Source organism: Cheilinus undulatus, linkage group 11 (genome assembly GCF_018320785.1).
Source record: "Cheilinus undulatus linkage group 11, ASM1832078v1, whole genome shotgun sequence".
NCBI classification, from domain to species: domain Eukaryota; kingdom Metazoa; phylum Chordata; class Actinopteri; order Labriformes; family Labridae; genus Cheilinus; species Cheilinus undulatus.
This window is the reverse complement of record NC_054875.1, coordinates 17,186,775-17,430,567: the sequence shown is the minus strand read 5'-3', so window position 1 is coordinate 17,430,567 and position 243,793 is coordinate 17,186,775. Positions and strand designations below refer to the sequence as shown.

The following is a 243,793-nucleotide window of genomic DNA, read 5'->3' as shown; positions in this document are numbered from 1 at the left end:
AAGTAGCTCCATCCATCCTTGTTTGTACAAAATCGGACACATAGACTTCCATTAAAAACACGTTTTTTGACTGTGTGTCTATGGCAGTGATTCCCAACCAGGGGTATGCGTACCCCTAAGGGTACGCGGGCACATTGCAGGGGGTAGGTGGAAACATTTAGTAATTCATTTCCAAGATGATAAGTAAATATTCTCAGTCATTTCATAAGCATGTCAATAAAATGCTACGTGTGCGCGACAACTAGTTTCCCTAGGGAGACAATAACCTGTGGCATAGCCTCGCCAAAATCCAAACAGCGCGTACCTGCAGGCAAATATGGATAAATGGCTGAAACGTGCAGTTGCTCTGGATTCAGGCGAGGGTGAGGAGCCCACCGAGAAACGCAAGACAGAGGCCAAACCTAAACCAAGGCAGTACAGTGAAAACTATATTTTATATGGATTCACTTCTACGTCTGCAGACCAGCCTCAGTGCTTCTTTTGTGGTGAAGTCCTGGCAAATAACTCAATAAAGCCAGCCCATTTACAGCGACACCAGAGCACCAAACACACTCGGGAAGTGTCAGTAAAACTGAGGAATTTTACAAACGAAAGCTGTCAGAATTTAAGTCAGGTCAGACTGTAATGATGAAAGCCACGCGTGTGTCAAGCAAAGCACTGGAGGCGTCTTACGCCGTATCTCTGCTTGTTGCTAAATCAAAAAAAGCCTCACCCAACTGTTGAAGAGCTCATTCTCCCTGCAGCGACTGTTATGGCTGAAATTATGATTGACAAGAAAGCAGCTGACGCACTCAAGAAAGTTCCCCTGTTAAACAGCACCGTGTCCCATCAGATCGATGATATGTCGGTTAATATTGTTGGACAAGTGGTGAACAAAATAAAAGAAGCAGGTCAGTTCACTTTGCAGCTGCATGAAATGACAGATGTGAGTGGAGATGCTCAGCTCCTGGCCTTCGTTCGTTACAAAGATCTGTCGGACATAAACAAGCATATTTTGTTTTGCAAAAGGCTGCCAGGAAAGACAACCGGGGAAGAAATGTTCCAGGTTATAGACAGCTTTTTCAAAGAACTTAATCTACAGTGGAAAACCTGCAGTCACGTCTGTACTGATAGCGCGGCTGTGATGAAGGGAAGTGTGAAGGGACTGTTTTTCGACACGTAAAAAAGGTAAATCCCGACATTAAATGGATGCATTGTATTATTCATTGTGAGGCACTGGCTAGTAAGAGAATGAGTGCTGACTTAAGTGCTGTTATGGATGATGCTGTGAAGACTGTAAATTACATCCAATCCCGGCCATTGAATCACAGACTGTTTGAAACTCTTTGTCATGAGAGTGGCACAGAGCATGAACAGCTATTGCTTCACACAGATGTCTGCTGGCTGTCTCGTGGGAAAATGCTACTGAGACTTTATGAGCTTGGCAGTGAAGTTTTCGTGTTTTTGACGGAGCATCTGCATCCTCTTGCTGTGGTGTTTGAGGATGCCAAGTGGGTGGCGCGCCTGGCATATCTCGCTGATGTGTTTACCAAACTTAACGAGCTCAACCTGTCACTTCAGGGGAAAGAGTCACACATCCTGAAAATGTACGACAAAGTTAAAGGATTCACAGAAAAGCTCAAACTATTGGAGAGGAAATGTGATGAGGGAGATGTGAGCTGTTTCCCACTACTTGATGCCCATCTTGCCACCACTGATGTTGCCAGGGGTCCAGTGGTCAAACTGGTGCAAGCACATCCGTCTAAACTCTGCACTGATTTCAGCCAGTATTTTCAGGACATTGAGGAAAAGTCAGAAAGACTGGATTGGGTGAGGAACCCATTTATTGTGAGTGAGAGCCGCTACAACCTCCCTGCAAGGCTGTAGGAGCATCTGATGGATTTATCATCTGACCGGGGGCTGCAAATGGCACATGCTGAAAAGACATTGACTGAGTTTTGGTGTGATGTGGAGAAGGAGTATCCTGAACTGGGAAAACATGCACTGATTGAACTTTTGCCTTTTGGTTCTACTTATATGTGTGAGGTGACCTTCTCAGCTTTGACACACATCAAAACCAAGCAGAGGAACAGACTGGATGTGGAGAACAGCCTGATAACAGCTGTTTCCACACTGCCCCCAGAACTATCAAATCTTATGAAAGACAAGCAAGCTCAAGTGTCTCATTAAAGCTCAGATGACTGATGAAAAGAAAGTAAAACTGCTATAGTGAGTCTGAATGTTATTCTTGTTAAGTGTTTTGTTCCTGATTTTTAAAGCTTAAATGCCTGTTTAAAGGGGACTTATTCAAAGGAGCTCCATGTTTTGTGGTAAATGTTATAAGAGTTATATATATATATATATATATATATATATATATATATATATATATAATAAAGGCAGGTTTAATATTTATTTTGATTTCTTATTTATTTATATCACTTATTTTCGAGGCAACATATTCTTTATTTTTATGTTTTATTTGAGTTAAAATGAAGGAAATGCCTGAAAATCAAATGTTCAAATTAGGGAGATGAAATAAAATTATTTTCATTTAAAAATCAGTTGTGTTACGTTCTACTTTTGGAGAATCATCAACACGTACGAGTGAGGGGGTACTCATGGTATGACAAAAAAGCTCAGGGGGTACACAAGACAAAAAGGTTGGGAACCACTGGTCTATGGCACCAAAACAACTTATAACAACTGTTTTATTGCAGTCAGTCGATCACCAGGGATCTAAATTTCACCATACCACAGTGACCCAGCAGATCGCGCCAGCGCATTATTTTAACCCCTTCGGTAACGCAGACATTGTTTACCTTCGATGGACTCAGGCCGTTCGGAGCGCTATTTCACCCACTAAACATCATCAGAATTAAATGAACCGAGTCATGCCACTAGATATGGATGTCTGAGAGTGGGCTACATGTGTAAGGAAAAGTTTGTGTGCTCCTATGTGTGTGCTCGGGTGAGAATCTGCATCTATGTTTACAGCCGGACATGCTGTAAATGGAGTGTTTACAGAAGGAAATGTTACCTCTGAATTCTACAGCCTGGGACTAAGAAAGAGTGACATTTGGACAATTTCAACTTTGCCCTCACTTCATAGCAAGTGGGTGGATATGCATGAGGATGCACGGGTCCTTTTGATCAATAGGTAAGAATATATCATATCTCAAAGATGCAGTAAATTTATATATGCGTGTAATTGGCATATTTGTGGTCAAATTTTGGTTAGAGGTGGAAATGCATGTGTTCGTGATTCATATCCTACATGTATCCTCTGATTCTTTATGCCTGTACATAAAACAAACCTAACATGTACAAATGCATTCCCCCGCTTATGATTTGGTAGAGGATGAGGCTCAAGAAAAGGATGGTAAAACTGGCGTGTTTTACACATCGATTGACTCATCTGTTCAGCATGGACGCTAGCTCACTAAATCCAAGTCATAGGCATAGTGCACAATAAGTGGCATAAAAAGGGTGTAACATTGAATTTTTCTTTTTTTTTTTTTTTAGTAGTCAGGGTTGACGTGTTGAAGAGATCTGAAGCAGTGAAAGTTAAAAAAAAACCGAAAAATGAGTATTTTATTAAGACCTCTCTGCATGTCCGTTTTCTGGACAAACAAGGACAGATGTAGCTAAAATATGAAATTTGGCACTACAGAAAAAATTTCAATGCATCAAAATCAATTTTACTACTCATCATTGGCATGGCCCAGACTCTATTTATTGAAAAAAGATTTTTTTCTAGATCATTTTATATGGGAATTATGGTGTTTTTTGTGTTTTTTACTATAAAAAATACCAGTGACATGGTGTACAATAACTGGCATAAAAAGGGTGTAACATTGAATTTTTTTATTTTTAGTGGTCAGGGTTGAAGTTGTTGAAGAGATTCTAAACAGTGAAAGTAAAAAAAAATGTTGTAAACAATTATTTTATTAACACCTTTCTGCATGTCCGTTTTCTGGACAAACAAGGACAGATGGAGTTAAAAATTACAAGGGAGTGAGGGTTACAATGACACACTTTCATTTGTACATAGTTGACACTGGCTAAAAAACATGTGTGATTGGGATCATTTGCGACAAGAAAAATATCACTGCTGTGTGTTTCTCAGCATTGACAAATTAGTTTTGGGTTTAGTGATACATGGTTTGTAAAAATCACAGCTGATGCTGTTTGAAATTGCTGCTGTTGAAAATCATGGCTTCTGTTCAAAGTATCAATTTAGTTAATGGCTAATAATGATGGCGATGTTTCTTTCCATTCTTATACAATTTCAACATTTTCTCTCACATTTGACCATAATAACGGATCAGAGTTTTTCCAATAGGTCACATCTTCTGCCAAATAATAAACCTATTCCCAAGGAAGGACAAGCAGAGACAGAAAATGGGTCTTGCTTCATATGATTTGCTAGTCCTGTTTGCATGTCACTGTGATGGTAGCAGAGAAGTCTGTTAAATATAATAATGTTGACTATTGGGAGATATGTTCCCTTTAGGTTTGTTGAGGGCTGATGGCATTTTTCAAGCTGCTTGGTGTAAAAGCTAGGGTTTTTGAGCATGAATTGCCCATTTAAGATCACACCACAGCATATCAATAGGATTTAAGACATTGACTTGGCCACTCCAAAACCTTCATTTTGTTTATTTTGAGCCATTCAGAGGTGGACTTGCTGTTATGTTTCGGGTCGTTGTCCTGCTGCATAACCCAGCTTGAGGTCATGAACTGATGGCTGGACATTCGCCTTCAGGATTTTCTGGTAGACAGCAGAATTCATTGTTACATCAATCACAGCAAGTGGTCCAGGTCCTGAAGCAGCAAAACAGCCCCAGACCATCACACTGCTACCACCATGTTTGACTGTTGGCATGATGTTCTTTTATCATGCCTACAGTCAAACATGGTGGCATGATGTTCTTTTTATCAAATGCTGTTATTTCTACACCACATGTAACGGGCCGTACACCTTCCAAAAAGTTCAACTTTTGTCTGGCCAGTCCACAGAATATTTCTCCAAAAGCCTTGAGGATCATCAAGATGTTTCTTGGCAAATCTGAGACGAGCCTTTGTGCTCTTTTTTGTCAGCAGTGGTTTTGGCCTTGGAACTCTCCCATGGATGCCATTTTTGCCCAGTGTCTTTCTTATGGTTGAGTCATGAACACTGAGCTTAACTGATAGGGGTGGGTAAAAATATCAATTAATCGATGCATCGCAATATTTCCCCCCTCAATTCAGTATCGATTCATCAAATCCTCTGAATCGATTCACCTCCAGGCCAGTGGAGGTCACTGTGCGTGTGATTCGCGTTGTATGTACAGTGGCCGCACTCGACCAAACAACAACCAACCATAACCATAACCATGTTATGTGAGGTTTATCACAATTTCCAAGAGAAAAGAAATATTATTAAGGTTTACATGCACTTTACTTTTTCAGTGTTTATACAGAACTGGCATGTTTTTTACTTTTGTACCCCTTATGCACAAATAAGTTATTATTGTGCAAATTTTTATTTTCAGATGTTTTATTACTAAAAAATGTGAGGTGACCTACCACATATGTTCAAATGGGCATGAAAATAATTATAAAAAATTGTCAACAGGTCATTTGTGTATTTCTACTTCTTACTGACTCAACATCAGAGCATTTAAATCAATATCAAATAGATATCGAATTGAATTGCAACCTAAAGAATTGAAATTGAATTGAATCTTGAGGTTTTTAGCAATACCCAGCCCTATTAACTGAGGCCAGTGAGGCCTGCAGTTCTTTGGATGTTGTTTTGGGTTCTTTTGTGACCTCCTGGATGAGTCGTCATCGCACTCCTGGAGTAATTTTGGTTGGCCGACCACTCCTGGGAGATCCACCACTGTTCCCAGTTTTCTCCATTTGTGGATAATGGCTCTGACTGTGGTTCACTGGAGTCCCAAAGCCTTAGAAATGGCTTTGTAACCTTTTCCACATTGATAGATTTCAATCACTTTGTTTCTCATTTGTTCATGAATTTCTTTGGATCGTGGCATGATGGATTTCGTTTTGAGATCTTGTAGCCTACTTCACTTTTTCTGACAGCTTCTATATAAGTGATTTCTTGATTCAACAAATTGGGCGTTAACCAGGCCTGGGTGAGGCCAGTGAAATTAAACTCAGATTTCCAAGAACTGTGGTTAATCACAGTTAACTCATTATTTCACGGGGGGGGGGGGTAAACAGGCAGTTCATGCTCAAAAACCCTCCAGTATGGCTGAGTTAAAACAATTCTGCATAGGAGAGTGGGCCAAAATTCCTCCTCAGCGATGTGAAAGACTCCACCAGTTATCACAAACACTTGATTTCAATTATTGCTGCCAAGAGTGGCACAACCAGTTATTATTATTATTTTTTTCCTGAGATCACTATTTGGAAGTAACTTAGCTTCATGATTTGTCTCTGAGGTCTGTAATTTAGACCAATTGTGTAAAGTTATCCCAATTTAAAAGGCTGTGTGTGTTTACTAGTCTGTTTGCTTTGTTACAATAAAACTAATAGAACAGAGTGGTAGCTGCTAATCCCAGTATGTGATGAAAACAGAGCCACCTTTAGCATTTGCCTTCTATTTTGGCTCCAGCATCATCAGCACTTAAGGAATGCATCATGCTAAACTCTGGCCTGGGCAGCTAGCACCTCATTACCATTCTGTAAAGCCGTTATCATAGCTTAGGATGCAATCCCTCTAGAGAACACACAGGAGTCAGAGCACAGCAACATGAGAAGTTTAGAAAGGTGAGAATTTTAGTGGTAGTTGGCTGCTTCAGTGTTTCTTTTTTCTTTTTTTTTTTTAACAGAGTTTCTGCCATGCATGTTTTTGGTAATACACATTGGGTCCATTTCAAAGGGCGTAGCCTCTACAACTTCTGAAATTAAAGCCTAAAATAGTGTAATGATGAAATATTTAATACTTAAGAGTAGGGGTGTGACGAGACTCTTATCTCACGAGACAATATGAGATTTTACACTTTTTTTATTTTGGAAAAAAATTAGTGCTGTTATTCAATTAAAAAAAAATTAATCAAGTTAATCACATCATTACGCTTTGATTAACCATGATTAATCAAAATAATAGTTTGAGCATATTTTTATGGTTTTAGATTTTTAAAGATTGTTACTGTCAAGTGCTTTACTTTTATTCTTTTAATTCCATGTACAGCACACTGAAAGTGCTGATCCGAGTCCTTATTGATACCACTGTCGGTACTTTGTATAGTTTGGTGGAATGACAGAATAAGGGCAAATATTTAAACTACAAGTGGTCTTAGCTGAGTAGTGCTTGCTTTAAAAAGCTATGATTCAGTCTGTCACATCTGTAGTATATCCCTCAAATATAAATACATATTCACAACTGTATTTATTGAAGTTTCTCATCAAAAACTACATTTTCCCATTTTTATGTGACATTTGAAAGCATCATAACATATAGAATACAGTCGTCTAATTTGCATCATATTTTCTGTCTTTAGCTCATAAAGTTTGATAATTAACTTCAATTTTGCCAATTCCACGTGGATTTCTACACTGAATTAATATTGTTAACAAACAGGACTTGCTCAATGCTTTAGAGCACGTCAGCATTTATCTGAGCAGCTGAAGATGAAAACTGTCCTGAAGCAGATGAAGAGGGCAGTAAGACCATGGCTTGATCCTGTTTTGTTGTTAGCGTCTTTGCTAACATTAGCAAAGATGTGCTTTGCCCAAAGGTGGTACTTTACACTTGGTGTAAAGACAGTTCATCACTGCAGCATGCACCCACAATTTTGGTTTTATCTTAACTAACATTCACCAGTTTTTAAAAAAGAAAATTGCCATTAAGCAGACCTGGGTCTGTCTCCTCACTCATCAATGCTTCACCCCCAGGCATGCGTTAACACGTTAATGTCAACAGCCCTAAAAAAAATACATGAGCAGAAATATGTCTTTTATACAGCTCAAAGTCATGATTGCTAAGAAATTCGGGTCTACTCTGAAATGTTAAAACTAATCCTCTTTTACTGAATATGCTAGCAATGCTTGCACAGTTTGTCTTGTCTTGACTCTGACTCATTTTAATACTCTTCAAATCAGACCTTTCATTTTAATAGTCTACCACATCTTTAAATTATGCACTCATTGCTACAATTACAACCATAATAAAAGCATTTTGATTATTTTGAAAGTAATACAATACTACAGTATTACAACAAACTGAAATATAAAGAACTGCATCAGTAAAATCAAAGTATTTCTCTTCCTCTTTAAGGACATCTATTTTTATAACACTCAAAATAAACCTTTCTGTCAATAACCTGTTTGCTGTAATTTAGAGAAATAGATTATTTTATCGTTATCGTTTTTATCGGTGATCTGAATGGGTCACAGATCAGCTCCATTTCTTCATCAGCTGTCAACAACTTTTAATAATCCAGGGTTTTCACCTTGACGAGAAATCTCATGACATTTTGATCATGTGGTCACACCCCTACTCAAGAGCCTTTCATATTTTGTTGGGCTTTTCTAAGAAGTGAAATGAATCTCCTGCTCTGCTACTTTTGAAGTATTTATATCTGTGTTCGAAAGAGATTTCAAGATCTCATGTAAAATGCTAAAATAAATTTTTGAAATTCACACTGTATGGAGGAAGTGCACTTTGAACAAAGCAGATACAATAATAATTAGCTGACAAAGTAGCAATGCATAACATTGGATTTGGCTGATATCCAATACGCCTATATATCCAAACTCATTTTAGCCAGTACCAATACCACCTTTTCTATTATTAAAAACCACTAATAGTCTCCTGTGAAACGAAAGGCTGTGTCAAGTGGAGCTGAGAGAAAAGCAGGGAAGTAGGCAGTCTGGTAGTTTTTTATTTTTTAGATTTCGGGCTTAATTCAAAGTGTTCAGGGATCAGGATGGGCCTCCTTGAGTGTGAAGCCCCCTGGGAAACCATCTATACCTAATGGTGCACTTGTATTTAATGATATTCAGGGCTGATATATGATATATAGTGTGAATATGTATGACTGATATATAAGTAACAAATATCCACAGAATTGTTCATATCTATTGATTTTTAATTTTTAAAGCCAAAAAAAATATAATGCTGGTAATATTGAGCATCCCTACAAAGAAGTTTCAGAATGTAAAGCACCTGTCTTTAAATAATAACAATTAGAAGTGTGGCTGCAAACACTTTATATTTTCTCCAGCAATAAAGAAATAATGTGCTTTTGCTAATTAGTTTGTTTATTGCAGTGTAAAATGCTGACCAATTTGGGTTTGTAATAAAAGCTATATGTAACTAAATCATGGTGTCTTCTTATTTGAATATAACTATACTTGTCACTTTTCAGACACAACTGTGGTCTGGTATGCCAACAAATTAGTTATGCTAAAGCCCGTTTCACGCCCGTTTCAGACTGGGAGCGTGACGCGCGCGTCTTGACCGCGGCACGCGTGGATTTTCAGTTTGATTGCATGTTAACAAGTCAGGGCTTTCAGACTGCCAGCATGAGCGTCGCGGCTCGCGCGGCTGATACGTGCGGCTCAGGCGCGGAGAGTTCAGAGATTCGAAGTGTCGCCTATTTATTTTCGCGCGACGCGTGCGGCTGGTGACCATATTAGACAGGAAAATGACAAATAGACTGCCATATTTACATCGTTGTGACAATTATGCACATAGAATATGTTTACAATGTGTTTCTTGATAACCCTGAGGAAGGCCACAAGCTTAAATGCGCCTGTTTGATAAAGTTGTTCTCTAAAGATCTGCTATTGGTGAAACTTTCTGTCTCCACACCGGTAGAATATGTCACAGGAAAGATAAACACCATATGAGTGGTTTTCTGGTTTGTGCTTTTCAAAGTAAAAGCCCGGTTTAGTATTTCTGTAGAGAAACTGCGTTCACTTGTACAGAATGCTTTTATTTTGAATAGCTCTCGACAAACTTCCTCAATACGCTAAATCAATAAACATGTAGGGGGGTTTATTCAGGTAAAACTCGTGAGGAAGGACAGGGCTTTGAAAGCAGGAAAATGCGGCTGACACGCAGCAAACTCGCGCCCTGTGTGAAAGCCGCACCGGCAGGAGCCGGAGCTGACACGCGCGACACACGCAAGCAGCAAAACACGCTCCCAGTCTGAAACGGGCGTAAGGCTTAAATCAGTAACAAAAATGCACTCATTGTTGAGATGAAAAAAGATATAATGAAACTGTAACTGTACTAAGACATATGAAAAGGATGCAAGATAAATTTTATGAAATAGTTGCTCTTCACAACTTCTAAGCAGAAGCATATTTTTCTACGCCCCAAAAAGTGAATCTAACCCTAGTCTGGTACAGCAGGCAGCACTGTAAGTTTACCAAAGAGGACATGTACTGACCCACTTTGCAAAGGTGCAGACAGTTGGGTGACATACAAAACTGTTCAGTAACTCACTGGGTGCTAATATTATACCTCACTTACCCAAGAGAGGCACAACTGGGAGCTTCAGAAAAATTCAAACAGTTGGGTTCTTCCGGGACTGTTGTGTTTCTAGGCTGCATGATTTAACACTCGCTTTGCTCTTGAATAAAAGAGAGACAAATTTAGGGAAGTGATGTCTATTTTGACTGTCCAACTGAGTGTGCAACCTTTCACAGTCTCTTCTGGAGCTAACCTTTCATTGGACTAGTGTTTATACTGTGTGCTCTTTACCATGATCCTTCTCATAGATTCATATAACGGCTAATGTACCTCCAGACATCACTTTTCCTTCTCAGGGCTGACAAAGTGCATGCATGACAGTTCTGCTTGTTGTGCTTTTGGAGTAATGGGTCTCATGAGCATTTTTGCTGCCATACAGCAGCTGTTGTTGGATTACAGTGAAGTCATATGGAGAAGTCATATGTCGTGTACTGTATATCATTTTCTTTCCTCTTATTTTACTACCACGTAAATTGAGTCAGGAGAACCCGGAAATATTGGTTTTGACAAAATGTGCAAAGAATTCATGTTACTTTGGTAAGAACATCCGCTGAAAGTATGTGAGTACCCAAGAACTTGTACCCATCCCTGATTGTGATATCTGATATCGCACATTTAAGGCCTATGCATGTTTGTTGGGATACTGATGACTGTTTTTGAAAGTTTACTAACTTTTTGATTGATCATTATAAAAAAACAGAGATTGAAAAAATGAAAAGAATGTGGTACGGAAAAGTACTGAAGTATCAAAATGTTGGTATCCTTAGCTTTTAACATTCTAATCTAAGCTTATTACCATTGTAAAAAGTAAACAGCTGAGGCTAATATGATTGTTATGGGGTTCCCAGAATTTAGTTTTACACCACATTACTGAAGAAAGCTGAGAGGAGTCTGAAATCCTCACTGTTATGACCAGTTAGAACACATGTACATTGGTTTGATGTGTTAAAATGAACAATACTATGAGAAATAAACAGTTAGTCTGGACTAAATTATAATCTGTAGCTGTCAGCACATACTGTAGTTGGAAGTTTGCTTTGTACTGTTGACAACAAACTCAGTATTTGGATCTACGTGTGCCCGTCACTGAAGGTGGCCCCCCCCCCCAAAGACAAGGCCACTTTTCCATGCTCTGCTCTGTCTAGACAGGAACACACACACAAATGTAAAAATGCAATAATCTATCCATTAAAACATCAAACAGATGAATTTTCACCTTTTCTCATTGATTTAATCATGAATTATTAAACATCTAGAAATTACTAACTTCCAAACTTCTGGTGATGGGGGGAGAGGATTTTATCAATTAAACTTCAAACACATCACACACATCCACAAATAGCTTAAAAAAGACAGGTGATGCTGACCCAATGCAAACACTTTCCAACCCTTGTGGTACAAGCAGGGTGGTAAGAGCCGGTCAGTGGGAAGACCTAAAACAGGCTCATGATCAACATCTAGAGGCCATCAATACACCTTCACTTAGTGTAGACAAACAAACCTCCATAGCAGCTGGCTAAACAACACACACACACACACACACACACACACACAAGTAAAAAATCCCATCCAGCCTCTTATTTATAACCTCGCCCACACAGCAAAGCCGAGACAGCAGGGAAGACAACCACAGACAGACAGTAACAGCTGGGTACAGGAGCCAAAGTGTTCAGGTCACACAGGAGAATCATTAAACAGAAGGTTTGCAATAACACACAGAGCTGTTATAGCAGATGCATATTTTTCTATGATCTATGAATTACTTTATTTTCGTAATGTCAAGCTTCTTTATCAAAAACAATAAATAATCCAAATAGATTAAATACCCATAAAATCGTCAAATTAATAGCTCAAAAATGCATCATGTTATCTTCTGCACTCACTTATTGTCTTCATTTTAATGGGTGTATTCATTTTTCAAATATGTAAGTTGATTCATTCACAGTTGCAACCAAGACAAAAATACTCACAATGGTTTAATTCATAGCTGAGTTTTGTTATTTCTGTTTTTCATTTCAAATCAGAATTAATGTATATTCTCATAACATTTTATACTTTTGTGATTTTGGCTGCTACTGTATGCCTACATAAACCTGCAGAAAACAAATTTAACTGGCAATAAATATTTCAAAATAATCAAAGCTTTCTTAGATACATGCTTATGCTAATATATTTTAATAGTCTTACAAATGAAAGTCTATAAGTTGAATCAGAGGACAAAAATGAAAATCCAAGACTAGAAAAAGATTGGATCATGCAAATTTTGATACAGATCAGTAAAAATAAAGCAATCTGTCCATAATACAGATTATATACATTATATGTCTAAGCACATTAGTCTGTTCATGTAATTGACTTGAGAAACTTCAACTGAGAGCACAAAATTGGCAGAGATTCTCCTCTTTATTGGCTTCAGATTACATCTTAAATGAAAATGATTAATAAATCACCTGAATATTGATTAAATTGAATTGAAAAAGGATTATGTGGGCGCTTCTGTGTGTATTCCCACTGAGGTACACACTCTGACACACAAATGTTGAATTATGACAATGGCAGTGTTGTGCTTACCACTCAAAATCAAATGAGTGAAGGGTTTGAGTACAAGTTAAATGGATTTTCTGCTCTATAGTGATGAAATAACTACTTTTGATTTAGGCTACATCTGGGATCTCTTGCAGCTGCAGTTTAACTACACGGACGGAGATTTGCATGGCTACTGTTAAAGCACTGTGAGTTGTGCACCTTGCGGCACAGGGTGGTTTTTACCTGCTGAAGAGTCAGGAGACTAAAGAGACACACAACAAAGTGCACTGTGAAACAACCAAAATGTAAATTCTTTCTGTTCGTATTTAGTTCTTCAATTGAGGCAGCAGAGTGTGCTGGCACAACTTGACACCATCAAGACACAAAACAACAATTAGCCTAGCTGCTGGGTGTGCGAACTTCAAAAGCCAATCATCCATATATTTAACCTCTCTGTCTCTTATGTAGCATTTTGAGATCAAATTCACGATTGTATGTTCCTTTGGCATATTCAAAGCTCATGCGTAATGTCAAGTCGTTGACGAATTTACCTTGCGTTGCTCCTCAAGTCCAGCGTGTGGTTAGAGTTGAATCAACAACGGGTATACAGCGTGCCGCGGACAGTTTGGAGGTTTCCCTCTTTAAGTGTGCGACGGCTCTCCCTTCGTGCTCCGTGGTTGGGTCGGAGGTACAGCGTCCTCCTGGTGCCGGAGAGTCTGATCCATCGGGCACCGGGGGCGCGCAACGTGGATGCGCCCAAATCAATGTACTGCTAGCAGGGGGGCTAAATGAAGAAACAGCTAACAAATACGCCATAAAAGACTCGCGTCTTTTCAACAAACGTTTCAACAATGTGATGATGGTTTCATATGTTTTTATTAGACTATGCAAGAATATACATTTTTAAGCGTTTTTTGTGTACACATTACTTTTTATTACTCTATGGTGTACTCACTGAGCACAGTATGTTGCATGTAAGCCTACTCCTAAAGTCATTTTCCCCAGTCTAAACTAAGAGTTAGGGAGCTTTTCTTCGGAAGCCCTGAGAGGACGTGCATCTATATTTTACTGCGTTTTTTCTTGTTAATTTCTTGAGATCTTATTTAACTTACTATCTCAAGATTGTTTTTTCTGTGACGATACGTTAAACCAAGCTGTCCTTAGGATCACTAGAAATTCACAGTTTTCATGGGAAATCAGCATTACCTCAGGATAACTTGGTGAATCAATCAAGACATCTTGATAACGACCCAAATGTAGGCCTACTCAATTGGAGTAAAAAGAAATATATATGTAATTATTTTTTCTTGGGGCTTATGTCCCTTACTGTCCTACAGCTATGTATTTCTTTTTTTTGTACTCACCTAACAGTTTCTCATACTTTTCAGATAACACTATATAGATGGTGAAATTTCACACATCCAACTCTGATGATCTTTTATGAACCTCGCAGACTATGATGGATATGCAGTATCATACACACTAACACAAAGCACACATACTTCCCATGCCTCTGCTGTTTACATTACTGCTTCCTTTCTCGTGGGAACGAAGAACAGCTTATAATATTAGAAAGCACAGAGGAATTCCTTAATGAGATTTTAACCCTTTCAACTGCAATTGAGAAAGGTCGGTAGTGATCATATTTATTGAGATGCCATTGAGATATGTATCTATTACTTGTGCAATCACTGCAATAGTGAATTATTCCCATTTTTTCTGAATTTGGACCCTTTCAATATGAGAATAATCTATGGTTCTGATAGTACAGCTTAACTGCTCTGGTGATGTTCATTTGCCCGTCTGCACATCATATAAAGTATGACCTGTGAAATTTAGTTTTAGTTCATGACTTTGCCTGGAATCAATTAGTCTTTAAGCTTGTCTCTTTTCCCAAAAAATAAACATGTTTCTCACAACTTTTTGCAAAGGTTCTTTCTGTAACATTTGTTGAAAAATAATTTCCTTTAAAGGTCAAAGGTTTTAGTAACAACAGAGAGAACTCAGCACACGTACCATTCACCACACTTAAAATCCAGTCTGAGCTTTATGTGGAGCACCAGTTCATATGGTTAAAATCACAGCTGGAAAAACAACTACTGGAATATTATCAAGCATTATGTATCTGTTTCAAAATAAACAATTGTCTTTGAAATTGTTATTGTAACTGAGAGACTTCGTGAAAACATAAATAACTTTCCTCCTCATTGTATACTTCACCAGGCTAAAATGAAGTATGCTGAATGTTTTGAGATTATTTACTGAAAAAGGAGTGCAGTTATCTAATTAAGTGGTTTCACATCATATTAAACTTCTATCGATATAATTCTCTTTTCCATTCAATAACTGTGACCTTACGCTTTCAAGTCACCCACACTTCTCTCATTTACGAAAACATTACCCACCGAAAGTGATTTCTTTAAGTTTATTGGACTGTTTCCTTCAACACAGTGGTTCACATACAATACAGCATAGTGATGATTCTATATATACAAAAAATTTGCTCAGTGGGTCTTCACACAATCATGTGGACGCTACAGTAAAGGCATACAGAAATAAAATGAACAAAAAAAAAAAAACATTTATCTGGAAAAAATAGCAAGTGCCTTTTTTTGCATTTTACTATGTCATGGCACACTATTTTACTTACAAGATTAACATTGTATAGCACATGTAATTCTATATGTTGTAATGAGACAGTACAGCAGGTGAATATATAGTACACATTCCCCCCTTCTTGAAATTAACAGATTATAATTAACACAAGATATCAATCAGAGGGACTACTTAGATACATACAATAGGGTTTGACCAGGTTCAGTTCTCTTTTGGATGCCATGTGCTTGAAATGAGGTGTTACTCTATGCATACAGGATGTTATTAATTCAATATCATATTTATCCACTGAGTCATGATTAACACACACAGAGGATTTTTCATCAGTCCACATCGTTTTCAGTTGGTGAAGATGGTGATGGTTCATGCTTGCTGTGACTGTGAACATGAAGCCCTAAGACGTTGTTTATGCCAATGAGAGCAGGAAACACTGTAGTGCTGTGAGTACTGTCACAAAGAGGCTGGATCAAGGGAAAAACTTTTTTCATGAATTAGGCAGAAGTCCTATCATGACTTTAAGCACACGGAAACTTTAGAGAATGAAATGTTATCAGTGTGTGTTCTGTTAAAGGCAGTTTTATTTAGTTCAGTGACTTAGATTAGTTTAAACACATTTACCTTCTCATCACCTTCAGAAGACGTGTTGTTTTCCTCTTTCCTAATTTGCTGGTTAGGATTTTTTGCAGAAGAATAACAACATGACCTGACAACATAATTCTTAATAAGGTACTGTCAAATGCTGCATCCATCCCAGTCTGGTGGCTGCTCAGCAGGGTACAGTATGCAGACATTCCCTACTCACTGGACTTTTGATGGTCTGTTATAAACTACCAAATCAGTGAATAGCCCAATTAATATACATTAACTACAGTGTAGTTTCTTAGCATTAAGGGGCAAAATGCACATCATTAAATCATCTTTCAAATTGATTTTTGCAAAGAACCAAAAAATTCAGGAGAAAAATCAAAAAATTATGAAATAGAATTTAGTTTTGACTATGAACTGTCAGTGTGTCTTGCTTGCTCTGACTCCTGCCTATTATATGATGAAAAAGGAGTCTAACTACTATTGTATTGTGAGAATTCTATTTTACCTACATCTTTTGTTGTTCTAAGGCTTGAAATTGTCTCAACAAACTCTAAGATCAGCTGTTATTCAGTATTTGAAAGTTAATTGTAGTATGTTTACAATGAGTTGCTCTAGAGGTAGTAATAATAAATATAAGCACATGACAGTGTGGCAGTTGGATCATGAAAAAACAGCCCTCGTAAAGGCTTTGTATAGGTATAACACAGGGTATAGGTGCAATGCAGGGAAAAAGCCACATTAAATGGATGTGGGTAACATTACCCTACAAGTACAATGGAAATAAACAGCATCAGTATCACAGTATCAAAGCAATTTCAAATTTTTTTTACTTTGCAATCCTGGCCTGGATTTCCCTATGCAAGTTACATTTCCTTTTCAATTAAATTTAAAAAAAGGTACAGTGTTGGGTGAGTTTAAGCAATATAAACATATAGCCCAGTTTAATTTGAATTTTGATTCTGAGAAACTGAACCAGGATAAGGATTCAAGGGAAACCAGCTACTCTGTCTCTCTTAATGACATCTGTCAAAGTGGATCAGACTGTTCACTTGCAGCATACCAGCTCCTCTGCCTGGAATCAGGACTCATGCAAAGATTTGAAAGCTAACTCGCTAAGCGGCATGCAAGCAGAGTGTGTGTCTTCTGTTACAAGCTGGCATTACACACTATACTCTTATTTACGACAGAGAAAAAGGTCATGTCTGCCTACAGTAAGTCATCCACATGATGCCCGTTAGAAGGTGTAATGGGGACGGTGGAGGCTGTGCATACACAAACAGTTGATGGTCAATAACCTCTATTGGAGTATACAACAATATTATTATTTACAACATATGTGTACTAAGTAATCAGGGATGGAGTTAGCCCCTTTTTAGCTCAACCACTTCTGAAAGTAATCTTCATCAGTGATATCCACTGACAGACTGAGTGGCTGAGAGATCACTGACTTAATTTGGATTCTGTATTCAGAAAAAATTAATTCACTTCTTGCACTGATTAAACTGGAAGAGACTGCACCCAAACCTGAGGGTGATGGTGGTCAACATGGGAACATGAGGGGCCTCTAATTAGAAGACTACAGGGGCTACAGATCCTTATCATCATCTTCATCAGTGATGCAGTGTGGGTACAAGGAGTAAGGCTGCATGCAGATGGGAGTGAAGGGTCCTTGGATAGTAAAGTGTTTGGTCATCTTCTGTAGAGAGACAAGAAAAGGAAGTAATTATTTGGAAAACACAGACATCTATAAGAAGTTTGATTAAATGGTCTGATATCACCTCAGCTTTATTTTTTTTTTTTTACATAAGAATGGTCAAATGAATCATTTCTTTCATTTCAGCAAATTAAAATGTACTTTGCTTTTTAGACTCATTTTCTAACCAGGCTACCACTAGTTTCCAGTTGTTAGAGGAAAGAGTATTTGTTCATGTCCACTTCATTTATGTAAGTAGACTTTTACTCAAACATCCATATACAATTCAACTTCAATAAACATTCTTTAGCAGTTTGGTCTTTCATATTAACGAAAACCTCAAAACTTAGTAATAAAGTTTAAATTAGAATTTACAAAAAAGAAGCTTAACCTAGCATTGTTAAATGGGCTTGTGATTTTTAATGTCCCATTATTTCTATGAAGCTGTTGTTGAGCAGAGATACAAGATGTCATCATACACTTCATGAAAAACTGTTTTCAAAACACACAATTGTGTAAGTGCAATAATGCACTGAATAAAAAAGTAGTGCTGCAGTAAAAATCATTCAGAGATGAATAACCATCAATAAATAACAATAAATGTGTGTGTATGGCATGTGGAAAAAGACAAATGCCCACTGACACACAAACAGGTCTGATTATGTAATATAAGAACTACACATGTATGTACTTGCATCTATGAGTCATGCACACAGCTGGACTTCTAATTTGCTTCAGTTACTTGTGTCTACACAAAGTACATCCGTGGGGTGACAGTGGCTCAGTAGGTAGAGTCTGTTATCCCAAAAACGGAAAACGTGGGTCAGACCTTCCCACCTGCTCGTGCATGTAAATGTGTCTTTGGGTGAGACACTTCACCCTAATTTGCTACCGCTGCTTTGTTGGTGGCGAGTACATGTATATTAATGCCTTAACCTCTACTGTGAGTGCATGAATGTAGAATGAATGGAGTTATAGGGTGTAAATGGGTAGGTGTGACCTCAGATGTGAAAGCGCTTTGAGTTGTCAGACGACTAGAAAAGTGGTGTACAAGATCTAGTCAAGCAGACATCAGCTAATCCAGATGCTTGCCTCACTTACAGACGCATGTGTGTACAAACATAGTTGCATGTGTGTGTGTGTGCTTGTCATTGTGCCCAGGCTTCCTTTTCCATACACCATTGTGACTGTGTGTGTGTGTGGGAGAGAGAGAGAGAGAGAGAGAGAGAGAGAGAGAGAGAGAGAGAGAGAGAGAGAGAGAGAGAGAGAGAGAGAGAGAGAGAGAGAGGGAGAGAGAGAGAGAGAGAGAGAAAATTACCAGGGCATTAACTTGCAGCAGTCTCCTCCTGAATTATGTAGTGCCTGTTGGAATCATCCACCTCACTGCCACAGTGAACATCACTCCTAAAATTCAGTTACACAAACACAAAAGTCATTACAAAACTCATTATGCAGTAATGGTCCACCAAGTATTTCTCCTACTGCACACTGAATTAACCAACAGTCTCATTTAGTGAAATGGCCAACTTGAGAAGTGAATGAATGAATTTATTATCTTTGTGTCTTCAATTATATTCAATCTAGTCTTGAGCTCTAGGACCACAAACATGAAACAGTCTAGGCTCTCTGTTTTCCTGTCTATGTGCAACTGGCATCCTTACCTGTTGTCATTGATGTCTCTTGTTTCACTGATGCTGTTACCTTTTGGAGAAAATGAACTTTCATTAATGCTTTAATTATTAGCACATTAATGTGACTTTCATGAGTTTAACTTAAATTGTGAAAAACTTGATTTCAAAGAGTGAGTACATGTTTCATTAGTTTAGACACAGCTGCATGTATGTATGTATGTATGAATGTGCTCTTGTAGATAGTAGATGGATAGATAGATAGTCGTTTACTGTCATTGCATTGTAAAAACGCAACGAAATTACGTCTGGCAGTCTCCTCTGTAGCAGCAAACACAGTGGTCCAAGCGGTGGTTAGAAGTCCACAGCCTCACGTCATCCATCCTGCTGGCGAGGAAGCGGTCACCCAGGAGAAAGATGCTCAGTACAAAGGGTTTGTGTGGGGCCGCTCTTAGCCTAGCCTGCAGCCCGGCTTGTTTGCCCCACTTTCGCCTCCTTGCACAATGCCATCGCTGCCTCCTCCCCACCGGCTGTAGGTGTTGTGCTGCTCCACGTCCTCCTCCTGTCATTCACTGAGTGCCCCGATCTCTGGATAATCTCCATCAGGAAAGATGTAAACTCCATGGGCACGCTGTCAGTTCTGGTGTAAGTGTGGGGCTTTGCTTTGCTGCTACTGATGGAGCATCCGGCCGCTGCGTTTGTACGTGCCACCCATGCCACCTCAGAAGGTAGCATTCAGGAGTCTTATGTTGATCAGGCAGTGTTCTGTTGCAGTTACTGGCAGTTGTTGCTAGCTTTTAAGCTAGTTAGGAGTTGCAGTTGAGACTGAGGTCTTCTTTTCACCTTTTTTGGGTTTTTCTTGATGGAAATTTCCCATTCTTTCTCTCAGAGGTGTCCTGGACCATCCATCTTCTTTGTTTTCATAGGTTTCAACATATGTTGTCAACTTAATTGTAAAAAAACACTACAAGTCCAAGATATAACTTATGAGAGCATCTTTCTTGCTGCCAACTGCTCCGGTTTCCCGGCAACCCTACTGTACTTTACTATTGTACTTACCATTATCAATGTTCAGTGGGTAGGACTCCAGTATGTCTCCATTATATCGGCCTGCTCTGTAGCCTAGTGCTGTGGAAACTCTGCAAAAACCACAAAGGAAACAAACACGCACAGTCACAAATAGAACACAGCAAATAAATTAAGGAAAAAATAATATTTACAGGAGAAGCAAGTCAGCTTTTGGTTATAAGTAAAATCTTTGATAAACAGCCAACAAACATCAGAGAATAATCTGTCATATCAAGGCCAGTGTAGACTCATCTGGCCTCTAATATCAGCCCTTGAGGGAAGACATGCATTGAAAAAATACAATGTGTGTCTGCTGAAGTTTAAAATTAGGATGCAAACTCACGTGTTGCTCTGTACAGAGTTGGGATTGCAGTTGATGCTGGAGGAGGTGGGCTGTGTCACACTCTTCTGGAAGAGGGCATTGCTGTAGGTGTTGGCGTGTTCAGTGGCCCGGATGTATGTGTAGAACGGGTTGGTTGGAGAGCAGACAGGAAGCTGCTTTGGTCTCACTGGCTTGGCTGTATGGATGGTAAATTATACAACACCATGAAAACACCATTAAAAATTAATTACAAACTAATGCATTTCAAACATATAACAAGAAAAAACAGCATAAAACAAACAGTAGCAATTTTTCAAGCATTAAGCCAGGGCGATATTATGATAAGGAAGCATAAGAAAAGGAAAAGACAATGAGAAATACAGAAGAATCCATAAACTGAATTCTACAAGCCCAAATTTCCATTAAACCTATAAGTCATATGTCTGATTCACATATCTACATCAGCTCATAAACAAGCTTCACTGCATTACCAATCTGTGCTGCATGGGGGCGTCTCATTGCATTCTTTGCCCTCATTGCATCCTTGATGCGGTCAACCTCCTGCTGGTAGCGCTTGCGGTCCAGCATGGCCCCCTCTTTTGCATCCCTCAGTGCAGTCTCCAGGGCCTTAACTCTCTCAGCAGTAGACCGAAGACGTTTCTCCAACTTTGGAAGCTCACAGCGCAGATCTGCATTGTCACGAACCAACTGGAAGAGAGAAAAAGAAAGAAAGAAAGGGGAATGACAGAGAAACAAGAGGTTTAGTGAGAAATATTCAGAAAGGACAAGGTAAGTACCCAAATTACAATTTGTGCAGACATTTTTATTACTTTTTGAAACTTCTACAAAAACAAATACAGGAAAAGCCTGACAGATAATACAAGTAACAGTGAATTTAGTCACCTTTATTTTATTTTACCTCTAACAATACCTTTTTGTGTGTTTTGAACATACTATGTTGACAATTATTATTATTAAACATGTCTCTAATCCCCACCCACAGAAGTCACAATTCTGGGTGTTCTTTTTATTCTGATGCAAGTAGAAGGTTAATATATCCTTATTTTAAGCTGTTTAAATGGTACACTCTTTCAGCATCACTGCTCCTTACATTTTCTCTCATTGTTTAGAAAGTCATACCTGTTTGTGAACCTTTGTAAGTTGGTCCAGGTTATTCTCAAGAAAGGAAATCTTCTGCTTCTGGGTGCAAGACCCCCCGCTATCATCAGGTTCCATTTCGGAACTCTGCAAAAGCAATGGTAATGCAGAAGAATAAGAAAACATATAAAAAGCAACAAAAAAAAAACCTTTCTGTCTGTAACACTGGCTGACCAGAAACAAACAAGAAAAACACTCTCTTAACATACAGCCTCTTTGCACTAACTCTTGATATAAAGCCTCTTCATGTGAGAATTCAGCATGGCCTCTCACTGAGTGTGAGTCAATCAGTGCAGTGCCAGGTGTGTGAGGACTGATTGCCACTGATGAGGGCCAGGTGTGGCAAACTGATTTAAGCACCTGGGCTGCAGCACTCTGTGCTGACTCATTACCTCACCTTCAGAGTTAGTGAGCGCATCTCCTTGTGTTTTCCTGTGTTTTGAGCGAAAGTTAGCACAAACATTACTGACAACTTACCTGAGAATATTACCTGTGAATTAACAGTTGAAGTGGATTAGTGCTGGAGGTCTTTGCCCAGTCCTTTTGTTTAGTTTTCACTGCTCCGGTGACCATAGTGTTTCATGGGAGAAAGCTTTTCTTCCCCCTTAGAGCTTTGTTTCTAATCAGCTGCTAGGCAGCGGTGGTTTTGTTCTCTTTTCTCAGTATTATTTTAGTTGGGGAGATTCTTAGTTTGGGTTGCTACCAGTTTGGGTTCCCTCCTTCCCTTTCCCAAATATCGCTTGCGATTTTAGTGGCTATCCTTCTGGGATAGCTTTAAGAACCCCCCCCCCCCGAGTCCGCAATTGTGTCCCACTTCCCCGCATTCTGACACTTCAAGGCCCTGTTGTTCTATCTTTAATGCATTTAGTGTACACACCAATCTAAATTGTTCTTCATGTATGTTATCAAAAAGTAAAGGGGATAAGAGAGATTTGGACTGTTGTTGCTAGCTTTGTTGAGGTTTGTCAAACAGGACACATTTTACAGATTCCTTTACCACTTAGTGTGATTGAAAAGAATCCTGAGTAATAATATGTTCTCATCACATTTGAGGTGCTTACTTTTTTAACCCGCGACGTGAGGTCTTGAACAAACAGCTTGCGCAGGTTGTGGAGGGTCTGGAGTTCGCGGGCCTGGAGGAGAGACAGATGGAGAGGAGGGGAGGGAGACATTAGTAGACACTGTGGTGAATTAGAGAGGTTAAACTAAGAAAATCAGAGCAGATTCCAATGCATAGGGGAAAAAACTGAGACAAAGGTGAGACAGAGGTTGACAAAAGGTGTATGTTTAACTCACGACAGTCTCCTCCAGACCCTTCAAGTCCTGTTTTGTCTGCTCATGGCGCTCATGCAGGAATCTGAAGTAAACAGCAAAACAGTCACTTATAAATAAAACTATATTTCTGTGCACTTACAATGATAATATCAGTACTGTTTAAGCACCCTCTGCTGGAATTTAAGAGAAGGTAAATTGGACGTTATCACCCCAGTTCGTAATGAACTGGCTTTCTATCTCAAAATAATGATAAAATTGCTACTAGAAATATTGTAATGCTGACTACAACACCTAGCATGCTATTTTATCTGACATGTAAAAGTGCTTTATTTTCAGACATTTACTCAACCAAATTAAGAATTTCAGCATGAGAAATTGGACCTCCCCAAAACTTACGAGAGCTCTTCCAGGCGCTCACTCTTAGTAGTGTCCTGACTCTTCAGGCGTTCAAAGTCAGCACGAACCTGAGCCAGCTCCAGCTCCAGTTTGGAGTTATGACTTGAAATGTGAAAATAATGTTACACATGATTAAAAGGAAAAAGACAACTGGAAGAGTTGATAGCAAACGTCTTTTTTTCGCAGAAGTAATTAGTAAAGTACTGTGTATGTCTGTGTAGGGATTTCTGCCATACTGTCAATAATTTAATAATCATATAAAGATAAGATACAATAAGATAAGAGTTTCTGTATGACTAAAAAAAAAAAAAAAAAAAAAGGAAAAAAAAAATCTTGAATGTGGTCACAGACTCAGTGAGCTCGTCAATGATCCTCTGTTTCTCATTGATCTCATCCCGCAGACGGGCTAGTTGCTTGTGGTGGATGCCACGGTGAGATTCCCCCTGCTGACGAATTGTCTTCTGCACAATAAAAGAAGAAAAAAAAAAAAAAAACGTGATTCAGTGATGAAAACTTTAAAAATTCTTAGCTGATTAAGTTGAAGTTGTCCTCTGAAGCAAGAGATTACCAGCGGTTGGTCTTGGTTAATCTTATAGCACTTTACACCATTTCTTAGAATCATATGTCAGGTCAGAGATGGTTTACATTGAAAAATCGGTCATGTTTCACAATGGGCACTAAAAACTACTCTTTTACCTTCACATTTCCATCTTCAGTCTCACTCTTCTCTCCCTCTTTCTCCTCAAGCAGGGAGTTATCTAGTGTCAGAATAACAAAAAATAATTTCCCATTTCCGACTCACATACTTAAACATTTTCAATTCAACTGATCAAAAATAAAATAAAAATACATACACATACATAATTCAAAGTGTGCTTATGTGGGTGTGCTTTTAAATGTGCATATCTGTGGGATTGTTGTTTGAAATTAAGCAAAAGGATAGCCATTTCCATCTATTTATTATTTCCTGTTGAAGTATTTTGAAACTTTATTTTTGTTGACATGTCTAGTTTGCATGTTACCCTGGTCTTGCAGCTTGGCCAGTTCTTCACTCAGGGAGTCATGGCTCTCCTCCAGAAGCCTCTTCTTTTGCTCAACGCTCTGCATGTACTCGGTCAGAGACCGGATCTTAGCCTCATGCTATACCATTAAATAATCCAGAAACATAGAAAATATGTTAAAACAAAGTAGTTTGAGGTCTCCGTAGTGGTAGTTATTAATTCTTTCAACCTTTCATCAATTTATTCACTTTCCTCTGTCACTGCCTTACCTGAGAGATGAGGAGCTGGCAGGAAGAGAGCTCCCTTCCAGTCTCCTCCATCTTGCGGTGGCACTCCAGCTGCATGTTCTCCAGTTGGCGGCAGCGCTTCACCATGCTCTTCACCTCTGACTTGATTTTGCTGATGTAAAGGCGAGCCACAGTGAACTCCTCCTCAATAGCACCACTAATCTCCACCGGCTTGGTATTGAAAGCAAAAAAATATATTATTTTCTCCTCAGTGGTTTCTCCACCAGTTTGATGTAACAGATCAGGACATGCTGTAATATTCAACCCATAATTTTTTATGTGTTTAAGATCATTTAGGACTTTGATCTAACTTACCAGCTTGATCTCCCCATTGCCCACAATGGTGCTGAACTCGCTGAGGTCCCTCATCAGACCATTGAGGACATCAGCAATACGTTTCCTCTGCTGACCACTCACTTCCTGCATACGAGACAGCTCCGCCTCCAGCTCCATCAGACTGGCCTGATGCAGAGACCAAAAAAGGGGAAGACAAAGTAAATTTAGAAGAAAAAAAGCCAATCTTCAAATACCAAAGGCCTGAATAGATTTGCACAAGAAAATGTAATTCTTTTTCATTCAAATCTTTGTCTACAAATAATATAATGAAATAATCTAATAACCATACACCTTGTCATCAGAGCCAGTGAACAAGGTGTAATGTAGATAGTAGTGCAGCCAAAATAATTTTCTTCCTTTTGATTAATACATAAAAAAAATATTTAACGTAAATTAATCACACTAAGGTCATATGTTACTGTTTGTACAACAGCCCACTGTAGCTTTTTAAACTTGTTAAACAAACAAACTAAACATTTTATGGTCTTTTGGGTTTTACTGTTTTCTACATCAGAAAGATCAGCTCCATCTAGGATTGATTGATTAATAAGAGTCTGCCTCAATCTTCTCCTCCCCTACCTGTGTGTGTCTCCTGAATGCACAAACACGCACACACAAAAGAATGCTCATCAACATGCAGAGATGTGCCGAGGTGCACAGCGTTCAAATGTTGATTTCCTTTATTGATGGGTTCCCGTTCAAAGTTTTACTCCTGTCACTGCTTTAAAACCTTGTTAGAAGTTCATATGCCACAACAAAAACAACGTTGCAGGCAATATTGTGCAGAGAGCAGTCAGTCACAGGGAAAACAATGAAAAGTAATTACAGATTTTTTTCTGTTTGACAGTGCTAATATAATGCTGATATAATGACTTCAACCCTTAATTTTTAATTCTCAGCTGTCTTATAATTGCTAAAGTATTTCTGCATTTCTGGATGCTGGCACAGACTGTGCTCCTTCCGCCCTAATTGTTTATTTTTTTATATTTTACAACATTACTCTTAGAGCATACCATTTTCTGGGATAACTGGTCAGCCAGCAGTTGGTTCTGAAGGCCTTTCTCCTCAACCTCCTGGCTCTTTTGGTCGTAGTTGATGGCCAACTCCTCCAGAGCCTGCAGCACCTCCTTCACCTCAGCCTTGGCACAGTCACTCTCCACCTGCAGCCTGCCCAGTTCAGCTTGGACCTTGTCACCATCACCCTTGGATGAGGCCAAGAGCTGGAAAGAAAAAGAGAAAGAAGGAGAGGGAGAGAAAGAGAGGAAAGTGTGAGAAATTATTGGTTTGATTGTTTGGTTGCTCTTCTAATGATCTGCGGGGGCAACAGAAGAGTATGTCCGAGTCACTGTGGAGAGTGATGGAGTAGCTTCCACCACCTTCTCCAGCAGCGGTGTGGTCATATCCACCCTGCTTCCATGAAAGGGCTTCCACCCTGATACCAAGGACCAGATTAACAACAGCATTTCAAAAGATCATTGAGACTCAGCATCCACCCGGCCCTCCACACCAGCCTAGACAACAGCTATTTCAACAACCACGTCCACCTGCCTAAGAACTCGGGCCCCATCTTTTTCCAGACCTACCCCATGAAGACCTGATCAGGCCCAACTTTACCCACATCACGGCCCATCCCATCATGGCAAGGCCGTCATGATCCACTTCAAGGCAGACAACCTGAACCTCAACCACTGCTGTCCCAAGGAGCTCTGCCCCAAACACAAGGGGTGGTACTTCACCCACAGGAGTTCCATCTCAGCCCACTGAGATATGTACAGGTGGTGAGGAGAACAGTGATATCATCTGCACTTTTTGTCTCCAAACCTACCCCCTTCACCATGAACTAAGGGACATCTAAGCAAATGCTAGATCACCTCATAGGACAGGTACCACAGCTGACATTTTATTGTCATTCTTGATTATCATATCTAGTACTCTGCCTCTTTTCCCAACCCAATTTTGTGGAACAAGTTCACATACCCCACTGAAGTAAATGTAACATTTCATTTCTTAGAGTGCTGTAGAATGCACACCAAAAAACAGTACACCGCCAGTCCTTCAGTTTAATGAGTTGGGATATCCCTTATGTAGATATTAGTGCCTCAAATGACACAGACATGCATGCGCACACATTTGGGACTTAAAAATCAAAAATCCCATGCCATCATTTGAATCTAGCTGTCACAACTCACAGATGTGCATTCTTAGGTGTAGCATTATATATTAATGTTTTTTTTTTTTTTTTTTGTTTACATTTTTTGTACTGTTCTAACGATAACCATTATTTAAAAGGTTTCAATTACTATTTTAATTTTTATGGGATGCTTTGGCAATATTGTTGTTATAACATCCATACTAATAAAGCTTAATATATAAAACAATAAAATAATTAATTAATTAATTCCTGGGAGTTTTTATGTACTGACCTCATCCTGGTCCAGCATCTGCTGCTTAAGTTTCTCCACCAGCTGGCACTGAAGGTTGATTTCATCATCCTGCAAAATTATGTAATCATAAATATCAACCTGAGTTTTATCTTGCCTCACTCACTGATATGGTTTTATGAATATGTAGAATGTGACACAGAACACATATTAGCTGTTAAGGGTTGAATCTCCTTTGCCAATGACTGCTTTCAATTGGTAAATAGATAATTACATTTAAATCCTCAAGACACCACAGGTGTTTAGAACAAGGGGTACACCAAAAATTTCATATATGCATTCTATCACAAAAATAACATAAATAACAACATCTTTAACAGAGGCAATATTTAAGTACAATAAAATAAGAACAAGATCCACTGAAATTAATATTTCTGTGTTTCAGTGTTTGTACCTTGTCATCCAGCTGCTTGTACAGTTTGCGGATTTCCTCCTCATATTTTTGCCGCTCTTCCTCAGAAATGCGGACCACGATAGAGGAGGTGTCATTGTCCAAAATAGGACGCTCCTCAGTGGACTCAAAACGGTTCACCACATCTGATGTGGTCCTTTCTGTCTCAGGCACATCCTCTCCTGTTGGGAGGGTGAAAGCACATGACAGTAATACAGTTACGTTTATGAAATTGGCCAAGAAAAGTAATATCTAACAACTTAAAATACACTGTAAACAACTGATGTAAAACACAGGGGATTTAAACACTAATATGCTGTTTCTAGTGAGCATAGTCTGTTCCTTAAAAATGTATGTCTTTAAGGGTAAAATGAACTGCAAACTGCTAAACTTCAGCATAATATAATATTGTTTGCTTAATACCACCCATCACATCAGGAACTACCCACAACTTAGAGAAGAATAGCAATTTCAGTTTTAAATATGAATTTGACATTTAATTTCCAAATGCAAGAGGAAAGGCAAAAAGGACGGGTGCAACATGTTCTAATAAAGTTCAGACAGAGGTGAGAAAAGACTGGGAAAGTTGTTAGATGTTTAATCTAACAACTGGGACTTTTGACAGATGAAAACACTCAAAAAAATGAACTAGAGGAATTGTTCACCTTAATAATATTCACTATTTTAAGGTAACTTAAAATATATGCTTTGTTAGGTTTAATTTTTTTTTTAAAAAAGTCATTGTAAATTTGTCACTTGTTCCCTTTAAACTACATTTGTGTGTTTGGTTGACATAATGCACTTAAATTACCTCAAAGAGGGCTGCAATACTTCTAAAAAACCAGTTGACGGCAGTAGTGTGGAATAGAAACCCATCACTGCCAAAGAAGGAGATGTTTGAATTGATGACAACTGCACAGGCACACAGCTGCTCCATTGTAGTTCACCTTTATATCTTCAAATTTTGGCGGACTGTCTGACTATCCTTGAGCTAAAAGAGGTAAGAGAAAGATTCTCTAAACCTGAGTATTTTTTTCTGAGTGCATTTGTTTGTGTTTTTTGTACATTTTTTTGAGACACAATGAAACTTTGATTTTGGAATGTTTTAAGCTAGCCTTGCATCGACTTATATGAAACCACTTGAACTCTGCATGTCTTTAAAAACTGTTTCCACTGTGAAAACACTCTGTGGAGCCCATTATTTTAGACATAAAAGTCCATTCAAATGAAGCTGGTGATTCGAAAACAGTCGAGTTTGACTTATAAAGCTGCTATCGCCTGACTCAAATTTATACTGATTGATTTCTAAGGCAACATTAAAATAATACTGTCAGTCTCAATGTAAGACTCTGTTTGACCCAGTTATTAACACTTTTCAATTCAGCTGGTGTTAACTTCCTCAGCATGAACATGTAATATCACTGATATTTCATCTCAGTTGGCAAAAACACGTTAGTTTGATAGCAAATGAGCTCTGTTGTAAGTGAAGGGGTCCTGTTTATGAATTGAGCAACTAGTGATAGATGTTTGATATTATTTACACATCAAGTGACGGAAAATGTAGAAATAAAAGTCCCAAACAGTTTGTCTGTATTTGTGTCATTAAGTTACAGGTGCCCAGTAGGACATAAGCAGTAAGAGACTCAGCTGATGGAACAGGGATCAAATAAACATGATTTTAAGGTAATACATTCAAAAGTCATTTAATGTTTTGTATCTGTATTCAGCTATGTTTTAATTTTCCTGTAGGATCACATTTGTGATTTACCATGACGTCAGTGATTGTTTAACTGTTTAGTTAGTGAATTTAAGCTTGGTTTGTTTGCCCTGCTACACCTGCTGAATAAGCTGGTTTGTAAAAAATATATCTTCAATTCTGTTGTTGTACCTCTTGATAGTACAGCCACAGAAGGATTATAGCTGATGGAGTAAAATCTGTAGAACTTTACAATAATATTTTATTACTCCCTCAGGTACATGTTATCATGAAGAGCTAGCTGTGCTAGCAGGCTTGCTATCTACCAGAGGTTAAACAGTACCACTGAAATCATGCAGCAAGAATCACAGTGGAAACCAAATCTGACCATGATTTTAGTCATTGGTGTGATGATTCATTTTTAAACCTTAACGTGACAAAAACCAAGGACATGTGTACAGATTTTAGAAAGAACTCCAACCCACCACTTTTAACTGTGATCAAGGGGGAGATTGTGGAGCGCGTCACCAGTTTTAAATACCTTGGTGTGGTTGTTGACAGTAAGCTGTCTTTTAATGGAAACACAGACATTGCTTACAGGAAATCACATCAGCAATTGCACTTCCTGCAGATGCTCAACCAGTTTGGTGTGTGTAACATATTAATGGCAACGTTTTATCATTCAATGGTCAAATCTGTCCTGACATTTGCCCTTATCTCTTGGTTTGGCAGCCTCTCCTTGGAGATAAAAAGAGGCAAGAGCATGTGGTCAAGGTTGCCAGAAAAATCATTGGTGTCACATTATCTAACCTGTCAACAATCTTTTATAGGAGGGTAAACTGGAAGGCTCGGGAGATCATACAGTGTCCTGATCATCCCCTACATGCTGAATTTGAGCTCCTACCCTCTGGCAGGAGATTCAGATTACCTAGGTGTAAATCTAACAGGATGAAAAATTAATTTATAAATAAAGCCATCACCTAACTGAATTTAAATTCTAAAAGTGAACAGCTATGATACACTCAATTCTCACTACAATGTAATGATGGTTCTGTACTCAGTTGTCCTTCAGGGTATTTGTGTACTAACCCATTTCAGTGTTGTTTCTAAACTAATGTGACTGTGTTTACTTTGTTCTATGTTTTTTACCTGCCTGCAAAGCACATTTTTCCTTAGGGGACAATAAAGTTAAAGTTGAAGTTGAAGTTCAGACAGCCCTGCATTAAAAACAGCATCATTATGTGATGGATAATACAATGTGTACTTGGAACACTTCGGAAAACTGTTAGTTTGTAAGTCACTTTTTCACTTTGTCAGTTAACACAGTATGTCATTGTGTCTAGAAATTCAAGTTGTGACTCCACCATGCAAAGTAAAAGCCATATATTAACAAAAGAAGAAGCACCCATCAATTTCTCTGGGCCCAACTTCTTCTGACCTAAAGTTGAAAAGTGTCCTTTGGCTTGACAAGTCCACATTTTAAATTGGTACTGGAAATAACGGCTGAAGAAACCTCTGGGGTAAAGAGGAAAAGGACCATCCAAATTGTTATAAACGGATCATTTTAAAGTCAGCACTTGTAATGTCATGGGGGTATATTGTTGTCAATGGCATAGGTACCTTGCACATTAATACCGAGAGGTACATACAGGTTTTGGAGCAACATATTCTTCCATCCAGAGAATGTCTTTTCAAGGGAGCCCTTGCTTATTTCACCAGGACAATGGCAAGTTACTTTTTGCACATGTCACGACAGCATGGCTTCACAGTAAAAGAGTACTAGACTAGATGAGACTGGCTTGCATGCAGTCCAGACCTGTCCTCCTCTGAAAATGTATGGCATACTATGAAGTGCAAAATAAAACAATGCAAACCCCCACACTTTGGAGCAACTTAAGATGTACTGTACATCAAGCCAGAATGGGAAAGACCCCCACTCAAAGGCTGTTGCTTACATACACTATAATGGAGATTTTCTTTTACTTTCTCTTACTAAATATGTTTCTAATGTTAAAGGGATTTTATATAAATGTTATGGCAAAAGAACACCTTTTGTTATTTTATGCAAGTCATAACAGTGGAATTTATGTTGAAGTGTCTACTGTATGAGTGGTAAAATAACAGTACAGTACTGGCTATTTAGCTTTTTTATAGCAGTAAACTGTACTCATAGATCACAGTAGGTTAACTGTGAAATAAAAGTAAATGTAGCTGCCAGTAGTCTACGGTGATATAATAGACGCATTAGTAAATGAAGGCTTAGTGTGCAAGGCAGATGGCAAGGAAACCCTTGTTGTGACTTACCATTTCTCCAGCGATTGAGTTCAGCCTCCAGCCTCTGGATAGTTTCCTTCATTGTCTTGTTCTTCTCCTTTTCCTTCTCATACTTCCTCTTCCACTGCTCTGCAGTCAGCTCCAGGTTGATGGAGGCTGTATTTCTGATGGTCTTGGCACTGTGACAGAGGCAGAGACAAAGACAGAGGGAGACATGAATGAAACAAGAATCAGACTTAAAGATGATAAGATGTCCAGAGTTTCTTTTCATGGTCTAGGGGCTCATCTTAAAAACACATCAACATTATAAAAAAAACAGTCAAGCTGATTTCAGTTATCACATATTTAGTGTTTACTCCACAGATGCATCTTCTCCTACCGCTGTCCGAACATCAGAGTGGATTTGGTTTCAGTATCATTGTAGCTGGAGGGAGAGCAACAGATGAACATGGTGGTACGGCAGTTTCCACCAAGTGAGTCCTGCAGAATGCGGGTCATTTTGCTGTCGCGATACGGCACATGAGATTTCTGCAGGAGGAAGATTGAAAAGAAAGAGTGGTGGGGAGGGACAACATGAGAAAAAAACAATCAGAGAGAGAAAAGAGGCAAATAACAAAACTGGAGTATAATCAAAATGGAGGCGGTAAGAGAGCATAAAGGAGAAAAAGATAAAGACACAATATATTTTAATTCATTGATTTGTAGAAAAGGTTGAATTTGCTTTCTGTTCTCTCTGCTGTGGTGATTAATCAGTGGTTATATTCATACAAATATAGAGCTTTTTGAATTTATATTTTTTGATTTTGGTTGCAATCCACTTGAAAGTAACAATGCTTATGTATTGTCCCAGACAAATAAACTTAAAATGTAAAAATAAGTTCCTCCTTATATCACTATTTTGATTCAAACAAAACAACCCAGCTTGTAATTGGCAGGAAAACTTTTGCATTTCATGGAAAACAATTTTTGGTTGGCAGAGAGGAAAGAGTGATGTTTGTACTAGGCAAAATCAAATTTATCACCTCAACAGGAAGAGAGACTGAAATTCTGTACGGGTTTTAGAGATCATGGAGGAATTTTGTATTTTGTAGTATGATGATTGAACTTAACAGCAGGAGGACAAAATTGTTCAGAACTGGAAACTGAAGACCCTGCACAAGTTTCAAATGGAAAAATTCCAAAACCAGAGAAAAGTTTAAGTTTTGTACTTTTCCTTCTGATATTTTTTAACTGTTAATCCAAAAGCACATAGTCTGAAATGTTTGTTTTGTTGATGAAATTCCGGGTAGTACTGTAGGTCGACCATGGCTCACCGTGCCCTCAGCCAAGGCAGAGATGACATTTCCCAGAGCAGAAAGAGACTTGTTAATGTTTTTAGCCTCATCCAGGACAGCTCCTGCAGCCCCGGTCTTACTGACCTGATATAAAGAAATAGAGTGTTGAGTGGGTTAAGTCAATCAAAGCTGAATCACAGGACAACAATTTAAGGATCATTTATTTAAAGTGGCTAAAATACAGGTTAAGTTTGTTGTTGCTAATTAATGTTTCCCCACAGAGTTTTATACCTTTTCACTGCCAGCCAGATCCACCAGGTAGAGTTTTCCACTCAGTTTCTGCTCAGTCTCCACATGCTCTTGCTTGATGTTGATCAGAAAGATGCTATGGCTGCGAGAGCTGTGCTCATTCATGTCTGCATAAAGATAGAGGCAGCACAACATGAAAGGTGCAAAAAAGCAGGGGCTGTTCTGCTGACCCATGATTTAATATGATTATTTTGCAGTAAAGTCCAAACAAAATATGTATTTCAGTTTCTGAGCTAAAAAGAAGGTTGTGTTATTCACCAACCAGGGCATATTTCAGTAATGAAAGAAGTTTTCAAATATTCAAAATTAGATTTCAAAATCATTAAAAAGAGGGATGTTTGCTCTTGGAGGATGTTAGTGTTTCCATTAAATGCAGAAAAACTCCCACATTTTAGGAAGATGATCCCCTCAACTTAAAAAAAATGCTACAGTTTAAATGGAGGGCTTATCTGGCTACTGTGCTGAATTTATACAGAATATACAGTATTTGAACCATCAGATTCAATCAGAATCAGATTCATGTCGTGAAAGATAGTATTGTGCTAAAAAGTGTGTTTCATTTTAACATTGTACATGCAAACACATGATCAGGCCTCCTAACATTTCATTGCTGCCTGCATCTCTGTCAAAGCTGGAAAGCCAAAATTCTGGGATTAAATTCACACTGTTTTTCATCACAAACCACTTTAATGTTAAGTTAAATATTCCACCTGCCACTATTCATGCCTTCTCTGTTCTTAAGATTGTGTCACCTAAATGTAACAAATGTAATAAACCCTAACTTATGCATCTACATCTTGTTTTTGTCTGGTAGAACAACTGCATCATCATTTCTAAGAGTGCAGAAAATCAACATCATTGATCCTTTTCCCCAGCCTCCTTCACAGTAAGTTCAGGTTTCTCTACAGATGATATCTGAGAGCACTGGATAAATGTTTGCGGGATGATGCCCCAGTAGCCCACCATTGGCATATTGCTCTGCAGTACAGTGAGTCAGCAAGTAGACATGAAACAGAGAAAACAGTGATACTCAAAACTCCTGTGCTTAGAAAATCTGATTTATTATTGCTTACATACAAAATTCAATGCTTGATTGTTGTGGGATTCCATCTTATTACCGCAAATACATCTAATTTACTTCTGTTTGCCTGATGGGCTTATAAGGGATTATTTTGAATATTATTTTGAAGAAGTAAGAAATAACTGCAGAAGTATGAAATGTGGTATCCAAAACAACCCTTCTTCTCCATCGTGGGTACATAAATGAATGAAAAAAAAAAAAAGAACATTCTGTAGATTTTTTCACGGCAATATTACCCAACAACAGCATGATTTGCTTACAATCTTAATATATATCAGCAGTCTACTGATGGAAAATCAGCACTTCTTAAGGAAACTCCTGCTAATAAAAAACAAAATTTAAAGTCAAGATTTTGGGTTTAGTCAAATCTTAATTTATGGGCTAGACTGGAAGCAGACAGCTCTGCTTGTATAATCTGCTTTGTATAAACATGTACAGAATAAGCTTTCCATCTTCTAAGTGCCCATATCTGAATGGACAACATGTAATGGAAATCTCCTTGTATGAACAAATATCCTATTTTGTCTTTAAGAAAAAATACAGAGAGGTTCAGGGATGAATTACTTTTTATCATTATGTCGGAGTGGATGCATGATCCGGAGAATTGTGTTGAGGTTGTTTTATTATATTTAATTTGGCAAAGTCTTTGCATTCCATTTATAATATGATTTTCAGTATCACTCAGACCTGTGACTCATCCTTTCTTATCTCTAAGCTGATGAAGGACTTTATAATCATTGTGCAAATGGAACTGCGGCTCACAAATGTTCTGATGTAAGATAATCTACAAAATGTACCAGGTAAATAGTATTTCATGACTCTACAGAATTGAACAAATTGAACATGTACTTCTATAACCCTTCAAAGCTGAGGTGTCAAACTCATTTTGGGTCAGGGGCAAGATTTGCTCCAATGAGACGTCCTGCGGGCTGGACAATTTGTTAGCTACATCAATACAACCAAAGACTGATATACAAACTGCTGGATTATTTATTAATATAAATTATTTTTCACTAGATGCACACACGATTTGATGAGTGCTGCATTTTATAAACAAAAGGTTAAATTAGTTACTTCAGAGAGAGGATTAACTGCAAGTAGGCAAAAATATCATGCTGTCCTTGTATCATATGGCAATTTTTTCAGATTTTAATGTTTTTAGTATCCACTGATGATGAATTTACAAGACTGGAATACTCATTATAAATACACATTCAGTATGACTGTTTATGGCTTTAAAACAGCAACCTGTTGTTCACAGTCCAGAGAGGAGATTGAGAGCATGAGAGAGAGAGAGAGAAAAGAGAGTGAGAGAGAGGAGGATCCTATGAAGAATTATCTCGCACTGCTGCAGGTGACTACCGCGCTGCTCATAGAGCTATAAACACCCCTCCTACTGAGAGAAACTTTTAAGCACATGACTGAGCATGTTTAATATTCTTCTTCATGTCCATTCTATCAGAATACCCCTGACATCCCTACGCACCATGAACCGGGGCAACTCCTTAGCGCTGCTCCAACACCAAACAAGCAGACTGGTCATGGCATAGGACAGCCTGGGTCCAGATTAGGATTAAATATTCACACGTTTTTACCGTTATGAGAGGAATTTTTACTGTTTGATAAGAGGTGGAGTTAAATACAGTACAGGATTTATAAACAGTGTCCCGTTTAAACCCAAGTGATCAAGACCAAAATTTCACTTCTTGTTGACATGAAATTAAATTGTATGTATATAAATTTAGTTGATATTAGTTTGGCATTACAATTTCATTATAATGAGGGATTGAATCAAAATATTGAACTGAGTCACTCACTAAAACCAGATTCCACGTTTGTAGCTGACCGACAATTATGCACAGAAGTACAGTATTTGCTATCCTGAGAACAGTTGTTTTTTTAGCCCACTCAGGGGAAGAAGCTTTGCTTTACAAGGCAAAAACCTCTCACATTCGTTCAGGCCTGACATGCAAGAAACTGGTCAGAGGTGCGGACAGGACTGGACTCCATTAGAATGAGATAGCAGAGTGCAGCTGTGCATGGTGGTCAACTTCTTCATCTTTGATAAAATCAAAATTAGACAAAAGAAATACTTCTCCTTCAGTCTTGAAAAGCATGCAGTCTGTATCAATCTCTCTTTTGGACAGTGTGTTTGAGGAGCTAAGGTTATACTGCAGCTGTGCTGGTGTGCGTTCTGCCATACATCTTTTTTAAGATGTTTCTTCCTGCTCCATGCATCCTTTTACAATCTTTCTTTGATATAATTATAGATAAATTAATAAATTAGCAAAAAGTAGCATTTTAAACACTTAAGTTAGTATGTGTTGAAAATTAACATACACATCTTAAATATCTTTTTCCCCAAACATTTGCAAACTGGATGACACCTGCTGGTGGGTTGGAAGTGGCCCATGGGCCAGATGTTTGACACCCTCCCGTTTTGATGGTTAGAACATATTATATGTCATTTATTTGGTAAATGAGTCACATTACCAGTACCAGTAAGACTGTGATCGGAAATTGTTGTGGAACAATGAGTAGAGCAGGCTTTAGTCCTCAACGCACTGGTTGTAGTATATATAGTGTTGTAAGCTGCTCATATATATATATATATATATATATATACAGTGCTTAACAAATTTTTTAGACCACCTGTCATATTTGTCTCAAAGACCATCCAGCATCATGAAGTGCTTTAATGCGGACTCTTACATTTTCAGTGAGCTCTCCACGTTTTACCATTTTGAACAGGAATGAGGAATTTCAAACTGAATTTGCCCAAATTTGAGCCAGCTCACTGGGCTTCTCTGAGAAGTCAGAAATGAATGAAGCATAAAATTCAACCACTAAAACTAATTTTTCTGTTCAGGAATGCAAGTAAATAACTATAATTTGGCATATTAATAAAGAAATGATAATGTGCTTTACTATTTTTTCGTTTTTTTTGGAAATCAGTAAATTTGAAAATTCATGGATAACGATAATAATTATATTTTAGCATTAAAAATATCATTTTGGTTAAAGAGCTTCTACATATTGGTGTATTAACTATTGCAGAAACATAAAAAAATTTGGTAATTACCAATGCTGTTAATTTAGGGCAGCTGTGGCATAAACCTTACTTTGGGTGATGGTCTAGTAAATCTGTTATGCACTGTATATATAAACATAAATAGATAAACATATACTAGCACATCTCAAAAAATTAAAATATCATGAAAAAGTTCAATATCTTTTGTCACTCATTTCTGAAAGTGAAACACATATATTATATAGACTCATTAAACATGGAGTGAAATGCACTAGTATATATACAGTGCCGTGAGAAAGTATTTGCCCCCTTTCTGATTCCTGACTTTTTTTGCATATTTATCACACTTAAATGTTTCAGATCATAAAACCAATTTTAATATCTCACAAAGACAACCCAAGTAAATAGAAAATGCAGTTTCTAAATGATGGTATTATTTATTAAGGGAAAAAAATCCAGCCCTCTCTGGTCCAGTGTGAAAAAGTAATTGTCCCCCTAGTTAAATCATGAGTTGACTGTGACTAACCAGTTTTTGGAAAGCTGAGTTCAGTTTCACTGGCCACATTCAGGCCTGAATACAGCCAGATTTGTTGAATCAAGAAATAACTTAAATAGAAGCTGTCAGACAAAGTGAAGTAGGCTACAAGCTCTCAAAAAGAAACGCATCATGCCACGATCCATATATTAGATATAAGAGCAGCTTACAACACTAACAAGTAAGCACTATTGCTACTTTTAGTTCAATAAGAACTAATGCTATGTATTGTAGGGAATGGAGAAGAGAATTTCTTTGTTCTCAAAACTTATACCTTAAATTTTCAACTGCAAGCCTTTGTCTGGGGTGGTCGGGTTGGTTTTCATTAAACAAAACATGAATTGTAATATACATGTGTTTACTGTATGTCATTTGTTTTTATAAAAATACTGTGACATAAAAACTCACTGGTCACAGCAACATGGCGGTTAGCTTTGCCCTCATCGATTACATCCATAACCTCATCAGGGCTGGAGACGAAACGCTCAGTGCATCCCTGCAGGCAGATGACAAAGAAAACATATGGAAGAGAAAATGTAAGGGAGACTTTAAATCGTGGTTCTGATCCATCACACAGACAGATTTGCTACTAAAAACACAACATACAAAGCACTTTGACAAACCTTCACATATGGCACCCTATTCTTATCCTCATGGACGGAAAGGTTGGTCTTTGTCACTTAAAAGAAAAAAAAGCACACTTATTTTTTAAAAGCTTTTTAAAAGAAGTACAACAGTGTTAATATTTTTTTCACAGTTTAGTAAATGAAAGAACTGTTTCTGCTGATTCATGAAGAGCTCATTGGCACTAACCATCCAGAAGGTCACGGATTTTATCCATGTAGATTTCAAAGTATGAAACCTGTTAAAGAAGAGAGAAAAACAATGCTATTTATAATGACAAAATATGCTTCCTGCGGGAAAATAAAAACTCAAATAAAACTCAAATTAAATTATGGCAAAATAACAAATATAATGCAACACAAGCCATTAACTCAACAATTCACCAAGTATAATACCTTGATGTGAAATTCCAGGTTTTCATCCATGGCAAAGATGTGATTAAAAATGTCCTCAGCAATACGAGGGATGATACCCATCTGGTGAGGGTCATGAAGTTTACCCTAAAACACAAAGTCACTGGTATAACAATGGATGCAGTGCTGAAACCTGTCAAGGATCAGTGGTTAGTAGATGTTGTATCCAATAATGTCTTTATATTGTCATTACATTTGTGTTTAATTAACTAGAGCTGCTGACAATAAAGGGCTTAGCAGAAAATTGACAAAATACTATTCTGGTGGAGTCATGAAGGGATCAATTCTGTGACACCTAGAACCATAAGTAGTAGCTGAGGTGAAAAAAAAAGAAAATTTACAGAAATTTTGATATAGTGATCCATCATTCTATATAATGACACCAAAACACAAAAAAACCTTCCAGGATATCCAATAAATAATACAAGAAAACACTGCACACATGAGAAATTTAAATCATTGAAAACTGATTGCAGTTTGCAATACATTCATTGATTTGACTAGGTAGAAATAAATATTTTTGATTTGAAGAAGTGTTCTATTTACCTCCATGGTGTGAGTCTTTCCGGAGGAGGTTTGTCCATATGCGAAGATTGTGCCATTATATCCACAAAGAACATCTGAAAGAAAAACAAATCAATTCATGAAATCAGAAAATGCACAACAAAAATCTGGCAAATACTGTTGGGGTTTATCATCCATACCCTTGACAATCTGTTTAGCACAGGTGTTGTACACCTGCTCCTGGGTGGTGTTGGTTGGAAACACTCGGTCAAAGGAGTAGGACTTGCCCTGTAATGACCATAAAGATAAATTGTTGAGCAAAAGGCCATTATTTATTTCCAAATACCCAAATACAGGTAGAATGCCAAATTTTGACAGTTCACTCAGAAAGAATGTCTTCCCTACAAGGGGAGAAGTAAACAGATGTGGACAAAGTATGCCCCACAATACAAGTTATCTTTTCGCTAAATGGATATTACAGGGTACCATTTCTGTTCAGCAGCAAGTCAACGATCGAATCTTTGTTTCAGGATGTCAGATCTGAGGAGTTTAAATAATATTTTAATTTCAGAGTAAAATACACATATATTATGGTCAAATGACCAATAATACAGACACATACACACGAAAACTCAAAAAAATGCCACATAAAAAGCCAAATGGTATTTCCAGTGTTTTGCACTTAGATGGTTGTCCTTCCGGAACTTTGACTCTTCTCCACATTTTACCACAGGTGGACTTCAATCTAGCTGTAGAAATATCTCAGCAAAGGTCCAGAGACATTGGAGGCAGCTGAGCAAAATTTCAAGCGTCTGAATACTTATGTAATAGTGATATTTCAGCATTTTTTAAAAATACATTTGCATACATACATACATACATACATACATACATATGTATACTGCCAGAAAATGAATTTCAAATATCATTCATATATTGACTCATCTACAGACCACCCCCATGACATGGTGATTTGCCAGAGAAACATTCAATCCAATGCGAGGGAGGGGAAATCACAAGGTCCAGAAAGGAATGGAAAAATGTAGATGAGTGAGCAAAGGAGAGATGGGTGTGAGATTGAGAGGACAGCCAGAAAACAGAAAACAGTAAATGTAGAAATTAACATTGAGGGGAAAAGACATAACAGGATACAGAAAAGCCAGTGTGGGAGAGTAGTGAAAGCAGGTCAGTCAGTGATGGATGAATACACCAGGATGCTTATTGATCCTCTCTGAGGGCAATTAGAGGGATCAGTTTCTGACTCAACTGTACAGTCATGCTGAGAAGAGACAGAAAGGTCAGGTCAAGATGTTTTCATTCCTCAGGGCAGTCTGGACAAAACTCTGGCCTCTGGGCACTGCACTTGACAACCATGAAGCAAAATATATATCTAGCAATTCCCCTCTTTTTAACACTTATAGTTTATACTTAACACACTTCTTTTAACTATTTGAGACAAGATTTTGTCCAATAATAAAACCACTGGAGATAGGAAAAAAAAAAACAGAATTCAGTGTATACCTTAAATGAAAGAGCTCAAGGAGAATGAGCTATAGTTTATTTGCATAGAATTTGTCTTTCAACTCCAAAAAAATTGACGTTGCTAAATGTTTGGAGTAACAACAGCATCATCACATTTTTCCCCTCCTCATCTGCTCTCACTTGAAAATTTTTAAATCATCACCTGGCTTCCTTTCTGCTTCTCCAAGGGGCAGATAAAGGCTACGCCCAAAGTGAATCAATGCATGATAAATGACAGTTGTCAATATTATCTTTTATTTTATATATAATGGGTTGTAGCAATGTGAATCAGGATCGCTCATATTGGGCGAGGATTGACTAATATAAAGACCCACAGAAAAAATACAGCAGTAAAACGTTAAAAATGTAATATATTCATCTTTATTAGGTAAACTATGATATGGATCATAGTCTGGCCGTGCTCCATATAATCTAAACAGCGGACACCTATAGTCAGCTGATTCAAGAGGCCGATTTGCGTAGGATACCTCAAAATGGTAGGCCTTTATTTATTTGTTTTTCATTTCCGTTTTTTAGTATTACTCTTAATACAAATTATGAGGAAAAGGTGTGGTACTTTCTTGTGCTGCACCTATTATCGTGATTTCAATTCACAACCCAAACAGACGGGTCGAGCAGGTGATTTTTTTTATGAAAGGCCTGTATACAACAAAGCAGCCCATTTACTCACCCCGACAATAACAGTGTCATCTCCTTGGAATTTGGGAATAAACTGGTCCCCGCGTAAAATCTCCGCCTGGTTCAGAGGGCGAAAACGACACAGCACTTTAATGTTGCACTCCGCTGGGACATCAGCCATTGCGCAGATTCAATAAAAAGGAAGGACGATGCTTTCTGCTGAGAGCGAAGATGCTGCGGACGCCTGAGACCAGTCGCTGATCAGGGCCTTTAAAATAATCTTTAAAATAAACGACGATAGACGGGTAGTGACTCCGGTCTTCGTCGTGGTGAGACTGGTGAAAATGACTGAAATAGTTCGGTGGTTTTACTCTTACAAGCTGACAAATACTGCAATTTATTCATGCGCAGCTGGATGGTGTTTTCTTGTCGCAGTGAAGCGGGTTAAATTAGATGTAAAACCGCAAACGATCCCTTACATTATTAAAATAACGGACTATGATAACCCTTGATATCTCTTGTACATCTATCTGACGCTGTCTCTTATCTTGGTTGCCTTATCGTCTCCTTTTTCGGGTGCGGTGGTGGATGTGTGTCTGTCCAGCTGAAGGTGAGATGCTGATGGAAGGGCAGTGAGGTAAATCTGCCGTTGATGGGCTAGCTTTGGTCGTCACAGCGCCCTCTATCGATAAGCAACAGAAGGGCGTGGTCTGCATCCATCTCTTTAAAGTGGTACCCGCAGCTTCGGCTCCAGCTGAGCATCCTCCCAGACAAGCGGAAGCCAGTGCCCAAAGCTGCAGCGTCATATCCGAACAGAGCAGGCTAACGAAAAATAAGATCATCATCAAGCAGCGTCAGGGTCGCTGAGTCAGCGACGAATCATCTCCATATTCTGAGCTCAGGCATGACAATCTATTAGGGCTTTAAAAGGATGGTTAAGGTAATTGATTACAGTTTTTCCCAGTTGTATATACACAAACATTTACACTAAGCATACATTTCGCCATCTAGCAAATTTTGTTCACCTAGGAACACTGACCTTTAAAATGCAACACACTGGTTATCAATTAGTTTCACTTATGTTGCTCCTGTGCAAACTTAACTGGAGAACGCTTCAGTCAGGTGTGAAATTACTAAAGAGGACAAATAAGCGATTTACATAAATAAGGAGACAGTGTAAGAACAGACAGGAAGGAGGGATTCGAAAGAGGAGGCCAAAGAGGCCTGTATTTGTATTTTGTATTCTCATCATCTACCCTTCCATTACAAAAACAAAACAGAGTTTAAAATAATTGCCAATCAAATTAAAAAAAAAACCCGAATCACACTGGCATTAGTATTCAGAGCCTTTGCAATATATAAAATTTAGCTCAGCTGCCTCCCTTTTCTGTGAATCTTTGCTGAGTTGTTTCTACACCTTGACTGGAGTCCACCTCTGGTAAAAATAGATTGGACATGATTCAGAAAGGCGCTCATCTCTCTATAGAAGGCCTCACAGTTGACAATGTATAAGAGCAAAAACCCAGCCATGAGGTCAAAATTACTGTCTACAGAGCATAGAGACAGGATTATTGCTAGGCACAGATCTGGGGAAGGCTATAAAAAATGTTGCACTGAAAGTTCCTTAGAACATACTGCAGGGTATACGCAGGAATCTTGAAGTTAATTTTCATACCTTTTTAAGACTTTTTCAAGACCTTCTCAATATTTTTTAATACCTCACCACCACTTCAAGTTGTAACCATTTACATCAGTGATATAGCTCGCTCTGGCGCTCTCAGAGACAATTTACGAACGTACCCACAACAGCCTAGTTTTTATGTACCTGTTCATCTTTGTTTTTTAATAAAAATAAATAAATTCACACACTTTTATGATGTTTTTGGGACTTAAACTCTTGGACAGCTAATTCAGAAAAAAATACTTTCAAAATTTAAGACTTTATAAAGTCGTGATAAGCCTTTTTAATACTTTTTAAGGGTCTTAATTTTCCCAAAATTGATTTATCACCTTTTAATACTTTTCAAGACCCCGCAGATACCCTGTACTGGCCTCCTTAATTCTCAATCGAAGAAGTCTGGCACATCCTCTTCCAAGAGTTGATCACCTGGCCAAAATGAGCAATCAAGGAAGAAGGGCCTTATTAAGAGAGGTGACCAAGAACCCGATGGACACACAGAGTTCCAGAGATCCTGTGTGGAGATGAGACAAAGTTCCAGGAGGACAACTATCACTGCAGCCCTCCATCGATATGGACTTATGGCAGAATAGCTGTAAGCCTTTCCTCAGTGAAAAACACATGAAAGACCACTTGGAGTTTGCAGAAAAATAAAACTCCAAATGAATGCCAAACAATTGTAATCTTCTTACAATTTGTGATTATGATCCTTAGACCATTTTTAGAACAGAAACCAGCACAGAGGTTCACTTTCTGTAAATAGTTTAATATTAAATAAAAAAAAAAACCTCCCATATAAAAAGAAAGCTACAGTCCACAATTTAATCATCTTCTTTAACATAAGTATTGAAAGCAGGGGGTAGAATGAGAAAAATACTTAATTACAAATCCCAGAAAAATTCACAATTCATTGTTTTCTTGTCTCTTTCTCTAACAATATAAATCAAAATAAAACACATTAACTGTACATATATACAAATCTCCTAGTGTAGAAATTGCATATTCCGCTTTCATTTTCACTTTATTCGTTTTTAAATACAGCCAGAGATGCCAGTATTCTTGGGGCAGGGCAGCATGTGGAGAGCTCAAACAGTGAAATGAGGAAAAACAGGGAGAATATTTCTGTAAATCCACAATAACACAGGGACTCAACAAATCCACATAAAACATTGCTTTCTGAAGTGATGTTTTGAAGTGATGCCATTATCTTCAGTAACCAAAGGGAATTCGGTGCATTACTTTGTACAAACTCGGGATATCTGAAAATGTTACAAAGTAAAACTCTATACTTCAATCCAGACACTTGTCTTCTGCCAGGGGAAGTGGGTGATAGTGTGGGAGTGGGCAGGTTTCAATAGTTCAACAGATTCTGAACAGCTTAATGTTATCCTTTATGTTAAACATTTTACAAGAGCCCCCCCCCACCCCAAAAAAAAAAAAGTAACAATTTATGCCCAAAAAGAATTAAGAGGTTAAGAGGTGGTTGCAATTTGTCAAGGATATTTCATGAACTTTTAACTATATAGTCAAGTGATTTCACATTGTCACAAAACCTTAAGTTTCCGGATCTGTTGTACACTGATGTGTTTTGACCTGACTCAAAGAGTTGCACAAAGAATTTATTTATTTTTTTTTAATTTTCTTTGTACAACCTTAAGAGAGATTCTGAATCATGATTAAAAGTTGTTTCCTGGTGTTCTAATGGAGCATTCCAGTTAATCTTGGACATTCTGAGATGCCGGATATGCCATAACAAATGCGCCCTGAACTCAGAATTCCAACTCGGTAACTTGGAGCAACTTCAGTTCCACAAGTTACCAAGTTGTAGTAACTGGAATGCATTCAGCTTGAGTGTGATGTCACTCCTAGCTTCAACACCTGAGGTAAATGAACGCAGCATAATTTACATGATAGAATGATCCACACTATTTTCTTGGAATGCACCATTAAAAAAGTTTTTTACTAAACTGGTTAAGAGAGAGAGAGAAAAAAACCCCTTAAGACTGCTCTTGTTTTCCACCCAATTTTAACCACAATGTTTCCCTGTAAAGAGCTCTTCATCTTTCTCTTTATCCAATGCCCTTTATCTTTCTATGAAAGATAGCAGGCATAATTTAATGAAAATAAGTTCAACAAACTGTCAGGCATTAAGGGGCTCAGTAATAGCACTGATGTCCAACACACACTCAGACATATAGAAAGACATACATACATCCACACAGGTACAAACACACTTTCAATAGAGAACATATTTCAAGTAGATGGGCTTTATCTTGACTCACAGAAACACACTGATGAGAAGGAAACAGTACATGAATGGGCCTCATTTACCAACCATTCATAAGAAGAAATTTGTTCTTAAAAACCCATTTTCTCAGGATTTTAGAAGATGCTTACATTCACCAAAGTCTTCTTATGTGATTTCTTCTAGACTAAGAACATTTTTGTAAAAACACTTGAGAGCACTCTTTTGTACATTTGAGACCTGATATGACAGGATAAATTTATAAATGTTACCCTTTTCAGAACTCAAATATGCTAGCTATAAGAACATAAAATGATGTGTTATTTTTAAATTGTATTTTGATTTTTTTAGATCAGTGTAGCACTTTATATTAAGTAACATTTATAAATACATTATCAAAATATGTTCAATTTTTATTTGAATATGAAATGATTGATGTTTACAGCAACATGTTAAATTATTTAAATAAACTAAGCACTCTGGTGAGATTCTTTTTTCATTAAACACTTAAAAATTATTTAACTACCTACCTTCACATGAGTCACCTGCATGAGCAATGTATTTAAATAATGCTTTATCATTTAAGAGCGTACAATTGTTAAGTAAATGTAGGCTTAGATAAATCACAGTTTTCATTTTGAAAGCAATATTTTCACTTCATCTGGAATACATCTTTTCTTATTACAGCATGATGCATGTTGCTTCTAAGGTTAGTGCTGTCTAAACAAGTGATTAAATCCAATTTATCTGTTTGAAGCATGTATTTACATATACGATCCAAGGGGCCTTTTTCAGTTTCATTTCAAGCAGTATGACATCCACTTTAGATAAATCTAAGTATTTCTTATGCTTAAGGTCCAGCACAAATGCTTATTAGGAAAATCATGCACAAACTTTCAGCTTTAGAGAACATGATATCCATGAATTTAAACACACAGGTGCAAACAGTTCAGTTCAGTTTTAGGAACTTCTTTAAGAACAAATTAATAAAATCTTAAGAAGACATTGGTGAATGAGGCCCAGTACTTGATTTTTTTGTAAGTTTTCTCATTGATATTATTTTAACACCAACCATAATTAACAGATCTCTGATCACAATGTCAAGCAACCATTATTTTTGAACTACACCTAAGAGAAGACCTAAGTGAAACATATTGAAAAAAAAAATCTTTTTTAAACATTTATAAATTAATTTGTCAGACTAGATCCCTCTCCTATGTGTTTATTAATAGTGGTTGCCATAACAATGGTTGACATGACAACAGTATAATAGTGCAGTTGAATTACATAAAGAAAGGTCTAAACAGTGGTGATGATGATGGAGCATTGAGAGGTGGAAAGAGAGATGCCTGGCCGCCTTTGATTGATGTATGGCTACGACTTACAGCTCTCTCCACCAATCACTGCCTTTGAGACCTGGCGCCTCGACGCCTCCTGCCACGGACTGAACTCTCAGGCTTCAGCAGTGCTGACTGGAACAAGAAAGACAAGAAATAACATGTATATCAGCCTACTCACTTGCCAGTCCCCAAATGGAGGAATAACTTCACTTGTACAGTGAAAATGAGTTGTTTAAAATAAATGACCCACACTGGGACAAAAATACTCTTCTTACAAGCCTTTCATGAGATGAGCAGAAAACTGCCCCTTAAAGCTTGCACGGATTCAGATTTTATGCCCTACAGAGCTCTGCCTATTAAAGTTAGTGATCTTGAAACCCTTCAGCAACCATTATCTATCATGATCTGAAAAAAAAACTATATTCCTCTAAGAATGGCCATGAATGAATTAGGGATTTCTTCACTGAGTGCTGATCCTCTTTGTAGGGCACAAGTATCTTGTGTTTTTTTCAGAATTTCCTGTAATCAAGTGGTAAGCATCAAACAGTTTTGAGGCAAGATTTCCTTTTCCGTGCAGTGTTTACATCTGCAATGTAAACAGTGTTATTTCCAGTTTTGGGGTAACACGTTACAAGTCATTCATTAGAGTATTTAGATTACTTTTTTGTTGTAATGAGTAACAAAATGCATTAGATTTACAATTCAAGTAATCCTTTGTTAGTTACTAAAAGTAATCCATTACTGAAAGGAAAATCCCCAATTTCTTTTCTCTTCTGTGGCCTCAAAAAGAGAGAGAAAAAAAGACGCCCCTCCAAGCATCTGCACTGACATTTGCAAGGACTTTTTGTCCTTCATTAGTTCCTGGATGCAAATTAGCACATTGCGCTGTGCCAGCGGAAGGTAAACATGCTGTGCCAATACGCGTGCATTGCTAGCTTGTTGAGCCAGCAAGATGACAGAGGAATTTAGGGCTGAAACAATTCCCCAAATAATTTGAGGCGTGCTGTGTTTTGCACGGACAGTTAATTGTGTGGCACAATGTGTAAGCTCTTTGGTAAACACAAGCCTAAAAGATGTTCAGGTTTTTTTCTGTGGCATAGAGTACATATGTAAGTGCCCTACTTTGAAATCTTTCAGCTTTTTCACATCTTACAAAATGTAGTTGCCAACAAATGGCTAACTAGAACAACAGAGTTTGTCAAGGATATTAAAAAATCACCACTCTGAACCTTGCCCACTAGAGAAACGATATTAAACTTACAAATGACACAGCTATGACCGATAACTTGATTAAGCTACACTAAGAAGAATGTCTTTTATAGTGGAGATAAAAATGACACAAAATTGGAAGTTTTGTGGTGGTGATGTTGAAGTCAGTTCATCAATCAATCATTGATTGCAGTTCCTTTATAGAATAACATTTTTACACCAACTGCATTACACTAAAAAAAACAGAGGTAGTATTGATTTGTTAAAATTATTTTTTTGAACATATGTGTCATTAACATTTGCTGACAGGGAGCTTATTTTTAGCAGTAGTCCAAAACCCCATGCAAAAATCCGACAGGCTTTTTTGTCAGAGTACCCTGTGCAATACCAGCTTCCATTTTGGCCTTGAAAAAATGTGTTCACCTATCCATAACATAACAATATATGCAAGTAAAGCAGTTTTACTCTCTTTCTTTAGGGGTCTGAGTCTGAAAAAGAAACAAATCCCTGTGAAGAAAATCACATTTGCTTTACAGAGAATTCAGTGTGATGAAATAACATCATTATGTAGATTTGTTTAAAGTTAAAAGTCATATTTTGTAAAGCCAGCCCTATAAGAAAAACAATTAAGGTTTTACATTGCATGTTTTTTGGAGTTTGATTCAACCCTTTCCTATGCATTTAAGGCTGCAAGGTGATCTAAGTGCATATTGGCTCCAATCACAGTGTCAACAGATTTGTGGCTCAAATGTAAATGTTTGATTTACAATGGATTGTTAGCTGCATTTTTATGCAGATATCTGTTAACAAATTATAATAACAATGTGAGTTTGTATTTCACGAGTTTGGACAAGTTCTGCCTCTTTATTGTAGTCAAGAGAAAAAGTTTTACTTGTACATACCAAAGCCTTTAATATGTGATCTGTCAGTTCAACTTGGACTACAAATGCACATCAAAGGGACACCTGAACACTTCACATGTTGAAAATCACAACCCCTGTCTGTACAGATTCTACATCTCTATATAGAATCCATAATCAAAGATTAGGTTTAAAGCAAGCTCTTCATTCTGGAAATTTAGGTAACAATCTCATCACAAGGCCAAATTAAAATATGTGGGAGGTATGGCTATTAAATAATGTGACTGTGCTTATGAGGATAAAACCACGTTTCACAGTCACACCACATGTTTATTTAAAGGTTTGGTATTCACACACAACTGCTGTATGTTTTCACTGATGTCCGTTTTCAATTCACCGCTAGCTGATCAAAGTGCACAGGTTTTTGCTTAAGTGTCAGAAAATAATTAGCTTTATAGTTGAGCAATGCATTAACTTGAGATTTTTCTTGAAACTGAACATAACAGCAGCTGAATCTTTTCATACAACAACTTAGGTGTATGGGGAACACTGCAAGACCCGTGGACGTGTGTTTGAATGGCACAAAAGATTTTGTGAAGAAGAGAACGACAGGGGTTCTGTGACAACTATCCAAAGAAGACCGACTGCAGTGCTTTGATCAGCGGAAGAGCCGAATGCAGTGGTGTGTTGATGCAGCAGGTGAATATATTGAAGGAGAAAAACAATGAAAAACAGCATTAATCTTGCTTTTTAATAGCCATACACTGTATAAATATTTTTTAATAAAATGTAGTTTTAGAGTTGTTTGGGCTGTGCTTATGGGGGATTCATGTTGGATCTTTGTTAACAATAAAGCAAATAAAATAAAGTATGGCCCTCTCTCTAAAGCATCTTGAGATAAGATGTGTTATGTATTGGGGCTATACAATTAAAGATTGAAAGATTGATTGAAAGTTTAGAATGAACTCTGACCCTGAGCTATGAGGCTCATGTACACAAGACATCCAAAGGAAAAAGAAGATTGGGACTGGAAAATCTTCAATCCTATTACAAAGCAGGATCTCCATCTGCCAAAGAATACTGTCACACATTTATTTCTTTGTATGTTTTGTCATATCTTCGTTTTGGGGAAATACTCTCAGTATTATATTAGTTTTTACCCCAAAACATGCTGTTATTATTGATCCCCAGCTGGCATGTTGTACATTTTAGTCATGTCATTGCAATGATGTCATTATCTGCAGTTGGCAGGAAGAGAAGGCTGTGTGATTTTTTTTATACAACCGTGTTAAGTTGGGATTGTTGTGGTGTTCCAAGGAACAAGGATGTTAATTACTGTCATTCCTCAGTGCTTACATATATGAATAATACTAAGCTATAACCATCTTTTCTATGATACAGGGGAAAGACAGGAGTCACTCTGGAGTGCTCATAAATATAAAGAGAGCTTTGTGAGTCACTGTAGGTGAGCCTTGACTTACCGCAGCCTTGGTGTCCTCTAGTTCTGTAGCATCCAAGTCTCTGAAGTCTTCTAGCACATTCTGTAGCCTGATACATAATTTAAAAACAGTCAATAGACCTATATACTCAAGTAAGACAGTTCTTATGGAAATAGAAAAAGTATGTGTAATGGTTCACTGAATTATATATTAAGAGATTGAAAACTGAGCCACTCAGAATTTTACTGGGAGTTTATTTGCTCAGGAAAGCTGTCCAGATAAAATGTGACTAACTTTTAATAAGAATGCTTACGTTTGTTTCCTTTTCCTTCCTCTTCTTGCTCCACCCACTGCTACTGCTTGATCCTTGGGAGGTAGAATTACAATTCACATCAGAACAAGCCATGATGAATCAAAGGCATAGGATGCATAAATCTAAATCACATACTACTTTTCTCTTTCTTGAAAGTCTTGTGCTATCATCACTTTATGTGGTTGATGTGGGTTTAAAAACCTGCCTAAAAGTTTGAAAGAAACAGGAGACCCAAACACATACCCTGCGCTGTTCAGTATGAAGAAATGTATCAGCAGTCTCTTCTTTGGGCCTCACACTACATCCATCCAGTGGATTGAGGTATCCTGCAAGAGGGAAATGCCCCTGCCTATCTACCCCTGGCTTCACATAGGGGCATACAAGTGCAGCAGGCCCAGTGCAGTCTGTCTTAGCCTCCTCCAAGTAAATGGGTGGCAAAGGAGGCTCTGGGTGGGTGTGTCCTTCTACTATGTCAGGTTTTCTTTGTAGAGTTGGTGTAGACCCATCCTCAGTGGGCTTTGGGGTCCCCTGGGCTGGAGAATGGGCCGCTGCTTCCAGGCTGAGTCGAGATAAGTCTGGGTTGCGTAGAGAACAGGCCCGGCGCGGGCTAAGGGATAGTGGGGCACTTGCTTGTGGCAATGGGGCAGGGTTTGACTGGGAATGGTGCTCCACAGGAAAAGAAACCGGCGGTAAGGCACAGAAGGGTGAAGTAGGGTCAGAGGGCCCCAAACTGGCCCTGTCTTCTTGCTCTTTAGCATTGACTTGAAGAAAGGAGGTATATATTGTGTCCATGAACGAGGTGTAGGGATCAATAATAGACCTTCCCTCAGATACTCGCTGTGGGGCAGATGGTGGGTCTTGGGCAGAAGCAGAAGCTGGAGCAGGACTGGTGACTAGTTCAGAAGAAATCTGAATGGCTGGAAAGTCTTCCTGTGGGGAAGGGCTTTGAGACTCTGGCAATGAGACTGGCTTCTCTCCCTCTGAGGGTGGTGCAAGATTTAGCTGGAAAAGAGTAAGAACACACACATACAGTGCTTAACAAATTTATTAGACCACCTGTCATAAAAATGAGAAAACATAAATATTTTAGAAATCTTTCAAAAACTTGTTTAAACTAAAAATGTTATTATTTACTTGGCAAATAACAAACTGAAACAACTAAATAGTCCTTTTTTACACATAATAACCAAACGTACTTTTCTGCAGTCTCTTTTATTATTGCGTTCCGAATAGTTTCTAGCTGTTCCCACAGACTTGCTTTAGATGAAACTTTTGTGCAACCAATCTTTGAATCCACTAAATCCCAAATTTGTTCCATAGGATTCAAATCCAGATGTTGACTTGGCCAGTCTATCAGTTCCAGTACTCCAGATTCCTTTTTCTTGGTCAAATAGTCTCTGCACAGCTTTGAATTATGCTTGGGGTCATTGTCTTGTTGGTATATCAACCCACGACCAATCAGATTCAGTCCAGAAGGGATTCCATGATGCACTAAGATGTTGCGGTAGACGTTCTTGTTCATGATACCGTCCATTTTCACTCATTTGCCCACACCGTATCCATAAACGGAACCCCATACCATAATGGAATCTCCACCATGTTTCACTGTGGGTGCAATGCATCTGGCATCAAAACGTTCTCCAGCTTTTCTGCGGACATAAACACGACAATGCTGATCCAAGAGTTCAAACTTGGACTCGTCCGTCCAGAGTACCTTCTTGCAGTCATCAACAGTCCAGTGTTTGTGCTCCCTGGCAAATCTGAGGCATTTCTGGATGTTTGCAGGCCTCAATAATGGCTTCTTAGCAGCTATTCTTCCCTTTAAGCCTTGTTCCGTCAGTCACCTGCTTATGGTCATTCTGGAGACTTTCTAAGACTCTGATCTAGAAGCATTCATCTCTGCCTGAACATCAGCAGTGGTCTTCCTTCTGTCTCTATTACTTCGAATCTTGAGGTGTTTGACATCTGCTTCAGTTAACTTTGGTTTCCTGCCTCTTCCTTGGCGCATTTTGTAAGTACCAGTCTCGGCAATTGACTCCAAGGCATCTTTGACCACACTGTGAGAACACTTTGTGTCTTTGCCTATTTGTCTCAGAGCCCATCCAGCATCATGAAGTGCTTTAATGCGGACTCTTACATTTTCAGTGAGCTCTCCACGTTTTACCATTTTGAACAGGAATGAGGAATTTCAAACTAAATTCACCTTTTTATACCCAAATTTGAGCCAGCTCACTGGGCTTCTCTGAGAAGTCAGAAATGAATCAAGCATAAAATTCAACCACTAAAATGAATTTTTCTCTTCAGGAATGCAAGTAAATAACTAAAAATTGGCATATTAATAAAGAAATAATAATGTGCTTTACTATTTTTTCAGTTTTTTTGGAAATCAGTAAATTTGAAAATTCATGGATAACAATAATAATTATATTTTAGCATTAAAAATATCATTTCAGTTAAAGAGGTTCTACATATTGGTGTATTAACTATTGCAGAAACATAAAAAAAATTGGTAATTACCAATGCTGTTAATTTAGGGCAGCTGTGGCATAAACCTTACTTTGGATGGTGGTCTAATAAATCTGTTAAGCACTGTATATATAAACATAAATATATAAACATAAATATATATATATATATATATATACAGTGCTGTGAGAAAGTATTTGCCCCCTTTCTGATTCCTGACTTTTTTGCATATCGCATTAACGTGCTAGGTTAACGTGAGACTCTTATCGCGCACGAAAATTATTGCACGTTAATCTATTCACTAAAGGGGCTTACAGACACACCGCCAAACACATTTAGCAGGCTACCAACATGCCCCCAGTCATTTCCAATGTGAAGAGGGCGGAGGTTTGGGTCTGCTGTGAGCAGGCTTAAGCCTGATTTATACTTCTGTGTTGCGTCCAAGGTGTAGATACGCTGTTGACGCGACGCTGTCGCTGACCATTTTAAGTTCTGCGTCGAGGGAACGCGTCGCTCTGCAATTCACCGCCACGACGTGTGTGGCTATGTGTGTATGTGTGTGTGGTTTCAGAGGGGTCACATCCGAGGGGCTGTGTCCCTCTCCGCTGAACTGGACGTCTGTTTTTAATGAAAGAGTGGATGCTTGGGTGTGTGATTACAACCAGTAGTCAATATTACGTGTTGTTTGCACATAAGCAGGCACATAAGCACATAAGCAGCATAAGGTTGCACTGGATTTTTTGTTGTCCCTCACTCCTTTAAAATCCCACTGGATCCATCCTGACAGAGAGCTTCATACAGCACACGCTCATCACAGCGCTAAGACAAGTTGGAGAGATGGAGAACAACTTTTTAATTCTGTCTCTGTTATGAGCTGTGAGTAAGTTACAAATGTATGCCTTTATCTGTTATATTTCCATGACTGATATCATGGACACTACAATGTTAAAGTGAGGTTTAGAGAGAGAGAGAGAGAGGGAGAGAGAGGAGGGTCGGGCGGTGGTAAGCGACCAAGAGAGAACAGGCGCTGATGTGAATCATCATTCACCCATCTATCTGTTATATTTCCATGGTTGAAATCCACATGATAAATGAGCAAACTTTGTTGTTTAAAGTGAGGGTTCAGTGGTGAGCAAGCGAGGTGTTCTCAAGCAGTCTGTGATGCATTTTCCTTAATATTTAGATAGGTCAAGCATTTTTAAATGTCTTCGGCAAAATTCAAATCTAGCATTTTAATCTAGATTAACTACATGATTGCAGTGAGACTAATCTAGATCAAAAAATTTATCTATGCCCAGCATTCATATATATATATATATATATGTATATATATACATACACACATACATACATACATATGCTGGATGTCAAAAATCTACAACCAAAAAATATTTTTCTGTATTTGCCCAAAGTATTCCAATCTTTTCAAAAAACATATCAGCTTCCTGCCTCCAAATATCTAACTAGTAGTCTGATCTAGGATTTGGTGGTGTTTATTTTTTAATACGGTCAGACCCTCCCAGACTTCTACTGAGGTATACAGCATTACCGCCAGGTGTTCAAAAATAGCAATAACAGGCACTTGTCGGCACAGCGAGCAGAACAAACATCTCCACTGGCGTTTCATTAAATTCTTTATCAAAATGATTTTGCTCTAAAAATAGTGACATTTATAAGGCAAGGAGTGCTGGAAGTGATTTATAGATGAAGAACTGTTCCTATACTTATGTAAACTGAGCTGCATCTGGACAGAAGAGCAAACGAAATTCCTCTCTTTTCCTCTCCATCTATGGCACAGGGGGCCAATTTAATATAAGAAATGAAAATCAACTATTATCATACAGGGTATGGGAATGTGAAGTAAAGTTCCATGTGCTTTTAAACAGATGAAGATAGGCCTATATTGTTATTTATTTCCACATTAGCTTTGATGACGAGCTCCATCCAGCCACAGTTTCAACTTCACAGAAAGCTTATCAAAATAAGCTATAAAATAAGTAACTGCAAACAAAGGATTTGCAACTAAATATTAAGTCTTATTCACTTCAATTTGTTTTAAGTCTATCTGCTTCAGTACTTTTGCTTACCTAAATTTGGTGTTCCATTACAAATCATGCCATCTTTTAAGTTGTGTATCAGATCCAGATGTAAATACCTGGAAATAAAAGCTGAAATCTTTTTGTGTAAAACCCAAATGTTTTCAGTCTACAGCAAAAACAAAGAAACTGGCCTCACTGTTCCAATAGTTTTGGAACTGTGGGGAAAAAAAAATGCTACCTTGGTTTTAACTTCATTTTACAAGCTATGAGCACTGCAAACTTAAAGCACGTTGCGCAATAGTGGTTTTTGCTATGGCTCAGTAAAAAGGTCAGCTCTTGAAGGGAGCTTATAATACTGACCCCGGTGATTTTGTCTTTTCTGAAAGTTCTGTTAGCGTGTGCAAATAAAAATAACTTATGACTTTAAAAGATATCTAGTATGTTCAGAAATACTATGTTGAAAATTCCTTGCTCTGTTAAAACAAGACTAGGTTAAATCCTAGTATATGGCTGATCACAACTATCTGGGATGCCTATTGAAATGCCTGACTGAACTGTGTGTTCTGGAAGAGTTAATTTGTTGGACTGTGGAAACGTCACTGACAGTGACGTTTCCACAGTCAGTGATGATTCTGGCTGCCATGGCATCTGCTGGTGTTGGTCCACTGCGTTTTCTGAAGTCCACAGTCAACACAGCAATCTACCAGGACATTTTAGAGCACTTCGTGCTTCCTTGTGCTGACAAGCTTCATGGAGATGCTGATTTCATTTTCCAGCAGGACTTGGCACCTGCCCACACTGCCAAAGGTATCAAAAGCTGGCTCAATGACCATGGTGTTACTGTGCTTGATTGGCCAGCAAACTGGCCTGACTTGAACCCCATAGAGAATCTATGGGGTATTGTCAAGAGGAAGATGAGAGACACCAGACCCAACAATGCAGATGACCTGAAGGCCGCTATCAAAGGAAGCCTGCTCTCATGTGTGCCCGCTCATTGGTCTTCAAATCTCAGTCCTTGGTCTTCAAACCAGTGAAGGGTCTTTGGGACGGTCTTTAAGATGGTAGATCAGAAACTGTGCATTACGGACACTTGAAATACAAACTTCACTCTCTTCTCCTTGCCTCTATGATTATATTCACTTTGATTAACACTGACAGTAACTTCATTATTGCTCTCTTCACCAACAGTGCAGTCAGGTTCATATTATAAAGACTTGATAGGCGATTATTGCATAGGAAGAGCATGGGCAAAAACTTCCAAAGAACGCCGTAATTTATTTTCCTGACTCATTTAGTTGACTGTTTCTGTGTTTCTTTCTTGTCCGCCAACTCCTCAAAATGTTTCTTTAAGTCTTCACTCACACTGCTTATCTGAGTAAAGGCTGTTTTTGGCAGAGTAGCTTAATAATTTATATAACAACTTTGGATGAATTAATTGGTCTGCAACCATACTGGCTGCTGAAATTGCTTCCATAAAGGCAAAAAAGCTGTGTTGTTTAAAACACACTAGCATAAAAACATCAAAAGCTGCACTATTTGAAAAAACAAAAAAACAAAAAAACGCTTATCATATAATGCTTGATATTCCTCATCCACTATGTTTTATGCTAGTCACCTGTATGTCGTTGAGCAAATTGATGGCTCCATCAGGGCCCTGCAGCAGAGGCATTCCTAAAGCAGAGGTCTGGACCGGGGGTAGGAGAATAGAACCTGCTCCAATCCCCAACATGTTATGGAGATTTGTGATGGCAGAAAGATCACCTGAAAAGACACATATATAGTATATTCATATATAGAATATATCACATAAACAAGTTATTTCAGTATTTCTTCATTTTTTTCTTAAGATACTAACTTTTAATTGGAAAAAAGTATTGAAGATTGTTGGCCATTACCTAACACAGCAGGATTAAGCAAAGTAGGCAGTAAATGTTGATTGGGGCTGTCCTTGCCTTGGAGAGACAGGGGAATGAGGGTGTCAACACCAGCATCAGTTGATACCTGGAGAGTAACATGGTGTAAAGCACGGGAGAGGAGAGGATGAATATTTTTGTCTGTGATTTAAAACATAATGAATCAAAGAAAAAGGAATATATAGGTGAAACCTGAGGGAAAAAGCAGAGAGAAAAGATTCACACAAACACATTTTACTTACTTTTTTTTTTTTTACTTATACACGTGGACAAAATTGTTGGTACCCCTCTGTTAATGAAAGAAAAACCCACAATGGTCACAGAAATAACTTGAATCTGACAAAAGTAACAATAAATAAAAATTCAGTGAACATTAACCAATGAAAATCAGACATTGCTTTTGAACTGTGGTTCAACAGAATTATTTTAAAAAAACAAACAAAAATGATGGTACCCCTAGAAAAGACTGAAAATAATGTGACCATAGGGACATGTTCAACCAAGGTGTGTGTCCTCTAATTAGCATCACAGGTGTCTACAAACTTGAAATCAGTCAGTCGGCCTGTTTAAAGGGTGACAAGAAGTCACTGTGCTGTTTGGTGACATGGTGTGTACCACACTAAACATGGACCAGAGAAAGCGAAGGAGAGAGTTTTCTCAGGAGATTAGAAAGAAAATTACAGACAACATGTTAAAGGTAAAGGCTATAAGACCATCTCCAAGCAGCTTGATGTTCCTGTGACTACAGTTGCACATATCATTCAGATATTTAAGATGCACGGGACTGTAGCCAACCTCCCTGGACGTGGCCACAGGAGGAAAATTGACGACAAATCGAAGAGACGGATAATACGAATGGTAACAAAAGAGCCCAGAACAACCTCCAAAGACATTAAAGGTGAACTCCAAGGTCAAGGTACATCGGTGTCAGATCACACCATCCGTCGTTGTTTGAGCCAAAGTGGACTTCATGGGAGACGATCAAGGAGGACACCACTGTTGAAAACAAATCATACAAAAGCAATACTGGAATTTGCTAAACTGCATGTTGACAAGCCACAAAGCTTCTGGGAGAATGTCCTATGGACACACGAGACAAAACTTTCTGGCAAGGCACATCAGCTCTATGTTCACAGATGCAAAAATGAAGCACACCAAGAAAAGAACACTGTCCCTACTGTGAAACATAGAGGAGGCTCTGTTATGTTCTGGGGTTGCTTTGCTGCATCTGGCACAGGGTGTCTTGAATCTATGCAGGGTACAATGAAATCGCAAGACTATCAAGGTATTCTAGAGAGAAATGTGCTGCCCAGTGTTAGAAAGCTTGGTCTCAGTCGCAGGTCATGGGCCTCGCAACAGAATAATGACCCAAAACACACAGCTAAAAACACCCAAGAATGGCTAAGAGCAAAACATTGGACTATTCTGAAGTGGCTTTCTATGAGCCCTGACCTAAATCCTACAGAACATCTGTGGAAGGAGCTGAAACATGGTGTCTGGAGAAGGCACCCTTCAAACCTGAGACAACTGGAGCAGTTTGCTCCTGAGGGGTGGGCCAAAATACCTGCTGAGAGGTGCAGAAGTCTCACCGAAAGTTACAGAAATCCTTTGATTGCAGTGATTGCCTCAAAGGTTGTGCAACAAAATATTAAGTTAGGGGAACCATCATTTTTGTCCAGGCCTGTTTCATGAGTTTGTTTTTTAAAAAAAATTCTGTTGAACCACAATTCAAAAGCAATGTCTGATTTTCATTGGTTAATTTTCATTGAATTTTTATTTATCATTACTTTTGTCAGATTCTAATTATTTCTGTGACCATTGTGGGTTTTTCTTTCATTAACAGAGGGGTACCAACAATTTTGTCCACGTGTGTAAATGTGTAATGACATTGTATTATTAGCTACAGTGGACTGTAACCAAACCGCATCCCTTTACTTACGGTTTCAAAAAATTTAATTTTAGCAGTAAAGGAGGACAGTTTTTAAATATTTTTTTCAAAGAAAAACAGGAAACCAAACCAAGGATAAAAGATTGACATTTTAGTGTATGTGTGTGTGTGTGTGTGGGTGTGTGTGTGTGGGGTGGGGTGGGTGGGGGGTGCAGGGACATAGACAGAGAAGGACATAGAGGAGCCTACCTGAGGTGGGGTATGGTGGGTTTGCTGTGCAGGAAGTAAATGGGTGTGAGGAGGCGGGTGGAGCTCAGCAGAGCCCAGGGCTGCAGTGAGCAAGGCAGGGCTGAGGGGCAGGAAGGCTGCAGGAGGGGGGGGGAGACCAGTAGGGAATAGCAGAGACTGCAGGGCTTGTATAGAGCCCTCAGCTCCTGGGGGAATGGGAAGAACGCCCTGTGTAATCTCTAAAAGTCCTGGGACAGGTAATGATGATGGATCCAAGAAGCCTGAAGCCTTATCTAAGGTGAGGCCCTCCAAAGGGGTAGGCATCTGCTGTGACTGTTGGAGAGGATCTTCCAAGCTGACCTGGCTCAACTGAGCCAGGCCAGATATAGGTAACAAAGATGTCTGTTGTTGACCAAGTAACAATGATGCCATAAGCAGAGCCTGTAGGCTAGGTTTTTCTGATAGTCCCAAGTCTGTTTCCTGTCCTGGGGTAGGAGTTGAGGCTGAGACTGAGGCTGAAGTTGGAGCTGGGAGTGGGTTCAGAAGGCCCAAAAGGTTCACTGGCAGCTCCCCTTGAGCACCACTTAACAAGGGCAACAATGGAAACAGAGGACTGTTGTTTATCTGTTGTTGTTTCTGTTGTTGATCCTGGTTTTGCTGCTGTGTCTCTTGTTGTATCAGTATCTGATGATTTTGCTCTGATTGCTGTTGCTCTGCAAGATTCTGGGGTGGTTGTGGTGTAGCATTAGCAGGGGGCATCTGTGCATGTTGACCTCCCAACCACAGCCCACCTAGGGGCAATGATGCCAGGACCGCAGGGTCCAGGAGAGACGGTACCCCTCCTGTGGATGATAGAAGCTGAAGCAGCTGCTCTTGGTTCATGAATGGGAATGCCTCTGCGAGTGGTAAGGGAGTGGTTGAGTCACCTACAATTGATGGTGTTTGAGGAATGTGATGATCACCAAGACGAGAGGAAATGTTGGTGGGCCCGGGGCTGCCAGCTGTTTGGGGTTTGGTTACCATGGAGATCTTCATGTCCATGCACCTAGGCTCCTCTGACCCTGTAGGGGAAATGCTAATTATTCATATTTGTTCAATTGCACTGATTCGAACAATAAGCTAGAAATTTGCAATTATCAACCCAGCGTTACATGCAATTCTGGTTAAATCTGATAGTTGCCTGAAAGCATTAAATCAACACTTAACATTTACATCAACCATCAATAAATAAGCAATTAACGGTTAAATCAAAATAACAACCTTAAAGGTTTAAAAACATTTGACCCAGTTGCTCTGATCCACACTAAGCAAGGAAATCTTTTGCAAAGCCTTATTTTAGAGAAAGCACCCATGACCGCAGACATAGTTGATATTTATCACACTCAAGGGAGAAGTATTTGAACAGAAGTTATTAACTGGGATATTTTTAAACGCAACAATTTACAGTACATTACTTCAATATGCATTTCAAACTTAAAGGCACAGTGGGTACAATTAGGAAAATTAGCGACATTGCCCAGTTCAGACCAAAGATTTGCAATGAGACAAGACTCCCAAGAGCTTGCAATTGGCCGCTCTGCAATGTTCTAAACACCTGCCATTCACACTTCTGTGTGACTGAAGGGGGCAATGCATCGTTTCCATAGCAACAACACTCACAGTCACATAATCTAATAGTGATTGATTTCTGAAGACACTGCACAAAAAATCTCTCTCCAAGTCAGTATTTTCTTTTTCTCCCCCTGCATCTTTAGTACCTTAATAAAGTACAAAATCAGCCTGTATGATTCCTGCTCATCACTAAATCATTTGTCATCAGTGTATCTGCTCGCAAAGTCCTGCAACCAGCTGCCGACGACTTGACAAGCTGAATCACAGTCAACAGTATCACACAACTAGATTCAAGCCGCAATGGCTTGGTTCAGACTACTGTGATTGCCACCAGTGATATTCTAAATAGTTAGTCAAATATATTCTAAATATTCAGCTAAATATTACACACTGTACCTTTTAGTTGCATCTCAAGACAAAAAAAACCCAAACTTCGATCAAAATTATCCCTACCTTCTGTGTGATTTCCTTGGGAAGATATTTCAATATCAGCAGCACTGTCTGTGGAGCAGCCCTCCCCTTGGGGCACAGAGGAAGATGCCGCTAAGAGGGCCAGGACATGGTTGCTGAGATCAAGAGGCTTTGGGGAGCTGGATACCATGTTTGAAGCACTGTCATTGGAGAGACTCAGATCCACTGATGAAGGTACACTGCTACTACCAACGTCTGTTGCCACTGTGCCCCGTGGTGAGGCTTCCTGCAGTGCTGCTTGAAAAACAGAATTCTTCGCAGGAATGTGGTTCTCAGTTGGTTGATGCTTGTCTAAAGGGGTTGGGGATATATGCTGACATGGGCTGCTGCTGTTATGTAAAGCCAGTTGTGAGTTGGGTGTTGTTGAAGAAGATGGGGAAGATTTCTGTAGAGGATTTAATTTAGCAGACTGACTATATGATGGAGATTGCACCGATACAGAGGAAGTAGTAGGAGGAGAAATATGCTGTGACACTATGGATAGAGGATTAGTGTTACTAGTCTGGCCAGGCGAGACAGTCTGTGCCTGCCTGATGTAAGGATGAGGGGCAGAAGGTGACGGTGAAAGTCTGGGGCTCTGTTTTCCAGAGTTTCCTCCTTCAGATAAAACAGATCCTGGATGAGCTGAAGAAGAGGTTGATGCAGTGGCTGACCCTTGTGCATTCTGCACACTGAGTAGGTGTAAAAGAGCAGACAAAGGTTGTGTAGGAGGATCCAAGCCAAGAGGTGATGGTGCCAGACCTGTAATGAAATCCACAGCCTCATTGTGCCGTGGAGGCCTTGAAGGTTGTGCTTTCTGTTTGGGAGCAGGGGGCCTTGGCATCTGCCCAGGAAGGGGATGATGACTGTTTCCTATTATGACAACATTCTGGTTCTGCACAGTTGAGGTAGAGAAGGAGGGGGAAGGGGGGAAGGAAGGGGATGAGGAAGATAGGTTGATAACTGTAGCAGAAAGTGTATCTCCTGGTGGGGTCTTCTGTTGTCCATTGGAGAGCTGAATGGTGTCTCTTAGCATGCTAAGCACTGTGGGAGATCTGCGTTGTCTTTTCCTGTGTGACGCATTGCACTCTACTGAGAGAGAAAGGTGGGGCAAGGAGGAAGTCAGGGACTGGGCAATAGAATGGGTTGGAGGAAAGAAGATGGAGGGGCCTGCAGCAAATGAGGGACGGGGAGGCCTGGTAGAAGAAATTAGGGAGGGAGGATGGCTGTTACGTAAAGTGCTGTTTATTACCTTTGATGACTGTTGCTCCAGAGAAGAGGACAAGCTCACTGAGTTGCAGGTCACATTTGAGCTCTGGGTTATCTGGGTAGCCAGCTGAGACTTAGCAGCAGCAGAGAGTAAGCTACTAGCAGGGTATGAAGCTGGATGTGGCAGCTTGCTCTGATGGCTGCAGTGGTGGTGGTGGTTCGGAAAGGGAACACAAGATAAAGTAGAGTGCCCTGCAGAGTTCACGCCAAAACTTGGTGATCCTGATCTGGCTGTGGGACTTACAGTAGTCTTTAAGGGCTTTGAAGAGAGAGCATGCGGGTGGCTGCTGCTTTGGTTGGTCAGTAATGAGGGGTTTGTAGGGACAAGGAGGTGGTGGTTATTAGTTCTGCTGTGGCCTGAGTTCTTAAACTGCTCCAAAATGTCTTCTAGCTTGTTCTTAGGGAAGTGGGGGCTAAGGTTTGGGGAACTGCTGGAAATGGGGGAGTGTGGGGAGGAAGAGGTGGAATTCCTCCTCTGGGGCAAGTTACTTCCCATTAGTCCTCCACCTGCTGCTGCTGCTGTTGACCCACTAATGTGATCAGACGGAGGAGTGGGAGATGCTGATGGGTGGCAGGAGCGCTGATGAGGAGAAACACAGTTCAAGTTATGCACAGAAGGTGAGCAAGAAGGAGAAGGGGCTAATGGAGAACCTCCCACAATAACTCCATGAGAATTTAAAGTGTGAGTCTGTACTCCTCTTCCTCCGCCCATGGTGACAGGAGACGAGGGAGGGGGTGAGGAGAGGCGTCCTATCAAAGGAGAGGCTGGAGTTTCAGGAGTTTTGGGCGTTCTTTGACCTTGACTGACATTTTGAGGAGTGTAGGTGTGGGATGACCTCTGAGCAGCACTGTGAGTAGAGAATGAATAGCTTGGGGAAGAGCTGGAAGAGGCAGAGATTGAAGGAGGATGGTGAAGCCTTCTTAAAGCCTCTAGGGGATGGTTAGAGTTTGTGCCTGTGTGAAGGACAGGGGAAGAACCATTGTAAGGGTAAATAAGCTGGTGTTGGGACTTAGAGCTGGCTGTGGGGTTATAGTAGAGGTTGCTGATGGAGCGAGGATGGACAGGATGGTGTTTGTGATAGTAATTTCCATGCTCCTCTTCATCCCGCTCTAAGTGTACTGGCTTTGGATCTCGGGTGTCCATTTCACTGCTCAACTCTGAAAGAAAAGACACAAACATACACACAGACAGTATTCATAGTTGGACTACATTTTTTGTGCATTTCTTTGACTAAATTGTTTTGTTATAAATAGTAATTGAAAATGGGCTTGTATTTTTGGTTGTCTGACAACTCAAAGTGTTTTCTATGCTGCTTGTCACACTTGCCCATTCACTGTATTTGCACAGCAAAGATGAAGGCTGCTATGTAGAGTGTCCATCAGTGAAAACTAATCAAGTTTATATGAATCTTCACAAATTCACATGCCACTGATGCAGCAGTGTGAGCAAATTGTCTTGCCCAAGGACACAATGGCATGTGACTGAGGGAGCCTTGGAACCCTGGCTTTCCAGTTGAGTCTCTACCTACTAGGGTAGGGCTGTATTCATTTTTCAATGTCAAACCCTCCCCAGATTTTACAGCGGTATAAAGTATTAGTGCCAAGTGTTTAAAAAAACACCTTGCCATAGTGCATGCACATGCACAGTACCTCTACAGACGCCTCATTCAAACCTTCAAAATAAAACCTTTTGAGTCTAAAAAAACATGTATTAAAGCTTGAGTATGTAACATTCTATGAGAACCGTGTAGTAGGGGTGGGTGATATGGAAAAAAAAAATCATATCATGATTTTTTTAATGGCCAGATGACGATCTCGATTCTATCATGAATTCTTCATGAAATTTCTCAGACAAATTTGCAAGTTAGTGACCAGAAAAAACAAACTTTTCATATGCACCATATATATATATATGTGTATTTTCCTGCATTTTGATCTACTCTGTCTTCTGGAACCAATTTCTAAATTTTCTACCCCACTTTAGAATTATTGTGTGTCTTCGTCTCTGTTTTAAAATCTACTTTATTGTTTATTAAATACATTTTGACATTTTGATTTGTATTTTTAAGTATATGGTCTTTAAAAAGAATTCCTGCAGCTGAAGCTTTAAAGAAGTAGCCTGTTCATACAGTATGCAATTTAACATCACATTTACTTCAGCCTTGTTTACAGACTGCCAAATAAAAAAAAATATAAATATGACACAAATTTGATGAATGACGTGTGGTTATGCAGTTAAGTAGCGACTGTATGTTATTTTAACGCAATTTTGATTTTTATTTAAAAAAGGTCGTGCATATGTTGATTTACTGCTCTGAATAAGGCTGTGATGAGCAGTGACATAAATGTGTCACACTGGCACCCGTCTGCTGCTTACAATGAAGGAGAGAAGAGGAGGAAAGGCAGGATTACATGCTGCAGCAGTATGATACAGGCCAAAAAAATGGATGTAAATCAATGATTTTACTGTTTAAAACATTTTCTAATGATGATCCATGTCTGGACTTTGCGGACATCACCGCCTCCCTCCGTAAAAAGACGCTGATGTTATAACATTTCACCCGTGACTGCGTTATCCTGACGTTTACTTGTCAGGTGGAAAGGCTTGTAACTCAGAAAATAATAATTGAAAGCAAAACAATGTCGGCTGTAACAATTACAACAGTAAGCTACCTGCCTCAGACACACTTTACTCTGCTGAACCGTGGTATGCAGACAGCAGACCAGAGGAGGCTGTCTTTAGAGCTCATCAAAAAAACGTTAAGCTTTGTGCAGATTGTGCAAATAAATATTTTTTTGCACACTGATGGGATTATGTAAGTTTTCTGTCTATTTTGTTTATTATCTATCCTTGACAGGCAGTTGTAAAAGGAAACCAGACCCAGAAATATATATATATATATATATATATACATATATACACACACTAGTGCATTTCAAAAAATTAGAATATCATGACGAAGTTCAATATTTTTTGCCACTTGTTTCTGAAAGTGAGAACCATATATTATACAGACTCATTACACACAGAGTGAAGTATTTCAAGCCTTTACTTCTTGAAATGTTGATGATTATGGCTTACAGATAATGAAAACCCAAAATTCAGTGTCTAAGAAAATTAGAATATTGTGAAAAAGTTCAATATTGTAAACTCATGGTGTCACATCCTAATCAGCTAATTAACTCAAAACACCTGCAAAGGTTTCCTGAGTCTTTAAATGGTCTCTCAGTCTGGGTCAGAAGGCTACACAATCATGGGGAAGACTGCGGACTGGACAGATGTCCAGAAGACAGTCACTGACATCCTCCACAAAGAAGGGTAAGCCACAAAAGGTCATTGCTAAAGAAGCTGGTTGTTCACACAGTGCTGTATCCAAGCATATTCATAGAAAGTTGAGTGGAAGGAAAAAGTGTGGTAGGAAAAGGTGCACCAGCATAAGGGAGAACCGCAGCAACCTGGGCTTCCATTACACCTGAGCAGTGCCACAGGCTGATCGCCTCCATGCCATGCTGCATTGATGCAGTAATTCATGCAAAAGGAGGCCCAACCAAGTATTGAAGGCATAGAAATGAACATACTTTTCAGAAGCCTGACATTTCTGTTGAAAATATCCTTTTTTAATTGATCTTATGCAATATTCTATTTTTTTGAGACACTGAATTTTGGGTTTTCTTATCTGTAAGCCATAATCATCAACATTTCAAGAAATAAAGGCTTGAAATACTTCACTCTGTGTGTAATGAGTCTATATAATATATGGTTTTCACTTTCAGAAACAAGTGACAAAAAATATTGAACTTTTTCATGATATTCTAAATTTTTTGAGATGCACTAGTATATTATTTATATATATTATTCATACCACAAATCTTTTAAGTGTTAAACATTGATTATTCAAAAAGTAAATAGCGCTGAATATCTAAGGAGGTAGTGGAGGTAATGTCATGGCTTGGGCTTGCATGGCTTCTCCTGGGATGGGCTCATTAATCTTCATTGATCATGTAACACATGACGGCAGCAGAAAAATTAACTCAGAAGTCTAAAGAAAATTTTTGTCTGCCAATTTAAGGAAAGATGCAACCAAACTGACTGGGAGATCCTTCATCATGCAGCAAGATAATGTCCCAAAACACACTGCCAGAACAACAAAGGAGTTCATCGGAGGCAAGAAGTGGAAGGTTTTGGACTGGCCAAGTCAATCTCCAGACCAAAACCCTATAGAGTTTAACCTGCTAAACCTGCATTTAACCTGCTAAAGAGGAGACTGAAGAGAATAACCGTCCAAAACAAACAATAACTGAAAGAGGCTGCGGTGAAAGCATGGAAAAGCATCAGAAAAGAAGAATGCTGCATTTTGATGATGTCAGTGGGTCACAGGCTTGATTCAGGTATGGCGAGCAAAGGATTTGCAACTTAATATTAAGTCTTATTCACATGAAGTATATCTGTTCCAATTCTTTTGCTTACCTCAAAATTTGGTGGTTTGTTATAAATAATGCTATCTTCTAAGTTTTGTATCAGATCCAGATGTTAATACCTGGAAATTGTTGTTTAGCTCACGTCTGGGAAATTAAAGGAAACCAGCGGACTGTCGTTTTGGCATCAGTTTGACTGAATCATTGATGCTTTATTAAATCTAACGATTGATTAAACAGGTTTATTTAGTATTTAGTAGTAGATGTATTGTTTCGTACACAAACGTGTTTTGTCGACTTTTCCAGCCACTTCAAGTGTCTTCTTCGCTTTGTACGTAAATAATGCTGATGCCACCAGCTTGTCCATTAGCTCAGTAGTAATATAGATGTCTGTCACTCAGGAGACTGGGGTTCATGTCCCCGTTGTTTTGTAATTTTTAATGTCCGTATGGTAACTTTTTTAAAAATGATCTTCTGGAATAAAAATGCTATGAACCCCTCTCTGTGTCCTCACTGGGCTCTGTTATCACTGGGCTGCTATTTTACAGCCTAAACAACAATATTTAGTGTAATATTAGGCTGTTAGGTAATATATATTCCGTGATGATGTGTGACGTACCCGTGCGCTCAGGCCTGGATACGTTGGACAGTGTGAGTGCAGGCCAAGGGGGGGACAGGAGAGGTGGGTCGAATGGCTTTAACACAGTACGAGCACGGATTGCCTAGTGTGAGTGCGGTCTAATCTGTCGCTCATGTGCCCAGTACACACAGTCGGTTATCTACCCGGTAAAGGGGCTCAGACTGTTAGCTAAAGTACAAACTATTAGGAATTCACTAGTTATTTAAGAGTTTTTTAATTCCAGAAAATCATTTTTAAAAAAGATACCATACGGACATTAAAAATTACAAAACAACGGGGACATGAACCCCGGTCTCCTGAGTGACAGACATCTATATTACTACTGAGCTAATGGACAAGCTGGTGACACCAGCATTATTTACGTACAAAGTGAAGAAGACACTTGAAGTGGCTGGAAAAGTCGACAAAACACGTTTGTGTACGAAACAATACATCTACTACTAAATACTAAATAAACCTGTTTAATCAATAGTTAGATTTAATAAAGCATCAATGATTCAGTCAAACTGATGCCAAAACGACAGTCTGCTGGTTTCCTTTAATTTCCCAGACGTGAGCTGAACAACAATTTCCGGAGCATCTGGAGTGACTGAGCCATCACTCAAAAACTCGCTGGCCAATAGGGATACACCCCAGAAAAGCCCGCCCGCATGTGACATTTGTGTCAAAACGCAAGCAAAAACTCGAAGAATGCAAACAAAGGATCGCAGAGCACAACCGCAAAACAGAGAAGCGAGAGCAAAAGTCTCATCAGCCAGAGAGAAAATTTTTTTAACTGTAAACAAAAGAGAGATGTTCAAAATGTAAAGACTAATATTTTGTTTGCAATTTTGAAATTTTACTCTCGATGTGAATTTTTTTTTTGCTTGGATCACATTTTTTTGTTCTCAAATGCTAATTTTTTTTTGATACTGAAAAAGTTTTGTTTGAATCTTTTTGACACAAATCTCATTCCATACGATGGCTCCATCCTGGAGGGGCACGCATAGTGGTTCTGCATAAGGAAGGGAGACTAGGGATGCTCTGAAATGAAAATTCTTGGCCGAAACTGAAAACCGAAAATGAGGAAACCAAGGCCAAAAATCAAAAACCGAAACACCGAAAGAAATCATTATGCCAATTATTAGTACCATTGCATTTATAGCTATGACTGTGTACTAACCTCATTAAAATCAATTGCAATTGCAAAAATTAATATTACTGTTTCAAAGAATAAATCAATTACAAAATTATGTAAAAAAATTATTAAGCACTTCATTCCAACAATACACAATATAAAATAAAATATAAAATGTTTAACTTGACCGCACTCATGTATACACTAAATCAGTGGTTCTCAACCTTTTATCAATCATGTTCCCCCTGTGAAGTATTTTTTTCAGCCAAGTACCCCCTAAACAGCACAGCTTTTTGGCCCAAAAGAAAGACATTAAAGAGTGCTGTGACAACCGTCTGATTTATCAAACTTTGTAGCTGATAAACACTTTCAAATTACAAATATTAGATTTTCTTTTCATACATTTTAAATGTCAAAATTGCATGACTAAAGTCATGGCACATCTTCTCATCTCTAAATGTTCAAATTAATGTAGCTATTGAAAACAGAGACTGGAAAGGCTTTAAACCCAGAAGTGTGCAAAACTCTGCTCGGCTGCAGTGGTCTCTCTGGAACAATTTGGAAATAAAAACACAGCGTTAGAAAAACCTGTAAATAATAAATTATAAAAAAGACTTCTCTCTTCTCTCTTCTCAAACTCAAATCAGGAACTAAGTTATAGATCAGCATTTCTTTACAAAAAAATAAATCATAAAGCTTTTTTATGAATGGAGTGAGTGTGAATACAGTGATTGACAGGCATGTTCCAGTGTGGGTCAAACCATTCTACCATGGGGGAGACTCAGGGGGTTTTAGGGTGATTAAATTTAAGAGCCTACAAAATATTAACTCCAATTTATAAACTTAAGGTCCTTACACTCTATACGCAATTTTTCATGCAAATTATTTATACAAAATATTTACATTTAGAACCTGTAGCGAGTCAAAGCAAGCTTCCACACCTGCAATCATTTTGCAGCGTGACATTGCTTCGGATATTTAAGTAGTGCATTTATGTTCACACGGTTATGTCGGGCTGCCTGTTGCCTGTCTCCCTCTCTACCAGGCTAAAAAAGAGAGGCAAAAACACAAGCACTGATACAGACAGATATGAGGAGATATCAAACATCAGGTGGTGTTGGAGAGGAGGACGTTTTTGTTCCTCTGTCTGCCTTAAAAATCGGCACCACCACCATGTGCGCTCATTGGAGCGAAACTCACACAGCTGGAGCTGTTTCTAAACTAATGGGACTTTAGTGAAATATTTACCAACACAGTCTCCTCTGACCTCAGACAAACGACTTATAAATGCTCCGGATCAACCAGCTAAATGACTCCTCTGAACAGTCTGGAACACAAACAGGTGGGCCAGTCTGTGTGCTGCGGAGAGAGTTAACTCCTCTCACCGTGAGTCTCAGCTTTGCAATATTATAACTCTTACTGATCATATTTGATATAGAATGAATGAAAAGTCAGTCCCTCCTCTTACAAACTTGGGTGGCGCAGTGAATGAAACTGTGAAACAAAACGGCACTAACGTCCTGGCTGTGCGTAAAAGTGCCGGGTTACGCATGGAGTAAAGGACAGAGAGGGACAAACCTCCTTTTATCTTCCGCTTCCATAAATATCACTGTTTATCAGAGGACAGAGAAAACACACTGCAGACGTTTGCAGCACGAATGTGATTTTAGAATGTATGTAATATACTTGCAAAATCGTGTCGCTCCTGACGTGCAAAGAAAGGTGCTATTTTTCTTAAATAGTCGGCATGTATTGTAAAATCTCGCATACCCCCTGGAGTGCCTTCACGTACACGTACCCCTGTTTGAGAACCACTGATCCAAGCGCGTGCTGGCCGTGGTTTTTGCTTGCCTCATCACAACGTCGTGTTTCGGCGATAAAAGTCTTTCAGCCGAAAACCAAAAATGCACTTTTAGGACATTTTCGGCCAAAAATTTTCAGTGGCCGAATTTTCAGTGCATCCCTAGTAAAGACCCAACTAAATGCCAGTCCTATAGACCCAGCTTATTGCTGAATAGTGATTTTTGTATAATAACTGCTATTTTTTTCAAAAAGGGTAAACAGAATAATTAACCATATTATTCATCCAGATCAAATGGGGTTTATAACTGGGAGGTATTATGGGGACAACCTACGCAGAGTGCTAAATATAATGAGTGATGTAAAATCAAAGGGAGAGAAGGCCATGCTTTTGTCACTGGATGCATATAAAGCATTTAATTGCGTCTCCTGGCAGTATCTGCATCAGACTCTCAAATGGTTCAATTTTGGCCCTTGTTTCATAAAATGGGTGCAAACACTCTACTCAAATCTGCTTGCCTCTATTACAGTAAATGGATATAGGTCTCAAAACTTCTCTTTGGAACGAGACGAGGGTGCAGGCAAGGATACTCGCTATCACCACTATTGTTCGCAATTAGTATTGAACCCCTTGCTCAGCTCATCAGAGATGACACATCAGCTAAAGGAATTAAGATAAATGATGCGGAACACAAATTATCACTATATGCTGCTGATGTGCTACTCTTTTTAACAGAACCACAAATGCCAATCCCAAACCTTAAAAAACTCATATCACATTATGGATTCCTTTCAGGTTATAAAGTCAATATAGAAAAAACTGAAGCGATGGACTGCAGTGGTCAAATTTCTGGGAAAATAAGGGACAAAAAGTGGGTTTAAGTGGCACAAGCGTATAGTATATTTAGGCATCACCATTTCACATTCACTAGAGCAGCTGTATGAGGCAAACTATAGTAAAATCATTAAGAGCATTAACCGAGATCTGGAGCGTGGGTCTGCTCTACCTCTAACTTTGTTGGGCCGTATTGAATCGGTGTGCATGAATGTTGTACCAAGGTTACTTTATTTTTTCCAGATGTTACCCATAGATGTCCCAAAAAACAGCCTTCGGTAAACTAAATAGAGCTGTATCAAATTTTATATGGCAGAGGAAACATCCAAGAATTCGTTTCAGAATCTTACAATTATCCAAACTTCAGAGGGGGTTTGGGACTCCCAAATTTTAGGTATTACTTCTGGGCCACACAATTGAGACCCCTGATTTCATTGATGAAGGATCACGCTATACTCGATGGGTCAATATTGAAAATAGTCTCAGCTCAATGCCAACTGAAGTAATACCCTTCTCAGATCTGTGTTTAAAGAAGACCCAAAGGGGTGAATGGACAAAGATTACTTAAAAATCTGGAGAACTATATGGGCCTTTTTTAAACTACCAAAAATTATTATCTATGGCTGATATTGGTTATCTTGGATCATGGAGATATAGGGTTCAAAAGGTGGTCTGAGTATGGACTAAGGCATTTGCATCAGTTGTTTCACAATGGTGAACCAAAATCTTTTGAACAAATGAGAAATTAAAGTCCTGCAAACTGATTTTTCTAAATTCTTGCAACTGAGACACTTTTTGACAACATTTCAGAAAGTTAAAAACCCCTCTCAACTGGAGCTCTTTCTCCAAGAGATACAGTCCAGTAATGACATGAAGAGAGTGATCTCAAAAACGTATTTCTATCTATGGATTCAAATAACACTTCACAAATAAAGGAAAAGTGGGAGGCTGAAATTGGCACAACAATTACTCTTGAAACCTGGGAGCAGGCATCTGAGGAAGCACATTTGGTGACCAGTTCTACTATCTGGAGAGAGTTTAGGTGGAAAATTTTGACTAGATATTATAGAACACCACAAGTCACAGTTAAATGGAACCAAACAGGGTCAGATAAGTGTTGGAGAAAATGTGGACAGCACATAGGCAATCATAATCATATTCTGTGGTCATGTCCAACAATAACTGTATAATGGAGGGATGTATTTGACGCTCTCAAAGAAGTTTTTCATCACGAGATACCCAAAGACCCTGTGGCTGTTCTCCTTGGTGTGCTACCTGAAAACATCAACAGAGATAAAACTTATTTACTCCAAATCCTTTTAGTAGCAGCCATAAAGTGTGTTACAATCAGATGGTTGAACCTGGAACCACCATCATATAATGTCTGGATTCAGAAGGTACTAGAGTTATATGAAATGGAAAAAAAAAAAAAAATCACATTTGCCTTACAGATTCAGACGCCAAAATTTATAGATGGGCACCTATAATGCCTCGGCTACTGCAATAATTTGGCTGAGTGCTTACCTGATGTAATATAATCAAGGTCACTGACACTCTGATACTTGGGTATTTTGCTTTTGGTTAGACCATTTTTGTTTGTTTGTTTGTTTCTGTGTCAATTGTTTCGTATTTCTTTATTTTTTATCTTTGTGTGTGTGTGTGTGAAAAATTGTTTGTGTGTGCTGGGCACACTAAAGAGAAGTAATTGTTGCAGCTGGAATGTTAAGAAAAAAAAGGAACATGTCTAAAGGAAATATTGTTTAAAAGAAAAGCATGTGAATATGGCAAGTTTATGTTGTATGCTTGTTATGTTTAAATAAAAAAAAAAGTAAAAACAAACATACATAAATATAAATCTAGAATATCAGTTTTGAAGTGCAAACTCTGTTTTAGTAAGTTGCTTGTTTGCATGCACACTGATTGGCACCACAGCCCTATGCAGTCCCACTGACTGGTCCCTCAATAGAGTTGTTCCAATTCTGATACCAGAATGTACCGATACCGCTTAAAAAGCAGATATTGGTATTGATGAGTACACGTGTTTATGCACTGATCCTAGGGGTGTGAATCTCTCCTTCACAAGACAATTTGATTAGAATCGCGATTCACAGGCTATGATTCCATTCCCTGAAGATCCATTAAAATAGAGAGTGATTCGGTCCAATCCGATTCGATTCGGTCTGATTTGATCAAGTACAAACTGATTATGAAATAAAAATAAGTTTTTGCTTTAACAAACAAAATTAAAAAAAGGGGAACCAGGATCATTTCATAATAGAAGTGTCTTTGAGCATATTTATAGGAGACTAAATCCCAGGCCCCCTGTGCAAACATTATGAAATTATGTTTGGGAAAGTTTTCATCACACATATACCAAGGTGTCTCAATTTGACAGTTAATTGGAAGATTAATATAGAAATGAATTTTTACTGGTACATACACTTTTGTTCTTCTGTACTTATAACTTCCTTGGCATTATTAATCCTGATAACAGTAAAAACTAAATATCACACTTGCCCAAGATTTAAAGATTTAAAAATCAAAAGGAGCTTTGGATAGACAGAGCTCTGTGTGTCTGTTGGTCCAGGAGAATAATGGGTTAAAATAATATTAAAAATAGTAAAATAAAAACAATTATCTATTTATTCAACCTTTACTTAACCAGGTTTGTCCCATTGAGATCAAAAGATCTCTTTTTCCGGGGGGAATGGCAGCAATACACAGTTTCATCAAACAATATACTCAGACCCATACAGTACAGTTGAAGTGAAACAACTGTAAGTCATCAATTAACATATTAATATTAACATTAACATTCAGACTATTTGGATTCAAGAGTTTTCAATGCAGATTAAAAACAATCAAAGACACCCAATTTTGTAGTTTAAATTCATTCTATACATTAAATTTTCTCCTTTCATAATTCCTCTTAATGTGAGTATTTAGTCTTCATGTTGCCAAAACATTGTTTTCTCCTATCTCTGTATTTGACCATTCTTGATTGTTTTCGTTCTTAAATTAATTCGCTGGAGATCAATTGATCTCTAGTTCGGTGAAGTGCTCTCTTTTAATATCAATCAGTGGGCTCAAATGTATTGATTATGTCCCTCCCAAAGACACGTTACAGTTGTAAACCTCGAGAATAAACCGGCTGTTGTTATGGTGATAACTGAAGACTTCGAAGAGTTTTCACTAAGGAAAGTGTTTATGTTTCTAAGACAAGCTGTTGTCCATCAACATCCTGTCCCGTCTTGGCTGACAGCCCGGCCACACTACAAGAGTGATCCCGCCTGCTCATTGAATGCTGATGTCACCACTGTCTGCGTGACTGAGTGCGAGTTCACAGGTTGTCGGGGATGGGATTATAGTTAATGATGATGCAAAGATAAGGAGCAAATGCTCTCCTGTTGGTAGACGTCAGGGGTCATGTCGTTGACGTCAGGTCAGGGTGACAAACAAGACACGCTAGTCTTGTTGAATTGTGGTCGTGGGGCGTCTTGGACATGTCATTAATTATGTCACACTACAACACCGGTTGTCGTTCCTAACGCTTTGAATCAGGCCCAAGTTTTGACAATGTGCTGCAACGTTGCAGTCACAGGTGTCGCAATCACATAAATTATACGAGTAACAATTTTTAATGAAAAAACAATGGTATTGGCCCTGATTTTCACAATCGGTCAACGGTGCAAACATCAGTAAAGGGGTATGGTTAAGGTATGAATGGTAAGTTTATGAATGCAAGTCAGTCTATAAATGGCATGCAGTACGAATCATTATTTTTGAGTTAAGTATTTTCTAACAATTTGAAAATATTGTATTAATCCTAAAAGCGTGTAATTATTGCGACGTTTCACCATGATTTTTAGCACAGTGCAGTGTACACATTACATGCACATTGTACATAATGCTTTAGAACTTACCTGGAAGATGAAGATTGGCATAGGGTAGATGTGAGGCTTGCATACTTCGACAAAGAGCAGCCATCGCCACTACTTTCCTGCGGTGATTACATAGTTTGGTCATGTCCTGCTCTGCTTTGCCTAAAGCCTGGCTGTGCTGCTCTACCCTCACTCCCACAGTGAAGTTGAAAACCTTCAAAAAACAGACACAAGAAGACGTTTAGAAAAAACACTGGCATATGTATGCACACAAAAGAGCAAATTGCTAAAACAATCATCTCTAAGAGGAAAAAGCCAGGATTCTGCACAGCCAAACACGTAAATCATCATGAACATTCATTTTAACAAGCTTCATTATGTCACATGCCTGTGTGGCTTAAACTAAATATAACTGAATAAAAAAACTTAACTTCTGCAACAATAAAATGTTAAAATAAAATCCCCCTAGATGTGATTCAACTTTCTAATTCCTTTAGATATCTCAATTTCTGAGAAGAAGCTTAAATTCATTTTTTGTTTTACTTACAGTATAATCTAAATAACATTTCTTGGAAAAAAAGAAACAGCATTTAGTCAATTCCTAAGTTTCTGAACAAATGACTGATGAATTTATCCCAGCATACTGGCAAGGAGAGTCTGAAAAGTAAAATGCACTAAGCCTTTGTCATATGTGTACACATATGGACTAGTACCATCAGTATTCTAGGATTAAGAATATTGTTACTGGGGATGAAACAGTTCCTCCAGTAATTTAAGTCTCTTGATTACAAAATTTCCCTGAGGCAAATTATCTGCCTTGAGGCTTTGTTGGAATCAGTCATGTATCCATATATGTGAATGGTTTAAGAATGGACATCACACCACGTGTAGCAATGCATTCTGTGTTATGCATGGACAGTGATTTGTGTGGCATAATGTACTTGCTTTCAATGTTGCTGTAACTTAACAAGCAGTAAAGATTATGTGGGGCGTGTAAATCATGAAGGAGGAGACAGAGGATAATGCAGTGATGTTGAAAAATTATGTTTATGTATCCACTGTCTGTGGCTTTATGGCAATTACAGCATTATACTGATGTAACAGTGTTGTGTAGGTAACTCCCACAAGGAGTTTAGAGACTGCATGGGTGCAAAACTCCCCATTTCCATGCTGCCCCCTCCTGTGAGAGGAACTGACCTGGATACAAGTTGAGTCCTACCTCATTCCTGGATCATAGACTACTTCACTGGCAACGCCTTTCCTTATTTTTAAGAGAATCCAAACTCTAATTAAGGCTTACATCTAAATACTTCAGATTCGTTTAAGAGCCATCCTGACCAAAAAGACTATTTAAATGCATCCTAAGGCCAAAAATGCTGCTTGGCAGGAGATGTTACATGGTGTGCAAGGATTTTATAATTTCATGTAAACTGGACAGTTTTCCTTTCTCCGGGAGTTCGCACATCTGTTTTTTTAAGATGAAGAAGAAAGTAATGAAATGATATGAGCTTAGTTTGACATAGACAGGTACACCTCAAAAAATTAGAATATAATGAAAAAGTTCAATATTTATTGTTACTCATTTCTGAAAGTGAAATCCATATGTTATACAGACTCATTACAAATAGAGTGAAGTATTTCAAGCCTTTTTTTTTTCTTGAAATGTTGATGATTATGGGGCGGCACGGCGGCGCAGTGGTTAGCGCCGTTGCCTCACAGCAAGAAGCTGGTTCACTTCCCAAACAGGGCCTTTCTGTGCGGAGTTTGCATGTTCTCCCCGTGCACGCGTGGGTTCTCTCCGGGTACTCCGGCTTCCTCCCACCACCAAAAACATGCTCATTAGGTTAACTGATCACTCTAAATTGGCTGTAGGTGTGAATGTGAGCATGCCTGGTTGTCTGTCTCTATGTGTTGTCTGTCTCTATATGTCAGCCCTGCGATTGACTGGGGAACAGTCCAGGGTGTACCCCGCCTCTCGCCCAATGACAGCTGGGATAGGCTCCAGCCCACCCCTGACCCGGAATGGAATAAGGGGTATAGAAAATGGATGGAAATGGGTTGATGATTATGGCTTACAGATAATGAAAACCCAAAATTCAGTGTCTCAGAAAATTTGAATATTGTGAAAAGTTAAATATTGGAAAGTCATGGTGTCATATCCTAATCAGCTAATTAACTCAAAACACCTGCAAAGGTTTCCTGAGCCTTTAAATGGTCTCTCAGTCTGAGTCAGTAGGCTACACAATCATGGGGAAGACTGCAAACTTGAGAGATGTCCAGAAGACAGTCAGTGACACCCTCCACAAGAAGGGTAAGCCACAAAAGGTCATTGCTAAAGAAGCTGGTTGTTCACACAGTGCTGTATCCAAGCATATTCATAGAAAGTTGAGTGGAAGGAAAAAAGTGTGGTAGGAAAAGGTGCACCACCATAAAGGATAACCACAGCCTTGAGAGGACTGTCAAGCAAAATCCATTCAAGAACTTGGGGGAGCTTCACAAGGAGTGGGCTAAGGCTGGAGTCAGCGCATCAAGAGCCACTACACACAGACCAATCCTAGACATGGGCCACAAATGTGGCATTCCTCGTGTCAAGCCACTCCTGAACCAGAGACAATGTCAGAAGTGTCTTCCATGGGCTGTGGAGAAAAAGAACTGGACTGTTGCTCAGTGGTCCAAAGTCATCTTTTCAGATGAAAGTAAATTTTGCATATATCATTTGGAAATCAAGGTCCCAGAGTCTGGAGGAAGAGTGGAGAGGCACAGAATCCATGTTGCTTGAAGTCCAGTGTGAAGTTTCCCAGGCAGTGATGATTCTGGCTGCCATGGTATCTGCTGGTGTTGGCCCCCTGTTTTCTGAAGTCCACAGTCAACGCAGCCATCTACCAGGATATTTTAGAGCACTTCATGCTTCCTTCTGCTGACAAGCTTCATGGAGATGCTGATTTCATTTTCCAGCAGGAATTGGCACCCGCCCACACTGCCAAAGGTATCAAAAGCTGGCTCAATGACCATGGTGTTACTGTGCTTGATTGGCCAGCAAACTGGCCTGACCTGAACCCCATAGAGAATCTATGGGGTATGGTCAAGAGGAAGATGAGAGGCACCAGACCCAACAATGCAGATGACCTGAAGGCCGCTATCAAAGCAATCTGGGCTTCCATTACACCTGAGCAGTACCTCAGGCTGATCGCCTCCATGCCACACCACATTGATGCAGTAATTCATGCAAAAGGAGGCCTAACCAAGTATTGAGTGCATAGAAATGAACATACTTTTCAGAATACAGTCACTAGAAAAAGTATGTGAACTCTTTGAGATTTCTTGGATTTCTGCATAAATTGGTCATCAAATGTGTTCTGATCTTCATCTAATTCACAACAATAGACAAACACAGTCTGCTTAAACTAATACCATGCAAAAAATTGTATGTTTTCATGTTTGTTTTTTTTTTAAGATTTATTTTTGGGCATTTCTGTGCCTCCATTAGATAGGGGAGGACAGTGGATAGAATCGGAAACAGGGTCAAGAGTGGGGGAGAGACATGCGGCAAAGGGCCCCAGGCCGGACCCGAACCCGGGCCGCCTGCGCACATGGGGAGCGCCTTTAACCACTAGGCCACCTGCTCCCCATGTTTTCATGTTTTTATTGATCAAACCATTTAAACATTCACAGTGCAGGTTGGAAAAAGTATGTGAACCCCTAGGCTAATGACTTCTCCAAGGGCTAATTGGAGCCAGGAGTCAGCCAACCTGGAGTCCAATCAATGTGATGAGATTGGATGTGCTGGTTAAAGCTGACCTGCCCCATAAAAAACACACACCAGTGTTGAATTTGCTGTTCTCAAGAAGCATTGCCTGATGTGAACCATACCTGGCACAAAAGAGCTCTCAGAAGACCTACTATCAAGAATTGTTGACTTGCATGAAGCTGGAAAGGGTTACAAAAGTATCTCTAAAAGCCTTGATGTTCATGCGTCCACTGTAAGACAGACTGTCTAGAGTGGAGAAAGTTCAGCACTGTTGCTACTCTCCCTAGGCGTGGTCGTCCTGTAAAGATGACTGCAAGAGCACAGCGCAGAATGCTCAATGAGGTGAAGAAGAATTCTAGAGTGTCAGCTAAGACTTACAGAAATCTCTGGCACATGCCAACATTTGTGTTGACAACTCTACAATAAGTAAGACATTAAACAAGAATGGAGTTCATGGGAGGGCACCCCGGAGGAAGCCACTGCTGTCCAAAAAACACACTGCTGCACATTTGAAGTTTACAAAAGAGCACCTGGATGTTCCACAGCACTACTGGCAAAATATTCTGTGGACAGATGAAACCAAAATTGAGTTGTTTGAAAGGAACACACAATGCTATGTGTGGAGATAAAAAGGCACAGCACACCAACATCAACACCTCATCCCAACTGTGAAATATGGTGGAGGGGCCATCATGGTTTGGGGCTGCTTTGCTGCCTCAGGGCCTGGACGGATTGCTGTCATTGACGGAAAAATGAATTCCCAATTTTATCAAGACATTTTACAGGAAAACTTAAGACCATCTGTTCACCAACTGAAGCTCAACAGAGGATGGGTGATGCAACAGGACAACGACCCAAAGCATAGAAGTAAATCAACAACAGAATGGCTTAAACAGAAGAAAATATGTCTTCTGGAGTGGCCCAGTTAGAGTCCTGACCTCAACTCGATTGAGATGCTGTGGCATGACCTCAAGAGAGCAATGCACACCAGACATCTGAATAATATTGCTGAACTGAAACAGTGTTGTAAAGAGGAATGGTCCAAAATTCCTCCTGACCATTGTGCAGATCTGATCTGCAACTACAGGAATGTTTGGTTGAGGTTATTGCTGCCAAAGGAGGGTCAACCAGTCATTAGCCTAGGGGTTCACATACTTTTTCCATCCTACACTGTGAATGTTCACATGTTTTGTTCAATAAAAACATGAAAACACATCATTTTTTGTGCAGTATTAGTTTAAGCAGACTGTGTTTGTCTATTGTTGTGAATTAGATGAAGATCGGAACACATTTGATGACCAATTTATGCAGAAATCCAAGAAATCTCAAAGGGTTCACGTACTTTTTCTAGCAACTGTAAATCCGTTTATCATTATGCTTTATCCTTCTTCCTGCCTTTGGTTCACAAGTTGGTCCACTTTGCTTTCACACCTCAAACGAACCGCACCAGCAAGGCAGAATAAGTTGTGCCATTAAAGAAGTATGTTCAACAAAAAATGTCGTCGTAGTTAATGACCTAACATTGGCAGTAGAGGATGGTTCCGATCCATCAGCCTCTGGGTTATGGGCCCAGATGGCAAAAAACTCAACGCACAATGTACACAATTACAGTCCCTACCAGTTGATGTTTGGGCAGCAGAGATGGGGACTTGAGTCCCAGACTTGGACTCCAGTCGCACTTAAGTCACACACATCAGTGACTTGAGACTTGACTTGGACTCGTGCACAATAGACCAGAGACTCGACTTGGAATATGGGACTCGTGCACAATTCTTGGTTTTTAATTTTTCCATCATGATCCCTTGTCCCCCTGTCACTCCTTTCCCCTTTCCTCCTCTTCCATTTGATGGTTTGTGCGTCTTTTACGCAGCACCAATGGCTGCTTTCCTCTCTTCCTCATCTTTTTTAATGCTGCATAACAATGACACACAAACGCGATGCTCACGCACACACCTACTCTGAAACGCACGCTAACATGTTGGTAGTGCAGACTGCAGACTTCAGGCTTCAGTCTGTTGAGGGCAAAAGTTTCAGAATACCTAAACTCTTTTCTCCTGCATTAAAGTTCCTCTCTGACCACGGAGGATCAATGGCAGTGCTGTCTGTGTGTGCACTCCAGCTGTGTGTGTCTCTGTGTTGCCTGCGTGAGCCATGGCCGTGGGCAATTTTAAAATATTATTTGGTTAAGAATCCCTTAATATCATATGTTTGTGGGGAACATAATGTTAGAATCTCTGCGTTGCCGCTTATTGATAATGAATGGAAATAAAAGATGACAGGAACATTGATACAATTCGTGGAGGCAGCAAGAAACAGAGACAGATGTATAAGAGGCTGTAACAGATAAATTAGTAACTAAGGAGTCCAGGAGATTTCAGCTGAATAAAGTAAAATTAAGCTTGATTTTACCCATATAAAGAAATTTAGACCATAAATGATGAGAAAAGTTTCTTAGGGAGAATGGAGGAAGAAATGCTCAGCATACTCTGTTGAAGATCTGTCTGAGTGAGAATCAGAAATGCTCATTGAATCTTTATTTTATTTCAGAATAAACAGTTCATTAACAGTTTTTGTGTTAGTATAAATTACTATCATTAAAGAAATATATCAGACAAATAACAAGAACATTAATCTCCAAAGTCTCAGTGTCAGTCTCTATCAGTGAAGTATGACTCATGTCTCTGTAGTGTTTCATATGTACACAGAGATAAGCTTTATTAAGAGGAGAGCTGATACTGATCATGTTGATGAGGGAAAAAAAGAAAGAGCATGTGTTTCATCTTATAGCAGAGGTACATATAATATATAGCAAATACATTCCCAACAACAGAACTGAGGCTAGTGGAAACACTGAGTGGCTAGTAGCCATTAGTCACAGTGGCTGCTGTGAAAAAAGATAATGTCAAGCCCTGTTTATATGTAAGTGTACACATGCGCACACCACAGCGAGCCGGCCACAGACAATACCCCACCCTACTGATGGTGATAATACTGTACAGGACTTGAATTCCATAGATAGCAGAATGCAGTGGTCTAAGCAGACTGGACACCAGAGGCAGATCATAGAACGCTCATTACAACCATCTGAGACTTGAGACTTGACTTGGACTCGTGACCAAAGACTTGAGACTTGACTTGGACTTGTAAAAAATAACTTGTGTGTAACTCTGTTGGGCAGAACCCAAATCTGCCATCAGTGCTCACTGATAAGCCCCCTGCTGTTGAGAGCACCAATGTGAGTAGTTGGATATCCCAGAACACTACAGCATTACATGCTGCAAGGAAAGCATTTGCAGAGGCCAATGGAGGATCAGTACAACACAGGGGACAAAGTCTACAACAGGCGAATTGATTGTACTGAATGGAAGGGCCCCAGTGTGGTCATCAGCCAAGATGGAGCAGTAATATTTGTACAACATGGGGGCACCTATGTCCAAGCAAGTATGTCCCCAAGGAGTGCTGAATGATGTGGACAATCAGACAGAGAGAAATGAAAATCAGAATACTCTACTAGGAACTGAACTCAGTAGTAATACTGACACTGAAAATGACAGTCAGGAGGAAACCACTGTAGGGCTGCAGTAAAATAGATTCTTCTGGCAATTAATTGAGTACTCCAGTAAGAAGTATTGCATTTTTTTTACTAATCACTTTTTCCTTTTTAAGAGAAGAAGTACTAGACAAATAAGAAAACAAGCTGGGCCCCTTAAATGAACTACTTCTATATTAAAAATTGGTATTAACAGATTCTCTAAAGAAAATATATTTTACAAAGTGCAATGGAGTTCTGATGGCAATTTACATTTCTTAAAGTTAAAAGGTCAGGAAGTTAAATAATTACATTAGATTATGCCATATTTGGGGTTTTAGGGATCCTCTCCCAGGAAATGTTTGGTGCTAACACTTTATTTCTTCCATGGGCTCTATGCATGAACTGCTTCCTCATTTGGCATTAGACCGCTCCCACACTTCCAGATGGCAAATTTGTTGCGGTGTACTCGCTGTTTGCGCTCAGAGATCTGCGTAGGTTCACCGGTGCAGGCATAGTGCTATATTTTCCATGAAGCCACGGGCACTGGCTGCATGTTTACAGGAACGCGTCCTGTGTCCTGTAAACATCACTGTATTAACTTCTCTTCCCTCATGATTTTCACACCTTGTACCATGCATGTTACGTTACAGTAACAGCGAAAACAAGTGCTGTGTGCCACATAAATAGCCGTCCGTGTGAAACCAATACCAACACTTTCAGTTAAAGCATCTGCAAGCCTGAAGCTGAAAGCTTGACAAGTAGTGACTTTCAAGACAATGACAGTGGCCAAACACTGGAAAAATCCTCAGCAGAGCAGGAAAGGCATAAGGAACACACAAAGACTGGTACAATCTTCAACACACAGATCCTGAGGAATCTGCTGGCACAACAGGATCAGTTAACTTGAAACAAGTGAGTGATCTTCAGGTTATTACAACTGAGCAAACAGAGTTATGCACTGATAACCAAAAAGATTAAATACTTATAGTAAATGATGACGTGTTCATGTTTGTCAAACACACTGAACTCACAACTGGAATGAGGTGTTTTTTGGAGGTGAGGGATGAAGGCCAGAAATGCATCTCTACAAGGTGGGTGTGCACACTAAAGGACACATCTAATGGTGTTGTACCCAAAGCTAGGTTAGTTGCAAGAGGCTTTGAAGAGATGAATACTGAGGAGCTCCAAAAAGACTCACCCAACTGTGCCTCAGAGTACCTGAAAATGTTAATGGCTGTAATATGCCAAAAGCAGCTAAACTGTATGGACATTAAAGCAGCCTTTCTACAAGGTAAAGAGTTGACTCAAAATGTGTACACCAGGCCTCCCCATGAAGCCCAAAGACAGGGCTACCTATGGAAGTTAAAAAAGTGTGTTTATGGCCTGGCAGATACTTCTCTGTATTGGTATAACAGAGTAAAAGACACAATGCTGAAGTTGGGAGCCACTAGGGCTAGGTATTGCCACTGATTGCCTGAATCGATTCGATTTTGATACTCAAGGTCCTGATTCAATCAGATATTGATTCATGTAGGGATATTTTAGTAACAAAACCTATGTTGCTTCTACATTTAAGAGATTCTCAGAGAACTTCAGTTTGAAATAGTACAAATAATGTTCCAACTAGGTACATTATCAAAAATATCAGCGTTTGCATTTTCGTCAGGACTTAATGACCAGCAGACATTGCCTTCTATGTCCTCTGAACACTTTAAGCAGATTACAAAAGGAGATGATGCTACGCAGCCTATTTACCGACAGGTGAATTGAACTGACCGCGGGAGACAGGAGTTGATGCAGTAAAGGAGGACAGAGCAAAGACACTCAGGAGCACCACTTCAATACAAACAGCCTGCAACTTTGTGATGAGTTGATGTGTTGTTTTTGAGTGTTAGTGCCGTAAAATATCAAAAAATTTCCTACTCTGCTAGCTTTGTGTGCTTCTCTACCTGTAATTCCTAGAGCTGCATTGCTCCTCGTCCCCTGCAGCACAGTTCTCTATCAGTCAGATGCACACTACGTGTCTGCCCCCTGACCAGCGTCTTGGGGGAGGGGGGTGGGTGACTCACCAACCAGAGTGATCTTGGTCGAACAAAAGCTTTTCGACCAAACCACAGACCAATCGAATTGAAGCTGTCAGCCCTAAATTTCAGTAAATATGACCTCCTAATGCTGCAAATTCAACAAATGATCATTAACAGTTCTTTACAACTCATAAAATGTTTTGAAACTGTCGTGCATAATAATTCGGAAAAGTGCATTTTTAGTTTTTTTATTTTGGAAAAACAAAATAGTTATCATTGGGAGGTTTGTTCAATAAAGTTTGAATTATGCCCTAACGATGGATGACTTGAAAATTATACTGTCATTTGCATCAACTATTTAGGAAAAATCAGAGAACAACATAATTTGCATATTAATTTGGAATACGTGCACAGTAGTGATTATAAGAATTTTTACCATAACTAATATATCATTTTAAGAAACATGATTTGCACTTGTGCATGTGGATTGCACTCCTTAAACACCATCTGTGAACTCTATCTTTGTAAATATATACATAAATAAAATGTTTAAAAAAAAGCATATTGACCTCCCATCAGTTGACTTCCATAGTTATTCTTATTCAGCTAAGGCTGAATGATTCTGAAAAAAATGATATAATTGCCATTATTTTGACTCATATTAAAAATTTGATATGAATTATTGATTGATGGAAAGGATCATTTTTATGTCATTCATATTTTCAATAAAAAGAAATTGTGTACAAAAATAAGAAAAGCAGGATTTTTTTGAAAACTATTTTAGAAAGAATTGGCCCTTGAATGTTTGCAATGTGCAGAGCATAATATCTCTGCTACAAAAAAAATTATTAAACTGATATTCTGACGCACATTTCAGAAAGAAATATTCCATCTTCTGCAATTTTAAAATGACTGTATGCAATTTTGTGATTTAGTCTGAATATTGATCAATTGTTCAACCCCACCACTTCCCAAAGCTCACGAGTACCTAAAAAAGCACATGAAGCACCTAAAGGGAGAAAATGATATGGAGATAGACTGTGTTTTGTTTGTATTAATTACTCTTACAACTCACACACAACACAAATAAATTTAAATCTTATAAACAAACTTTACCTTGTGAATGATGAGTGGACATTCTAAACCACATTTGCAGGTGCCATCAGTCAACAGATAGGTCTTGACCTCATCAAGGGAAGCTAGGGCAGTACCACTAGGGCTAAAGATAGAAAGCAGAAAGAGATGAACTTCAGCAGCAAAATAAAAAGATGTACACAGAGATATACACATGGAACTGTTAAGGAAAAAACAAGGCTGATGTTGCTACGCCTAATGCAGATGTTTTATTTTTTTAATGAAATAATTTAATGAAAGTTGTCGCAATTATCGTATACAAAACCATGTTGCATTTATGTAGTTGCTTCTAAAATACCAGAAGTGTAAGAGAATTTTGGAAAAACCTAGGAAAAAACGACTGCTTTTGAAATGTGCTCTGTATGACCTACAGAGCCTGTAGGTCACTCTGCGTCATTGGATGAATCCTTTGTCAGTCAACTTGCGTATTCAAAATCTGGTTGAATGCTTTGTCCGTCTTTCACAACCAATTGACACTCTGGAATCCCTCAGGCCCTCCCTATTACAGTTTTGATCTGTTGATCTCCAATGACGACAACACATTTGAATGTGACAGAAGCCTTGGAACATATACTATAGAAGCAGTGATGAAGATGACACAGCTTCATTTTGGTTAAAATAGAATGACAACTAACATTTATACTCAAAAAAACAAAAATATGACAAAAAAATCATTTTTAGCATGTTTTTTGCACTTACCTGTCATTTTATTCATATATTCCACTACTTTTGTTGAAGCTAAGACTTTGGTAAGCCTATGTCAGACACCAAAACAATTTGTCCATATGAGTGAAGGTGTGCTTTCAGAAGAGATTCCAAAATTTTGGATTTCAAAATTCAGCCTTTGGGCTAAAAAAAACTCTGTACACAGCTCTCTGGGACAAAATGGCCTCAGTATGCATTAAGCTTAGATTGTCCTGAAATTTCGGATATAAAAACATTTCGGTATTGTGTTTTTTGCAAATACCTTAAAAAGGTGAATCCAAAAACAATGTAAAAATCAAGGATATACCCTTAGACCAGTGGTATTCAACCTTATATACCAAAGAGCCACACTGTCTAAAAAATACTTTAGAGAGAGCCACAATCCAAACCCAGAATGTAAGGTAGAAAATAGATCAGTTAATCTGTAGTTGAAATGAAATAAAACAATAAATTGGTGGATAATTATGAGGTTAAATGGGATGCAAATGTCTGCATAGTGTCAGAAGAACCAATATGTCACTGATAATGAGCATATATTTATTTTATTTATCACTGACATCAGGCTAAAACCTTGTATCTTAATTTTCATGATTTTAATTTGTTTTTATAAACCATATTTATATCATTTTTATAAATTACAAATTTTTCATTTCCTGAAAAGTGGTCATTTTGGAGATACCAGCCTTTGGCCCAACATCAGCATTATGAAAGTTCCAGTCTAAGGTATTAGACTGTGCTGAGCTTGAGCAATGACATGCTTTTCAAAGAAAATGATGAATTATGGTTGGCTATTTGGGTATTCATATCTCACATTGGGGCCTTTACTTTAGTTCTGTGGCTTTATTAACATAAAAGAGATGCTTTCTATTTTTTTCTGCTCATTTTTAAATCTTTAAAGGGGGGATGGCCTCATTTGGGTCTTTGCCCTGGGTTTCCAAATGACTAAAACCAGCCCTGCCTCACACCTGCAGCTTTCCAGACACATTGTAACACCCCACCTCATTTTGGAGCTTTGCTTTTATATTTCTGCTCTTTTGACAATATTTATGATCATTAGTGCATTAAAGATCAAATAACACACCCACGTTTGAACAACTTTCACTAGATATTAAATTTTACGTTATCTCCACATGTGATCCGTGTGTGTTACAGGCTACTCATTGATAATGCATACAGGCATAATTGTCATAAGATATGGATGTGAGACAGCATCGGCAGGCGTTGCTGGAGAAATGTTAAAACGAGGAAATGGGAAGCTTCAATTTGAACACAAGACAGCACACCTCAATGACTGAGCTTCCTGAAGACGCACTACGTGGACTTTCTGCTTTCTCTTACACACACTCTGCTGCGTGGAAGTGCATCCGACAGAAATAATATACAGATTTATAATAATAAACATTGAAATTTGTAAGTTAAAGCCTGACTTCTTTGTGTGGGAAGCAGATTTATTGATGTGGCCTACCATGAACCTTTACTGATGACAGTGTTTACCTTCATAAAGGTTTTTGGTTACAGTTTTTTTTTTTTCAAGTAAGCCTAAAAAGAGCCTCAACTGGTCACTAAAAAGCCACATGTGGCTCAAGAGCCACGGGTTGAGTATCACTGCCTTAGACCAATCTTCAAATTTAGGTCTATGGTTGAAATCCGAAATATGCTGATTAAATCAGCATATTTATTTCTTTAACAATTTGGCTCATATGCAGTCATTAAAGTATAAAGTCATAAAATTGAAAATCAGTAGCCATTATCTAAATGTTAACAACAAGCAACTAACCTTCACAGGCTCTCTTTTAAACTGAATGAACAGAAAACATCTTGCACACTGCAGGGTTCCAAAAATCCAAATTATTTATTGCACCAAAGTAGTGACATTTCGAGCACTGCTGCTCTTCATCAGACTCTTAAACTGACCCAACTCACCTGATGTAAATCACCTGTCCACCATCCAGTCTCCTCTGCCAGCCAATGGGGACTTGTATTGCAGTGGTGTGGACCCCATCTTTGTCCCCACTTACAGTCTCACTGCCGCCCATCATTTTTTAGCTGTGGCCTGCCAGCACCTTGTGAGAACAGTTTAGTGTTAATATAACTTCCTTTAAATCACACAAAAGGCTCAACTACAATATTACTAGTTTGACTTTTAATTCTTACTTATTCTTTTTGGTCTTTTAACATTAAATTGTCAGGCATTATCCTGTGTTCTTTTCCTAAACTATAAAACAAAGACTGTCAGTGTTTAAAGTATTCTATGTGACACTTTTAACTATACTCTTGCAATTTATGGTCTGAATTCAATTTGTATGTCATTTCAAAATGACAGCCAACCAAAACTGCTGAACCTCTTTTAAAAATGACTACAAGCAACTGCCATGCCACAACTGTAATGCCTCATCTTAAGTCATTTAATAAGTAAACACAAGCACCCATTAAAGGGATGAGCTTGTCACAGCTGCCTTGAGTACCAGTTCTCTTGGTGAAGCAACCTGCACTCTACATGTATTGGCCACATTAATGTGATTTCAATTTTACATGTTGCAGAGAGCAAACTTTAACCCTATAAAAAGATAATCTTACAAAATGGTAAGACAGGCTGGTAATAACATTTAGCATTAGCAGTCATGTTATGTATTCTACTGACGGTTTAAACAGAGAGTGACTGTTGTCTCTGAACATTATAAACAGAGACATGATGTTGTCATTTAACAATAAATAAGACCAGTATAAGGGGAAAAATTGAGTTTGTCAAATTACATTAATTAATGAGAAAAGCCAATTTTGCATACCATGTCATCTTTAGGAAGCCAAGATCTGTTTTGGCTATGATATCCTCCATCCAAAGTACATGCTGGTGGGTGAGAAGCACTGCCAGTTAAACCTGACTTGATGCCAAAACCCTTGGACTTTCCTCAGCTCAGCTGAGAGGTTGTCTTCTTCAGATTTATTTGTTCAGGTCACATCAGAGTAGGGTCTTGGATGAAGATGGAGAGCCTTGAAAGAAGGGTGGAGGAGGATTATGTAACATGCCATGGAGAGTAGAGCACATAATTGATGTGGTAGACTGTTTACCAGAATGAATAAAATCTGAGCTTTCCCAAATATGATCAAAGTAACGTCTGATGCAGTGCAATGTCAAAAACAATACAACTTCAGAGCAAACTGTGGCTACTTATAAGTGGGTGGGTGTGTTTAGAGAGGCCCGTGGTTTGCTGGATGTTTAGCAAAATGAGCAGACTCGTTTCAAGCAATCAACGTACAGAAAAAAGTTAGCAACCTCAAATGTGTATGAAACGCAATATGATGGTATTCGTAGATGCGTTAAATCAGCGTGTCTTTGCTTGCAGGGATGGGGGTACATCCGATTACTCCTTACTCCCTTCACGGCTTATACATAGCAGGCTAGCAGCTAGGCTACTAGCATAGATAGCTACCCTACTTTGCAGTATGTTGTCGTGACAGCTGTCAGGCGCACAAAAAACTCCGATTTAAAACTCTTGTATGTTTGTAACGGGAACGAGAACAGAGCGAAACATGATACTGTTTACACTAAAAACTGACGACACGGGGTTGTATTTACTTACGGATAGCTGTTAGCTAGATAATGTTAGCAGAACCCATCAACCTTTCTCTGTGTTAAGCTCTCTGTGTTGGCGAAGTTTTGGAGTCTTTGCCTCTCTGGCTCGCGGGAGAATCAAGACTTAGCTGGTTAGCTAACGGAATAGCCAAATTATGTTTTGAAGACGAATGATAATTAATTGAAGAACTGTAAAATAAACAATCTCAATATCAAAATCACGTATAACCGCAATCAAGTAGCTCTGGGCTTTTATGCAATGTCTGCCATTCCGATTTAAAAACAAAGGGCAATAACGCTTCATCTTACTGCGCCTGGGATCTGAAGGCTAACACTACTAGCTAGGCTAGCAGAGCTAACTGTCTAAAATTTACTTGTTTCTGTAGTGTCCCAGCAAGACTGAAGGATGTCCCGATCCCGGTGCGTAATTATCCAGCCGTTTCTCTGGCCTTTGCTCTGCTAAACCATCTGGTGCTCAAATGTATACCGACAACCATTACGACAAATGTAATCCCAAAATTCTCAGTTTACCACTGTTTTTTTCTTACAGATTCCGAGCAAAAAATAATGGAGTTTTCTGTTGGGCATGCGCAGTCAGTGCTTGGAGAGTATCGTACCCGACATGCAACGGGACCTTTGTAGTGTTCCAGACAGACATCAGTGCTCCTTGATAAAGGACATGATAGTGTTAGAAGAGCAGAGCAGGCTGCAACGATATATATATATATATATATATATATATATATATATATATATATATACATATATATATCTACACACACACACACACATATATTTAAAGAATAACATTTGTCTCAACATGCTTTGTACCAGATTTATCTTACAAGCTTATTTTTATGATTTGTCCCTAAACAGGTAAATAACGACAGTAAAATACAGAACTAATCAATTAATCAATCAATTGTCTACAACTATGCGTGCACACAGCCACACACCCATATACCCATAAACCGACAACACACACACAGCCCGAGACCACATTTCTAAAAGGGGAGCAAAATACAGATATCAAAATATTGTCAGAGTTGTACAGCTGGTGTTTAGGTGTAAGATTATTCTGAAAAAAACTGATTCCTTAAAATCTACTTTTTGAGTTCTTGAAGAAAATGTGGATGCACTGTATGTGCAAAGTTTTAGATTGGTTGGAAGATGATTCCATGCTTTAATGGCTTTAAAAGCAAAAGCAGACAGTGCAAAGGCAGAGCCATGCTTAGGTTTACTACAATCTCCATTCAAAGCAAACCTTTTTGCTCTGCTAATGTGCTCATGGGTGTACCACAGGGGGGAAAAAGGGTGCTGATTACCTGGGCCCACAATAGGGAGGGGCCCAGGTAATCAGTGCCTGATACCAGTAATCAGAGGGAAGCCTGCAATGAAAAGTGAGTTTTTTTAATTTTTACTTAGTTATTAATGTCATTCTTAAATCAAAAGCAACAAGATAAATTGGTCAACAGACTGAAATTTGTATCAAATAGAGTGAAATACAATACTGAGGGGCCCCTTCTCCTCCCTCACAAATGTCCAAATGGTGTAGACTAGTGCTTTGAAATAAAGCAAGTAAATTTAATTTAACCATTGTAAAAATATTGCTCATAAATCTGGAAATTGTGGTTCAAAAATATATTAAAATGCATAGATATTTGTAAAAATAATGCAACATTTGTTGCTTGGCTAGCCAGCTCGGGAGGGCCCTGGTTAATATTCTTTCTGGGGGCCCAAAATCCATAGCTACACCCTGTGCTCATAGTGTAGTTTAGCTGTTATTAATAAATTAATTCACCACTTTATAAAACAGTTGAAATAAAGTGCACCTGGACAACAATGGAAGCAGCAGCATATATTTACATAAAAAGAAAAAGATTGCAGATCATAAGATGTATATGATGATGCATTTTGGATCGTTACTAATCAATCTCAGATGGCGCTGATCTTATGGATGGATAATGTAATAGAATCAAGAGTACTGAGAATTTTTCAGCGTGTGTGAATCAGATTTAAACAGCTTCTGTCTTTGCAGACAGTGGATTTTGTTCTGTATATAAAAGTGAAAGGATATATAGTTGGGCCACAGGTTGAACAAACTCCTAATCTTTAGATGTGACGTCCACGGTTCTATTCCTTTCATCATGAGAGCTATGATACTGTCATTCAGGTTCTTGGAGGTCCATCAACCACTCTACTGTTCCTTCTGTTAGCTTTAGTGACTCCCTCTGCTGTTTGTTCTGTGTCTGTAAGTTTTAGAAGAGCATTCCCAATGAAGAAGGACTGAAACTGATCAGCCAGTAAATGACTATGCCTGGAAAAGAGACATCTTGCCAAAATCTGTTATATCAGAGGATGCATACTCAATTTGTGTGAAATTTATACCTTCTACAAGACTTCCTCAAATATGGGTTGGCTTCCCACTGTCACCTTGAGAGAAGTATTTATGGACCTGACTTCTCTTTCCCATGTTCTGCCAAAGTGGGGTGTGTTTGGAGGGCCTCTAGTTTTGGTTACCTGGCTATAGTAATTATAAAACCAGAACTGGGGCAACATTTATATTTTCAGCTGAACCACTACTTGTAGAAACACAGACCACACAAATTCACTCTTCTTATATAATAATGATAATGATCAAATTGATTTAAACCCAGTGTCCCAGTTCCTTAACAACCAGCATTATTCTGAAATACTCATTAATTCTTGAATTTGTCCATATCACATGCTACAAGGCAGATGTAATCAATAGTTGGCCAAATTCTTTTAAGGAGTTCAAGAGAAATAAAAACAGGTTGTAAAACATACTGACACTAAAAAAAAATAAGTATTATAGGGGACATATTATGCACTACACTTTTTCAGGCTTTTCTAACAAAAATATGTGCCCTTGGCCTGTCCACAATCTCCTCAAATACCAGAAACCCCCCCTGCCCCACCATTCAGAAAATGTGTGCTTAAACAAGCTGTTCTCAGATTTATCCTCATGATGTCACATGGGGAGTAAGCACCTGCCCCCAGGTTTGGTTGGCCCTCCCTGCTTAGAAGAAAGTTCCACCCTCCTCTGACACCGACAGTGAAACGTTGAAGGTCCCGACCAATATGGACTGTCCAGAAAGAGGAGCTGCTGGTGGAGCTGTGGGCAGGTCAGCCCAGCCTGTTTGATGTGAATTGTCCAACATATCATGACTTTGAAAAAACTGCATGGTGGGAAAAAATTGCTAAAAGAATCTAGTAGTAGTCTTGTAAATAGTGACCCTGCAAGATTCACAATATTTGTAAAATCTCAGTCTGAGACTAGGCTGTGGCTAAAAACTATAAAAGCTTGTCTTTAGATGTAAGCAGGTGTGAGCTGATAGTTTTCCAAGAGTCTTTTCTAAATCTTTCCAAAGTCTTCTGATGTATGGGTAGCTTTAGTGGGTTACCCTGCTGACTTTGGCATGAACCATGGACTAGAACACAGATAAAGGCAGGACCCAAATGCACCACTCAGGAGACCAGTTGAGGAGAAGCCAAAAATCAGAATCTTTAATTCAGTCCGAGTCAAAAACCAGAGATCCAAAAACTCACAGCAAAGGTACAGGCAGGGATCAGGCAAGAGCAGAGTCGGGAAAACTGGCAGAGTCGTAACAAAAGACAAGACGAGAGCAAACTAAAGAGCCGGAACGTGAACTAAGGAGAACAACGGACTGACAAGGAGGTGAGTGTGCAGGTGAGTATTATACTATGACTAATCAGTGATGCAGGACAGGTGTGAGGAGCAGCATGCAGGACGGAGAGCAGCAGTGGGAGGAGACGAGGTGAGTGACACATGAGGGATCGGGAGTCAGTGAGGAAGGGCGGGGCGAGGTGAGCGGAGCGGAATCAATCTAAAACAGAAAAGGAAAATTAGAACACGCAAAACATAAAACAGACATGAATGTGCAAAAATAAAAGTGAACAAAAATAGACTTAACAGACAGGGATCATGACAGTGCCCCCCCCTCAAGGGCCGGCTCCTGACGGCCCAGGAACATCAGGGTGAGAGGCATGGAAGTCATGGATGAGGTAGGGGTCCATAATGAAGCGGGAGGGGATCCATGAGCGTTCCTCTGAGCCATAACCCTCCCAATCCACAAGATATTGGAGGCCCCGTCCCCGGCGACGAGCAGCGAGCAGCTTTCTCACGGTGAACACTGGGTCCCCATCGATGAGTCGGGCGGGAGGAGGGGGTTTGGCCAGAGGGACCAGAGCGCTGACCTTGGTGGGTTTTATTTGGCTGACGTGAAAGGCTGGGTGGATCCGCATTGACCTGGGGAGCTTTAATTTCACAGTGACGGGATTGATGATCTTAGAGATGGGAAAAGGTCCAACAAACCTGGGGGCGAGCTTACGGCATTGGACTCGCAGAGGCAGGTGCCGAGTGGAGAGCCAGACCTTCTGTCCATCCTTGTAGTTAGGGGCGGGGGCCCTCTTGCGGTCGGCCGCAGACTTGTACACGGTCGAAGACTTGATAAGATTCTGCCGTGCTCGCTCCCAGGTCCTCCTGCATCTCCTGACCAGAGTCAATGCGGACGGGACTGTGGATTCGGAGTCTAAGGAGGGGAACAGAGATGGTTGAAAACCGTGCACCACATGAAAAGGGGAGAAACCAGTGGAGGATGTAGGTAATGTGTTGTGTGCATATTCCAACCAGATTAGCTTCTGTGACCATGAAGCGGGCTCCTGAGATGCCAAACAGCGCAAACCTGTCTCCAGCTCCTGATTGAGGCGCTCTGATTGGCCGTTAGTTTGAGGGTGGAAACCGGATGACAGACTCACACTAGCTCCCAGGAGATTGCAGAACTCCTTCCAAAAACGGGAAACAAACTGAGGTCCTCGGTCGGAAACTATGTCTGTGGGGAAACCATGAAGTCTGAACACATGAGACATCATTACCTCCGCCATTTCCTTGGCCGAGGGCAGTTTTGGCAGAGGAATAAAGTGCACCATCTTAGAAAAACGGTCCACCACAGTGAGCACTGTGGTGTTACCTGCGGACGGAGGGAGTCCCGTGACAAAGTCCATGGAAAGGTGTGACCAGGGCCTCTTGGGGACGGGTAAGGGTCTGAGTTCCCCAATGGGTTTCTGTTTGGAGACTTTACAAGTGGCACAAATGGGGCATGCATTGACATATTCAGACGTCTCCTTCTTCATGTTGGGCCACCAGAATCTTTGGGATATAACAAATAAAGTCTTAGCGATACCGGGGTGACATGAGGTCTTGAGAGTGTGGGCCCAATCAATGACGGCACCTCTAAGTTCCGGAACCATGAATAATCTCCCTTCAGGGCACTCTAGGGGGCTCTCTACCTGCTCTAAGGCCCCTCTAACCCTGTCGACTATATCCCAAGAGAGGGTGGAAACAAAACAGGACGGAGGTAACATGGACTTGGGTTCAGAATTAACGTTAGCTGAGTCAAAAAGGCGGGAAAGGGAGTCAGGCTTGACATTCTTAGAACCTGGTCTAAAAGCTATGGTGAAATTAAATCTATCAAAAAATAACGACCACCTGGCCTGCCGAGCATTCAACCTCTTGGCCGTCTTTAAATATTCAAGATTTTTGTGATCTGTCCAAACCTGGAAGGGATGAGCCGCCCCCTCCAGCCAATGTCTCCACTCTTCCAGAGCCAACTTAACTGCCAGCAGTTCTCTATCGCCTACATCATAATTGTGTTCGGCTTGGGATAATTTCTTTGAGAGAAAGGCGCAGGGGTGAAATTTACCATCAATGGGATCTTTCTGTGACAGTATGGCTCCTACTCCGACATCGGAGGCATCCACCTCCACAATGAATTGCCGGCTGGTGTCTGGAAGAGTGAGAATAGGGGCTGTCGTGAAGCGCTCTTTTAGTACCTGGAATGCAGATTGGCACTCCGGGCTCCAGACGAATGGCCTGTGAGGAGAAGTGAGAGCATGCAGGGGTGAGGCTACAGAGCTGTAGTTACGAAAGAATTTACGATAAAAGTTAGCGAAACCTAAGAACCTCTGAACATCCTTACGAGACTTGGGAGTAGGCCAATTAGCTACAGCTGTGACTTTTTCCGGATCCATTCTTACCTCTCCCTCAGCGAGCACAAACCCCAGGAAGGATACTCTGGGTTTGTGAAACTCACACTTTTCAGCTTTGATGAACGGCTGGTGTTGCAGCAGCCTCTGGAGGACCAAACGGACATGCTGTCTGTGAGATTCTTCATTGGGAGAGAAGATCAAAATGTCGTCAAGATACACAAATACAAAGATGTCAAGGTATTCTCTGAGGACATCGTTTACCAGGTTCTGAAAGACTGCCGGGGCGTTGGTTAGGCCAAAGGGCATGACTAAATACTCATAATGACCAGTAGGGGTGTTGAAAGCTGTCTTCCACTCATCTCCTTCCCTGATCCTGACCAGATGATAAGCATTGCGGAGATCAAGCTTGGTAAATATTTTAGCTCCATCAAGGAGTTCAAAGGCCGTGGAGATGAGTGGAAGAGGGTACCGGTTTTTTACAGTGATTTTATTTAAACCTCGGTAATCAATGCAGGGGCGAAGAGTTTTGTCTCTTTTCTACAAAGAAAAATCCTGCACCTGCTGGAGAAGAGGAAGGCCTGATAATACCTGCTGCTAGGGAGTCTTTAATGTAGTTCTCCATGGCGGTGCGTTCAGGGGCAGTGAGAGAATACAACCTCCCTCGAGGGGGAGAAGAACCAGGTAGCAGATCTATCGGGCAGTCATAGTCACGGTGAGGTGGAAGAGAGGTAGCCTTTTGCTTACTAAAAACCTCAGCTAAATCGTGGTAACATGGAGGAACATTAATTAGATCTGAAGCTGAGGGAACAGGCTCTACCGAAGACCTCTTAGGGAAACAGGTGTCTCTGCATTTCTTTCCCCATCCCTGAACCTGTCCCGTGGACCAATCTATTTGAGGGTTGTGTAGAGCTAACCAGGGGTGTCCTAAGATAATGTCGTGGGTCATGTCAGGAAGCACATGAAAACTGATCCTCTCGGAGTGAGAGTCTGGGAACCTGATTTGGACAGATTGAGAGCGGTGAGTGATTTTGCCCAGCAGGGAGCCGTCTACGGCCTTCACCTCCAGAGGACGAGGTAGTCTAAACAGGTTCAAAGCTAGGGTCCTAGTGAGACGAGAATGGATCAGGTTAGCTTCAGCTCCCGAGTCTATTAAGGCAGGAACTTTAAAACAGTCATGGTTGGTGCAGAGCTCTACCTGAGGTCGGACATAGTTAATAATGTTCAAGGTGATGACTTCACTCACCGGTTGTAGGAGCTTCTTAGGGTAACGGGTAGCTTTGACGTGACAATTACTAACAGCATGACCTAAGTGACCGCAGTAAAAACACCTTCCGTCCCTCTGTCTGCGGAGCCTCTCCTCCGGGGATAGGCGAGTGTGACCCAGTTGCATGGGCTCCTCGGTGCTGGGTCCTGGGGGCAGTAGAGCGGAGGAGGGAGGGCGACCCGGTGCGGGAAGGTCGGAGGCGTCTCTTCTCCAACTGCGCGGCGGAGATGTACGGTGGCTGGAGCGCCCCCTCTCTCTCTCGCGCTCGGACAGGCGGCGGTCGATCCTGATGGCGAGGGCGATGAGAGGGTCCAATTCGGCCGGAAGGTCGAGGGGAACCATGGCGTTCTTGACGGACTCCGAGAGTCCCTGGAAAAAGGCGTCAGTGAGAGCCGCAGGGTTCCAGTCACTCTCCGCGGCCAGAGTGCGGAACTCTATGGCGAAGTCAGCCACGCGGCGTCTCCCTTGCTTCAGCCGGAGGAGAGCGTGGGAGGCTTCACGTCCGGGAGGGATCTGTTGGAACACCTGCTGGAGGGCTTGAGAGAAGGCAGTCACCGATGAGCAGATAACCGACCTCCGACTCCACTCCGCCGTGGCCCAAGCGGCAGCGCGTCCAGAGAGGTGAGACAGGATAAACGCTACCTTGGCTCTGTCGGAGGAGAACGCGGAGGCCTGGAGTTCGAAATGGAGTTCACATTGAGTCAGGAAGGTTCGCACATCTCCGGAGTCCCCTGAGAATTTTTCTGGACGGGAGAGCTGCAGCGTGGTAGAGATAACCGGCGGAGCTGGAGAGCTCGTGGTGTCTTGGGCAGGAAGCGCGGCAGGAGCGTCCTCAGGTTGAGCGGCAGGAGGGGTGTCTGCGTGGACCATTTGGACAATGGAGTTCAGCTGGGAGCTCAGGCCGTGGATTAGCGCCTCCTGGCGCGCGGTCATCTCCCTTATGAAGGTGTGCATGGAGGCAATCTGTTCTTCCTGCTGCGCGATCCTTTGGCCCTGAATCTTCAGAGCGTGGCGAACTGGATCCGAGTCTGCTGGGTCCATTCTGGTCAGTCCGTTCTGTCATGAACCATGGACTAGAACACAGAAAAAGGCAGGACCCAAATGCACCACTCAGGAGACCAGTTGAGGAGAAGCCAAAAATCAGAATCTTTAATTCAGTCCGAGTCAAAAAACCAGAGATCCAAAAACTCACAGCAAAGGTACAGGCAGGGATCAGGCAAGAGCAGAGTCGGGAAAACTGGCAGAGTCGTAACAAAAGACAAGACGAGAGCAAACTAAAGAGCCGGAACGTGAACTAAGGAGAACAACGGACTGACAAGGAGGTGAGTGTGCAGGTGAGTATTATACTATGACTAATCAGTGATGCAGGACAGGTGTGAGGAGCAGCATGCAGGACGGAGAGCAGCAGTGGGAGGAGACGAGGTGAGTGACACATGAGGGATCGGGAGTCAGTGAGGAAGGGCGGGGCGAGGTGAGCGGAGCGGAATCAATCTAAAACAGAAAAGGAAAATTAGAACACGCAAAACATAAAACAGACATGAATGTGCAAAAAATAAAAGTGAACAAAAATAGACTTAACAGACAGGGATCATGACAGACTTTTGTCTGGGAGATTGATGGTTCAAATCCTAGTCGGGTCCTTAACTTTGGATAAAAGTGTCTGTAACAGTGTAACATCAGGAGTGCCACGTCCATTTCCTGAGAGGGGTGTGGTCAGGAGCGGACCCAGGCAGCTATTTACCATTTAAAGCCACAGACATAGAAATGGTTAGTTCTGAGAGGGGCTGAAACAGTGGGCTTTTAAGGCATGCAAAAATCCAATATTGGAGTGTTTTTCAGCAACAAACTTCACAGGCATGTTTTGGGGACCACTGAGAACATATATAAACTTGTCTTAACAGGGTAAAATATGTCCCCTTTAATTTACTCATTAACATTTTCTATAGAACTTCATGTTTTTTTAACATACAAAGGTGTATTTACCATTTATATGTGTGTTTAAGATATTTAGACTAAATGAGAAGCAGCCTTGAAAATACATCCAGTGTTTCTGTAATTTAATATCTGATTGAAACTTAACCTCAGATTTTAAAGCCCCAAGTTGCATGGCATATTATGAACATGGTTTTGTGATTTTTTTTAAATGCAACAGAAATAATGCCTATAATGAAAGGCATCTGGAATAATTCAAATACACAGTTAATTCTGCACTTTGGTGTATGACTGGATAAAATGTTTTTAGAAAGGCGACACAGTTGTAATGTCAAAAATTTGGTTTCAGAATAAAAAGTAAAAGTATAGTCAGCTATACTTCTTTAAATATCAGGGAACTGTCTCAGTCTGTTGTCTGTGAACAAGGCACAAGGAAAGAGGTGTATATATGTGTGACAGGAGTATCTGATTTCTCCTCGTCATCAGTGCTCGGTCTGAGGTCCCAGCTGTTCGAAACAGTCAGCTTGACACGAGTACCTAGTTTAGCACACATACACATACACACAAATAATTACCCATACAACAGATAGATCAGTACACAAATACATATCTGAGCTCACATTGAACATTTTAGAAATTACCTAAAGAAAATTTACAAGGAGTAGAAGAAAGAACTTGCGAACCAACACAAAATCTGGGGGGCCAGAGGGGAGGAAGCAGTTTGGTCGGCTGGTTTGTTGGATTCAGATCTGGTAGGAGTACCACGCTCATCAGGTATGGGGCTCATTCACACAGAGATTCACACATTTTCCTTTCCTTCCTCAGAATTGCATGTTTTATTTTGTTCTTGTCAAGAGGCATGCTACAAGGATAATTCTGAAAACTTGAAGCCTTAGGTTATTTCCCTGCTTTGTAAGTATTTGCTTGTGACAAAGCCTGTCAATCAGTTCATTCATTTTTTAAAGGTACACACCAAAAAAAAAAACTTTAGATTTTTACCAGAATACAAGAAAAATTTAGAATATTTCCATCATTTCAGAAAGACAAAATCAGATGTTATTTTTTTTTTCTAAAGTTTGCCTTTCTTTTGTGACTGGTGGAGACATCCAAATTTAGCTGTGATGAGATTGGATTTCACAGCCCCAGAATAGTTTGGATCAAATAGACAAGTGCCCCTCCACAGTATGTGGGTCTATGAATTTGTGAGTGTATGCAAGGGCATGAATATGTGTAAAGATGAGAATACATCACTTAAAAGTTTGTCTGTATGTGTAATGTTTCAGTGATGTTACTGTCCACATTTTCAGTCATTAACTTGTAGTGAGGGGAAATGATAATAAAGCACAATGTAGTCTTCATCATTATTCTCCTGTGTTTCAGAGGCTACATGACTAGGAGTGCTGGTTTTATATAATTATTCATTTGTTGGTTTTGAATTGTTTGGTCTTTTTCCCCAACTCCAAAGGAATAAAATAAATGTTATGTTTTTTAAAAATTTATTCCTAACCAGGGCGTATTCCAGTTGACTAAACAGTTTACCAAAACATTTTAACTGGTAAATTTCAGAAATACAAGATGAAATCATATGAAAAATCCATGATATAATGAATTCACATAACTTGAAATCCTTGCAGTTTTCTTCAGAACACAACTGATAAGACATGTTTTTGTTTTACTTAGGTGGTAAGGCACTGACATCAATCAAACAGAATGGACCAGTAAGTATATTTTCTGAAATCAATTCATAGGCCAATAAATTTAATGTTGGCACAATCCATAGAAAGTAACTTCATGACATTTTTCTATGACAACTGTGTTATGCCAACTCAAGCATTTGTTGCTGTTCACCAGTCCAGTTCAAGCATTACATGTTAAACGACTGACATAATTACAACTTAAAACAATCATTAGAAATAAAGGAGAATCACAGTATAGCTCCAAGAACACATTGATTTCCACTTCTATTTGGACTGGTAGGGGACCAACACTTCTACTAGACAAAGCTGAGGTCAAAGTGTCACTCCCAATGTTCACTCAGCCAAAGTGAGATTCTTTTTTGTGTATGTTGCTCCTTTTGTGTGAAACTAATACTGAAACTTTTCAACTTCAAACACAATTACATATAATTCGGCAAATCATTTAAACCAAAAAAAAAAAAAAAAAAAAAAAAAGAACAATGAATAACAAATAATTTGGGCCAAAATGTTAGAGTTCATTCTGGAGAGAGGACATCAAATTACTTATTTGACCTGCCCTAGTTTACAGTTTCAGTCACAGAGTCAGTGATTTTGGATTAAAATGGTGGTGGAGCAAGGACATTGTATTTTACAGGTATTAACTCAGGGGAAATAATATTTCTGAGGCTTTTTGAGAACTATAGAAGGAATTTAAAAAGATAAAGGATTTCTTCAGCTACCTAAGATGCAGAGATATATGATTTGAAATTCACCCCCTTTTGGTTATGAGAATACAGACTCTACCTTTTATAATAAACATTGATCAGAAGGAAATAGAGAAAGTAAACAAATCTAAATATCTAGGAGTTGTCCTGGACTAACAACTATCAGGACTAACTTGAATTGCTTTTGACTCATAAGATCTTGTTTACCAATAAAGGCTGCCCAGCTTTACTTACATGCAATGATTTTATCACATTTTTCATACTGTATTACTGTCTGGGGTCAGGCCACTCAATCAGCAATCAAACCACTGTTGTCCTTGTATAAACAGAGCTTAAAAATACTAGATCAGAAACCGATGAAATGGAACCATTGTAAAGTATAATTTATTGAGCTTTAAAAACTTCATAAATTTCTCGTTCATCAAAATGACTTTCAAGTGTGTGAATGATCTTGCTCCACAACTGGTCAGTGAACTGATTTAAAAGTACTCCAGTAAAGGAGCCATTACAAGAGGAGCAGTTAGTGGAGACTGTAAACCAGCAAAATGTAAAACAACATTTGGTCAGTCCTCTTTCTCAGTTAAAGGCCCACAGATCTGGAATACTCTCCCATCAGAAATAAAAACAGACTGACTTCAAAGTATTCAATAACTCAGTAAAACAATGGTTCAAGCAAAGGCAAACCTGTGAACACTAAGCTAAATGTCTTAAAGTTTTATATCAGCTCATTTTACTCCTTTTTATCTTTGTTCTTGGCTACTTCATCTATTCTCTTAATTGTCATTGTAGTCATTGTCATTCGTCTGCATGTTTATGTCTGCCTTACTGTTAGCTTCTATGTATGTGGCTGCATGTTTATGTCTGTCTTGCTGCTGCTGTTTTTATGCATTTTTTGTGGTTGTTCATTTATATCTACTGCCATTGTTAGTCTTTTATATCCATTTTACTCTGTTGTATCATATGTTATTTCTTAAAAGCCTAACCAGGGACAAGGACTGCAAATTAGCCATGTTTAGATGTCTTTGCACTGTAATTAAATGCAGCAATGCTTATGTATTGTCCCTGAAAAATAAACTGATAAATAAATAAATAAATAAATAAATAAATAAATAAATAAATAAATAAATAAACCTACTGAGCCACAGTTGTCCCATATTAAGGTGCTTTTTGATAACAGGAACTCTACCCAGGTACAAGGACCCCCCCCCCACAGGAACCAGTACCAATATATAGTTCTAATAAAAAAAAATCTTCCTCTTTAAAAGTCCCTACTCAGGGGGTAGTACTCATGGTTAGAATAGTTTTGGATTTTACATTAGTTTTTATTTTTATTTTGTTTTCACTTTCTCTGTTCAATTTCAGTTTAGTTTTGTTTTTATTTTGCAAATATGCTTTGTTTTAGTTTAGTTTCTATTTGTTTTAGTGTTAGTTTCAGCTTTTTGTTGGGCTGGGTGAAACTACATACATTTTTAAAAATATATTCTGACAGGCTACTCCTCACTTGTCATTGATTTATTGACAGATGATGTTTGAATTCAACTCCAGATTTAAAAGTACCACTGTGTGAAGTCTTTACTAATCAAATCAGGCCATTTTACTCCTCAGGCTTGAGTGTTTAGGTGCCAGCCAGTATGGTTGGTCAAAGACTAAAACAAAGCATATTTTATCCCTATTTCTATTCTACTTTAGTTACTTTTGTAAATGCACTGTACAGTTTCAGTTAGTTTTCTTTTTTTGGTTAAGCTTAGTTTTATATTTAGTTCCAGTTACTTAATTGATTTTTTCACATTTTAGTTTTGGTTATCTAGTTAGTTTTAGTTCACTTTAATAACCTTGGTAGTACTTTTCAAAGGCCCAGGAACTATAGTGCCTGGAGATGCAGTGCTGGTCTTTTTTGAGGTTAAACCAACAAGGACTCTGCCAATGGCTCTCAGGTGACCACCCAGATCATCAACATTCTAATGGTTCACGTAGGCTTAAGCTCAGTTTCCACCAGGTGTTACGTTATTAGTGAAGAGACAGAGGCCATGAATACTTTGCAGTCATGTTTACTGTGAACTCCAAGAAGTTACATCAGCCTAACAACAACATACCTGACATTAGTTCCGCTTTACAGGACACCTCACCCTTTTAGTAGGACCCTGCTTAAATGCAATACTTTACTGGAACCCCAGCAATCAAAACTCAAAATTCTTTTTAAAGCTTTTTAAAGAACATTTAGAATGAACACTTTCTTTTTATCGAAGCAGTCCCGTACCTAGACTCCTGTCCTTCTAACTTTGACTTACAAATCTAGGCATTATGGAGGACATGACACACGACCTGAATGTGTCACATTTGGCGTACTCCTTTCCTCAGTTTGTTTGATGATGTTTGTGTCTCTTGCTATGTTAGTATGTGTGTCAGTGTTACCTGGCTCGTGGGTTGCTAAAGGTGTATCAGCCACTGTCTTGGGTTGTGGGTGGTTCACTGTGCATATGTGAGTGCGATTTCTCCCAACCTGACCTTCACCAGTGTGTATAATGTAAGACCTGGGTGTTGCTGCATTCTGCAGGACAGTCCCTTGCATCTTCTCTCTTGGGAGCCACACCTTTTGGCCCGATCGCAGTGGGGTTAATGGACGGGCTCTGTGCCTCCAGTTGTGTTGGTTCTCCTTGCTCTCTTTTCGGACCTCCTGAAACCTCTGATGTTTGGCCAGAGAGGGAGTAGAGTTGTTGGGAGCTGTGGTATAGTGGTGCGCAGCTGTCTTCCCATGAGAAGTTGTGCAGGGGAGTAGCCGCTTTCCAGAGGTGTGGCTCGGTATGTCATCAATGCCTTGAGTTTTTCCCAAGCAGCAACCTCTGGTCCTAAAAAATGAAGCCAATGCAGAAGTGCAAAAAATTGCTATACCGCGACTGTCCACTTGAGGCTGGCTGCAGGAAAACTGGAAGTTCCGTCTACACATATGTTAAACAGACGGTTTTGACACACAGAATAAACTGGTTTACAGCCTGGTTCAAAACACCAAAAGTGTCTCAGCTAGTGTCTTATTGTGCTCTCACTGTATGGGGGGTGAATTTTTTTGTACCACGATTGTTTGGATTATATTTAGGATAAACCTCACTTCACGGTGATTGGTGTGTCTCATTTGATTGACAGATAGCTCGGCAGGCAGAGGCTCCGTTCCTGTCAACTGGAATGCTAGCTAGCAGGCTGACAGGAAGTCGTGCCTAGTGGGCGGGCTGTTAGGTTGATCCAAAGTTCGGTTGAGACCACGATTTCAATATGGAAGCATCAACGGATTGGCTTCAAAAGCCATTTTACTCTGCCTATTGTAAGCAGACGACTGACGTCACACGGGGTTTGTCCAATTCTTTCTACAGTCTATGGTTTTTCCCCTCCTCCTTTCCAAAGTCCTTTTACTGTAGCCACTGCCCGCTCAGCCTCCCCATTTGCCTGTGGGTACCTTGGACTACTGGTAACATGGGTAAATCCATACTCTGTGGCAAAGTCTTTGAAGGTGTCACAGCTGTATTGGGGCCCATTGTCAGACACAACTGTGTCTGGTATTCTATGACGGCTGAATGCCTCCTTCAGAGCAGCAATGACAGTGTTGACGGTGGCTATGTTAAGGTGAGCTACTTCAATGTAGCGGGAGAAGTAATCCACTACAAGAAGGCAAGTCTTTTTCTCCCAGAAGAACAAGTCTGTACCCACCCTTTGCCAGGGCCTCTCCTGGACTGGTGTGGACGTCAATGGCTCTCTATGTTCAGTCTTGTGTTGAGAACAGGTGTTACAGCTCTCAACCAGTTGTTTGATGTGTACCGACAGTCCTGGCCACCAGACAGACTGGCGGGCTCTTGCTCTACACTTGACAATCCCTTGGTGACCATTGTGACGGTTTTTGGAGCACCTCCTGTCTCATGCAGCTGGGTATCACGATTCTTTGACCTCTGAGAAGCAGTTGTCCTGCCACTGTGAGGGTCTCTTTCTCAGGCCAGTATGGTCTGAGTTCTGGAGAAAGGGCGTGCTTCTCGGCCACTCAGTCTCACAATACTTGATCAGTTTTCCACAAACGGGGTCAGCTTTTGTTTCTCTTGAATCTCTTTCATTCTTGCATCTATAGCTGGAAGGCTTTGGATAATAGTGTCTACAAACACTTTGGTCTCAGCCTTGTTGTCTCTCTCCTCCTGTGTGAAGGCATGTTTCACAGGAGCCCATGATAATGTGTCAGCTGTTATCAAATGTTTACCTGGCACATGCAGAATGTCAAATGTGAACTTCATCAGTCACAGGCGGGACCTCAGTATTCTTGGAGGAAGCTTATCCAGAGCTTTAGTGCTCAGAAGTGGCAGCAGAGGCTTGTGATCTGTCTCCAACTTAAACTTTAGTCCAACGAGGTAGGACGACAGGTGCTCACATGCCCATGTTGCCGCCAAAGCCTCCTTCTCAATCTGTGCGTAATGTTTTTCTGCCTTAGATAGGCCTCTTGAGATGAACACAATAGGTCTCCATGTTCCATCCTTCTGTTGTTGGCTTAGGACACCTCCAAGACCAAACAATGAGGCATCTGCAGACACACATGTCTCTGCTGTGGGTGAGTATGGGGCTAACACTTGTGGTGAACTCAGTTCCAATTTTAGTCTCTGGAACGCCTCCTTCTGTGGAGCACCCCAGCACCACTTGTTTCTCTCACTGAGCAAGTCTTTAAGCGGGCGGGTGTATGATGCAAGGTGAGGTAAAAACTTTCCAAAATAATTGGCCATTCCCATCACTCTCCTCATCCCTTCAACTTCGTCGGGTTCAGGCACCTCCATGATGGCCCTGATCTTATCTGGATCTGGTGTCACCCCCATGCAGTGATGTGGTGGCCCACAAACATGATACAGTCTTTTGCAAACTCACGTTTCTCTCAGGTCCTCTTCTTGTAGCCTCTTCTGGACCCTATGCAGTCGCTGGTCATGTTGTTTCATGTCCTCTCTAAACACCACAATGTCATCCACATGACACACTATGCTGTCACATATCTCCAACATCTGTGACATGTGTCATTGGAAATGCTCTGGGGCAGATGAAATCCTGAATGGCAGGCAATTGAAAGCATAAATCGCCCAAATGGGGTGATGAATGTTGTGAGGAGTGAGCTCTCCTCCGACAATGGGATTTGCCAGAAGCCGGAGGTTGCATCCAGCTCTGTGAACACCTTTGCTTCTGCTAGCATAGCTAGTATGTGGTCTACTGCTGGGAGGATATGTCTCTCTCTCCTTACTCACTTGTTCAGATGTGTCAAATCCACACACAGTCGTATCTTTTCTGAATGAGCTTTGGGTGCCATGACCATTCCAGTACACCATGGTGTAGGTTGGGTCAAATCACATCTCTTCCATACGCTGTAGCTCTGCTCTCACTTTTTCTCGCATCAGCAGGGGCATGCATTGTGGGGATGGCAGGGCATATGGGACAGCGCCTGGCTCCAATTCTATCTTGTATGGCTCACTGAGCTTTCCTAGACCAGAAAACACTGCAGAGTATTGAGCTTTGAAATCTGTCTGCTGGGACAGTCCCACAACAACACAAACATCTTGTTCTGTTGTTCTTTTTCCACAACTCAGTTTACCTTTAAACCGTCCCCTGATATCCAATTTGTGGTTTCCTGGTCCATACAGCACTTTGAGGGCTGGCTGCAGAGTCCCGTGATTTTTCAGTGAATGAGTGCTGCTTGGTATCGCTGCGACTGTTGCTCCTGTGTCCAGCTTGAAAACAATCTTTTCTCTGTTCAAGCACATCATTTCATTCCACTCCCCTATTCCGTCAGAACACATCTCACCTAGGAAGGCAAAATCCTCCTCTCCACTGGTGCCTCTGTAATGTCATGCACACCATCAGCTGACCTACATTTCTTTGCAAAATGTCCCTTTTTGTGGCATTTTCTGCATTCTGCATCACATGCAGGGCAGTCCTTCCAGAGGTGCTTCCTCTTGTGGCACATTCAGATGAGTGGCCTTCAGCTTTATCTTTGTTGGCTTTCTGCCCTCTTGTGGTCTTTTTGTGTATGGCTTCAACCTGTCTGGTTGCCTGCTGAGCTCCTCTTAGCACAGGCTGTTGCTTTTTAAATTGCTGCACTCTGTCTCACCTTGGTTATGGCCTTTTCTAGTGTCAAATCAGCATCTAGCTGTAAGCTCTCTGACAGTTTAGCATCTCTTATGCCCACCACAATTCGGCCCCGTATTAGCTGCTCTCTCAGGGCTCCGAATTCACAGTGTTCGCTCAGCATGTGCACTGCTGTTATGAAAGACTCAGTGGTAGGCAACTGGCAGCCCGTGGGCCAAAATTGGCCCACTGCCAATAATACCTGGCCCACCAGATGATATTGACTAAAAAACTGATTTAAAAATTATATATATATTTGCTCTCACAAAAAACGACAATTCCACTCAGATTTCAGAACATTAATTCAAAAGTCATGACAAAATATGATAAAATGAAATAAAGCAGCATCTGCTTGACTTCAGAAGCACACTGGCTTGAGGTTGGAATTTAATTAGCACGTGTGTGCTCTGAGAAAAAAGAGAAAAAAATCGCTCTCTGTTTGCCACTGTAACAGACAAAGCGCAAAATCTGTTTCATTGAATTAAAACAAATAACAAGCTTGGCTCAAAGATCAAATAAATACATAATAACAGCCTGTAGCAAATTCATTGATTTTAAATAAATAACTTTATTAAATTACGTTTTTGTACTATTATAATAGTATAGATGAGAAAAAAATGGTTTTTTTTGTAGGAAAGACAGGTTTTGCCTGATGAAGGTATAATTTTGGCCATTGAGTTGGTCAGAAAAAAATTTGGCCCGTGGCCAAACTTAGTTGCCGACGCCTGCTCTACACTTTCACTGTGCTCTTGATTTCGGCTCTCTCGTATATGACGTTCCTCTTGCTAACACAGTGTGCAGTGAATGTCTTCGTGACAGCTTCGTATGACTTTTTCTGCTCCTCTGTTAAAGGTAATGCACTTAAAATATCCTCGGCATCATTGTCGGCAGCATACATGAAAGCATTCACCCGAAACTCTTGAGATGTTTGTCCATGCCTAACACTATTCTGTAGCGTTCAAAGCGCTTCATCCATCTCGGCCATTCACTTGTACTGCTGAAGTTGAACTTGCCTGGTGGCGCCAGTTGTGGTGCCAGTGCCTCACTTTCCATCATTCCGTCCTCCCTCTCTAATGTCCGTGACACCGTAGGCAGGTTTAGTCCGTCTTCAAATATTGTCTAACTTCCATTTTTCCTTCTGACACCATGTTACGTTAATAGTGAAGAGACAGAGGCCATGAATACTTTGCAGTCATGTTTACTGTGAACTCCATATAACAGGAAGTTACATCACTTAATGCCGTCGACCTAACAACAGCATACCTGACATTAGTTCCACTTTACAGGACACCAGGTGGTCCAGTTTGACTGAGTATGGTTTGGCATGATTCGGTAGTAACTCCAAAATAGTTTGCATTTTCACTGACACCTATACTCTCAGTGGGTAGCATTGTAATCCAGCTGGCAAGGCTACCACCAGCTGGAACACATTTTTATTTCTCATAGCGCTGTCTTATTCCCTCTGCACCTCCTCGTCATTAACAATTGCCAGGAAGGTCTGTATCTCCGAGGTTGTCCATGGGGTGGTATTGTGCGCTGATATCATTGATTAATATTGTCCTGGTAATACTCTCTTCTTTCAAAAAATACTGCATGTTTAAACAGGGCAGGTTCTGTGTTTGTGTTTATTGGCACTGTCACTAGGGAAGTGATGATTCTTTTGACCAATAGGCAAACTGTGGTGTGTCTATTGTGTTTGTAACTCCCCCGTTTAGGGACAGATAGGTAAGCTTGGCACCCCTACAAGAGAGTCCATAGATGGTACGAGCCGTTATTTGAGCCCCTTTCCAACTTTTGATGGAAACCAGTCAAAAACCAGTGCCTACTGTGCCATACCAAACGGAACCAAACCCTTTGATGGAAACAACACATTAGGGCGCACTCACACATGGCTATCCGTACTGTGCCTGGGCCCGTTTCAGCCTAATGTCTGGTACATTTGGCCAGTGTGAGTGCAATTGTTTGGTGCTCTGGCGCGCCATGCTTTGCGTCCACACCACGGAAGGACAAGGTGGGCCTAGACACGGCACGGATGCAAATGAAGGAGCACAAGCACGGGAATGTGACGTAACATGAAGTAACAACAATAGGACCCACGTCAGAGTGCAGAGAGCATCCCAGGCTGCAGCAGCAACTGCATGCAAGAGACAGCAGGATTTTTTCTAGAGAGATACCGAGAACGATTTATTTTACAAGTTACAAAGATTTTATAAGAGCGTAAGAATTTAACTTTGCACAGCTCCATACGACCTCGTTCTAATGGATCCCAGTCCAGTCCACATTTCTGAACAGTTTCTAGCAAAGTCAGGTTTTAATGACTGTGAGAGATTTTTTGGTTAGTGAAATAAAGCTTCTTCCCTTGTTTGAGTCACAAACAGCAGCTCACAGGAAACAAACACCTTTCATCCTCCGTGCATAAAGGAGAGTGCCAAATACGTGGATGTGTGCTGGGGTTAATCACACAGCTGATTTAACCTCTCTTATTATAAGATTATAATACCATACTATCATCCACTGAATTAATTTACCTTTAATTCTATTTCATGTCAAAAAGTGAAATTGTGATCTTGATCACTGACGTTTGCACCGAACATCGTGTATTAATCCTGCGGAATTTTCACTTTCAGCTCTCGTCAGATGGTTAAATTGCTCTCTACAAGGTAAAAAAATCTTTTAACTGAACATTTAATCCTGCTCTGGATACAGGCTTTCTATGACATGAGAGCTTGTTTGGCACAGCACTGAAAGTAATCCAAACATACGCAGAGAGATGGCACAGTTCATGACGCATAGGGGAATGCCAGGGGGATTCAGACAGTATACAGACACGCAGAATAATGACTGTATAGGGCTCATACGAGTTAAAAAGTCAGGGTTTCATTTAGCAGAAGTGCCTGGAACTCTGATCAGGCTCCAGATTATATGCTGTGAGCGATAACTCTCCACTACGAACCGCTTTCACTCTGTCTCTCCTCACTGGGCTCAGAACAGTTAACGCAGCCTACTGATCCCAAGTCAGCTGAAATAACTTTGGTGTCTGATTAGATATCGTATAAATCTTTTGCTGTTTCAAAGCCTAAAAAACAATACTTATAAATACTGAGCCATCAGCACGTATAAGTTCATCAATGGTGGATTCTCCTTGTGATGACGTCGGTGTGTGACATATCCGTGCCCAGGCCTGGATGCGTTGAGCAGTGTGAGTGTGGACCAAAGGGGGGACAGGGGAGGGGGTCAAATGGGCTTCAGCACGGATAGAATATGGCCCGGTTCGGATGGCAGGTGCACCATTAGATTTCAGGCCCCAGCCAGATTTAAAGAAGCTTTTTTCGAGGAAAGGTGAAATGTTGAACAACAGGTCCTCGTTTGGATCAAGCGTTGGACACCCATGACCTGGATGACTGAGCACCAACGCAGACATTTGATATGATTATGATCAAATTTTATGGATTATAAGTCATTCCCCCAACCCAGACCCATCATTACAATACTTACCAATATAAATAAAAAAGGTCAAAAAAAAAAAAAAAAAAAACCTCATCAATATTAACACTACTATACTTCCCACTACTGTACTTGCTTGATTTCCATAATCTTCCCAGGACTTTCTGACCTGGTAATGTAGACAAGAGTGGGCCACAGAAACCAGTTTCTTGAAAAAAAGTTCCTAGAACTAAGTTTCCTGGGACTTTAGGTTGAAAAAGATTATTTTGAAACAATACCCAGGTTACAAATGAAAAGAAAAAAGACGGATTTTGTTGCAGGAGAAGAGAGAGCTACTTCTTTTGACTGTCTTTGGAAAGTAGTGGACCACAGTGGGCACTACACCTTAGCTTATAGCTGCAGATGATTTACCATCTAAGTTTATTCCCTCCATTCGTGTCTGTTTAGTATGTACAATTAGACTAAATAAAGAATTAAAAGGAGAGGACTATCTCTTCATGTCAGTGTTAATATAGTTAGCAACCAGATTTGTTCTTACTTGCTTTTTGTTTGTCTGTGTGTCAGGGAGGATGACAAAAACTCTGTGGATATCCATGACAACCCTCCAGCTCCAGAAAATGTTGTGAGAGAGGAGGGAGACACCGTGAGTAACAGAACCATGTAAACCCCCTTATGGAATTCCAGCATGGTTTTAAATAGCCACCAGCTGGGACAGGAACATAGTGCAGAGTCAATTGAAAAAGTACCCTTTACCCTCAGTGTTTTTGTCTTGTTTTTTTTCCTCCACAGATGGACACACTACTTCTTATATGTAAGGGGTTATCATTGGGTTTTAGAAAAATGCCTCAGTTCTATAAAGCAGAACGTGACACTTAACAACACAATGCCAATCTGTTAAACATCAAACTATATACAAAACTGTGTGCACACTTCATTTGTCATTACAAAATTACAGTCATCAATCAGCATGGCTATGAATAAGTAATATACCTTACCAGAACAAATGTGCAAGGGCACAAACAAAAACAGCTGTGTATCGTGATGTCATATGGATTGTACCATTATTCACTCTAACTCAATGTAATGCAAGGAACGAGTCTTGATTAAAAGACATTAAGGAGGAATGTTGTGCAACACCTGATATCAAGACAACTTATTAAAAAATATTTCATACAAAATTAACATCATTTTCCCTTTTAAAGGAAAAGATGAACTATTATCACATTTTTATCCTTACCCTCTGTTCACATAGTACCATTATCATCTGTTATTTTCCCCATGCTTCCCTGCTGCTTCCCTATGTTGTGTAAGAAATGAATTTGCTCTTTGTGTGTTCAGGTCTATTTCATATACGAGGAGGAGGTGGAGGTAGAGGAGAAGGAACCAGAACCTCCTGAGCCGGTTGTCATGGTCAATGACAAACCCCACAAGTTTAAGGACCACTACTGCAAGAAGCCCAAATTCTGTGATGTCTGTGCTCGCATGATAGTCTGTATGTAGAAAAAAGATGGAAAACAAAAGAAAATAAAAAAGTAAAATAAAATGTAAAAAAAAAAAAAAAAAACACCACACAAACAAAATTACAATAGTTTATATAGAAAATGTGATATATCTTCTTTGTATTTTGCTTCTGTTTCAGACTGACGTTTGACTGACGCTTTCTTTATTTTCCAGTGAACAACAAGTTTGCTTTAAGATGTAAAAACTGCAAAACCAACATCCACCACTCATGTCAGTCCTATGTCGAGTTCCAGAGATGCTTTGGAAAAATTGTGAGTCTTATTCCTGCAGTCAAACAGCATTAAAATAATCTACTCACCTAAATCAGAAAAGTAGAACATTTAAATGTATACTCACATCACTGTGTCCTCATGATAAGAATATTCATACAATGACTTTAAATATTGACCCAAAATCTTGTTTCCTGAAGCCTCCTGGCTTCAGGAGGGCCTACAGCTCCCCCCTGTACAGCAGTGACCAACCAGATCCAAGTAAGTCAACAGAAAGATAGTATTTTCTATACATACAAAGACTTAATTCTGTATTCATCACAGGCCCATAGCAACCATAGCGGAAAGGGGGTTGGACCTTTTTGCAGTTTCTCCCTTCATAAAAATAGCAAATGATTTGAGTTTCAAAGTTGAGGGTGGCATTGGGAGGACAATGCAATTCTCATGAGTTTGAGCCATCCAAAAATAATTGCCCAAATGGTTCTGGATAGCTGATGCTTATTATGTTAGAATGACAAATGATGTAAAAAGAAGATTAATGTTGGTATTGGCAACACAAAGGCATAGCAAGGCAAGTATGACATTTGGATGTATTTCTCCTTTACAAATGAGAAGGTAACTAATAACAATGGATAACAAACTAACTTTCTATGTTCTATGTTATTTGTAAAAAAAAAAAAAAAAAAAAATCTGATACTACATAGGACACAGAGGATGTGATAAGTACATGCTCCATTCTTATTGATAAAGTATGCTCTACTCTTCAATAAAGAATTTCTCTGAGCACATATGTAACAGCACATTACAGAGGATGAATGCTGTTGATGTCCCACTGAGACATCAGACTTTAAATGCTCTTTCTGACTGTCAATGACAGCCACCAGTTCTTTGAATATATGTTTGATTATAATGTCCGTCTGTCAAATAAAGTAGAGTAAAGCTTCATAATGGCTGACTACCTGATTCACAAAGGATTGTGCTGCTTTTGCACCCGTTAAAACTGTGACTGGAAAAGAAATAATTTAAACAACACATGGGGGTTTTATGCCACCCACCTTCATTAAAGCTTCTGTGTGCCTGTGGGAGTGAATGACACATACTGAGGGGCAGGTGAAGTTTTAAGAAAGCATTCTCCTCTGCAGTTTTTTTTTTTTTTTTTTATACATAATGATTTTTATGACATGCAGCTGTGCTGTATGTTCTCATACGAGAGTTCTATTTTCAAGGACAATCACAAAAGTTTTTTTCTGTTAACAAGAAAAGGGTTTTTGTTTGGTTTGAATTTTTTTTTTAGCATTATGGGGCATCGGGGACACACACTAACCCCAAATCAATCACTCAATCAATCAATCAGTCAATAAATACATAAAATCATAATCATAAATTCTTGAGCTTTGGTAGTGACCAGGGTTTTTTTTTCAAACCCTCCACCTCCCCTGGCTATGGGCTTGTATCAGTGTATTGTCTATGAAAACATACAGAATTGTGAATATGGTAATCTGTCCTTTTACCTAACTGACTTCTCTGTTCTTGAACAGACAACCCAAACAGGAATGATCCTGTTTTTGACACACTGCGTGTCGGTGTCATCATGGCAAATAAGGAGCGTAAAAAGAATGAAAATGACAAGAAAAATGTGAGTGTGAAATATAACTGTAACTAAAGTGTAATTCCTACATGTTTCAACATGTCTATTTCTCATTTAATAAAGGTTCATAACACTGGAGGAGGAAACTGTTTAAGCATGAGCAGATACATCATTAGGTTATACAGAATGTTCTGAAAGGACATGAAACATTTTTTCCAATTATTATTTCTGATGAAAAACGTCTTTTCTCTAGATGATGATGATGATGGAAGAGGAAGAAGAAGAGAGCCAACAGCCCAAAGAGAATGAAGAAGGAGAAGGTACAAGAAAAATAATATAGCTGTTTGAAGGTCTCTGTTAGGGAACAACATAGGCTAGTTGGGGTCAGGTCTAGTGCAAGCATTGTGTAGCACTAAGCAAGAGGAAATGATGCCCTCTTGCCATTTGCAACGTAGCATACAAGAAACAACATACCAATAACAACACATGAAAAGCAAAATGCACTAAGGCTGTCACAATGGAAGTGTGTCTAAATCATTAATAATATTAGAGTCTCCTTGAGTCAACATGTGAGCCATTTGCAGGTGAATGAACAAACGTCAGATTTAAAAATATATGCACCATTACTCTGATATCCTGATAGAAGATGTGCAGTAGGGTCAGGACGTGTACAACAGTTTTATTCCAAAAAAGGACCTCTGCTGAGCAAATTTTTCTACTGAACAACACATACAGTACATAAAGAGCATGCAAATGCACACATACATGCACATATACACACACTTATTTGGATGACTTATTTTAGAAGTTTGCACAGAGTTTACATATCCACAGCATTATCTAGGCCTATTTTAATTTTCTGAGTTTTCATTTTGTGCTTATTGAGCAGCAATGCTGGTGCTGCTTGCAATCTCATGACTTCAAAAGTTGGATTTGACAGTGGTTTTGAAGGCAGGCTAGCTTTTGGTACAGTGCTTCCTGCTCCTCAAGTTTAAGTGGCAGTTAATGTTCTGTTGATCACTGAACTTGGTGATGGTACCTAAAGGTAGCACATGCTTCAGTAGTGCTTATGCTAGCATATGCCTTCGCAACAGCCATTACTGAGCCATCAGGATTTGAACTTCCATTGCCAGGAATAATACATCTGAAAAACATATCTCTTTGTTTTATTAATCCTGTCTCCTTAAAGAGGGGTATTATGCCTTTTTTCAAGGCTTTATACCATCGCTCTGATACCCATGTAGTAGCTTTAAATGGTTTACAGCTCAAAAAACTCCTCATGTTTCTCACACTGGCATCCTGAAAAACCCTCATTTTAACCTCCGTCTGACACGCTTCATTTTCGCTGCTGTCTCTGTAAACCCCCCCCCCCCACAGACCTGCTTTCCTTCGATTGGCCGATTTTCCGGAGGCTGGCCGGTGGCAGGACTCAATGTTTTGTGCCCGCCCCCTCCAATGTGGCTATGTTGTTATGCTAGTAGTTGAAAACTTTGAATGAACTGGTCTGACTGAGTAAAATATGGCGAATATTGATATACGTCCGTACATGTTAGACCTGGAGTCTGATCCTGGTGGTTTGGACGGAGAGGGGGAAGAAAACCAGCAGCAGCGAAGGATAGAGCAGGACGTATCTGTTTGGTAAGTGTTTAATTACTGTGTTACTAAATGGCTAAATGGCTAAAAGGCCTTGTGGAGGCGATCTGTTCTGCTTTGCCGGCAGCACGGACGAACCAGTCAGGAGATCCTATTGCGATGACCTCATCAGTTTGCTCCATTGAAATTTCGTCTCGGGAAGATCTCGGAGAGATTCACAATGAACCGTTTTCATCAGTTTACAGTCTACCCTAACCCTAATTCCAAGATTAGTGCCACATACATTTATCTTGTGGTTTGAAAATTTGCATACGTGGAGTATGGACACCCAACATTGTGACTTTATATTTATGTTTTAAAAATTGGAAAAGTATAATACCCCCTCTTTAAGGATGAACTTTTTTGACTCACATCCAGATAATTTTTATCATTTGGTCATACTGCTGTGCAAGTTTGTGTTGGTAAATGTCAGTCAGTCATAAGAGTTGGGGTGGTAGCAAGGGTTGGGTGTGGCTGCAAGGGCAAGAGAAATATTTATCGGCTGTTTATTGTTCTTATAGAAAGTGGGCAGCATTGCAGTTGGTAACTTTAAAGTCTTAGTGCATATTTCTGTTCCTACCACAGTGCTGCTGTAGGCGGGTGCCTATAGTTCTCCAAAAGGGCGGGTGGTTGTGGTCAAAGATAAAATGTTCAGATTTCTGTAACAGTCATGATATTGATATACAGAAAAAAGTCTGAAACACAAAACCCAGTCATAACATCCATCAAAAGAAAAAGGTTTTAATGATGACTGCAATGCTCACACAGGAAAGCCTGATGATAAGAAGGAGAAAGGAGGAGACAAAGCTGATGACAAGGTAAAAAAAAAGACACATCAAAGCATAATAGTTTTGCTTTGATAATTTATTGAAGTGCAGCTTTATTCATGAGCTGCAATACTGCATATATGTCAATGTTATTAGAATACAGTTGTTGTGTGGCATCTGTGTTGTTTTACCAACAGGCTAAGGGAACATTCTCCCATTCCCACTATTATCTGGCCCTCTACCGCTTCAAAGCAATAGAGAAAGATGACCTCGACTTCCAGTATGTTTAAAGACACAAAAAGCTTTAAAAAATGCAGTTATTATACAGTATATTAATTATTTATTTCTTCATTAATTCAAGTAAACCTACTTTACTTCCCTAAAGCAAAAACAGCCCTTTTAAAATTACCTGTTACACAAAAAAATCAGTTATTACAAACACTTATTTTGTTTGTGTGTACCAGCCCTGGTGATCGGATCACTGTACTAGATGACTCCAATGAAGAATGGTGGAGGGTAAGGTTATCAACTCTATATCTGTTGACCTTTATTTGGTCCTTTTTTGTACTCTAATTGAGTTCGTGGTAAATTTGGTTTTAACTTAGTTACAACTATGAGAACTTCACACTTTTTTATTCAAGTTTCTGCAAAGAATAAAATTTGCTCATTCTCTAATTTCAGGGAAAGATGGGGGAGAAAACGGGCTACTTCCCTACCAACTACCTCATAAAAGTGAAAGCATCAGAAAGAGTTTTTAAGGTGACACGCTCCTTTGTTGGTAACAGAGAAATGGGACAAATCACACTGAAGAAAGATCAGGTATTTCACTGCTGTGTTCATGTATATTAACAACATGCAAAATCTCTGAAATCAAGTTTTGGATGATTTAGAAATAAAGTAAAGTAAATTGAGTGACTACATTTTTTTTAATTTGAGTAGTGAAAAAATGTTTGTACCCTCAGTAGCAGCACAGGTGCATCATTCAGACTATAGAATGAGCTGTATGTAGAATGTGATAATTCAAGTTGATGATGCCAATATTTTGTGTTTAAATATGTTCACTGTTTTATTCAGATTGTGGTCAAAAAGGGAGATGAGAAAGGTGGCTACTTGAAGGTCAGCACTGGACGCAAGCTGGGCTACTTCCCCGCTGATCTGCTGGAGGAGATTACTGTGACATAAAGACACAAGTGGAGATTGTGGAGATTGTATGATGTAATGGCTCTTGTTTTGGTAACACCAATGCCCAGATTCTTTATGTAACTGCCTGCTGAATAATGATGGGTTGTTGAGGAAGCCTGAAAGAATTGCAGAAGGGTCTTACTAAATGTACTGATTAATAGGATGCAATAGAATCTAGCACTGAGCTGTTTCTTAATCAATCAGCTATTAAAGCTTTTAGATCAAATGGACAAAAGGAGATTTGACAACAAATGGGAACATATTATTAAATCAAATTACTCATGAGAAAATCACAACTTAGCTTCAATAGTGACATCTAACAGTCAGATTCTTGATTGTGACCCTTATTTATGATAGTAACCGTGGCAACCAGTGGAATTGAAAAAAGTGCATCTGTTATTTGGTCTCTTCTGTGGTACTGTAGAAACATGCAAAACGGAGAAATACAAGATGGCAGAGTTGGTGGAGGGCACCTTCCCACGTATAAATTGATGGCTAATTCCTAGTGAATAAAAATAAAATGATTTTAGATATTCAAGTGTTTTAATACTTATTCAGATAGGCCTACTTAAATAAAAATAAATAAAATATTTAACATATTTGTTTAATTCTGACCAAATTCCCCTAAATGCTACTAGGCAAAATATTACACACCTTTAAACTTTTTTGATGTAGATAGTATATTTCAGTCTCATTCAGCAAAACTGCAATTTAAAATGACACTACAAATTGTGGTATAGCCTACAAATTAATCGTTTTGCATAGTATTTTATTTAATTAGAAATGATACAATCACTTTTTTAAGCATTAAAGAGGTCCATCCTATTCTCTGAAATAGATGCTTCAAAGTCATTTTAACATGTGCAACACGTATGTCATGCTGATTTTTCTAGATCAACTTTTCTTTTTCAAAAACAATGTGTAGCAGTTACAGTGCTAAAAACAGTTTCAAATGTTTTCCCTTGTAGCTATTGAAAAACAGGCAAATGCTCTAAGACCTTTTTTTTCAATTGTTCAACCTGAAGTGTTCTTGAAAACTCTATGGTGTTTAATGAATACCTCTGAATGCTATTGTGATACACAAATTTAACTTGTTTGACATGCAGAATATACATATTGTGCCACTTTGGCCCTTGATCATTTCCTGTATTCATGCTTTGTAATGATTCTGACATGACAAGTAGCTGAAATCTAGATTCAAGTCAGGATGTTACTGTTCTGGATAGAAAAAATGTTCTCACCAGGACCAAATATATTTATGAAACACAAAGTGCATCACTAATACTTGTTATTATTATTAAAACTTAAGATGATAAAGGATTTGAAAAAAAAAAAGAATCTAAAACACAATTCAGAGAAAAATGCTAGAAAATAATGATACATCATTTTGAATTTAAAGTCCCTATAAAGTGATATTAAAAAATCTTTATATTAGATTCATAGTATGACAGGCACTGTGTTGTGAACCATCAGGCTAATTTTCAGTCATAAATAAACATCTCTAAGTATAAACAATTAAGCTTAAAATCATGAAAAATGAGTTAATTAAATCCACTCTTGTCAGTTGAATAAGCTGAAGCCACACCCTCATAGAAGAAAAAAATGCTTCTGATCAGAATGCAGCTGTCTGGCTCTGTGCAACAGCGGAGAGACAGAAGTTGGGGATTCACTTTACTGTTTTATGGAACAATCTCTCCATTATGATACTATTAATGACCTGTAGTCTACTGTGGCTGATAGATATGGGCAATTAACCTCACAGTGAACATAAACATGTAACTGACTGTTAACTTCCAATGACGGCAGTGTCATCAGGTAACAAAAGACTGTACTGAGCTGAACTGCTTAGTGATTTTATATCATAGTGCTGGGGGGGGGGCGGGGTCATTCTCAAAAGATATCAGTGATGTCATGGGTTCATGTATTTTCCCAGCCCAAATTAAACCAAGTCAGGAAAAATAATAAAAAATAATACAAAAAATCAAAATTAAAAAAGGTCAGTCGCACAGTGATCTCAGTGTTTTTACACGTTTACAGCAACCTTATTCCAACATATTTAGTGTGTTAAGAAACACATTTTGGATTTCACTTTACATGGACTTTAAAGGTATGATCAATAAGAAATTTCAGAAACTTTTGCCTGTGCTGCACCAGAGGGAGCTCCTCCACTAAGCCTGATTTTTCTGATAGCTTTGTATTATCCCAAGAAAATATTTGGTGTGAAATAAATTTGAGACATGTTGAGTTCATTGCAAGTGTTTAACCCTCCTGATAATGAATAAACCTTTTTTGTTAAGCTCTGATTGATAAGCAATGTTATCTCAAAGACATCTTACACTGTGCTCTTTGTTTTGTTACTTACAAAGACTTAACATTAATCCACCATGAGCAAAGCACTAAACAACATTAAGCAAAGTCATAGTGGCAAGGAAACATCCTTTAAACAAGCAGAAACCTTAAGCAGAAGCAGAATCACATTACTCACCCATTTCCCATAGCTGCACTGAACATGTAAGTTGATAGGACAATGCAGAGGAGAGACTTTGTCCTGGTTGTATATCCAGCATAAACTTATTTGTTTCTAATGCCACTGACAATGGTAACAATATGTGTAGAATTAGCAATAAGAGAAATATATGAAAGAGACAACACTTAAATATAAGCAACCATTAGTAACCAAGATGAATAATTAAAGGTAGAGAAATAATGCTGATATCTTTAACATTTTAAACTAGAAACAAAAACAACAACTGCAAAATCTTTTGTACCGCCCAAATATAAATGATGGAAAAGAAGGAATTAGGAAGAATGATGTTCCACAGTTTGAGAACAAAATAAAAAATTTAAACTGGGAATCAGTGGTACAATCATGTGATTTGAATAATTACTGCAATATTTTAATGGATTCATTAACAAAGACAATAAAAAAATATACAAAACCATTGAAACCTGGTAAAAAAGGTCCTTCTCTTCCTTGGATTTACCATAACATCCGTCAGCTAATGAAGAAGAGGGACCTTGCTTTAAAAAAATTCTTCGTCCACAAAATTATATACGGACATTCTGATTTTTAAAGGACTCCGAAACAAAGTTGTTAGTGAACTAAGAAAAGAAATGACTGCTAATTTCACAAAGTTAATTACAGTAAGGGGGGGAATAGTTCATCTTTATGGAGACATATCAATAAGCTTACTAAGCGTGAGCTGAATCAAAGTAAAAGTGTCATAAAATTAGATTTAAATGGTGTTATTAGCTCTGATAACATGGAAGTAGCAAATGCACTAAATAACTATTTTGTGCAATCAGTGCAGGAACTGGCAGCAAATTTCCAACCGATAGGGGTGCCTGACATTCCTGTAAAAGACCAGCCAAACTCTTTTGTCATTACACTGACTGATGAGGGCAAAATTCAACAAATAATAAAGCAATTAAATAACTCTAAAGCTAAAGATATATTTGGATTAGATAGTGAATTCTTAAAGAAGCATTCTACTCTTATAAAGCCAATAACACACATGATAAATTTATCCATTAATGCAGGAAAATTCCCCCAAATGTTCAAACAAGGAGTCATAACACCAATATTTAAATCCTGTGAACCTGACAGAGCCTGTAACTACAGGCCCATCTCTATCCTTCCTGTGATCTCAAAAATTCTTGAAAAATTTGTGGCAGAGCAACTGATTGATTATCTTGAAAGTAACCAGCTTCTTCACCCAAAACAATTTGGTTTTCGATCTGGATATTCAACAGAAATGGCAACCTGCTATCTCACAGAAACTATTAAAAAATCTTTAGATGATGGTAGAGTTGTTGGAGCAGTATTCTTGGACCTGAAAAAGGCCTTTGATACTGTGAACCACGACTTACTCCTCAATAAACTTAAAAAGTTAAATTTCTCCATACAAGCTCTCAGCTGGTTCAAGTCATATCTGGAATCCAGAATGCAATGTGTCAGGATAAACAGCTCTATATCATCCTTTCAGAACTGTAATGTGGGTGTCCCCCAAGGTTCTATTCTGGGACCGCTGCTTTTTTGCCTGTACATAAATGAGCTACCAGACAGCTGCAAAGATGTACATTGCCAAATGTGTGCGGATGATGCTGTCATCCATGTATCATCGAAATCCCCACAGCAAGCTGCAGAGTTGCTTAATAGGGAATTGATCAGTGTGTCACAGTGGCTTAAAGACAACTTTTTAACTTTGAACTGTGGGAAAACTGTCTCTATGTGTTTCTCTCTAAGACAAAAGAAATTCAATGATTTTATAATAAACATTGATCAGACGGAAAATATCTAGGAGTTGTCCTGGACTCACAACTAAAATTTGAGGCACATTTCAGAAAAGTATCCAAGACCATCAGGACTAACTTGAATTGCTTTCGACTCATAAGATCTTGTTTACCAATAAAGGCTGCCCAGCTTTACTTACATGCAATGATTTTATCACATTTTTCATACTGTATTACTGTCTGGGGTCAGGCCACTCAATCAGCAATCAAACCACTGTTGTCCTTGTATAAACAGAGCTTAAAAATACTAGATCAGAAACCGATGAAATGGAACCATTGTAAAGTGCAACAAAAGTATAATTTATTGAGTTTTGAAAACTTCATAAATTTCTCATTCATCAAAATGACTTTCAAGTGTGTGAATGATCTTGCTCCACAACTGGTCAGTGAACTGATTTAAAAGTACTCCAGTAAAAGAGCCATTACAAGAGGAGCAGTCAGTGGAGACTGTAAACCAGCAAAATGTAAAACAACATTTGGTTAGTCCTCTTTCTCAGTTAAAGGCCCACAGATCTAGAATACTCTCTCATCAGAAATAAAAACACTGACTGACTTCAAAGTATTCAATAAGACAGTAAAACAATGGCTAAAACAAAAGGAAATCTGTGACCACTAAACTACATGTCTTAAAAATTTTATATCATTCAGCTCATTTTACTCCTTTTTATCTTTGTTCTTAGCTACTTCACCTATTCTCTTAATTGTCATTTTAGTCATTGTCATTCGTCTGCATGTTTATGTCCGCCTTACTGTTAGCTTCTATGTATGTGGCTGCATGTTTATGTTTGTCTTGCTGCTGCTGTTTTTATGCATTTTTTGTGGTTGTTCATTTATGTCTAACTGCCATTGTTAGTGTTTTATGTCCATTTTATTCTGTTCTATTATATGTGTTATTTCTTAAAAGCCTAACCAGGGACAAGGACTGCAAATTAGCCATGGCTAGATGTCTTTTATACATTGCATCGGTTGCACTGTAATTAAATACAGCAATGCTTATGTATTGTCCCTGACAAATAAACAGAAAAATAAATAAATAAAAGCACTCAGAGAGCACAGACCTCTGCCATCAGCCCTATCTCCCAATAGTGAAGAATCCTTTAAAAACGTTCCTGGATCCAGACGGTGATCTGAATGACTCTCAAAATCTAATTCGCTGATTACGCCCTCCCCGGTGGGATGGAGACATGATGAGGCAAAGCATTGGCTTCGCTACATGTGGACTGTCATGGCGGAAGCACCCATGGTCTCACCGGATGACTGGAAGTCATGGCAGAGGGTGAATATTCCACTATTCCTCCCAGCATTGTGAGTATTCTCGCTACAATTCGCTGTCTTTTTCTCTGTTACTCTCCGACTCGTCTCCTCGACTGGGTGTGTGTTCTTCAAAGTCTATAAAGTCCAAAACTTTGAATATCATATTTACCATTTTCACTGGCATTTAAGAAAATAACTTCAATGAGATACATTTATGGCTGCCAGGGCAATAAGTATCTCAGAAATGAGTGGGTAACGCTACAATTAGTGCATAAAACAGAGTTCAAGCCATAGACTGTAGAAAGAATTGGACAAACCCTGTGTGACGTCAGCTGTCTGCATACAATAGGCGGACTCAAACAGCTCCTGAAGCCAATCCGCGGTGGCTTCCATAGTGAAACCGCCCACTAGGTTCGACTTTCTGTCAGCTAGCTAGCTAGCATTCTGGTTGACAGACCTGTAGCTTCTGCCTGTTGAGCTATCTGTCAATCTAATGAGACGTGCCAATCAGTCCACAGTGAGGTTTTTCCTCAATATAATCTAAACTAACCTTGCAAAGCAGATGGATGTGCCCATTTCCTTTTTATTTTTTATACTTTATTGTGTCAATAAGTAGAAATTGATACAGAGAATCACATTTCTTTGTCACATATACATTTACATTGACACATTTTCCCATTTCATGATTTAAACCCTTGTTCCCTCACCCTTTGTTCACCCTCACCCATACAGATTAAAGAAAAAGGAATAAGGGGGAGGGGGGATTATATGTATATAGATATATGCATGCATGCCTACATACATACATACATACATACACACATACATATGCATATGCACATACATACACATACATACACATATATATATACATATACATACACACACACACACACACACACACACACACACATATATATACATATACATATATACACACATACACATACATACACGTACATAAACATACACATACCCATATACACACACATACATATGTATATACCCATATACACATACATACCCACATACACACAAACATCCATGCCCATATACACATACATGCACACATACCCATGCATACATACAGCATTTCCATATTAGTAAAATAAAATAATAGAAGTCCATTTCAAGAAAAAAGGGTCAACAGATTAGCAGAATTCTAAAGCTAACCCTGTTATGAATTTGACATCTATTCAGATATATGTGCCCACCCTTCATGCATTTCCTTGCACTTAAGTAGATCAATACCTCCCCTGACCTATATGGAGAAAAAAATGCATATGTATGTATTAAAATAAAAATAATAAACACATATTAAAAAAGGCTTTTTTATTTCGTTGTGTAAGGGGCTAAGCACAGTTCATTTAAATGTATACGTGTCATTTTACATATTTTTATTTGTCCCATAATTTGGTAACAATTTTCCCCTTTGGTGTGAAGAGGGCCCATCTTTTTTCAAACAACCTTTCTTTCATTTTCATTTTGTAAGTTAATTTTTCCATGCTATATATGTTCTCTACAGTGTCTAACCACTTTTTCACATTTGGAGGTTCTATTTTCTTCCAATTTCTAGTGATTTGCTTTAGTGCTGTTATTCTCAGAGTCCAAAAAAGATATGATTCATTTCTGAGACCTTTGGGACTTAGTCCTAGTAGAATGTGTTTTTCTTGACATCCTGTTCTACCTAAAATCTGTTCAATTTCTCTAAGGACATCTGACCAAAACATTTGTAATTTTTTGCATGTAAAAAATATATGCACATAATCTGCATTATTTTCCCCACACTCTCTCCAGCATCTAACTTTATTTCCTGTATACTTTGAGATAGCTGATGGTGTCCTGAAGTACCTTACATTTATCTTCCAAGCGTACTCCTGCCAATATGGGGATTTAATGTTGAGGTAGATGTCCTTAAAACTCTGATTCCACTCTTGTTCAGATATAACTGTGCCCAACTCCTTCTCCCATTTTCACTTTTTTCTCCATTTCACCATTTCCTTTTTTTCTCACTGGCGAATCCATCCTGCAAAGCTCCTGTCTGAACAGTTTGGGCCCAGTTAGAAAGTGACAGGACCAATCAGCGATGAGGGGCAGTACTTTCGGGTGCGGTGGAGTCGTGACGTAAGCAAGCAGCAACAAGAGACCGGTGCCGTTATGGCAGAAGACATTAGCATGGATGCTGCTAAAGCGCCAGTTTTATCAGAACTTGATGACATTTCTTCATTAAAAGAACAATGAACAGCACTGAGTTGTTTTCTTTTCAAAAATGACAAAGTCGTGTACTGACATGTCTACAGTCGCCATGGTTTGTGTTTTGCAGTTCTCTATGGAGTTTAGCCCTTGGTAGGGGTGCACCTTGGTAGCGGCTATGTCACGTGTGTTCACCCAATTGCCCTCCAAGTTTTTTTGAAAGGCTCTGCCCTTTACCAAACGCTGCCAAAGAGTGTTTTACAGATCTGGCATGTCAAGTTAGACTACTCCCCTAAGGCCAGTTATTTATAAACATGATAGTATATACAGTGCCATGAAAAAGTATTCGCCCCCTTTCTGATTTCTGACTTTTTTTGCATATTTATCACACTTAAATGTTTCGGATCATCAAACCAATTTTTATATCTCACAAAGACAACCCAAGTAAATAGAAAATGCAGTGTTTGAATGATTATTTAATTTTGTAAGGGGGAAAAAAATCCAAACCTATCTGACTCTATGTAGAAAAGAAATTGTCCCCCTTGTTCAGTCACGAGTTGACTGTGATTGACCACAGTATTTGGAAAGCTGAGTTCAATTTCACTGGCCACACCCAGGCCTGAATACTGCCAGATTTGTTGAATCAAGAAATCACTGTTGAATCCAGCGAACCATAGTCAGAACCATTATCCACAAATGGAGAAAACTGGGAACAGTGGTGAACTTTCCCAGGAGTGATCGGCCAATCAAAATTACTCCAAGAGTGCAATGACGACTCATCCAGGAGGTCACAAAGGAACCCAGAACGACATCCAAAGAACTGCAGGCCTCACTTAAGGTTAGTGTTCATGACTCAACCATAAGAAAGACACTGGGCAAAAATGGCATCATGGGAGAGTTCCAAGGCCATAACCACTGCTGACAAAAAGAACACAAAGGCTGTTCTCACATTTGCCAAGAAACATCTTGATGATCCCCAAGACTTTTGGAGAAATATTCTGTGGACTGACCAGACAAAAGTTGAACTTTTTGGAAGGCGTGTGTCCCATTACATCTGGCATAAAAATAACACAGCATTTGATAAAAGGAACATCATGCCAACAGTCAAACATGGTGGTGGCAGTGTGATGGTCTGGGGCTGCTTTGCTGCTTCAGGACCTGGACCACTTGCTGTGATTGATGGAACAATAAATTCTGCTGTCAACCAGAAAATCCTGAAGGCGAACGTCAGTTTGTGCACTCATGGGTTATGCAGCAGGACAACAACCCAAAACATACCAGCAAGTCCACCTCTAAATGGCTCAAAATAAACAAAATTAAGGTGCTGGAGTGGCCAAGTCAAAGTCTGGACTTAAATCCAATTGAGATATTGTGGTTCAACCTTAAACGCGCAGTTCATGCTCAACTCATCACCAGCAAACGCTTGATTTCAGTTATTGCTGAAAAGGGTGGCACAACCAGTTATTAGATTCAGGGGGCAATTACTTTATCACATAGGGCTAGATAGGTTTGGATTTTTTCCCCCCTTAAAAAATTAAGTAATCATTCAGTCACTGCAATTACTTGGGATGTCTTTGTGAAAAATAAAAATTGGTCTGATGATCCGAAACATTTAAGTGTGATAAATATGCAAAAAATATCAGGAATCAGAAAGGGGGCAAATACTTTTTCACGGCACTGTAACTTTACTTTGGCTTCTGATTTTGGTATGCCAGAAAAGGTTTGAGAACAATAGCATGAAGAAAATTCTGTTTGGTATCAATCTGTTAAGGGCCACTGAATAACTTTATTACGTTAAATTTAAGGATTTCTTTTGACCCAGGCTATTTCCTCTAAGATGATGGTCCACAACTCAGCTTGTAAAAGCATTTAGTCAACTTAGTTAACCTCTCCATTAAATCTAGTCAATTTCCAGATTAATGGAAAAAAGCTGTTGTCATACCCATTTTCAAGTCAGGAGACAAAGAGCAGGTATGTACCCATAGTACAATTTCTGTTCTTCCTGTACTGTCCAAGGTTTTGGAAAAAGTGGTGACAGAACAGCTAGTTGATCATTTACAGTCAGATCAACTCTTATACCCTGAATAGTTTGGATTTCGACATAAACACTCCACAGAAACAACAACTTGTTTTTTGTAGAAATTTTGACGTGTTCTATGGACAGGGGTGATGTTGTGGAGGCAGTGTTCCTTGACCTGGGGAAGGCATTTGACACTGTTGACCACCACATCCTCTTATCAGTGTTGTCTAAGTTTAATTTCTCCAAGCAAGCATTTAATTTTGTTGGCTTCTTATTTACAGACAAGAGAGCAATGTGTAAAGATTGACTCAAAAAAGTCTGCTCTTCGACAGAACAAGATGGGTATACCCCAAGGCTCAATATTAGGCCCATTGATTTTTAGCCTTTTTATTAATGATCTGCCTGAAAGCTGTCCTAAGGCTGGTTGTCAGCTCTATGCTGATGAGACAGTCATCTACACTTCAGCAAAGACACCAAATAAGGCAACTGAGAAATTATCTTTATATATGAACAGGGTATGTAGGTGGCTTGATCAAATTAGGCTCACTTTAAACACAAAAAAGACAACAGCCATGTGTTTTAATGTCAAAAAACCAATACGATCAGCAAAACCCAGAGAGTAACAGTCCAGGGAGAAGAAATAGAGATGGTTAATGAATTTAAGTTCTGTAGTTCTAGATTCCAGACTTAAATTTGATAAACATGTCAAACAGGTCACAAAGACAGTAAAATTAATCTCAATTGCTTCAAATTAATAAGGCACCATATACCAATAAAAGCAACACAGCTGTATATGCATGCAATGATTTTTTCACACATGTCCTATTGTGTCACAGTGTAGAGCCAAGCCTCCTTGACCATGATTAAGCCTGTTTCACCTTTGTATGACCAAACACTAAAAATAATGGGGGGAAAAAAACCCAGGAGGTGGCACCACTGCCACATATTAAAGCCGTATAATTTGCTTAGCTTTGATAATTTTTACAAATTCTCCTGTTTAAAACTGTTTTTTAAATGTTTTCAAAATTTAGCACCAGAAATTTTATGTAAACTTTTCCAAAGGCAAACTGGTGGTAGGACTACCAGGGGCTCAGCTAACAGTAATTATAAAATTGCCTGCCGTTAGACCTCCCTGGGGCAGTCAGCTTTTTCTGTACAAGGCTCTCAAATGTGAAATGCATTACCAACTGATATGAAATTAACACAAGACACAAAGACTTTTAACAAAAATAATAAAGAGTGGCTAAAACAAAATCAGAGATGTGACCACTTTTAACTACGCCATGTTTTGCTGTAATTTTATGCAACTATGATGTAAAATTTTACTATTTTGTCTTTTAATTGTATTTTTTTTTAAATCAAGTGTAACTGTCTTTATGCAATTTCTATGCAAACTTGATATCTCTACTTTTAACTTCTTTCATTTTCTAAAAGCCTCACTAGGGACAGGAGATGGAAACTAGCAAAAACTATAATCTCTGTATGTGAAACATCAGTTACTTTTAGCTTGTTTGTAACAGGCTGATGCCGCACTAAGTAATTTGCATTGTCCCTATCACATAAACTTAATAAATAAAATAACATTTAAAGCTTACAAATTTAAAAAATTATCCTTTTGACAAAAGGAATGATAAGTTCGATACGTTGCCACACTATTCATTCTTTGCTTATGTGTCAGTTCACCTTAAAAACACTGAAGAAATTCTCTGAACTTCACCACCATTAACTCCTTTGGTCTTCTTTTACTTCAGAGAACAGAGTAGTTTGGTTACAGAAGTGCAGCCACAACATTTGCCGTGACATCACTGGGTTATTTTGGCATGTCAGGAAAGACACTTAGCCATGGGTTTTCTTTCTAGAGTGGTAGAACCAGTGAAAACACATTTTTCAATATCTTTATGCAAAATGAGATTTTTAACTTTGAACAAATAAGTCATGAATGTGTGCATTAAATCCTTATGTTTAACTTAAGTCTTATTTATATTTATAAATTTGATTTCATATTACTTGATAAATATACCAATATAACCCAAAGTAATATAATTCTATTTTCATTTCTTTGGTCCTAGCAACTGACTGCCAGCTTGGAGCACCAGTTATTGTGCTTTAAATGTTTGCTACTGAAAGTGACAGTAATGAAATGGAAGGAGATTATGGATAGTTTAATGCTATGTTACTATAACAAGTAATGGCACAGAAATTACTTAAACCATTTTAGCCAGGCTTCCTACAAAAGTGTTGCTAGCTTTTGTACAAAATGTATTATTATAGAAAAATGTTCAACCCATACCAAGATCTCTTGGATCCACGGCAGTAGATCTGTTAAATAAATGTTAGTAGATTGGATGAAGAACTCCCAACAAAAACAAAGGACAATCAAAAGTCATGTTCCTTTTTAAAGTTAGATCACAGCACAGTTCCTTCACATTTCAATTTACATTTCTGGAACATTAAGGCTATGAACAAACAAGTTTTAGCAAGGAAACAAACCTAAGACTTACAGAGGAAGAATCTCTTACAGGGATAGCTAAGCAATAGATGAGGCATAGCAAGATACAAGGTAAAGGTGTGGGATTTACAGTACTTCAATACTGCTCATGGCTTTTTACATTAGCAGAGATTTAAGCTACCTAAAAGGTGTTGTATATTTTGAACCAAACTATTTTTTAAAAAGACCTGAACAGTGTTTCGGTGTGTAAAAAAGTAAGATATAAACAATTTCCTACATGCCATAATGATACACAATAACAACTAGGCAAAACACATCCTATTGTTAATGCAGACTGGATTGGTCTTGGAGACCTGCAGGACTGAGGCAATTTCAGTAAAGGTTGTTCCTGGTATCAATAAACCCTCTATGTCCTCTTTTCAAGTGATGGTACTCCCCTCCTAAGACAAAATTGAAAAAAAAAAAAGACTCTTTTACTACATATGAAGTAACATCTTTTGTCATGCAAAGAATGTAATTACCTCCGCCAAGGAGTTTATGTGATTGGCAGGGTTTGTGTGTTAGTTTGTTAGCAACATAACTCAAAAAGTTATGGATGGATTTTGATGAAATTTTCAGGAAATGTCAGAAATGGCATAAGGAAGAACTGATTAGATTTTGGAAGTGATCTGATCACCGTCTGGATCTAGGATTTTTTTTAAGGATTCTGTACTATTGGGAGACAGGGCCAATTGCAGAGGTCTGCGCTCTCAGAGTGCTTTTCTAGTTGTTGTTAATTTTTGAATGTTGTTAATAAAGCATTACTAAAAAACAAACAAACAAACAAACAAACAAAACAAACAAACAAACAAAAAAAAAAACAAAAGGAACACCGGAAGTCCCATCTGAACACGTAAAAAAATTTTTTTTACACAAGAAATAAACTAGTTTACATCCTGGTTCACAAAACTAAACGCGTCTCATTGCTAATGTCTTCACATCCTCTCACTGTACGGGGGTTGAATTTATTTGTACCACAATGGTTTAGGTTATATTTAGGAAAACCACTGATTGGCACATCTCATTTGACATACAGATAGCTTGACAGGCAGAAGCTACGTTTCTTTCAACCAGAATGCCAGTTAGCCAGCTGAGAGGAAGTCAAATTAGTGGGCAGGCCGTTAGGGTGAGCCAAAGTTCGGTTAAGACAACAATTTCAATATGGAAGCCGCCGCAGGTGAGAAGGGTCTAGCTGCAGCCGCAGCCGCTACAAACCACGCTCTGTACAAAACACGCCCCATCAATCCTAACAGTAAATTAATTCTAACCCTAACCAGTCGAAATTAAAATGCTAAACCTAACCTAAAGCTAATTAAGGCCTATTTAAACAAATCTAAGTTAACCTTAAACTAAGCAAATACCACAAGTGGGCGTGTTTTGTAGCGAGCATGTTTTGTAGGGGGCATGGTTTGTACGGTACCCGCCCTGCAGTTGGGTATTATTGCTACGGATTGGCTTCAGGAGCTGTTTGAGTCCGCCTATTGTAAGTAGACAGCTGATGTCACACAGGCTTTATCCAGTTCTTACTACAGTCTATGATATTTCCTAAACATTTAACTTTACCCTCGGTGAGACATTTAGATTTAGATTAAGATTTAACATTTAGATTTATTCTTTAGATATAGATATATTATTAAGGTTTAGATTTATTATTTAGGTTTAGATGAAAAATTAAGGTCTACAGTAAGTATTTAGATTTAGATTTATTACATAGATTTAGTTTTATTATTTAGATTTATAATTTAGGTTTAGATTTTTTATTCAGATAAAGATATATCTGGTTTATAATTGTCATTTAGGTTTAGATTTATTGTTTAGGTTTAGTTTTATTATTTAGGTAAAGTTATATTATTTAGGTTTGGATTTAGTATTTATATTTAGATTTGTTACTTAGGTTTAGATTTATTATTTAGCTTTAGGTTTATTATTTAGATTTACATATGTTATATCGCTTCAAATGTATTATTTAGATTTACATTTAATATTGATATATAGATTTATCATTTGGATTTACTTTTATTATTTAGATTTATTTTGTATTAGATTTGGATTTATTATTTAGATTTATTTCATGTAAGTTTTATGTACAATTTTCTTACTTGAACATGACATAATCATAATAATAGGGTCTTCTCTATTTCATCAGCATGCTTATATTAATATTAAAGTGTTATGGTTTCTGTTAAACATGGTCGTTGTTATTGCTAATTCTTCATGTATTTGTACTTTGTTTATTGACCTTACAGCCATGTTCTTCTAAATGGAGATAAGTGTGTGGCCTCAATTTGTCTTCCATCTGTTGTTTTGCTGTTGCTCTTTTCTGCTCACCCTCTAGAACCCCTTTTCAATCCCTGGAATTATTTTAGTATTACAGTTACATTTTTCTTTTTGTTTTTGCTACAGTATATACATTACTGGTCAGTTTTGACCTTGAACTCAAAAGTTGTGATTTTGTGGCACAGTTTAGAAAATCTAAATGGTTTCAAAACAGTGATTTTGGTCAACATTTCAATGAAGTAGGTCTATGATAAATAGCACATATTGTGTCATCTTTGTATTTGTTACAGTCAAAATAATATCTATCTAATGTTTTTAGAACATTATTAGGCCTGTAATACAAATTCAAAACTTGTAAGGTTTTCAAAACTTGTAAGGTTTACAAGAGCAAGTTGATAAAAAAAAAATTAACACAATAGGGGAAAATGTATGTATTATTGTGGATTTATAGTACATACAATGTTCCTGATTATGAGTGCTAGCCGAAACGGACACAACAGGAGGGTTTAGCCAAAGTGTTACCCATGTTCTTCAGGAGACGAGCATTCCTAAAGTTTCGCTCTGCAAGCGAAAATAACTAAAGTTGTAAAGCGGCTTTTAACTCGGGGAAACATAACTGATACCATTTATATACGTTTTTTCAATGTAAAATTACTGGTGGGTTTGGAAATGATTTGTACCGGCAATTAAGGTTGAAATCCTACTGATTAGTTAAAGCAGTAGCAGACTCTCAGCAGAGTTGTCTTTCCCGAGGAGAGCCCCTGTCATTGTGTCAGCCTCGCTGTGTATGCGGGGACAACGGGAAGGGCTGTCAAACCATGGCTGCCTTAAAAGGAGTCCCTTTCCCCAGGTTGATGAGTCATAATAAGGGCCGGCTAGGTGGTGTAAATGAGAGAGGAGACAAAGAAGGCTGTGTCTGAATGTGTGTGTGTGTGTGTGTGGATAGAAAGAGCGGCGCGGAAGAGCGCGCGAGGATGGGAGGGGGTGCGCAACGAGCGGAGTAGTCCCTCTATATCTAGGAGATGTTTGAGTTTGAATGCGGAATGTCTTCTCTTCTTTCGGGGTGAGTGTACGAGTGACTGCTAATCACCGTTCATTCTGTCGGGGAGACAGCTTGTACGTAAAATTTCGCCTCTAAGGATGGTGAAACGCTACTGCCGTTGCTGCATAATGAAGAGGCTGTGTTTGAACTTTGCCATCACCAGTCTGTGGCTTCTTCTTTCAGCGGTGAGTAAGATGTAGGTTACTTGTGAACTTACACGTGCACGATCCATACAAGAAAAAAAAGTTGTGTTCAGTACACGATCGTTATAACTGGAGCATCAACAAAGAACTATCCTTTTCTTTGTACTGTTTCAGATACTCGCGCCCCGTAATGGAACGGTGTATTTTGGTGTGTGAGATGGATCTAAGGAAACAAGTTTGTTATACAGTTGTAAAATATGCACTGTAAAACTGAATACGGTGGTATATAGAAATTAGTTTAATGGGAGTTACATTGGCTAAGTTGATAGATACATTTGTGATTGTCATTTTATGCTCGAGTGTAGCCTACTGCACATTATTTTTCTCAGTAACTAGAATAATAGCCCCCCTTGTGAACTTGTGAGGTTGGAACAATTACGATCTGCTGTTTTTTTCAAGGAGGTAAATTTGCACAAGTCTTTTGTTCTGATCGGCCAGTTTTTACATTCAGTGTTGTATCTTATTGTTGAAGATTCCTTGGGCATGGAACATATGTTAGGTTATATACAAGATGACATACTACCAACAAGTGGATTTATACCCTGCTCAACATTCAAATTTGTTCCATAATTTGGTTTTTGGCATATCTGATGTTGATTATATTGCTCATTAATCTTAATCATATTTTATCTACTGCACAGATGCTAACTGAAACATCTACATCAAAGATTGTCAGAAGACCTTAAAATCATCAAATGTAATGCCATGCTACTTCAACTAAATGACAGTACAGCTTTTGCCTATTTGTGAAATTTGTATTGCCCCAGTGCAAAAACAAATACCTTAACAATTTTTTAAATTGTGACCATATTACAGCCCTATTAAGGATAGAGAATACATACTTGTCAGTGACTGAAAGATACAATTACTGTTTTCAGTTTCCACAGTCTTTTAGCCTCTGCAGGTGTTTTTTTGCACAGGTGTTGTGCTTGCATCCATGCCAACGCTATTACTCAGTTGCAGTTTCTGTGCTGGCATCTTGACACAGAGCCAGTGACATGGCTGTCACCCAGTGGGTTCCAATTAGGCTAGGTGAGAGCAGCACATAGCAGGAGATTTAGAGCTTTGTAACTATAGGCACAGTTGGAGCTCACTTGTTGCAGGAGGCAGAGATTGGCACAGAGGCCTGGGGGTGGTAAGGGGTGATGTGAATCCCACTTGTTGGTGAGAAATAATGATATCGTGGGTGCTGTTTATTCAGAATTCAAGAGGAGAAGAAGCACACATTATGATGGATATGGAATTCAGCTGCTAAACAACAAATGCAAAGAACTTTTTGGTTTAAAATAAAAGTCAATTTCCAGTTATTGAAAGGCATACATAAACTGACATACCACCAGAATAAATGATGGTGTTAAGAAAAGTCCAGGCAGCTGCATTCCTCTATGGTCATGCAATGCAATTCGTTTTGCCCTGAACTCAATGATTTTTATTGGTATTTAATCGTTATGTCTTCACACAGGACAAGGAAGAGAAACGTTAACCAATTTGAGTTTGAAATAATTATCTTACATTGTAAAACCAAACAGTTGAAGGTAGTTAAAAAATCAGTTGTGTAATTTGCTAATGGCAATATGAATGTAATGCTTGTGTGTCTGTATTAGTCCTTGCCTCAAGAAGATGACCTATCATGACTGCTTTAACCGATTACCTGCAACCTCATTATTAAGCTACAGTGAAAATGGCCTTCATGGATGGCATCTTTCCTGTGCAAAGAACAGTTGTTGGTTAAAAAAATGTTCTCTTAAAGACTGGTATTGAAATGATACAAGTGTTAGAATGGTTCTAGTGGATGTGGAGTAATATGGAAAATGCAGCTTTATGCCACTTTTATTCATTCAAAAATGCTGTGCTCTTTTTATGTGTCATGAATATGAAAATTCTGATATACCTTAGAAACTAGAAACTGGTGTATGTGTTATGACAGGCAGAAACATTTGTTCGGTTATGTTGAAAAGAAATGGAACCAGAAAAAATGTACCACATAATAAAGCTCAATGAAAGAGAAGCTACACATTAAGATGGTGGACTACCAAAAACATGTACTATGTTTAATATTCCACTAAATATGGTACATATGGTATGGTACTTTTATTCCATTCTTCTCAGTTTTGGGTCAATTATATAACAGTGTGATTATGTCAATGATCTGATATAACTGATGATTTTCTTGTTTATCAGAACTGATCTTATTACTTAATCTGGAGCAACAATCAGTGCATATGTGGAATTTAATATTTAGCATTAACACAAAAATGAAAAGGGGTTTCAAAGAACAAAATTAGCTACATGAGAAAATACACAATTAAAGCTTGACAGCAGTCTGATTACACTGAACCATATTTCAAAGCCTCTTTTTTCTAGATGTCTTACTCTGAGATATAAGTTTTAAAACAGTTGTCATCATGAAAAATGTATTTGTGGCACTAAAAGCAAAGAATGTAAAAAACAAAACAAAACCAAATTATCTGGCCTAAAACAAAAAGTTATCTTTTATTAATTTTGAAAAGATCTGTTTCCTTAATAATGGTTACATTGGGAACTTACACCCCCATCCAAAAATATCTGAACAGTGAGGCCAATTCCTTAATTGTTGCTGTAGACGGAAAACATTTGGGTTTGACATCAAAAGATAAATATGATACAAGAGATCAACATTTCAGCTTTTATTTCCAGGTGTTTACATCTGGATCTGATACACAACTTAGAAGATAGCAGTATTTGTAACAACACACAAAATGTTGAGGAAAGCAAAAGTATTCGAACAGATAGACTTAAAATAGATAAAAGTGTTTAAGACTTAATATTTAATTGCAAATCCTTTGCTTGCAATAACCGCATCAAGCCTGTGACCCACTGACATCCCCAAACTTTTGCATCCTTCTTTTGTGATGCTTTTCTGGGCTTTCACAGCAGCCTCTTTCAGTTGTCTGTTTTGGGGGGTTACTCCCTTCAGTCTCCTCTTTAGCAGGTAAAATGCATGCTCTAAAGGGTTTAACTCTGGAGATTGACTTGGCCAGTCTAAGGGTGCACTCACATTAGGCCATCCATACTGTGCTGTAGTCATACTGTGCTAAAGCCCAGTTGCCACCCCCTCGCCCCCTCGCCTGACCCCCCCCATTGGCCTGGACTCACACTGCTCAACCCATCCAGGCCTAAGCATGGATACATCACCTCAACACACAGAGCATCCACTGTTGATGAATTTATATGGGTTAATGACTCAGTGACTCAAGTATTGTTTTTTAGGCTGTAAAATAGCAACAGATTTATACGATATCTGATCTGACACTGGGGTTAATTCACCTGACCTGGGATCAGTAGGCTACGTTCACTATACAGAGCCCATTCAGGAGAGAGCGAGAGCGGAGAGTTATCGCTCACAGCATACAATCTGGAGCCTGATCAAAGTTCCAAGCATTTCTCCTGCTGAATGAAACCCCGACTTTTGAACTCATACGAGTCCCTACAGTCGTTCTTCTGTGTGTCCATATACTATCTGAATCCCTCTGGCATTCCTTTATGTGTCATGAACTGTGCCATCTCTCTGCACAATTTTTGATTCCTTTCAGTTAGGGGTGGGAGATATATCGAGTATACTCGATGTATCATGGCTTTTGCCACGCACAATGTATAAAATGACTATATCATGAACATCCGAGTATAAATTGTGTGGAAGTTTTGAGCTGTCAGTGTGCATTTCTCGCTGGGGTTTCGTTTCTCCCATTGTCCCTGAACGCATCTCTCAAAGCAGAGAGCTCACTCCCCTACCCATACAGAAAACCCTCCTCCGCATATGCACGTTTTTGTATCAGCAGAGGAGAGAGGAGGTAAACACTATGGGTAGACAGAGCAGCATGGCGAGCTTGTGGCTAGTTATCTGCAGAGGTGTCAAGTAACTTAGTACAAATACTTCGTTACCTTACTTAAGTAGAAATTTTGGGTATCTATACCTTACTGGAGTAATTATTTTTCAGCCGACTTTTTACTTCTACTCCTTACATTTTCACGTAATTATCTGTACTTTCTACTCCTTACATTTAAAAAATAGCCTCATTACTACTAGTTCATTTCAGCTTGTTTTCATTCCGGGCTTGTCATCGTTCAAAAAAAAAAAAAAAAAAAAAAAAAAACACCAAAAAACCCCCCCAAAACCTATCCAGATAAATCGTGCCATCTGGATAGAGTGAATTTGTTTGTGGTGGGATGAGAAGAAGAAACATAATACCATTCCGACACCCTATTGGTTTGTACGTGATCCATCGCACCTGCGCGCATGACACAAACCACATCACACTTCAGCAAGGAAATAGCAGACGTATGTAGCCTAGTACGAAGATGTCTGTGGCAGAGACTCAAGAGAACTCGAATGAAATGTCCCAACCAAACACCAGCGAGTAGGTTGGTAGTACACATACATGGTTCTTGAATGTATTTGCATTGTACTAAAATGCGTTTATTTTCAATTGGCATAAATGCAGCTGAAACAGGTGCATCCCAAATTTTTCAATATATAACATAATATAATATAATATAACATTACAGTATAGTCATTATGGCCTTTAGAAAAATTTTTTTGGGGGGAGGTGGGGTAGTGCACTATAGGCCCCTGTGGCGCGGCCTAAGCTTTTGTCCTTAATGGCATTTTTACATTACTTTTACTTTTGTACTTTGAGTAGTTTTGAAACCAGTACTTTTACACTTTTACTCAAGTAAAAAGCTTAAGTTGATATTTCAACTTCTTCAGAAGTCTTTTTAAACCCTAGTATCTATACTTCTACCTGAATAAGGAATGTGAATACTTTTGACACCTCTGGTTATCTGCGTTTAGAGGTGGACAACAAGAAACAGCGCTGGGTCTGTCATCTGCCAGAGGTTCAGCTTTAAAAGGAAGAGGTTGAACTCAAGCGGTAATCGTTAAAATACGCCGCAAGATGACTCAGAGGTAATGGCGGCAGTAACACAACACACCGCTAAAGACATGAGCCGAATGTTGTTGAAAAGCCAGGATTTAAAAATCTCATAGACACTTAACCCAGAATACGTGATTTGCCAGGGCACAAGCATTGTGCTCAGAACTCCCTGCCAGAGTTGTACATGTCGGAGAGAAGATGGCCCAGCAGCGGACAAACGTGATCCACTTCTCCACAACTACGAAGCCTTATCTCAGCCTAACAGCTCAAAACACCGACGTCGCAGTGTTAAAAAGTTCCTGCTTCCAAATGAGCTTTGCCCCATCATGATCACACAGGAGAGCTACTTAAATAAGCTCTAAAGATGCTCCCGTGTTATGAACTTGTCAGAAACTGCTCCAGCGTTCATCAGCACAGATAACGGACTAATGTAATCAAAGCTGTGAGCCTGAATGGTGGATGAGACTGCAGGGTTTTAGCCATCGGCTGCATGCAGGATTGGTGAGTTTTGTGAAGGTTTGCTTCTCCCTTATTGAGGAAAATATCATTTTATAATCAGAAATTATAAACATAACATAGAAAACATTTCAGGACTGTCCATACACTATAAAAGACCAAGTATCTCACTGTTTATGTATGTTTGATTTATGAGTTAAAGTTTAAATGAAATCCTTTCCAAATTAAAACAGTGTTAAAATTGACTTTATATTGATTTTTGCCCTTTCTGCATACAATTTTATTAAAAATCCAATAGAACAGTCTATTTTAATCACAAAACTAGTGTCATTTTGAGCTGAATTAAACATTATACAGCCACTTAGAGGACATTTCAAAGTATCGTGATATATAGCATGTATTGGGATATAGCAAAAATATATCAGGATATCAATTTTAGGCCATATCACCCAGCTCTACTTTCAGTGCTGCACAAAACGAGCTCTCATGTCAAAGGACAGCCTGTGTCCAGGGCAGAATTAAATGTTCTGTTAAAAGAATATTTATTTATTTATTTATTTTTTACTGCGACAAGAGCAATTTGAACCATCTGATGAATCTGATGAGAGCTGGAAGTGAAAACACCACAGGATTGATAAATGATGTTCTGTTCAAATGTCAGTGATCAAGATCACATTTTCATGTCTTAATGACATGAAATAGAATCATAGGTAACTTAATTCAGTGGACAATAGTTTAGCATTATAATTTCATAAAAATTAGAGGTTAAATCAGCTGTTAGATCAACGCCGGCACACACTTGCCCAGGTATTTGGCAGACTCCCCTTTACGCACGGAGGATGAAAAGTGTTTGTGGCTTGATCAAAAGAAGAGGCTTTATTTCACAAACAAAGAAAAACCTCTCACAGTCGTTAAAGCTGGACTTTGCAACAAACGGGTCAGAAATATGGACTGGACTTGGATCCACTAGAATGAGGTCGTAGTGGAGCTTTGCGAAGTTAAATTCTTCAGCTCTGATAAAATCTTCGTAACTTGTTGAAATAGAGTGAGACAAAATATATCGATCAATCAATCAATCTTTATATATATATATGTATATATATATATATATATATATATATATATATATATATATAGAGCACTTTTCATACAATGCAATGTAGCACAAAGTGCTTTACACGCAACATAAAATTTAAAGAAAATACCCCCCCACACACAACCCCCACCCCACCACCCTCCCACCCAGTACCCCCACCCTCTTCCCGAGTCTGTAGTCCATACCTTGGCAAATGTGTCATACATAATGGATTCCTTTCACACAGGAATGTGTGCACTGAGGAAAAGCTATCTTAAAGTCCAGAATGACGAAACACTGGAGGTTTGGTTAAAATCTTAAAACAAAGTGATGGGAAATGAAATAAAAACAGAATAAGAGGACATTAAAATAAGAAAAAGAACAATAAAATATCAATAAAACTGTATAAAGTAGGTATAAAACACAATAGAGGACTTTGTAAGTTAAGATAAGAGGATAAACTACTAAAAGGCAGTCCTAAAAATTAAGATATGAGATAAAACCTAAAAGAGACAAAATTAAGATTATAAACTAAAGTTTTACTTAAAAGCTAAAAGGCAGGTCTTGAGTTTGCTTTTAAAAACAGTAACATTAGGTACAGCCCTCAGGTCTTCAGGCTGTTCCAAAGATGGGGGCCGTAGTAATAAAAAGATGCCTCACAGTAAGTTTTAGTTCTGGTTTTGGGTACTGTTAACAGAGAACTTCCTGAAGTCCTGAGGGCTCTACTTGGCTCATAGGGTACAAGCAAATCTGATCAATAAGAAGGGGCCAGACCATTGAGACCTTTAAAAACCAATAAAAGAATCTTAAAATCTATTCTAAAAGAGACGGCCAATGCAGAGACCTTGAAATCGGTGTAATGTGATCTCTCTTTTGGGTCCTTATATAGTTATATAGTATATAGTTCTCTATCTCTCTAGATGGAATCCTGCCATCTCTATCAGCCTGTCTCTTTAGGACAGTGTGTCTGGTGAGCATGCAGCTGCTGCCTGGTGTGCTCTCTGCTCTCTAAAACGGGTCCTTTTGTTGTTACTTCATGTTACATCACATCCCTGCCATTGGGTTTCTTCATTTGCATTCGTACCATCCCTAGGCCCACCATGTTCTTCTGTGCCAGGGCTGTGAAGTGTGCTGCGCCCACGCAGGGAACGAATGCACTGACACTGGTCAAACATACTGGACTTTAGGCTCAAACAGGCCCAGGCACGGTACTGATGGCCCAGTGTGAGTGCGCCCTAAAACCTTGTTGCCCTTAATGAACTCCTTTGCTGTTTTGGCAGTGTATTTTGGGTCATTCTCTTTATTCATGATGATCTCCTAATCAGTTTGGTTGCATCTTTCTTTAAATTGGCAGACAAAATGATTCTGTAGACTACTGAGTTCATTTTGCTGCTGCTATCATGTGTTACATCATCACTGAAGATCAATGAGCCCGTCCCAGAAGAAGACATGCAAGCCCAAGCCATGACATTACCTCCACTGTGTTTCACAGATGAGCTTGTATGTTTGGGATCATTTCTCCAAACTTTAGCCTTTCCATCACTTTGGTAGCCCTGCAAGTCCTGGGCATACCCTGCCTCCTCTTGATGACAGCTGGGATAGGCTTCAACCCCTCCCCACAACCCCCAATGGGATTAGCAATATTGAAAATGGATGGATAGATGGATAGATGGATAGATGGATGACTTTGGTAGAGGTTCATCTTTGTCTCATCAGTCCATAAAACTTTTTGACAAATCCTAGCCAAGGATTCCTATTCTTCTTGCTAATGAGTGATTTGCATCTTCTGGTGTAGTACCTGTACTTGTGTTCATGAACTCTTCTGTGAACAGTGGATAGTGACACCTTCACTCCTGCCCTCTGGAGGTTGTTGCTGATGTCATTAAAAGTTGATTTAGGGTCTTTCCTTACAACTCTCACAATATTTCTGAAATCAACTGCTGCTGTGTTCCTTGGTCTACCCATTTGAAGTTTGTTACCTACACCAGTGGTTTCTTTCTTCTTCAGGACTTTCCAAATGGTTGTACTGGCCAGTGTTTGTGCCATGGCTCTGACTGATTTTCCATCTCCTCTCAGCTACATAAGTGCTTGTTTGTTTTTTTTACTTATAGACAGCTTTCTGGTTAAAATGTTGGTTACACCTTTAACTATAATTGCAGTCTGGGCAGGCACAACCCACATCTGCAACTGAGCTTATAGAAATTTGTTGCTAGTATTTATTGTTTGAATAATCAGTGTAATAGGACACAGCTGGGCACCAAAACACATGTCAGTCACATGTTCCAATACTTTACCTCATATGAAAATGGGTGGGTTCAAACAAAAGGTGCTATCTTCTAAGTTGTTTATCAGATCCAGATGTAAATATCTGGAAATAAAAGCTGAAATGTGGATCTCCTGTCTCATTTTCATCTTTTGATGTAAAACCCAAATGTGTCAGTCTACAGCAAAAATAAATAGTTTTTCTAAATCATTGTTTTTTGTCCTTGTACTTTAAACAATTATATCTGATCTGTTTTGGTAACACCAAAAGGGATTATGGGGACATTTTCTTTGGTGAATAAGACTCATTCAGTTCTAAACTGTACCAAATTTACTTTTTTGGCTACAGGTCCAAGAAACAGCTGAGCCCTTAAACTTTCAGAGCCAACAATGGAGGGAGGAAGAAAGAAGAAGAGGAGACACTGTGGAGGCTGCTTTGAAAGTTAAACACATTTCCAAAGACTTACAGATCATCTCTACTAAACACAAAACACCTGCCTATGGCTCCCTTGGCCCATATGGGTGGCCTCAGAACTTCTCCCAAGCCCTGGATCAGTATCTGTACCGCTCTTCTTCCAAATCCAAACCTCCAGCTAAAACATCCACAAAGGCCAAGAAGATCCTCGGTTGGGGGGATTTTTACTTCAATGTGAAAACCATGAAGTTCAGCCTCCTAGTGACAGGGAAAATTGTTGATCATATCAATGGCACATTCAGCGTCTATTTCCGTCACAATTCAACCCATCTGGGGAACATATCGGTCAGCATCGTCCCACCTTCCAAAGCTGTAGGATGGGAGATTTTGGATTCGACAGTCCAGGGCATTCACTCGGTCCAGGTTTCAGATCCTACATTCCAGTTCCGTAGCACATCTCAGTCCACCAGCTCAACGCCTTTGGAGCATCAGAGGCAGCAGCAAGATGTGATTATGGTGACTGAACTTAACTGCCGGATAGATTACCAGAGAACTAATCGGTCCAAGAAGACCAAGCCCTGTATGTATGATCCCGGGCAAACCTGCTACTCAGAAAACACCCAGTCCCAAGCAGCCTGGATCTGTGCCAAACCCTTCAAGGTTATCTGCATCTTCATTGCTTTCACTGGCACTGATTACAGACTGGTGCAGAAAGTCTGTCCAGACTACAACTTTCAGACCGAGCAGAATCACCAGCATTTTGGATGACTGCTTCTGAACCAAGATATCAAACTGTAACTTTAAAACATATATACTTTTAATCATGTTTTCAGTTTCCCAAAGAGCTTTAGATGGGATGTTTTAGTACATCTTTAAAACATTTTGCAATATGTCTGTGGATGAAATTTTAGCCCATTAGTGCTAAAATGTAAATAAGAGCGTCTCTTATTAAGGAATTTTGAAAGATAACTTTGTGGTGTCTGACACAACACACACTCATCTTCAGAGAGCTCCACATTATCTTTTATAGAAGCCCCCTGATCCCTGGCATGGCTTTAGTGTAGTGTTTATGAATTCTTACTCTTTGTAAAGGCTTCAATACGAGTTAAGATGTGATATTAACCACTGAAGGTGATTTCTCAGCTAAGAATGTGATTGCAAAATCCCTTTTTTTTTTTTGCAAACAAAGAATTTCTTACCTGTTCATGATATTACAATGAGTTACTACAATTAATAAGATACTAATACTCAAAGACTGATAAGGAGTCAGTTAAAACAGATGGTTATTGTTGTACCAGAAAAACAAAAGAGATTTATTCTACCAGCCCTAAAGTTTCATCATTCTTATTCTGCCACTTAGTTAAAACGCAGAGGTGAGTGCTTGAATTTTTTTCAATAATGTATATATATTTCAGATAAGGATCCACTTGAAGATAGTCTTCTGTCTCACATAAAAGATGCAAGTTTCTGTTTTTGCTGCTGAGTAGGTCAACCTTTCACCCAAAGTTACCTCGTCATTATTTTTTAAATCATTAAAATGTCTGATTTGAGGGTTTGCAGTTCTTGTTTTTTATTTGTCAGGCCAGTTGCATGAACGTCACTATGTTAGTCTGATGACTGTGATTATCTCTGGCACAGGGGGAAAATAGTGTCCCAGTTGGTACCATAATAATTTTTAGTTCAAGAAAATTTGACTCTATAGTCTTTAGCTATATGCATAACTTACTGAATTCAAAGCTTACAAAGCACTGCTAATTCAAGGACGTCAATAGTTGTTTATGTTCCAACAGAAATGTGTCTATTAATGCCAAAGTGATACATAGTTACAATCATTAGGCTACAAGCTGCCTTCAAAAAACAAGGCCCTGATAAAGAAGTCACCATGTGTGGCCAGCCCACATTAAACTTTTCATGTCCAAGGTTTTCTTTAACTGCTTCACTAAATAACACACTTGTTTTTTGCTTCCTTTCATTTAATGGATTGTTTAGAACATCAAAAGGGACATTATTCTAACTCCCTTGTTTTCAAACCCCTGGTGTAAAGTATTATAATTCTCAGTGATGAAAGTGTTTTTCACACAGTCATTCTTCCTGAGGGTTTCAAAAGACACCAAAGCTGCATCTTGGACAACAAAAACACAAAAGAAACCATCAGAAAGGGTTTTACTCAGCATACTTTATAGCAGAACAGCATCATATCCTGTGGCTTTGTATATGCTTGTAAGGAAGGTCTTATTAAGCATGCACAGTTGTGGAATAAAACAGTGAGGTGCAAAAACCATGAGTGTGGGGTCATCCCAAGCATTAATTAATTTTCATTTACATTGAAAAAAAAAGTCTCAAAAACTTTGTTTACCGAGAGACTAAGAAATTGAATGAAATTTCTCTTGTGTGTTTATCCATCACCCAATGCAGCCTGTTTTCCTAAGGATTGAGGAACTTTTGAGACAAGAGGAGCAGGTCACAGTATAGTTCATGCAGATGAGGCCTCTGTGGAGCTGGAGCATGGATGAGACTGGAGAACCTGAAACAGGATGACCTTGAAATGTGGAGTCTCCTTCAAGCAAGAAGACAGACAATATTGGAGAGCTCATTGCATCAGAGGGGAGGTTCATGTATACAGTGCAGACAGACTCAGAGCATGTTTAATGTGCTATAATCCAATTCATTCCAACTTTCCTTCAGTGTTTGATTTTTGTAATGTGATAGTATAAGTAAGATTATTTGTAGGATCAAATTTAGAATGATTGTGGTTGCCATTGTTCAAAGTGAAAAAGGAAGGAGAATAAATTGTTAACATTGTTTGGTAACACTTTCTTTAGTGGGCCTTTATTACCCAGTAATTCTGCCTAGTAATTTTAGAGCAATTACACAGTAATTTGATAGTATTAAGTGGTAATTATCTAGTCATTTCTCAAAATAAGGTGGTAATGACCGAGTAATAACTTGGCATTTTACCAAGTAATAATTTGTATGATACCAGTATGATAAATACTATGAAAGTATTAACCTAGTAACTGGGAAAACAGTTTTGTGTTGATTAATAAGGCCTCTGTGTTCTCAAAGTTTACCTGAGTTATATAATCACTATAGAATAGACTGAGCTAACCACTCCTCATTCAGTCAAACATATATTTTAACTATGATGCAAGTTCTAATACTTCTCCCTATACAGATGAACAAGATGACTTTGTTCTTGCTTTTGTTCAAATGTGAAAATGACAGGATTTGATTGAACTTCATTGTAAGTCTGAAATTTGTCTTGCATCATAGCAGCTCAACATAAAAGTTCAACACAAGATACAAAGACACATTTGACACAGTATTTGAAAACAAATATTTAGAGGCATTCAGCATGCTTTGATCGCGGGGCCGAATCCCATTTTAAATTCAGGGATTGATGAGCAAGACTGCTTCAGTCTGATCTTGTTTAAATGTGGGACCTTGAATCTTAGCTTTGATGGTAAAAGTTCCTTTCCATTGTTCAGAGGTTTGTTAGTGTCAGAGAAAATGCTGTTTGCCAATCTTAACATGTTTCTTTTCTAGGCCAATTGACAGTCACCCTAGAAAAAGCTTGATTTGTCTGATTTAAAAGCCAAAGTGGTTTCAAATGAAGAGCCGTTCAGGAGCCGAAAGAGGCGGCTCTTCTTGCCGAACTAAGCCAAATGATCCGGATCTCTGAAAAGAGCCACAATTCCCATCACTAGTCTCCTGACCAGCCTTGGCATTTATTTTAGATAAAGCTGCGCCATAAACAATCTAAGGCAGCGGTAGCTGGTAGCTTATGGGCACAACACAATTTGTTGCTCTGATTGGGCCGTCATGAATGTGACATACAGAACATTCCTCCAGTCACCTTCTGAAGATTTTCTGAAAATTGCTGCCCTTCCCTAACATTCTCCATGGGAGCTTTCCCAGATGAATTTCAAATATATTCATGCAATGGATATGAGTTGATCTGGCATGTCAGGTTTGCTGTTTCCTGTCAAACGGGGCTTCATGTTTTTAACTTTTGGTATCCTTCATTTCTCAAACCCACAGACATTGGGGACAGCACATTTACACCCCCCCCCCAACAAAATCACTCTGCCAGAACACACAATTCAGTCAGGCATTTCAACAGGCATCCCAGATAGTTGTGGTAAACCATGTACTAAGTTATAACCTAGTCTTGTTATTTTACAAATACTAAAATAGTGTTACAGAAGCAACTGCAGCCAGTTACATGTACTAATTTCTGTCATTCTGGCCTGGAATGATATCTGGCAGGCAGATCCACAGTGTATGACATTCATGATCCAAGCTGTCTATGACATGCTTCCTAGCCCAGCTAACCTGCACGTCTGGGGTAAGAGTGATGTTCCAATGTGTCCTCCCTGCCCATGAAAGGTGATGCTGGAGCACATCTCAGCAGCTGCCCAACAGCCCTTGGATAAGGTTGCTACCACTGGCATGACCAGGTTTCAAAGCCAGTGGCTGAGGCCATCTCCAGTGCGGTATCCAACAACAAGCACATCCGCAGCCAAAGGACTTCTTCTCTCCGGAGGCCAGAGGACTTCTCTCTGCAAGAAGCCATAATCAAAGCTGCCACCAACAGCTAGCTTGTGTTCTTCAGCAACAGACTGGGAACTGCAGGATGACCTGGGCAGGCAGCTCGAGTTCCCAGATAACAGCAGATAACAGCAGATAACAGCAACCTCCTTGAGGACAGAGGTGGTGCTAACATCTGCCTCTTCTAACCAAGTTCTCTTGGTGGAGCTGACAGTCCCCTGGGAGGACTGAATAGCGGAGCAAGTACCATGAGCTGGTAGAGGAGTCCTGGAGAAGGGGCTGGAAAGCAAGCTGTGAGCCCATAGAGGTGGGATGTAGAGGATTTGCTGGCCAGTCCCTTTTGCAAGCTCTACTCCCTTCTGGGCATCAAAGGAGCTGTGAAGAGGAGAGCCATCAAGTCCACCACAGAGTCTGCAGAGGGAGCCTCAAGGTGGATTTGGGTGAAAAACATATGAGAAGTGGGCCAGTGCTGCTGGGACACAAGTCAGGTTCTGATCAACCCTGGCTGGGTCACCTGAGAGAGGGTGTCTGATGTTGTGAGACCCATAACACCTGAGGACCTCAGGATACATCACTGATGATGTGTCCCAGCGCATTACACACCAGTGATAAAAGATTATAAGAGAAATGTTACAATTTTCATGTTTTCATGACAGATTTTGTCAGGTTTCTCTAAGTTTATAACCTATTGTCACATTGAGGGGAAGGGGGGCCTCGTGTGGCCTCCCTTGCACTAAATTATGAACAGCACATTATGGTCACCGTGCTTTTTTCTTTTTTTTTTTACTCCCTTTCTTTTTGTTAGCTTTGTAAGTCTCCTTGCAATTCTTTAAATTTGTTTTAAGTTAATACAAACCATTTTTATATTTGTTTCTAATATTTATGTTAAAAATGTCATGCTTACTCTGCTAGTTTTGCCTGTTTCTTGATGGGATTTCCCATAATATAATAATTTAGCATCATACTAAAGACAGTTTAATTTGTAGTATGATGCTTTGCATTATAAAAAGAAAAATAAACAATGTGCTGTGTAAGCATTGGCTCACAGTGGGTTATGAGATCTGGAGGATCATAACTTCAGGAGAAAATATGAAAACTAAAAATTCGTACACCTTTTAGTCCCTTTCAGCACACTTTGGTTAAGCCACTGAAACTTCCTGCTGCCACAGTGATATAAAATAAGTCTACCGCTGCTCCTAAATGTCTCATTTCGCTGTCAAAAACTCACAGACTGCTCAGTGGACAAGTCAAAAGCAATCTACGCCTTTCTTCTTTCTTCCCCAGTTTCTTTTTCATCCATAACAAATTTATTTTTATTGTGGTTGATTTCATCTCATAATCTTCAATCTATCAAAGTTCATTACTTTAGAGAAAAGTATAAAATGAGTTTTAAATGCAAAATGGTGAAATTTCAAATGATTCAAAACCTTACAAAAGGGTGAGATTTATCATGAAGAACTACAGAAATTCCAAGATTAATTGCAATTCAAAACTGTAATCATTTGACAATATGTATGTAAAAGCTATAAAGACTGGCAAAAGAGAGAAAAGAAAACACTATCTTTGTATGTCTTGTTATTTTCCTGTTATTTACACAATAAATAAATCTGGAAACAATCCTCACATACAGGGCCTGTCACTGAGTTCATTGATAGTGGTTTTCCAAAGTTTTCAAGGGCCCATCAGAGAAATGAAGGCCAGGGTCATTCAGTGATGTTCCATCTGTCTTACCCTTTAAGTGCAGAGAATTCCCCCAAATCTCAAAATCATTTGATGATATTATGGACTGTAGATGGTTAAAACTGTACATCCTTTGCAAACACACATTGAGGAAATTAGTTCATGAACTGCTGGACTATTTGCTCATGCAGTCTCTCACATAGTGGAAGAGGACCTTGCACCACCCTTGACTGTGAATGTCTGAGCCTCAAGCATGGACTCTTTTATACCCAATTATCATCTGTTATCAGTTAATCTACTTACCTGTAGAGTGTTACTTACATGTAGAATGTTATGGTGCTTTTTGAGCATTCAGCAACTTTACCAGTCTTTTCTTACCCCTGTTCCTACTTTTCTGGAACATGTTGCGGACATCAATTTGAGAATGTGAATGTTTTCTAAAAAAGGCGATGCTTTATCAGATCATCAAGTATCTTTTCTTTATGCTGTACTCAGTTGAATATAGGTTAAAACTCTTTTCTGTTATACATGTTTTTAAATTTGGGGTTTTATCTGTTGCTGCACATAACAGTTGTTCAATCTGTGCATGTACAAGATTCGAAAATACTATCCTTTTTATGGACAGAGGCATTTCAGGAATGAATTTTGTAGTACAGAAAGAAAAAACACTTTTCACTGTGAAGGATACTCCTTAGGCACAGTGTGTACAAGCCACCAGAGTAACATTTTCTAGAATATGACTGTTTTCTTCAGAGAGTTTATTGGATTTCTCCTGCTTTTCTCTTACCCCACAAGTCACTGATTTCATCTAAAGTGGAAGCTTTGGGAAAAGAAGAACCTTTCATTCTTCTCACAAACAAATCAGACTCTGCTGCACTATCAGTCACAATGAGATCTTAAAGATTCTTTTATTATATGAACATGGTGTTATTCACAGCTGCAACCTGACTCCCAGTGGAGAGCTACTATTCTTCAGGAACACAGTCAAATGATCCCATTAGGTCCCCACACATTGATTCCCACATTTGAATTTGAAAAAGAGGAGGGGTCAATCATTTCTGTTGTGTTTTTGTGTGTGGAGACCCTGTTCTGAAATGTAATGGAAAGAAATTTATGTCACAAAGGGGACAGGTTTAGATCCCGCTAGAATGACTGAGAGATCCCTAAACAATGACAGGTTTGGTACAATAACAGGCAGAGGGGGCGTTCGAGGAGGACAGGAGAGAGAGAGAGAGAGAGAGAGAGAGAGAAAGAGAGAGAGAGAGAGAGAGAGAAGGAGAAATGAGGGTGGGAGAAAAAAAATCTCAGGAAGAGTCAGGAAGAAAAAAATTAATTCATATTCATTTTTTTGTTCACAACTTTATCTCTCCTCTGTCTCAAATGTCTCTGAGAGATTCAACACTGCATTGAACTTCACAGAGTTGCAATCAGATTCTTCCTCATTCAGCCCTTCATTTTTTAGTTCCTCTAGAGCTTAAATATTTTGACATAAGGTAACTGTATTATTTTTGAAGCTTTTAGAAATAACTTTGATTAACCTGATCATAAGATTTTGCAGTACATCTATGAGAAGAAAAAGTATTTCTTATCCTCTAAGTCTGGAACTTTTTTCACTCTTAAATTGCTATTTGCAAGACAAGTTGTTACTCTTAACTGAAGATTAGACTTTTCTTGTCCTCTGTTGCCCTTCCTTCCTTGAAAAGTGTAGGGTGTTTGGACTCCCTTTGCTATGTAAATAATGTCTAAATTTGGATATTGACAGCACTATTCTTGTTTGCTACACACCAGAACTTCTACAGTCATACTGCATCAGAGGCCCTGGGCTCCTGTCTGAACTACAAGTACATTAGCTACCCAGGACAAATGTAACTACATGGGTAACTCACTTTTTGAAATGTATATGTCTGTAAGTCTTAAAATACAAAGAATGGCTTTTACTACCAAAATGTAATTTTTGGGCACAACATCACCAACATGTTAATTTTGTAAACATGTTAGTGAAGTTGTCCCTGATAAGTTGAGGGAGATGTCACTTAAACCCTAGAGTGTAATTTTTTGATTTAGTTCAAAATAATTTGATACAGCGCTCTTAACATAATGAACTATTACATGGCCAAAAATTGAAGACATAAAAAAAAAAACCCCACAAAAAATTTGCCATCATATTGAACACAATGAGATTAAGCAATGGTAAAACAGTATGATACAACAGAAAAATACAATGCCCTATACTAGGGCTGTTACGATTAATCAGGTTAATCATGATTACTTAAGATTAATTATTACTATTACTTTGGATAAGCATCTCCCTGCAGCAAAAGTGATATATAGTAAGACCAGATGTCCAGGATATATTTTCAACTTTGACCAACACCAGAGGTGTTATGGACTACGTGGAGGCGGTGGATGCGCTCAACACGTACTTCGTCCCCCAGGTTAATGCAGCATTTGCCCGCCAGACATTCCACATGCTGTATCAGAAACAAGGTGAGACTGTAGAACAATTTGCAACACATCTCAGGCAGACAGCGAGGGATTGTGATTTTCGAGCTGACTCAGATAACCAGATAAGGGATGCTATCCTCAGCAAATGTACATCGGACTATGTACGCAGAAAATTATTGGAGGAAGGACATGGGCTAACACTTGCACGTACTCTCGAAGTGGCTTCACAGTGTGAGAAAATTGAGGAACAGATGACTGCTTTGTCTTTAGCTGACGGAAGAAAGGAGACAGAAACCGTACATCAACTTAATTAAAAGGGGGGAAGAAACACGAGAACAGGGGAGAAATCAAAAAACAAAGATCAAAGAAAACAGGAGAAGAAATGCTACAGTTGTGGTTATATGGACCACATAGGAAAGGATCCTAAATGCCCAGCTCGTGGACAGACATGTCACAAATGTAATGGGAAAGATCATTTCTCAAAAATGTGCCACACAAAATCATCAAGAAAACAAAATGTAAACACTGTGGAAACAGAGCAAAATGAGTTTGCATTTATTGTAAAGAGGAACAAATATCAGAGAGACTTACTTTCTGTGTGTGAGTGTGTGTGTGTGTGTGGGGGGGTTTACAAATGTTAGTAGATTCTGGTGCTACAAGTAATGTTATGGGAGAAAATGTATGGGAAAAATGTAGGCAGAAAGGATCAAATGTTACTCATATGTGCCATAAGAAAAGAAAAACTTGTACCCATATTCTGCCAGTCAAGCATTACCTGTTAAAGGTGCATTTAAATGCGACATAACTATTGGTAACAGAGCTGATCATGCCGAGTTCATAGTGATCCAGGGAAATGGTGAACCACTCCTTGGAAAAAAGACAGCCTTGAAATTAGGGTTGTTGAAAATTGGTGAAAACATTTCTGCTGTTACAGACTTTAAAGGCACCCTACAGCAACAGTATCCATGTGTGAAAGTTAAACACTAAGCAGATAAGCCTATACATTGACCCAAAGGTGAAACCTGTCGCCCAGCCGCTCAGGCGTAAGGGCCTAAGAGAGGCTGTGGAGAAAAGATCAAAGAGCTGATAAACATGGACATTGTGAACCCACAATGAACCCAGTGGTACCAAAACCAGACAAAGACATTAGGTTGTGCTTGGACATGAGAGAAGCCAATGAAGCAATCGTGAGGGAGCGTTACCCTATACCTACTGTGGATGAGATTCTCCAAGGCCTGAATGGCCCTGCTGTGTTTAGTACGCTAGACCTGAAATGAGGCTACCATCACTTAAAACTGACCACAGAATCAAGGGAGATAACATTTGCAGTACATGACGGAGTATACAGATACAAAAGACTGATATTCGGTGTATCATCAACCAGTGAACAGTACCAGCATGAGAAAGCAAATGCATTAGCTGGCATTGAGGGTGTACAGAACATCTCAGATGATGTTATTGTACATGCACTGGACCAAGACACACATGAAAAGAGATTACATGCTGTCATGGAAAGACTTACACAGTGTGGACTGACACTAAATGCAGAAAAGTGCCAGTTCAACATGGACAGACTGATATTCATGGGGATACTTCTGTCACAAAAAGGCATTGGACCTACAAAGGAGAGATTGAGAGCTCTACTGGAAGCCAGGGAGCCAGAAAACTCTACAGAGGTGAGAAGCTTCCTTGGACTTGTTGGTTACAGCAGCAGGTTCATATCACAGTTTGCCACTCTGTCTGAACCCCTACGGCGCTTGACCCGAAAAGATGTACTATTTAACTTTGTGCCCAAACAAAAACATGCATTTCAAGCTTTAAAAGATGAGCTGGCCAGAGCAGGTACCCTAGCTTATTTTGACAAAGAAGCACCAACCCAGGTAATAGCTGATGCAAGTCCTGTTGGCTTAGGAGTAGTGCTAACTCAGTGCCAGCAGGGGGAGATGGTACCTGTGTGCTATGTGAGTCGCAGCTTTACAGACTGTGAGAGAAAGTACTCTCAGACAGAGCGTGAAGCTTGAGCTCTAGTATGGGCTTGTGAAAGACTACATCCATATTTATATGGCAGAAAGTTTGACCTAGTCACAGACCATAAGCCACTGGAGGTCATATACAGTAACAGATCCAAACCATGTGCTCGCACAGGGAGATGGGTCCTGAGGCTGCAGCCATATGACTTCAAAGTTGTACACATTCCTGGAAAACAAAACATTGTAGTTGTGACCCATTGTCACAACTGCTGGGAGAGACAGCACAAAAAGAGACACACAAACATGAGTCAGAGGAGTAAGTGAGATTTGTGACAAGAAGTGCTACACCAAAAGCCCTCACAACCAGAGAGGTGGAAGAAGCCTCTGCCATTGACCCAGAGCTAGTGGAGGTACGCAAAGCAATCGCAGATGGACATTTTGAAAAATCTAAAGAATATGCACCTATTGCAAATGAACTGTGTGTAACAGGATACATAGTTCTCAGAGGAACTCGTATAGTGCTACCAGAAAAGCTACCGACAAGAGCACTCATGTTAGCTCATGAAGGACACTTGGGAATAGTGGGAACTAAACAACACCTCAGAACCAAAGTTTGGTGGCCTGGCATGGACAAAGCAGCTGAGAAATATTGTAAAGCATGTCATGGACGTCAATTTGTAGCCAGACCTGACCCACCAGAACCACTGAGACCTACACCCTTACTGTTACATTCTGTTTATGCTTAGTGTCCCTCAGGGCTACCTGTACTTCAGGCATGTGCACTGAGTTTGTTATTATCCTAGGCGAGGAATGAGTATAGTTCATGCTGGTCTTCACGCAGTCTGTTTGTAAGCCTAAAAGCTTGAAATTAAGATATAAATGTGCCACATGTCAAGAGAGACCAGTTATTCAACTCATAAACTTAAGAAAATTACATGGTGTCAGAGATTCGTCGGACCAGCTGCCACTAAGACAGAGCAGACAAGTCTATCTCTCTGAGCGTGCTCAGTACTGCTTAAGACTATGCAGGGAAAGTTTGACCTGAACTTTCTCATAAAGCAGAATTTTAACCCTCTATTGCATGACTTTTCATTCTTTTGAGAAAAAAACATTTTACCCTACTTTTTGGTAGCTTGGGGGTCCTTATTAAGAGATCAACCCAAAAAATTTCCCCACCACCACCCACACTCCAGATTTTGGTTCGTTGCCTCAGGGCAACAATGTGCAATAAGGTACCAAAACGTGATGGTTTACAATATATACAAAATAAAACAAATAAGCAGTTCATAAAAAAGCATTATATTTTAACAAGCAGCACATCAAAAAAAACAACAACTTTATATTCATATATTCTATAATCAAGCATTTATTCCATTCCATTTAATATTTTTTATTGATTTACCACTGTATACTACTCGTATGATGGTAGTAGTATTGTGGTCACCTATTACAGTACTAGTGCATCTCAAAAAATTAGTGCCAAAGGTACAAAGGTACAAAGGTACACTGCCAAAGGTACCAAAAGCTGGTTCAGTGACCACGGTGTTACTGTGCTTGATTGGCCAGCAAACTGGCCTGACCTGAACCCCATAGAGAATCCATGAGGTATTGTCAAGAGGGAGATGAGAGACACCAGACCCAACAATGCAGATGACCTGAAGGCTGCTATCAAAGCAACCTGGGCTTCCATTACACCTTTAGAAGTGATTCTGTGTGTCTGAATAACGTGTAAGTTGAACATGTTTTAGTCCCATTGTTTCTTTACAACATTATTTGGTGTAGAACCAAGGAAAGCTGTTGCTGTGGATGCAGTGCAGTTGCAGTGGTGGATGTAAACAAACCATCTCCTATAAAAGACAGACAAACATACAGAGTCACAATAGGACTTCTCCAGCCTTCCAAAAAAAAAGGACTCACAAAACACTGGAATCTACACATACACTATAGTAACTCAATTATATCAAAAATGATATCTGACTGGCTAATGACCAATTTAAAATACTCATTATTATATTACTAATCACTAATAACAATGTTCTGAAAACTGTCACATAATGCCTCTCAGTCCTGGTCCCTGGGACCCTTTTTTCGCTTCTTTTTGATTGGTTTATTTTATCAATTGGATTTACAACAAGCTGATCATTTGGTTCAGATGTAATGAAGAAGACAAGCACCTAAATCTGCAGGGTGGGATGTCTCCAGGACCAGAGGTGAGAACCACTGCTCATCAAAATGACTCTAACCGTAGTGGCCTAACTGCACAATGTTGCCCTCAGGCAACGAACCAAAAAACTCATTTTTGGTAACTAAAAAATATCACAATATGTCTTTAAACAATAAAAGATACTTCCTAAAATATGAATGCACATGCACATATTTTTATTTATGAAGTTATTTCAATTTAATCATGTGAAATAACAGTATTTAACTTGCCGATCTCTGGCGCTGTGTCCTATGCTGTTTTGGCTCCAAAAAGTGATGAACACACACCTACACTCACCTTACCTAAAACAAGACTAGGTTAAAACCTAGTGTATGGCTGACCGCATTTATCTTGGATGCCTGTTGAAATGCCTGACTGGATTGTGTGTTCTGGCAGAGTGACTTTTTGTTGTGGTGTGTAGTTGTGCTGTTCCTAATGTCTGTGAGTTTGAGAATGGAAGGGTCCTAATTCCTGCTCTTTCCAGAGATCTTGATCATATGGTTCAGTTCAGCAAGAAGAGCCAGCTCTTTCAGCTCCCAAATGGCTCTTCATTTGCTACCACTTTGGCTTTTAAATGAAAAAAATAAAGCATTTTTGTGAAACCATGATTGATTGAACTGCATGATATTTTTTCTAAAAACTGATGGGCTAAATCCTTTATTCACACAATAGAAAAAAATTACATAATGCTTAATTTACAACTACAGTATATTTTGTACACAATCAAGCACCAGTTCTATGACCTTTCTTATGTTGACTGCTTTAAGTTTTTTTTTTGTCTGTTTGTTTTCACAAACACAGTGAGTTGTCTTCTGTGATTTCCATTAAAATTAAAATAATAATTTAATAAGTAACCCTTCCTTATCAAAATATTTCCAAAATAAATATCTCTACTCTAAATGGAGCACGGGGGACAATAAATAAACCCTTAAACTGAAAGAAGGACTACATTTTACATGTTACATAACCAGGTACTGTACTTGTTAATATGGAAGTTATTGTTTCTAGTTACTTAAATGTATATGGCCACATTTTCTTCTTTCCCTCTCTCTCTGTGTGGAGACTGAATGGTACACAGAGCCCTCGTGCAATGTCATCCCCCCTCCCTTCCTGATTTTCTTTGCTGCATCTGATTGGCTACATAGAAACGTGGTCACAACACAGAGATGTCTAGTCAGCCACAGTGCTAATGTTGGCAGAATGGTGAGGAGGAAATATCTTCCCTTTATTCTGTGCTGTTTTGTGTAGGGAGGGGACACGTCACTACAGGACATGCACAAAACATCTTCTATGCCAAGGCAAGCTTTCAGTGTGGCGCGTTGCTATTGTTTTAAAAAGAAATGTGGTCAAGGGATTCCTAGACCGACATCTGAGCGAACCGCTAACATGCTAGCAGGCCTTGAATACACTAGACAAGCCGACCAAAATGATGGGAAACCTCTACCAAAGCAGACCGGGAGAAGAGGAAAATACATCTTTTCTGTCACGGAAAGTTTTCTGTGTTGCTCTCTGTGCATGTTTTCATAAAGAGGGGCTGTCCAGACAATGGAGCTGCTGCAGCTCAGTCCAAGCTAATCACTCCACTGGCAGGCCTTGTATACAACCATTAGCAACAACTAAGTCTTGTTTCAGTGTTGCTCTCTGCTCTTGTTTTTTTTATTAAGCAATGTCCAGTTTTGACAAAAGTGCACCTTTTGCTAATCTTGAGCTAATTGCTCTACTACCAGGTCTTGTATACAAGCACTCACATCACAAGTAACCATTGTTGACAAGTCCGCTTATTTTAAGCGGCTCTGGGCTTGTTTTTCTGTGAAGTTGCTCATAAATATTGGTTTCAATGCCTCCTGTATGGATATCATGATTCACTTGGATTTGCACATGCGTGGCGTGCTGTTGGTTGGCACACCGGTATCGGTATCTTACAAGAAATCAGCGCTATTTTCTCCTGTTTTTACATCCCTATCTGAAATTCTGCTTTTGGCTACAAGTTGTTTTATCAACACGTTTCAACCAGGAGTAAAAGTTTCGTCATCGGATGCTTACAAGTTAAAGAACAGTCTCCTAATTATTGATTTGTGGGTCTCCAAAGAGCTGAAAATGAACACGATAATATTTTTGGATTGGGCAGTGAGAACGGCTTGCTTTAATAGCGCCAGTTAATGAATTAAAGACGGACTCTGTCATGGGGGTAATGTTTTGAAGATCTCCAGCATTTTATTTTTTATAAGTCCAGAATTGTCCATAAGAAGGAGACAGGGTCAGACTTTGGTTATTAGTAGGTGCAGACAAAGGTGTATTCCTGATCTTTCCTGATTTCACTGTCAGATTGAGAATCCATGCGCAACTATCTGACCGTAGTACGAGCATAAACATCTCAAGTTTTGGTCTTGTGTCATAAGTCATACAGTGGATGCTGACACCGCTGTAACAGAGTTATGGGCAGCTGGAGCAGAGGTAGGGATAAAACGTTTCTTTCTCTCTAATTGGCTCTGACCCTGATGACAAGGAGTACTAGCCAATCAGAGGCAGAGCAGGGCAATCTGTTGTTTTTCTGTTAAGGAAAACGTCAGTGACGTTTAAATGAAAAGCGTGGCTGATGGTGGACTGTAGGAGAGTTTCTTTGAGCAACAATGTCCAGAACAAAGTGCAAAGTCCTGTAACTAAAAGAAAAAAGGAAGATGAGTGCACAAAAGCAATAATAAAGAATTTGTGAATTCAAGATATTTATTTGTGTGTGCAAATTTTAATTATCAGAGGTTTACTCTGTATATAATGTACTTGGTAAGTCAGTCTATATTTGATATCCCATCTGTTTTCTATTGTTAAATAATGTGAAAAGGTGGTTTAACTACCTCTTGTGCATTGTCCTGAAGCTCAGGGGGGAGAAAAATAAACTGTACCGTGGTTACAGTTTTGCAAAATTGCGCACGGTACAGTTTTTTTTTCTTTTTTTTTTATCTTTCCCAACATGAAAAGCTTATAGGGGTATTTTTATTTGTTATGTCCTACAGAAATGTGGTGCAATTATAGTAAGAAGGATACAATGCTAAAGCTAAATCTGAGATATTTCCAGCAGTGGAGGCAGCCATTACCTCCAATTTCCACATACAGTGACAGTGCCGTGATCCACCGACAAATTGTACTGTGGAGCAAATCACTCTCTCTCTCTTTTCTATCAGAGCAGTTTAACTGCTCACGTCTGGCAGCAACGCATACTTGGTCTATTTTCAGTGCTGGCTGCTGCCAAACAATCAAATTGTAGATCAGAAAGCTCCAAACAGGAAGTCACAAGCATAGAATATCCAATTCTTTCAAAATACAACACAATGCATGGACTCCCGATCGTAAATCATCACTATATCAACATTACATTTCAACCTGCAGTGAGAGCAAAGGGTCACAGAGAGCTCAGTGGGTCACAGAGCTCCTATGGCGCCATTGACGAGGAAAAGTTAACTTTTGAGGATATTTAACCAAAGAATTTTACATAAAACCACAGATCCTTTAAGCAAATATTCACCTTTTAACCTCCTAATGCACTCACACAATGTTGGAAGCAATAATATTATGGATTCAAATGAATGATAAATTAACCCCAAAAGGTAAAATAGTGTGCTATTGACATACTATTCCTGCATGAACTTGCAGTTCTCCCATGATCCTTACCCGTTGATCAAGGCTGTGCACAGCGCTCTAGACACTTCCAGTGGACGAGGTTGCTCGCCTTCGGTGCGTGGTGCAGTTGTCGTATGTGGAAATTGCGGTATAGAGGGCTTTCAGTAAAACTAAACCCCGCCCATAGTGCAACTCTGTATGTATGACTGTTTTTACCAGAGTGGAGGCAGCCATTACCCATGGCTTTCAGTCCAAGCAAACTCAACTCTGCACGGTATGATTCTGAAAGTCAGATCACTCACTCAGGCACTCAGTCAGTCAGACATAGACAGAGCCATCTGTAGGGCTGACCTCAGCGGTAAGCCAGAAACATCAGGAGGTGGCCTAAGAACCCCAGAAAAGGGTAAACTCTGCAGTGTTTCCACTTTAGGGAGGACCTCACAACAACTTTGTTTCTCTAGTTGCCATTGCCCTCATACAGGTCCAGTTATGAAATATGACAACGCAAAGCTGTTGGAAATTCTTTGGAAAACTACGGTGGCCGGAAAGGGCAAATGGCTCACAAAAGCCAGATGCCAGACGGTTACCATACAGATGTCCATTTTCAATATATGAATTTAATATAAAAAAATTAATAAATTTAATTTAAAAAAAATAATCTACCCAGGTCACATATATTTATATATTTTTTCCCACTATGTGAGGAATAATCTTTGAAATTATATTGCATTTCTGACACTTGGAGTGCAATCTAGAATTGGCTCTGGATTCCCTTTTGTATTTGCTCATCTGCAATCAGTTTTCATGACTTTTGGATTTTTTTTCTTACACTTTGTTGTGCAGTTGTTTAAATGAATTTAAGGGAATTACTATAATATCATCAGTGGCAGTGTGAAAAGTTCATTAGATAGATGTGATTCCGAAGGGGATTTTTCGATTCAACAATAAACAAAACAGTAAAACTCCTCTTCATCTACTGCGCTAAGGTTGAACAGACAACCATCTGGTCTTAGCTGGAGCTGGTGTTGATCACTGGTAACAAGAACTGGCAACAACTCCTGGAGACAAGAGCATTCTGGAAAAATTAAAGCATGGTACCCAATAAAGAGGATTAATCATTATGTTTCTGATGAAAAGAGCTGCAAGAGTGTTGACTGTTTTTTTTTTTTTTTTGGTTTGTTTGTTTTTACCTGAAATCTGATCTGAAAGTCTGACAAGGCTGATTGATCAGCAGTGATTGCCTTATGTCATTTAAAAATTATTTTAGCTTGTTATGTGCAACCATTGTATACAGAAGCCACAGCTTTCACCTTGTGACAGTTCACGGAGGCAACTTTTAAAAGTTTTTAGAGATTATTGATGAAGTGATTGAGATTGTACTGTTAGGAAATGACTGCTGAGAGAAAGAAGTGTCTGTGTTTTACTTTGCCTTTAACAGCTTATTCCTCTTATTCCTCTGTATACTGAGAGCAAACCTGCCAGCTTTATGTCCTCCCTAACAGAGGACTTGGGAGAGTGTCACATGCTGCAGAGCTCAGCCAGCGGGTGGAGCTATATGCCAGACCCTTCCTCATGCCTTGATACAGTGGCCATGAGTAACATCCCACAGAGAGGCAGCATCCCCCCTCATTTTGGACTTTTCAAATGCAGAGGTCCTGGATGTTTTTAGATAATTAAATTATGGAAAGATAGAATTTCCAAACACTGCCAAAACTGCAGCTGACCATGTCAGCTGTTTATGAAAATTCCCAAATCAACTTGTATCCCCAAAATAACATGAAAAATGTATTAGTATGTAAATGTGCAAAAAGCTGATAACAGAAAAAACCCCATCATAAATCTGTTGTATTCTTGTCATAAAAAGCAGCACATAAAACCGTATGGTTCATTAATTGCTTTGGTCAGTTGAAAGTTTGTGTACTGTACTATAACTCATTCTTTAGGCACCTATATGAGTTAAACAGGAAATGGATGTATTAGTATAAACAACACAGCTATAATAATATTAAAAAACATATAGAAGTTATAGTATTGGAAAAACATTAATCAGAATTATAAATACTTTCATTATTGTTTGCAACTTGTATTGAAAGCTTATACAGTGCTAATAAATATAATCCCTGCATGTCTTTTCACCTTTTGAATTACTCCACAGTGATGTAATGATGTTCAGTTTTAACAAGGCTATTAAAGTTAACTAAAACTAACTAAATAACTAAATCTTAAATTAAAAAATTATTTAGTTAACTGAAACTAAATAAAAACTGAGCTTTACTCAAAAAAAAAAAAAAAGAACTACAACTGTGTAGTGTGCTTACAAAAGTAACTCAAATAAAATAAAAAATTTAGACAAAATATCCTTAGTTTTAGTCTTTGACACAACCAATTTGACATGCACACACAAGTCTGGGGAATGTAAAATAGTCTGATCTGATTGGTTGAGACTTCACACAGTGGTAGTTTAATAGCTGGAGTTGTATTCAAACATCATTTCTAAATAGATAAAATGATCAGCATAGAGTAGCCTATTAGAATATGTTTTTGAAAATGTGTGACATTCACAAGCCCCAAAATCTATCAAAAAAAAAAAAAACAAAACCTAAAACTATAACTAATAAAACCTTAACTAAAACAAAGCATTTTTGCGAAAATAAAAACTAAACTAAACTAAGAAACCAGCAGTCAAAACTAATTAAAACTAAACTGAAATTGAACTCTGAGAGCGAAAACTAAAAACAAAGAAACTAATGAAAATCCAAAACTATTATAACCTTGGTTTTGAACTGGTTTGCTTATGTTACAAAACCTCTTCTGGGAAGGCCATTGCACTTGGTCAGAATATTACAGTGCAGCATTATATTCCAGAAAATATTTGCACCATCTGCTCAGTCGCAAATGAGACTGGATGTTGATGGTGCTTTCAATAAAGGTTTCTCGATAGACCTTCAGAAAAAGGATAATCTGTGTATGTATTTGTTGTTACCAGTGGTGGACAGTAACGGAGTACTTGAGTACTGTACTTAAGTACATTTTTTCAGTATTTGTACTTTACTTGAGTATTTGTTTTTTTTGTAAACTTATGACTTTCACTCTACTACATTTCAAAGACAAATATTGTACCTCCGACTCCACTACATTTTCTAAGAAGCTTGTTGTTACTCGTTCCTTTTAGGTTCAGTATAGCTTTGTAGTCAGATGTTGGTGTTTTTTCTTTTCGAAAATGCAATTGGCCACACGGTGTGCTTCTCACAGAAGTGAACCAATCACAGTCACTGCTCACACCTGGGATGGATTTGGACTAGTCTACATCATCCTCGCTCTGTGTAGCAAGCCCTCCTGCCTTCATTCAAACAAAACTCAGCAATGGAGATGGCAGGAGAAACTCAAGCTGAAAAAACAGTGCACCTATGGCCATATCTCAGCTCAATGTTTGAGATTTCGGAAATAAGAAATGATTCATATCATTTCAAATGTCTTCTGTGTACACCGCGAACAAACTACATTTCTGCATTCAAGAACTCACCGTCCAACCTCAGAAGGCACATTGAGATACATAAACAGACGTTATTTTTCAGTCCAGATAAACATTTTAAATGAAGTTGTCTGAGGTTAAAGTGGTTGCAGTTTAATGCAATGACCGATGATTGAAATGCAGCCAACCATTAGTGCGCTAAGCTTGGCGAGTGTGAGGAAAACAGCCTGTAGGGTCAGACTCTTTACACTCTACACGCTGTGAATTAAGGATTTATTTTTGACCAAACCAGAGGTGATGGTTGTTGGAAGAGGGGACAGACTAACAATTATGGTTTGGGTGAGTTTTACGTGTCTTTCTGTCGAGTTGTCCTTATTGTTTTTGGTTGCATTTTTATAGTGAAGTTTTAACCAATGTTTGTATAGACTTTTTGTAGCAGAGTGGTTCTACATGTAAGTCAGTACATCATTAGGTAGTTTCAGAGAGTTACAAGGTTCTTTAAAAGCACTGAGAAAACAATACAGCATTGTACTGATATTAAAGAATGGACTTTGTACTTCTGAGTACTTAAGTATTTTTAAATGCATGTACTTTGAATACTTAAGTATTTTTTAAAAGTAAGTACTTTAGTACTAACTATTAAACTACTAAGTACTAACTTGAGTAAAATTTCACCAAGCAACTTTTACTTGTACTTGAGTAAGATTTGACCACAAGTATCAATACTTTGACTCAAGTACTGGAGTTGAATACTTTGGCCACCACTGCTTGTTACAGAGCTTTGTCCCATGTCATTGGACATTTTCTACACATATGCAAACACCTTACACCCTTAAAACTGCAGATCAAAAAGAAGAAAATGTAAAAAAATAAAGAAATCTACGTTTGAGACATTTGTATGACATCAGGTCAACTTCTTGGATTTGTATAGTGAAGGATTTGGGAAGAATTAATAATAATTAATAAACATAATTATATTTCTTTTACATGTATTAGTGATTTGTTGTGTTTTGTTCTCCTGTTTCCTCTCCCTCCTTTGTTCCTCTCCCTCTCCTGTGCCGCAGGCTAGCGTCTCTCCCTGCTTCTCCACTGCACTTCTTAATTAGGCTCATCTGAAGAGGCTCAGTGATGAAGAGCTGGAGAATGAAAAGTGGAGTACAAAAGGCAAACAGCCAGGTCGTCTAGGTAGCTGCATGTACAGTGCTTAACAAATTTATAAGTAAAGTAAGGTTTATGCCACAGCTGCCCTAAATCAACAGCATTGGTAATTACCAAAATCATTTTTTATGTTTCTGCAATGGTTAATACACCAATATGTAGAAGCTCTTTAACCAAAAGGATGTTTTTAATGCTAAAATACAATTGTTATTGTTATCCATGAATTTTCAAATTTACTGATTTACACAAAAACAGAAAGAATAGTAAAGCACATTATTATTTCTTGATTAATATGTCAAATGATAGTTATTTACTTGCATTCCTGAAGAGAAAAATGAGTTTTAGCGGTTGAATGTTATGCTTGATTCATTTCTGACTTCTCAGAGAAGCCCAGTAAGCCGACTCAAATTTGGGTATAAAAAGGTGAATTTAGTTTGAAATTCCTCATTCCTGTTCAAAATGGTAAAACGTGGGGAGCTCACTGAAAATGAAAGTCTGCATTAAAGCACTTCATGATGCTGGATGGTGTCTGAGACAAATAAGGAAAGACATAAAGTGTTCTCACACTGTGGTCAAGGGTGCTTTGGAGTAAATTGCCGAGACTGGTACTTACAAAATGCGCCAAGGAAGAGGCAGGAAACCAAAGTTAACTGAAGCAGATGTCAAACACCTCGAGATTTTAAGTACTAGAGACAGAAGGAAGACCACTGCTGATCTTCAGGCAGAGATGAAGGCTTCTAGATCACAGTCCGAGAAAGTCTCCAGAATGACCATAAGCAGACGACTGACAGAACAAGGCTTAAAGGGAAGAATAGCTGCTAAGAAGCCATTATTGAGGCCTGCAAACATCCAGAAATGCCTCAGATTTGCCAGGGAGCACAAACACTGGACTGTTGATGACTGCAAGAAGGTTCTCTGGATGGACGAGTCCAAGTTTGAACTCTTGGGTCGGCATTGTTGTGTTTCTGTCTGGAGAACGTTTTGATGCCAGATGCATTGCACCCACGGTGAAACACGGTGGAGATTCCATTATGGTATGGGGTTCCATTTGTGGATATGGCGTGGGCAAATGAGTGAAAATTGATGGTACCATGACCAAGATCTACCACAACATCTTAGTGCATCATGGAATATGCCAACAAGACAATGACCCCAAGCATACATCAAAGCTGTGCAGCTATTTGACCAAGAAAAAGGAATCTGGAGTACTGGAACTGATGGACTGGCCACGTCAAAGTCCGGATTCAAATCCTATTGAACAAATTTGGGATTTAGTAGATTCAAAGATTGATCGCACAAAAGTTTCATCTAAAGCAAGTCTGCGGGAACAGCTAGAAACTATTTGGAACTCAATAACAAAAGAGACAGTGGAAACGTACATAAAAACAATGCCAGTAAGAATGTAAGCCCAAGAATGTTATCAAGGCCTAAGGAGGCCATACAAAATTTTAAGATTTTTGGTTATTATGTGTGAAAAAGGACTATTTAGTTTTTTCAGTTTGTTATTTGCCAAATAAATAACATTTTTAGTTTTAAACAAGTTTTTGAAAGATTTCTAAAATATTTATGTTTTCTCGCTTTTATGACAGGTGGTTTAATAATTTTGTTAAGCACTGTATGTTGATCCATTTTGGAGTGTTGAAACTGCTCCCATGTGGATCTTTTGATTTATTGGTAATTTCTACTGAATTGTAATCGATTCATTTTCTTTGTTGGTACATTTTCACTTTTATTTGAATTTGTCTGGTCTCCCTCCTCATTTCTGATGTCTCTTTAAATGCATTTCCCTCATTCCCTGGTAGCCTGGGGGGTACATAACAATTCCATACAGCTTTAAAAATGCTCTGATTATGTTTATAGTTACAGAAAGGAGTGGGTTATAAACAATGATTGAAGTCAAGCCGCTGGTATTTCCTTTACTCATTTCCTCTTTCTGTTTATCCAGCTGATCTCAGAGATCTGGCTTAAACATAGTCAGAGCCAGGGCTTCTCATCTTATAAAAACATAACCATGTATCCATTCCATGTTATTAAAAAATAATGATTTATTTAACTCAGAAACAACCGCCACTGTTTTTTCTTTGATTAATGGTAATTAGCACTACACTGATGAATATGCAGAAATAAGTACTGAAGTGTTGTCCCAAAAAAATCTCCAGACTTTCCAAATTCTTTGACGACCACATTTATTTTTGTGGTTTTCTCTGGTCATCTCCCTGCAACCTAACATTACATAATAATAAACATGGGTAGTATATTGTTTACATGAGAAGATGAGAGCATTATATAACACCAGACTCCTTTGCTCTTTAATAAAGCTTTCAGAAGTTTAATTTCTGTTTACTGAAACACTTCCTCTTCTCATGGTTCTCAAAAAATTGCTGTCATATCTTTGTACTGAAAAAAGTATTGGTTGCTTTGTTCTTCCAGAATGAAAGAATGTGCTTTGACTTTATTTTACTTGAAGTGATGTATTTATATTATTATCTGCTGAAGCCTTGTGCACTTGCACTAAGTCTTTGCAGAGTGGAGCATTGCTGCAGTTGCCATCAATTGAGGTTCTATCAAAAAAAAAAAAAAAAAAAAAGATTCCTTCAGGAACTGAATTGCTTTTCTCTTTATATGCTGATGCGTGTTTTTGCCCCACTCATCACATCTGTCCAGTATTCTTGGTTGAAGATCTTTGCTTCAGTTTCTGCCTGGGCAGTATGTCCCCTCCACAGAGACTGACCAGTGGAATCACAGGTCAGAGGTCAGGGAGGCTCTCAGCTCTGTCGTCAGAAAAACAACACACACAAACACACAGGATCCCAATACAAACAAGGCTCAATCTGTTTATCCTCTGTGTCTATTTCTCATGGCCTGTTAATGCTTGGGCACACTGTGGCAGTGTTTCTTTTAAGGCTTACAGATTACCACAGTTTTTTTTTAATTCAAACTGTAGTGTCAGCAAAAGTGTGTGAAATAACTGGAATTTTGTTTTGAGTTAGTTGTTTTTTACTCTTTGTTGTAGTAAGGAGGAAATCCGATCTATACAAGCTCTGTGCAAAATTTTAAAGATAAAAAAAATCATCCCCACTTGTACCACACAAAGCCTTGTCTACACTTAAGTTTACTTTTTTTCCTGAACTGGAAAAGGGTCAAGAAAGCCAATAAAAAGGGAAATTAGGAAGGGATAACACTGTAATACAATGATTTATATTTAAAAGCTAAGAGTCTCTGAGGAAATCAGTGCTAATCATTGGTAATTATCTGTATTTATATTCCTGTACAGTGACTGATGAGAAGGGGTGGGGGGTTATTAGCTGTGATGGGCAGATAGCATAAGGATTTCCAGAGGGCTAGGGTAAAACATGAAGAATTGCTCAGAAAGATAAATTTGATTTATGTTTTTCTGTTTACTTTCTGTTTCTACATTTCTCTGTAGTTTTGTAACATGTTCATGTAAGTGTCATCCAACTTTATGGAAAGGAAGTATCAGACCAAGGCAGAACTAGCTGGTTGAAGATCACATCATGGCCCTAAAGAGATGCTGCAACAACAGTGTTAATTTTGTATATTTAGTAGTGAGCCCCTGGTTGTGCTTTGGATGTCCCAAGGACCTGAACACCACCCTCTGTCCCCAGATGTATCACCAAGTCAAAAAGGCCTAGACAAAAGAGAAGCTGATGAGCTTGAACTTGATTGGCAGCAGCACACATGTGTCAACATTCATCAAGCTTGACTCTGACTACATAGTTGAAAAAGGAAATTAAAATGGTGATTGGACTTAGTTTCCCAAAATCCAAATTCATCTACTTTTTTTCAGATGGGAAGAGTAAGAGATACCACACTCTTTATAGAGAGTCTTTAAGGTTTCTCGAACTGTACAGGCACAATGCAAATTCATAAACCTAAACCAGGAATAATAAACTAAAATTCAAAGATGTCCAGTCAGAGAAAATGTATTAAACCAAAGGTCCGGAACATCATCATGTCCAACTTGAGTTAGTGTGATATGTAGATCTGGGTCCGATTTCAGGGACGTCTTGCGCTGATAAAATATGAAAATTTTCTTTGTCTACACAGCTCACCCATTTCTCTGTCTGTGAAGCTCTCCTTTAGGGCCCTATGAAATCCGTTTTATTTTTTGCAATTTTTTTAAATTCTGTTTTTAACCTTTCCACTAATTCGACCATAAAAAAGAGTGTCATGTTTATCTAAATGAATAAAATGTTCATTAATTAAATAGAAATAACCTTAAATTTATTGAAAAAGGGCCACAGTTGGCCCAGGAGCCACAGTTTGGATAAACCAGATAGAAAATAACTATAACCAGTGTAACAGTCAGATATTTCCAACATTTTAAGACACATCCATGTGTATAATCACACCCAAACTGATGTTTATAATGTAAATGAAGAAATGCTTCTGTTCTCTCAAACAGAATGACAGTAACTTATTAAGAGGGTCACAATGAAGTTAAATGGTTAAAAGTAAACCTGTTACCTAACTTTTCTTTACTTTCACAGTCTGTAACAGTCCATGCAGTTTGATACTTCATTGTTCTACTCCTTACTGTAACGGTTCCCTCATCATCTCCCTCCATCCTCACTGTCTGTTGGCCTCATATCAGACTGCTTGTTAATGCAAACACAAATTAGCTCCTTAAGCAACTAAAGGGAACTATAGTATCTACGGGAGGAATTATTAAGCTTATTGATACTTGAATGTAACATCATTTAGACAACAGGACTTTGAGTTCGTCCGACTTGAGTTTGAAGCCTCCGAAGGGTAAACAGGTCCTCAAGTTGACTTCATCTGTGTGCCTCGTGCACAGACACACCTCTCTCTCTCTCTCTCTCTTTCTCTCTCCATGACTCTCTGGTGTGGTGAGGTAAAATAACTCAAAGCACGGATGACTTTTTGCAACATTATGTTGCATGGTCCTGGCCTATGTTGTGCTATGTGATGTTTGCTGGTGTTAAATTGTAGATTCTGTTTTTATTGGCCGACTCTGTGATTCTGTTAACATGTAAATCATAGGGCCCTAGACTTCTTGTCTCAGTGCACTCGTCTTTTAATCTACTCTCTTTGTCTTTATAATGATTGTAGGGTCCAGGTCTGTATCGGAAGGCGTCTGGGTCCGGACCCAGGCCGTGGTCTGCCAGTTAGTGACCCCTGACCTAAACATTCTTAAATTCCACAAATTTTGAGTTATTGAGTTTCACCCCATACCCCCATACCCCCCTCAAGTATTGCAGTAATAGTGAAAGTATTTTAGACTTAAAACAAAACTAGGTTAAAACCTAGTATATGGCTGACTACAGTTATCTGGGATACCTTCTGAAATGCCATGAATTGTGTGTTCTGGCAGAGTAAGTAGTTTTTTGGGGTGTTTAATTGACCTATGGCTAAGTCCCGTCCTCAAACACGATGAGCCAATCACAGTGCTTATACCAATCCAATACACTCGGACATCGGCTGCCTGGGCGTCCATTGAAATGAATGGGAGAAAGTCAGTTTTCGTCCGGTTTTATGAGTTTTTTTTTGAGATTTTAAGTTTAAAAATGGTCAAACAGTGTTCATAGGGTACATGCGACTCCAACACAAGGTATCCTGAGAGGCTGGGCGATGGAGTGTAAATTTTTCCCTTTCCTAAGCCACATCTAAACCAAGAAAAATGTCTTCTTTGGATTAAAGTTTTGTGGTAGACCACAACATCAATTCAACGTGGATAAAATTAACAACATCTGTTCTAAGGTAAGCCAACATCATATTTGAGACTACATATTGTCACTTTGCTGGAAAGAAATATAAAGTTATCTTTAACATCTCTAATGTTAGCTAAAGTTAGCCTAACGTTAGCTCTTAGCTGCGGTGTTCGTTGTGTCACATTGTTTGTTGGGAGTTCATTGGCATTGTTTGTTCTAGTTTTTGTTCTTTGGTGATCGTACATCATTGTTAGCTGTTGTCCAAAGGGCTATAGTTAAACTAATGTCAACTTCTGGAGCTTAGCTTTGTTAACTTATCTGTAATAGCTGAGATAACAAAGGTTGGCAAACATTATGCTGAGTGAGTCAATGTAAATACTATAGCACCAAACTAACGGAGAGACACTCTTGGTAAAGATGGTAAAAAGGCCATTATATTTTTGTCATATTCTGAGCCAAAAACCTTAACTTCAGTGGCACTTTGATGCTGATCCTCTATCTTGTGGTCTGAGATTATGATGGCAACGAGATGCGGTTTATCATGTTTGCGCTGGGACCCGTAAATTTTGGCTTTTTATCGACTTTCTCTGCAATAAAATGAATAACATATCCCTCCAATGCGTAGTTTAGACCCTTTTGGTGACTTCTAGATGATATGTGATCTTTCTGTCTCCAGAAATCATCAGTGGCCTCCTGTCACTGAATGTTCATTGTTTGTCCGAGTGAGTGGAGGGGGCGTGGCTCAGCCATAGGTCAATTATGCGGTTTCTTATGTCTGTGGGTTGAGAGTTGAAGGACCCTTAAAGCTTGAGTATGTAACATTCGATGAGGGCCGTGTAGAATCAATTCTACTCCCCCTCCCTTCCTGTTCTTCTCCCTGTTTGAGCTCCATAGCTCTGCCCCTCTTCTCACATACCTCCTCGCAAATGTGCATGTCCACTGAATCGAATACGTACAGTGGCAAAGCTCTCGTGGAGTGATTTTGCTTCATTTTTCCACTGAAATCAATGGCCGAATCACAGGCAAGAAAACACTTTGTCTCAGCATGAACAAATTCTACATAGGACCGAACACGCTGGTAATAATTGTACCACCATTGGCCATTCTCCTTATTCTCCCCTTTTCGACGCCCCTGCTTACTACAGCTTTAAAGCCCTGTTAGCAGGAAACAGCAAAGCTGAGAAGCCAGATCAACTGAATATACTGTATTTCACAATCATCTGGGAATGCTCCCATAGAAAGCTTTTGGGAAGGGCAGGACTTTCAGAAAATCCTCAGAAAGTGATTGGAGGAATGTTCTGTCTGTCACATTCATGATAGGCTATCAGAGCGATAATGATGCATGCGCTAGTCTTGTGCAGGCCACTGCTGCCTTAGGAGGTGAACGGCAGAGCTTCATGTAAAATTGATGACAAGGCTGCTCGAGATACGTGCAAAAACAACTTCTGTGCCAAGACAAGCTTTCAGTGTGACTCTTTGCACTTGTTTTAAAAAGAAATGTAGGCCACTTTCGATTAAACTGCAGCTTTCCTACAGCTAAATCCAAGCTAACAGTTACCGCGGCAGCAGCCCTTGAATACACCGGAAAACCACACCATAACAATTGCAAACCCACACTGAAACAGAGCGAGAGAAGAGCAAAGCATCTTTTCTGCCATGTGTAGGGCTGACCGAAAAGCCCCCCCCCAAAAAGCCCATTCTACACCACAGTATCCAAAGTAAAAAAAGGAAGGTAAAAAAGAAAAAAAAAAAAAACAGTCCCAGAGTGTGTCTTTCAGGTCAAAGAATGAACTTTATAAATTATTTCAGCCCCAATCGACTGGCATGGACAAGTATTGGCACCCCTGGAATTTTTTCTAGAAAATACACCATTTTTCCCCAGAACTGTTGCAACTGCAAATGTTTTTGGTATACACATGTTTATTACATTTATGTGCTTTGGAACAACACAAAAATGTAGAAGAAAAAAGCCAAAATTTACATAATTTTACACAAAACTCAAAAATGGGCTTGACAAAATTATTGGCACCCTTGTAAAACTGGGTAAATCATTTTATTTCAAGCATGTGATGCTTATTTAAACTCACCTGTGGCAAGTTACAGGTGCTGGCAATATAGAAATCACACCTGAAGCCAGTTAGAATGTATAAAAGTTGACTTAACCTTTGTGTTGTGTGCCTGTGTGTGTGTCACACCAAGTATGGAGAAGAGAAAGAAAAGCTGAGAATTGTCTGAAGACTTAAGAAGCAAAATTGTGGAAAACTATGAACAATCTGAAGGTTACAAGACCATCTCCAGAGATCTTGAAATTCCTTTGTCCACTGTGCGTAATATAATCAAGAAGTTTTTAACCCATGGAACTGTGGGTAATCTCCCTGAACATGGATGGAAGAGAAAAAAATGACAAAAGAATGCAATGCAGGATAGTTGGAATGGTGGATAAACATCCTCAGTCAACTTCCACACAATTCAGGCTGTCCTGCAGACTCAGGGTGCAAAAGTGTCAGCTCAGACCATATGTCGTCATCTGAATGAGATGAAGCGCTATACCAAGGAGAACCCCACTGCTGACTAAGAGATATAAAAAAGCCAGACTGGAGTTTGCAAAAATGTACCTGAGCAAGACTCAATCCTTCTCGGAGAACATTTTGTGGACAGATGAGACTAAGGTAGAGCTTTTTTGGAAAAGTATGTCATTCTACTGTTGACAGAAAATGAAATGAGGCCTACAAAGAAAAGAACACACAGTACCGACAGTCAAACATGGTGAAGGTTCAAAGATGTTTTGGGGTTGTTTTGCTGCCTCTGGCACTGTGTGCCTATACTGTGTGCAAGAATCATGAAATCTGGAGACTATCAAAGATTTTGAGCCGCAATGTAGGGCCTAGTGTCAGAAAGCTGGGTCTGTGTCAGAGGTCATGGGTGTTCCAGCAGGACAATGACCTGGAACAAACCTCAAAAAAGCACCTAGAAATAGTTGGAGACAAAGAGCTGGAGAGTTCTGAAGTGGCCAGCAATGAGTCCGAATCTAAATCCCACTGACCATGGAGAGATCTCAAAACTGCTGTTGCAAGAAGGCACCCTTCAAATCTGAGAGACCTGGAGCAGTTTGCAAAAGATGAGTGGTCAAAATACCAGTTGAGAGGTGTCAGAAGCTTGTTGATGGTAATAAGAAGTGATTGGTTTCAGTTATTTTTTCCCAAAGTAAATATTAAGTTGAGGGTGCCAACAATTTTGTCCGGCCCATTTTCTGAGTTTTGTGTAAAATTATGCCAATTTTGACCTTTTTTCTTCTGCTTTGTTGTGTTGTTCAAATGCAAATAAATGAAATAAACATGTGTATACCAAAAACATTTGTAATTGTAACAATTTTTGGGAGAAATGGTGTATTTTCTGGAAAATTCCATGGCTGCCAATACTTTCGTCCATGACTGTGTGTCATTCCGTCATCTTACATAATTATGGGTCCTGGATAACCTGACATGCCTGATAGATTTGTTTCACACATCCATCTGGAAAACCTTCAATATACTGTACAGTGTTTGGGAAAGGGCAGATCCTTTGAAAAAAAAAAATCTCAGAGGGCAAATGTATGAACGTTCTTTATGTCACATCTTTACGGGCTAATCAGAGCAACAAAACACGTGACGTCGTAGCTGCTATCGAGGTGCGCGTGCGCAGCCATCAAGGAATAAACTCCATAAAGAACTGCATAACGCGAACCATGGCAACTGTAGACATGTCAGTGCATGACTTTTGTCGTTTTTGAAAAGAACTCAGTGCTGTTCTTTGTTCTTCTTTTAACGGAGAAAAGCCATCAAGTTCTGATAAAGCTTTAGCAGCATCCATGCTAATGTCTTCCACCATAGTTGCACTGGCCTCTTGTTGCTGCTTGCTTATGTCACGACTCTGCTGCGCATGAAAGTACATATCGCTGATTGGTCCTGTCACTTTCTAACCAGGCCCAAACTGTTCAGACGGGGACTTTGCAAGATGGATTTGCCAGTGAGAAACAAGGAAACAGGTGTATCCATCTGCTTTGCAAGGTTAGGTCCTGGAGGGACTTAGGAGTGCAGTGAAAAATTACTCACAAATCTTTTTCAGAGTTGTTAGAAAATCAGAAAAGAAAGCCAAAGTAGAGAGAACAAAAAGACTAGTATTAGAAAGATCATTAAAAAATTAGTATCTAGCATTGGGCAGTGGTGGGTAGAGTACACAGTCACAATACTCAAGTAAAAGTACTGTTGCTTAACAATAATAACTACTCAAGAAGAAGTAAAAGTACTCAAAAATAAGTACTTGAGTGAGAATAAATAAGTACCTCATTAACTAACTAAAACTACTAAAGTAGTGAGTAGCTTCATTTTGTGCAGTTTATTGAACGTATTGCATCACAACATATGATTCAGAGGTTGTAATGTAAACTGCACATTGTCAAAAATAAAGTGACATAACTTGCCAAAATAGAAGAGATAAAAAAATGTAACTTAATACTCAAATCAGCAGTTGAGTTATGTTTGTCACAATAATGACATGAAAAATTCAATATAATGAAAAAACTGACTCGTTCTCTCATTGTAGTTATATTTCTACATGATCATTTTTATACAGTGGCCAAGAAGGCCATCAGAATAAAATATCAAAATATTCCACAAAACACAAATACATTTCACAACACAAAAATATTTCACAAAACACAAAAACATTTCACAAAACACATACATTTCACGAAACACAAAAATATCTCACAAAACACAAAAATATTTCACAAAACACAAAAACATTTCATAAGACACATACATTTCACAAAACACAAATACTTAACAGAACAAAAAAATATTTTACGAAATAAACGAACAAAAATCCATAAAACACAAAAATATTTCACGAAACTTAAATACATTTGACAAAATGCATGCATTTCACAAAACACAAATACATTGTACAAAACACAAATATATTTCACAAAACAGAAATACATTTCACAAAATGCATACATTACACAAAACACAAATATATTTTGTGATTTTTTTTCACAAAACACAAATATATTTAACAAAACACAAAAACATTTCACAAAACAAAAAATGTCACAAAACACAAATACTGTATATTTCACAAATCACAAAAGTATTTCACAAAACACAAATACATTTCACAAAACACAAATACATTTCACAAAACAGAAATATATTTCACAAAATGCATACATTTCACAAAACACGAATATATTTCACAAAACACAAATACATTTCACAACACAGTTATATTTCACAAAACACAAATGCATTTCACAAAAAAAATATATTTCACGGAACAAGTATATTTCACAAAACAGTTATATTTCACAAAACACAAATAAATTTCGCAAATCATACATTTCACAAAACACTAAACATTTCACAAAACACAAATACATTTCACAAAATAAATATATTTCACAAAACTCATTCACATTTTACAAAATGTATATATTTCACAAAACACAAATATATTTCACAAAAACACAAGAGAATTCACAAAAACACAAATACATTTCACAAAACACATATACATTTCACAAAACACAAATATATTTAACAAAACAGAAATACATTTCACAAAACAAATACATTTCACAAAACACAAATATATTTTGTGATATTTTTACAAAACACAAATATATTTCACAAAATGCATACATTTCACAGAATGCATACATTTCACAAAACACAAATATATTTCACAAACAACAAATACATTTCACAAAACAAATACATTTCACAAAACACAAATACATTTCACAAAACACAAAACATTTCACAAAACACAAATACATTTCACAAAACAGAAATATATTTCACAAAAACATTTCACAAAATGTATACATTTCACAAAACAAATATTTTTTACAAAAACACGAATATATTTCACAAAACAAAAATACATTTCACAAAACACAAATACATTTCACAAAACACAAATATATTTCACAAAACACATTCACATTTCACAAAACACAAATACATTTCATAAAACCAAAAATTTTCACAAGACACAAATACTGTATATTTCACAAATCACAAAATGCATTTCACAAAACACAAATACATTTCACTAAACACAGAAAAATTCACAAAACAGAAATATATTTCACAAAATGCATACATTTCACAAAACACAAATATATTTTACAAAAAACAAATACATTTCACCAATTCTTGAAACACTGGCAAAAAACATGTCCCATAAAGAAAGTGCTAATACTGTTGGAAATTAAAATTATTTTCATTAATAAAAAGAATCAATGTTATAATCAGGGGATCCTTTGCACATATGTAAGGTCCTTTTTAGGTTTATTTTTATTTTTTATTAATTTAATGATTATACGCTGGCCCATTGCCTACAAAATCAGTTTTCCTCGGATAGGACAATCATTTCAACTTGATTAAAAAAATAAAAAGGAATAATTAAATTGAATATAATCTTTACCACATGAAAGAGTACATTGTAATATGTATTAAAAACTACAAACAGTGAGTTTTTAACAATATTTACTATTTTGTGGTTACTCAAAATGTGTCCCACATATTCGTCACCACCGTCAGATATTTATAAAAAGTAATAAAATCAGGCAACTACAAGGTCAACTACATTCCTGAGGACCCCATTTTCAAACTTTCAACTCTACTGCATGCTTCAAGATCACTCAAGCTTCTGTAAGTTTGCTATTTTCTCTTAAACTTGTTCATATTTTTGGACACTGCTACTGTCACAACCATAACATGTCAACACCGTCTCTTTTGAATAAATAATATTTGATTAGATTATGACATAAATGTATACTTATTAAGAAGAGGTCTGAAGTAGCTAGCAACAGGGGGGAAACAAGATGGCTAATGTCAACACTCATGCATATCATGTGAAAGAGTAGGTTTATGTCACCACCGTCAGACGTCACCTCCGTCAGGTTTTCTGTCTGATAGTGGTAACAAAAACCTCCAAATGGTCCTAAATGGAGGCTAGAATATAATTGTTGATCACAATAAATACCAATATGACCTGTAATGTTTCATTGACCTCTTTTATATCTTTATTTATGTAATTCCTCCTATATTTCTTCCATATCGTCCATCCCTTGGGGATTAGGTGTGCCTTCCCTCTCCCAATTCAGTGATGCCATGTTCATTTGGCTTAAGTCATTTGGGATGCACATATTGCACCTCCGACCTACCTACATAAAACATAGTATGTAATATCCCTTGTAGGCTATGCATCCCCAATGACTAAAGCCACATGAAAATGGCATGACAACATTTAACCAAATCTAACATTTACTGTAAGTTTACAGAAGACTATAATGTATTATTTTATGAGTAGGGGACACTAGATGACAGTTTAAGATGATGTCAGTGATGCACTGTACATTATTCCTATGGGTAATGACTTTATTTTTTACTATGATGATTTGATATTTGATTATATGGGGATGGGGTACTTTTAATAATGATATTGCTTAATTGTACCTTATATTCCTTGAAAAATGTTTATCACAGTGCTCAGGATTGTTATTGCTTGGACCAAATAGTTAAATAAAGTTGTTAAGCAAGAAGCCATTGACTTGAGTGGTATACATTTTGGAACTGTATGTTGTAATAAGGCCACTGTCACCACCGTCAGAGGGAGTTTTATTTGTTTTAAATGAATATGCTTACAATATGTTTCTTCAGTGCTGCTAAGTTGTTAAAGTAATAGTCTCTTTTAATACTAAAATATGTTTGTTAAATAAAAAAACATTACTTTTTCTATTTAGACTTAAAGTAAATGTTGTATGATATTAGATTTAAAGGAGTACACGTGAAACAGTATAAAAAATGAACGAAAGTGAATATTTAACATTTAACAGCATATATGTGTACTAAGAATGCCTGATAATGAATTAAAACTCTAAATACATATTAGACCAAATAAATAAAAATAATTTGCTTTATATTGTGTCTGACGGTATTGATAAAAAGTGATTTCTGGAAAAACGCCTATTCTAAAACAAAATGAATAATGAGGAGGTTGCACCAGTACATTGCCAAGACCTTGGTCTATAATGATATACTTTCAGTTTTTGTAATTTAACTAACTTTTATTTTCAAAATTAAAACCTGTTTTATCCAAATCCCGAAGATTCAGTGATTTCACATAACAAAAATATTTCACAAACCACAAATATATTTCACAAAACACAAATACATTTCACAAAACACAAATACATTTCACAAAACACAAAAATATTTCACAAAACACAAATACATTTCACAAAACACAAAAATATTTCACAAAACACAAATACATTTCACAAAACACATACATTTCACAAAACACAAATACTGTATATTTCACAAATCACAAAAATATTTCACAAAACACAAATACATTTCACAAAACAAAAATACTATATGTTTCACAAATCACAAAAATATATCCCAAAACACAAATACATTTCACAAAACAAATACATCTCACAAAACACAAAAAAATTCACAAAACACATATACATTTCACAAAACACAAAAATATTTCCCAAAACAGAAATATATTTCACAAAACACATTCACATTTCACAAAACATACATTTCACAAAATACAAATACTGTATATTTCAAAAAATCACAAAAATATATTTCACAAAACACAAATGCATTTCACAAAACACACATACATTTAACAAAACACAAAAATATTTCACAAAACACAAATAAGTTTCACAAAACCTAATACATTTCACAAAACACCAAAATATTTCACAAACACAAATACATTTGGCAAAACACAAATACATTTCACAAAACACCAAAATATTTCACAGAGTACGAAATATATTTCATGGAGCACGAAATATATTTCACAGAGCTCGAAATATATTGCAGGAAACCTGTTTTGTAAAATATTGTTGTGTTTCATGAAATATATTTGTGTTTCGTGAATTTTTTTTTGTTTGTTTGTTTTTGCACTTTTGAAATATTCATCTTGTTGGTCTTTAGGAGCACTGTATTTTAATCTTGCATACATGAATTTGTGCCTTGCAGTTCTTACTTTTTAATCACATTGTATGTATTTTATCATGTACTAATGATTTTTGGCTCATATTTATGATCAATTTTATGAATTGTCCTCATTTCTGACTTTTGGCCCTTTTTTTATTTCATTTTTACTTTTTTGCTCCAATTTATGAATTTTTATCCTGATTATCACTTTGATTGATTATCACAAACTGAAACTTATTAAAACCGAGACAACTTTGGCCCACTTGCCCCATGTTATAACCATGTTAGGTATAATCACTGATATAAGAGATTTGCCACATGCAACATGATATAGTATCACCTACGACGTAATGTTAAATAATGCCGTGTAACATCACATTTGTGGCAGAGTTGCAGGGATGGTTGGACACATTTTTTATCGCTGACACAACTGTGTCTTTGCAGTCCACAAGTTAAAACAGAGATTTGAACCTCTATGTTTAGCTAACTGGAAATGCAGTTGTTAGCTTATTAGCTTGTTAGCTTGTTAGCTTTCTTACCATAATGTGCTTTCTTGGATTTGATGTGCTATTTTTGAAGTTTGAGATTTCCACCGTTTTAGGTAGACACAGTTGGCAGCACATTATATGGTTGTTGTTCCTCATCATTTGAAAGGCAAAGAGTCTAGATGTTGGGCCAGGGATGAACATGCTTCTCTGAAGGAGACGCAGGTATTACATCTTCAGCCATTAAAAACAAAACAAAACAAAAAAAAATAAAACAAACAAAAAAAAAAAACAATAACAACAACAACAACAGAAAAACATCTTCAGCCATTATCTCCAGCTGCTGATAGTTAAGGGGGAGGGGTCACTCCTCCTTTTACTCTGTGGTGCTGAGGATTTTACCTCACGCTGCTGAGAGAGCTCAGCTGAGTGTAAAAAAAATAATTAACGAAAATAGATAATAGACAAGTAAAAGTAGCGACCAGTGCATGCCCATTGTAACAGAGTAGAAGTATTGTTTTTTCATTGCAAATGTAATGGAGTAGGAGAAAAAGTACTCTGCTCAAAAACTACTCTCAAAAGTAGGATTTTTCAAAAAACTACTTAAGTACATGTAACGGAGTAAATGTAATGCGTTACTACCCACCTCTGGCATTGGGCATATCACTGTAGAGCTTTATAAGAGCTGATAATGTGACAATGACTCATAATGTAACAACTTTGCATATGTAACAAAAAATGTAACAAAAACTCATAATATAATAACTGGTGGGCAATGTAACAAAATGCTGCTGTTACATTTAGTGTCTGTTATAACATGAAGCAAGCAAATATTTTTCTCCTTATAATGTAATCATTTTATTTCTTTATAGAGTGAGTCAATAACTTATGGATTTACATGGCAATTGCTTCTCAATAGAGTATAATTTGCACTTAAAGTAATCTTTTAATAGTTTTACTTTCATTTAAGACTGAAACATGTTCATACATAAACACCCTTCTCCGTCTGGGCCTGGGTAGTTTTGTTGGTTAACTAATTCATTTTTATCTTGCCAGCAAAATCTATGAATATTGACTGTACATCGTTAAACTCTGTTTCTTCCCTATATACAGCTTTAAAAAAACAAACAAATAAACAAACAAACAAAAAAAAAAACATGGGCAGACCCTCATTTATTACTGGTTAATCAAAAATTAGTTTGGTTAAAATCATTCATCTGTACATGGACAATCAGTGTGTGCATTTGTTTCTGAGCTGTGCGGAGATGGTGGTGGCTGTAATCGTGAGTTTGTGCATGTGTTGTTTGCTCGGCTGTCATACATCAGCACCATGCAGGGGGACTGCTGCCACAGCTGATCAAAGATTCAAGAAGACTCATAGCTGCTGCACACACACCCACCTACACACAGACCCCCCCCCCCCCCCACACACACACACACAACAGATGTATCTGTTCTGATTGTGTATTTTTATGCCAGTTAATGGAAAAAGATGTGTATCTGAAGCAGTCCTGCAGGTGTTCAACGATAGTCTGTGTGTCTACACGTCTGCAAAGGGAAACAATGGAAAAACATTTTCTCATCTGAAAATAATTCAGATTTTATATTTCCATAGAGATCAACCCAAGCTCATACACCTCCACCTTTGTTTTTGTGTTTACATTTTTAAACAATTTTTTTGGGCCTCTTGCTTAAAATGGATAGGACAGATAAGAAATGTGTGGAGAGAGTGGGAGAGGACATGCACCAAATGTGGAGAACTGTTGCTGAGTGTATGAGCACCTGCTCTACCACGAGCTAAATCAGCACCCCTCCATCTTTATTTCTAACTTAGTATCTGATGAAATGAGTGGCTATTTAACTCTAAATTCAGATTTCTTTTAGCTCGTAATAAGCAAATTTTTTCACAGAAATAACTGGAGGCTAATGCCACTACTATAGCCAAGCACCTCATACTTCAACCAACCAACCAACTTCAAAAATCCCGAAATATCCCTTTAAGATGAAAATTTTATTTTTTCATTCATTATCATCTGTCAGTCTCTACTCTCAGGTTTATTTCATGTTAGTGTCAAAGTCATTAAGCAGAATTCTGGTGCTTATTTACAGCGTTTAATGAAAATATTTAGGTACATTCACAACTATACACTAAAAGATCTTATACATAGAGGCAGACTTAACAAACCGTTATATTTAGTAAGTTCACAATTCACAAGAAACATTCCGGGTCACATTTAAAAGATCCCAAGCTTCTGTACAAACACAGCGGGCAGTGAACCTAAAGTGTTACAGATCATGATTTGGGATTCTTTTAACCTTTCACCTGAATATCAAGGGGCTGGGTTAGAGTATGGCTTGTTTCAAATCTGAGTGAAAAACTCAGAAATCAGGTCCCTCCTTCTTCAGGTTTTGGTAGTCTGTGGTGATGGCCACAAACTGGGGATAAAAAAAAAGAGAAAGACATTATTAAGTGGGAGCTTGATACTGTTGAACAGAAGGGTAATTTCTGCATTTGCAGAGATCAGAGATTTAAACAACTCAATGACAGAAAGTGCTAAAAACCTGTGACTGTGTGTGTATTCTTACCTTGTACTGGTAAGTGGGGTCTAGTTGATTCCATGGCTCAGGGTTTTTGGTCTTGTTCCAGCTAAACGCAAGAGCAGAAACAGGCAGAGGGTGAATACTCTTTGGGATCTGTAGTACATGAACAAAGTATATCTAGCACGTACACATATGACCTGATACATCTGTAAGCTGCCTCATTTTAAACACACATTCATCGAATTCACACAATTAAAAAACACAGCTTAAACCTGAGCACTCAAAAGTTGAGGGAAAGGAAAATAAAGTGAAATCAGCCAACAGTTGGTTGTTCAACCTGCTGAGCAACCAGCTGTACACTTTTTCTATTGATTTAATCAAACTTGTAAATATCCACCTCTCAAAGGAGACATGGGAGATCTTCAAAGAAACAAAACAGTACACCCAGTTGTGTACTCCCGTTAAAAGAAATTTGCTGTATATTCTTTGTTGAAGTATAATTAAGGATTTTCTAACAGTTTGATAGCAGCAGGAGTGGAGGAAGACCAACAGGAGGTAGAAATTAACAACACAGGGATCCCCGCTGTATGCAAGAGTCATAAACCAGATACTTCTGCTTCATTTGAGTGTGAATTGCATTAATTTGCCCACATACCTTGTTAAAAACTTAGTAAATCTGTGTTTCTGGATAAAAGTAAAGAAAGGGAGTATGAGTTTAATATATTATTAGTGATACTGTACACCTGTGAAAAGCATAAATCTTGTTTGAAAAATCTCATGGAATCTTGTCTTCTCACTGCCCTCAAAGAAAGTCTATGTAAAACAAATGTTTTAATCTGAAAAATCATACACCTGATATAAAGTGATATATAAGTGAAGATATTGGAATATCAAAATGGAATAGATATTCACATGATTTAACAGGTTATATCATAAAACTGTTCTGTGGAGGTTCTTGTGTGTTTCATCTCTGTTGCTTGTCACCAGAGGTGATCCTTGTCCTTTTGATTAAACTCTTTTCCATAAAGTCTAATAGTAACTCGGTGAAGTTTATAAGCCCCTCAGGTTTCCTGCCTCGCCAGCACATTTTTTTTTCACTTTGCTCTTTTTCTGTGAAAGATGAATCAATGTCACAAAAACCATGTATTTCGTGTCTGCAAATAAATAAAATAAAGTAAAATAAGGAAAATAAGAATGTTCTTACGTGACATGGGGTCCTTTTGCCAAACGGATCAGATACAGAGCTGCCCCGCCCATTCCCAAACAGATGAAGAACAACTGGGGGATGAGCTGAAGATGCAGAGAGACAATTACCAGAGTATCCTTTTTAATTATTTTTAACTAAACATTTGCTGAAATGTTTGACGAAATGTTTTATTCTGTACTGTACTGATATATGGGCACAAATCCTTTCATGACTTCATCCCCCTTTAAAGGTCACATATTATGCAAAATACACTTTTTTAGGCATTTCTAACAATAATATGTGCCCCTGGCCTGTCAACAATCTCCCAAAGAATAAGAAAAATCTATCCCCTCCCCCCTCTCCACCTTTCAGAAAATGTTTGCTGAAACAAGCTGTTCTCAGATTTCCCCCTCATGACCTCATGTGAGGAGTTAGCACCGCCCCCAGGTTCGGTTGGCCCTCCCAACTTGGAAGAAAGTTCCGCCCTCCTCTCCTGCTAGCTGAGAGGAGGATCAGGAGAGCCACATCTGGAGTCAGACAGCTCTTTAATTTTTAAAGCTACAGACATAAAAACCGCTCATTCTGAGCAGGGCTGAAACAGAGGGTTTTTTGTAGACATGCAAAAATCCAATGCTGGAGTGCAACAAACTTCACAGGCATGTTTTGGGGACCTCTGAGACAAATATACATGTGTTTTAAAGGGGCAAAATATGTGACCTTTAAAGACTGGTGAACAGTGATATTTTTTGTATATACCATTTATGGTTTACAGAGAAGGTGAGACTGTCAGCAGCATCTCATCTCTCTAACTGACTGGCACTGCTTGACTGACAGCAGCCTACAGTGTCTGATAGCACAGTCAGCTGGGACACAGTCACTTCCTAAATATAGACCTATTCAGTCTTCAAACTCTGACAAAGTGTAAAGATGTAGTCCCACAGAAACTTTAAAGATTAATACAATTCAGTGCCAGTGTTTATTAATGTGTCCGGATTAGAAATGGTCATGTTCCGAGTTGTCTAATAACCCTTTATCAAGTCAGGTGACAGCTCGCATGTGATATGCATAACTTGAGACTGCTGAAAAAAAATTAAGAAATACCTTTCCCATTTAATGTCACAATATTGACACATTTGATTTTGGTCAGTAACTAAAAATTACAATTTGCATTGCCACACAATGTTACAGGCCTATCATATATTTTTATCAGCCAAACCATCTTATATGTTGTTGTAGGGTATAGCCCGATAGGCACTGTTTATGCACAGAGCCTGGTTAGCATGACCCTGCAGCTGCAGTGAGTTTTTATGCTATCACAGACTTCCTTCTTGCAAAAGATTCTAGAACCATTATCACTATCAGGACAGTGATGGGTTATTTATATAAATGTTCACTTTTCCTTACCAAAACCTGGGCTGTGAAACCTAAAGTTAAGGCTTTCAAATGATAACATTTTCAAATGAGACATGAGACATTAAGAGCAGTCATCAACTTTACATCACTGTGGCTGCAAGGAGAAGTGGTTTAACCAAAGTGTGTTGAAGGGGACATGCAACACTGAATATGCCAATCATGCATCAGAGTTAATCATGATTAACCTTGACAGCCCTACTTAAAATTAGGGGTGGAACGGCACAGAAAAATTTAAGTTCGGTACGTACATCGGTTTTCAAGTCACAGTTCGGTACGTTTTTTTTTTTTTTAAGATTTATTTTTGGGCCTTTTCATGCCTTCATTTGATATAGGAAGGACAGTGGATAGACTCGGAAACAGGGAAGAGAGTGGGGAGAGACATGCGGTAAAGGGCCACAGGCCGGATTCGAACCCGGGCCACCCGCGTACTTAGGTAACCCTAACCCTAACCCTTAAACCACTCGACCATCTGCACTCCCACGGTTTGGTATGTTTTTGGTACGCTAATTGAAGCGAATAAATAATTTTTTATTTTATTTTTTAATTAAATTGTATTAAAATAGGCTGAATAAATTACATTTAAATTATAAATAATGCTGCAACCTCCTTCCAAAAGTTCTTCAATGATTGAAAATATTAATGAATAAATATATTTTGGAATTACAAGGTTTTTTAAATTGATATATTGACATATTTATACCCATTCTTTAAACACTAAAATTTGCCAGAAGTTGAACGCATCATCACACAACCTTGCTTGTTAAGTATGCAAATTAACATCTTTAATGCCAATTTCAGCACGGACTTCAGCACTGGATTACTTTTTTAACCAATGGGACCTACTACAAAGTTTGGGGGAACTTTTCACATCCCATCTAGGCAGATAAAGAGGTTAGAGCCGTGTGAAATCTGAGGATAACTTTACCTACAACGCTGCTGCAGACATGAATGAGTTCTCTCTCCCCCTCCTCCGACTCTGATAGTTTAAGGTAAAATTAATTTGATTCACAGAGCCAGAGCACCAGTGTTAAAATAAAAAGGATCTTAAAGAATAGGAAATTTATAACCGGCTGGTGAGACTTTGTTGTTCCTCCTCGTTACAGTGACGCTCTTGTTTGAGTGGAGCTTTTTCAAATGCTTTGATTGGTCCGTTGGATGACGTGCTGCTGAATAATTTCAGCGCTATTGTTGTTGTTTTTCTCCACTGTTGTATTTTACTGGGAAACACAGTGTTCCTTAACAAGACACTTTTATCTGGGAATATTCAAGCTGTTACTGTCGTTTGCTGTGGTTGTATGGTTGCCAGGACAGTGTCACAGTGAGGTGCGCTCTGGTTTTCTGTCTGTATGGGAGCTTTGATCCCCATGTATTCATTTGGTTCACGTCTGTACCTTACTGAGAGGCCCGTACCGAATTGGTATGGTACGAATACACATACCTTTACATCCCTACTTAAAATGTAAACATTTCAGTTTAAAGTGCCTAAAAGTATACCCTATTGCTGTCCACATTTTATATTTAAATTGGTTAGTGATTTGGACTGAACCTGAGTCTATTAAACTCACCATCCATCTCTCTGTCTCAGTGTGCTACCATCTCTGACTCCATCTATTTGGTTCTTAGGCTTAAACCACCCTGTTTATCCAGATATGATGCTAACTTTCTGTCTGGCTAAATATTTCTTCTCTCTCTCTGGCTCGGAAACTTTCCACTCCCTCAAGCAGCCTGTCTCTCTGTCTGTCTGTTGTAGCTTGATCAAGGAAGCCTGCTGAGCCTGCAGAGATTTGCCTCCTGCAGCGTCTGTCTCTCTCATTCTGTCTGTCTCTCAGCCTGTCTGTCTGTCTGTCAAGGTGATGGACCACATCAAGAAACTTTGGAAGAGTCTCAAAGGGATTTCTTCCCACCAGTTTTTCTCTCTTTCTCTCTCCGCCTCCTGGGAGGTCGATGACAAGATGTTAAATCTCAGTCATTCCATTTTCTGACAACAGGGCTGGTTAAAGGCATGGAAATAATCCTTCTCCCAATGGGAATAAATCACATTTTACATTTTTCCCTACATTCTCAGACTTAGAAGGTATGCAAAGTCATAAATGTATTTTTAAATATCAAGTCTCTGTCACTTTGGATGGATTCTAAAGAAGCCACAGGAGCAACTTAACCTAATAAACAAGAGAACAATGCTTTCAGATGAGACAAGATTAGACATCTGATTATGCTTCATCAGGTTTGGCCTCTTCTGTGCAGAAGGCAAGAACTTTTTTAAATAGTTTGGTCTAGCATTGCAGTATTTAGAGGCTGGTATACAATTCACATTGAAATGCACTGTAATGACTAATGAATGTCCGTAGATCACACTTAAATTTCACGTAAACATGTTACAATTTTTTTTATGAATGCAAACAGGCGACTGTCCCTTAATTTGAAACACAAAAGACAAAAGAATAGCTTACCCCGGGATGCTTCTTAGCATGCTCCACTGCTTTACGAAATATCATTGCTCCAGTTTATAAAATTTTAACAAAATGTTAGAGTTGGTATTCAGACCCTGGTTATAAACCAGCACAAGCTTTAAATGGCCATGCACACGGATTTAGACCTACTGCTCACTCTATGTGAAGGGTGGAGGGAAGGAGGAGGAGGAGGAAAAGGAGGTCATTTACATCTGATTACAGCTCCTTGAGCTCCCATTCAGGGGTAATTACTGTGTGCCGCACTATCTAACAGTATATTCATATGATAGTTTATTTTTTACAGTTCCAATTGCTAAAACACAATTTTGCAAACTAGGCTGGTTTTATCAAAACACTTAACACAATTCACAAAACCACACACCCAAACTGCAAAATACCTCATATATCCTGCAAAATAAGGCAATACAACCAAAACTACATATAGCATATAGAAACTCAAACTTTTGCACCAAATGGCACACACTTTATTCATATCACCAGATTTTTGTCTAACCAACTACACACTGTTGGGCATAATGAAAAGCACTCTCATCTTTAGTATGGTTTGCCTTAATACTAAAATAGTTCAAATTGTAGAAAATTCTTCAGATTGCTCACATGCACAGAAATATCTGTAGATACACACACACATGCTTTTGAAACATTTATTTTTCACCAAACAAGTCGGTGCAGCATATGCACAGCAGATATATTTACATTGGACAGAACAAAAATATGCTCACAAAAAACAGTAAACTGAAAAAGAAAATTGCAGAAAAAATATAAAGAAAAAAAAGAGGCAAGAAAAATGACTAGGCAGGATCTTGCCGTACAGCTGGGTCTGGCCACAACGCCTCGTCCACATCACAGGCATTATCTTCCCTTGCCAGACATCAAGGGAAGAAGCGCCTTGAGTGCCTTATCCATCCCTGAATCGCACACACATCAATTTCATCACATGCCTCTTCTATATAGTCTGCACAAGAGGCATGTGCACAAAGGGCTGCCGGTCGTATACCTTCCACGGCCTTGCCGAAAAGAACTTTTCTATGGGATTCAGAAATGGTGAGTATGGTGGGAGGTATTGCACGAGAAATGATGGGTGGTCAGCAAACCAGTTTTGGACTGGGGCTGCATGATGAAAGCTCACGTTGTCCCATACTACAACGTACTGGCTTCTTTGATGGTCTGCAACATTCATACGCTCTGGTGGTATTTGAATGTTGTGGAGTCTGTCCAGAAATGTGAGAATATGGGCTGTGTTGTATGGTCCAAGGTTGGCATGACGGTGGAGGACACCATACGTATTAGAGATGGCAGCGCACATTGTGATGTTTACACCACGTTGGCCAGGAACATCCATAGTGGCTCTGTGGCCAATGAGGTTTCTTCCCCTTCTTCTGGTCTCTGCTGGGTTGAACCCAGCCTTATCTATAAAGGTGAACTTGTGGGATTGCATAAGCATCTACTTCCAGTGCTCCCTGAAAACAAAGAACAAAAATCAGTCAATATGGTGTTATCCAATACACTGGGAAACAATGTTGTGTGTAGAGTACTGCAGTCAATACTGTACTTACATCCACATCTCTTTGTTTCTTTGAGTTTCTCTCAAAAGGCATCTTTTAAAGTTGTTTTATTCTGATTTGGTTTCGCTTGAGAATGCGAGCCAATGTAGACAGACTGACTTGAATGTTCATATGGTGTTGAATATGGTGTTGTCTTGGATGATGTTGCTTTGAATTTCTCGTAATTTGATTTCATTATTTTCCAAAACCAAGTTTACAATAGCAGCTTCCTGTACCCTGGTGAACATTTGGCCCCTTCCTCCACCATAGTTGCGTCTCAGTCCTCCAGAAAAACAAAAATATAGGGCTTGGACAATGCAGCCTAAAGATATTTCCCCCGCAGTAGAGTAAATTGTACAAGAAACTTGTACAGTTAATGTATGACAGTCGTTCATGAAGTAAACAGGTGTTACCCAACTGATACACAATGACATGGGGTGTGCTACATAGCGTGAAAGAAATTTTGGTTACATAGCTGTACTCCAGTCTAAATGTCCAGATGACAGAGGCGACAGTAAAACGGCTCAAGTTGAGCTGCACTCTCTGTCCAGCCTCTCTCATTGTCAGCCCATGGTTGATGACATGATCAACTAAGGTTGCTATGATTTCATTTGAAAGTTGTTGTCTTTGTTGGCCATGAACTCCTCTACCAGCTCTACCCCTACCTCTCACCCTCCCCCTTCCTCTCTCTACGTCTTCCATTGTTGTAAAAAAAAAAAAAAAAAAAAAAGGTGCTCACCTGTGGTCTTTTTATAGTGCTTACCTCCTGATTGAAGTGGTAACAATTACCCATTGAAGTGTTTGGCCAGGTGGCACATATATCAGCCAATTAGTTCATGTAGTGTCATTTTGAATCCCAGTGTTTTGAAATGGCAAACGTGACTTTATGTCAGATTGTTGTGTCTTATGCAGAGAACCGTGTTCAGTGCATTTAAAAAGTGCCATTTTGAATTGCAAAATGTGTGTAAAGCAGAAAATGTGTCTAGGGTTTTGGAGACTTGAGAGGAGGTTTTGCTCTCTGTGTGTCAGTTTAAATGATTGTACTATGAATGTCATTTTAGTGTGTTAGCAATTAGAAAATAATGTAATTAATTTTTATAAAATATTTAAGATAGAGACATTCAAAACTCATTCCATCTTTTTTTTTTTTTTTTAATCTAAAAATTATCCTGTAGAGAACTGTGAGGCTTTTCCTCCCTCATTTCCTCTGCTGTAGTTTAAAAACTTTTGCCCTTTGGGAGGACACTGGAGGATATGGGACAACAAAACACTGTGTCCTTTCGAAGACCCTGGGGAATATTAACGTCCATGGACCTTTTCAGTTTCCCAAATCATATTAACAAGTATACAGTTCAAAGAGAAAAAAACTGTTCAACGGAAAGCTTATACAACAGAGAAAGATAAGGCCATAATAATAGTAACCATTGCCAAATGTTTGGTGAATTATTAAGTAATTTAAAACATTTTGCAAAGGATATTTGTAATTTTTGCATTGATATAAATAGGAATCTATTTCATTGTGTATTCTTTTTGTATCATTTATTATAAAGTACACTTTGAAAAAATGTCCCTTTTAATCCCTTCAGGATGTGTTGGCAGTCAGAGTCAGGAAACCAAATTATCTACCATAACAACCATATACAACCTTCAAATTACTTCTGAGGTCAAAGGTCAGGTTAAAGTGTATGATAGATACACAAAAAGATTTGAAATAAGCAAAAAAAAAAAAACCTTTTGTGTGGCTTGTGTATATATTTCAAGTGTCCCCAGGTAAAATCGTTCAGTGCTGACAAGCTGAATCCAGGGCATCATCACTTCTCGGCTCAGTTAATCTCTTTTATCCACCAGTCTTCTTCCGCTTATCCAAGGTTGGGTCACAAGGGCAGCAGCCTAAGCAGGGAAGCCCAGACTTCCCTCTCCCTGGCATTTTCGTCCAGCTTTTCCCGGGGGATCCCAAGGTGTTCCCAGGTCAACCGAGCGACATAGTCTCTCCATCATGTCCTGGGTCTTCCCCAGGGCCTCCTCCCATTGGGACCTGCCCTGAACACCTCAACAGGGAGGCATCCAGGAGGCATCCAGACCAGATGCCCAAGCCACCTCATCTTACCCCTCTCAACACGGAGGATCAGCAGCTCTACTCCGAGTCTCTCCCGGATAGCCGAGCTTCTCACCCTATCTCTAAGGGAGAGCCCAGACACCCTGCGGAGGAAACTCATTTCAGCTGCCTGTATCTGCGATCTCGTTCTTTCAGTCACATCCCACAGTTCGTGATCATAGGTGAGGGTAGGAACATAGATCGACTGGTAAATCAAGAGCTTCGCTTTTCGACTCAGCTCTTTCTTCACCACAACAGACTGATGCAGAGACCGTATCACTGCTGACGCTGCACCAATCCGCCTGTCAATCTCCTGCTCCATTCTTTCCTCACTCGTGAACAAGACCTCGAGATACTTGAACTCCTCCACCTGGGGCAGGATCTTATTCCCAACCTGGAGAGGGCATTCCACCCTTTTCTGACTGAGGACCATGGCCTAAGATTTGGAGGTGCTCATTCTCATCCCAGCCGCTTCACACTCTGTTGCGAACTGTTCCAGTGAGAGCTGTAGGTCACAGCCTGATGAAGCCAAAAGAACCACATCATCCGCAAAAAGCAGAGACCTAATTCTGAGGCCACCAAACCGTACCCCCTCTACGCCCCGGCTGCACCTAGAAATTCTGTCCATGAAAGTTATGAACAGAACTGGTGATAAAGGGCAGCCCCGATGGAGTCCAACCCGCACCGAAACGAGTCCAACTTTCGGAAATGCGCACCAAGCTCTGACACCGGTCATACAGGGACCGAACAGCCCTTATCAGGGTGTCTGGTACCCCATACTCCCACAGCACCCTCCACAGGATTCCCCGAGGAACACGGTCGAATGCCTTCTCCAGGTCCACATGTAGACTGGTTGGGCAAACTCCCATGCACCCTCTAGAGAGTGTAGAGCTGGTCCACTGTTCCATGACCAGGATGAAAACCACATTGCTCCTCCTGGATCTGAGAATCGACTATCTGATGGACCCTCCTCTCCAGGACCCCCGAATAGACCTTTCCAGGGAGGCTGAGAAGTATGATCACTCTTCAGTCCCCCCTTCTTAAAGAGGAGTCTGCCAGTCCAGGGGCACTGTCCCTCATGTCCACACGATGTTGCAAAGGCATGTCAACCAAGACAGCCCTACAACATCCAGAACCTTGAGAAACTCAGGGCGGATCTCATCCAACCCCGGGGCCCTGCCACTGAGGAGCTTTTTGACCACCTCGGCGACCTCAGCCCCAGAGACAAAAGGACCCACACCCGAGCCCCCAGACTCTTCTTCCTCACCGGAAGGCATGTCGATGGGAGGAAGAGGTCTTCGGAGTATTCCTTCCACTGACCCCGAACGTCCTGAGTCGAGGTCAACAGCGCGCCATCCCCACCATACAAGGTGTTGACAGTGCACTGCTTCCCTATCCTGAGATGCTGGATGGTGGACCAGAATCTTCTTGAAGCCGCACAAAAGTCGTTCTCCATGGCCTCTCCGAACTCCTCCCACGTCCAAGTTTTTGCCTTAGCAACCTCTGAAGTCACAAACCGCTTGGCCTGCCAGTACCTGTCAGCTGCCTCTGGAATCTCTCAGGCCAAAAAGGCCTGATAAGACTCCTTCAGCTTAACGGCATCCCTCATCGCCGGTGTCCACCAGTGGGTTCGGGGGTTACCGCCATGACAGGCATGACCACCTTACGGCCACAGCTTCCATCAGCTGCCTCAACAATAGAGGCATGGAACATGGCCCACTCGGACTCAATGTCCCCCGCCTCCCCTGGAACGGGGTTGAAGCTCTGTCGGAGGTGAAAGTCAAAGCGCCTTCTGACAGGGGACTCCGCCAGATGTCCCCAGCAGACCCTCACAATACGTTTGGGCCTGCCAGGTCTGACCGGCATCCTCCCCCACCAGCAGAGCCAACTCACAACCAGGTGGTGATCAGTTGACAGCTCCGCCCCTCTCTTTACCCAAGTGTCCAGGACATGTGGCAGCAAGTCCGATGATACATCTACAAAATTGATCATCGAACTGCGACCTAGGGTGTCCTGGTGCCAAGTGCACATGTGGACACCCTTATGCCTGAACATGGTGTTCATTATGGACAATCCATTAGAAGCACAAAAGTCCAGCAACAGAACACCACTCAGGTTCAGATCAGGGGGGCCGTTGCTCCCAATCACCCCCTTCCAGTTCTCACTGTCATTGCCCACATGAGCACTGAAGTCTCCCAGCAGAACGAGGGAGTCCCCAGAAGGAGCGCTCTCCAGCACTCCCTCCAGCGACTCCAAAAAGGGTGGGTACTCTGCGCTGCTGTTTGGTGCATACGCACAAATAACAGTCAGGACCCGTCCCCCCACCCAAAGGCGGAGAGAGGCTACCCTCTCGTCCACCGGGGTAAACCCCAATGTACAGGCTGCCAGCCCAGGGGCAATCAGTATGCCCACAACTGCTCAGTGCCTCTCACCAAGGGCAACTCCAGAGTGGAAAAGAGTCCAGCCCCTCTCAAGAGGATTGGTTCCAGAGCCCAAACTGTGCGTCGAGGTGAGACCAACTATATCTAGCTGGTACCACTCAGCCTCATGCACAAGCTCAGGCTCCTTCCCCACCAGAGAAGTGATATTCCATGTCCTTAGAGCCAGTTTCTGCAGCCGCGTATCAGACTGCTAAGGTCCCTGCCTTCGGCCACCACCCATCTCACATTGCACCCGACCTCTATAGTCCCTCCTACGGGTTTTGAATCCATGGGAGGGGGGGGCCCACGTTGCCTCTTTGGGCTGTGCCTGGCTGGGCGCTCGCCATCAAGCCCAACCCCAAGGCCTGGCTCCAGGAGGGAGCCCCAGTGACCCTCGTCCGGGCGAGGGAGAGTGGAATCCGTCCCCCTGTTCTGCCATATGAGGTTTTTGAGGTTTTCTTTTCAAAAGGGGTAAATCTAAAAAGTGAACATAGAGTAACACAAACACTCATAAAAGGGGGGCTTGCATGGAGTATCAGGACAAGCAGCAACTTTTAGTAGAAATTAAGGTCAGTGTACAGTCGGAAAAAAAGTGTGTGTTCATGGCAGTGTGAACTTAAGTAACGAGCAAAATTAACTTGTTTAAAGCATCCCCCATAATGTCTGTTTCAGACATGTAGTGACACTGAGTGAGTGTCCATTTTAGACAGCAGTCAGCTAAATATTTACTGGACAAAAGCAATTATCATAGCACAATCAATCAATAATTTAAGCTAATTAATTGGATACTTTTTGCAAACTTCATGCCCACTTTATATAAAAAAAAATCTCCTTAGGATATGGCGATGTGAAGATAGACAAACAGATGACAAGATTTACAGACTGATAAAAGGATGAAAAAAGAACCCGTATTGATAGTTGAAGTAGTTGGAGTCAGGTGGGACCACAGCAGGCTGAACATGCCAGAAATAATGGCAAAAATGTGTGATAGTAACAGAAACAGGCATGTGTGATGGTAGACTGAACATTTTTACATAAGCAACACTCTACATTGTATAGTATAATGAAAATCATATTGATGGGTAATTATATAGCTCAATTAGGGCAGCCCTTATATATAAAGATATATAAAATGGTAAGAATTAAAAAAAACATCAAAAATGAAAAAAAAAAAAAAAAAAAATTCTTTACCAAGCTTCTGTCCCACCACTACAGTAAATCTGGGTATTTTTCCTCCCTCCCTCCTAACACCAGATTGTGTGATAAGCTCAGCCCTGGTATTGCTACTCTTTTGTAACACACACAAATCCACCTAATTGGACGCTAGCCAAAACTGTGGCACAAACATGCTCCAATACAATAGAGGCTTGTTTAAAAAAATACATACTATCTGCATGGTGTGCCTATTTTAAGTGTCAGCTGTAGAGGAGTTATTTGTATTCCACAGTAATGATAATGTTTATTGGCTCTGGCAGGATATTTGACTTGTTCATCACCCACATCCAGCAACATGGTGAGAGTGCATACAACAGAGATGAGGGAATGGTAGACAAGAGCAAGAGAAAGGTGAAAGCAGGTATGAACGTAATCAAAACTAGGAAATGTGACCACACAGTATAACTTTGCAAATCAATTAAACAAAAGCACCTACTGAATAGTTCTGTGGAACTGAGCTATAATCATTTCTAATCTTTGACACTTCAATTGTTAGAAATTCACATTGTTTAGCCTTCAGAAATAGTTCACCTGCTTTTTATGAACATAAGCCAAACACAACTATTACTATATGGAAATTTAAATGGTTGAAAAATCCATTAGTCTCTTTTAAGCTTTTTTTTCCCCTATATTTCAGTGAGAGAGACTTGTGCAGCAATAATAAATCCGGTGTATTTGCTTATAAACATAAAACACTGCTGTATTTCTAATCCCTTTTGTTAATTCTGAAGCCATATACCCTGCAGTCACAGGCCTGTTTAGGCTGTGATTAGTCCTGCTTTGGAAACCAGAGGTCTGTTTGTTTCTGAGTCTGTTTGTTGTGCTTCTTGAGGAAAAACAGAGCAAGCTGGCAAAGGGTTTGAAGCAGGAGCTGTGACACAGTTTAACACCATGTAATACTATTAGACCACACAGGACTGCTGGGTTATTAATGTGGTCCATGAATGATGAAGCTCGAGAAAAAAATCTGAAGGCAACTGACAGTTCTCCAGTATAATGTGTACAATAGACAGAGAGCTGGACTCAACATTATCATTGTTATATCATAAAGTATACACTATAAACAATCAAAGGGTGCCAGTCATGTTTTTGTGAACTTAATGCTGATTAAACAGTAAATCTGTGGATTAGTAGGCTTCACACTGTACATTTTTCTCAAATGGCATTCAAAGAAAATCAAAGAACCAGAAAGAATTGAAAATCTATAGTGAAAATTTGTCAAGCTGTTTTACACAGCAGGTAAAATAGAGAATTGACAAAAATTGATAATTTTTTTGTTTTGCAGTAAGTATTATCACTGATATAAAACAGTAATCATTTCATGATTTATTTCTAATAGGCTGATAACAACAAGCATTGTTCATTTGGAGCTATAGAAGGTATAATGAGCAAGACAAGAGAAACATTTTTTGATAATTTGTGCCATCTACTGGTGCAACTATATAGCTACACATTACAATGAATATATTAACCATAGTAAAATGGCTATTTCAGTTACTTTCTTTTTACACTTTACTCATCAACTTGTGGAATAGCTGTAAATATATGTTTCTGTTTAATTGATTGGATCTAGGGATATTAGTCTGAAATATTTTCTGTGTAAGAAGAAATCCCAAGCTGACTGTATCAATTTTTGGATAATTCAAAGTAGCAATGAAATGATACTAATTGATATCATCATACCACTTTTTTTATTGTAAAAACAACTCTTCAAGGTCCATAACCCATATAAAGACTTGAATAAGTCTAACAACAGGAAATAAATTATTAACAACTTTAATAACTGTTGTACCATCTTAGTCATCTATTACCACAAATATCAGACTCCACCATGGCAACCTACTGCTTTCAACTCTTCGACTGCTTACCTGATTTGAACAGTCAAACACCATTCTCTTCAGATTTTTTTAGGCTCACATGCTATGACTTTTCACATTTAAAATATTTATAATTTTGAAAAGATTTAATTCTTTCTGCAATTTTTCCAATTCAAAAAAATTAAGATTTTTCTGCAATGCTCCTCTTCTTTCAGCTCCTCATCCATCCTTATTTTATTTCTGATTAAAAAATCCTGACAGGGTGCTAATCAAACTATTTGTTTAACTCGCAGGTAAACCATGATTTGCCGATTCCCAAACATAAAAATTACATGTGCGTTCTGCAGAATCTAGAATTAGAATTCCATAATTGTACTTTCATTTTATCAGCTTCTTTATATGATAAGATTAAGGTTTTGGCTCCACTGGAAGATATTTGAGGGGGAATTGTTCCAGAGATTCAGATGAACCACCCATCTGTGCTGTAATGAAGACATGGAACCATAGAAACCTTTGATCTCATACAGCAGGGGTGTCAAACTCAGTCACAGTAGGGGCCAGATTCTGGGTTCAGGACTAACCTGAGGGCCTAACAGGGACACCTTTTCAACCATAACTGTCAACCTAATTTTCACCAGTAGTAAAATATGAAAAAACAAACAAACAAACAAACAAACAAACAAAAAACAGCACTGATGATAAATCATTTGGAAATTAAAAAAGTTAGTTCAAAGGCTCAAATGTGAGATAAAACTCCAGTTTATCAGTTCAAAAGGTCAGAACACGATATCAAAAATAGAAAAAAGAAATGTTTTTATAGAGCAAATACTAATGCATCTCAAAAAATTAGAATATCATGAAAAATGTCAATATTTTTTGTCACTCTTTTCTGAAAGTGAAATCCATATATTATATAGACTCATTACACACATAGTGAAGTATTTCAAGCCTTTATTTCTTGAAATGTTGATTATTGTGGCTTACAGATAAGAAAACCCAGAATTCAGTGTCTCAAAAAAATAGAATATTACATAAGATCAATTAAAAAAAGGATATTTTAAAGAGAAATGTTAGGCTTCTGAAAAGTATGTTCATTTCTATGCCTTCAATACTTGGTTGGGCTTCCTTTTGCATGAATTACTGCATCAATGCGGCGTGGCATGGAGGCGATCAGCCTGTGGCACAGCTCAGGTGTAATGGAAGCCCAGGTTGCTTTGATAGTGGTCTTCAGGTCATCTGCATTGTTGGGTCTGGTGTCTCTCATCTTCCTCTTGACAATATCCCATAGATCCTCTATGGGGTTCAGGTCAGGTGAATTTGCTGGCCAATCAAGCACAGTAACACCATGGTCACTGAACTAGCTTTTGGTACCTTTGGCAGTGTGGGCAGGTGCCAAGTCCTGCTGGAAAATGAAATCAGCATCTCCATAAAGCTTGTCAGAAGAAGGAAGCATGAAGTGCTCTAAAATGTCCTGGTAGATGGTTGTGTTGACTGTGGACTTCAAAAAACACAGTGGACCAACACCAGCAGATGCCATGGCAGATCAAATCATCACTGACTGTGGAAACTTCACACTGGACTTCACGCAACATGGATTCTGTGCCTCTCCACTCTTCCTCCAGACTCTGGGACCTTGATTTCCAAATGATATGCAAAATTTACTTTCATCTGAAAAGAGGACTTTGGACCACTGAGCAACAGTCCAGTTCCTTTTCTCCACAGCCTAGGTAAGGCGCTTTTGACGTTGTCTCTGGTTCAGGAGTGGATCGACATGAGGAATGCCACCTTTGTAGCCCATGTCTAGGATTGGTCTGTGCGTAGTGGCTCTTGATGTGCTGACTCCAGCCTCAGTCCACTCCTTGTGAAGCTCCCCCAAATTCTCGAACGGATTTTGCTTGACAATCCTCTCAAGGTTACCGTCATCCCTTATGCTGGTGCACCTTTTCCTACCACACTTTTTCCTTCCACTCAACTTTCTATGAATATGCTTGAATACAGCACTCTGTGAACAACCAGCGTCTTTAGCAATGACCTTTTGTGGCTTACCCTCCTTGTGGCAGGTGTCAATGACTGTCTTCTGGACAACTGTCAAGTCCGTAGTCTTCCCCATGATTGTGTAGCCTACTGATCCAGACTGAGAGGCCATCTAAAGGCTCAGGAAACCTTAACAGGTGTTTTGAGTTAATTAGCTGATTATGGTGTGACACCATGACTTTCCAATATTGACCTTTTTCACAATATTCTAATTTTTTCAGACACTGAATTCTGTGTTTTCTGTAAGCCATAATCATCAAAATTTCAAGCAATAAAGGCTTGAAATATTTCACTCTGTGTGTAATGAGTCTATATATGGGTTTTTCACTTTCAGAAAAGAGTGACAAAAAATATTTAACTTTTTCATGATATTCTAATTTTTTGAGATGCACTAGTATATGAGGAGAAAGTTGAAATCATAAGTTTGAAAGGTAAAAAATGAGATCAATCTTGATATCACAAGTTTAAAAGTCACAAGATGACTTCAAATTTTAAATTGTGAGTCTGATAGTTCAAAATATGGGATTAAAAAGCCTAAAATTAGGAGTTAAAAATGTCAAAATATGAGATAGAATTCAAAATGATAACTTAACAAGTAAAAAAATATGACTAAAATTCAAAATTGGGAGTGCAAAAGGTCAAAATATGATATATAAAGTAAAAATTAGTCATTTAAAATGTCAAAATATGAGAAAAATAATTAAAATCATGTTTTTAAAAGTCAAAATATGGGATAAAAAAGCCAAGGTAAGGAGTTGAAAAGGTCAAAATCTGACTTTAAATTTAAAGTTGGGAATCTGAAAGATAAAAATGTGACATTAAGTCCAAATAATGAGTTGAAAAGGTCAAGCATGAAATGAAAAGTCAAATTCATATGTTTGAGTCGTAATCTTCAGATGCAAAACTGAAAATATGAAATAAATCTGCAGACCTCATACTGGTGGGCCAGTTAGAAAACAAATATGATCTTGTGGGCCAGATATAATCGTTCCATGGACCAGATTTGGCCCCCGGGCCTTGAGTTTGATAGCTGTGTCCTACAGCTATTTGTGTATGTTTATTAACATACAAACTGATCTGTAGTGTCTGTCTCAGCTACAATAACACTCACAGACTGTCTGTATGTATGTATTCATGTAGACTGTATAAAACATGGATGTATACTCACAGTGACATCACCCACTGGCTTCTGAAGAGGGCTTTACAAGCCTAGCAATGGCGGATGCTGTATTGGAAATGTTGTCTCAATAGTAGTCAGACTAGAAATAGAAAAGAGGTGGAGCTGTAGTGGGATTTAAAAATATATAACCCATCTCCACCTTATTAAGATCAGTCTTATTTACCTTGAGCAGCATTTTTAGCATTGTCAACACAAGTTAAGCTTCATAGTTGGTGGTGTCACAGCTTTAACTCTAGAACCACCAGAGATCTAAATATACCTAAAACAGCATGTAAGATTCACCCATTATTAGAGATTATTGATTTTCATTAATAGTGATCAAGATCAGTTATTTGACTGAGACAAAGAACAGCTCATTAACCACATAAAGAGAACTAGACCACTGTTGGATAGTGATCCACATACAAAATCCTTCTAGGTCCAATCACTCTGTCCTGAAACCTCCCCACAGCCAGATTCTTTTTCAGTCAAAGCATTTGTCTTATTTATTGGCATTTCACACTCATGAATGTCTTTTTTACCTGTAGTATCCATGTTAAAGGTTGATCTATGACTTGTGATTAAGCTGCAAAAGAGATGACACATGGCAGTTCTAGGTATAATTAACCATTTATGAAATTTCGACTTATGCAAAAATTATTTTGACGCAAGGAGCAATGCAACAAACTTCAAGGAAAAGGGAATGTCTGAAAGGCTTAAAACTTTTGACAAGCAGAGACTCAAAATATCTGAATTCTCAGCTTATAAGGTTATCAAGGGAACATCAGCAACAGTAGAACTGGGGGGTGTTAGTACAGATATATCTGTGGGGACGGCAGGTGAAGCCACGGTTGATGTAAGCATGTAACCAGCAGGCTCAATAGGGCGAGCAGACACTGGTTTGGTGAGTTTCATAGGAATATAGACATTAGAGGCACAGTGTTCACTCAGGTACTCTCCTCCTTTCTCCTCATAGTCCTGTCTGCTGATCCATCCCTCTGCTGATTCTCCCCCTTGTCTGGGCGGATGTGCCAAAGCCCAGTCTCTTGCCCCATACCAGGCATCCAGAGCTGGCTGCAGCGCCATTGTAACCTGGGAAGGAGTAAACAAGTCTTTTGAATAAATATTAAGGGGACTAAATCGTGCTGCCCTTTTTTGTTTGCACTTAGGATTTTATTTTTACTTAAGCTCCATTCTCTCTCCAGTCTCCACACATTTATTCAAGATCTATCTTTACCATCTAAATTATGACAATATTCAGAACACCATGGTGAACTGGTAAGAATGGTGTAATGATGCAAACAATTTTAAATAGAACACCAAAAGGACCTTTTACCTTGAAGTGTGATTGAAAAGGCCTCATGGCCAGCAGTTCTCTCTCCACTCTCTCCTTCATCCCTGGGTACTGCATGTTTCCGCCTGTCAGAAACACATTGCTCACCAGCACCTCCTGCTGCTCTGTAGTGTACCTGAATATGGCATCAAAATACATTATAAACACATGGTTTCACCAGAGTTTGTAACATTACAACACAAAAGAAGCTCATTGTAGAAAGGAATATTTCTCTTATCATTTAATATGCTAATTTTCAGTTTTTGTTACATAAAATGTGTACCTACTTAGTCCTGTTGTAATGTATTGTAATTTCACCTTGCCAGGACATACTGCAGCGTCTCCATCAGTCCCATCTGGTCCTCTCCAGTCGGTGAGGGCTGGAACATGATCTCTGGACACCGTAAACGCTCCGTACCGACAAACAACTGGTGGTACTCTGCCATGTTGAATGCAGGCTGGAGACAACATTTTGTTATATCTGATAATGTAAAACTGTGACAAGTACTGGAATCTTTACAACTGGTCAAGTTCCGAGCTATATTAGCTAGTGTCTTTACAAAAATAATACAGGAGAAACTTTTCTGAAACATGCCACAGGTTTCCTCTGTGGTTAACTGCCTTAATGCAGACTGAATTATCTATCTGGGAAGGTACAGTCATGGACGAAAGTACTGGCACCCCTGGAATTTTTCCACAAAATACACCATTACTCCCAGAAATTGTTGCAATTACAAATGTTTTGGTATACACATGTTTATTTCATTTATGTGCATTGGAACAACACAAAAAAATCAGAAGAAAAAAAGCCAAAATTTACATAATTTTACACAAAACTCAAAAAGTGCCTTCTTGCAACAGCAATTTTGAGATCTCTCCATAGGTGTTTGATGGGATTTAGATCCGGACTCATTGCTGGCCACTTCAGAACTCTCCAGTGCTTTGTCCCCAAGCATTTCTTGGTGCTTTCTGAGATATGTTCTGGGTCATTGTCCTGCGGGAATACCCATGACCTCTGACACAGACCCAGCTTTCTGACACTAGGCCCTACATTGCGGCCCAAAATCTTTTGATAGTCTCCAGATTTCATGATTCCTTGCACACAGTCAAGGCACCCAGTTCCAGAGGCAACAAAATAACCCCAAAACATCTTTGAATCTCCACCATGTTTGACTGTCGGTACTATGTTCTTTTCTTTGTAGGGCCCATTCCATTTTCTGTGAACAGTAGAATGACGTGCTTTTCCAAAAAAGCTCTACCTTAGTCTCATCTGTCCACAAAATGTTCTCCCAGAAGGATTGAGGCCTACTCAGGTACATTTTTGCAAACTCCAGTCTGGCTTTTTTATGTCTCTTTGTCAGCAGTGGGGTTCTCCTCAGTCTCCTGCCATAAAGCTTCATCTCATTCAGATGACGACATATGGTCCGAGCTGACACTTTTGCACCCTGAGTCTGCAGGACAGCCTGAATTTGTGTGGAAGTTGACTGAGGATGTTTATCCACCATTCTAACTAACCTGTGTTGCATTCTTCGTCCATTTTTCTCTTCCGTCCACGTCCAGGGAGATTAGCCACAGTTCCATGGGTTAAAAACTTCTTGATTATATTACGCACAGTGGACAAAGGAATTTCAGGATCTCTGGAGATGGTCTTGTAACCTTGAGATTGTTTATATTTTTCCACAATTTTGCTTCGTTAGTCCTCAGACTATTCTTGGCTCTTCTTTCTCTTCTCCGTGCTTGGTGTGACACACACAGGCACACAACACAAAGGTTGAGTCAACTTTTATATATTCTAACTGGCTTCAGGTGTGATTTCTATTTTGTCAGCACCTGTTACTTGCCACAGGTGAGTTTAAATGCTTAAAATAAAATAATTTACCCACAGTTTAAAAGGGTGCCAATAATTTTGTCAAGCCTATTTTTGAGTAAAAATATGTCAATTTTGGCTTTTTTCTTTTTTTGTGTTGTTCCAATGCCCATAAATAAAATAAATGTGTATACCAAAAACATTTGTAAATGCAACAGTTTCTGGGAGAAATGGTGTATTTTCTGGAAAATTCCAGAGGTGCCAGTACTTTTGTCCATGACTGTACGTGCTTTTCAGCCATTACCTGAACCACATTAGCAGATTTTTCTTGAAGCGTGTCATCTGGGAAGTCAGGATCCATCAACGCTACTCCGTCTCCCTCGTCAATTGACTGCTCCAACTCAGACACCTGACAGAGAGAAACAGAACAGCCTCAGGCTTCATGTCAGCTGCGGAAAACAGGCTTCAGCAGAATAGGACAGATCCTGTAAAGCACTGCAGCACATTTATAGTTGTAATAATATCACCTCAGCTAAAAGGTTACAGGTTGCCTTTACGTTTTTGCAGGATGTACGGCATAAGCCAGATCCAATAAGAATTGACTGCCCACATTAAAAACATACTCAAGTAAAAAATACAAATTCTAGAGGAAGCTGCTTGTTATCGATCTAACAGGAGGATCAGGCTGAAATCCAAAACACCTTAATGTGCCAAACAATAAAGTGGTTTCACTCTGCATTAATACTTTAAAGAAAACTAGCTTTAGGAAATACACAAAAAATATATCTGGGCTAAACAGATGATCTACTACAATCAACTTCACTGCACCAACTAATGCAGGAGTAACTCATAGATGATAAATTCAAATTGTGCATGCACAAATCAAGATAAAAAAGTAATGCCAAACAAACATTTAAAAAATCAGATCTGAGGAAAAAAAACACAGAATTTTGTGTTGAGGCTTGCTTCTGAGTCCTCAGGGCACAGAGGGCTGTTAAAAGAAAAGATGATGTAACATAATGGTAAATAGGCTATTTCCCCAACTATTTGAGAACATGCTGCAGGCGTCACATTAAGAATGTGTGTATATTTATCAAAAAAAGTAATAAGGTTTATCAGTTCGAACATTAAATAGCTTGCCTTTGAGCTGCATGTCATGGGATCAATAAATTTATGTAGGTCAGAGGTTTGGTAAATTACTTTGTTCCGTTTTCAATCATTTAACATTAAACAATGTCCCATCTTTTTGGGGAATTGGGGTTTGTATGATTGTAATCTCCAGCAGAGTGTAAGGTATATGAAATTCCATCTCAAATTAAATTTTGGTCAACCTAGAAACAGTCAAGGAGGAGGAGCTGAGCAGGTCTTTAGCCTCCTGGCGAACAGCTACAATAAGTGTCTGTCAGATCAGCATGTCTCTTAGCCTAATATAACAAAAACAGACTGATAAAAGTTACTCCTGTACAGTGTGAACCAGGCTATTGTTGTTTCTTTGTGCTGTCAAAATGTGAATTTTAACACAGCTATTAATGGAACTTCTGGGGCATTTGTAGCCAGCCCCAAACAGACACTCAAGGAACGGTGATGCCTTTTTGCACTTCTGCATTGGCGTCATTTTTCAATAACGTAATAACGTGGTTCAACTCTGATGCCCTGACCCTTTGCTTTATGACATCCCTAACCTCTCTACCCAATATTTCCTTTTACTCTAAAGCTGTAACAAACAGGCCAGAAATAAGCTCAACAAAGGAATGATCAGCCCGAAAAAGGCTCTCAAAATTTGGACCCAAAGGGAATTTCTTTGGTGATATTTATTCTGCTTTCATAGAGTAAAACCCACCTCTGTTTTTCCTTCTGCTCCATCGCAGTGCAGCAGTTTTTGTCTGCTCTGTTCCACGGCCAGCTGCAGCTTGTTGATATATGACTGTAGCTCCTCAGCCGAGTCCATGTTGAGCTCTACCAGACTCTTATGAAAATGATCCAATAATCCGTCCTCAAGGAGATCCTGCACACATAATACTCTCCTGTCACTGTGTGGCACACAACAATGATCTTTTAGAGACAAATCAAAGATCAAAAACAGATAAACAAATTTAGTGAGAGATGTACTGATTGTGTAATATTATTGTGGAAGCTAAAACAATTATTTAGAAGAGTGGTTAGCCCAAGTCATTTTATAGTTATAAGTTGTGGAAAGATCAAAAAGTCAGAAATGCACCAATCCACTGGCTGTTGACTGGAGTCTAATGAAATTCAGCCTGTCAAGTTGTGACTGGCCAGTACTCCTCACAACTTCAACCTATTCTGGGCCAATCTCAGAAGCAAATGGGCTGTTACTTTTATGCAAAATAGTGTGCAGCATGAATGTGCTATTTCCATTTCTCCTCCTATCTCTTCCCCTGGGGCTTGGGGGACTAGATTAGGTTTTTTTAAATTGTTTTTTTGTTTAACAGCTGGACACTTAAAATGATATATCCTTCACTTTGGTGTGTAATTAAAATGTTTGACCTGCTGTACATGAAGTCATATTATTTATAGTTTATATTATTTATTATTAGATATAATAAATAAGATACAAGTATGTTTACTCCATTAAATACCATTCAGAAGGCCACAAGAGACTGCAAGCAACAGCCAGTGAAACAGTCACAGATGTAGTTATCTGTAATCATACGAAGCATCTGTTACCTGAACCTAATGCATAGAATTATATCAATATATCATCGACAGATGATTAAAGCATTTTTTTTTTTTTACTGTTCTGACAGGAGATATTTTCATCATGAAATGCTAAACCGAAATACATCAGAATATAGGTAATAAATGGTTAGATTTATCAGAGAATTTTCTACAGTGATTTGGTTGAGTAAGAATGAGAGCTGATCATGAAACCCAGTTTTGAGGATGTTTTTTTCAGTAGACCGTAACTTAAGAGTAAATGTTTTATTATGAAGCTAAAACTGAATTTCTTTTTTTAGAAAAATCTTGTAAAGATTTGTTTTTGGTGTCAATTATACCTCTTTAAAGAAAGAAAATCAAAATAACATGGTGCGACCTCGAAAAAAAATGAAATTGGAATCAGCCACAAAACTTGCAATGGTGCATCTTTTTGTCTTTTCTGATTATAATAAAATAGCTAAAACATCAGAATACAAAGGCATTTTGAAGCACCTAAACTCTGTGCAACAACTTAATAAAAGGGCTCTTGCCTGGACTGCCATGAGTCTATCTAGCCTTTCTTGGTCCTGTTGCAGTTTTTCCTCCCTACGGCGAGCGTTGATCTCCTGAAGCCTTCGGAGCTGCTGAACTCGTCTCTCTTGTCTCTCCTCTATGCTCACACAGCTGCCTGGAACCTTACTGGAGAAGGGAAGCTGCATACGGTGAACCTCTTTCTCATAAAACTCTGGGCTGCGCCACTTCTCCATCTCTGTGGACATCATTAAAACATCATAGGAAATTCAGGGTTGTAAATAAGAAAGTTATAAACAATTTGCATGAATCTTTAAGATGTTTTCTACCACAAAAAGTTTTGTTGCTGCTGCATCCTCACTAACAACAAGGAATAAATGCATGTGTGCAGCTTTTTGATGTAGCTAAAAGTAAAGTTTGTCATTTCACTATTTAAAAACTTTAATTGTTCTATCCCTCTACAACTCTGAGATGAAAACTTTACAAAATTAACTTCAAAATCAACTCTATATATTTGTAATTACATACTATACCTTCATGATAATCCACAGCTACGTAACTGTGTTCATGCAGAAGCTCCTCCACTCGGCTGAGTGTAATAGCAGCAAGGTGTCCTGGGTATTTAAGCTGAAGGAGGCGCTGAAGGTAGGACACTGCCTGACTACCAGCCACATTCACACGCTTACAGTTCACCGCATCAATTCTAGAATTTCAACCAAATAAAATCTTAATCCATAGAGCAAACTCTCTATGATTTAAATAAATAGGAAAACAAAGACAGACAGAAAAAAATGTGTCTATATATGAACATAAGACAAATAGTATGAGCTGTCATGCATCAAATATAACATAGAAGCAGATGCAAGCTGATTCCTCACCTGCCGTTTATAACTGGCAAGATGTGTGAACAGTGGTATCCTGAGGACAGAATTATGCCAGTGTGTGGTGACTGTAGGCTCCTTTTATTGTTGTTGTAGTAGAAACTGTACAAGCCATCCACGCCATAAGACACACAAGGTACATGGTAGCATTCAAACAGCAACTCTGACATCATCTGCCGGCAGTGCAGTGGGTTGCAGGGTGCCTCTGTTAAAACAATGGGGTGTGCCACACTGCCCTACAAAAGCATGGAAATGGTATTGTTGATATATATAATATCTGGTTGTCATGATGTATTTTGTTTGACTCTGGATAAACAAAAACATAGCAAGTCTTCTGAATTCCTGTAATTAGTTAATCTTTTACTATATTCTCACCTTTAGGATTGGGCAGTATCCATTTTTTAAAACTGTTAAACCTTCCCAACATTTTTCCACATGGTATAGCATTATCAACATTTCACTGCATTTAAAAAGCACATTATACAAGAAACAGGTCAGAGCAAGCAGATGCAGTAATGTCCATGAAAGTACAGCAGCAGAGCTCACACCTCTACAGGGGTTTCATTTAATCCTTTACAAAAATGCTTTAAGTCCTGCATAAAAAGGCACTGGAAGTAATTTACAGGTGCACCATTGTTTTCACACTTCACAGATAAACTGAGTTACACCAGGTCAGAGGATAAAAAATAAATAAATAAATAAATTTGACCTGTTTTTTACTCTTCTTCTTTGCGTAACGGTGTATATGCGCTCTCCTCCCTGTTCTGCGATAATATGAGACATAGTGATCTACTATTATTAGACAAGACCTAGAAAAGTTCTGTGTTTTTTAAAACACAAAAAATAGGTCTTAGATATGTCGAGGAGAGAAAAAAACATAATTGTGGATTTCAGGGCAAATTGTAATCGCTCACATTCTGTATAGTACCTACAAAAAATGGGCGGATATTCTAGACTGTCCCATGCCATGTTTTTTTAAATTATACAACAACTGTGGTCTTGATATTTTCAGTTCAAAATGATCAATAGCTTTTTGGCAACCTGAAAAATACAAAATGTATGGGGTATTAGAAAATCAGGTCAAAGGTGGTTTAGCAGTAAAGAACCTGAGTCTTCAGTTCACCGCTTTTGGTACCATCACATTGTATCTGTATTTTGGGAGGTTCCAACAATGTATTCAAATGTGAATATATTTACCTGAGGATGGATCTCTGTGATGCTGGGGATGTCTCAGAAACAAGGACATAATAATACTATCAGTTTAATCGTTTATTGAGTAACATGTTCATTTATAAGGCGACTGGAGTCAAATTTCTAAACATTAACAGACTTAAGGGCTTCCTAAAACACCACCTAATGCTAGAAAGCTATTAAACAAATAACAAGGGTTACTTAGAAAGATGGGAAAAGTTTATTTGAAGCTGAGGGCTGGTGACAGAATACATACTGCCTGATTGAAAAGGCTTTTCTTTTTTAACAAACCATATTTCTAATACTTAAGCTAATTTTGAGTAATATGCTAACATGAAAATTTTATTGTATGGCTGATCTGATCCCACATCACATTAGGTACATTATCAGTATTTGTATGTTGTTAGGTTTTGCTGTGTTTTGTTTTGTGTTTGTTTTGGTTTTGTGATGAGACACAGTGATGTTTTCGGTTGTGTTATCTGTTATGACCACCTGCCCAGTTATGCACTAAGGCAGAGAAGTTATGGAAAACTAAAAAAGAAAAGAAAAATAATTTGAATAAATCTAACTTTAAAGGACTGTAAAAAAACAGGGAGAGAAGAAGGGAGAACAAAAAACTGCCCCAAATAATATTGCATTATTGCTTTAACCTGAAATATGTGTCAGTATACCAGTTTTATGTTTACACATCATGCAAACTTTTAAGTGTAATTTTAAAAACTTAGCCTATGCCTTTCTTTATTTTTATATTTTTCTTAATCAAAACAAGAATGACATAAAAATGATTACTCCCTAAATTATAATAATTCAAATCAAATTTGCAATTTGAGTCAAAACAATCACAATTACAAATTTTAAGGATTATTTATTCCTTGTTGTGTGTTTGTGTTTACACAAAATGAGGAACTTAAAAAATAATCGCACATTAAATCACAACCGCAATGTTGGTAAACAATATTGCAATTACATTCAGCCATGTATGTATGTACGTATGTAAAGTAAAGTAAAAGTAAAGTCGTACTTTATTCATCCCCTGAGGGGAAATTCACAGTTTACACTTAGTTGTGGTTTTTACACATTTGTCATATTTAACACACACAAGTGATGCACCTGCTGCTCTATGTAAGCGCTGCCGTGAGCTGTTGGGGGGTATGTATGTATGTATGTATGTATGTATGTTTGAACTCTTTATAAGGTAGAATCCTGTACATTATCTATAAAGACAGTTAAGAGTCTTAAAGGCAGTGAGAGAACAAGCAAGTATCTTTATCAATACTAAAACAGAGGAAAAGGTAGGAAAGACTTGTTTTCAGATAAGGATGCTGAGGGAAATATTTACTTCAAAAGCAACTAAAACCTCCAGCTGTAAGAGGTTGATAATGCAGGATTTCAGTTTAGTTATTCGGCTGAGATAACTGTATAGGCTATAATGTGGTGGGAAAAGGTTGCAAATAATTCACTTAATATTGACACTACGCTACACAGTTATAGTGATTAAAGTATCCCTGCATTCAAATGTTATTGAGCAAATAACAGCATGGTTTTGGCAAAGTAATACAGTTTCATTATGGGTTAAATTTTCCATCATGTAGTGAAGCTGATTTTTTGTAGTGTAACTAGTAGCTTAGTTTACCATGATTTTCAAGTAGCTATCCAATCACTGTGCATTGGAATCAAAGGGCACATTTAAAGTCGTTAACATTCTGTCCAATAGTTGATGATTTGATTGATCAAACAATTTCAAAAGTAGAGTTGTTCAGGATGGGAACATGGTTGTGCATGTGACATTTAGTTAAGATATAAACAGCTACAGCTGAGTCAAACGTTCAGAATTTTAAAGCTAAGCATTTTGTCAAAATCTAAATTTCCCGTCCTACTTTATATGCCATCTTAAGGGTTTCCTGAGCAAATTTGATGGGGAAATGTTTTTTTTTAGTTGAGAGATATTTTAAAGAGTAACAACATGATATTTCCTGTAGCCACTAATAGCCCCAAATACCTGTATGAAATAATAAAGTAAAACGTTATCCATTACTGTAGACTGGTTAGCCTAATGCGGGGTAAAAATAGAATTTAAATGCGCCAGAAAAATAGTATTTCAAATAATGTTACGGTAGAAACGAATATAAAACTGAAAATGATTTTGAGCCAAACGTGTCTATATTGTCAAACCACATGCAACATCCCACTCACCTCTGATGTAATGCCCAGATGTGTAAACACATAATCGAAAATTAACTCCTGGATCTCGAAATTGACCACCACGTTTCGGTCAAACGGGCTCTTCAGAAGCCACCGAAGGGGTTCCAGATTGGGGATATCGTTGCCAATTTGGGTCTCGCTACGCGCGGCTCCTCTGTTACGCGCAGCCACCGACCTGAAAAGAAGCCGTGGACAGTCATTTACTCCTGCTGGAGAAGCCCAACCGGCCCGAGTCTGGAAAGAGCCGTTATCTATTACAAGAGGTGCCGGTGTTGGATTCAGACACTGGGCCGGGAGTTCAAATATCGGGTCGGGAGAAGATTTACAGTCCCGAAAGGAGAATATCTGATAGTCTGGATCCATTTTAGAAGCCATTTCAAAAGTGTGTCACAAACAAATATTGCCGAGTGGAATCCTGACACATGCGCTATAGTTCCTCTTCGATGTGGTGAGGAAGGGTTCTTCTTCTTATTTTGAATTTCCGGCAGACTAGACACAGCCAAGGCGTATTACTGCCCTCCACAGGTCTTTAGTGAGGAAGGTTTTGCCTGCTACCGGTCATTATAGTAACACCCCAACGATTTGAATATCAGAAAAATATAATTTTTTCTGGTATTAAAATTCAAAACTAGAATAGTGGAATATGAAAGTAGAATTTGACTTTCAGCTCAGTTCAAATGAAACTAGCACAAATAACACTGGATTGACTATTAATTCAGGATAGAAACATAACTTATTTCTCAATGACTAATCATTACATGATTCATTACCAGGCTAGACTGTAAAAACTAATGTCCTGCAGCCTAACTCTTTTTAAAGTGCATTTACCCTTCTTTTTCAACATTTTAGGGGACGTGATAAGTGTTAAAGTCCAAGCATATGCTAACCTTGCAAAGCAGATGGATACGCCCGTTTCCTTGTTTTTTACTGACGAATCCATCTTACAAAGCTCCCATCTGAACCGTTTGGGCCCGGTTAGAGAGTGACAGGACCAATCAGCAACAAGGGGCAGTACTTTAAGGCGCAGCAGAGTCGTGACGTAAACAAGCAGTAGCAAGAGCTGGTGCAGTTATGGAGGAAGAGATTAGCGTGGATGCTGCTAAAGCGCCAGTTTTATCAGAACTTGATGATATTTCTTCATTAAAAGAAGAACAAAGAACAGCAGTGAGTTGTTTTCTTTTCAAAAACGACAAAAGTCGAGTACTTACATGTCTATAGTCGCCATGTTTCGCGTTATTCCCATAGACTAGGACGAATTGGACAAACCTCAGTCATCTGCTTACAGTAAGTGGACTCAAACAGCTCTTGAAGCCAATCCATGGAGGCTTCCATATTGAAATCGCGGTCTTAACCTAATTTTGGGTCAACCTAATGGCCCACCCACTAAGCGCGACTTCCTGTCAGCTTGCTAGCTAGTATTCCGGTTGACAGAAACGGAGCCTCTGCCTGCTGAGCTATCTGTCAATCAAATGAGACATGCCAATCAGCTTTCATCCTAAATATAATCCAAACAATCGTGGTACAAAAAAATCCCCCCCCGTACAGTGGGAGCACAATAAGACACTAGCTATTGGGACACGTTTGGTGTTTTGAACCAGGCTGTAAACCAGTTTATATTGTGTATCAAAACCGTCTGTTTAACATATGTGCAAACAGAACTTTCGGTGTTCCTGCAGCCAGCCTCAAGTGGACAGTCGCGGTATAGCAATTTTTTTGCACTTCCGCATTGGCTTCATTTTTTAGGACCGAAGATCCCATTGAAATCCACTGTAAGGTCGTTGGCATAAAATTTTTGTCAAAAATCAATTTTAGAGATACAAATCTGGGATTTAAAAATTTCCTTCCTAGTTTTTACTAAATTATGTTGATGTAATTTGCGTCATATTTTGTAATGGCATGATAAAAACTGTGTAAAAACTGTTACGTAAATTAACATAGATATTTACATATCATGTTATATACTACATAATATCATGATTTATGATTGTTTACCTCAGCTTCCTTTGCACTCCTGTGCTATTTAATTGTGTAGGCTTGTAAATATTTGTTAAATTGTTTATGTTTAATTCATGTAGATGTTACGACCTAGAAGTATTCTTATTCAGTTAAGTAGAGGGAATTAATATCAGCTAATAATTTAACATGGAAACATAAACACTATAATTTCATCCGTGTCAATTAGTAGCTTGTCCTTTCATTCATAGTTATTCTAAAATGTATTTTTTACTTTGGTCATTTAATGCAACACGTGATGTCATCAGCCTGTGTGCTGAGAGAACGTAGTCAGTTACGACCATGGTAAAAGAGAAGAATGTGCACATGATTGCTGCTGTTCTGAGTACCGGAGGCTTTGTTGACCAAACAATCCTAAAACAAATACAGCACTGGGTAAAATAAAATTGCAAACGGAAGACGAAGCCCTTGTCTGTTCATGGGTGCAACATAAGCATTCAACAATAGTCAGATTTCTTGTACGGTTGGTCTGGAAATACATACTTCATGAATTATCTAGATGAATATGGTTATGATATGGCTCCCTATTGGTCAAAGAAGTAAATGACTTCAGTTAAATTTTACAGCTGTAGTAATGAAATAAATCAGGCCCTGATTACAGTGATATACAAAACGATGTAAACTGTAAATAAGACTTTGAATACTGAGATGAAAACCTGCCTTTACATTTCCCATGATCATTTATCTGAACAAGAAAAAATCTGATAAAGAGCCTGGTATTACCTATTAAACATTTTAACAAGACAGAAAAAGGGTTCCCAGCACAACACTGATATCCAAAATAGAACCATTATTATAACTACCTTCACTAAATTAATAGACAGCTGAATACTAATGCTGCCTGATTAAAGTAAAAGAAATGGAAAGTGGCAAGAAATTCATATTTAAAAGCAGTGCCTGTAGAACACTTGCCCTTAAGTTCATTGAAACTATTGTTTAAACAAACAAAAGAAACATTATTTTATAAAACTTCGAAGCAAACATTTTATTTCACCATGTTAAGATGCTGTTTGCAAAGTTAACCAACAGTGGTCTTTCTTTTTTGTGTGGGAATTGAACCAGAGGCCTACTCCATATCAAACTTCCCATGGCTAATAAAATAGTAAAACTAGAAAAGCACTTGGAGAGTGCAGATCTCTACCATTAGCCCTATCTCCCAATAGTAAAGAATCCTTTCAAAAATTCCTGGATCCAGATGGTAATCCGGATCACTCCCAAAATCTAATCAGTTCTCCTTGGTGGAGGTAACAATGGCACTTGGATGTCATTTTTACTCCTTACAGTCTCTTCATCGCCACCCTTGGTTCACTCAGTCAGACAATTCACTTTTAGGTACCCCAACCCAGGCAGGGGCTTAAAAACCCCATGAGTAACACGATTTCCTCTTTAACAATTTCACATAAGTTTCTTTGCATGGTGTTAATACTGATCTAGTTGTTAAACATAAAGGAAAAAAAAAAAGTTGTTAAACATAAAAATTTTACCTAATTATCGCCCACAGGGGGCGACGCAGTAACATTAAAGTGAGTATTTCATAAATGTGTGTGTGCGTGTTTTGTTAACATGATAATTACATTCCTCAGCAGCATGTAGCCTACATTATGTAGTTGAGCATTGCACCTACAGTCTCACTGTCCGTATTCTTACATGCTTTTTTAAACTTATTGGCATACTTTCACAGACAAGGCCACCAAAGCCTCTTGTAACTGACAGGGGTCGCCTGTGGGTGGTGCTCAAAGATGTTAAACGTTTTGACTACAGTTAGGGGGTGGCAGACACTGCAGTAGTAGCTGCAGATGAGGCTTCATGAGTGATTGTAGCCTCTCAGTCTCATAGCTTGCCAGTATTCACACTGTAGTTTCTTGAAGTTACCCAGTATAATTAATTTAAAAACCTTTTACATGCGTTATTTAATAATTGCCCTGACGGTTGTGATGACCCTATGGCTGCTGGTTGCTTGTTTCATTGTTTGCTTGCCGTGCTTTGTGAGTTTCAGGTGCCAGCAGGTACGGTGGAGTGATGGTGGATAGAGCAGCCCTGAGCTTGCTGAGTGTTCTCAATCCATGAGAGAAGGCCTCATTTCCTTATTGCTGGGAGACAGTAGAAGGAGAGCCAGGGAGAGATGCTGCTCCCCAATTAGTCTTGCTTAACATTTATTTGTCTATCTCTGGACTCTTTCAAAATCTTTTTCATGTTTGTTAATTTGGACATTTAAAATCTATTATAAATAAATGTAAAACATTTTTGCAGTTACTTCTTGTCTCCTCTTGTCACTGGCTTTGAGCCAGCTGTGGCAAATTGAAGGCTTGTCTATTTGCGATTGATTTAAAGTCTCTGTTGAATTGTGTTTAATCTATTCTCCTGTTTGATTGCATACAGGTGCTCATGATTGATTGCAGGGGTTTCCTCCGGCAGTCTGGCTGGCTGAAGTGACATTGGTGGTATGTATGTGATGCTTGGGTCAGTTTTTCTTAAATTCCATGACTTGCATGCTCTAATCAGCATCTTGTTAGTTGTGATTTAGGTCACGAAGGCACCTGGGTGAATTAAGCGATTGTTTCCAGTGGAGTTGCAGTATGGATTTAAGTTTGTTTGGCTAGGGCAGTGGTTCTCAACGTGGGGGTTAGGACCCCCTTTGAGGTTGTGGGACAATGAGAGGGGGTCGCCAGGTGCCTTAAAAAAGAAGAATAAGAAAAATAAGAATATTTTCTAAATTATTTCAAACTGTAATTTTTACCAATTTTTATGAAAATATATGCATAAATTTAGCTAAATGTAAAATAAAACATGGCAATGTGATGATATTTATGCTGAAATCAAAGTAATCAAAAAAGCTGTGAAAAATAAGTCCACACACAGATTTGGATGGGACCCAGAGAATGGGTCGTCCCCAGCTCTGATTTATTGATAATATCAGTACATGTGGGTTTTATCAGTAACATTGGTACTAGCATCCTGAATAACTGTTCCTTCATTTAGGAGCTGGAAAGTTTGTCAAACTGTTAAAGATTTCCAATGCTAAATTTAATTATTTGTGCTACTTTTTAACAGCAATTCCCACCCAAATTTGCTACAATCATTTGCCACTTTTCATCAATTTTGCACAATTTTGAACCATTTGTGCCCCATTTTACCCTTTTTTGCCACTTTATACCAGTTTAGATGTTTTCATCATTTTTTCCCACCAGTTTTTTTTTTTTTTGCCAATTTTAACACATTTTTGCTCCTTTAAAACTATTTTTTTTGTCAAATTCAAACCCTTTCCAGCACTTTTTCTTCCTGTTTTTTTTTTTTTTGCCATTTCTTTAATTCTTGCCTCTTTCTGACTTGTTGCCTATGTAGGCCAAATATTAACTATTAACCCCTTTTAACAACTTTTTATGCCAATTTGCTCATTTTAACCCAGTTTCACAGTTTGTTGTTGTTGTTTTCTGTCTCAGCTAACCCATTTTGTAGTTTAAACCACATTTTTCCACTTTTAGATCCCTTTTACCAAAATTCCCGCCCATTTTTGCCATTTTAAATCCCCCTTTTACCATTTATAAGCCTGTTTTTGCCACTTTCCCCCCATTTTTTGTCACTTTTATCACATTTTTGCCTCTTATAACCAATTTCTTTTACTTTTTAAAATATCATTTCACCACCTTTCCCACCAGTTTTTTTTTTTTTTTTTTTTTTTTTTTTTACACTTTTTTAACCTGTTTTAGCCATTTTTCACACTTGGACTCAGTGTTCTCAATCCATAAGAGCAGGCCTCACTTCTTCATTGTTTGGAGACAGTAGGAGAGCCAGAGAGTGATGCTGCATCAGCCATGCACAACATTTGTCTTATTCCATCCATAACCCTTGAACTCATTCAAAATCCATTTCATGCTTGTTAATTTGGACATTTAGAATTGATTATAAATAAATTTAATAGAATTTTTTTGCAGTAACTCCTTGTCTCCTCCCATGATTTGTCACTGACTTTGAGCCAGCCGTGACTTGGCATTTCAACTTTCCTGCTTTGTTATGCAAGTACAGAACAGCAGTTTCCCTCAGGCTATACCAACATTTACCCTAGCTAATCTAAAAGAAATAAAAGGGACCTTTTTTGACACTGTACATGTAGACCTAATAAGTTAAATGCACATTTAATCAAGAAGGTTTTGGCCAATAAGTTTGCTTTGTATTAGTAAACATGTATACGCTTAGAGTATCTTTTGGCATAAAAATTTACTGTCCAGTATTACAGTGGGCCCTGTCATAGATGAGGCCCAAAGTTCTCAACTAGTGGAGAACCACTGGATTAGACAATCCCTAAAATTTGGAAAAAAAAAATGGCACAAGGACTAAATACAATTCTACTTATGAACACAATATTAGAAAGCTCTCTTCTGATTTGAAAAGGAGACAACTTAAGGCTATCATAAAGAACTAATATGTGGACATGAGTAAGTCATTATGTAAATACAGATATTGAAACTTCACAAAATGTTCCACATTACCCCTTTACAACATGAAGAGAAAATCCTTAAATATCCAAAATAGGAAGGTGTAGAAATGAGCTGAGCACATTTCCATTGTCTATTGAAGTGTAACCGGGTGGTATAACATTTCAAATATTTTTTATCCACTGAACATCCACAAGCAGTTGCCGATTATGGTCATTGGGTAGCAGCATTGAGTAACAACATGATTCTCTTTAGAGCACCATATCCTTTCTTCCTGTTTACACTGCACAAGAACTACCTGGAGATTTACTGGAATGACTGTGCTGTTGTTGGTGCCTAAAAGACGTAAAAAAAAAAAAAGTAAGTAAACATAGACTCCTTGTTAAATCTAACTGTAACAAAACGTTTTTTGTCAATATTGTAAAGAAATGGTGTGTTTTAGTAACAGCTGAATTTGATGATGTAGAATTCTTTGTGCCAGCCATTGAGCTCTGTGAATACATTAGCAAGGTAAAGTTAGTTTTCTCAAGCAGCACATCATGTAATTATTCATAGTAAAGGGTAAAAGAGTACATATTTACATTTATTTTTGTTTGAAGGCTGAGTAAAAGAGGGTGTAATCTTCAGGCAGTTCCATGTAAAGTTTGATGTAATTAAGTGTACTTAGTACATACCTGGTGCATTTTCAAACTTTTTTTGTTTATTATTCATCATTGAATCTAGTTGAAAGTTTTATTTTCTGTTTGTACTGATAACTTGAGCTCACTGCCACATTTCTTGGGTTTTTGTCTTGGTTTATTTTCTTTAATTTTTCAAAACACAAGCTACTCTGGGTGAAGCTAACTCAAGGAGAACTAAGATTGTGAAGCCCTTTTAGTAGTTAACTAAGAGAGTCCAAGTAGCTAGTTTCTGCACTCTGTGAAGACTAACAAAGTTGTGGTCAACAATAAAATCATAGTTACACGAACCCAGAAGTTAATGTACCCTTTGTGGTATCCTGTTCCAGGATTTAGTCAAGATGAGCGCAGTGTTTGTTTTAGAGCTACATATAAACCATGTGAACAGATATTTCTTCCCTTTGGCCCTGGTCCTTGTTTCTGTCAGCCTGCCATCCTGTTATTCTCAGCTGACCAACAAACCTCAGGTGGTGATGTGGGACACCTGCATGTGAACCACTGTACATCCCAGTAGGCTTCAATTCAGACCACCCAGTCAGTGCACATGCTTTTTACAAAATCTAAAATTCGAAAGAAGCAAGTGCTTTTGTTTATAAGAATTATCAGCACCTTTATACCTTTAGGGAAAAATACTAAAAACAAATTTTGACTATAGACTTCCTTGTATGTTTTCTTGAAACACAGTGTGTTTTTATTAACATAAATAAGTTGCACTAATCTATAAACAACAAAAGGAATTCTGATTAGAATAATCCATAACTTGCTTTAATTTATGTTATTTGATAAAGTGACCACTTGTACCGATTGTTAAATTTTGTGATTATTTTAAAAATCATATTACACCTGTTTTTCTGTTTTGTGCTCATTTCAGTAAAACATTTTTTAAAAATGAGATAGAATATTGTTAAGATGCATGAACTGACCATTTTTGGTTGAAATATATCAAAAATATGATAAAATTAGAATTACTTTGTCACTTTCAGATGCTGAGAAATTAATTTCTCAGTATCAAATATTTGTGTTTATTCTTTACACAAGATGGCAAAGGGAAAATAGAAATTCCATTTTATTATACACAAAATGCTTTCTGAATTTGGTGGGTTTATTTCCTGGAGAGCAGTCATTGGGAATAGAGGAGAAAAAAGATCTCTCAGCTTGTGTGTGTGTGTTTGTGTGTTTGTGTGTTTGTGCGCGAACGCACTACTGTATGGAGCTTGATGGTGTGTCACTGAAGCACAAGCACAGTTCACTGCTCAGGCACAAAGCTTTAAGTGACTGCTGCCTCCACCTCCTGATGCTAATAAGCAGATCTGGGTCACCACACATACCCCCCACCACACACACACACACAAATATAAACTGTTACAGGATAGACAATTACACGACCCACACCCACACGCCAGTACATACTCATACCCTCCCCAATATTTCTCCTCTCAGACACACATGGGGGGGTCCTTTTCCTACCACAAGGTAAGATGTGACATTGTGTCGCTGTCCAATGCGATGCTCCCAGCTCTTTGCTTGTTGTGCTTGTCATCCAGACTGCAGTGATGATGCGCAGGGGAAGAGGCTACAAGCACTCCGGGACTGCCAAGCGTGATGCCAAGCAGCCTCCATTTTGTGGAGAAATTATCAGGCTGTATTTTCTCTGCAGTGTGGGAGGGGGCACCCTGTTCAGTGTTTGTTTAGGCTTTGACCATTATGACTTTTTTTTTTTTTAACATCATCCCCTGTAATTACTTTGTATGTGTTCCTGTTTATGCTTCCGATGGTAATAACATTTAAAGGAAAAGTGTATATAATTAAAATTCAAGATAAGGGTGTATCAGAAATAATGTGCTGTTAATAGCATTAATTCAAGTAAATAAAGAGTTCATTTTTATATATTCTACTAACACTGGGAGAACACTGGGTGAGTTCATACATTTTTGTCAAGTCAGGGCACAGACTCCTGGGTGGCACACTGAAATATTATGGAAGCAAAGTTGTACCAGCTGCTCACCACCACAACAGCTGGAAGGGTACAAGAAATAAGGGGCACAGTTTGCCTTGGTTGTAGTGGCAGGCAGAGAATCCTCAGTTCACAAGCTGCTGGTTCATCTCCCAGTCTTGACCATTTGGCATCCTCCATTCTCTCTTAACCATATATCATGTCTGTCTTCCTATCTAATAAAGGCAAACACCAAACCAGCCTTAAAAAAAGAATTCATGTCAAATACATGAAAATCAATTAGTATCAATCTAAACATCAAATTATGATGAAAATGTCAGCTGCATTAAGGAAAGCTATTACATATTCATGAGAACTATTAATACCAACAATCCTCAATACCACTCACAATTTTATCCTGGTTTGATGGTAAGTAACCTGTGGTAAACCCTTTAGCCCCATCTGTGATTAAACCTAACCCCTCAGTTACCAGTGTCAAGAGACACATGCCCAGATTTATTTATGTATTTCTGCAAAATTCTCTGCATTAATGCTTCCATTTGTCAGTGTTAAAATAAATAAGAATAGTAAAGCTATGTGCAAAGGAATGACTGAGGGAGTCAGAAAGAGCACAGTTTAAGTCACTGTACTCTAACCCTGAACACTTCTGATATATCAGAGCCTCACTGCAGCCAAAACCCCTGCAACCTCCATGACTCTCCTCCACTCCCTGTCATGCTTGCACACACGCACACACACACGCACACCCCCACCCACCCACATGCACACATCCAGTCTGTCACTACTACTCTCTTCAGTCTCTGGCCCTGTAAGCCCAGCATATCCTTTTGGGCCACAGAGTGATTAATGTGTTTGTGCACCTGTCACTGTTCATGCATTCATGTATCATGTATCGTGTGTGTGTGTGTGTGTGAGTGTGTATGGGAGAACAGAAGCGACAGAAAAAATTATGCTAACCATACACACACACGTGACTATTAAACAAGAGAAGTACACGTATGAAGGCACAGCTGTGAGTCGCATAGAAAGCATTTGGGAAGGGCAGAACTTTTAAAAAATTCTCTAAAGGTGATTGGAGGAATGTCCTTTCTGTCACATTCATGACAGCCCAATCAGAGAGATGACAAAATGATGTTCTGCGCATGCGCTACTCTTGAGCTGACAGGCTACCACTGCCATGTACTGTTGATGGCGGAGCTTCTTGGTGAATACAATTGATGCCAAGGCTGGTTGGGATACGTACAAAAACATCCCCTCTGCCAAGAAAAGCTTTTGGTGTGGCTCTTTGCTGTTGTTTTGAATAGAAATTTGATCCAGTTCCAATTAAACTGCTGCTTTCCTACAACTACACCCATTGCATACACCAGCAAACCCCACCCGTAACGATCACAAACTCATGCATACCTACCAACACACCCACTTTTCCTGGGTTTCACACGTATTTTTTGGACCATGTCCCACCTTCCTCCCTTTTTGTCATTTCTCCTGGGAAACTTCCATAATTCTTATGGCTCTACTAGAAATTTTCTGATACTAAAATACAAAATAATACGTTTTGTCTGTTTCTCTGTGATGAAACCAGTCCAATGGCAATAAAAAACTAGGCTAAAACTAGCCCAAAACCAAGCCCGATGTTGAAACTCAAAGAAAGCCAGTAAAACTTTGCCCCATCTCATACATTGCTTATGTGAATGCAGGTGGTGCTGCTACTATGTGTGTGGCGTGCATGTCTGTGTGCTAGTGTGTGTCTTTGCTAGTTGATTTAGTTGTATTTGAATGTGAATAAAGTAGTTAAATCTTCTATGGATATTAAATATTTACACACAGGACATCAAAAATGGCCCGCTCAACCCACAGACAAATAAACACACCCGTGGTAGTTCCTTTAAAAGTATAGCCCAGTGCTGTGGGAAAACTGCAGACCTGGCAACCCTGCTCTGAGCACACCAAAGTTGCCAGATTCTGTATGAATTGCATAACATACACACAATCCACATCAACATGAAATTTCAACCGTCTGTCTCTCTGTGACCTTGCAGCCCACAACTAGATTCAGAAGTGAGCTGAGTTCTGCATGAGCGTGCAGATGAGATGAGGGCTGCATCTAGGAGCAAGGTATCCAAAAGTGACAGAACAGTGCTCTGTTATTGTTTTTTTTCATCATCTATTCTGTGTCTTTCCCTTCTCTGCATAATCATAATACTTTAAATATAATATTCAGCCCCCTAAAGTCATGGTAACCGCCTGTTGTCTGATTACCAGCGAGCTGCAAAAAAAGGCAAAAACTATGTTTATTTCAAACCTGATCTACTCTTACTGTGACAGGCCACAGGTTCTTTTCAGGGTGTTTAACTCTCTTATAAATCCTTATGATTCAGCTCCTCTTACACCTTCAGCTACCCCCTGTAATAATTTTCTCAACTTCTTTGTTGAAAAAATAACTGCCCTAAGATCATCCATAAACACACTCACAGGCCCTGACCCCTCTGTTCCCTCTCTGTGCCCAGCTGTTTTAGACCAGCTGGAACCTATTTCTTTGTCTGATTTGTCTGAGGTTATTCACCATGTGCGGCCCACTAACTGCCCCTCAGAGAGCGTCCCCTCCCGTCTTTTAAAGGACGTTTTTGACACTGTTGGTTCATCTATCCTTGCACTGATTAATACCTGTCTTGTGTCTGGTTGTGTCCCAGCTGCCTTTAAACATGCTGCTGTCCAACTGTTAAAAAGCAATAGTCTTGACCCATCAGTGCTCTCCAACTTCAGGCCAATCTCTAAACTGCCGTTCTTGTCTAAAGTCCTGGAGAAAGTTGTCTTGGCTCAGTTACAGGATTTTTTAACTCACCATGATTTGTATGAAAAGTTTCAGTCTGGTTTTAAGCCCTGTCATAGTACTGAAACTGCTCTTTTAAGAATTTTTAATGATTTGACTTTGACGGTAGACTCAGGAGACGCTGCTATCCTGGTACTGTTGGATTTAACTGCTGCTTTTGATACTGTTGACCACGTGACCCTGTTAGCTCATTTGGAGACTTGTGTAGGGGTTAAGGGGACTGCGTTGAAGTGGTTCCAGTCATACCTAACTGATAGGACCTTCTCTGTTCATCTCGGGGATTTTTCCTCATCCGAGAAAGCCACTCTGACAAGTGGTGTTCCACAAGGCTCTGTGTTGGGCCCAACCCTATTTTTGTTCTATATGTTGCCTCTTGGGTCCATTTTCAAAAAATACAATGTCTCCTTCTATTGCTTTGCTGACGATGTCCAAATCTACATGCCTCTTAAATTTAAAAATAAGGGGAGCCTACAGCCTTTATTTGACTGTCTCAAAGATGTCAAAACATGGATGACTATGAGCTTTCTAAATTTAAATGACAATAAGACAGAGGTCATTGTCTTTGGTCAGCCTGATCAGTTAGCGAGCACCCTAGGACCTCTTGCTTGTAGTGTGCGTTCCTCAGTTAAGAGTCTTGGCGCACACACAAAGAAGAGGGACCACATTACCCTGGTGTTGCTCTCTCTGCATTGGCTTCCTGTCCACTACAGGATTGAATTTAAAATTCTTCTATTAGCTTATCAAGCTCTTCATGGTCCTGCACCAGCATATTTATGTGAACTGCTTCATGTTCACACCCCAGCCAGAGCTCTGAGGTCTGCCAATCAGCTGCTCATGGATGTGCCCAAAACAAGGCTAAAAACAAGAGGAGACCGAGCTTTTGCAGTAGCTGCCCCCAAAACTGTGGAATAGCCTACCCCTTAATGTGAAATCCGCTCGAACTGTACAACATTTTAAATCATTACTAAAAAATCATCTATTCTCGTTGGCTTTCAAGTCAGGATGAGATTATTTTATCCCAACAGATTTTAGATTTTAGATGTTACTGTAACTTTTACTATTACTGTATATATATTTTTTTTATTTTACTAATTATAGTGGTGTATTCTTGTTTTATGTTTTGCTTTTATACTGTGAAGCACTTTGGTCAACCGTGGTTGTTTTAAATGTGCTATATAAATAAAGTTTAATTGAATTGAATTGTTAACATGTGATTTGAAACAGTGACATATTAAAGAAAGTTACAGTAAACACTGTCAGGATTTGCAGAAGCATCACAGGTGACCAAGGCGGGAGTTTTAAAAACATTGTCTGCTAATATGAGCAATTCTACAATGAAAGATATTGCTATGGCAAAATAATATAAGGTTAATGTACTCAAATGTTGAATTTCAGGGGGAAACAGTTTTAAAGTTAAACTCCCCATTATGTTAAAATCTGGATAGTAAAAATAAAAGTGAAAACCACAGTTCCCCCTCTCAAAGAATGTATATCCCCACTAAAGGTAAAGTCTGTGTTTCCACAAAACTTGAAGACAACAGGTACACCTACCTCTATGTGGCTCATACATGTTGCATCAAGGCACATCTCTTGGCCATGCCCTCTCCCTCCCCCTAAAAAAGACTCCCATATTTTAAAACCTAAATGTTGGCAGGTATGCTCATGCTGAAACAGGCCAGGAGAAGAGCGAAAACATCTTCTCTGGCATGAAAAGCTTTTAGTGTTGCTCTCCTGCCCTTGTTTTAATAAAGAAATGTCGTCCAGTTCTGACAAAACTGCTGCTGGGGCTAAGGCCGGCCACACACCAGACGATTTTTTAAATCTGGAACGATTTTTAAACTGTGGGAGACCAGAGACTTCAGGACAATTTTCAAAGATTTTTCATCCTCTGAACGCACACACTAGACAACTCAGCCAGACTGTAAGTTTACTGGAGACCACACACCTGTTGACCTGCCTACGACCTCGAGTGATCACATGACTTCAGAAAAAACAAAACAAAACACAGATGTCTGTCAATACCGTCTTGCTGTCTCTCCACAACAGGCTGTCCTGGCATGCATTACAGGTGAAGCAAAAATCATTATACAAGGGAAAGACTTGGGATGAAATCATGGCTGAAATTAAGGAAAGTTGGGTTCATGGTTGTGAGTGGTGAAAATACATATGATCTGGCTGTGACGCTACCTGGTCTGCATGTCTCCTTGGTTGTTGTGGGTACTCCGTCAGCGGCACAACGACATAGAATCATAAATATCAAAAGTGTTTGATATTTATGATTTGGGATTCTGGAGGTTATGACGCAATTTGGAGCAGTAAAACAATCGTGTTGACACCAAGCAGCAACCTTCGGTCCTGAAAAATGAAGCCAATGCAGAAGTGCAAAAAATTGCTATACCGCGAGTGTCCACTTGGAGCTGGTTGCAGGAACACCGGAAGTTCCGTCTGCACAGATGTTAAACAGACGGTTTTGACACAAAATAAACTGTTTTACAGCCTGGTTCAAAACATCAATCATGTCTCAATAGCTAGTGTCTTATTGTGCTCCCACTGTACAGGGGGTGAATTTTTTTGTACCACGATCGTTTGAATTATATTTAGGATGAAAGCTGATTGGTGCGTCTCATTTGATTGACAGATAGCTCGGCAGGCAGAGACTCTGTTTGTCAACCGGAATGCTAGCTAGCAGGCTGACAGGAAGTCGCACTTAGTGGGCAGCTGTTAGGTTGATCCAAAGTTTGGTTGAGACTGCGACGTCAATATGGAAGCCTCCACGGATTGGCTTCAAGAGCCGTTAGAGTCCGCCTATTGTAAGCAGACGACTGACATCATACGGGGTTTGTTCAATTCTTTCTACAGTCCATGGAATTTATCCAGATTAACATAATTATAGAGTAATGATGTGACTTTATAGATCTGTAGCCTGTTATTTTTGTGTTTAATGAAGAACACGAAGCTTGCATCAAGTCATAATATCTGATAATAGGAGGGGATTTCATGTTAATACTGATCATTAAAGAGCTATAAAGTAAAGCTCTCTGTTACTGTAATAGGGTTTATGGTTGAGGCATGTAAAATAAATGAACTACTAGCCTTCTGTATTGTGTTTTATGGCTCTAAATCCTTCTAAAATGTAATGTTATTTCAGAAGAGGAGAATGTGTTTTAAAAGTGAGGGTGCTGGACATCTGCAGGTTTATTTCTGACAGAGGTGGAAAAAGTACTAGACTTTTGTACGGAAGTAAAAGTCAATTTACTTTGGATAAAATGTACTTAAGTAGAAGTAAAAGTAGTAATCTGTAAATCTATTTAAGAAAAAGTAAAAAGTAAGTCATTTAAAATTTACTCAAAGTACTGAGTAGCTATTTTTGATACCTGAGGTTATTCTATAGTAAAGTATGATATTTTCTTAATGTGAAATAACTACAAGAGAATATGAATCTATAACCAGGTTGTCGTTATAAGGTGAGACTTAACCTAAAGTCAAATTCAGCAACTGGATGAAATGTGGAATCATTCTCTCTCTGCTGACCATCATGTGCTGTAAAAAGTCAAACTTCAGGACATTTTCTTGTCAGCCGAAAGCTAAAATCGCCTCATTTTGGCTTTTAGTCTTTTACTCAGTACTTAATACTTTTTAAAATGTAGTGAAGTACAATACTTCCCTCAAATGTATTAAAGTCAAAGTAAAAGTAGTGATTTAGAAAAGTTCTCAAAAAAGTACAAGTACACAAAAATGCTACTCTATTACAATAACTTGAGTAAATGTAATTAGTTACTTTCCACCCCTTATTTCTGAGTGTTTTGTACAAATGTAAGTTATTACCATTAACACGTTTAAAAGAATGATTTTATTCTTTTAGTTTGGATGCATGCTGATGAGGCGGGTCTCCAAAAGAATGACTGACTGATAAGAAAAAGAGGAAGAAGTCCATCTCCTTCACAAATGCCCACTCCTACAGACTTCAGGGCGAAAACAGCCATCTCCTAACAGACAGTCCAGAAAAGAGAGGAGAGACGGGAAACTTTCTTCATCTGTGTGCATAAAGATAAAACCCAGAAAATCCCAGCAGACAGAGGAATGGAGGACTTCCTGATCTCCCAGAGACAATCACAGTCCTTTCCAGATCCACAACAGTCCAGCTCACAGCTCAGTTTACTGCATGCATGTGTGGACCCAGAGTCTGGATCAGATTGTCACTACTATTATGTACAGGTATGATCATCAGTGGACTAAATAGATAGTTCATACACACTGGTCAAATACATGAGTGTAATTTAACTCATTTGAAGAATCAACAGAGACAAATCACTTCAAGTTTAACTAAAGTAATGTACATGATGTTATATATTGAATTTCTCTCAATATCTATAATATGGTTTGAAATAAAATGAACAAAATCTTAAGTTCTGTTACCTCATTTTTTTGGTCGAACTCACTTCAGGCTGTTATGTATAAGTAAAGTATTTATGAGACTGCATCATGCGATAGCTTCATGGCACAATTCACTAAAATAAGAATATGAATAAATAGATATGTTCTCAAACTTGCTATAGGTTCATGAATTCTAGTGATGGTACAGAGACTGAAAATCGAATTTATCTTGGTTGTTCATTTATGTCTACTGCCATTGTTAGTCTTTTATGTCCATTTTATTCTGTTGTATCATATGCGTTATTTCTTAAAAGCCTAACCAGGGACAAGGACTGCAAATTAGCCATGGCTAGATGTCTTTTATACATTGCATTGGTTGCACTGTAATTAAATGCAGCAATGCTTATGTATTGTCCCTGAAAAATAAACGGAAAAATAAATAAATAAATAAACTGCCGCCTATAGTACAATAAGTCTCGCGCTCCCTCTCACTCTCTCTCTCTCTATCTATCTATCTATCTATCTATCTATCTATCTATCTATCTATCTGTATGTATGTATATATGTAAAAAGAATTTAAATCATGGTGAATAGCTGCCATTTTCCTGTTGCACTTATAAAATCCCACTCATTTTTTGTCTAAGTGGTTTGAACTATTGGTACTTGCATGAATATCGTTTATTGTGTCAAAATGATTCAAATGATTCAATATAATCTGAGCTTTTTCTTCCAAAACTCACATATTCCTTGTCTAATCTCATTACTTTACACTGTTGAACTGCCTCCAGCAATATGGTGTTGATGTCAAAGTACGGCCAGCCAATCAATGAATCGTTTACATATGTCTATGGTTGCTATATTTTCGGTGGGCAGATGGAACTGTTGGCTCTCTTGACGCTGGCCATGAACACTTCCAGGCTGGACCATTTGCAACTGCTCAAAAATGTACTCAGGCTCTCCAATATAGCCAAAATGTTTTTTTTTTTTTTTTTTTTTTTTTAATTTTAACCACACCTTGCTCAGGCATAGCATAGCTGTGTGTGCTATGTTGTGGCAAGCTCCAGCGATGTATGATCATATTTTACACTGCATAGTTAAACACAACCATACTGTGAGCTATGTCACTCAGGCTTGCATGACGTGACACTAATACTGTCTATGTGCATTTAGCAGTTTACAGGACAAGACAGTGGGGCTTGGCCTTTAATTACTCACCAATTCCAGCTGAGTTCAATGTCACTATAAGTTTTTGTTAGGTGTCAAGCCAAGGTTTTCTAGGTAAACTCATGGTTGTTGTGTTGTTTATAAAGCAGCTGGTGTCTCCAAAGATTGGGGTCACACTAAGGGTGCTTTCACACCTATGTACTTTTGTCAGACTTTAGGCAATTCAGTTTGATCTGAACCAAAACAATAGGTGTGAAACCTCCCTTGGACCATCATGGTCCAGACCAAGCAGCTGGACCTTGGTCCAACCAAAAGAGATGGTCTTGGTCTGAAACTGAACCATGATCCGGATCATGCCCAATGTGAAAGCATTATTTTGAAAGGTTCAGACCTTCATATTAATGATAGGAAATTATGGCATGAGAACCAGAAAAAGGAAATCCCACACCAAAATAAAATGAGCCACGGAGGCACATGGGTGAAAGAGGAGACAATTTTATTAGGATCCATATGAATAAAACACCGAAAAATACAGAAACGTTCCAGCTATATTCCAAGAGGATGACAGAGAGTGGATACAAGAGGACAAGAGAACAGTTCAACAAGAAGGTAAACATAAAGTGACAGCAGTAAGCTATATGAAGGTGTGTGATACTCTCAAAAAGCTGTGCTTCTACTACTCAAACCACCCACCTTCTCTCCTGAGTCATATTAATGAAATAAACTAACTCTGGTACAAGATCTTTACTGCGAAAACCAGCCCAGATAAAAAATTGTATTTAATCTTTAATCTTTCGTTTTATGTTACGGCGCTTGATAACACAGCTGAAAGCAGGTTGGTGTCCCTTGCCTCGGGTGTAAAGTTTGCACCCCCACAACCTTACATTACTTCCCATGTAAACACCTGCAAATTAAAGATCCTCTGAGTACTCCTGACTCTGCAGCCATTAGATGAGCTGCATGTCACATGAAGGCAAGGGGACAAAGCTTTTTGGGCCCTAGTTGCTGCCAATGTTACTGCATTAGGAGGAAATCCCTACCCAGGTAGGTTAGAGTCATCAATTGGTTTTTAACTGTTGCTCAACCAGAGCCAGTCTTTTCAGGTTGGCACCTGGAATTCCCTTCAGGAGGACTCTCATATACCTGTGATGTCAAGGGAGCTTGCTCGGGTTGGGATTGCCATCAACTGTCAAGGAGCCTTGGAAAGTGGTGAACAAACTAAAGGCTGAGAAAAAACCAGGTGTATGCAGGATCCAGGCTGAGATGCTCAAGGTGGGCAGTGAAACCTTCCTCCTGTGGTTACATGCCCTCATCTGCTCCATAGAGAGAACAGAAATCGTCCCTAGTGAATGAAAGAGGGACATTGTTGTCCCAGTCTGGAAGGGAAAGGGTGAGGTGCTAGAGTGTAACAACTACAAAGGAAACTTCTCTCAGTGCGGGCAAGGTCCTTGATACTTCTGCTGGGCTTTACACCTAGAGGTCTATGGTAGACTGCATCCTGGCACTTGAGCTCTTTTGGGAATTCCATGTCCACTCATCCAGCTAATATCTGCCCTACAGAGAGTGCTGTGAAGTGTGGTGGCTCCATCCCTGACTTCTTCCTAGTTGATTCTGGGATGAGGCAGGAGTGTCATTTGATGATGTCCAGATCACTGATCTGGACTTTGCTGATGATGCTGTGAGCCTTATGGAGACTGTAGATGTCCTTGGAGGGCTCTTGACTTGCTGACTGAGGAGGCTGATTGTTGAGACTGTGCATCTCCTGGGTCAAAACAAAGATCAAGGCATTCAGGAACGCCTTGCTACCACTGAATCTGTATCTGTGGATAGTGAGAGTGTGAAAGTTGTGGAGAAGTTCACCAACCTTAGCAGCATAATCCATAATTTCTCTAACTGTGAGGCTGAGACCAACAGAAGACTTGGACTGGGCAAGGCGATGTGGTGTTCCTTGCGAGCATGTGGATGAAAGTCAGTCTTTGGGTACTTGGTCCTCCTGGTCTAACGCTCTCGGGTATCATTGTATAGACCGTGTTTCAAATGTTGATGCGCTTTGGAGAGTGGGGATAAGTAGGATCAGCTGCTGGCACTTTCCAGCTCACCATACTTGATGCCCAGGACCCAGTGGGCTGGACCAGACATTAGGGGTGGCCATGTGTTGAGGGGTCAGCTGGGAAGATACCTGGAGAGATGGGACATGGTCCAGGCGCAGGCCTGGATGATGACAGTCAGGAGGCCAAAACTGTACAGGGCCAAGGTTGAAAGGGGAAAGTGAGGTGTCATATGCTTCCATACTTCACCTGATCTGTCATTTCAGTGTAGTCTTCACAACCATCCAGCAACCACAGCAATCATCTGGGAACCCCAAAGTTGAAAATTGCCACAATAGTCAGTCTATATATCTATAGACATACAGTATGAGCTTATGAGCTTTATAGCTTCATAATCAAAAGCAAAACATGCCATGCCTGCAAGCTGTAAAATGTATCCATCACATAAATACAGCAATATCACATTAGAATGAAGATGGCAAGTGCCAGCATCCTTATGGGAAAAAATACATAAAACTATAAAATCATACAAAAGAAGAGATAATAAAAGGCTATATGTTATTATTATAAAATACATACTGTGTGTTCTTTAGCCAGTGATATTATATTTTTATGAACTGGTTTGAATAATCTTTTAGTAGTGACATAAAAGCCTGGAGATGAATGTTACAAAAGCCGTAAAACAAAACTCAAACTTTGTGAAAATGCTGACCAGGCAGGAATCAAAGCATGTATTTATTTATTTACTTACTCACATACTTACTTACTCACTTACTTATTCATTTATGTGTTCATTCATTTATTTTGTAAAAACTCCTAGGATGAAGTTGAAATATCAATACAATACAATACAAGTATTATAACAATTATATATGTATATATATATATATATATATATATATATATATATATATATATATATATAAAATATTATATAATATTATATGTATTATTATATTATATTATATTATATTATATTATATATATTATTATATATTATTACAAGTAGTATACAGTACAATACAATACATATCATTGACTTCCTCAAAATAGTCTAAATTAAAAGGGGCTCCAGTAAAAAAACGAAGAAAAAAAAAAAACTTGTTCCACACTGTTTTTGGCCCCACATGGGGCACAAACTTACTGATATGCCATCTGTACTGCATCCCTGTCATTTTTGTCAGCATAATTTAAGAACATTAAATGGGAAGCCTGCTTTTCTGGATAAAATACCATCCTGCAACCCTGCTGTTTGTTTTTTAAAATATCCATACCTTTAAAAGTTAATGTTATTTGTGTTTTGAGGGGAAAGGTCTCTGCCTTGGTTGACAGGATGTCAACCTTTTCAGCAACTTTTTAACACTTTGCACAATACACTACTGCTTTGACAAATTCTTGCCATTTGAGTTTTATTTTCCCCATCTACTGTTGCTGGTATCATTTCCCAGCGTTCAAATTAAGAAGGGATGTGTAGATTTGATCAGAATAGTTGTATTTTTGTTTTATTGTATTTAACACATTTCTGCACTGTAATTTGAACAAACACAGTTGACTACCCTGTAACAAAATTTTACATTTTTTAATTATATTTATTTATTCATAATAAATTATATTAGAAAATATATAGTTTTACAAGGGGAAATGGACTGACCATTTTTTGCTCATATGAGGAAATCAGGAGCCCTGTTGGGGGGGGGCTTACCTTGCATCCACAACAACTCATGTAAACTGGCATGCCAAGTGTTTTACTCAAATGATGATGCAAAGTTTTTTTTTAAACATTAATAAAAAGGCTCTATATAAGAAAAAAAATAAAGGAATAAAGGAATAGGAAATCTACTTTATTTCACATGTCAGCACACACGCACACACCCCCCTCAAATACTGTGGCCATGGCAACTATCAGAGATTATTGCTTCCAGTCAGCGCTGCATGGCTGTTAGACGAGAATAAGCCCGTACCTCCCCTTGCTCTCTCTCTCTCTCTCTCTCTCTCTCTCTCTCTCTCTCTCTCACACACACACACACACACACACCCACACACACACACACAGAAGAGGGAGAGAGAATCGAGCTCACACACCCCTCTCTGAGTGTCTTTATCTTGCCGTCTCTTATTCTCACACACACACCGAGCGTGGATTAATCCTTTTCTTTGTAGCTTTAAAGCCACATTGGGTTGCCCCAGCAACCAAATTAAGACCTTTTTCACAGAAAAAAAAAAAAAAAAATCAACTGGAAATCCGTTTTGTGACACATCTTGGCGGTCGTTGGATTTTTTGCTACTTTTAAGTTTTTCAGTGTTCTGTCATTCCACTCCTGTGTGTTATGCAGCATTCATAGACCTACTTACAGGCCTACTTGTTTTAATATAGATTTTTGAGTTGTGGTAGATTTTTTTTTTTTTTTTAATTTTCAGTAATTAGGGTGAGATTTTGCGTGCCTTCTTTTTGGTGTGCGCGTGGGTGACATTTGCAGCCAGTCCCAGCGTTAGCCCGCGGATTGTGCGTGTGATGGGGGGAGGGAGTTATGCCTCAAGGACTCTCCCTATTTCTTCACTTGGCCTAACCCCACACACACACACACACACACACGAACGCGCGTACATACCCGCAGACATGGATGACACACACTCACTAACAAACACAATGTTGGCCTGAACACAAGCAGCAGCTGGCAAAGCAACCCAAGCCAAGCATGAAAATATGCGGAACTTTCTCTGTCCTCCGGCAGGTTTCTAAATTAAGACCTCTGTAATCCATGTTACGTTTTCGTCTTGCAGTGTTTCTTGTGAATTATAGTCTCACGTTTTCCCCTTTCCTCTACTCGAATAATGACAATTCATTCTTTTGACATTATAAGCAATCTTCATTTTCTCCTTCTCGGCAGTGAAATTCCCAGTTATTTAAGGCTTGTTATCTCGGAGGTGAAATGAATTAGTGAACTAGTGAATTGTTTTCAACCTTTCTTGCCACAGTGGGCCACAATTCTGTACTGAAGAAGACGATGAGGTGCTTCATGTTCCTGGGGATTTCATCAGAGATCTATAAGCACCCCGCCCCCAAAAAAGAAGAAAAAAAAAAAACACGCGCTCCCATTTTTCAAATTGCAGATTTCACTAAATGTTTCCCTGTAGAAAATATGAATAAAGCAGATAGATGCACTGCGTGTGTTTAATTCGGTGCCTCCCTTCTCCTCTCCGTGTTGGAGGAGCTGTCCGTGGTGCTGCACCAGGCCAGCTGCTGCACGTTCATCACATCAACAACGAGTTGCATTTCTTTCCAGCCTGCTGAACACGTTCATCTGGAATTCAGCTGTTAAATGTGTGGGCAACTTGAAATCTGTAGTTATAGTATATGGGTGAATTATTTTCACGTTCTGATATAATAATCAAGCCTGTGTCTGCCTACATCTTTATCTCTGCCGCATATCTATGCCTGATTTTCCTTTGAGAAATTAAAACGTAACTTTAAAAGCAAAACATCACTAGAAAAAATAAATTAATATTTTTCTTTTAGGACTGATGTGCAACCTTGATTTGCACATTTTCAATTACTATATCGGTCCGAAAGAATTTAGGCCATCCGATGAACGTCAGGCCTTTTGTAGCTGTTTGAAAATGTTTCCATGATTTGTGTAAGTCTTTGGACAGCGAAGATAATGGTCCTTGTGCATGTATCATATGTGTGCATGTGTAGATGTGTGTGTTTTTAACATGTAAAAATCGAAACCAGTACATCCGACAAAAGAGTCGATAAAAGATTATTTTTTTCCAACTGTAAAAGGCAGCCGTCCTGCATTAAAAACTTCCGTTCTTGTATGGCACTAAATCTGGCCATTAAGAGAAATTGCACGGGTTAACGTAGATCGAGAAGAAAACTGATCTTTAGTTGTTTTAATTGAAAAAAAAACCTTTGCCTGCATTCACGATTTCCCTCTCTTGGTGGATGGTAGAGCTTCACGAGCGTCTAAAGGCTGGAATGAAAGCTGGTTGGATCTCTGTATTCATGCATCGTTTCAGGTTCCTTCCTCTACATTAAATGGCTGGGTTGTTTTATCCTCGTGATTACTTGCGCTGAAATAAAGTCCCGTAAGGAGGGCCACCCTCTCTCTCTGCCTCTCTCTCTCTCTCTCTTCGCCATTTGTGACAGTTGTTGTGCGCGAACCTTTATACTGGCAGCCTATGCGGACACGTGCGCGCCTCTCTCCCTTTCTCTACCTCTCTCTCTCCGGATGATGCTGTCAGAGATTTCAGCGCTCGCGCGGTCACCGACAGGACTCCCAGTTGACAAATCTGGTAGGAAAATGCTTGATTATCGTTTCAGTCACTAATGAGGAGAGACTGTCTTTCTTAAACCAGCATTTTTGCGTCTCTTTATTTGTGCCAATGCCAAGGAGTGCTTTCTGAGGGACTACTATGGAGGAGCAAGCCAAGAAAGGCGGCAGAGGATTGTGAACGGTTTGGGTGAAAGCTTGTCAGCTTTGCGACGATATTTAAGAGGCAACAGGCATGGATATACAGTAAACGCAGGTAAACCACTGGATGCAGCTGCCTCTCAGATTTTTAGTCGGTTACACCATTTCCAGTTGAAGGACGTTTATAATTTCAGCCAAAATGGCTCATCTAATACGACACAAGCTCACCAACAAGCTGACCAATGCGGCCCACACAGTATCCAACAAATCTCAGGCCAAGGTCAGTGGGGTGTTCGCCCGACTGGGCTTCCAGGCCGCCACGGACGAGGAGGGCTTGGGTTTCGCGGAGTGCGATGACTTGGATTATGACTACAGGCAAGGGATGCAAATGGATGTCCTTCAGGGCGAAGACGAAGGGGGGCACACGGAGGGAGGGGGGGAGCTGGAAGGAGACAGCCACTATCAGAGGGACGGCACCGGCCGAAGGCCTTCGTCCCTGAAGCCAGGCGGCTCGCTGGACGAAGATAAGCCCAAAATCACCTCATGGGAAGCTGGCTGGAACGTCACCAATGCCATTCAGGTACACTTATTTTTTCTACTTTATATTTTTGAGTGAAAAAACATCAAAAGTGGCTCTGATAGGCCTGCGATTGGACAAAATGTCACCTTGAAGATTTTCCTTATTTAAGAACCTAAATGCAAAGGAAAATCTCACTCGGAGAACTGCATCATAACCCAAAAATGAACATTTGACAAAGCAGATCAATACTGGAGAGTAAGCTGATCTTAAAAATGAAGGTTAATCAAATAAAAAAATACACATCATAAGTCAATCGGCGCCCAGTATTTTATTTGTTGCCTTTGGTTGAATTCAAAGTGAGCTGTGGGTCTTAGAATTTATTTATTCAAATCTTTTTATCAGATGAGCTGCAGGACGGGCCTGTTCGAGTTTGATAGCCCGGGGCTGAATGGCTCCCACGTGCTTATCAGCGTCTCCATCAAATTATATTTGTATCCAAACGGATTAAAAATACATTTCTAAATAATTCCTGTGATCCAGTTTATAGAGTGCGCAAACGAGAGGCCTTTAAAAGGACGAGGCAACTAAGAAAACAGCGCTTCGGTGCAGACATTTTAAAAAAATTAAGTATTTCCAGCTAATGCATTTTTAAACATAAACAGGCCGACACAAAAGCATTTTGTTTCCATTCTGATGTAACAGACAGGTTATGTGAGCCTTTCATCGCATGCTTGGGGTGGCTCGCCCTGTCACTGCGATGTGGGCCTCGTCCATTACCACTCATCTGCGCTTCTCTCTCCGCAGGGCATGTTCGTCCTCGGCCTGCCGTACGCCATCCTCCACGGCGGCTACCTCGGTCTCTTCCTCATTATCTTCGCGGCTGTGGTGTGCTGCTATACCGGGAAAATTCTTATCGCGTGTCTGTACGAAGAAAACGAGGACGGTATAAAAGTGCGCGTGAGGGACTCCTACGTGGACATCGCCAATGCCTGCTGTGCGCCTCGCTTTCCAGCACTGGGCGGGCACGTTGTGAACGTGGCTCAGATCATCGAACTGATTATGACATGTATTCTGTATGTAGTGGTCAGCGGCAACCTGATGTACAACAGTTTCCCGGGATTCCCTGTGTCCCAGAAGGCCTGGTCCGTGGTTGCCACGGTCGCGCTCATACCTTGCGCGTTTCTGAAAAACCTTAAAGCTGTGTCAAAGTTCAGTTTGCTCTGCACCCTTGCGCACTTCATCATCAACATCCTCGTGATTGCGTATTGTCTCTCTAGGGCAAGGGAGTGGGCATGGGAGAAGGTCAAGTTTTATATTGATGTGAAGAAATTCCCAATTTCAATTGGCATCATTGTATTCAGCTACACCTCCCAGATTTTCCTCCCATCCTTAGAGGGAAACATGCAGAGGCCCAGCGAGTTTCACTGCATGATGGAGTGGACCCACATTGCAGCCTGTGTCCTCAAAGGCCTCTTTGCCCTGGTGGCCTACTTGACTTGGGCAGACGCCACCAAAGAGGTCATCACAGACAACCTGCCTTCAACCATCCGGGCTGTGGTGAACATCTTCCTCGTAGCCAAGGCCCTGTTATCTTACCCTCTGCCATTCTTTGCTGCCGTTGAGGTTCTTGAGAAGTCATTGTTCCAGGACGGTGGGAGGGCCCTCTTTCCTGACTGCTATGGCCCAGGCGGACAGTTGAAATCGTGGGGTCTTGGCCTCCGAATTGGCCTTGTAGTCTTCACCCTACTTATGGCTGTTTTTGTCCCCCATTTTGCCCTGCTAATGGGTTTAACAGGGAGCCTGACCGGTGCTGGCCTGTGCTTTCTCCTGCCAAGCCTCTTCCACTTGAAGCTCCAGTGGAGGAATCTCATGTGGCACCATGTCTTCTTTGACGTTGCTATCTTTGTCATTGGAGGCATATGTGCCATTTCTGGCTTTATTCACTCAATTGAAGGTCTCATAGAGGCATTCAAGTACAATATCCAGGACTGAGAGATTCAGGAATGACCTTTATTATATGGTAATGTCCTAAAATGTTGCACTCCTGCAAGTTGCCATGACACAGATCATATCAAAACATCATGTTGACCACTTGACATAGAAACTCATGAGAAGGATTATTTGTGTGAAATGTAGCCTACATCTTTTTATTTTGCCTTCGTGATAATGTGCAATACTAAACTCTACAATCATTGTGTAAAGTAGTCAACTCATTCCAGAAAACATGTTTTATCAAACAGACTGAGGGAAACAACCTCTGCATGAATGGAGGTGATGAACATGCAGACATTAACATGCCTGCCAAGGTGTGAGTCTTCATGCAAAGTTGTCAAAGATCCAGTGAAATGTTCGCCATGGGTCTAACTGTGAGTGTGTTCGTGTTTATATCAGGGGAATGAAATATGTGATAAACAATGGTGTGAATATGTTATATGGTGTTTGAGCTGCTAAATATATCAATAATCCCACTTCAGAGAAAATACAAAAAGGGGACCTGTCAAAACTGCAGATGGTGTTTTTTTTTTTTAATAAACAACAAATTACTGGTGTGTAGTTGTTAAAAACAAAATTCTTTCTCAGTTTTATTGTGTTTTATTTCCATTGTATTTGCCTATAGTTGTCCTTGTTGGCTCGTTTGTTTTCTTGATGTTTCAAGTGTCATTCTGGTTAGTGAATTCAAAGTGCAAGCAAGTTGGTCCTAATTGTGTAATAATGAAAATCGTCTATCAATAATATTCTCTTCCTATTGAACTTGTTAATTGTGATTTAATGGAACTTATAATGATGTGTGAGATGAAGAGTATTTGTTGAATTAAGAGATAAATAAATGAAATATTTTATGGCTGGTGATTCTAATGTTTCCTTGAAGAAGATCACTGAGAAACCCTGCTGATTTTAGTTGCACTTCAGCTCTTAGTGATCTGCGCTATTTCTGGAACAACATGGACGAAGGAAAAGCTGTGGGTTGCAGTAGAAAAGGGTGTCAAACAATAGAGGCTATACTTGCCAGACTGATTAATTTTTGACAGGGGAACCCAAAACATCTTGTGACTGTGACTTTAACTCAAGCTAGCTTACACCTCCAAGTACAGTAAACCTTTGAAAAATATCAAACACGTGTACACATGCACAACAGACACACACATACACACCCACACACACAGAAACAGTGATAAATCAGGATGTGGAACAACTTAGCTGGACCTCTTGGATCATTTCAGCTTGTGTTCTTTATCTAAAAGTTAACCAAATATGAGGCCTAATGTGAAGACAACTGTACAGATGATATATTTTCCCTTCCTGCTTCTTTTCAGTAGAGTGTGACGTGATCATTGCAGTGGCTATTGTACTTTCCTCATATTGCATCGTGTCAGATGACTATTACACAAGATTAAGTGTTGATAAAAAATAATTCTACACATTTACACAGGCATGTCTTTCAATTTTGACCTTAAACAATAAGGTTTTCATTGAATGTCATGTTTTCTACATTAATTTCTCTGATTTACAGAGCAGAATTTATAGATAAATTCTTGTCATATTCATGGGTATAGTGCCACTTTTTCAGTGCTACAGGAAGTGAAAGTTTCAGTAAATAACTCAGAGTAAGAGTAGAAATGTGTCCAGACGAACAACAAACATCAGGAGCCTACTTTAACCACTCAAAGCCTGAAAACACAAATTATAGCCAGAAAATTCCAATTTTTTTGGGACTAAAATTATTATTCCACTTTCTACTGAAATCCAGAAAATCAAAATTTGCATAAAATTTAACATATATTTTTTTGTCTCATTTGATACATTAGGCATTTTTGGTAGCTGATAATCCACTTGAGGGAATTTTTTTATCAGTTATTAGATTACATTCAGATTTTTTTTAGTGATTTATTGATCATATTGATTAGATAGAGGTATCATAAAAGTATGTATCAAATATGATACAACACGCTTAAAGTTGGCAAATACTTCAACCTGCAGTAGTTCAGGTATGTTCTATAAGGTGACTAAAAAAAGTTTCCTGTAATGATTTTGTTTAATTTATAAATGTCTGTTAACTGTCTTAGGAGTTCTTTGACTGTGAAGGATACACATAGATTTGGGACTATAAGGCTGTAGCTATAACACCACCGCAGGTTAATGCTTTCATGTATGACAGTGGGCCAGCACAGGGAGCTACTTTGTGAGCTGAACCCATGAAAACAAACGACATGATATGTGATTTAAATACTTAAGAGAATTTAAATGTGCCATTTTGTTCTAGGAAAATGTGCATGTTCAGGGTGGATTCCCCAGAATTCAGAACTTGTCTTTCTTCCTGCCATCACTGGTGAAATTGACATCAGAATCTTTGGCCCTGTATCTCTTCACAATCCCTCATCAAAAAGGAGAAGGTTTCAGGATGTGGCCCTGTGTTTTTCATCTGTTTTAAAGTCTTAAAATACAGAATGCCCAAAGTTGATAATATGTAGCTCAGAAGAGCCACATATTTACATATTTTAGACAAATATCCCCACACCTTTTTACAACTATGTCTGCTCTCCCTATGTGTAGCATTACCATGCGAAGTATAATTTACCAGAGCTGGCTGTTGAGTCAAGACCAGCAGGGATTCAGAACATCCCTCTTGGGCCACAGTTTTGCAGTGAAAGGTGGGTGGACCACACTCTTTGGCATAATGTGAGTTTTCCCTAAACTTTTATTCAAACTCATCCATCATGAGGCTAATTACTTGGGGTTGAATCATTGTTAATATTTGTTATGGTAAACACAAATCTTAAGAGCACCATATTTAAGTTACAAAACAACGTAAGTGTGTCTAGGTCCAAAAGAGATGGATACCCAATAGATCACGTAGTATAAATGCATAGGTGCACATTACAGAAGGAAATATTAAGAGAGAAATGTGAAAAAAAAAAAAAAAAAAAAAAACAGAATGAGGAAGTGATATTTAGGTGCCATTTCTTCGCTCATTGAAGGACCTTTACCTTCTCTTTGTAGGGATGATGTGAGTGTCTCCACAGCTACATTATCCCATCCTATTGTTTTGTAATCTGGGGACAGATTTTTTTTTTTCTTTTTGTAAAAGCTTCATTTGGATAAGTTAATGCAGTCAGAGATAAAATACTATCTCCAATAGAGAGGTTATGAATGATAAACATGCATCTAAAATGATTTGTGTGAATGACACAGAAATATGTGATTATACTCCCAGAGGTAAAGCCCAGTGTTTTGAGTAATTTCCTTCTCTTTCCTCAAATACCTCAAGTCCTTCATAAGTGCACATTTTACAGCTTTTTAAATAATAATTTCCACTACACTCTAAGTCTATAACTAGTGATATCAGCAGAGTAAATGCTCAATATTAAAGTAATAACTCACTCTCTTAAAGGATAATGCTGAGGTATGTACACTTCACTCCTCTAAGTTATCTCAGTATCATTGTATATCAGTATCATATAGCATTAAAAGAAAGTGATAAGGTTTCTTTTACAGGCTAATTTAATTGATAATGTGATTGGTTTTTAAATGTTTCAAAATTTTTGCCAAAGCTGCATTTACTAATATGTGAATCTTTAATTTTAAGGTAATGGGTGTGCCATACAGGGTAATGACTATTTAAATGCAGACAAGTAACTAAGGAAGAGCAAAAGTTAGAGAAAAGGCAGAATCCATCACTTTTATAAGATGATGATACGGTGAATGTTGTAATATGTAATATGTTCGCTATAAAGGCATACGTACATTTATACACATATACATAGTGTTTGGAAAAATGGTGCATGCATAAATATTCACCAATACCACCTTGTGTTGATTATGTTCTTCTGTAAAAACAAGAGCGTGGATCCTACGACATGGCCATAATTCATATTGATTTAGCCTTTGTTATGAGCTTGGGGAAGAATCTTGAAGGGCATCTGCCAATAACAAGTGTCAGCTGAGATTCTCAAGATGTGAACAGTCCCTTGTGGAGCCAGATATAGCAGAGCATAGAGAGAGACGGATGGAAGAGGTGCTGGTTTCAAGATAAAAACTTGGCAGTATCTTTTGAAGATAGTGGATTATCAGCCATTCATGGACCATTTCAATATCAGAAGTGAGATAGAAAGTTTAAAAGAAAGAGCTGCAATTTATATCTGTTGAGACATAGACTATTCTTTAGGATCATTAGATAATTCTCACGGAATCTTCTTCCTGCTATGAGAATTATAGGACATAAGCATTATATTTCTTTGTTTCTTTATCTTGCCGTTGAAGAATCCATCCTTAAGTTGGACTGCCACCTACAGGCCATGAAAGGTACTTGGGGTTTCATCTGCAGAGAGTCCATTCAGGACAAAATAATACTAAAGTAAAATAATTTTAACAAAAATCTTAGAATTAATAAGTTCAAAATAAAATTATTTCATTATTTCTACACGGATGAGTTTAATTTCATGTGAATCAAGACCTCACTGTTGACCTTACTCTCACTGGCTTACCTGTCACTGGTACTTCAAGCTTGAATCTAGGTCTTAAGGTAAGGAGGCCTACATGTGAGTCCATCCATCCATTATCCATACCATTTTTGGGGTTGCGGGGGCTGGACCCTAATCCAGCTATCACTGGGCAGCGTGGTGGGATACATTCCTGTCATCTTTACTGATATAAACAAAAACGTATGTAAGGTAATATTCTTGTAGATTCATGATCATGTCAGAAATTAACAGTTGGAACAGAGAATCAACTACACAACAAACTGATAAAGTTTGTGAAATGGAACTAAATGGTGAGTCTTAGTCGAATCTCTGCTCAACCACCCCCATTTCTACATACAAAAATATTGTTTTATTGAGACTGAGACAAGCACAGCTGGTCAACACAGCTCTGAAGGAGGAAGGCCAGATTACGCTACAGAACACACACTATAAATGTAAAAAAAAAAGGGCAAATGATACTGTTAGGCTGCACAAAATCTGAAAGGCAAAGCTTGATGCACCCAGCTAGTTTCTGGACTGTGGAAAAAAGCATTTCTTGCTTATCAGGCCATATTCTGGTCCGTTCCTTAACCTTTTTCTAATTTGCCAGTAAGTCAGCTTCACACTGTGAATAATAAAAAAAAAATATGAGGTCTTATTCTAAAAATTTGCCACATTAATTCCACAAACAGAACACAAGAGCATAATGTAAATTCTTGTGACACTGTGTGCAACATTTGTAGAGATGAATCTTTAAAACCTTAAGTGTGTTCTTTGAAGGTGTCTTCCAGTATATGCTACACTACTTCGCATCTATTTATACTACCACTGAGGCACCTCAAAAGTCAAAATCACAGGGAAAAACATAAAAAATAATACAATAAAAGGCTTTTTTTTTTTTTTACCCTCTAGGGCTTCAGCATCTCTTTTGACATTATTTGGTTTGTTTGAGTTTCCATTTTTCTCAGGGATTCAGGATGATTACACTTTTAAAGTTCAATAAGTTAAGAAATTTACAAACTTAAACTCCACAGTCATGAAACAATGTCATCTCTTTATTTTTGAAACATTTCGAAGTGCACTCTTGAGAATTTTTTACATGTCTGGAATGTAAACACCACCAAAAATATAAATATAAGCCTATTTACAGCCAATGTTCCTAAATGCCCCCCATAGAAAAACATGATTTCTATCGTTAAATGAGATACTGTGTGGACACTGCCTGGCTGATCATTCAGCACGGTCAGAAGATCTGACTTCAAACAGAACGATACTGAGCTAGACAACACATTATGAGACTGTGAAACTGTCAGCCAATCACTAACAAGCTTTTAAAAAGAAACAGCTGATGAGTGAGTGTGAAAGGCACAATGAACTAAAAGCAGAGATGATCAGACACTTCCAGTGGAGCATCATTATTCAAACCATAAGCACTGAATGTAAAGGTTACAGTAAAGCTGTCAATATCCAAAATTTTGAGAGGAGTGAATAAAATGAAAGAGTGATAAAATAAACTGTACTATTAAGTTAACACTCAATGTGGTTTTTATTAAAGACAAAAAAAGGAAACTGCACAAATATTAAAAATGATAGCACCTGAGGGACCTCTGTGAGAGGAGCAGGAAAATGATAAATGAACAGATAATAAGCGTGAGCTGACTTTAAAAACAAATTTAGTTTCTTCCTAAGATTGTCAGCCTGATTACACTTTTATTGAATCTTAAATCTTAGTACAGCATGGGTTTGTTCATCATACATAACATTTTGGGATATTAAATCTGTAGTTATTTATTTCAGCATCACATTTAATGTCTGTAAACTTAGTGATCCTGAACATAGCCCTGTTGAGCTCCTCTCTTCACACTGATGAGCACTAACACAAACACAAAAAATATAAATGCCATTACATAGCTCAGCGTTCAGAGTTCTGCATCATTTCACACACTTGTGTCCCCTTTAACTGTTTAAATACATTGACTTTAAATAAGTTAGACATTGAAGTATGAACATTCTTAAACTGTAAAAAAAATACTGGTTAAACACAACAGTATGACAAATAATACTTCTGAGGGGAGATGGACTTGAGAGCGCAAGTCATTCATACTTAGAGCAAGACCAGAATGTCCATTAGAAGACCAGTTCCTGATACCGATGTAAGCAAATAAATCCAGATCTGTGGGTACCGAAATTAACTTAACACTAAATGGATTGGGATACTTTAATTGAAATCCCGTAGCTGGACTTCCTGGTCATTTCAAACGTAATCAGCACCACTCCATGCTTTGCTCTGACCTGCTTTTCCCCTCCGACAAGTATTTAAGACACTAGCTCAAGAAAAATGAAAATCAGCCTAATGGCACAAGACTTTTGGCAGTTCCCACTTGTGTAACAGACTATGCAAGTACATCCACCAACTAGCTTTCAAGTATTTCTCTTCAGGTGCAGAGCAGGAAAAAGTGACCTGGAACTGATTTTTTGCTGCTATGTGGCTCAAAAGTTATTTTTGTTAATCACAGCTTTAACAGCTCAACTCACTGAATGTGATCTTTTTAAAATACTAAATCTCAGATCTTGTCCACTTTCACATGTAGATTAATGAACCTCTCTCAGGACTCTGATACAGGCCACATTTTGAAAAAAGTTATTTGAAAAGACAGAAAAAATATCAGATCAGA

The 243,793-nt window shown here is 38.8% G+C and overlaps 8 protein-coding genes across 10 annotated transcripts in view; 3 read left to right on the top strand and 5 right to left on the bottom strand.

Annotated features, from left to right (window-relative positions):
- Positions 1-15,411: 15,411 nt before the first annotated feature.
- Positions 15,412-42,723, bottom strand: kif5aa (kinesin family member 5A, a). The gene is made up of 29 exons (XM_041799425.1): positions 42,154-42,723; positions 40,142-40,229; positions 39,984-40,057; positions 39,420-39,524; positions 39,214-39,262; positions 39,024-39,079; positions 38,809-38,896; positions 33,736-33,860; positions 33,484-33,588; positions 32,550-32,698; positions 32,201-32,349; positions 28,204-28,382; positions 27,792-27,860; positions 26,382-26,588; positions 25,348-25,494; positions 25,015-25,203; positions 24,767-24,884; positions 24,441-24,502; positions 24,096-24,205; positions 23,745-23,846; positions 23,370-23,430; positions 23,135-23,206; positions 22,056-22,160; positions 21,407-21,623; positions 20,937-21,111; positions 20,585-20,664; positions 19,559-19,598; positions 19,216-19,301; positions 15,412-17,900 (listed from the first exon to the last, which is right to left on the bottom strand). Exons 1-28 carry the CDS (start codon positions 42,280-42,282, stop codon positions 19,223-19,225), a joined length of 3,129 nt encoding a protein of 1,042 aa, XP_041655359.1. The 5' UTR covers positions 42,283-42,723; the 3' UTR covers positions 15,412-17,900; positions 19,216-19,222.
- A 1,819-nt stretch (positions 42,724-44,542) lies between these two features.
- mbd6 (methyl-CpG binding domain protein 6) lies at positions 44,543-91,027 on the bottom strand. Of its 3 annotated transcripts, none has more exons than XM_041798860.1 (13): positions 90,830-91,027; positions 89,668-89,872; positions 88,805-88,944; positions 86,159-86,261; positions 75,781-75,952; positions 61,784-64,207; positions 59,741-60,780; positions 57,586-57,691; positions 57,306-57,451; positions 51,429-52,187; positions 51,186-51,238; positions 50,915-50,981; positions 44,543-47,496 (listed from the first exon to the last, which is right to left on the bottom strand). In XM_041798860.1, the coding sequence occupies exons 3-13, from the start codon at positions 88,918-88,920 to the stop codon at positions 47,425-47,427; spliced, it is 5,058 nt and encodes a 1,685-aa protein (XP_041654794.1). In that variant the 5' UTR covers positions 88,921-88,944; positions 89,668-89,872; positions 90,830-91,027; the 3' UTR covers positions 44,543-47,424. The 3 variants fall into 3 exon arrangements, with proteins under 3 accessions (XP_041654794.1, XP_041654795.1, XP_041654796.1); XM_041798861.1 differs by lacking the exon at positions 90,830-91,027 and adding an exon at positions 90,463-90,574; XM_041798862.1 differs by lacking the exon at positions 90,830-91,027 and adding an exon at positions 89,951-89,964.
- A 9,183-nt stretch (positions 91,028-100,210) lies between these two features.
- Positions 100,211-120,882, top strand: stac3 (SH3 and cysteine rich domain 3). The gene is made up of 13 exons (XM_041798626.1): positions 100,211-100,455; positions 101,362-101,399; positions 112,220-112,298; positions 112,994-113,147; positions 113,330-113,427; positions 113,586-113,646; positions 114,924-115,021; positions 115,227-115,293; positions 117,374-117,423; positions 117,570-117,652; positions 117,837-117,888; positions 118,054-118,191; positions 118,447-120,882. The coding sequence occupies exons 2-13, from the start codon at positions 101,392-101,394 to the stop codon at positions 118,552-118,554; spliced, it is 996 nt and encodes a 331-aa protein (XP_041654560.1). The 5' UTR covers positions 100,211-100,455; positions 101,362-101,391; the 3' UTR covers positions 118,555-120,882.
- Positions 120,883-134,219: 13,337 nt separating this feature from the next.
- On the top strand, positions 134,220-144,213 carry LOC121517154 (neurexophilin-2-like). The gene is made up of 2 exons (XM_041798709.1): positions 134,220-134,306; positions 143,380-144,213. Exons 1-2 carry the CDS (start codon positions 134,220-134,222, stop codon positions 144,211-144,213), a joined length of 921 nt encoding a protein of 306 aa, XP_041654643.1.
- A 37,005-nt stretch (positions 144,214-181,218) lies between these two features.
- Positions 181,219-187,463, bottom strand: ndufa4l2a (NDUFA4 mitochondrial complex associated like 2a). Its single transcript, XM_041799890.1, has 4 exons — positions 187,325-187,463; positions 183,480-183,565; positions 182,321-182,381; positions 181,219-182,170 (listed from the first exon to the last, which is right to left on the bottom strand). Exons 1-4 carry the CDS (start codon positions 187,367-187,369, stop codon positions 182,114-182,116), a joined length of 249 nt encoding a protein of 82 aa, XP_041655824.1. The 5' UTR covers positions 187,370-187,463; the 3' UTR covers positions 181,219-182,113.
- Positions 187,464-200,247: 12,784 nt separating this feature from the next.
- On the bottom strand, positions 200,248-210,675 carry actr5 (actin related protein 5). The gene is made up of 9 exons (XM_041799730.1): positions 210,224-210,675; positions 206,837-207,075; positions 206,492-206,661; positions 205,979-206,196; positions 204,610-204,774; positions 203,074-203,178; positions 201,281-201,420; positions 200,966-201,098; positions 200,248-200,721 (listed from the first exon to the last, which is right to left on the bottom strand). The coding sequence occupies exons 1-9, from the start codon at positions 210,605-210,607 to the stop codon at positions 200,392-200,394; spliced, it is 1,884 nt and encodes a 627-aa protein (XP_041655664.1). The 5' UTR covers positions 210,608-210,675; the 3' UTR covers positions 200,248-200,391.
- A 23,241-nt stretch (positions 210,676-233,916) lies between these two features.
- Positions 233,917-237,483, top strand: LOC121517894 (vesicular inhibitory amino acid transporter-like). The gene is made up of 2 exons (XM_041799992.1): positions 233,917-234,720; positions 235,465-237,483. The coding sequence occupies exons 1-2, from the start codon at positions 234,340-234,342 to the stop codon at positions 236,650-236,652; spliced, it is 1,569 nt and encodes a 522-aa protein (XP_041655926.1). The 5' UTR covers positions 233,917-234,339; the 3' UTR covers positions 236,653-237,483.
- A 4,675-nt stretch (positions 237,484-242,158) lies between these two features.
- The window catches only part of LOC121517901 (PRELI domain containing protein 3B-like), a 9,282-nt gene continuing 7,647 nt past the window's right edge, over positions 242,159-243,793 (bottom strand). The window contains exon 6 of the mRNA XM_041800005.1: positions 242,159-243,793. This exon is cut by the window's right edge and continues 1,356 nt beyond it. The gene's annotated coding sequence lies outside the window, so the exon portion shown is untranslated.

What these genes read in the sequence shown, in the direction of transcription:
- stac3 (XM_041798626.1), top strand. An exon ending in CTGTGCTCGCATGATAGTCT is followed by an intron (nt 113,148 to 113,329) that starts GTATGTAGAAAA and finishes TTTATTTTCCAG; the next exon opens with TGAACAACAAGTTTGCTTTA. An exon ending in CAGTGACCAACCAGATCCAA is followed by an intron (nt 113,647 to 114,923) that starts GTAAGTCAACAG and finishes GTTCTTGAACAG; the next exon opens with ACAACCCAAACAGGAATGAT.
- LOC121517894 (XM_041799992.1), top strand. Translation starts at nt 234,340, where the DNA reads ATGGCTCATCTAATACGACACAAGCTCACCAACAAGCTGACCAATGCG. An exon ending in ACGTCACCAATGCCATTCAG is followed by an intron (nt 234,721 to 235,464) that starts GTACACTTATTT and finishes CTCTCTCCGCAG; the next exon opens with GGCATGTTCGTCCTCGGCCT.
- actr5 (XM_041799730.1), bottom strand. Translation starts at nt 210,607, where the DNA reads ATGGCTTCTAAAATGGATCCAGACTATCAGATATTCTCCTTTCGGGAC. An exon ending in ATCTGGGCATTACATCAGAG is followed by an intron (nt 207,076 to 210,223) that starts GTGAGTGGGATG and finishes ATGCTTTTGTAG; the next exon opens with GGCAGTGTGGCACACCCCAT. An exon ending in CTGCAGTATGTCCTGGCAAG is followed by an intron (nt 201,099 to 201,280) that starts GTGAAATTACAA and finishes TGCCATATTCAG; the next exon opens with GTACACTACAGAGCAGCAGG.
- kif5aa (XM_041799425.1), bottom strand. Translation starts at nt 42,282, where the DNA reads ATGGCTGATGTCCCAGCGGAGTGCAACATTAAAGTGCTGTGTCGTTTT. An exon ending in TTACAAAGGTTCACAAACAG is followed by an intron (nt 21,624 to 22,055) that starts GTATGACTTTCT and finishes TCTCTCTTCCAG; the next exon opens with TTGGTTCGTGACAATGCAGA. An exon ending in AACTCTGTACAGAGCAACAC is followed by an intron (nt 20,665 to 20,936) that starts GTGAGTTTGCAT and finishes TGGTTTTTGCAG; the next exon opens with AGTTTCCACAGCACTAGGCT.
- mbd6 (XM_041798860.1), bottom strand. Translation starts at nt 88,920, where the DNA reads ATGATGGGCGGCAGTGAGACTGTAAGTGGGGACAAAGATGGGGTCCAC. An exon ending in TGCCAATCTTCATCTTCCAG is followed by an intron (nt 64,208 to 75,780) that starts GTAAGTTCTAAA and finishes CTTTTCTTTCAG; the next exon opens with AGTTGAGCAGTGAAATGGAC. An exon ending in GGAAGGAAAAGGAAACAAAC is followed by an intron (nt 50,982 to 51,185) that starts GTAAGCATTCTT and finishes ATTATGTATCAG; the next exon opens with GCTACAGAATGTGCTAGAAG.
- ndufa4l2a (XM_041799890.1), bottom strand. Translation starts at nt 187,369, where the DNA reads ATGATATTTCGTAAAGCAGTGGAGCATGCTAAGAAGCATCCCGGG. An exon ending in ATGCTAAGAAGCATCCCGGG is followed by an intron (nt 183,566 to 187,324) that starts GTAAGCTATTCT and finishes CTGCATCTTCAG; the next exon opens with CTCATCCCCCAGTTGTTCTT. An exon ending in ACCCCACTTACCAGTACAAG is followed by an intron (nt 182,171 to 182,320) that starts GTAAGAATACAC and finishes TTTTATCCCCAG; the next exon opens with TTTGTGGCCATCACCACAGA.
- LOC121517154 (XM_041798709.1), top strand. Translation starts at nt 134,220, where the DNA reads ATGGTGAAACGCTACTGCCGTTGCTGCATAATGAAGAGGCTGTGTTTG. An exon ending in TGTGGCTTCTTCTTTCAGCG is followed by an intron (nt 134,307 to 143,379) that starts GTGAGTAAGATG and finishes TTTTGGCTACAG; the next exon opens with GTCCAAGAAACAGCTGAGCC.